Source organism: Triturus cristatus, chromosome 9, assembly GCF_964204655.1.
Source record: "Triturus cristatus chromosome 9, aTriCri1.1, whole genome shotgun sequence".
Taxonomy (NCBI): Eukaryota; Metazoa; Chordata; class Amphibia; order Caudata; family Salamandridae; genus Triturus; species Triturus cristatus.
The window spans coordinates 907,249-1,195,606 of NC_140592.1; the positions used below are offsets into that span (position 1 = coordinate 907,249).

The window sequence follows — 288,358 nt, forward strand, 5'->3', positions numbered from 1 at the left end:
GTCAAAAGACAAGGTCAAAGTAATAAAATGCCTAACATAGAGGATAATCAAAGTAGATGTGCCTTCTTTAAAAGATGGTGTAGAATGTGCTGCTGCTGTACTGGATTATTAATGCTATTGTGGGGAGTTTTAGTTTTATTAGTTACTTTTAAAGTTACATTTGAGATGCATACAGAAAATATGACAGATATAGAGAAGAATTCGCAAAAAGTAGTTCTGACTAGAATTAGTAATACTTACATACACAAAGATAGGTCAATTAATAATTTTTCTAGTAATGTTTTTTCGAAGTTGTTGTATGAATATGTGAAAACAATGAGTAAGTAAGGGATTGCTACGTATGTATGCAATTACCTGCATCCGTTTCAGAGGGTGTTACTTATCATCATTTGCCAGCTACATATGGTATTTCATGTAGTATATTAAGTAGTGTTTTTTATTTGTTAGGGAAAATAGATTATAAGATGTCTAACAGAGATAGTATTTTTGGGCATTTGCCAATGAACAAAGAGCTGAATCCAGCTAAAGAAGCTAACACTTTTGGTGAAATTTTTATTGAAGAGAAAGGATTAACATTAGATTACATTTTTAAGAATAATTTAACTTGCAGTCTGAAAGAAGAGGAGAAAGCTTTCCTGGATATGGTAGAGGAAAGGAGATTGAACATGCATGAGAAAGCAGGGAAATATGAAGTGAGTGAGACAATTTGGGACATTGAGATGGGGAAAGAATTGAGAAATGGGGCTAGTCCAACTTTAGCTCTAGATGTACCACAGAAGGGTAAACTATGCATTACAAGAAAGAAATCCCAATATGATACATATTTTGTTGGGACTAGTGAGTGCCATGATACATACTTCATTGCAACAGGTTGGGGTTTCAGAGGTGGAGAAGATACAGTTTTCCCAGGAGTGTATTATGTTTGTGGGAACAAGGCTTATTACAAGTTGCCTGACCATTGGTATGGCACGTGTTATGTGGGCCTGGTCTTTCCAAAGATTTTTCATATAGATAAAATAAGTGATGTAGAACATATTAATTTACTAATGCGTTTCAAGAGAGAAACCTGGTCTGAAATAGTGGGTGATATTTTTGGGGTTTTAATTCCAGCAGTGGGAATTTCTTTAAATGCTTATGGAATTCGGAAACTGTCAACAGTGGTGGATCGCTTATCGACAAATACTGCTGGAGGGTTTCTTTTAGTGAATACGGAATTAAGTGCCGTACGTGCCATGTCAATGCAAAATCGACTTGCCCTTGATATTTTATTGGCCAAGGAGGGTGGAGTTTGTGGAATGCTAAAAGTTCAACATTATTGCACTTACATTCCAGACGAAAGCAAAGACCTGAAGGTCTATATTAAAAATATTACTGATTTGCATGAAGAATTAGTACCACTTGAAGCTGAGAGTTTATGGACTAAAATAGCTAATAAGGTGATAGCTGTTAAAGATTTTATTGCAAAAATAGGTAGTACTATTATAGGTAGAATATTGTTTCCTTTAACTTGCATAATTATTGCTTTATTGATACTGAGATTAGTGTGTGTGTGTTGTAAAAACAGGGGAGGGAGGAAGAAATTGAATAAAGAGAAGAAAAACAAAAGGTTGAAAAGAGAACCACAAGAAATTGAATTAGAAGAATTGAGGGAGAGTGTTTATTTGGAAACAAAGAGAGATGATGAAAGGGTGACTGGTGTGTAGTGTTGTGTAAGGAGAAAAAGACATTTCCGATTTCTCCTAAAATGGGACTAAATTTTCACTAATTTTTTTTTGGGGTTTATTTGGTGATAAAATCACCAAAGGGGGGATTGCTAGAGCAGAGTTTTCAGTTTGAAAATTAACTGGGTTTTGAAGCTCTGGCATGTCTATTTGTTATATTAATTTATTAATTATTAATTATTAATTATTTGTCTTGTGTAAGTGTTTATACTAATCAACTTGTTTGTTTTAACAAGAGAGAATTACACGTGGGAATGCATAAGTGTGCTATTTAATAATAATGTGCATGTTTTCATGTTTAAACGTTGCTGAGTGCTGTTTATTTTTAAGCACGAAACGCTTTTCGAATTAATGCTTTTCTATGTTGCAAGAGCTAGATAATTGCATACACATAAGGGTATTAGTGGGGTTAACACTGTTTAATCACTATGCTGTGGTAACGTTGTTTTTGTCTCTATTAATTAAGATGGTCTATTGTGGCCTATTGTGGCCTAAACAAAGATGGCCAATATGTAAAACCTGGCCTCGAGTAGAATCTGTGACGAGAGAGAGCCTTGCTGAATATGGTCCTGAAGTCAGCTGACCACAGTCCTTGCTTTGCCTGGTTGAAATTTTCCGTGAGGACAGCAGCAATTTTGGGCGATCTCCAAATGAAATGAAGCGTCCTTGGCAGCTTTGGGAAACAAAGGAGCTTTAAAGAAAGACTCTGAACTGTGATCTCATTGCCGAGGAGACGTGGAAATTACCAGATACAAATGTATTTTTTGGTTCCTGTTCCGTTATGTTTATTTTGTGATTTTTCCTGAGCGGAGATTTTCAAATGTAGCGATGCTACATCCTTTCCTTCTCGCTTTGCTCAGAGGTTTGACGGAAGAAGTTAATACAAATTATATTTTCCTTTGTTCAACTTGCTATAAGAATTGTTAGCCTAGAGAGGGTTCTTGCCACTTGCCATTTGCCTTTTGCCGCGTACCTAATCTGCGTTAGTGAGGATCGTTGCTGAGAGGACTTCGTCTTGAGAGACTTTACTGAGAGACTTGTCCTGACCCGTTCTGACATTTAGCTAGAATAGGTAACTATGAGAAAAATGATTTATTCTGATTGATTTTCTTTGACTAATTTTAGATAAAGCAATATAATTTTGAATATGGTGTTGGTTATTATTTCTTGTCAATTATTGAGTATCCTATTTTGATTATTATTGTATAGATTGTTTAGATTATGTTTAAGGGCAGTCTCAATGACCAGATCTTATCGACCCCGATATAGATGCAGGGTGTTTAGGAGTTTTTCTTTCCACAAGTTATTGCTGGTAGAGTATTTGAGCGTATGTTAGTGAAATGGGCCCTAGTGTATGAAGAATGTATGTGCGTGTAACTGTGAGATTACTCTATCCGTGGAAGTAGGGATATTATATACACCCTGATCTCTATCACACCTGCCACTTTCCAAAGGTTGGTGAATACAGTTCTCACAGGCCTGGAAGCCTTTAGTGCAGCATATCTAGATGATATTGCTGTCTTTAGCTCCACCTGGGAGGATCACCTTGTCCACTTAAGGAATGTTTTGGAGGCCCTGCAAAAAGCAGGCCTAACTATCAAGGCTACTAAGTACCAGATATGGCAGATTCAGGTTGTGTACCTGGGCCACCTTGTAGGTGGAGGCCAGGTTCAACCATTGCAGAGCAAAATCCAGACCATAATGGAATGGACTGCTCCAACTACCCAGACTCAGGTGAGAGCCTTCTTAGGCCTGACTGGGTACTATAGGAGATTTGTCAAAGGGTATTGAATGACGTAACTTCTAAGAAAATGCCCAAAAAGGTTCAGTGGACAGCTACCTGTCAAAAGGCATTTGATGACCTGAAGCAGGCCATGTGCACTGCTCCCATTCTGCAGAGTCCTGACTACTCCAAAAAGTTCATTGTTCAAACTGATGCATCTGAATTGGGGGTTGGGGCTGTACTGTCACAATTGAATGAAGAAGGTCAGGATCAGCCAGTAGCTCTCATAAGCAGAAGGCTGACCCCTAGAGAGAAATGTTGGTCAGCCATTGAGAGGGAGGCCTTTGCTGTGGTTTGGGCTCTGAAGAAGTTGAGGCCATACTTGTTTGGTATTCACGTCCTTGTTCAGACAGACCATAAGCCCCTCTTATGGCTAAAACAAATGAAGGGTGAAAACCCCAAACTGCTTAGGTGGTCCATTTCCCTACAGGGGATGGACTTTACAGTGGAACATAGACCTGGGAGTAACCATGCCAATGCAGATGGACTATCTAGGTATTTCCACTTAGAACATGAAGACTCAACTGGTCAAGGTTAGTTTAATGTCCCTGCGTTTGGGGGAGTGGGGGTTGTGTAGAAGAGTAGGATCTGCTTCACATGGGTACCCCCACTTTTTGCTGGTGTTTCACTGTTTTTCGACCTTAGTCTGGCTGTGGCCCTGCTAATCAGGACCACAGCCTAGCTGCTTCTTCTGTAAAATAGTTTCCATGTACATTAGGTACATATCTAATTGGATTCTGGAGTGCCTTATAAGCCTCTAGTATATGGTATACTATGTACCTAGGGCATAGGTACCTCAGAGGCCTACCAGGGCCTGCAGCATATATTATGCCACCCCTGGGAAGCACTCTAAAATGACACCACAGGTCTGCTACTGCAGCCTGGGTAAGGGTGTGCTTGCACCCCTTACTGTGGTATAAGCCACTCCTATGGCAGGCCTTGACAATCCTGAAGGCAGAGTGCTTGGTTTTATGTGAGAGGGTGCCCAAGCATGAGCTGAGACCCTCTGCAGCTTTTGGAAATACTTCCTTATGGCTGGTCTGTGATACAGCCATACCATATACTCTTAATGCTAACTTTGAGATGGCTGCATCAAAACATGTCGCTTTGGAATACTACCCCCCCCCCCCCGCCAGTTCTGGCGGCGGGGGTAGCATTCCACCCTTCTAGAGGGAGAGACATGTCCACACTGGCTAAACCCGGTAGGACTTTCCTGAGCCCTGGCATCACAAAATGGATGCCTCTGCCACAGACACGGGTCTGGCCTCCTGCTGCTGACCGAAACTCAGGCAGGGGAGGCCTGGACAATACACATCAGCCTGTCTGGGGAGGTGTCCCCACCTCCCCAGACAGGCTGATGTGTATTGGGGCTGGGTGGGAGCAGTCTCTGGTGCTTTGAAGTCCTGCACTGGGGGCACACTTGGTGTCCCTGTGCATACTCCAGTTCAAACCGGTTGCAGGGGCTACCTGCCCCGGCGCGAAACTGGACAAAGGAAATGGGTGTAACCACCCCTCTTTCCTGCCCACCCATAGGTGGGGCCTTAGAGTTAGTCCATCCCCTAAACTCACTAAAAGTATAGGAATCCAGTCCCTAGGACTTTAGCTTACCCTGGACGAAACTCTGCAACGTACATCCTGGAACTTCAACGTTCTATCCTGACTAGAAGACTGAAGAGATCTCCCTTGGGGTCAAGGAGTGACTCCCCTGCTTGGCAGGCACCAAAGAAGCAACTGACCAGTCTGCAATTCTGAAGCTCACGCCGGATGCCGAAGTCTCTGCATCCACAGAGGTGGATTTACAGACTTCCCCGAGGCTACCCTGAGTCCACAGCAAAGCTGAGGCCCGTGGCTATCGTGGGTGACGTTGAACCGTGACACCTGGACACCGTGAACTTTTGCAGCAACACTATCTTGCTGGTCCTCCGCGAAGTTGTGCTTTGGGCTCCGAGTAGACCCAGCCTTGAGCATCTCCTGCACCGAAGATTGTTGGCCTCCACTCCTCGAGTGACTCGTGGGCCAGCTTCAAGAGCGACTGCTCGAGGCTCCTTTGCGATCACTAGCCCGTTGGCTAGCAGGTCCCCACGAAGGCGACTCCTTTTCTTATTGGGCTTACCTGGTTGCTCCAGACGTGCCCCGACTTACCCTCGCTGGGTGGGTCACTCAGACATTGCTGGTCTGCACCGCAGTCCTTTCTCTGAGTTCCAGTGACTTGCCGTTGCCAAGGTTTGTTGGGTCCATTCTGGTCGCCGACACCTCAGCACTCGACAGACTTCGTGGTACAGCTCGAATACGGCTCGTGGACTTCGTTGACGCCTCCTGGACCTCGTGGCTGAAGAGTCAAGACACCCATCAACTCACCTGAAGCACCTGGCATCTGTGGGCATTGGTCCATCCTGCCCTAGGTCACTGGCAAGTGACCCAGACTCTGTTCCCTCTGCTTTCAAGTTCCTTACATCCTAGATCCAGGCTTGGACCTCTCCGGACACTTCTCCTCTTCACGGCAGCAGCAGTTCTTTGCAGGCTTCCATTGAAATCGACGACGCGACCCGACACCAAAAGACACCTATGCACCTGGCTTTCCTGGGTGAGGTAACTCGAGTACTCCGGTGCTCTCGTGGGTGCTAGCCCTAGAACTTCTTAAGTCCAAAAGGGTTTGGTCCTGATTCGATTAGAAGTGTCCCTAATCTTTAAAATTCTAACTGCGACATTGCCCATAGAAGATAATAGGAACCCCCGGTTGTGTTTACACACTGCATACAGTCCCCGTGGGTTCCCTGTGTCACTACCTTGGGTGGTTATTTGGGGTCCCAGCAATTCTAGAGGCAGTAGGCCTAGTGCCTATTCCAGTCGTGGTTCTTATACAACTTTTTTGGTATATGGTTTGGTACGCCCCTAGGGCCCAAACATGTATTTGTGCTTTTACTGATGCTTGCTCACTTGTAAACTAAGTACTTCAAACTCCAGTCTCATAAAGAGACTAGAGGGGTGTGTTTTATCTTAAATACATATATTTTGAATATATACCTGGTGTGGTTGTCTTTTCATTTGATCATTCAAGAGATTATAGACTGGTAAAACAAGCTGCTTTACATTCCTTCAAGACTTAGCCTGAAGGCTGCTCTCCATAGCTACCACTAGGATAGCTTTCATATAAGGTTGTCTTTAACCATTCACCATAAGGAGTTGTTTGGACTGATACAAGGTGCCCACTAGAACTAGTGGACAGCATATATCAGGCCACCTTCTCACAATAACTTCGAAAACTACTTACCCGAACACGATGATCTTGATGTCTAAATCAATATAAAAATGTGTGTTAGGTTTATAAATTGGTTTCGGATGTCTTTATTGAGTGTGTGTCTCGCTTACTGTATAGCTGCCAAGGTTTCAGATTGCTATGTGTGACATTTTAATTATTTCAGTCTAAATATGAGTGTCATTCCACGACTATGAGTGACACTTTCTTTCAGGCAAAATCAAGCAATGAAGAATAGGGAAACAAATATCAATATCAGAAATTACATCCATTTTAGCAACGGTAAACTCTAAACAGATCTCAAAACTGCTGCAAAGCACCAAAAAAGGAATGGAACTAACATAGTGCCCTTATGTAGGGGCCCTACCTGGAGGCTGTGTGTCGCTGTATCCAGGTCCCAGGTTCAGGGGTTTTGAGGAAAGCAAGAGGTGTGAGAAGGCTACATACATAGGGACACTGCCTGGAGGCTGTGTGTCACTGCATCCAGGCCCAGATTCTGGGGGTTTGAGAGAAGCAGAGGGGTGTGAGAAAGCTTCAAACACATAGCTTCCAAGGTTTCAGATTGTGTGACATTTCCATGGTTTCAGTGCACTTATGAATGACACTCAACTGCCAAATGTGTGAGACTTAGTGTGACGTTTTCTCGCAAGTAAAACCAAGCAATGGAGTGCATGGAAAGAGATAAATATTTGAAACTACACCCTTTTGATCAATGAAAAGCCCTAAAATATCTCTAATCTGCTTCACAAACATTGACACGGAAGGCTAAGATACTGATGCAAAACACTTTTGTGCCCAGAAGGTATAGAAGTAAATAAATCGTCATAAAACGTCTCACAACCCCATGCCAATGCACTTGATTGCACCCTAACACGTTAGCATATGCTACAGAGATCAAATGAACGCAGGGCAGATATTGTTTCAGTGGGTACAAAAATAAACAAAATCATCTGATAAATATTTTCACCTTTATCTGTACATATTTGAAAGAACAAATATAAATAGAAAGTACTTTAAATGCGTTCTGGAGCTGATCCATGACCAGGGCCGAAATGGGAACAGAAACTGGCCTAGGCAAACTGCTGGGCTGGTCCCTCTCCAAGGGGGAAGGATGTGGCCGAGCTGTTTAATAGGGCGGGTTTCGGACAATTTTGTTATAAGGGGATGATATTGCCGGCCCCCGGTAACAAAAACACTCCCCCAGGGGCCCAAAACCTGCCCTCGCCCTCGCGGCCCACCAGGGAAATGCCCGGTGCCTGCTACGGCCAGTCCGGCCCTGTCCATGACTAATACTGAAAGTAAACAAATACAGAAATAGCATGTTACAAATTAATAAATACGATTTTGTTTTCAGTTCTATTTGGTATCACGTCCAGGCATTTGCAGACTCTTGAAACAACAAGTAAACTTCTCTTGGAAAGGTGTCAACACTAGACAGAGTGCTTGACTCGCCTAACTGCTGTCATTCCAGTGCCCGCGAGTGTGTCTCAAAGCAGAGTGATTCGCCCGTTGGCTTTATTTACACAGAGCTGCAATGTGGTCCAGGGCTTCAGCTGGGGGATGGAGCCGATGGGCTACAGCTGCAGTTTAAAGTTGTGTCACACAGGTAGTTCTTCTTCAGAGTGTCTCGCTCAGACTAGCAGAAGTTTTTAATGATTAGCGGTCCCCCTGCATGTCGTTTTCCAGCAGGCCTGCCCAAGCAGCAGCCCAGCGATGCCTTGCTGAGGTAGCACAGCACACAGGAAATTCTTAACACCCTGCATGATGCCAGTCATACACTGTCCGGCTACAAACATGGCGTGACGAATCAAGAACCACTAACGCATCGGCACTGGACTCGGCTCAAGACCGCCAATGCGGCTTGGTTCATATCCCCTATTTCCCACGGGGACTTCCAGAATCGCCTCCTCACGGAACTCGCCTCAAGTCCGCCAAGCGACTTAGTACACATCCCTTATTTATACACTTGAACTTCCTCAATCGGCTTCCGTTGCCCGATGCGTACTCCCGCGCACCTTTACCTGGACCATCTAATTAAACGTCTGGTCTCTTGATTTCAAGACAGTCTGGTATTTTTCATTGGCAATTTAAGCCATATGTAAACAGGCATGTCATGTATGATGTCTTGAAGATGATCACAGCATTCTCTTAAGGGATCGAAACGCCATCGACACCTTGTACACCATATACGCTTTGTAAAAATGCACCAATTTTTTGTGTAATGGTGTCTCTTGCATTTTGTTTGTTCTATAGAAATGAGTTTGAAACAAACAACTTGCCTTGCCTGAACCGCTTACTCTAGGTTGTACGTTTTTCTTGCCAAGTTGGATGCAGGCTCGTGTCCCACTGAAACTGTTTTGTGTTTATTGTTTGTAAATAATTTTACCTTTATCTGTACATATTTGAAAGAACAAATATAAATAGAAAGTACTTTAAATGTGTTCTGGAGCTGATCCATGACCAGGGCCTAAATGGGAACAGAAACCGGCCTTGGCAAACTACTGGGCTGGTCCCTCTCCAAGGGCGAAGGGGGTGTGGCCGAGCTGTTTGCTAGGGCCGGTTTCGGACAATTTTGTTACAAGGGGATGATATTGCTGGCCCCCGGTAACAAAAACACCCCCCAGGGGCCTATGCCCCCTGAAAGCTGCACGCGCGCACACCTCTGTGCCGCCAAGCGCGCAGTGACCGGTGTGAAGCGCGCACATCCTGGGTGAGCATTTGCGCCGCACGCTTTTAAATCGCGAGCGGCACAAAAGACGGTAATTTGCTGATTGCGGGAAGCCTATACCCGCAGGGGCTCCTGCACTTCCCACATTTCTTTATTAATGGAGCGCTGCTGAGGGCTCTTTACGGGCCTTTGTGAAAATATTTGTTAATTGCAACACCGTCATGCGCTGCAATTAACACATATTTTCACGATGGCCCACAATCAGCCCCCAGCCGCGCATCTATTCAGAGAAGAAATGCAACAAGTTCAAAAGCACGACGTGTGCTTTACACGTCGTGCTTTTGGACTTGATGCATGTCTTGTCTTAATAACACACGACTGCGGGCTGATTGTAGGCCATTGTGAAGGTCTCTTGCTTCCTGCCCAGACGAGACAAGGAAGGTGTCCGCTTCTGCTCTGCCGCTGGCAGCTGCGCCACCTCTTTATTACTCTTATTCCCTCTCTGTCTGTCTAGCTCCTCCTCACTTACCGAAAACCGTGACTCAAGAAATGGTTCTCACCCTCTTTCTTCCTGTCGTTCATTTGTTCCCCTGTGAAATGGATGCAAAAAAGAAAACCACTTTTGCTGGAAATGCCGTTTTGACATTTTTCTATTCCAAAGTGCAGCAACGGAAATAAAAGGTTTCAAATATGAAAAATCAGTAACTAAACAAAGCAAGACGGAGTGTTCTTAAAGTGGCCAGATCGGTTTTATTCAAACTTCAAAAACATTAGCGTCACTTTACTGAGTTTGCCAGTCAAGTGCTGTTTTCCCCCGGTGGGGAAGTGCGCCAAACCTGGAGGTACTGCAATACCTGGTTGATGGGTGGATTGGAAAACAAAATGTGTACGGTGGCTTTGTGTTCACGAATGTGGTCTTTTTAAACCATACTGCTTACGTTTTGTGAGCATATAAGCAGTGTACATTGAAATGGGTCCTTTCTGGGCCCTGTAGTTTTCAGGCAGAAGCACTCACTGATTTCTGAATAGTGAGTGTAAAAGCATTAAGTTCACCATGTTGTTCCTGCTTACATTTCGCATGCTTTATTTAATCTTTCATTCCCTATGAGTGTTTGCTTTTTCCAGGATGTTGTCACTTTTTCCTTTAGGGAGTATATTGCTCTTGCCTAGTGCGTAATTTGAATTGAGTCGCATCCAGTTGTTTATAGCAGGTCAAATTGGATTGTAGTTGAAGGCAGTGGGAATTTCTCTCAGTGGGGCAGTATAGTGTTCCGAGAGGGAGCGGATGTAGTACTGGGGGCAGAGCTGCCACATTTAGAACTGGGGAACCAGGTTCAGCCTTCATGAGCAGTCCCCCAGACCACTCTCCGGAGGGAGCACATTTCCATGCTAGACCTTAGAAGGCCCTGCAAATCCAGAAAAGCCCTGGTGTCTTAACACCACCAGGTGGACCCTAGCAGTGGAAAGTGTGGGTTCCCCTTGAAGGTTTACCCACCACAATCCATACTGAAGTACACCTCCAGTCTTGAAGGCAGGCCTACGAAGTAGCGGACCCTAGAGCAACAGTGACTCTGTCACTGAGGTCACAGGATCCCCGGAGAAGAGCTGGCTCTAGGGCAGTGCGACCGGTGTGACCGCAACGGGTGCTGACTTTGAGTGGGGGCGTTGTATATTGTGGTTTTAAAAGCACTTGCTGCCTCCTTCCTGGCCTACAGCAATTTTCAGCAATAATAAAAATGTCATGATGGTGAATAGAAGTAGAAGTCTTCCTAGAGCGAGTTTGGAGTTTTGTCTAGTGGAAGTTTTGACTCATGGAAAGATAGCGCAGAGGTTTTTGTAAAACAAATTTAATTCATTTATTTCAATTTCAGATTCAAAAAGAACACATACAGATGGTTATGCTGTAGCAATTGATGACACATTAACAGTTCGTACACTCAGGGTGGCAGGAGATATCGACAATGAATTAGATGACAATCGTAGACACACAAACACTTGATAGTAATCAATCAGGTATACAATGTGGCAGTGGAGGATTGCAGTACATTAATGACATGAGCAATCAGACATCAGTGACAGTCAACAGGTATGCAGTTAGCGGGTCTCAAATATCACAAGGTTTGGAAGTGCTAGGCAATTCCTCAGCATAGATAGCGCAGAGGGTTAATGTGCCTGCTGCTAAGAACATGTACCGTGCCCATCACAAAGTGCACATATTGTAAATAGGTCAGTGGGTTACTGCTTTTTGCAGTAAGATTCTTTTGCTACTTGAAGTTTATAAGTTAAAATCCTAACAAAGAACAGTGAGCTATTAACTTTCATCTTAGAGCTGCATACAGACTGCAAGGTATAAACTAGAGCGTTATGTTTTTTTCCCCAGCCTTTGATTATCCTAATGTTGCAAAAAGTGTTCCTTTGGAAAGAAATCAATAACGATTATTAAAGTGACCCCCAATCATGGCATTAAGTTTTAAATTCTGAGTTTGTGTTTCTCCGGATCAATCACTATTAAACTATACTGCCGACTAATATGGTTGTCATGTGACTCCTACACCTTGTAGTCCTTTGTCTTATGTAACATTTCCCATACAGTGATTTACACACGTAAAATTGATTGTCTCTGTGTATATTGCCGACGACAGAAAATCCATGGCTCGGAAACAAATGACTTGTGCCTCCACTTTTAAGCATATTTGGGACATTCTGTGATTAGAAACATATCCCACTTTGTGAATTTATTTTAATGTCAATAACTCATATTAATCGTTAAATAATCATGTGTATCCATTGGTTGAATTACATAGCTTAATAAGCTGTAACTGGTCAGTGAAATGCCAAACAAATACTAAAGATTGGGATGTTTTGCAATCCTGGCCACACCTCTAACTCCGCCCACTGATCCAATCCTCAGGTTATTCCCGCCTTCTGATTCTCCGCCCACAGTTCCCCTACTCTTTTTTCCCCACTTCGACCACTGATCTGGATGCAATGACAGAAGAAGCAAAATATCAGTCGGGTGGCACACTATTCTAAGCACAGATTTTTCGCTTAATTGCTTTTAAGCCATGCCCTTAATTGCATCGGTCACGCCCCTTTGATAAACCCCCCTAGTTTTTTCATTCAACTTAAAGCCCGGGTCTACACGCGCGGTCGGGTTCTTGGCGCACATAGCCTTGGCTGCAGCGCACATAGACCTTACTCTGCCGCACATAGAGGAAAAAAATTAGAGGGAACATTGCCAGGGGCCCAAAACCGGCCCCTGCCCTGGCGCCCCACCGGGGAAAAGCCCGGTGCCTGCTACGGCCAGTCTGGCCCTGTCCATGACTAATACTGAAAGTAAACAAATACAGAAATAGCATGTTACAAATTAATAAATACGATTTTGTTTTCAGTTCTATTTGGTATCACGTCCAGGCATTTGCAGACTCTTGAAACAACAAGTAAACTTCTCTTGGAAAGGTGTCAACACTAGACAGAGTGCTTGACTCGCCTAACTGCTGCCATTACAGTGCCCGGGAGTGTGTCTCAAAGCAGAGTGATTCGCCCGTTGGCTTTATTTACACAGAGCTGCGATGTGGTCCAGTGCTTCAGCTGGTGGATGGAGCCGATGGGCTACAGCTGCAGTTTAAAGTTGTGTCACACAGGCAGCTCTCCTTCAGAGTGTCTCGCTCAGACTGGCAGAAGTTTTTGATGATTAGCGGTCCCCCTGCATGTTGTTTTCCAGCAGGCCTGCCCAAGCAGCAGCCCAGCGATGCCTTGCTGAGGCAGAACAGCACACAGGAAATTATTAACACCCTGCATGATGCCAGTTATACACTGACCGGCTACACACATGGTGTGACGAATCAAGAACCACTAACGCATCGGCACTGGACTCGGCTCAAGACCACCAATGAGGCTTGGTTCATATCCCCAATTTCCCACTGGCACTTCCAGAATCGCCTCTTCACGGAACTCGGCTCAAGTCCGCCAAGCAACTTGGTACAAATCCCTTATTTATACACTGGGACTTCCTCAATCGGCTTCCGTTGCCCGATGCGTACTCCCGCGCACCTTTACCTGGACCATCCAATTAAACGTCTGGTCTCTTGATTTCAAGACAGTCTGGTATCGTTGGTAATTTAAGCCATATGTAAACAGGCATGTCATGTTTAATGTCTTGAAGATGATCCCAGCATTCTCTTAAGGGATCAAAACGCCGTCGACACCTTGTACACCATATACGCTTTGTAAAAGTGCACCAATTTATTGTGTAATGGTGTCTCTTGCATTTTGTTTGTTCTATAGAAATGAGTTTGAAACAAACAACTTCCCTTGCCTGAACCTATTACTCTATGTTTTATGTTTTTCTTGCCAAGTTGGATGCAGGCTTGTGTCCCACTGAAACTGTTTTGTGTTTATTGTTTGTAAATATTATACCTGACTGCATATTAAATATCTGCCCGGCTGGACAGATACCTACAATATAGTACTGATTGGGTCTATATTTATTACTCACAACTTATTTTCTGTCTAGGGACCACTGTCTTTAGAAAAAGTTGCTGAGGCAGCAGAGCACACAGGAAATTATTAACACCCTGCATGATACCAGTCATACACACTGACAACCCTGGCAACTGGCAACGCATGCTTAGAGTACACGGAGAGTGCCCTGGCAATCAGGTGCCACGTGGACCAGAGAGCATCATACCCTCTGTCTCTATTTGTAGCATGTCCCCCTACAAGGAAAAAGGAAGTTTAATTTGCCTGTGGCTGGCACTCATTGATTGGCCATAATCCTAATACAGTACACAGTGCAGGGGTGGCGCCAGTAGCCGGAAAACCAATAAGGAAATGCAACACTCCCAAATTAATCAGTGCAGGCACTTTGCCAGGTGATTTGATCACTACACAGCGAATATAGGAACTGTTTTTGTAGTCTTCTGTGACAGCTAAGGCCCGGGCTAAAAGTGAGCCTCGGCTGATTGAATGCAGCTGGCCCCCAGGCACGGCAGGGTGCCAATTCTAATTTAGCAATAGCTGGTTGCCATGCTTCCCAATCTGTATGTAGCAGGCTGTGGGAAGGCAACACACAGATGAGATACCAAAGGGGATGATGGACGGAGCGTTTGAGCAACTCAAACACTCACCCCCAGTCAACTGATCTGGGTTTAATCCATCATCATTCTTTAGCTCACTCCACCACCAGAGTTCAGACATGGCCATATGCAAATCAGTCTGACCCTGTGCCTCATGGGAACAGTCCAGCCCGAACTGCCAAGCCATGTCTTCCCTGGACCGGAAACAAGCATCCTGGGACCAGTTTCGGGTTCATAACCCTCATCAGCCAGGCTATCTTGAATCCAGTGGCAAAGTGAGAAAGGGACCCACGTCTGGGCATACTCTGCCAACTTAGGGCGAACAAAGCGATACCAAAGGGGATGATGGACGGAGCATTTGGGCAAATCAAACACTCACCCCCAGTCAACTGATCTGGGTTTAATCCATCATCATTCTTTAGCTCACTTCACGACCCCAGTTCAGACATGGCCATATGCAAATCAGTCTGACCCTGTGCCTCATGGGAACAGTCCAGCCCGAACTGCCAAGCCATGTCTTCTCTGGACCGGAAACAAGCATCCTGGGACCGGTTTCGGGTTCCTGACCCTCATCAGCAAGGCTATCTTGAATCCAGTGGCAAAGTGAGCAAGGGACCCACGTTTGGGCATACCCTGCCAACTTAGGGCGAACAAATGCGCACTGCACTCACCAGGCTCGCGCTGCTTTTCTTAATGCAGCTCCAACATCCATCTCAGCTTGTGCCACGCAGCGCAAATGGTGTCAGGAGATGCTATAAATGTGTGACTTATGCATTTTAGTGCAGACATGTGGACCATCACATTAAAATGTAAGTCTAATGCCTGATGCGTGGTACTTGGCAGGGCTATTACTGTGTGTGCAACAAATGCTTAACCCTATCCTCTGATAAGCCTAAATGCTCAACAACACTACCACAAAAGAGAGCATCAGGAATTATTATTGTTTTAGCCCCAGTAAACCGGTAAGTGTCACCTGGACTCTCTGCTGTGTACCTCACTTTGGTGCCCTATATAGAGAGACAGCTTCCTGCACTGCCCAACGTACCTTCTGCTTGAGTGGCAAAGTTGATTCTACTGACAAAAACCGGTTGCCTTGCAAATAAACTGAATGAAACTATTTATACAGACAAATAGTATGGATTTGGAGTGGGATGTGACTTTGGGCATTGTGATCGAAATCAGGTTTTATGATATGCTCTGGTACTTCTATAAGCAATTGGTCCTATTTTATTGATTTGTTGGAAGAAATACAAAAGCCAAAACAGATTGGGGTGGTCAAGTGTGCTGGCCTTAAGGGTGGTAATGACTTGGTTACAATGGAAAATAAATATGCAGACCACATGGCAAAGTACTATGCACATGAAAATGAAACTGTGAAATCAAGTGAGCAAACTGCAATGCAAGAAACAGAACAAAATGAATCTAGAGAAAGTTCTTTTGCAAGGCTCTACTTGAAACTACTGCCAAAACAGAGCCTAAATCACTGATATTTGTGAGTACCTACAACTCCTCATCAAATATGATCAAACGCACTATATCAATCAATCAATCGATCATAGCATTTATAAAGCGCACTACATACCCGTGAGGGTCTCAAGGCGCTAAGGGGGGGGGAATGCTGCTACTGTTCGAAGAGCCAGGTCTTGAGGAGTCTTCTGAAGGTCAGTAGGTCTTGGGTCTGCCGTAGGCCGATGGGGAGGGTGTTCCATGTCTTGGCGGCGAGGTGGGAGAATGATCTGCCGCCGGCGGTCACTCTTTGGATGTGGGAAACAGTGGCGAGGGCGCAGTCTGCAGAGCGAAGCTGGCGGGTGGGGGTGTAGAAGTTGAGACGGCTGTTGAGGTACGCTGGTCCGGTGTTGTGGAGTGCCTTTTGTGCGTGGGTGAGGAGCTTGAAGGTTATCCTCTTGTTGACAGGGAGCCAGTGCAAGTCTTTCAGGTGGGGTGTGATGTGGCTGCGGCGAGGGATGTCGAGGATCAGGCGTGCGGAGGCGTTCTGGATGCGTTGAAGCCGTTTCAGGAGTTTGGCCGAGGTGCCTGCGTAGAGGGCATTTCCGTAGTCCAGTCTGCTGCTGACGAGGGCCTGAGTGACCTTCTCGTTTCGGTGGGGATCCACTTGTAGATCCTGCGGAGCATGCAAAGGGTGTTGAAGCAGGAGGAAGAGACGGCGTTGACCTGCTTCGTCATTGAGAGGGTCGAGTCGAGGATGACCCCTAGGTTGCGTGCATGGTCGGCAGGTTTTGGAGCTGTTCCTAGTGCAGTCGGCCACAAGGAGTCGTCCCAGGCCGAGGGGGTGGATCCGAGGATGAGGACCTCCGTCTTGTCCGAGTTCAGCTTCAGTCGGCTGTTCCTCATCCATTTGGCGACGGCCTTCATTCCTTCGTGGAGGTTGGTTTTGGCGGTGCAGGGGTCCTTGGTGAGGGAGAGGATGAGCTAGGTGTCTTCGGCGTAGGTGATGATGTTGAGGTCGTGCAGTCGGGTGACATGGGCGAGCGGTGCCATGAAGATGTTGAAGAGCGTTGGGCTGAGGGATGATCCCTGGGGTACGCCGCAGATGGTCTCGGTGGCTTCGGAGCGGAAGGGGGAGGCAGACGCTCTGTGTTCTGCCGGTGAGGAAGGAGGTGGTACAGTCCAGGGCCTTCTCTTGGATTCCGGCGTCGTAGAGGCGTGTTCATAGTGTGCGGTGGCAGACCGTGTCGAAGGCGGCTGACAGGTCGAGAAGGATGAGGGCCGCGGTTTCTCCGTTGTCTAGCAGGGTCCTGATGTCGTCGGTGGCGGCGATGAGGGCAGTTTCGCTGCAGTGGTTGCTGCGGAACCCGGACTGGGACGGGGCTAGGATGCTGTTCTCCTTGAGGAAGCTGGTCAGTTGTTTACTGACGGCCTACTCGATGACCTTCGCCGGGAACGGGAGCAGGGAGATGGATTGGAAGTTCTTGAGGTCCTTGGGGTCCGCCTTGGCTTTCTTGAGTAAGGCGTTGATCTCGGCGTGCTTCCAGCTCTCCGGGAAGGTCGCTGTCTCGAAGGAGATGTTGATGGCTTTCCGGAGATGGGATGCGATGGTGGTGCTGGATTTGTTAAAGATGTGGTGAGGGCATGGGTCTGACGGGGATCCGGAGTGGACGGTGTTCATGATCTTGATGGTGGTGTCGTCATTGATGTTGGTCCAGGAGAGAAGGCGGTTGGTGCGGATGGTGGTCATGGGGGCGGGATTCTCAGTGGTTGCTGGGGCGGTTGCGGCATTGAAGCTGTCGTGGACGTCTGTGATCTTGCGGTGGAAGAAGGTGGCCAGCGAGTCGCACAGGTCTTGCAAAGGTGGGATGTCGTTTGTGTTGGAGTTGGGGTTGGAGAGTTCCTTCACAATGTTGAGGAGCTTTTTGCTGTTGTGTGCGTTGTTCTCTAGGCGGTATTTGAAGGAGTCCCTTTTGGCGGATCTGATGAGGTGGTGGTGTCTGCGGGTGGCGTTCTTGTGGGCTGCATAGCTTTCCGGTGTTCGTTCACGGATCCAGTTTCTCTCCAGCTTTCGACAGGTTTGCTTGGAGGCCTGGAGATGTTCGGTGAACCAGCTGGCTTTCTTGCTGGTGTGGCTGTTGGATGGTTTCTTGAGCGGGGCGAGGGCGCAGTCATTGATCCACTGTCTAAGGTTGCAGGCGGTGGTGGCGAGATTGGTCGGGTCTGCTGGTGGGCTCCGGGCGAGGGTGGTGGATAGCTGGTCTTCGGTGACTTTGCTCCAGCAGTGGCGCTGCACCTGTTGGATGCAGTGGTGCGTGGTGGGTTTCCGGAAGGTGAAGTGGATGCACTGGTGGTCGGTCCAGTGGAGCTCTGTGGTGTGGTTGAAGGAGACGTGGGGCTTGCTGAGAAGATGGGGTCGAGCGTGTGGCCGGCGGAGTAGGTGGGTGTTGTGACGAGGTGTCTGAGTCCGAGGTTGGCAATTAGGGTGGAAGAGTTGGCGTAATTGTTGTTCTCGAGGTGGAAGTTCAGGTCCTCAAGGAGGATGTAGTCTGTGAAGGCGAGGGCATGTGTGCTGACGAAGTCGGCAATGGAGGCGCTGAACTGTGGTCGGGATCCAGGTGGTCTGTACACAAGTGTTCCTCTGAGGGTGGTGTTGGGGTCGGTGTGGATCTGGAAGTGCAGGTGTTCGGCACTGCTGAGGGTGTCGTCAGTGTGAGTCGAGACTTTGAGGGTGTTCCTGTGGACGATGGCGATTCCTCCTCCTACTCCGTTGGAGCGGTCCATGCGGGTGATCTTATAGTCTTCCGGGATGGCTATGGCGATGTCGAGTGCCGAGGAGAGGTCCAGCCAGGTCTCCATCAGGAAGGCGACGTCTGGGGTGTGGGAGTCAAGTAGGTCCCAGAGTTCAACGGCGTGTTTGCGGGCGGAGAGTGTGTTGAGAAGGATGCAGCTGAGGTAGTTGGGTTCTTTGGTAGGTGAGCGGTGGGCCGGATGCTGGTGAAGCTGCAGTTCCGGCAGGAGAAGGGTCCTTGGATGCGCTTCGGGACGACCAGGCAGCAGGTGCGTGATCGTCCGGCGTTGAGTGCGTGGAGGATGCTGGAGTCGCAGCGTTCGCGGAAGCCAGGGGTTCCAGCGCTGGGGCGGGGCCACAGGAGACTCAGCGGCGGGAAAAGGGAGAGATGAACGGCGAGGGATAAGGCAAATGGGCACAGAAAAAGGCACAGGTGGGGAGGAGGGGAACAGAGGAAAATAAGCAAGCAGTGAAAATACAGTAGAGTACAATAAAATACAATAGATACAATGAAGTACAAGAGAAATACCAGGGACACGAACAAGAGCAAAGGAGGGCCTTGAACCCCTGTCAGCAGAAGCGGCAGCTGGGTTGAGGCACGGGCACACAGGCGGTGCTGTGCGGTGTGGGGAGCAACCTACCAAGGGTCAAGGGTTGCTTTCACTACCGCTGCGCGGCCGCCATACGAAGGGGAGGTGGGAGGGAGGAGCAGCTGGGAGGTGGGAGCGGGCGAATGTGAGAGCGGGGGGGCGGGCCGCAGGGGACGTAGCAGTGGGAAATGGGAGAGATGAACGGCGAGGGATAAGGCACACAGGCACAGAAAAAGGCACAGCTGGGGAGGAGGTGAACAGAGGACAATAAGCAAGCAGTGAAAATACAGTAGAGTACAATAAAATACAATAGATACAATGAATTACAAGAGAAATACCAGGGACACGAGCAAGAGCAAAGGAGGGCCTTGAACCCCTGTCAGCAGAAGCGGCAGCTGGGTTGAGGCTCAGGCACACAGGCGGTGCTGTGCAGTGTGGGGAGCGACCTACCAAGGGTTTTGACATCAACGTCAACTCAACTGGCGTTTGACAAACCGCCAAGAGAAATAGAAACATTAGAGATAGACTGGTGCACAGTAACAGTTTACAGTGGGGTACAGACCACATGGTCAATCTAAGGGATCTGCCCCTAGTTATAGGACACTTCCCATGTGGCAACTGTTCAGTTTGTCCGCTCACTTCCCATACAAAAACGATTAACCTATGGCTAACAACCCCCTGGGAACAGATAGTGCATACATATTGCAACAGCAGTAACGTGATATACGTAATCTCTTGCCCCCGTGGCCTCAAGTACATCAGCATGACTACCAGAAAAAACAAAATTCGTATTAGTGAACACAGGAGCACTATAAGATGTTAAAAAAACAGCAACTAAACTTACAGCACAATCCCTGGAGAAAAACCCCAGACACCGACTTATCCTTGTCAGTTATAGAGAAAGTAACACCCCTAATTGGGAACAGAAGAATACTCGTTAATAAAGAGCAACGCTGGGTGTACAGATTACAAACATATAAAAGAGGATTAAATGACGATATTCTGTGGAACCAGCTTAGCTCTGTACCCTGAACATAATCCACCCACCCTGGTAGCCACTCCACTGATGACTGTATGCTCTCAAGACAAGACACTAGACCAGCACACTGTTAGTGACACAGCTTATACCCAGATGTCTTCCTTAATGTACAGGCCCAATATCTAGCAGAGCCATAACACAATAAATAGGCTTATTCATGCTGAATCTGAGTTATCAGGATCTAACCCTTACTAACAAACCACGCCTATTGGTAATAGCATGACCATAACAGAGCTGGTGTTTCAGGGTTTTGGGCAGAGCAGTGGTGTTCGGGCTGTGTAGGGGGTCATGCTGAGGGTGGTGTTTCAGGGTCTAGGGCAGTGCAGTGGTGTTCGGGCAGTGTGGAGTTCTTGCTTGGGGTGGTATTTCAGGGTTTAGGGCAGTGGTCTTCTGGCAGTGTTGGGGTCTTGCTGGAGGTGATGTTTCAGGGGTTAGGGCAGTGCAGTGGTGTTCGGGCAGTGTAGGGGGTCTTGCTGGGGGTGGTGTTTCAGGGTTTAGGGCAGTGGTGTTCGGGCATTGTAGGGGGTCTTGCTGGGGGTGGTGTTTCAGGGTTAAGGGCAGTGCAGTGGTATTCGAGCAGTGTAGGGGGTCATGCTGAGGCTGGTGTTTCAGGGTTTAGGGCAGTGCAGTGGTGTTCGGGCAGTGTAGGGTGTCATGCTGGGGCTGGTGTTTCAGGGTTTAGGGCAGTGCACTGCTGTTCGGGCAGTGTAGGGAGTCGTGTTGGGGCTAGTGTTTCAGGGTTTAGAACAGTGCAGTGGTGTTCGGGCAGTGTAGGGGGTCATGCTGGGGCTGGTGTTTCAGGGTTTAGGGCAGTGCACTGGTGTTCGGGCAGTGTAGGGGGTCGTGTTGGGGCTAGTGTTTCAGGGTTTAGAACAGTGTAGTGGTGTTCGGGCAGTGTAGGGTGTCATGCTGGGGCTGGTGTTTCAGGGTTTAGGGCAGTGCAGTGGTGTTCGGGCAGCGTAGGGGTTCGTGCTGGGGCTGGTGTTTCAGGGTTTAGGGCAGTGTAGGGGGTCGTGCTGGGGCTAGTGTTTCAGGGTTTAGAGCAGTGCAGTGGTGTTCGGGCAGTGTAGGGGGTCGTGCTGGGGCTGGGGTTTCAGCGATTTGGGCAGAACAGTGGTGTTTGGGCAGTGTAGGGGGTCGTGCTGAGGGTGGTGTTTCAGGGTTTAGGGCAGTGCAGTGGTGTTCAGGCAGTGTTGAGGTCTTGATGGGGGTGGTATTTCAGGGTTTAGGGCAGTGGTGTTCTGGCAGTGTAGGGGGTCTTGCTGGAGGTGATGTTTTAGGGTTTAGGGCAGTGCAGTGGTGTTCGTGCAGTGTAAGGGCTTGTGCTGGGGTTAGTGTTTTAGGGTTTAGGGCAGTGAAGTTGTGATTGCGTAGTGTGCAGCGCATGCGCTGCTTCGCTAGGTGAGACCTAAAAAGCATTGCACCAAGATGGCTGCCAACACTTCCTGGATTGTAGTGTTGGCAGCCAATTAGAGCCAAGCTCGTGCTTGTGTAGTTAGGTCCCGCCCAGATATATAAAGATTTTTTTCCTTTAATATCTCGAAAACTACTGGACGGATTTACACCATTTAAAAAAAAGGTCGCTTTATGAACCAAGCACTATCTTTTTGCCAAATTTGGTTTAATTCCGTACAGCAGTTTCAGATGTAACTGTGTCTAAAGTTTCCTATGGGAAATTTATTTTTTACCTCTATTTTTTGAATTTCTCAGGAACTACTGAACGGATTTACACCATTTAAAAAAAAGGTCTCTTTCTGAACCAAGGGCTACCTTTTTGCCAAATTTGGTGTAATTCCGTTCAGCAGTTCGGGCTGTAGTCGTGTCTAAAGTTTCCTATGGGAAATAACAGAGAAAACGCGTTTTGGGACACCCCTTTTTTCTCGCCCCCGCTTGACGAATAACCTGAAACTTTCCGGATAGGAGCTGACCGGAGCAGGACCAAAGTTTTGAAAATTTCGCGAAGATTCGTCAACCAGCGCCAAAGTTATTGGGAAAAGAAAAAAAGCTTTTTGAATAGAAACAAGGTCCTAACTTTAACTACCTTCTGGCGACTGCCAGTAGGTAAGATATATATATTTAGTATACTATGTATACATGTGAAAATGTGTCGGTCCACCTGTTTACCTCGGTGGCATGGAAAAAAAGGGCGGAACTGACGTCAGCACGCCGACGAGGTCCTCTTATTGCTCCTATGACGTCATACGGTGTCGCGAGCGGAGCCGTGCTATTATGACATCGTCATCTACGTGGGAGAGCTAGGAAAGAATTTCCGCGGAATGGTGGCGCTGGGGATATTCACCTAAGTGTTCAGGCTAGGCCTTTGGGAGCAACTGTTTAAGTTACTACTCCAGAAACCGAAACCAGTGATCCGAGGGCAGAGGCCCTGCAGATGGCACACAAGGTGGGGAGCCCAGTCGTGTGTACCGGCGGGGCAGCGAAGTGACAAGCACCACTACCCACAGAAAAGGTAACGAGGGCACTGAATAACACAGGATCTTCTCTTTGTATCTGGCAGGAACAACAAGGTTAAAATGCCCTAGTTCCAAACTTTAGAATTAGTGCTACAACAGTCTTCAGGAGGACCTGCGATGGATGCCGCTTTTGCCTTCCGTACACTGGAGGCGGCACATGGGTCACGCGGTACGGTCATACTGCCGTGGGAAACACACTCGTTGACCTCTCATGGCACTGCTCCACACTTCGGGGACAACGCTTTCCATTAGCTGTGTTTTCTGATGACGTGTCGCGCCGGCCCCATCCAACAGCAGAACCCCTTTAGATCCAAACAGACTCCTCCACTCTCTCACCGGAAGTGAAACCAGGCCACGCGGACACTTTCACAATACAACAGCCAGGAAAGCACTTTTCGGTAAAAAAACACATTCCTTCCTCTTAATTTATCAAAAAAATGACTCACTGAAGAACAGGGGTCAGCTTCGATCGGTAAACAGCCATTACAACAAATTTTTTACTTCGTGATACCATTACAATGCATGCATTACCACGCATGTGTTGTACATTGCGAAGTCATTACTATGCATTTTTTTAGAACGCATGGTCATTTACCACGCATGCCTTTACAACGAATTTTGTTGTAAAGGTATGTATGGTAAATGACCATGAGTTCTAAAAAATGTAGACGATCCACGTCGTTGTAAGGAAACAGGCTGTTCCGTTTCCTCACAACGACGTGCACTGCCCCTCAGAGATGACATGAAGCAGGAACCATGAGGATAGAGGAACCACGAGGAGTGAGAGGTAAGGGGGATTGGGCATGGGGTGGTGGTTACTTTTCTAGGGTTTAGGGTAGTGCAGTGGTGTTTGTGTAGTGTAGGGGGTTGTGCTGGGGGTAGTGTTTTAGGGTTTAGGGTAGTGCAGTGGTGATTGTGTAGTGTAGGGGGTTGTGCTGGGGGGTAGTGTTTTAGGGTTTAGGGTAGTGCAGTGGTGTTTGTGTAGTGTAGGGGGTCGTGCTGGTGGTAGTGTTTTAGGGTTTAGGGTAGTGCAGTGATGTTTGTGTAGTGTAGGGGGTCGTGCTTGGGTAGATTTAGGGTTTAGGGTTGTGCATTGGTGTTTGTGTAGTGTAGGGGGTTGTGCTGGGGGGTAGTGTTTTAGGGTTTAGGGTAGTGCAGTGATGTTTGTGTAGTGTAGGGGGTCGTGCTTGGGTAGATTTAGGGTTTAGGGTAGTGCAGTGGTGTTTGGGTAGTGTAGGGGGTCGTGCTGGGGTAGATTTAGGGTAGTGCAGTGGTGTTTGGGCAGTGTATGGGTCGTGCTGGGGGTGGTGTTTTAGGGTTTAGGGCAGTGCAGTGGTGTTCGGGCAGTGCAGGGGGTCGTGCTGGGGGTGGTGTTTCAGAGTTTAGGGCAGTGCAGAGGTGTTCGGGCAGTGTAAGGGGTCGTGCAGGGGGTGGTGTTTCAGGGTTTAGGGCAGCGCAGTGGTGATCGGGCAGTGTAGGGCGTCGTGCAGGGGGTGGTGTTTCAGGGTTTAGGGCAGCACAGTGGTTTTCGGGCAGTGTAGGGGATCGTGCTGGGGCTGGTGTTTCAGGGTTTAGGGCAGCGCAGTGGTGTTCGGGGAGTGTAGGGGGTCGTGCAGGGGGTGGTGTTTCAGGGTTTAGGCAGGGCAGTGGTGTTCGGGGAGTGTAGGGGCTCGTGCTGGGGCTGGCGTTTCAGGGTTTAGGGCAGCGCAGTGGTGTTTGGGCAGTGTAGGAGGTCGTGCTGGGGGTGGTGTTTCAGGGTTTAGGGCAGCACAGTGGTGTTCGGGCAGTGTAGGGGGTCATGCTGGGGGTGGTGTTTCAGGGTTTAGGGCAGCGCAGTGGTGTTCGGGTAGTGGTGGGGGTCGTGCACAGGGGGTGTTTCAGGGTTTAGGACAGGGCAGTGGTGTTTGGTGGCATTGGCGGTCGGGCAGTGTAGGGGGTCGTGCTGGGGGTGGTGTTTCAGGGTTTAGGGAAGTGCAGTGGTGTCCGGGCAGTGTAGGGGATCGTGCTGGGGCTGGTGTTTCAGGGTTTAGGGAAGTGCAGTGGTGTTCGGGCAGTGTAGGGGGTCGTGCTGGAGGTGGTGTTTCAGGGTTTAGGGCAGAGCAGTGGTGGTCGGGCAGTGTAGGGGGTTGTGCAAGGGGTGGTTTCAGGGTTTAGGGCAGTGCAGTGGTGTTCGGGCCGTGTAGGGGGTCGTGCAGGGGGTGGTGTTTCAGGGTTTAGGGCAGTGGTTTTCGGGCAGTGTAGGGGTCTTGCTGGGGGTGGTGTTTCAGGGGTCAAAGCAGTGGTGTTCGGGCAGTGTAGGGGGTCTTGCTGGGTGTGGTGTTTCAGGGTTTAGGGCAGTGGTGTTCAGGCAGTGTAGGGGGTCTTGCTGGAGGTGATGTTTCAGGGGTTAGGGCAGTGCAGTAGTGTTCAGGCAGTGTAGAGGGTCTTGCTGGGGGTAGTGTTTCAAGGTTTAGGGCAGTGCAGTGGTGTTCGGGCTGTGTAGGAGGTCGTGCTGGGGTTGGTGTTTCAGGGTTTAGGGCAGTGCAGTGGTGTTCGGGCACTGTAGGGGGTCGTGCTGGGGGTAGTGTTTCAGGTTTTAGGGCAGTGAAGTGGTGTTCGGGCAGTGTAGGGGGTCGTGCTGGGGTAGTGTTTCAGGGTTTAGTGCAGTGCAGTGGTGTTCGTGCAGTGTAGGGGCTGGTGCTGGGGTAGTGTTTTAGGCTTTAGGGCAGTGCAGTTGTGATTGTGTAGTGTGCAGCGCAAGCGCTGCACCGCTAGGTGAGATCCTAAAAAGCATTGCACCAAGATGGCCGCCAACACTTCCTTGATTGAAGTGTTGGCAGCCAATTAGAGCCAAGCTCGTGCTTGTGTAGTTAGGTCCCGCCCAGATATGTAAAGATTTTTTTCCTTTAATATCTCAAAAACTACTGAACGGATTTACACCATTTAAAAAAAGGGTCGCTTTATGAACCAAGCACTACCTTTTTGCCAAATTTGGTGTAATTCCGTTCAGTAGTTTCAGCTATAACCGTGTCTAAATTTTCCTACAGGAAATTGATGTTATGACCTCTATGTTTTTTAATATCTCAGGAACTACTGAACGGATTTACACCATTCAAAAAAAAGGTCTCTTTCTGAACCAAGGGCTACCTTTTTGCCAAATTTGGTGTAATTCCGTTCTGCAGTTCAGGCTGCAGTCATGTCTAAATTTTGCTATGGGAAATAACAGAGAAAACGCGTTTTGAGACCCCCTTTTTTCTCGCCCCCGCTTGGCGAATCACCCCGAAACTTTCAGGATAGGAGCTGACCGGAGCAGGACCAATGTTTTGAAAATGTCTCGAATATTCGTCAACCGGCGCCAAAGTTATTGGGGAAAGAAAAAAACGCTTTTTGAATAGAAACAATTTCCTAACTATAACTACCTACTGGCAATCGCCAGTAAATAATATATGTCCTGGGTGTAGTGTCGTGCATACTCTGTTTACTGTAACGCCGTAGTGTTTCTTTTATCTTCATTATGGATCCTTTGTTTGTTCGTCATTCCATCTCTAGTTGCTAGGATAAAGATCAGAACCTCGGGGCTTTCTCCTGAGCAGCTGGCAATGGCTGTGGGTCCGTTCACTGGATACTTGTTTTCCTTCAGATAAACTCCTTTTCTGGGCAACAGCACTGTTTCCTGGCTCTAGTGTTTCTACCCCAATACTACATCTGGTACCAGGAGTGGCTTACTTCTTCTTGCCTCCACGCTTTGTTCCCCGGCGCTGCCGTCGCACTGCTGCCTTCGGACCTACCAGCTCGACATTCTTTCCGCATTTTCCTTCCTTAATTTACCAGGTGCGTGACTCTTCTTTTTTTTTTCAAAGCTTTGACTATCCGCCAGACTTGCGCTTCTCCAGTGTTTTTACCCCAATGCTACCCTGGGGTTCCTGCTCGGTCCAGGTGTCCAGTGTATTTTCGATGCACGGGTCTTGGTTTCCAGTCACCTTGTCCTGGACCCGTGGTGGCGAGTGTGACCTCTGTTGTGTTAACACCCTTCTGGGTAGTATTTCCTGATCTGCGCGCGTGCGCCGCAGCTGAGACGCGGGAATGGTATTTTCTGCTCCTGAGCATGCATGGGTACTAGAGCTCTATCATCTGTTCTGCGCATGTCTGCTGAAGCAGTATTTCCGATCTCACGCATGTCTGCTGAAGGCTTGATTCTGCGCATGTCTGCTCCTGGATCGCCCTTACTCATTCTGCGCATGTGTTCTAGACACTAGTCACTACAGAACACGTGTGCTATAGCCGTGTTTTTCTCACTGTGCGCATGTCTGCTAGAGCAAAGATGCTCAGAATGCGCATGTTTGGTAATACAGTGTTTCTCTCTGTGCGCATGGCTGCTATAGCGAAGACGCTCAGTGTACGCATGTCTGCTAGAGCCGTGTTTCTTGCTAACCCACAAGGGATGTCCGCCGCCGCGCAGGCGCAGTCTGGACCTGGGCACACGGTTCTTTGTTTATCTGCAAGAAGGTGCTCTCGCCCCGGGTCCCTCAGTATCACCCCCTCGCCCCCTCACCGGGCCCCGCTTTGAACCTGAGCTTTGCATTTCACCTTCAGGATACCTCTGGAAAGGAATCTATGCAGAATCACCGGAAAGAAATGTCCCGGCAGGATCCCCAGGCGGTGAGTTCAGCCCTGCCTGTGAGGGCAGCTTTGCTGGCTCTCATTTTACTGGGGTGACCGATGATCATTGGGGGCCCCAATCCTGGTTGAATTTCGTGCTTTGCTTGGTCAGAATCTTACGTGGTCTGTTAACAAATTCCACGTACACTTGTGGGTTTTGTGTGAGAGGAAGAACGAATTGTAAATAGAACCTCCTGAACCCACAGATTTCATCCCTCGTCACGTAGTCTTATTATGAACCAAGTGTGGGCTTTTAGGGTGTCAGACCAGGTGTCAAATATATTAAAGGATTCATAAATATTGCATTTGTCCCCTTCGCCTTCCAGGGCACCTGCTTCTCAGTACCTCTGCTCCTGGCCCAGTGGGAAGAGCACTTTCTGCCTTTTTCTCGTCTTCTTTATTCTTTTTTGAAACTGTGTTTGGAGATTTTGGGCTGATGGAGAGCGATTGTCACCTGTGCTGTACTTTTAGAAATGGTGTTATGGCATTCACAGGGTAATCATGGCCCTGTCTGTCAGGAGTGAAGATGTCATGGCCCTGTCTGCCATGTGGGGGGCGGGGGGAGATGTCATGGCTCTGACTGTCAAGGGCTGAAGAGGTCATGGCTCTGTCTGTCAAGGGCTGAAGAGGTCCCTGTCTGTCAGGGGGGTGAAGATGTCATGGCCCTGTCTGTCAGGGGGTGAAGAGATCATAGCCCTGTCTGTCAGGGGGTGAAGAGGTCATGGCCTTGTCAGGGGGTAAAGATGTCATGGTGTAAAGACGGGTCTCAGGCGATGGTGTGAAGATATGGTTTATTCACAAATTAGCATATAATAAACCCACCAGTGCGGATGACAGAGACCCTCCAGCACCGGTCAGCACAGAACACGAAGTGATCCACAACATTCTTCTAAGTAACTAGGTAACACAGAATGCACCCACATAAGAGTGCTGACATCAGGGAATTCCAACCATCATAATAATAATAATAAAAGGACACCATACAACATGTCCCCCCCCCCCTTTTTAAAAAAAATAAACATATACAAATAAAACTTACAAAAGAAAACACAAAAGAAAACAAATCATTTAAAATAAAATCTTCAAATTTCTTGGGTAATTTCACCATCCTTTTCACAGGAACCCCAGAAGAGACATTCCCAGAAATAATCTCCTCAGAAGAAGAGACATTGTGAGAATCGGTAATAGAAACAGACGAATCAGAAAAAGACTTAGAATTATCATCAGAAGAGGAACTAGCCATATGTGTATCTTCAATAGAATGTCTAAAATTGGAACCATAAACACTTTTCTCATTGGAAGATCCTACATCCAAAAATGAATCATTTGCATCAATCACATTAAACAACTTTTCCTGTCCAGGTTTAAGAAGAATTATGGCACTCTTATTCCACCATCCTCTTTTGTGTAAAAGAACAGCAGTTTCAGAGACTTTAATAACTTGCACAGGAGCAGAAAATCTAGAGAGACCTTTGCGTGGCAAACCTGGATTAATGATGCATACCCAATTGCCAACACAAATACTTTTGTGTTTGGTTCTATGTATATCATCATGATATACCTTATTTTTCAAGGCAGCTCCATCTAAATTGTCTTTCACCTTATCTAATGTTTTCTCAAAATCCTTATGAACCATCAACTCACAAGATGGTGACACCAATGTACAACACCCTCTTCCTCTCATCAAATAGAAAGGAGAAAATCCTGTCACTGAATGCGGCATGGTATGATATGCCCAAAGCTTCTCATCAAGAAAATCGAAAACATTCCTCTCACTCTCCAAGGCACACTGAATACCATCCTTAACAAATCTATTAGCCCTCTCCACTTGACCATTAGCTCTCGGACAGTATAAAGGAGCTCTCTCAGCTCTAATGCCACACTTTTTAAAGAAAGAAACCATTCTGGACGAAGTGAACTGAACACCATTTGTCAGACATAAGTACTCTGGGAAAACCTTCAACAATAAAAACCCTCTCTAAAAATTTGATCACTTCGTCAATGTTAGGATTTTCAACAAAAGTGTGGTAAATCCATTTAGAAAAATTGTCAATTAAAACAATAAGAAATCTATGTTGTTTACCTAAAATATCATAAGGACCTGAAAAGTCAATGGATACCTTCTGCCAAGGTCCCTTGGGAATATCTTTTAAACCAATAGGCTCACAAGAATCTTTACAATGTTTATCTGAACGCACACATATAGCGCAAGCATCAACAAATCTCTCAACCGAAGTATCCATACCAGGCCACCAGTAATGTTGTCTAAGAGCTCTCTTAGTTCCAGATACCCCATTATGACCCAGATGAGCTAACTCTATAAGCCTGGACCTGAGACCCATGGGAGGAACCAACACACTATGTCTGACCAGAAATCCATTCTCAATACTGAGTTCACTAGAAATGTGTGCAAAACTGTGTAGATCTGCCTCAAGATTCCTGAGAGGAGGCCATCCTTGAACAAGAAACTTTTTGACCTTGTTAATCACGATGTCTTCACCATAAAATTTAACCCAGTCAGCTTCAGAAATTTTTCCCTCACAACTATTTAACACATCCACCAAAGCAACTACACATTCATGATTATCAACACAGGAACCTTCATTGACTTCTTTAGCTGGCAATCTAGACAAACAATCTGCAGTGATGTTCTTCCCTCCAGAAATATGCTCAATTTTAAAATTAAATTCCTGTAACCTAGCAATAAGTCTAATGAGTCTGGAAGAAGCATTGCCCGAACGTACACCATCCATCATAAACACCAAAGGTTTATGATCCGTGATTAACTTGAAAGACTGTCCCCATTAAAAATTCTTGAACCTTTCTACAGCCCACACACATGCAAGCACCTCTCTTTCAATTGTACTGTAAGTACCTCAAAACCTTTTAAAGCTCTTGAAATGAACGAAATAGTCCTTTCTTTCCCATTTACAAACTGGGTGAAAACAGCCCCTAAACCAATGGAACTGGCATCAACAGTTACCACAGATTCCCCATTAGGATCAAATGTTTTCAAAGTAGGAGCTCTAGAAATGAGCTCTTTAACTCTTACAAATGCTTTGTCATGTTCTTCAGACCAAACAAAGGACGTCCCTTTTCTAAGCAAATGTCTCAAAGGCTCAACAACCAAAGCATAGCCTTGTACAAATCTAGCATAATACTCTCCAAGTCCCAAAAAGGACCTCAGAGAATCTTTGTCATATAGCTTAATAGCATTGTTAAGAGCACTAATCAAATCAAGTTTAGGAGAGATGCCCTCTCCTGAGATCTTGTGTCCTAAATAATCAATTTCCTTCACAAAAAATTTGCATTTTTCTTTGCTAACCGTCATCCCTCTTTCTGCCAGTTTGGTAAGTACTTTGCTTAAAATGGAATCATGTTCTTCATGTGACTTAGCAAAGATAAGAATGTCATCCTGAAATGCTTGTACCCCTACAACATCTTAAAATAATACATCCACCAGCTTTTGAAAAACACTAGCGGCGGAAGCTAACCCGAATGGCATACGTAAACATTTATAGACTCCAAAAGGAGTTACAAAAGCAGTCAAGTCTTTAGATTCCTTGTCTAACATTACTTGATGATATGCAGACTTGAGATCAATAATGGAAAAAAATTTAGCATCATTGACAGCCATGAGCAATTCTTGAATCCTAGGAAGCGGATGACTGTCAATTATGTTCTTATTGAGTGATCTCAAGTCAATGCATAGCCTCAAATCTCCATTTTTTTTTTAATGCAATCGCAATAGCCGAAATCCATTCTGAACTATCAGTGGATTCTATTATGCCCTCAGAACAAAGATTATCTAAATGCTCTTTGAGCTTTTGACGAACACCTAAAGGTACCATGCGTACTTAGTGCTGTACAGGTATAGCATCTTTCTTTAATTTAATGTGATGCATAAAACCTTTCTCGTGACCAACTTTATCAGCAAAAACAGCATTGAATTTTGATAGAATAAAGTCAGTATTACAATCTTGTGTTGCAATCTGATTAACAGAAATGTCACGTAATCTAATGGGAGTATCCGTACCTGGACATAACATTATTCCTAGTTTGCCTAGATCGTACCACCCAACAATATTCTTACCATTGACTGCAACATAAATTTTCATGAAAATACAACGTCCCTGAAAATTCAGTTTTTCCTCAAAATAACCCAACATTTCAATATCAAAATTACCAAATGCTTTAGGGTTGACATCCGTGACACAAAGTCGTATACCTGTCCACTTTTCTTCAAAAGTAGCATCAGATAGCACAGTAATCGGAGAGCCAGAATCAGCCATTACTTCCAAAACGACATCTCCAATTTGAACTTCTCCTAAAGGTGCTTTGAATCCAACATTAATCATATTAACATCAAAGAAAGGATCATACAAGGTAATAATCTTATTCTCTATCTCATTAGTCACATCATTCACAGAATTCACTGTTAAACTGTTGTTATTAGCAGTGGAACCCCTCTTTACATTCTTGCAAACAGTCTGAAAATGACCAACCTTATTACATTTAGTACATCTTCTTTTAATGGCAGGACATTCCAAACTATTAGCAAGATGAAACTTGGATCCACATCTATAACAAGACGGTTTACTAGACTTTGACGCCATGTTAGGCTTAAATACTTTTTTACTGACTTGAACAGCACACAGAGGAGTAACTGGACTCTCTTCAGAAGATAAAACTTTAGATGATCGTATAGATCTTTCAATGCCTTTGGCTATAGCAATAATTTAATTTAGCGTAGGATTACGACAGGCCAATAACCTCTCTTGTATTTTTTTAGATTCACAATTAAATACAAGCTGGTCCCTTATGCAAATATCAACACCTGCTCCAAAATCACAATTTGCAGCAAGAACCCTTAATGCCGCAACATATTGTTCACCGTTTCGTCAGCAAATTGTTTTCTCTTATTAAAAGCATGACGTTCAATTAAAATACTGGGTTCTTCAATAAACTGTTTTTCCAATCTAGCGACAGCTTCTTTGAAAATGTCCCAAGAATCACCTGCTCCAGCTGGTGCTGCAATAGGTGATACATTTTCAAAAATCTCAATGGCAGCTGAACCTAAATAAGTAAAAAGCAGCGCATGTTTTCTTTCAGCCGGAAATTTCTTTCCATCAATAGCGACTATATAATTTTCAAAAGTTTTGTACCATTTTTTCCAAGTTAAAATGGGATTTCCTGGTGTACTTAAAAAGATTGATGCTTGATTGCATATTTGAGAAGATGCCATAGTAGTAGGAAGGTGAAACCAGGTAAAAAAATGCAATGAAAAAAAAAAAATTTTAATAGTAGAAAGAAACTTCAAAACTGACGATTAAAATAAGGTGTGTACTCAGTGAGACAACAATCCCAATAACTAATGAATTAAATCCAAAAATTCACCTCAGTGTAGACGATGCAGTGAAGTATACATATCATGTGTAACAAAGAAAATACATGATACCAGTACTTTCCAATAAGTCTTAAAATTAGAAGTTTCTGTTGAGAAGTATACTAAAATTGCTTAAACAGTACCATGACAATCCGTTTCACAGCATGACAATCCGTTTCGTAGCATCGAATTTCGTCACACCGCAACGAAGATACCAGTACTTGAGTACTCAATGATGAATCTGACCAACTTAAAATGGCCGCCACGAACGTCACACCACGAACGTGCTTTCATTAGGCGTGGGTCTTGTCTCCTAAACGTGAGCAGCCGACGCAAGTAACCAAGTGATAACGAACATCACCGGAACAATGGAGGCTCGAGCAGAAGTACTCCCGTCTTCAACCGTCACTCACATCAATCCAAGGTAAACTTTACCTTTTAAAATGTTTCATGACGATGAAGAGCTTTACTTCCAAAAGCTTCGGCTGCCTCCGAACGCTTCAACATCACCAATGCCTTCAGTGTAATCTACTTTCTCTTTTGTTTTCAATTTTGAAAAAAAAAAATCGTAGTGCAGAGGAATTCTCGGGTCCTTCCCTCACGGTGGGTGATCCCAGTCGTCGCCAATGTAAAGACGGGTCTCAGGCGATGGTGTGAAGATATGGTTTATTCACAAATTAGCATATAATAAACCCACCAGTGCGGATGACCGAGACCCTCCAGCACCGGTCAGCACAGAACACAAAGTGATCCACAACATTCTTCTAAGTTACTAGGTAACACAGAATGCACCCACATAAGAGTGCTGACATCAGGGAATTCCAACCATCATAATAATAATAATAAAAGGACACCATACAACACATGGCCCTGGCTGTCAGGGGGGAAGATGTCATGGTCCTGTCTGTCAGGGGTGAAGATGGTGCTTGCGGCACTCTATGAGGACTCTCTAGTAAGCACTTACTGGGCGCCACACAAGGTTCGACAGATGGAACTGTAGACAATGTGATAAGCAGTTTGACATGAACGACCGTTTATGTAGTTTGTAATTGCATCTGTTTCATCAGGTGTGAGATCATGTGCATTACCTTTTTTCGATCAAACGTGATGGTGTTATCAATCTTAACCAAAACTTTGCTGTAACTAGTTTTTTCAGTGAATATAAATTCACAGAAAAAAAAAAATGTTGAAGTGCAATTATAGTTAGCTTTGCTTGTAAGAACATAACGTGTTTCAAGAAAGTTCAATGAAAAAAACACTGTTAAATTATAGTTAAAATATTACAAAACAAAATCTACAAACCACAGAAATTCCTGACCGAGACTTGGATTCAGGCCAGCTCGGGTCCGGACATTGCCGCAGCCGTCCCTCCTAACTATGTTGTGCTGCATCAGGACAGACCCTTAGGTAAAGGTGGTGGAATTGCAATCATTTATAAATCTATCTATCAATGTAAACTGGAACCTCTACATCTCCCAGGTAGTGAGGCTGCACTGTTCAAATTGACGATTAATCCTCGAATGATGCTCTCCGGTCTGCTAATTTATCGGCCGCCCGGAAATGCCGCACCTTGGATTCCCTCACTTATTGATTGCTTATCAGCAACACTACTAAAATCTAATAATTTCACCATTCTTGGTGATTTAAACATTCACTTCGATGATGTCAACAACCCCCTCAATAAAGTCCTTCTTTCTGACCTTGAGGTTTTTAACCTCAAACTCTGTAACTCTGGAGCCACTCATAATGCTGGCCATCTTTTGGATCCAATCATCTCTACTCTCTCATTTGACTGTACCCACTCTGCCCGCCCGCTTGTCTGGTCTGATCACTATGCGGTTCACTTTGTACTACCACCTGCTTTATACTCTGCCAGGGTCTATGCGGATGAAATTAAATCATCGTATCGCTGGGACAAGCTCAATATAGCCGATTTTAACCTGCGTCTAACTGAGTCTATTCCATCCTCCATCAATACTGACCAGAATCTGAATGTTTCCATCTCTGATTGGCTGACAGATGCAGTATCGACTCTTGTCCCTCAATCCAGGAGCAAACATAGATCCTTGCGCCCACCAGCACCCTGGTATTCAGAGGAGCTGAAAATCCAACGCTCCAAATGCAAAGCCCTGGAGAGGAAATGGAGGGCGTCCTATTCAGCTTCCTCTAAAGTGATCTACAAAGAAGAATTAAAACTCTATCATTCAAACTGCAAACGTGCTAAGGCCTCCTACACTGTTTCCACAATCACTTCAGTGCAAAACTGTCCCCGAACTCTTTTTGCCACAGTTAAAAAACTCACAGGAGCTGATACTGTCCCCGCACTGCCGGCTTTAGATGCCACACAATGTAATGCCATTGCAGACTTTTTTGTATCTAAGGTTGAGGGCATCCATCAATCTCTTGCTTCCCTTCCCTCTCCAACTGATTCCTCTCTACACGGTCCGTATTGTAATACCTCCACCTCCCCCACTGAGTTTATTTTCAACTGGACACCATTTGACGACTCTTCTTTCCTATCCTGCTTAAAAAGCATCAGGTCTGGATCTCCGCGGGACCCAGTCCCCATGAAGATACTCAAACAACTTGACCTTGAACCACGAAGATTCCTAATGAGGCTATTAAACGTCTCGCTCACCGAATCTCGAGTGGAACAGGACTGGAAACATGCCATGGTCGTCCCCCTGCTTAAAAAATCTGGTGCTGACATCACAAATCTTGCCAACTTCAGGCCTATATCCCTGCTGCCAGCCTGTTCTAAAATCCTAGAACGCCATGTTAACACCCAGCTTAATGAGTTTGTTGAAAACATGGGATATCTCCATCCGTCCCAATCAGGCTTTCGCGCTAATTACTCCACCGAATCCGCACTCCTAGGGGTAACTGAGCGACTCCGACACGGTATCGATGGCGGTGAGACCTTTGCGCTGATTCTTCTTGACTTAAGCGCTGCTTTCGATACCGTGTCCCACTCCATCCTATTGGAGTCTCTCGGTTCCCTCGGTGTTGCTGGATCTGCGCTCGCCTGGGTGTCCTCATTTCTTAATGAGCGCACCTTTCAGGTTTTCTCAAACAAAGCTGAATCTGCGATTCATTCCTCTGCCTACGGCGTCCCCCAAGGGTCTATATTGAGCCCTCTGTTGTTCAATATTTACATCAGACCACTTGCTTCCATCGTAGAGGACGCCGGTCTGTCTATATACTCATACGCAGACGACACGCAGATTGTGTTCTCTTTGTCTAGCAGCAGGGCTCAGGACACCTCTGCCCTCAAAATCGGCCTCTCTCGCGTTGCAGCTTGGATGCAAATGCATCTGTTAAAGCTCAACGGAGACAAGACCGAGGTGATCATACTAGGCAAACAAAAAGATCTCTGGGGTCCACGACATTGGCCCAGTGACATGGGTCCTCTGCCTACCCCCGTGCCTGTTGCTCGCAACCTCGGTGTCCTAATCGACGACAAACTCTCGATGAGGCAGCAGGCAACTAAGGTCGCTGCGATCTGCTTTAACACCCTTCGCTGGTTGCAAAAGATCATATGGATGCTGCCTGAGTCCACTCGTAGAACTGTCGTACAGGCCCTTGTGATGTCCCATATCGACTATGGCAATGTGCTTTATCTAGGAGCAGATAAAGCTACAATCAATAAACTCCAGGTTGTACAGAACTCAGCCGCCCGCCTGCTGCGTAATGTCCCAAGGAGAATGTCCGCAATGCAGGCTCTACGTGACCTCCATTGGTTAAAAATCTCGGATCGAGTGGCCTTCAAAACTTTGTGCATCCTCTTCAAAATTCGCCAAGGCTCCGCTCCGGCCTACTTGCACAATCTTGCGCAGCCATATCAGCCTGGCCGCCTTTTGAGGTCATCCAATAGTGGCAATCTTGTGATTCCCAGAATCCGACTGGCAAAAATGGGAGGCCGTTCATTCGCATATCTGGGCCCAAGATGTGGAATGCTCTCCCAATGGCGCTTAAAACAGAAACCAGTCTTCTGGCTTTCCGCAAAAAACTGAAGACCCACCTGTTCTAGTTCCAGATTCCTCCGGTCTAGTGTCTCCCTCTTGCAATTACTTGTTTTCCGATTTCTCCTCCAGTCTATCCCTGGCGCCGGGAAACCCACTGCGGGTAGCTGCGCGCAATATAAGTTCAATAAAATAAAATAAATAAATAAGAACATAACGTGTTTCAAGAAAGTTCAATGAAAAAAACACTGTTAAATTATAGTTAAAATATTACAAAACAAAATCTACAAACCACAGAAATTTGCCAGTTATTGGTTTGGTAAAGAACACACCATAGCTCACAAGGTAAACATCATTAATTACATCTCTGCAGACATCTAAAATAACATAATTGGTTACATAACTGGTGACATTGTCCAATTAAAAAAACCTCTGCCATCAACCATGCACAGCGGGTGTTAGTTGCCGGGGTAGGCCCCGTGCCCAACCCTATGTGAGTGACCATCGTTGCGCACAGTGTCAGGTAGTTCAGAGACGAGGGATTTAACCCTGGACTTGTTGTTAAACAACTTCACCAAAATACAATTCTTTTCTGACTTTCCTGTTGAAAGCAACTGGCAGATGTCAGTACATACAGCATGTTACAACAGTGAAGCTTAAAAGACTATAAGAGTAGGGGCGGCTCCTCCGCTATGGTGGAGGAGCGTCGCCCAACTGCTTTTGAGAAGTGAGAAACATAAAATGACAATAACTTAGCGTTAGATTGGCACTTATCTCCCTAACGGGTTGTCATTGCAGCACGGTGCACAGAGCAGTATCTCCCCTAACTCTATTAGAGGTATGTCCACTCCGCTCTCTCAACCTCTCAATAATGCAACGCCTGCAAACTCATCACCAACTCACCGTTCCCAACCCCATCCATACAGGTCAGCCAAAGCCTGTCGCTTATCTCCCCAAAAGGCCTTTCAGCCACCCTTCTGAGTAAAACAGTTCCTGTGCTCACCTCTACGTACAGTCAATCAACCAAAGGAAATTTCGAAATCCCCCCGCACCAGGAGCACCGAGTGCAATAGCGAACCAAGCCCTGATCTTGGGGACTCATCGCGTCTAACACAGTCTACACTAACAGACTTTGAATCTCTGAAGCAACAAACACTCAGCACATCTCAGAGCATCCATAAGGTTGTTCTCAAAATGAAGAGCATCTTACACCTCACCGATTACACTCTCTCTCTAGAATCAAACGCATTCAAAAATCAGTACTCGACAATCAAAAACAAGCCAAACTATCAACCATTGTCGCTAGCAAACAGAGAATATCGCCCTCACATACAACTTAACTTTTATCAGAGGATGAAATTCTTGCTCTTCTATTATCCTATGAGTCAACACACACCTCTTCCATTCCCCCCGACAAGAAAGACGAAAACAAAGTCCATATAATCACAAGTAACGCAAATAGAACCTCCTCATTCCGAAACAGAGGGGTAAACAGCAACAACTTAAAACAAGTAACCCTACCCACCTCAACTCCCAACACAACCCCGGGGAACTCTGTCACCACTCTCTGGTCTTCTACTTAATTGCCGATCAGCAGTGAAGCATGCCTCTGACATCGCCAAACTCATCTTAAATCAAGCTGTGGATGTGGCAATCTTAACTGAATCATGGCTCAACGAAGCATCATCACCCTGCATGGATTTGTTGGTTCCCCCAAACTACAACATAATTAGGCTAGACAGACCTATTATTAAAAAGGAGGTGGTATCACTTGCATCTACCACTCCGACCTCACCATTACCCAACTTCACTCTAATCCTCTTGAATCCTGCAAATATGTCGCACTTTCTATAAGCAAAGACTCTTACCAAATTGTGTAAACTGCATAGCCTCTACCACCTTCCGGGCAAGAATTATCTTCATCGACCACCTCATGGAAATCATCACAGCAAATGTCTCCCCCCCCCCCCCCCCCCCCCACTCCAATGATATATTCCCAGGGGACTTTAATCTTCCTTGGAACAACCTTGATGACATTCAGGTCAACATCTTTAAAGATTTCCTAGCTAACCAAACACTTACCCAAGCCTATACCATGCCAACTCACACAAAAGGCTCTACACTTGATGGGATTATCTCAAAGGAAAAGGCATTCAGGCTTATCTTGATTTTTCCTTGCGACTGGTCAGATCATCACGCTATTACATTCCGAATACAAGATGCACTTAAGAAAAGACTACCTCAAACATTGAAACCAAAACTATGGCTTAGGGACACAAAAAGCCTAGACCTCGAGAAACTGGCAGCACGTTGCATAAAGGATCTCCCTCCTTCTCCCAAGCTCACAAATGTCAGCAAACTTACTGGCCATTACAATGCAACAATGTCTGATATAATCGACTCTCTAGCCCCTTTAAAACTGAAAAGAGTCCAGGTTAAAGACAAAAATCCCTGGTTTAATGGGTCCCTAAACAAGGAAAGGAGAAATCTGTGACGAACGGAACAGAACTGGAGACAACCCCCCTCCTCCCCCCAGCTAAAACTTCTTAGAAAGACCAGAAATGCGTACAACAAAAGCATCCTCAAATCATAACAAGCATTTGCAATGCAATAGGTCTCACATTACTGAAAGTTTGAGTTATTCGCTTTGCATTATTATTTGCTAACGAGATCTTGAAAGTTGGGGCAACGTGTTAGACAGGTTGGGCAATCAGGGTACTGACCTGGGAGACGATTCAAACTTCAACGCATCAGGGGGAGACAATGCAGCTCCATCTATACTGTCGGGTAATGCGAGTGAGCTGAACAAACAGGCAACCCCCCTCCGCCTACACTCCCATGCTCCCTCTACCACAAGTGGGTTCACGCATACGCATAAATCCTCTTATAACACTGGAGCACGTCTGTCTGCATGATGTTAATCTGCTCCTCGTTTCTTGAATCCACTTGGCAACCCGCCTTTCTGTGCCGTTCATATTAGGAATACGATGATACATAACGTACTGCTGCACTCCATTGTTATGTATTAAAAATTAATAAAAAGATTTTCAACAAGAACAACAAAAACTTTTCTTATGTGATCTTCACTAGTTATAAATCCTTTCTTATAGGAAACTTTGTATCAACTGTTTATATGTAAAGCGCTTTTTGCAGGTTGGTAAAGATCTTTTGTTACAGTGCTCAAATACCGATTGATACAATGATCCTGATAAAAAGTAAGCTGTAGGAATTTAAAAAGCAGAAGCCTGACAAGAACTGGAACCTGAAGCCTTTCTGTCAACTGTGCCAAACGACACGAGGAAGGTCATTTAGCAGGTCAGCTGTGGCTTCAGTTAACCACGGAACAGCATGAGAGTAAACCCATGGGTGAGGTTGTTGCTTTATTGGTGATATTAACCAGTAAATTGGAGAAATAGCTGACATTTTGAACACATTCTAGTTTGAGGGATGCTCTTATTAGTGACAGTAGTATTAGGACTCCAGTTGAGAACAAGTAGTAACACCAACCAGACCACACTGCTGTTAAGTCCCATCCATTTAACATGCGATCAGTGCAGTATGGAGGAAGACTGCAGACCATATCACATTTCCTTACCAATCAACAGATACGAAAACGTTCATATGAATTTTCGGATGAAGTGGAAGATGCGTAAATGCATGGAACGTCTTATTTATTGCTGCTGCACTGTCCTTCTACCTACTCAAGCCAAAACACATCCCTGCCTATTGCCAGGCCGCTCACCCACAGTAACACATAACCCAGAAAGCCGATATAAAAGGCCTGGAACGCTCTTTACAGTCCAGCTCTCTCAGGCAACCAAGCCTTCGCCTTCATAAGATTTCAGGCTGCTCGTGCCACTCCCTTTAACTTGATGCCCACTGTCTCCTTGCCAAAAGAAATTCACGTTCTGTCCATTTAGCAATGTTACTCCTCTTATGGCTTCTTCACGTCTGACTGCTCTACCTTAATAGCGAACCACACACACAGCATCCACCATGCTCGTGCCAGCGTCCTTCTCCTCACCTGCTGCCCACGGTCTCGAGCCAGGTCTCCCCAACCGTTAACAATTTCCTGCGGCTGCTGCTGTTGCTGATGGTAGCAGCCGACGGGTACCTGCTGCCCCCAGTGCTGAAGAGGTTCTTGCCCCCCGGCATGGTGCTCGGCTGCCTAATGACTCCACTCTATAATATCCGTAGCTGAGCCTGGCCTCTCCGCCGTCAGCTCTCGGCCTCCGCAGCGCAAACATGAAGGACCGTGTGGTGCCCAGCTAACTGCACTTGCATCCTCCGCCTCTTCAGGATTTTCTTAGGCACTCTGCAGCCAACACCGGGAGGACAGACCGCATCTGCATTACCTTCCTGGGCACGTACACTAGGAGATGACATCCGCCTACACTTCAGCAAATCGGCACTCATTCAGTCCTTGTGCGTACGTTCCAAGCCTCGACACAAGTTGAAAGTAAATTAACCTTGAAAGAGTAACTGGCCTTAACGTGCCCGTCTCCTACTTTCCTCCATTGCAGGCAGTCATGCCAAGGTCAGGCACAGCAATTAGGCTGGTAAATTGTTAATTTCGTGAACCATCTATCATTCCATGTCAGGTAATTGTGCTTCTCTTTCTTTACTTCAAGAAACTACAGCAGTTGATCAAGTTATTATAAACAAAACAAGCGGCACTGAAAGCGATCGCGAAAGTGATCGCTAGTGGTGCGCGCGCGCCACAGCCATATGTTTTCAGTTATTGCGCCCGTGTCTGGGCACAAAAATTGAAACCACATTGGCTTTGATGCGCAAAACAGACACCAATAGGCCATGGGCGGAGCAATGCGCCCGCCTTTGGCCTATTGCGCACTCAAAGCCCAATAACGGAAGCCAAAACTAAAAACACACGCACAAGCGTGTACAATTCCAGGGTTCGTTTCAGAACCCCGGACAAAAGGACACTCGCTCCGCGAGCAGTCCTGCGCACTGCATTGCTAGGTGCGAGACCTAAAAAGAATTGTTTAGATTGGAACTGAAGAACGCTAAGAACAGACCTTGTAAGCTCTTTAATATGGTAAAACAACAATCAAACAAACTGGCCAAATCCTCTAAAGAAGCAACAAAATCCCTAATAATCTTTGATGAGTTCTCCTCCTTCTTCTCAACCAAAATCGACTCGTTGGGTAATGAGCTGAATTCCGCCGCTATCGTCCAGTCGCATCCATCAGCAGCACAAATCAGTGTATCTACACACACCCATCAGATAGCACCCAAAAATGAAGCCTACTGGACCACCTTCAATCTATATGACGACCACAACATCTCGAATTCTATCGTCCATAAAACCAAACAACAACTTTAATGACCCGCTCCCCTCCATTTGTCTACCCACAACCAACCAATTTGTCCTACCGATCTGGATCACAATAATCAATGCTTCCCTAACGCAAGATTCTATGCCTGATTCTCTAGAAGCTGGTCAAGTCATCCCTATTTAAAAAAAAAAACACATTGAACCCGGCTGAACCGGACAATTTCAGACCCATATCTAATATTCCTCAACTAGCGAAAGTGCTCGGGAAATGTGTGCAACAACAACTTAGCCAACACATCGCCGAATTCAGTCTGCTAGACGATTGCCAATCTGGTTTTAGGCCAGATCTCAGTACTGAAACTACTATTCTCCATATAGTGGATGGCTCCCTTCAAGCCCTAGACCATGACAAAACCTGTCTCTTAATTCTTCTGGACCTTTCATCTGCATTCGACACAGTTAACCATGAGAAGTTACTTGAAAGCGACTCGAAAACAGGATGTGTTTAGGGGGAACCGTCTCAAATGGTTTAAATCCTTCTTACGGAACCGTTCTCAAAGATTCTTAGTTAATCGAAATCTATCCTCTCCCTCCCCGATTACGATCGGAGTCCCGCACGGCTGAACTCTCATACCAACTCTTTTCAACCTCTATCTGGAACCTTTAACTGAAATTCTGCGTAACGCCAACATCTCTTTCCATATGTGTGCAGATGGCACACAGATCTACATCAAAGTTTCATCCCCAGAAGAGATCAAAACAATGAACGAGGCTTTAAAGCTGACTGTACAATGGCTAGCTAGCAACCAGCTCAAACTTAATGCGCAAAAAACTGAATTTCACCTGAGCTACCTTAGAAAACTAAAGCCTTTCCTTGACACGTTTGAACTTAAAATGGCAGTACAGGCATTAGTTATCTCTAGGATCGAATACGGATGCGCAACCCTCTCTGGTCTGCCAAAGATCTCAACGGCTCCCCTAAAAACCTGCCTCAACGCAGCCGCAAGACTCTTAACAGGCTCGAGAAAATTAAACCACATCTCACAACACCTGAAGGCACTGTACTGGCTTCCTTACGAAGCCAGAATCTAACTCAAACTGGCCTGTATCAGACACCAAGTACTACACTCTAAGTCACCTTCATTATCTTGCTCATAAAAGTGAGATATCTGGAGGAGGCAGGCACTCCAGGAGTGCCAGGGATCTTATGAAACTGCCCTTCTTGCGGAAGAAGAAAACTTACAACAGAGCTATCTCTGGGGCTGCACCTGGAATATGGAACACGCTGCCGCCAATTATCAGAAGAATACCATCTCTGCCAAGATTCAAGAAGGGAGCCAAGACTTCTCTAATGGCCAAATTCCTGCCATAAGCTCTCTCAGAACATTAACAGAATAAGCGACTTAGCGACATTTTACTTCTATTTATATAACACTACCCGTTTTAAGCCTCACTAGACTTCGCACATGTAACCTATCCGATTCTGGTATGATGGACAATTTATAGCTTACAGCAGAATTCATACCTCTCTGTAACTTTATGGGGCAGAGGTCGTTATTATGGAGTCCTCCCTTGCTCCTGCTTGTATTTTCTCCCTTGAGTGGATTCATGATCGTTTTCTCCTAATCTGTGAATTTAGCTTGTTATTTCTGTAAAGCGCTCTGATACCCTAACAGGTCACGTTTACGCTCTATAAAACACTAAATAAATAAATAAATAATATTGTCATTTTATGTTTTGTGTACTGTTGCTTTGCAGCGGGTGGGCCTGCTCTGCTTTCGGAGCAGGGCAGGGGAGTAGTGGTTTGCCCACTCCTAAGTGCGCAATGACTGTTTGGTTTGCCGCCCAAACCAGTCATGCGCACTTCTCTGTTCTCCATGCAGGCTGCATTACAGCCTGCAGACTGCATGGAAAACATGCCCACCCCTCCAGCCCCCTGGCTGAGCACCGTGTCACGGCGCTCAGACCAATCACAATGCTGCATTGTGATTGGCTTAGGGCGCTCACACCAATCACAATGCTGCGTTGTGATTGGCTTAGGGGAGGGAGCCTGGCTGCCTGCTTCCTGTTCCTGTTGAAGGCAGGAGAGCAGGAGTAAAGAAGACGCGGGACCCGACCTCAAGGTAAGTTTTAAAAAACATTTAATTTCCGATCCGCCCGCCCCCCTGCACGACACCCGGTCCCACCTGCCCTACCCCCCCGCGCCTGCCCCGCCACCCCCGAGCTATGCCAGCAGCGACTGTGTAAGAGCCATGAGAAAGCCCTAGGCAAAATGACCACTAGAGTACGAAACACGTGTCGGTTGTCGAAAATCAACAACTTGAGTTGTGAACAAATAAAATAGAAGAATAAAAAAGAAAAAGGCATAAACTAACCAGGACTCAAAGAATCTTTATATACTATATCCAAAGGCTAAAATTACAAATAAAAAATCCATAACTAAATAGGAGGACGCACTCAATCGATCTTATAACTACTCATAACAGAGGCAAGCAAGGTCCAACACCTCGAGTAAGCGTCCACCCATTGTCTAAAAGAGGATCATTATCCTCCTGGGAGAGAATATTCGGATCTTATCTCCTGTATACTATTCGCTTAGCCTACTCCACGTCATTCACAGCACTTTTTGGCAGCAGAATTAGTCCCACTCTTCTTTGCTGCAGGAAAAGGCTTAAAACTTATTCTTCCAGAAACTGATTTAGCAATGTGGTCTTTTCTGTTCTAGGCCCAGGTTATGTTCCCCGATGCCTCCGCCTATTTTCCTGAAGAGGAATGGAAGCTTTTACAGGATTGGCAAAAAGAACTTTACCGAAACGTCATGAAGGAAATTCACCAAGCTTTGATCTCACTGGGTAAAACACATTCTTTTTGTAGTTACTATGATTGTTATATAGGGCAAGTCTGTTTTTTGATTATGAATTCTTAGAATGGGTTTGAATGTTATGTGTTTCATTGCTCCTGGACAATTAAAAGGTTATTGCTCTTATTCCTAGCTCTTGCTCTTTCAGTGCGTGAACTCTTACACATAGTTTTGGGTTAGAAACTGTTTTGAGAGTCATTAATTCAGAGCTTTGCATGTCGGTACCACTTTCAAATACTGCATCATAAGCTACATGTTCTTTCTAGGTTTTACCTCCAGCTCGCATGCACTGTCAGCGATATCTATAGTTTACAAAAAACTTAGAGCCTGCCCATTACTTACCATTGGTTGCCTAACACATCACTTACCTTTCCTTCCTTATGATTGGTCACTGACTCCTGCTTCCTCTTGGCCTTCCACTGTCCGTCCCTGCAGTGGAGCATTGACCTTAGCACGTGGTGCTCTGCCTGGTCTTTTTCCCATTCAGCCATCCCTATGTAAAGCCAGCAGGTGTTTCCACAAGAGGCGCAGAGCAGGCTGAGACTAGACTTCTTTCCCACACTTTCACAGACCAACAGTAGACACAGTTTCTGTCACCAGCTACTTCACAGTGAAAGTGTTTTTCAAGCAAACATGCTGCCGCAAGTGGAACTTTAATAATAAACGTTTCACATCAGAGCGTGCCTGCCAGCAGGAGTAAGTGATGACTCGTTACTGGTCAGATTCATCTATAGTATTCTCAGACAAATCAGTAAGCTATCAGAGTCACCGTACTGTAGCTCAATGTGCTGTGCTTTTGAATTCTCATGCAGTGTTAATCACTAATCAAAACGAGCATTGGCAAATCCAATAAGTTTCCCCTATGCAAAATATATTGGCTTTGTCAGTCTTTATTTGAGATGTTTCACAGCAGCCCAGGCTGCTGTGCAACATGGCTTTAAGTCAGGAAAAAAAATAGCGACATGAACTGGCCACCCTTGAGCAGGTCAGTGCTAATTTCTTTACTTTCAGCCATGTCGCCCAGCAGCGTGGTCACTGTTGTGCAAAATGTCTAAAAAACATTGACAAAGCCAATAGATCATGCATTGGTGAATTCTATTGGATCTGCCACTGCTTGTTTCGAGTGTACCTGGCCCACACATGTACCTTTCTTAAAGAGACATTTGGAAAACCTATTACTTTACTTTCACTTGTGACAAAACAAAAGGAGTGGTTTACAAGTGTTAGTGATGAAAGTGGTATGAGTAAAGGCAAGAAATGAGGCACCATGTAACTGTATTACAGAGGCTAAAATAAGACTGTTTGAGTTTCTGGTTTGTGAAAAAAATAACTCTAATTGGTATTGTACTCTCTTACATCTAATGGCTGTTTCTGTTTTAAGAAACACATGAGGCCTCTTTCTCCATCTCTCTATTTCTCTCTCTACTTTTCTTCTCTGTGATGTCTCCCTTTCGTTTCAGTTTGCTGCTCACTCAATGCACCTTATCACACTTTCAAATTCTAGATTTTTCTTCACTTTTCTCTCTTTTAGTTTGAGCTTTTTAAAAATATTTTAATAATACAGTCACATGTATACAACTCATATGTGAAAATAAAATTACTAGTACCAATTAGGTCCAAATCATAAAAAGAAAAGAAAGAATAGAAATAAGGGAAATATAGATAAAAATGTCTAACAAATAGAAGTGTAAAACATTTTATCCAAGATCTAGAAAATATCTTCGGCATATTATCTGTTTGAGAATATTTTCTATCAAAAAATCTATATTTAGGTTCATGCTTACATGAAAATAAGACTGCATGCTTGATAGTGGCTTTGGGACTTTGTACGTTTCTATTGTGATTTGAAATAAAATGATTCTCTAGTGGTGAAAGAAATTAATGGTAGCCACAATAAATCCCTTTTGATAGCTAAGTTCACTAGAGTTACATGTGATCTGTCTAGTGTATGGTTGTAGAAAACCCCATTTGAACTGCTCTAATGGCGATGTCCTATGTATTTTTCCAGTTTAATGAAATATGTTTAAAATTAGTAGCTATCATTAAATCAGTTTCCTTTTTATCCATATATTTCCAATACTTGGATAAACTTCCCCGAAAAGTCTTTGAACATGGCGTAATTAATAATTTATTGTAGAAGCTAAATAATGTGTATGTAGGTTGCAGCTATTGATTTGTTGTGACCTTTAAATAATTTTTCTACATAAATTATCAATGAGTGAAAGGTGCCTATAAGGGATTTTTTTAAATATTCTCACTTGAATGTTGTATAAAAGTTATCACTTGTGTGTTCAACCCCAATTGGTAGTGAACCCTTGATAATAATTTTCATGTGGAATAGATGTTTACATTCAGGATTTGCAGGTTGTTTTGTATATCCTCTATCATGGTGTTTTGTTATATCTGAATGTACCCTTTTTAATTTCATCTACATTAAAAATTGTGTACTTTTGAGAAAAAAAGATATTCCCGTGCTTATAAATTCTCTTTCATTTAATGCTTATGTTTTGAATAACCTCATTTATGTGCTGATTGTCCAAGGGTTCACTACCAATTGGGGTTGAACACATAAGTGATTACTTTTATACAAAATTCAAGTGAGAATATTTTTTAAAAATCCCTTGTAGGCACCTTTTACTCTTTATCAATTTAACTGCCCATGCCTCCAAGGGTAAATTGGGTTCCCCACTTTCTTGTTACTACATAAATTATCAGCCACCAATGATTTCAATTATTTCCTATATTTTAATCTTTGACTTCAATGTGGCAGCCATACATTTTTCTAATGTTGTATGAATAAATGGTGACCTTTAGCTATGAGACGTAGTACCAAACACTACACATTAGGAGATGTATCTTCCCAACTGCCGTTTAGATTATGCAAATCATTTTTTATTTACTGTAGAATATTTGGGATGTATATAGCTGTTTATCCAAATTGCATCCATTTTAATATTATAATTTTTAAGCAAAGATGAACCTTGTTGGAGGGACAATGCAAACTATCTCTTTCACCACTTTCTGGATTTCCTGATTTAGATGATGAGATCCAGATTATTTTATTGTTCCATAAAATATTAAACTGCAATTTACATTTCTGAAAAAATACTTGGACATGTTAATTGGAATCAGTGTAGGGGCTGCAATATATTCGGAGTTATCATGTGTACTCAGTCTTGTCAACTCTACTATGATACAAATAATGAATTCCAGAGCATTTTTAGGAAATTACTATTTTGTATTACTTTAGGGACTCAATGCATGCCAATTTAAAGAATTTAACATAAAGGTTCAACTTAATCATTTAAAGGCTTTCTCTGCATACAATGCAATAGCAGCCCACAGACATTTAATCTTTGAGCTCTGCATAAAATATAAAAAAACAAAGATTTATAATAATCCTTTTAGTAATAGTTATTGTTTCCGTTTTTCCCATTTTCTTCCTTACTCATAGTGGCTTGCTTTGCCACTTATAAGTATTCTCTATCCCTTCTTCCAATTCCCTCAACTCTACAGTTGTCTGGATCCAGAAGGCTGATTTTTTTTTTGTCATAGGCAAACACGGATTATACATGTCTCACGTATTGCGGTCTTGTTGGACCAGGAAGTGGGGGGGGGGGCTCTCAAAGAGCCATCCTCAAAGTGTTGGAAGGCTACAGCTTTCACCAGGAGTCAAGAAGCACAAGGACAGTAGTGGCAGAATACTGAGTAGTGATCAGTACTAGTGACCAGGATCTTTTTACCCTTTGTCCCTGAAGTGAGGCCTACAGGCTAACAGTTCCACTGCTGTTTACTTAACGCACCCCTGGCCTACATCAGGTAGATTTGGAGTGCTGTCTCACACAGGAGTAGTGACTGTGTGGGTGTATGTGTGCCTGGGAAGGGCACAGTACAGGGTATAGCAGTACTGCGTAGTACATGTGCGATCGGTGGATGTGCTGAGTGTATGTATGCCTGTGAGGAATACATTACATGACAGATGTGCTGTTCAGAGCGCGTGCAATGAGAGCATGTACTTGCGTGAAATACAATACATGTTGGGTGAAGTATTGTGCAGGGCACACATGGTGAGTGTGTATGCTGGCAGTGTATATGTGTTTTAAAATAAACACACCCTGGTTGAATATAGAAAAAAGCTTCGGTGCTGTACAGTGCGTGCAGACCGAGGGCCTGATTCACAAAGGTAAACGTACACATTTGTATAAGTTTACACTTTTGAAGTATTCACAAAACTGCATTTTTAATCGAAAGTTTACAAGTGCAGAGACTCCGCAGTCCGGCAGAGAACAACGCACATAAAAAGATAGGGCAGGCCTAACTTTTTGTGTGTGGAAATCTCCGACTCGAATGCAGAATCTTCAGACTCATAATTGGGGGGAGAAATCCCCACATAAAAAGGTAGGACAGGCCTAACGTTTTGTGTGTGGAGTTCTCTGCCCCGACTGCAGAGTCTCTGCACTCGTAAACGTACCATTAAAATGCAGTTTTGTGAATAATGAAAAATGTAAAGTTACACAAATATGGAAGTTTACCTTTGTGAATCGGACGCAGAGTGGGTGTGCTGAATGCATGTGTACATGTGTGGGTACATTGCAGAGAGGTATTAGTGCTGGACAGTAAGTGTGCCGTGAGTGTACTCTGAGGACATGTGCCCGCAAGGGTCATTAAATGGAGGATCTTGGGTTCTATTTGATAAGCCCAGGCCTGCCTAGTGACTACATTAGGAGGAGAGGAATCCCCCCAGACATATTTGTGTATTGCTGCATTCCTGTGCTCTGGAAGGGACACACACTGGAGGGAAGGGAGATACTGATTTTCTTTGCACTTGGGGACGAATCCTGGGCTTGGTGGTGTCGCGTACTGCAGGCACCAGTATCCCTCGTGGCATGGGAAGGCGAACCTTGTCATTCCTTCGTGCCAAGAGGTGCTTTAAAATTTCCGACTACTACTCACGCAGCACAGGATGGATCTCTGGTTTGGTGGGGGCCTTGGACTGCAGGTACCAGTATCCCTTGTGGCAGAGGAGGTTGCTCTTGTCACGCTTTCGCACCAGTGGGCGCTTTAAAATCCCTGCAACTACTCCTGCAATGCAGAGCAGATTTCTGGCTTGGCAGGGCTACGGACTTCAGGCACACAAGTATCCCTTGCAGCAGGGAAGGTCACCCGTGTCATGCTTTTGCGCCAGGAGACTCTTTAAAATCCCTGCAACTACTCACGCAGAGCGGGACAGATCTCTGGCTTGTCGGGGGCCGCAAACTGCAGTCACCAGTACCCCTCTAGGCAGAGGAGGCTGCCCTTGTCAAGCTTTCGCACCAGGAGGTGCTTTAAAATCTGTGCAACTACTCAAGCTGCACGGGACGGATTTCTGGCTAGTCAGGGGCCGGAGACTGCATACACCAGTATTCCTCGTTGGAGGGGAGGCCACCCTTGTCAGACCTTTGCACCAGGAAGTGCTTAAAATAATCACCGCAACTAGTCCCGCGGTGCGGGACGTACCTGGGCATATGCCTGGGCGAAGACCAGGCCAAAAGCGGGCCCATCTGCACCCGGAGGAGGGTGGGCCTACTCTGGCGAGACATTTAGTGAGTGGGCTTTTGAAATTCCAACCACAGCTCTTTCGGTGGTATGGAGCGTGCGCACAGGCACGAGAAGAGGCGCTATCTGGCTTTCCTCTCGCTCTCCCAGCACTCGCGTGCACCACTCGCGTGTTTTTCCTCTCCCAGCGTGCGCGCGCTCACCACTCACGTGTTTTTTTTGTTTGTTTTTGCTCGCGCATGCGCACACAACTCCCGGTCGCGGCCGCACGTCTTGCTTGTTAAAACAGGTTTGCAAATAGGCTGCTTGTGCATGACAAACCTGATCCTGGGGTGGAGCGTTTCATGAATTCAAACCGGAGGCGTTCTTTGACATTTCAAACTATGGTTCTTTCCATCAATGCGTGTTCTAATGCAGCAGGGGTGATCTACTACCTTAAAAAAACTGCCTTCTTAATAGTATCCGCTAATAACAACCATTGTTGCAATCGAGTAACAATTACAACATTCAGCCTGGTGTGAGCGTTGCTAATGACAGCTGGTGGACAGCAATACTTAGTTCTGATTGGCCAACAGACGCGATAAAATATACAAGTGCCGTGCTCTGTTGAGCTCTCAGATTGATGGCTTGGAAACATGTAGATGTGCATATAATTACGTATAGTGCACAGCCCGGGAGTGCACTTCTCAACCCTTTATCAATCTGCCCTGATGCAGCTTCGTTTCTGGAGCAAGGGAACCCGCGCAAGCAAATGTGTGTCAGCTCCGATAGCTTCGAGTGGAATCCTTGGACCTCTTCAGGATTGGTTCGTTGCTCAAAAGGGTTCCACCCCTTGATCGTTTCCTCTCTGATAGCTATAATAGCACAAGAGATAGAGCGGATCAAGTGAGGGAAGGAAAGGATGGGGACAGCGGGGAGGGAGACCTGCAAAAGTAAAGCACACGGTTATACCTGATATCTATGCGTATTCTAGACAGTATATATGAGAAATGCCTGGAGGAAGCTATAGTACCTGTAAAAGAAAATAACCAGGAATTAATAGAATGTCTTGAACAGTGCAGTGGTTCATGGGATTTTCTGCAGATTGGTTAGTTACCATATTTTCCCAACAATGAACCTTCCACTTTTACCAAAAGGATTATTACATCCATGACAGAGTTTCTTGATGCACTCTGATTCCCTAACCTCCACCGTTTCTCAACACGGCTTCGCCCATGGAATGTTAATGCACTTAGTTACCGGTTCGCACCCCGGCTTCGGCACTCAGTGCTCCACCATGAACCATAGTTTGTTTCCGCCTCACAACTCTTATTCCTCAGAGTATAGCGGGCTTTAGTTATACAATCGTATCTTTTGAAATATAGCCGTTTCCCTCACGGCGCGTATTCTTTAGCTCGTTATGCACAGAAAGAAGCCGTTTCCCTCACGGCGCGAATTCGCACACTCTCTCGCTCTCATCCATGCCGTACATCCGTAGATCCCTTCAACACACTCGCACTCAGCATGAAATGACAGCTTGGTAGGATCGCGTGTCTGAAGCAAAGACTCGTACCAGAACAATGTTAGAATTCTATGAGCAAACTTCACGGTGCATGAGCACCCTTACCCAACCGTAACCGCCTCTCGCCTGGCCTTAGGGCACCACAGGAACCGTTAGGAATATCCGACACAGCCTAGCGCGTCTGTTCCCCTCTTCACCACCGCGCGCCTCGGGAAACGTCATCACGTGCCGGAAATGCGTAGGCACGTCACAGGTGCGCCGCACAGACCTCTGGGGGATGTAGTTATTCAGGAAGGCCGCCGTTCGTTCCTGACAACGGACCCACGGGACGGCCTGTAACAATGTGTCAGTATAGCACGTCATTTAATGAGGCATCCTCCTAACATACAACATCTGCAAGCCTCTCTAACAAGCCTGCAGCCAAGATTTACAAGACTGCTGACTCAACACAAAACTGCGAACCACCAACATATGGTCCGAATATATGGCAGAAGGGCAGGTAAATGGCATGTTCAGGGTTATCATCTTCAATAGGAGCCATTAAAGGCTAGGAAGGGGGGCGGGGTTAACCTGACCACTGTCAATCTGCTTAGGACACCAAAAGCCAGACTTACAATGCGAACCTCAAAACTGTCCTTCTCACAGCAACTGAATGTACAAAGACTAAAATAGCTATGCATTAAAGACCCACTATCAATCAATCTCTAATACTCTCTACTACTCACTCTCTACTACTCTCTACTAGGGGTGGGCGGAATTTGCGAAAGTGACTTTCGCAAATTGTCGCGAAAATGTTAAAAATCTCCGCAAACACGCGGAAATATCGAGAAGATGCAGAAGTTTGTTTTCTGCCCGTTCGTGGTATTTTCTACGTGGTCGCGGCTCGCCAACTTACCCATGCGGTTGCTCGCGGGCGTGGCCACCTTGTTTTCACTCTTCTCGCGGTGCATGATCGCGAGAAGAAAGACGTGATCGCGCGACCAATGACATTACTACAGGCGCGAACTGTCGCGAGACAGCGCAAATGGCTACCAACAATCTAACATCTCGTGGAGAACGCGACCTGATCGGGAAAACTTGTCGGTGAACGCGGGGATTCAGGTAAGGCGATCGCGCGCGAGAATGTATTATTTTACAGCGCGAGCAAGAAACAAATTATCGCTAAGCTGCGGAATGCGGAAATTTTGACATTTTCGCGCTCTCCGCGGAACGCGAAAAGGTCAAATTATCGCAATTTCCGCGAGCGGAACGGAAATTTAGCCCAGGCCTACTCTCTACTACTCACTCTCTACTACCTACTCTCTACTACTCTCTATCTACTACTCTCTATCTACTACTCACTCTCTACTACTCTCTACTACCTACTCTACTACCTACTCTCTACTACTTACTCTCTACTACTCTCTAGTCACTCTGCTCACTCTCTAGTCACTCTCTACTACTTACTCTCTACTACTTACTCTCTACTACTCACTCTCTACTACTCTCTACTACTCACTCTCTACTACTCACTCTCTAATACTCTACTACTCACTCTCTACTACTCTCTACTACTTACTCTCTAATACTCACTCTCTAATACTCTCTACTACTCACTCTCTAATACTCTACTACTACTCTCTACTACTACTCTCTACTACTCACTCTCTACTACTCACTCTCTAATACTCACTCTCTAATACTCTCTACTACTCATTCTCTACTACCTACTCTCTACTACTCACTCTCTCCTACTTGCTCTACTACTCACTCTACTCCTCTCTACTACCTACTCTCTACTACTCACTCTCTACTACTCTCTGCTCACTCTACTCACTCTACTACTCTATACTCACTCTCTACTCCTCACTCTCTACTACTCACTCTACCACTCACTCTCTAATACTCTACTACTCTCTACTACTCTCTCCTACTCTCTCTACTACTCTCTCCTACTCTCTCTCCTACTCTCTCTCCTACTCTCTCTCCTACTCTCTCTCCTACTCTCTCTACTACTTTCTCTCCTACTCTCTCTCCTACTCTCTCTACTACTCTCTCTCTACTACTCTCTCTCTACTACTCTCTCTCTACTACTCTCTCTCTACTACTCTCTCTCTACTACTCTCTCTCTACTACTCTCTCTCTACTACTCACTCTCTACTACTCTCTACTCTGTACTACTCACTCACTACTACTCTCTACTACACTCTACTACACTCTCTACTACACTATACTAGTCACTCTCTACTACTCACTACTACTCACTCTCTGCTACTCACTCTACTACTCTCTACTCACTCTCTATTCTCTCTCTACTACTCACTCTCTACTACTCACTCTCTACTACTCAATCTCTACTCACTCTCTACTACTCACTCTCTATTACTCACTCTCTACTACTCACTATACTACTCTCTACCCACTCTACTCTCTATCTGCTACTCACTCTCTACTACTCTCTATTACTCACTGTCTACTACTCACTCTACTGTCTACTACTCACTCTCTACTACTCACTCTCTACTACTCACTCTCTACTACTCTACCTCTCTACAACTCTCTACTCTCTACCGCTCTACTCTCTACCCCTCTACTTCTCTACCTCTCTACAACTCTACCTCTACATCTCTACGCACACACACATGCACATATATATATATTCACTGAAAAAACCATAGGTTTCAGGGGCGTTATAGTTAGCTGGACTTTTCACTCGTACAAAACCATTGAAATTCCCCCGTTATAGTTAGTTCAGCTAACTATAACTCGCGCGCCCGCAATGCACTGCTGATGACGTCACATATTACATCACTCATGACATGGTCAGTGACATCACTCATGACATCACTGATGACATCTCAAATGACATCACTCATGACATCATCCAGTGAATGTGTGTTTTTCTGAAAATTACATATGTTTTATATATGTATATTTCAATGTCGATGGAAGAATAAATGGGTATATAAGTGTCTAAATGGATGATTTGTTTTTGAAAAATTGATTGTATAACTGACTGATTAAGTGTATCATAGTGAATACATGGCTTAGTGAGTAATGTTTAAATGTGTAAATATCTGTATCAGTCTCTCACTTTGTGTATAAGTGGCTGCATGGGTTGGTGAGTAGCTACATGAGTGTCTATATGGGTTATTAGTTGGTTTTTTGAGTATCTGTCTGAGTGTCTGTATGGTTCGGTGGGGGGTATTGCGTAGTGCATAGGTGCATGAATGAGTGACTCACTGTTTGTATGTGTTGAAGACAGCATGTGTGCAGGACTGTATGGGTGGATGAGTGTGTGCATGGGTGTGTTAGTGAGTGAATGACTGTCTCAATAGTGTCTTTATGAGTAACTACATATGTTTTAAACTAGTATATGTGACTATTGGTGTATATAAGTGAGTATATGTGGGAGTGAGAGATTGAAAGAGTTCCTGTATGAATAAGTAAGTGTTTCTATAAGTGATTGTTTAAAAGAATAAGTATGTGTAAGTTTCTGTAGAAGTAAGTGTGGTGGTGTGTGTATAACTGTATATGCAAGTAAATGGATGTTTGATTCTTTATTAGCATGAGTGACTGTGTGTGAGTAACTCTATGGATGAGTGGCGTTGTGTAACAGGATGTATAGGTGTGTGAGTACATATGATGAGTGAGTACATGTATGAGTGACTGTATAGGACTGTTGGTGAATGAGTGGATGTGTATGTGGATCTTTGAATTACTGAATAGGTTGTTGTAACTGGTATTGGTATGTCCATTGTTTTGAACATTGTAGTTTCTATTTTTGAATGTGTGTATCAAAGGTTATATTAGGGGAAGAGGAGGTCTGCCACTCTATCATAAGGATGATGTCATCAGTGATGTCATTAGTGATGTCATTTGAGATGTCATCAGTGATGTCATGAGTGATGTCACTGACCATGTCATGAGGGATGTAATATGTGACGTCATTAGCAGTGCATTGCGGGCGCGCGAGTTATAGTTAGATGAACTAACTATAACGGGGGAATTTCAATGGTTTTGTACGAGTGAAAAGTACAGCTAACTATAACGCCCCTGAAACCTATGGTTTTTTCAGGGAATTTCTAAGGTTTTTTAAATGCTAATTCCTAACTATAACGTGCCTGAAACCTATGGATTTTTCAGTGAATTTCAAAGGTTTTTTAAATGCTAATTTCTAACTATGCCTACAGAGATAGGACATGTGAAGAAAGAAGAAAAAACGCACAGAAAGAAAAAAAAGAAATGCAGAAAGAAGCAACAGAAGTCCTCAAAGACGAAGAAAAGTGCAGGAAGAAGGATAGCGTGCAGAAAGAACAAACAGAAGAGCAGAAAGAAGCCTTGTTGCAAAATCATCCTGTACCCTCAACTTTTTCAGACGGATACTGGTGGTAACTGAGTCTGACTAACCAGTCCTAGAGCCAGTGCTATGTTAAAAGACACTCAGAATACAGTGAAAACACCTACATACACTAGGGAACACTATGCTTTGGGGTCCCCCTGTGATCAGCATGACCTCCTCTGTAAGCCCCTAGTATATAATAGGGCAGGGGATTAAAACTACCTCTTAAAACGCGCCACAGGGCGTGTTTGCACACGTCACCACAGGCCCCGTCCCCTCACTTCCCCACTGTGTAAACACACCCTGTGGCTGTTTTAAGTTGGGAGATTAAGTCCCCTTGAATCCTGAGGGTCCCTAGGGTCCAACTAGACCACTAGGTACCTCCAGTAAGCGCCACAGAGCTGCATTGCAGAGAGATGTAAAAAGGGGCACGGCCTAGACCACCTCTCTGCAACGCAGCGGAGTGGTGCTTACTGGAAGCACCTGGTGGGCTAGTTGGCCCCCAGGGTCCCTCAGGATTGAAGGGGAATTATTTCCCCAACTTAAAACGCGCCACAGGGCTTGTTTGCACACGTTAACTCAGGCCCCGTCCCCTCCCTTCACCACTGTGTAAACACGCCCTGTGGCCGTTTTTAGTTGGGAGATTAAGTTCATTTGAATCCTGAGGGTCCCTAGGGTCCAACTAGCCCACTAGGTACCTCCAGTATGCGCCACAGAGCTGCGTTGCAGAGAGGTGTAAAAAGTGGCACGGCCTGGACCACCTCTCTGCAACGCAGCTCAGTGGCGCTTACTGGAAGCACCTGGTGGGCTAGTTAGCCCCCAGGGGCCCTCAGGATTGAAGGGGAATTATTTCCCCAACTTAAAACGCGCCACAGGGCTTGTTTGCACACGTTAACTCAGGCCCCGTCCCCTCCCTTCACGACTGTGTAAACACACCCTGTGGCCGTTTTTAGTTGGGAGATTAAGTGAATTTGAATCCTGAGGGTCCCTAGGGTCCAACTAGCACACTAGGTACCTCCAGTATGCGCCACAGAGCTGCGTTGCAGAGAGGTGTAAAAAGTAGCACGGCCTGGACCACCTCTCTGCAACGCAGCTCAGTGGCGCTTACTTGAAGCACCTGGTGGGCTAGTTAGCCCCCAGGGGCCCTCAGGATTGAAGGGGAATTATTTCCCCAACTTAAAACGCGCCCTAGGGCGTGTTTGCACACGTCACCTCAGGCCCCGTCCCCTTCCTTCCCCACTGTGTAAACATGCCCTGTGGCCGTTTTTTAAGTTGGGAAATTGAGTCCCTGTGAGGAAAACGACACCGGGCTTACCTTGGGTCACCCTGGACAGAACACTCCGGCATCCCGGATCAACAGAATGCATCCTGGGAATGGAAGTCCAAGTCAAGACCACAACAAACGGGCCCCTATGCTGTCTCTTCACAGAGAGACGACGTGACGAAACCGGAAGAGGGCGGAGATGAACTCGGAAGGGATTCTCCTGTCCCAATGAAAGGAGGGCGAACCAGGAAGAAGAGGGCGGTAGCCAATTGCGGTGAAGCAGATCGAGGAAAGGAGAGCAGAGAGTACGGACCCGGCGAGAACGACGCGGAGAATCAGGAAGACGCGGAGACTGAGGACGACCGGGAAGAAGACGAGGACCCTACCGACCAGTGGACCGAGGAGTGGTGGTGTCCACCGGAGGAGGCTGGAGAGCGGCCGCAACTCCGGAGAGTTGCGGCGGAGCGGGTGAGTCCTCTCGTGTCAGGGGATAAGGGGGAGGGTGAGCGGGAGGAGGGAGGTGTATCGGCCGAAGGGCTTGGATAGCCGAGTAAAGGTCTTTTTGTCTGGGGAAGGTTCCGTTTTGGGTTTCCCTTATCAATGTGGCAGTGCTTGGCATCAGTACCGACAGAGAAAGCACTATATTGTCATTCCCTTGTTTTCTTTCCGTTCTGCGGCATATATGTACCGACAGACGTTTCTTTCCACTGCATTGAGTTTGAATCACCCTATTCCAAGTGTATCTCAGAGCACACCCTCTATACCGACCTTAATCACTTATCGGTGTGGTGATGGAAAGTGATTGAAATAACTATTTAAACAGAATATCTGACGGCTCCCTTTTCTCTCCTATTCTATGAGTCTCCGGGGACACACCATCAAGACCAAGGAGGAGCCCAGAACATCTACCTTGGAAGCACCGTCCAGTTCCACCCAGAGGGAATTAAGAGAGGAACAGGAAGATATAGACTCTGTGCAAAGTCAAACCTCCATCTCTGACAATATACAACGTGATTTTGGGAAATATATTAAGCCTCCTCGCCTGTTTATCAAACCCGCCCTCCCACAGTCCCCTTGAATCCTGAGGATCCCTAGGGGCAAAATAGCCCACTAGGTACGTCCAGTAAGCGCCATTGCAGAGAGGTGTAAAAAGGGGCACGGCCTGCACCACCTCTCTGCAACGCAGAGCAGTGGCACTTACTAGAATCACCTGGTGGGCTAGTTGGCCCCCAGGGTCCCTCAGGATTGAAAGGGAATTATTTCCCCAACTTAAAACGCGCCACAGGGCGTGTTTGCACACGTCACCTCAGGCCCCGTCCCCTCCCTTCACCACTGTGTAAACGTTCCCTGTGGCTGTTCTAAGTTGAGAGATTAAGTCCCCTTGAATCCTAAGGGTCCCTAGGGTCAAACTAGCCCACTAGGTACCTCCAGTAAGCGCCACAGAGCTGCATTGCATAGAGGTGTAAAAAGGGGCGTGGCCTCAGAACACCTGTCTGCAACGCAGCTCCCTGGCGCACACTGGAGATACCTGTTGGGCTAGTTGGCCCTCAGGGACCCTCAGTATTGAAGGGGAATTAATTCCCCAACTTACAACTGGCCAGGGGGCGCGTTTGCAGAGTGCTGCAAGGAGGGGGCGTGGCCTCCAGCGCGATGCCGGTCTTTTATTTATTTTATTTTTTTAGAAGGAGGGCTTTGTGTCCCCCCTTCTTTTTCTAATTTACTGGCCCTGGGGACCCTATCCGCCAGGGCCTGCACCCTAATTTTTTTTGTTGAAAAAAATTAATTTGGCCCAACCCCTGGGTCATGGCCTTTGTTTAATTTAAATTCTTTAGGAGGGGGCTGCGTTGCCCCCCTCCTCAGGCCACTTATGGCTCCGGGGACCCCATCCCCCTGGGCCGGCCTTTGTTTTTTATTATTTTAAAAATATATATATTTATAGAAACACCTAGGACATGCTGGACAAACCGTATGTACCTATCACCATGACGATTTGCGTGATATTCATTAAAAGGCGACTATGCATAGAATGAATCCACATGGAATGTATTTACACCGCTAGTGAAGCTCTGACGTGTCTGACGCCCTACCGTGCCTAATCCCGGCGCCCCCGCCGGTGGGTACTCTCCAAGTAGACACCCTTGTCGTTTATTTATACAAACATGGGTAGCTATTGACGGGCACATTTAATATACACGCACACCAAGCCATTCAAAGGGGATTCAACAAAAATTCGACCAAACTATGCAAGAAATCCACCGCCGGATGTGTAATACTTTTTATTTTACTCTCTGGAAAGGAGACGAACCTCACTTGAGAGTCACAGCGTGCTCCTGGCTAAGCCCAATGCAGTGTTACACCCACCAGTGCCCGCCGATTGCCTCACACCTCTGTGTTGTATTCCACCAGCTAGTGCGTATGCTATGACACTCTCTAGCCCATGTGCACTGTAACACCACCCCGTGAATATGTCATGCCACACTTGCCTTCGCACGGGTTATATTGCCCCATCTAACGTGCCTTCCTCGGTGTGTATGTTATAACGCACAGCGCTATGCCATACATATTACAATCTGGGATCCATTTCTTTGTCACAGTGCATATGCAACGTTACACTCCCCAGCACATATTTTATATTACAACTTTAGAGACTAGTTATGTTACACAACACTGCCATGTGCATATTACACTCCAAGGCGCATATCGCATAGCACGCGCTAGTGCCTGTGCTATCTCGCACTCTCCAATGAATCTGTCATTGCGCACAATGTATTGCATATTATATTTCACGCCCCGGTTCATCTTATATCACACTTTTTGGTGCATAGTTTATACCATATACTACATCTAGTTTTCATTTTCAATCGTGATCTCAGGACTATGTTCTATATAACACTGCGTCCACCTACCCTTTTCACGGGCATTACATTTTGCGATGGGGGTGGAGGGTCAGGGGGTGTTTCTGCCAAGTGAGACCGGAGTCACAGTCACAAACGTCCTCTTCTTCCTGAATAAAAGTGAGATTATGCTGCATACTTGTTCATATTTTAAGTAGTTCGCACAGACACACATTTTAAAAACAATAAAGTTCCTAATACCCACCTTCTCTGAACAGTTAGCTTGCTGCCCCATCCACCTCCTCCCTATCCTCTGTTGTCTGAATCCATGGAATAGCCTCCTCCCTCCTGCCATGCATGGTCTGATGTGCTGCCACTGCCCTCCATTTAGCATGATGTACCAGTCCAATCCTCCTGCCCTCCATTGCCCAATTCTATGGCCCATCATTGACCTCCTGCTTAGCCTCTGTGCTTAGCTTGCTGCCCCTATTCTCCTTCCCCCTGCCCTCCGATGTCTTTGTGCATGCCCCTGCTCCATCCTTTTTGCCCACTATGTTCCATGGACCTGCCACTCCTATCTACTCTGAGTGTTTGGTTGAGCTGCCACTCCCCTCCCACCTGCCTAGCATTGTCAGATGACTGTAACCTGTCCCTGCCACCTCCACCCTGCCTGTCCACATGCCATGCCCCTATCCCCTTCCTCCTGTCCTCCATGGTCCATTTTACTGCCACACCCTTCTGCCCTCCCTGATCTGTTGTGCTGCAACTGCTCCTCCTGCCTGCCCCGCGCAGTCTGTTGTGAGGCCCCTTCCCCTGAACTCTCTTGTCTGTGCCCAGGTCCTGACCCTCCCTTCTATCCTCCATGGTCCTTTGTGCATGCCCCTGCACCCTCCTTCTTGCCCATCATAGCCATTGTGCTGCCACTAACCCTCCCGCTTGCCATGCATGGTCTTCTGTGCTGCCATGGCCCCTCCCACCTTCCCTGTGTGGTCATCTAGCTGCCCCTGACCCCCTCCCACCTTCCCTCCATGGTCTGTGTGTATGCCACCATAGTCTCATTGTTGCGCTCCATGGTGTGTCTTGTTTCTAGTGCCCATCCTGCCTGACCTCCATGGTCATCTTGCTGCTCCTGCCCTGCCACCTTGCCCCCAGCCCTCTGTTTCCATGTGCAGACCCCCTATTCCCTCCCTCCTGGCTTGTCTGTTCCATTGTAATGCCCCTGATCCGTCCCTCCTGCCCTTTATGGTCTGTTATGCTGCAGCTTTCTCTCCTGTCTGTCCATTATGGTCAGCTAGCTACCATTGCCTCTTTCCCATCTGTTCTCTGTTGTCCATGTGCATGGTCCTGTCCCCTCCCTATTGCTTTCTGTTGATTGTTGTGCTGCACTCCCGTCCCACATGCGCTACGTGGTGTATTGTGCTGCTGCAAACCCTGATGCCTGCCCTGTAGGGTCAGTTTGGTGCACCTCTCCATGTCCCTCCTGTCCTCTGTTATCTGAGTCCATGTCCCTGCCCCAATTCCTCCTGCCTACCATGATTCAATGTACCATACTTGCGAACATTTTGAACTTGGTAAGAGGGAGATTTTGTAAAAAAACTGGGGTATTGATTTTCCCCTTTGAGTTACATTGAAAAAGAGGAGATTGTAGACAGGAGACAGATCAAATAAAGCCCATTTGAGCTTAAAAACATTGGACGTTTCCTGGCTGAAACGGGTCTGTTGGCATGTATGGTTGTACTACCACTGCCTCTTCCTTCTGCCCACAATGGTCTATTATATTGCCACAGCCTCTCTTGCCAGTCCTGTATTGTTAGTTTGTTGCCCCTGCCCCCCTTTCCACTGCCATCCATAGTCTGTTGTGCTGCCACTGCCCTTCCTGCCTGCCCAGTGTGGTCAAATTGTTGCCTCTGCACTCTCTTACCTGCCTTCAATTTTCAGAGTCCATGCCCCTGGCCTCTGCCTCTCAACAGTATCCCAATGAACAACTAGATTGCTAACATTCTATATTTATTACAAAAGTGTGGAACGCCTGACGTCATCTTGATGTAATCAAAACTGTAATACCTAGAGTATTTCCCTTAGAAATTACATATATGAGAGGGTCTTATTGGCATCAAAATTATGGTTAGTGCTCTAAAAGACTAAAATGAGGACATATACTCTGAGTTTTCAAATAGCGACAAAGAACTTTTAAATTATTTGTAATCTTTATGTTTTTTTATCCAGTTGACCACTTGATTAAATGTTGCACCTTGGCGAGCTGATGTGGTGTTACTTCCAGAGCTGTAGACTTTGCAACTGGGGAACCAGGTTGGAGTTTCTGCTACAGCTCAACATTCTGTGATTGTGGTCAAATCACTTAATCTCCCCGTGTCTACAGCCAAAATGAATTTGATCTTGTGTGATGTAACCAATGCTCATGTAAAGCATTCCAATACCTGACAAGTCTGCACTATATAAAACTGCAAATACACAAAAAATAGATGTTTTGCACACTTCTGTCATTGGGCTACATGTGGGCTACATGTGGGCTACATCTGGGTGATATTTGTGCTGCATTTAGGCTCTTTTGTGTCTGGTGGCCATCTTGGGAGATTTATTTGTTATGAAGTTTCCTAATTTCCTCATTTACTGCAGTCTCCTCAGTAGGAAATACTTTCAGTTTTTTACTTTGATTCCATCAAGAAGGCATTCAGATGTGTCACACATTTGCCATAAATTCAGAATGTTAGCACTCTTTTTGCTCATTAAATCACTGTAGTAAAGCTACTGCTCACCAGGGAAAACTGCTGCTGGTATTAAAAGTGCATGTTTCAGTCTGCATATCAGAAGTTTTTTAATGAAATAGAAGAGGATTTGAGAAGTCACTCAAAATGTGCCCTACTTTTTCTTTCTTCAGCACTAATCATAATTTCTATGGCAAAATGAACCCCCTCGTTGTGTTCCTTTTTAAATTAAATGTTTTAAGTGTTACCAGTTTATTCCAATCAAGATGGCTTCAGGTGTGCCATACTTTTGTCATAAGTAAGACAGTAAGCACTCTAGTTGTTCTTAAGAACACTCTGGGACATTCTGTTATTAGGCTATACTTGGGCTACATCTGGGTGATATTTGGGCTACATTTGGGCTCTTTTGTCTCTGGTGGCCATCTTGGGAGATTTAGTTGTTATGAAGTTTCCTAATTTCCTCATTTACTGCAGTCTCCTCAGTGGGAATACTTTCAGTTTTTTATTTTGGTTCCATCAAGAAGGCATTCAGATGTGTCACACATTTGCCATAAATTCTGAATGTTAGCACTCTAGTTGCTCATTAGAGCACTGTAGTAAAACTACTGCTCACCAGGGAAGTCTGCTGCTGGTATTCAAAGTGCATGTTTCAGCCTGCATGTCAGAATTTGTTTATGAAATAGAAGAGGATTTGAGAAGTCAAAATGTGCCCTCATTTTTCTTTCTGCAGAACTAATCATAATTTCTATGGCAAAATGAACACCCTCATTTTGTTCCTTTGTAAATTAAAATGTTTTAAGTGTTACCACTTTATTCCAATGAAGATGACTTCAGGTGTGCCATACTTTTGTCATAAGTAAGACTGTTAGCGCTCTAGTTGTTTGTTAGAACACTCTGGGACATTCTGTCAAAGTCAAAAGTTAGCTTTATTCGTTTAAAAAAATTTAAAACCATCAAAGCATACACAGTAAAATTCCTTTCACAGTTAGTCACATTACTGTATCATAATTAACACAACTAAGTATATTACAATATAAAAATACTATACAATTGATAAGTACAAAAACACAATAAAAAGTTTGTCACCCAATAGAACATTATATTTTTTTAATAAAAATTTCAAAAATCATTACATCAAATTATCGTTAAAGTAAAACTTTCTATTACACTGCGGACATTAAGAGGCAGAAGGGGGCGATTAGGGTAGCAGCATTTTCTTACGACATCTCACAGCCCCTATAATGTAACTCGCCACCCCGAAACATATTGCAGAAGGCCCAAGCATTTGTAAATAAACCAGAGCTGGTCTGACCTGTTCAAAATTACAACATCTTAGCAGTGGCAGGATAAATTTCTTTCGCTGCAGTACATAAAACTCGCAGAAAAAGATCATATGCAGGACATTTTGCTCTGATTTGTTGTCACACAGACAAGGCCCCAGGGTCCCACTTTTGGCATAACCCCGGGGGAAAGATAGCAACCATGGGAGCATGCCGTGTTTGAACCTTTGCAGAACAAACAGATGGAATGGCTTATTTATGTATGGTAAGTACGGCTGAATCTCTCTCCCTGAGCTTAACATAACAAAGTTTCTAACCAATGGTTTTGCCATTTCCTCCTCTTCCCTTAGGACCATCAGCCTGTTTAAGTACTGAGATTTTACTGCCTTGATCGCGATTTTACTTAAGGCCCTAGGGTTTGTAAACAAATCAAGGCTACCCATTGACTCCATTTGGGTTTTAATATAATGGATCCATGGTATAGCCATGGCCTTGTCCAAGGACAGACAGTCCTGAATAATTAATTGATTTAAATTCGGAGCTTGCTGTGACCAGATTCTAAGCCATCCTAATATCGGTGCCACTGCAATCTGGTCAGAAATATAACCAGCGCCCAAGTCTTCATGTATGTTAAAGGATGCTGCAGATTGAGGGAGCGATAAGACTTTTCTAAAAAAGACATTTTCTGCCATTTGGATCTCACTAGATTTAGTATAGTCCCACACCTCACTCCCATACAACACCATGGGCAAACATTTGGCGTTATAAATTTTCATGATGGCCGGTAATGTATTACAACCTAAACGTTTAGCAAAGCCCAACAGGGCCCCTGTGGCCCTCACTAATGTGTTTTTTTTTCAATGAGCGTTGCATTGCCCAAGATCTTCTATCGTCAAAGACAATACCCAAGTATGGGAAGGCAGGTATTTTACTTGGCTCCTGCCCTTTGTAGACAAATGATGCCCTTTTCGCCCGTCTGCTGCCTAACGTCATGGCGTGTGATTTTTTTAAAATTAGTTTTCAAATCCAAAGAGTCCATGAAACTAATAAAACAATCTAGAAGTGATTGTAAACCTCTTGCCGTCCTGGCTACCAACACAGCATCATCTGCGTATAATAGCGCAGGAATCTTTTTATGGCCCACTCTCGGGATGTCCTTACATGATGCGATTAAGGCTTCACCCAACTTGTTTATATAAAGTGTAAACAGCAGAGGAGCAAGGATACATCCTTGCCTTACCCCTCGCTTTACTGGCCAGGCGTCCGTCAAGCTCCCTTTCTCATTGTAGCGCACAGCAGCACTAGTATCTTTATGAATATCGGCTAGGAAGGATATCAGTATGGGATCTAAACATATATCAGACAGGGCAGTCCAAAGTTTCTGACGGTTTACAAGGTCGAAAGCAGTGGACAGATCCATGAAGGCTAGATGTAGATCCCCCTGCTTTGCGACCGTGTACTTCCCTATGAGGAGGTGTAAGTTGAAGCATTGCCCAACAGTGCCTCTTCCTTTCTGAACCCGTACTGCAAGTCTGAGATAACTGCATTCTCTTCCAACCAGTTTGTCAGCCGCTCCAGGACTACCTTCCCCATGATTTTTGCTGCTGAGTCCAGGAGAGAGATCGGCCGATAACACGCCGGATCCTCTCTTGAACCCTGTTTAAATATGGGAACAATAACTGCTTTGCCCCAGGACACTGGGGGGGCCCACTATGGTGACTGCATTAAACACAGCAGTTAAAACCCTTGCCCACAAATGCGGATCGGCCCTATAAAGATCTGCCGGCACCCCATCCGGGCCGGGTGCGTTCCCGTGTGCCGTCGACTCAATGGCCTCCAACACTTCCTCTTCTGTGAAGTTAATCTTTCCTACCTGAGTGGGTTTACTTTGAATCACAAGAGATGAATTATTTAATCCAGCATAGAGGCCACCGTAATGCTCCACCCACTTATCTGGTGGGATGAGGCAGTCTTGATTAGTGTTTACTGTCTCATTAAACAAGGGACTATTGATCACTTTCCAAAATTGAGTACTACTTTTCAGTATACTCACTTTGGTCAGTTCTTCCCAGGCCATATCTTTTAACTCAATTTTCCTACTTTTAATAGCCTTTTTATAAGACCTTCTTGCCTCCGCAACCTTCTGTGCGTCCTTGCCAGATTCTTTAAGCACTTCTAAAAGGGCCGTATGGGTGTCACTACAAGCTTGGTTGAACCAATTTTTCACTTTCTTGGGCCTTATTTTACTTTTCCTAGTCAGGTTAACTGTTACCTGTGCTGTGATGAGATTAAAAGCATCCAGGATTTCCCTTGGATCTGGATTTCCTCCTAGGCATTTTGCCAGATCCTCGGCATTACTCATGTACAGGTTTTCTAGAAAGTCGCTAGGAGTGATGACCTCCCACCTTAGCCTGCGTCCTTGACATTTGGAGACTATATTAGAATTTAAAATAGTGGATGGTACAAATTCAGTATTAAGTGCCCTGATATTGATGGTCAACGTGAGTGGGTTATGATCACTAAAGCCTCTCTGTTCAACACTAAAAGGACCTAGAGAGTCCCTCAGTAGACATGACACTAAAATGTAGTCGATCGTAGACTCATTGCCTTGGCCATTGAAAGTTGGGACAGGGCGCTGAGTTTCCCCTTGTGCTGGGGCAAACAAGTAATATGTTGATAAAAAAACTCTCCAGATAGACCCCACTCCTAGTGTGCTCGAAATGAGTATTCCCGAGTGGGTCTTCCTCAAAATCCAAATTCTGTAAACATTGCATGTGACAAACATGAATATTAAAATCCCCAAGGACTAACAAATAATAAAAAGTATTGTTGTGTTCATCATAATCGTCCAGGAACCCTGATAATGCTAGAAGATGTTCTAATTCGTCATTCCTAGTGAAGGAGTTATAAAAATTTACCACCAAAATAGTAGGCAAGTTATCACCCTCCAATCTTACTGCTAAGATGTTTGGGGAGCTTGTCACTACTAATACAGCTTTGTATAGAAGTTTCAGACTAAATAGCAACAGAAGGCCACCCCAGGATCTCCCCATTGTGGAAGGAGTTGCAAATTTAATAAATGATTGATAACCATCCAGGTAATAACCTTCTTTAGCTTCCCACATTTCCTGTAAAGCTATAACATGATGGGCAACAAGAAAAGCTTCCCAGTTGGTATCCCCTCTTTTGGATCTTAGTCCGGCAATATTCCAGGATAGGATCGCCATCTTGTTCTCAGACACTGCAGGACTTAATTCTTTGGGGTCCTGATTCCCTGTTGGCGATCTATCACTCACTGGTGAGTCACAGTCCTCATGTTCCACTATGGGGCTCCCGAAACCACCTTTCCGCCCAGCGGACTCCCCCATTAGTGTGAAGCTTAAAACAAGCCCATTTCCCATATTGTCCCCTTCCCTGGGCAAAATATTTTGGACTCTATCACTGGTGGGTGTGGCACGATTTACCATTAAACCACGATCAACACATTTTAATCCCAAATCCGTGGACGGGCACACCGTACATCCGTCCACTGAGGGGATTATTCCCATTTCTACACTGTCACCATCCCCAAGTCAATCATTTGCATTTAGTGAGCTTAGTGCCTCATATCTATTAGTCGGGGCCACTGTACTAGTCAGGTAGACCAGTTGTAATCTATGTCCTATCTCACTATTTAATCCAATGTTAACTGGGGGGTAGAAAAACCTAAGTGGGAGTACATTTACAGAGTCAGAATGGATCCTTACTGATCTGGCCTGTTTAAGAATGTGGTCCACCAATATAGGGCAGCTGAAACTTACCACCGCGCAGTCCCCCTTGAGAGACTTAATGGTTTTACCTACCCAGGGTACCCTCCTCACCATTTTAAAGTTCTTAAACAGGTGTTCCCCTAACACTGTTTTGGTGGTTAAGTAATGTAAGGCCCTGTTTTTAAGGGTACTCCAGTGTTCCTCTTTTCCCTCCTGTGTTTTCGGTATGCTTGCCAAAATCACCGTGTAGGGGCATGCTTCTGGGGGGAGGTGCAAAGCTCTTTCTCGCGGGTACCTCTGCACTGGGGCACTGATTTTCCCCTCTGGTCCTCTAGGGCCCTTCTTTACACCCTGAGTTACTCCCACTTCTACAGCTATGGGCGGTGTGGTTGGCGCTACTACATGGAGTACCTGAGATACTTGGGTTGCTATAGTCAACATCGGATCAGTCCGGTTAATTACTGTGGTAGCAACGGCTCTCGCGGAGTGCACCTTGAGTGGCATTGAACCCTGCACTGACGCTTTTTGACCAGCAATATGCTTTTCGATGGTAGTTAATCTGCCCTCTATTTGCTCTAATTTCACCATAACCGGTGAGATGAGTACCCCTAAACATTCATTCATGGCCTTGGTAAACTCCGACATTTTGCCCCCCAAAACATTTTCTAAATTTGAGTCCTCATGAAATAAGCCTCCCATTTGTCCCATAATTTGAAACATTTTCAACATAAACATCAGGCCCAGTCACAGAATTCTTGCTATTCCTGGGTTGTTTCGCCGGTTGCCTGCTGCCCCTGGACACATTACTGGCCTTTCTTTTCCCAGTAAGAGGTTTACCTCCAGCTGATCGAAGCTGTCTAGTACAAGTTACTACAGGAGAAGGTGGTACACTAGGCACGGGGGATACCTCCGCCGTGATAGACAGACTCAGGTCTAATACCGCTCCTTTCGAGGCTGGGCAAACTGGGAGGGCCAGAGTAGGGGCAATTGTCTTAGGCACCTCTATGTTAAAACTTGGAGGGAGGATTTGAGAAGATGGGTCCAGAGATATCCTTCGCTCCACGAGCTCAATTTCTTTTGCCACAGCAGTCTCTGCTCGTTTTAAATAAGCGTCCAAAGTCCCAGCCCCCCCACATCCTTTAGCAATGGATTTAGCCATGAAGTAAGGTCACAAGATCACAATATAACAATAAGACCTAATAAGACCTAATAATTAATGTACTGCTGGCCGCTGAAGTCCACAATTGGTACTTGTTTCTAAACTGAGCGGCCTCCTTACATACCGCTGTTAATTTCCGACTGTGATTGGAAGGGACATGGCCCAGCCAACGGCCAACGGCGGAGTTTTCCTTTTTGCTCACCGCAAGGATGTCTGGGATCTGTAGTCCCGATGCCCCTGAACCCCCCCCCTCCTCACTGCGGCCGCTAGTAGATGGATGAGGTGCGGCGGCGGGAGGGGAGATAGGAGACAGCTAGGCAGACAGGGAAGACAGCAGGTATGACTCACGGGATGCGAAATACCCCCGGTGCAGTAATCAACAACACCAGAGGAAAATCCAAGCACTGTGCTGCTCCAAGGAAAGGAGGGCGAGGGCGGGGGCTCCACCGGCCGGTCACCGGAGTCCACGCATGCACCGACCACTTGGCGCAGTACGGTGCTCCTTCCTGTGCTCTGCCGATCAGCCTTCGGAGACTGTGGACCTTCACAGTACTGCTGCAGAGATCGATAATAACTGCTTACAACGAATCAATAGCGTTGATGTTGTGTAGAATCGGAAAGGTTTTGGAAAGCGCCTTTTTTGTCCTTAGACCCACAATGATAGGAGTCGTCTTGGTTTGCAAACAGCGCAGCTCAGTCTCCGTGGGGCGTGGTCCACAAATTTCCTCACCCCAGCCACCCGCTGAAGAGAGCGCAGCAGCCGTTAGTCACTCTCCCCTTCCACAACTCCTCACCTCGAAAGAAACCGCTGCGGATAGCGGTATCTCCTAGTGCCGCGGCGCCGTCGGTTGGGTCTGCGCTACAGCAGAGCTTTGGACATTCGCGCCTCAATCAAAAGGGTTACGCGAATCGCGGCGCTACCTCTCAGCTCGGCTCAATTGCGGTATGCGGAATCCGGCCTCCGTCAACACGTCTCGCTACACTGCGTTGGTGGTTGGTGGTCCTTTCTTGGCGTACGAGCCGGGTGGCTTTCGGCAACGGAAATCGTCACAGAAGCTGCTTTGGGGCGGAGCTGTTAGTCCGATTAGCCTATGGCCGCCTTCTGGTGATTTCGATCACGTGCTACGATCCTGTCATTGGGCTATACTTGGGCTACATCTGGGTGATATTTGGGCTACATTTGGGCTCTTTTGTCTCTGGTGGCCATCTTGGGAGATTTATTTGTTATGAAGTTTCCTCATTTACTGCAGTCTCCTCAGTAGGAAATACTTTCAGTTTTTTACTTGGTTCCATCAAGAAGGCATTCAGATTTGTCACACATTTGCCATACAATCTGAATGTTAGCACTCTAGTTGCTCATTAGATCACTGTAGTAAAGGGAAGTCTGCTGCTGGTATTCAAAGTGCATGTTTCAGTCTGCATGTCAGAAGTTTTTTATGACATAGAAGAGGATTTGAGAAGTCAAAATGTGCCCTAATTTTTCTTTCTGCAGCACTAATCATAATTTCTATGGCAAAATGAATCCCCTCATTTTGTTCCTTTTTAAATTAAATGTTTTAAGAATTACCACTTTATTCCAACCAAGATGGCTTCAGGTGTGCCATACATTTGTCATAAGTAGGACTGTTAGCGCTCTAGTTGTTCTTTAGAACACTCTGGGAAGCTGCAGTAGAACACAAAGGAATCAACTGACAGTCTCTGCCCTTGTTTGATGAACATGTTTTACTGAGAATGTCAGACTTCATTCTCACATGACTGAGAAAGATAATGTGAATTTACAGAAAATATGCTCTCAGTTAGCTTATAGATCACCTTCCAAACCTCTGTGGGATAAGCATGAGAAAATAGTTTTCTCTCAAACATGATTCATGATATCACAGCAGAAGGCTTTTTCACATGGTAAAATCACCTTAGAACACACCACAATTCCTAAAATGAGTATGGTACCATCAACAAATGATTTATAATCTTCCTAAAGTCTTAAAACCTTCTATTAACTGCAATGCTTTTTAATGAGGTGCTATCATGTATATTGGTCCCAAGATGGCTGCCAACACTTCTTGGATGAAGTGCTGACAGCCAATCAGATCTCACGATGAGATGTGTGGTTAGGCTCCGCCCAGATATTTATGTGATGTTACTTTTGATTTTCTCAGGAACTACTGAACGGATTTGCACCATTTAAGCAAAAGGCATATGCCTGACCTGAGGACTACCTCTTTGCCAAATTTCAAGTAATTCTGTTCAGCTGTTCGGGCTGTGCCTTCGACTAAAGGTCCTATGGGAAAATGCATGGGGAAACGCGTTTTGGGACCCCCCTTTTTTCTCAGCCCCTGCTTGACGAATCAACACGAGACTTTCAGGGTAGGAGCTGAGCGGAGCGCCCCATTAGTTTTGAAAATATCACGAAGATAAGTCAACCGGCGCCAAAGTTATTGAAAATAGAATTTTCAGATTTCCTATGGGAACTCGGTCCTAACTACAACTATCTACTGGCGACCGCCAGTAGATAATGTATGTATATGCATATATATGCATATGCATTTATATATATGTATGTGTATATATATATATTCACCGAAAAGACATGTTATAGTTAGGAATTAGCATTTAAAAAACCTTAGAAATTCACTGAAAAAAACAAAGGTTTCAGGGATGTTATAGTTAGCTGGACATTTTACTCGCACAAAACCATTGAAATTCCTCCGTTATAGTTAGTTGTACTAACTATAACTCGCGCGCCTGGAATCCACTGCTGATGATGTCACATATTACATCATTCATGACATGGTCAGTGACATCACTGATGACATCTCAAATGACATCACTGATAACATCATCCAGTGAATGTGGTTTGCTTCCATATTTAAATAAGTATTATATATATAGGAATCTGCATTAAAGACTGAGTGGATGTAAAAGTGTGTAGATGGAGGATTTAGTAGTACTGTGATTGACTGTCTAAGTGACTAATTCAAAGTGTCTCACTAAATATATGGGATAGTGATTTAACTGTGTGAATATCTGTATCACTCTGTCGCTTGTTGTGTATACTACTGCATAAGTTGGTTACTAGCTATGTGAAACTCTACGTTAGTTTTTAATTAATTGAGTATTTGTATGAGAGAGTGAATGTGTGTGTAGTTGGATGGGAGGTGTGTGACTGTCCAAAGATGTGTAAATAGTTGATTTAGTAGGTATATGAGGTTAAGACTGTATGTGAAAACAGTTGTTTGGGTGAGTGAATCTCTTTATGGGTGTGTCGAAGAGTAAATATATTTCTCAATGATACATGTCCAACAAAGTAGAAATATAAAAAGCAGTGTATGTGACAGTTGTTGTATATAAATAAGTATACATAAGACTCAGTGATTGTCTGAGTGACTGTATAGAAAATTGTATACTTATAATTGTGAGTTTATAACACACTAAGTATGAGTTACTATCTTTATAAATAAAGTGGTGTTTGTATAAGTGTGTAGCTGAGTAAATGTAAGTATGATCAATTGTTTGCATAAGTGAGTAGGATGACTGTGTAAGTGAATAGGATGTGTGCTGGTGTGTAATGTCGATATAGCTGTATAAGTATATTTAATAGTGTTTGTTAGACCTGTCAGCCCTAGGGTGGTCTTTCCCTGTTTTTTTTCCGCCCTTGCCTCATTTTTTCCACCCTCTTTTAGTTGGTCTTAGGTCTCCGAGCGCCTTCTCATTGCTAATCAATGCTAAGGTGCAGGTGCTCTTTCTTCCAACATGGCTGCCACAGGCCCCTGCTACTGCGGAGTGGTCTTTTTCGTAGCACCCTAGTTGCCAGGAGCTGGCTGGGACCCTAAACATTGTTGCCACACCAGCCTGCCTTTTTCTCCCATAGTTAGAATAGGGAAGCTCCTGGAACCTTCCAGAACAGGGGAGGGGTCTGCTTTTTGCCGCCTTAGAGAGTGGTCACCTGACCTGGGCATATATAAGGGAAGGAGGGAAACTTTTTAGTCAGTTGGGGCATCACTGACCTGGGGGAACCTACGCAGGAGACTTAGGTGGTAGGGCCTAGTCAGGGACCTATACCACTGGGAGTGACAGGGCTTAGGTGCTGCCTTCCAAGCTGTGTGAGGAACGCTGGACTAGCCCACTGATCTGGCCCGGCGGGAGGGGAACCCAGGGACGATCTGCAGTGACTGACTAACCTGCCTTCAGCCACCAACTCACCCCCCCCCCCCCTCAAGAAATCATCTACTAAGGGCGCAGGAACCATCAAGCGCCGAGAAGACCCTATAACTGCCCACAGGACTACTGGGGGATCAACCAGGTATTGGCGCTGTGTCACCCCTGCGCTCCCTGACTCCACCTGAGACCCCTGTACTGAACTGCCACTGTCGTGTGGCCTGTCCTGCCTGGCCTGCACTGCTAACCTGAGGTGCTGCAGGCGAACTCACCGTCGAGGCCCGGCGCCGCTGTCATCTCCAGGGCCTCTGAGGGGTTCGGGGCCCGCAATCGCCGTCGCGACCGGGGCGCTCCCCCCGACGTGGGCCCAGCGGCTGGTTGACACTCGCGACGGCCCTCAGTCAGGAGAAGGCCGCCGGAATCCAGAGTGGGCCGCGCTAGGCCCTGAAGCCGTCATCCCGCCTCACGTGACGGGGGCGTACTCCCGGACTCCGCCCCCGCCGCTCACCCATTGGATCTCGTGGCCGCGCCCCCGCAGACCGCGCTACCGTTGGCGGCTGCGGATGCGCCTTCAGTGAGGCCTACTACAACCGGTCCCAGGGCCCCAGGAGCCATCGGAGGGCCCGGGACCGGTCCCCTGACAGCGCGGGGCTCCCCGGCCTCCCCCAGACCCGCAGGAGGCTCCATGAAGCCAATACTCATCCCGGGCACTGTCAGGAAGCCCCCTCTGATCCCGGGCACTGCCAGGAAGCCCGCACTGCTGGCGCGAGGGGCCCAAAGGAGAGGGAGCCCCGATCTGCCCGCAGTACGCCGCAAGGACCCCGAGAGGGCCGAAGAAAAAGGTAACCCCCGGGAAGGAGGGCGGAAGGCCGGAGGAAGGCCCCGAGATCGCCCCTCCCCTGGGGAAGACTGTAGTTGGGCCCTGTTGGCCCCCACTTGCCCCAGGAACGGTGGACAATCCGGCCCGATGCCATGTTGACTCCTGCTTCATGAGCTGGTCATTTTTGTCCAAGGAAACACTGTTTGCTAATGCTACCCAGGTTGAATGAAATGTTTATTCCTGCCTGACGAAAGGTTTTATTCTTGCCTAATGAAATGTTGATTAATTGCATTCAATGACATGTTTATCCTTGATGAAATGCTTTGATGAGATAGAGATACCGTGATTGATTACCCTGATTCTGATATAGATAAAAGCTATTTGATTTTTACTCAAATTCACTGGTGTGGTGTCAGTCATTGCGTGCTTTTCCTGTCCTAGTGGATGTGTGTGCTGTATGGTCACTTTACACCTAAGCTTTCGGGTGCCTGCCTGCTCGCGCCAAGCTACCCCCTGGGGACCTGGGGATCCCAGTTCTTACAGTGTTCTATTGATCTTTCTCAGCATGTATGAGTAAATCTATAGGTAAGTGTTTAGATGTGTGTGTAGATCTCCAAATCACTGAGTGGGTCTTTAGAAACTTGTATTGGTGTCTCAATGGTTTAAACATGGTACTCTATATTTTATAGTGAGTGATGAAAGGTTATACTAGTGTATGATGAGGTGTATCAGATTGTCACATGGATGATGTCATCAGTGATGTCATCAGTGATGTCATTTGAGATGTAATCAGTGATGTCACTGACCATGTCATGAATGATGTAATATGTGACATCATCAGCAGTGGATTCCGGGCGCGCGAGTTATAGTTAGTACAACTAACTATAATGGAGGAATTTCAATGGTTTTGTACGAGTGAAATGTCCAGCTAACTATAACACCCCTGAAACCTATGGTTTTTTCAGTGAATTTCTAAGTTTTTTTAAATGCTAATTCCTAACTATAACATGTCTGAAACCTGTGGTTTTTTTCAGTGAATTTCAAAGGTTTTTTTAAATGATAATTTTTAAATGTAATAATAGTTATATGTATTTTTTTATACTGATTTTCTACAGTTTTTTAACTGTTTATTTTTACATATTTTATTTTTTAAATTACATTATATATTTTTAATATAAATGGAAATAAAAATGTTTTTTAAAATATTGAAAGTGAAATATTGTTTTTTTGTTGACTGTATAAGTGCAGAACTATAAGTGTGTTGGTTAGTTAGGGGACTGCATGCATAGTGGATAGGGGTTTGAAGCAGTCCATGTGCTAAGGCCTGGCTCAGTGCATGAGTACTTGGGTACTGACTAGATGATTAGGAGAGTGCCTGGGTGAATTTATAAGTGTTAGAATTACTTTTCAGAATCAGTACTGGACTCAAAGATGCAGCACTGATGTCTCTCCTGATAACAGGTGAGTAAATCGGAATTCGTAGTTCGGCTGATTTTAGAGGAATATTTGTAAGTTTCAAAAATCGACACTTAGAAACTTTTTCAGCAAAAAGCAGGCAATGATATCCTATGGAAGGAAATTCAAGTTACTGGTAAGTACGGTTAAAATTACTTTTCAGGATCAGTACTGGGCTCAAAGATGCTGCACTGAGGTCTCTCCTGATAACAGGTGAGTAAATCGGAATTCATAGTTCGGCTGATTTTAGATTAATATTTTAAAGTTCCAAACCTCCACACTTAGAAGAATTTCCAAGTGAAAGCAGTCAATGTTAGCCTATGGCAGGAGTTACTGGTAAGTACGGTTAAAATTACTTTTCAGGATCAGTACTGGGCTCAAAGATGCAGCACTGAGGTCTCTCCTGATAACAGGTGAGTAAATAGGAATTCGTAGTTCGGCTGATTTTACTTTGGTCCAGTATATATAGAGCCACTTTCCTACACCATCCCCTCCCTTCACCACTGTGTAAACGCGCCCTGTGTCCGTTTTAATTTGGGAGATTAAGTCCCCTTGAATCCTGAGTGTTCCTAGGGCCCAAGTAGCTCACTAAGTACCTCCAGTAAGCGCCACAGAGCTGCGTTGCAGAGAGGTGTAAAAAGGGGCACGGCCTGGGCCACCTCTCTGAAGCACAGCGCAGTGGCGCTTACTGGAAGCACCTGGTGGGCTAGTTAGCCCCCAGGGGCCCTCAGGATTGAAGGGGAATTATTTCCCCAACTTAAAACACGCCACAGGGCGTGTTTTCACACGTCACCTCGGGCCCCAGCCCCTCCCTTCACCACTGTGTAAACGCGCCCTGTGGCTGTTTTAATTTGGGAGATTAAGTCCCCTTGAATCCTGAGTGTCCCTTGGGTCCAACTAGCAAACTAGCCCACTAGGTACCTACAGTAAGCGCCACAGACTTGCGTTGCGGAGAGGTGTAAAAAGGGGTACGGCCTGGGCCGCCTCTCTGAAGCACAGCGCAGTGGCGCTTACTGGAAGCAACTGGTGGGCTAGTTGGCCCCCAGGGGCTGTGCGGATTGAAGGGGAATTATTTCCCCAACTTAAAACATGCCACAGGGCGTGTTTGCACACGTCACCTCAGGCCCCGTCCCCTCCCTTCACCCCTGTGTAAACGCGCCCTGTGTCCGTTTTAAGTTGGGAGTTTAAGTCCCCTTGAATCCTGAGGGTCCCTAGGGTCAGACTAGCCCACTAGGTAGCTCCAGTAAGCCCCACAGAGCTGCATTGCAGAGAGGTGTAAAAAGGGGCGTGGCCTCAGAACACCTCTCTGCAACGCAGCTCCCTGGCGCATACTGGAGGTACCTGGTGGGCTAGTTTTCCCCCAGGGACCCTCAACATTGAAGAGGAATTAATTCCTCAACTTAAAACGCACCACAGGGCGTGTTTGCACAATGGTGAAGGAAGGGGGCGGGACCTGAGGTGACATGTCTGCAAACACGCCCTGTGGCACGTTTTAAGTTAGAAAATTAATTCCTCCTCAATCCCGAGGGTCCCTAGGGGCCAACTAGCCCACCAGGTACCTCCAGTATGCGCCAGAGAGCTGCATTGCAGAGAGGTGTTCAGAGGCCACGCCCCTTTTTACAACACTCTGCAACGCACCTCCGTGGCGCTCACTGGAGGTACCTGGTGGGCTAGTTGGCCCCCAGGGACCCTCAGGATTGACGAGGAATTAATTCCTGAACTTAAAACGCGCCACAGGGCGTTTTTGCACACATGTGAACTCAGGCCCCGCCTCCTCCCTTCACCACTGTGCAAACGTGCCCCGTGGTGCATTTTAAGTTGGGGGATTACCTCCCCTTGAATCCTGAGGGTCCCTGGGGTGCAGCTAGCCCACAGCTACCTCCACTATACGCCACAGAGCTGCGTTGCAGAGAGGTGTAAAAAGGGGCGTGGCCTCAGAACACCTCTCTGCAACTCAGCCCCCTGGTGCATACTGAAGGTTCCTGGTGGGCTAGTTGGCCCCCAGGGACCCCCAGTATTGAAGGGGAATTCGTTCCCCATCTGCAAACGTGCCAGGGGGCGCGTTTGCAGAGTACTGAAAGGAGGGGGCGTGGCCTCTGGCGCGATGCTGGTCCTTTTTTTTTTTTTTTTTTTTTTTTTTGTTAAGAAGGGGGGCTGTGTAGCTCCCCTTCTTTTTCTATTTTTTTGGCCCTGGGAACCCCATCCCACAGGGCCTGCCCCCTAAGTTTTTTTTTTTTTCAAATTGTAAAAATGTGGAAGGGGGCTGCTCTCTCTTTCAAAATTCAAACCAAGTTTGCTCACACACGGTATTTTTTCTTTTTTTAAAAAGCCCCGGGGTGGCGGTCCCTGGTGCTGCGGGGGGCAGTGTGCCCCCCCCTCCCCGCAATCAAAATTCAATCGAGCCCCGGGGTGTGGTGGTCCCCAGGTTTGGGGGGGCGTTAGAGCCCCCCCATCATTTCAATAACAAGCCGTGGCCGTCCCCGGGGCAGTTGGGGGGGGGGGGGGGGGGGATTGGGGCCTCCCCAGACATTTTTTTTTTACCATGTCCCCGGGACTTGCCCCCCCCCCCCCCCCCCCCCCCCCCCCCCCCGGGGGCTAATTAACAACGAAGCGCGGAGACCACGCTTCTTTTTAAAAAAAAATTTTTTATTTCGGCCGAAATTCGCGGTGGGTGCGCGAATCTTGCCGATTGGTTTATAAAAAAAAATCCATTTTGGGCCCTTGGGCTCCTTGTCGGACCCCCTGAGCAGGCCTAGGGGGTCAGGGTGTCTCTCCCCAGCCTTCTTTTTGCGTTTTGTGCGTTTTTTTCTTAGGTTTCTTGTGCCTCGGTTCTACCAAGGCACAAGATGGCTGCCAACGCTTCCTGCTTTGGAGAGTTGACAGCCAATTAGCATACAGCTCGTGATCGGGAGGGTACGCAGACCCTCCAAGGCCATAGATATATCTATGATTTTACTTTTCATTTTCTCAGGAACTACTGAACAGATTTACACCCTTTAATCAAAAGGCACGAGTGTGAACCAAGGGCTACCTCTTTGCCAAATTTGGTGTAATTCCGTTCAGCAGTTCGGGCTGCAGCTGCGATTAAAGGTTCCTATGGAAAATTGCATAGGGAAAACACGTTTTGGGACCCCCCTTTTTTCTCGGCCCCCGTTTGACAAATCACCCCGAGACTTTCAGGATAGGAGCAGACCGGAGCGCCCCACCAGTTTTGAAACTTTGGCGAAGATTCGGCAACCGGCGCCAAAGTTATTCCAAATAGAATGTTGCGGATTTCCTATGGATAATAGGTCCTAATCATAACTACCTACTGGCGACCGCCAGTAGGTAATATACATACATACATACATATATAAATATATATATACACATCTGCATATCTAATGCAAAAACAACAGTTGATGGACAGAATGCAGAACAATGTCATACATTCACCCCAGTATAGAGATCTGGGCCTAAATCCATCGGTTTTTTGCTCACCATGCCATTCCAGTTTGAACCCAGCCATATGCAAATCAGTCTTGACCCTGTGCCTCATGGGAACAGTCCAGCCCGAACTGCCAAGCCAGGTCCTCCCTGGACTGGAAACAAGCATCCTAGGACCGGTTTCGGGGTTTCACCCCTCTTCAGCCAGGATAGCTTGATTCCAGTGGCATGGAGAGCACGGGACTCACGTCTGAGCATACCCGTCCCACTTGGGGTGACAAATGCAAAAACAACAGTTGATGGACAGAATGCAGAACAATGTCATACATTCACCCCAGTACAGAGATCTGGGTCTAAATCCATAGTTTTTTTGCTCACCTGCATATCTATATAATTACAAATATAAATGCCTGCATACATATACATATACATACGTATGCATGTTATGTACAAGAAGGTTTGATAAACCCTAATAAAAGCAAAGCTAAAAAGCCACCTAATTACAAACAGAATTGCTTTAACTTAAACGAGGGCGAGACCTATTGCATTTTCAATGCTTGTTGCTGAATTGCTGATGTTCTTTGCTTGAGTGTGCCCTGGGCTCCTGCGAATCAGGTACCCAGGGCCTATGTTCCTTCCCTAAAACTGCATTGAAGCCTAAACCCAATTGGCATCTCTGGCCACATGTCAGCCCCTGGTAAATGGTACCACAGGTACCCAGGGAACTGTGACCAGAGAAGGCCTCTAAGGGCTGCAGCACTTATTGTGTCACCCTTAGAGGTCCTGTACCTTGACACTCACACACTGCCTATGCAGGCTGCGTGTCTTGGTGCAGAACAAAGTGAAGAGTCGACATGGCACACATCCCTGTGTGCCATGCCCACAAACCACTGCCCTTGCATACATCAGTCACCCCTCTAGCTGGATGCCCTATGCCAGTGGTGTGGGTACAGGTGCATGAGCCCTGTACCCCTACAGGGCCCAAGTACATTCCTGGGCACTGTAAGTGCAGTGCTGCCATTAAGAGTATATGGTGCTGGGAGTTTGTCATTACGAACTCCACAATACCATAATCGCTACACTGAAGACTGGGAAGTTTGCTATCAAACTTCTCAGCACATTAAACCCCTACTGATGCCAGTGTGGGATTTAATGTAGAATGCACTACAGAGGGCATCTTAGAGATGCGCCCTGTAACTCGACCAACTTCTAGTGACTTGACGGAGTGGCTGCCACCAACAGACATGTTTCTGGACTCCTGGGTCGAGAGCCTGGTGCTCTCGGGGGCCTGAAACAATGCACATCCTGGGACGAGGTGCCAAGCCTCCTCCCCCAGGATGGGCGGGGTTCACGAAGGGGAAGCTTCAAAGGCATGCCACCTTTGTGAGCCTCCCCAGACCATTTGCTGCTTTCAGCAACTGGTCCCCACTGGTTCTACCCCCCACTTTGGGCGGGAGAACCGGCGGGAAAAACAAGTGCAGGGAGAGGTGTGCCCACCTCTGCCAACTCCACCCCTCAGGTGGGGGAGGCGAGGTGAAGCACAACTCTGAGTCCCTGCCATCTTGAGGACTGGGAGACCTAGTCAACCAGGGAGAGGCTCCTGCTTCCCTCCCACTGGAGGGTGGCACGATAGGGGGTGTGCCCACCGCAGGGTCCCTGGCCGTATCTACCTGTAACGCCCCTAAATCTAGTATTTAGGGGGCACCCTGAACCTTGCTTCCTCAGATCCAGCCTGCCAACAAGAAGAAAAGTAAAAGAAGGACCGAACAGCCGTGTAGCCAGCTAACAAGAGGAAGACGCCCACTGACTTGGCCCCAGCCCTACCGGCCTGTCTACCCTTGAGCCTGCTCCTGCGAAATCCTAGTGTGTCCTGCAGCCAGCAACCTCAAAAACCCAGAAGGACCTGCCTACCTTCACTTCCAAAGACTGCTTCTCCTGTGAACACCGTATTTGTTCAACAGCAACCTCTGGCAGCAGCCGGAGACCGCAAATCCAGCCCACTCTGCACCCGCCGAACCCGGCCCGAGCTCGAGTGGAAAAACACCACGAGGAGGTCACCCCAGAGATCCTTACCCGAGATTTGGCGACCCCTGACATGCCGTCAGCCTCCAGCCGATGCCAGCAGCCTAAATCCAGAAGGCCCCCCCTAACCACGACCAGGAGATGATAAGAAGATCCGAATCCAAAAGGCACCCCTGCAACGGCCTTGTGTGCCCAAACTGACGGTGCCTAACCAATCCCTATCTTCCCAACTTACCTCTCCAAGTGGTGGTTGCACCTAGAAGTCCTTCGTCTCCCTGCTTACAGTGCTTTTGCAAACCGGAGGTTCTCCATAGAAAACAGGCCGCCCAACGTCGAAACAGCACTCTGCACCCGGCCGCCCCAGTGCCGCTGAGGGTGCATCTTTTGTGCTACTTTGTTTCCCCAATTGCCCTGACCTTAACCCTAGGAGCTTTGCTCCCAAAACCCAGTGGCCTGCTTGCCAGCAGCCACCAACCGGAGGCCCCCTATCCCCCATTGGATAACATTGGGACTCAACACTCTGCACTCGGCCGCCCTAGTGCTGCTGAGGGTGCAACAACAGGGCATCACTGACCCTGAGGGACCCCTGAGTCTAACCTCAGAACCTTAACTCCCACAGTTGATTACTTACCTGTGAACCGATAACCTGTTTTTCCTCCATAGGATAACATTGACAATTTTCTTCCAAAAAGTTTGTGTGTGTGGAGTTTTGAAATCTAAAAATATTCTTTAAAAATCGCACAAATAACCAAAACGTATTTACTTACCTGTTTACAGGAAATGTCCCAGTGCTGAATCGAGGTATCCAGCACTGAGTAAGAAAAGTAAGGTACTAAGTAACTTACCTGTAAATTACTGAAAAAGCCTATTAATTTCAATGCACTCTTTTTCTTCCAAAACACGACTGTGTGTGGAGTTTTTAAATCTAAAGATATTCTTTAAAAATCATGCGAATAACCAAAACGTAATTACGTACCTGTTTACAGGAAATGTCCCAGTGATGAATCTAGGTATCCAGCACTGAGTTAGAAAAGTACCGTAAAAAGTAACTTGATATTTTTATACAAACACAATTGGCCTAGAGTTCAGTTATTGAGTGTGTGAATTCGTTTGTTGACTGAGTGTGTACATCAAATGCTTAACACTGTTCTCTGATACTGCCTTACTGCTCGACCACTCTACCACAAATAGAGAGTAAGGTTCTATCTAACTTTAACCTCTGCTTACCTCTGAGGTCACTTGGTCTCTATACACACAATAACTCGTTTTGGTGTAGTATATATAGAGCCAGTTTCCTGCAGTAAGCTGAGCTCTTCTCTCTGACCCTGGTCAGAATAGCTGGTGTACCCATGATGTGGACACTGGTGACAGCCTACCTGTCTAAAATAAAATATACAAGCAGTTTGGTAATGTCAGAGAGAACATCCAAGCTGAAGTCAGCAAGATGCTGGAATTGGGTGTCAATGAACCCTCAGAGAGCCCAGGGCCAACCCAGTTTTCTTAGTCCCCAAACCTCAGTCCATGGATGAAAACAAAGAAAGAGGGTTTGTGTGGACCATAGGGGCTCGATGCTGTGACAAATACTGATGTACACCCAATCCCTAAAGGAGAAGAACTAATTGACAGGTATGGGGCAGCCAAATATCTCAGTTCATTTGATCTCACATCTGGGTAATGGCAGATAGGTCTGACTGCTGAAGCAAAAGAAAATTGGCATTTCCCACTCCAAATGGGCACTTCCAGTTTACTTTGATGCCTTTGTATTAAAGAATGCCCCTGCCACCTTCCAACGGTTGGTGAACCAAGTCCTTGCTGGGTATGAGCCCTTTAGTGCTGCTTATCTTGGTGATATTGCTGTCTACAACTCCAACTGGAAGGATCACCTGATCCACCTGGGCAAGGTTCTTGAGGCTCTGAGACGTGCAGGCCTCACTATCAAGGCAAGTAAGTGCCAGATAGGGCAGGGAAAGGTTGTGTACTTGTGTCACCTGGTGGGTGAAGGGCAAGTACAGCCACTCCAACCCAAGATCCAGACAGGTCTGGACTGGGTAGGTCCAACCACCCAGACCCAAGTCAGGGCATTCCTTGGCTTGACTGGGTATATAGGAGGTTTCTGAAGGGCTATGGGTCCATAGTGACTCCCCTCACAGAACGTATCTCCAAAAGGATGCCAAAGAAAGAGTGAGCTCTCAAAAGGCTTTTGACACTCTGAAGGATGCAATGTGCTTTGCCCCAGTCCTAAAAGCTCCAGACTATACCAAGCAGTTCATTGTGCAGACAGATGCCTCTGAGCATGTGATAGGTGCAGTCCTAGTCCCAACAAATGAAGAGGGACATGACCAACCTGTTGCTTTTATAAGCAGAAGCTACCCCCTAGAGAACAGTGTTGGAGTGCCATAGAGAGGGAAGCCTCTGCTGTGGTCTGGGCCCTGAAGTTGAGGCCATACCTGTTTAGCACTCACTTCCTAGTTCAGATAGACCACAGGCCTCTCAGGTGGTTACAACAGATGAAAGGTGAGAATCCCAAACTGCTGAGGTGTTCCATATCCGTACAGGGAATGGACATTACAATGGAACACAGACCTGGGTCTGCCCATGGCAATGCAGATGGCCTTTCCAGGATCTTCCACATAGAAGATGAAGACTCTCCAGGGTAGGTTAGTTTCACCCTCTTTCATTTGGGGGGGAGGGCGCATGTGAGAAAATGCCTCTTTTTGCATGGTTAGCCCATACGTTTTGCCTAGTTTTGATGTGGTTTCAATTGTAGTGCACAGGGTCCCTGCCAACTAGGTCCCCTGTGTCAGTGCTTCTCCCCTAAAAACAAATCCCCAATTGGTACTTCTACCCCCTGTAAGTTCCTAGTAAATGGTACCCTGAGTACTTAGGGCCTGTGAACTGAAGAGGGCTCCCCTGGTATCCCCCTCACTGAGACCACACCACTGCCCTTGCAGCTTGCATGTCCCTATAAGGGAGAAAATGACAAAGTCGACATGGCACCCTGCCTGGGTGCTATGTCAGCCTGCACTGCCTGAATGCATAGGTAAGTCACGCCTTTAGCAGGCCTCACAGACCTAAGGCAGGGTACACCATACCACAGGTTAGGGCATATCTGCAGTAGCAGATATACCCCTACAATATTGAGCTCCATTCCTCAATATTGTAACTGACAGGGAAGCCATAGAGAGTAGATGGGCTGGAAACTTGAAGACTCGAGTTCCACAGCACTGTGACGGCTACACAGAAGTGTTGGTACCAAACTATTCCTTTCAATAAATCCGCACTGATGCCAGTGTGGGATTTATTGTACCATGTACCCAGAGGGCACCTCAGAGGTGCCCCCTGAAAGCCTGCCAACCCTGGTGTGGTCTCTGACCTGCTTTAAGCAGCCAGCTACCACCAGACATGTTTCTGGACCCCTGGGTAAAGAGCCCCTGCTTTCTAGGACGAAAAACGATGCACATCCTGGGCAGAGGAGTTACACCTCCTCCCCCAGAATGGGCCCGTGCTCGAAGAGGGAAGCTTCAAATGCCTGCAATCTTTGTAATGCGACCCCCAACCTCTGCTGCTAGCAGCAGATAGCAGCCTCATGGTTTACATCCCCACTTTGAGTGGGATAACCGTCAGGAAACCTATAAGAATAGGAGGTGTATCCGCCTCTGCCAACTCCATGCCTAAGGTGGTGAAGGCGAGGTGAAGCACATCTTTCATCCCTGCTATCTTGAAGATGGGGAGACCCCTCCAATCAGGACTAGGTCTATTCCCGCTCCCGCAGTAGTGTGGTATATTATGAGGTGTTGTCACCCCAGTTAAGGTGCCCATTGGCCCTAACTACTACTTCCCTAAAACGCTTTCAATATTTAGTATTTAGTTTGCTCCCCTAGACCTAGAAACCAGATCTGCGATGACCTAAGAAGCAAGAAGACAGCCCTGCAGAGAAGACTAAAGATGACCACTGTCTTGGCCCAGCCTTACCGGCCTGTCTCCAGCTTCTGCAAACCTGCAACCAGTCATTCAGCCAGTGACCTCTGAAAACCCTGGGAGGATTGTTGCCTTCGAAAAAGACTCCAATCTGCCATGGACAGCAGACCTGTCCAAAAAGAAACAAGCTCCAAGGACCCCAAATTCGGGCGGATCCGTGTCTCCTGCCCACTCTGCATCCGACGCCCACGGCCCAAGTCTGAGTGTCTCACCTTATCAGAGAAGTCTCCCCAACGATCCTGACCTCGTGTCCAGCATTGGCTGACCTCTCCTGATTTCCACAGCAGCACCTGCAATGTGAATCCAGAGGCTCCCCTCGACCACCTCTGGTAAGTATACTCCGATGTCGAACCCCTGCACCCAGGCCCCTGGGCCTTGGTGTGCTGAACCAACAGTGCCCCTACGCCCGCTACATCTCTACTTACCTCTACTGTTGTTGGTCTCCTTCATGCAACCTCCGGTGCCACGCCTGCAGCCTGTTTGCCAAAAATAGAATCCCCATTGAAAAGCATTGGGCGCCCAACGTCGAAATTGCACCCTGCGGCCCCTGTGCTGCTGGTCCTGTATGTTTGGTGCTGCTTTGTGATCCCCCTGTGCTTAACCTACTACTCCAAGCTTGGCCCCTGCAACTGATTTACTTACCTGAAAGCAGTGTGGCTCCAGGCACCCTAAGTCTCCCCTGAAAAGCATTGGGCCGAATTCCGATTATGACCTCTGCTGCCCGCCACGCCTGTGCTGCTGGTGGTGTAGTTTTGGTACTCACCTGACCCTTGGTCCTTGCTGACTTTTGATTCTGAAGACTGCAATTGTAAGTGCATTACTTACCTGTTTAACCGCATTATTGTTTTCCCCATGGGATAACATTGAACTGTGTAGAAACGTTTTTAAGTGTCTATTTTTCAAAGTGAAAAGTATTTTTAATTAAAAACGCACTTACCTTATTGCTAAGATCTTGGTCTTAAAATAAAGTATAATTTCCTAAAATCGGTCTGGCTGTCCTGGAGTCGTGTGTCCATTATTGATCTCTGTTGTGCAAAAAATGTCTTACACTCCTCTGTGTTAGGCCTAAGGCTGCTCACCCACACCACCACTAATAGAGCACTTTGGGTTTTACCTTGGGGCCTGTATACTTTTGGGGAACCCCTGGACTGTGTGCACGGTATAACCACCTAGTGGTAATACCATATAAAGAGCCAGCTTCCTACAACTGCTATCTAATTTTACCACACATACCATTTCTTTGATTGATCGTTATCCAGAGAGTATATACCTTAATTTTAGCAGTTTGACAAACCAGGCAAGGATTGCTAAAGTGTGCTTACTAGATAACATCGAGATAGTAACCTGTAATGGCCTTTCACTGCGCCAGTCCCAGGTTAATTTGCATAATCTCCTGGAAAAGTTAGTTATCAGTCATAGAGAGGCTTTTGAGATCTGTCTGGGTGATGTATCTAACACTAGTGATATCAAAAAATGCCTTCCTTACTTTTACTAAGGGGGTTAAGGAATGTTTAACTGATACTAGACAACAGTCTAATCACAGTAGACAAGGTAAGTTTGACTCCAAATGCTCCAAGGCCCATTGGTCGCTCTTCACAAATCCCCAAGGTGTACACAGGAAGTGTAAATGTGTAAACTTGAAAATAAACTAGCCATAAATGGTAGGACTAAAGGTTTAAAGGACAAAGCCTGGGAGTCCTTCATTGAAGCACGTTCAAATAAAGAGCTTTTTGGCCTGTTATAAATAGCCCCTTCTTAAGAGACGATAGGGGCCCAAGACTAGAGGTTGCTATTACGGAAACTGATTGGGTGACTCCCTTCACCAAAATATATGCAAACCCCAGCTTGTCGCCGGTAGCGATAGCATCTGCCTATTAGTGAGCCAGGACTCCATGAAAATTGGCTGGTTGCTGAAGGGCTCATTATTGTGAAGCTGTTAAGAGCAGCTTGTAAAATCCGTTCGCCCTGTGGGATGTCTAATGGGTAGGCAGCAGAGAAATGATGTGAGGCATCAAAGAAATAATGAGAGGTCCATATTCAGACTGCATACAGACCGCACATTATACCGATCCTTTGGATGTTCAGTTTTCCTAGCCTACCCATTTTACGCCCATCATGGTGAACAGATATTACACACTGCTCTTATAAACTTCAGACGAATGAGCCCTTCAGCAACTAGTCACTTTTCCAGGTTTGCTTCGAAACCCCTTGAAAAAGCCTCAGGCCTGTGGGCTAATTAGAGGGCGAAACACGTTTTGGCTGCACTCTTATGACTTATTATTCTGATCTTTAAGAATCAATTTGGAGTCCTGGCTCACTACGGGAAATAAAGACAAATGAAACTCAATCAGTGATTCCACAGATTTTTTCTATTGGAATTGAAGAATTATTTCATTAATACCAATTTGTCTTTGTCTTTATAAATGCATTACGACTCAATGGGTTATGCGTTACCCAATTGCCAAAGACATTTGGCGATACTGTTTTGCAGCGTGAATCTTTCTGGATTCACTATGCTGTGCATTATTCCGCGATCTTGTGGTTGGGTCCGGATTCGTAGTCTTTTCTTTGTGTTTTTTTTTTTTGTTTTTTTTTTTGTAGCCCAGGTGGGCGTCGACGACCACCATTTGGTGCACCTCCCGTGACGTCGTCGTGCTTCCTGCGGAAGTCCCACCTTTGGGGCGCCATCTTCAGATTCTTTTTTCCGCCGTTGGGTCTGGATCGTCATCGGGAAGCTCCAGAATTACACTCGAAGGAAGAAGAAAGAAAAGCGAGTTTTGTCGATAAATACTAGAGGATATCACAGGAAAGGAAGAGATTTCATCAGGAGCGCGAAGAAAGGAGGTTCAGCGCCCTTTTTCTTCGACGACCTTGGAGAATGCGCACTCAGAGTCCCTGAGCGCAATGGACAAGACGCCATTCAAGTTCTGCCCAAACTGCCACCACAAGTTCGCGCAGAAGGACCAGCATCCGGTCTGCAACCTCTGCCTACCGGTCGAACACCAGAGTAAGGACTGCAACGCCTGCTCAGCCTTCGCGCCGAAGACGCTCAGGGTGAGAGATCGGCAGAGAAGAGCCAACGCCAGCATGGATGGCAAGGGTAAGGCCCCGTCGCTCTACGATCTGGGCCTCTCCACGGACGACGAGGACAACGTCGCCGAGACAGCCGAAAACTTCACGGTCGTAGAGACCGACAAGGAAAAAGAAGACGAGGTAAGAGAATCGTCGAGCGCAAAACAGAAAGTACCTCGGAAACACGAGGGTGACTCGAGAAAATCAGAGTCTAAGTCCACGAAGGGAGCCCCGGCGCCGAAAACTTCGATGACCAAAGGGGGAACCATGGACAAGAGGCCGAGCGGATCCTTAGAAAAGGACTCCCTGGTGCCGAAAGACGCAGAAAAGCAAGGGTCGTCGAAGACAACCCAGGAAACGGGCCGATCGACGCTGAAAGAACGGTCGACGCAAGTTTCATCGAAAAGACCCGCGGTCGACGCCGAAAGCATCTCCGAGATGGAGAAAAAGAAGAGGCGGCTCGAGGCCGAAATGGAGAACATCCTTCAAAGGAAGAAGGAGTTTGACGCCAAGATGAAGGAATTCAAGATTCCAACGGTTTCATCGGCGGACGTCGTCGAGGTCGAGGACGAATTCGACACCGAAGGACTAACAAGGGATCTCGAAGAGGAAGAAGAGGCCTATTATGATGGAGAAGCCGAGGAAGAAGACCAACAGTCGTTCTACGACTCGGCGCCATCTACCAGCCACGACATCGAATGGCAGGATCTCGACACCGAAAACCCGGAGGAGCCCGTGGACACGTACCCTTCGAGGCCTTCGCCACCCGACGACATCGGGGTGTACAATATGGTGGTCAGGAGCGCAGCAACAGCCTTCGGCGTCAAACTCGACGAGGAGAAGCCGAAAGCCGATTTCCTCCTCGAGACCCTGCTCCCCGTCCAGACAAGGAGCCAGTTCCTCCCCATGCTACAAAGTGTGATGAATCAGGGGAGAGAAGCCTTCAAGGAACCAGCGACCTGCCGGTCGATCACGCCCAGGACAGAGAAGAAATATAAGCACTCTTCCCTGGACCCCCCTTACATCAAGGGTAGCGTAACCGCCGACTCCATCATAGCTTCCACGGCCAGGAGAAGGGCCAACGTACCAGCAACTTCGGGCCCACCACCTGATAAGGAGAGCAGGAGGATAGACCTCACAGGAAGAAAGGTCGAGAGGAACGCCGCAATGCACTGGCGCATGGCGAATTCCAATGCACTCCTCAATAGACACCAGTACCAGCACTGGGACGAGATGGGGGAGCTAGTAAAGCACCTCCCCGAAGAATACCGCCAGAGAGCCTCACACCTGATAGACGAAGGCAAGAACATCGCCAACTCCTGTATAAAGACTGCGTTGGACGGGGCAGAGACTTCAGCAAGACTCATGGCCATAGGGGTCACCGAGAGAAGGCATGCATGGCTAAGAATCTCGGGATTCAAACCGGAGGTGCAGAACAACATCCTTGGCACCCCCTTCAACGGAGAGACACTGTTCGGAGCAACAGTGGACGAGAAGCTCACCCAGCTGAAAAAAGAAAACGAAACTGCGAGGTCCATGGGGGCCCTACAGCTGAGGGGAATGAGGCGAGGCAATCCCTCGAGGAGACCCTACGGTAGGGGAGGAAGCCAGCAGGGGCCGTCACACCAGACGTTCCAGCAGGGTCAGCAGGGTGAAAGTCACGGACAAGGTCAGCAGAAGCAAAACTGGCAGTACCAACCCCGGGGCCAGTCCTTTCGCGGGAGAGGGAACGGACGTGGCCAAAGGAGGAGAGGGGGCGAACAGCCCTCATCAAAGTGACTCAGCACGCAAGAGGACGCCTACCCTCGTCATGCCCCCAAGGGTGAGGCGCAAAAAAGTAACATCAGGGGGAAGAGAATATTCAAAAGCCTACGAGCATACAACACCAGTAGGCGGAAGACTGAGGTTCTACCTTCAGGAGTGGCGGCGTATAACCACAGACAAGTGGATACGGAACATCATGCAGTACGGATACTGCGTAGATTTGGAGAAAAGACCTCCAAACAGGAAACCAAAGGGAAGACAGAGATCGGCCCAAGAACTGGCACTACTCAGAGAAGAAACACGGAAACTTCTAGAAAAGAGAGCCATAGAGGCAGTGCCGTTCAGAGAACGCAACAAAGGGGTCTACTCAAACTACTTCGTGGTCCCGAAAGTAAACGGAAACCTCAGACCCATCCTGGACCTGCGTTACCTAAACAAGTTCATCAGAACGCAGAAGTTCAAAATGACTTCGCTGCAGGAGGTACTGCCCCAAATAAGAGACGGGGACTTCATAGTCACCGTGGACCTCAAAGATGCCTACCTTCACATCCCAATAAACAGAAGATACAAGGGCCTTCTAAGATTCAACATCGAACAGGAACACTACCAGTTCACAACCCTGGCCTTCGGATTAAAATCGGCACCAAGGGTCTTTACAAAATGCCTGTCGGCGGTCGCGGCCCACCTACGAAGACAGGGAATCCATGTCTACCCCTACTTAGACGACTTGCTGGTCAAGGCAAACTCACGCGAGAAGTGCGAGAGGCACGCAAAACGCGTAACAGACACCCTCACGAATCTGGGGTTCTCAATCCACTGGGGCAAGTCATCGCTGGAACCGGAACAGGTGAAGATTTTCCTGGGGGCGAAAATCAACTCCCTCAACAGTACAGTAGTGCCCAGCGACAGGAGGACAGATGCACTACTGAAGGAGACGCGGCTCTACCAGAAGGGGCGAGCTCTGACAGTGAGGGCTGTGAGCAAGATGATGGGGATGATGGCGTCGTGTATCCAGCTGGTGCCGAATGTACGCCTGCACATGAGACCATTCCAGGAATGGCTACAACAGCAATGGTCACAAGCAAACGGAAGTTGAGAGGATCTAGTGGTTGTTACGCACGCAGTGCAGGAGGAGATAACTTGGTGGAACAGAGACAACATGACAGCAGGGAGAAGCCCGACACCACCAATCCCAACAGTGACCATTACCACGGACGCATCGCAAAAGGGATGGGGAGCGCACATGGACAACCTCAGAGTGAGGGGTCTGTGGGCTCCAGCAGATGCGGTTCGCCATATCAACTACCTCGAGTTGAAAACAATCCTGCTAGCCCTGAAGGCATTCCAGAGGCACCTGTACAACCAGAGGGTGTTGGTTCAAACAGACAACATGTTCACTTTAAAGGTAAAATAGAAAAAAGCTTTTTTTCATTACCTGGAAGGGTAGAGAGGATATCAAGTTAGAGTAACTCCTCCTATGATATAGTCACTTAGTCACTTAAATTACTCTAACGAATCAACCGCAGTTGATATGGGTACACTTCAGTGGGGAGAGATGTGAAGGATCTAAATAGAGTAAATTCTTACGTCTTCACCAACAGGTGAGCAAGGAAAAATCTTCCTTTTTGTTTATTTACCCTCACACACCCTAGTGGTGTCATGCTTCATCATCGGGTCACCCCAACGCCTAAAAGTCGGGGTGGGCTCAACCACAGTGTTGGGAGCTCTTGAAAGAAGTTGTTGACCTGGGGGGCTGAATAAGTTAAAATACCTCAAACAGATCCCCGGTATCCCTTTATTCTTGGGTCTGTTTGGGTAACTAAAAAACAAATATTGGGTCTTATTAGGAATCTTATGGTCCTATGACCCTAGTGCCAACATGTTTCAGTCCTATAATGGCCTTATGGGTCCTGGACTTTCATCAGGGCTAGGTTTGGCCTCCCTAGGAGACAGGAAATAAGGGAATTCCCTATCCTGTACGCGATGCAAGGGCAGAGTAGCTGCTCCTTGTGATGATGATTGATAATTTACCAATCATAAGTTATACTCCATCCAATTCTTGAATGGTTTCTGTGTCTCAGGGGACCGTAAAGCATCTAGGGGTAGCTCTATAGTCAAACCTTCATCAAAAGTCCTGCCCCGCGTGCACACCTACTTGGCTCCGGTCCCACGGCAATGTTCTACATCAACAAACAAGGGGGGACACAGTCGTTCCCTCTCTCCTCTCTAGCTCAGGAGATTTGGAGATGGGCCATACCTCTCAGGATAGATCTACTGGCAATTCACCTACCGGGGAAGGACAATGTGGAGGCAGACTGGCTAAGCAGGCAGACCTCGGCATCGCACGAGTGGGAGCTCAATGGCCAGGAAACGGAGAAACTCTTCCGGAGATGGGGAACTCCCACAATAGACCTATTTGCAACACGCCACAATGCAAAAGGCCAAAGCTTCGCGTCCAGGCAACCAGATCAACGATCCCAGGGAAATGCCCTATGGATAAGCTGGTCGAGGACATTTGCCTACGCCTTTCCACCGATACCCCTGTTGCACAGAGTGCTCGACAAGTGCAGAACCAGCAACATGACTCTGATCCTAGTGGCTCCGCAGTGGGCGAGGCAGACATGGTTCTCACAAATTCAAGAAATGGCACAAGGCAATCCATACAGGTTCGAGAGGAGGAAGGACCTGCTCTCAATGCAAAACGGAGAGGTCCTGCACCCAGAGCCAGAGACCCTCAACCTGGCGGCATGGCTCCTGAAGACCTAGAGTTCGCACACCTAAGATTGCCTCCGAGCACTATGCGAGTGCTACGGGAGGCAAGGAAACCAACTACATGAAAATGCTACAGCGCAAAATGGAAGAGATTCACTGTGTGGTGCAGGAAAAAGGGCCTGCAAAAGAGAATGACAAGAGACTCAACAGTACTGAGGTACCTCACACACCTTCTAAAGAGTAACCTCTGCTCGAGCTCCCTAAGGGTACACCTAGCGGCAATCGTGGCCTACACCAGAGGTGAAAAGGGTGGAAGTTTCTTCACCACGCAGGTGGTGAAGAGATTCATGGAAGGAGCCAAAAGGATGGCCCCTCCGAAAAGGTTGCCGCCGCCGGCATGGAATCTGAACGTGGTTCTGACGGAGCTCATGAAGGCACCGTTTGAACCCATTCACAAGGCCACACTGCAGATGTTGACGATGAAAACGGCCTTTCTGGTGGCCATAACCTCACTACGCAGGGTGAGCGAGCTTCAAGCACTAACACTACAGGAACCCTACATTCAGATTCACAAGGACAGAATAGTCCTGAGAACAGACCCACACTTCATGCCCAAGGTGGTGTCGGCGTTCCACATGAATCAGAGTATTCAGATACCAAGTTTCTTCCAAAACCCGACTTCAAACGCAGAAAAGGCCCTGCACACCCTCGACGCAAGAAGAGCGGTGATGCACTACATGGAGAGAACCAAGGAACTCAGGAAGTCGAAGCAGCTGTTTGTGTCCTTTGCTACTAGCTTCATGGGTAGGCCAGTGACTAAGGGCACCATCGCTAGGTGGATTGCCCTCACTATTCAATCCTGCCACAAACAGGCTGGACAGGAGCTAGCAGAGGGGCCTCAGGCTCACTCCACAAGGAAGAAAGGGGCCACCGTGGCCTTCCTGGCGAACACGCCCATCCAGGACATATGCCTCGCGGCAACTTGGGCATCTGTGCACACGTTCACGAAACACTACTGCGTGGACATTCAGATGAACAAGGTAGCACAGGTTGGACAGAAGGTGCTTCAACACATTTTCAACGACCAACGCTCATCTACCACCCAGCCGCCACAAAATTAGGAAAACCGCTACAAAGTCTATGCACAGCATAGTGAATCCAGAAAGATTCACGCTGCAAAACGAATAGTTTCTTACCTGTCGGTGTAGTTTTGCAGCTTGAAGATCTTTCTGGATTCACTAGCGAACCCACCCACCTCCGCCAGGAAGATGAGGCTGGAGGAAGAGGGGGTGAAATGGAAAACATCAGAAGGAATGAAAAATTACAGAAAAATGGACAAGAAGAATCAATCAATCGCCTAGGGTTAAAAAAAAAAAAAAAGGGAAAAAAGAACCCGAAGATGGCGCCCCAAAGGTGGGACTTCCGCAGGAAGCACGACGACGTCACGGGAGGTGCACCAAATGGTGGTCGTCGACGCCCACCTGGGCTACAAAAAAAAAAAAAAACAAAGAAAAGACTACGAATCCGGACCCAACCACAAGATCGCGGAATAATGCACAGCATAGTGAATCCAGAAAGATCTTCAAGCTGCAAAACTACACCGACAGGTAAGAAACTATTTGATATCCTCATTAACTAAGGACGGGCATACCAAGGAACTCTCGCCCCTCTCCAGTCTGAGGTTTCATATCTCCATTCTGCCTATTTAGCAAATGATTCAATCTGGCTGAACGGAAAAGGTTCTTTTTCTGAGCATCCTTAGTTGTAACAGCGAAAAGGTGAATAAGAGTTAGGTAAGATGTCAATATCCGATCTTGACTACAGCAGCTCGTAGTAACCATGCCCATTTTAAGTACTTCGAGAGGGCAAATGCAGTTGGTTCAGCTATGTCACTTTTTAATATGCGTAAGGCCAATGCACAATGTTTGACCCGTAGGTTACGGCATACCTGAAGAATCCATCTTGACTTTAGGATTTTGTACCTAGAACATATCAACATAAAATGTGTTTCTGCTGTATTAGGGTAAAAAGAACTACTCTCTGAGCCTGTGTCCTCATGTTTCCACTTTCAGGTAAAGGGCCTAAGTGACAATGTGCCAAATCGAAAGCGAATGTACAATGACTTATCCTGTGGAGGAGTAATTCTGTCAAGATAAAATTTGAAATGCGGGGTGCATTTATGGCTTAGGACTTTGTCAACTAGTACTTTGGAACTCGTGTCTCGCCATGTCGTTTGCAGGACATGTTCCCAGTATATTGCCTTCATTTTCCTAGGTGAGTTTTTATCCATTGTGTTTGGTTTCTCCCACAATCCCCCCATACTTAACTGGGTGCATAAAGACTTCACAGCTCTCAACCACGGTGTAATGCAGGATTTATCCAGAATAATTAATTCCTGCAGAGCCTGTTTATAGAGAGCCAGCTCCTAGGCGGTCCATATTCTGGTCCAATTGATCAGAGTTTTAAGGTGTACAATATGGTTGATTCCCTTGAGGTTCAGATCCCATCGTAGAGGAATTGAAGGCGTACTAACCGGGACATTTAAAAGAGCTCATATACATTTATTTTCTAGGATTTTCAATCTTGTCGATTCCCCTGAACCTCCGATCTCTGCCCCATAGAGTGCTCTACCCAAAGCCAATGCCCTGTATCCCTCAATAGCTGGGTTAACCGCTCTGTTGACAGATGTTTTATGTTTCCTGGCAATTGCCGATTATCTATGAGATAAGCGGCAGTTAACCTTTTTCAGGCAAACTTATCCCTTTGGGGTCCTTTGTTGACTATGGTGGAGGAAGGACCTGCTCTCAATGCAAAACGGAGAGGTCCTGCACCCAGAGCCAGAGACCCTCAACCTGGCGGCATGGCTCCTGAAGACCTAGAGTTCGCACACCTAAGATTGCCTCCGAGCACTATGCGAGTGCTACGGGAGGCAAGGAAACCAACTACATGAAAATGCTACAGCGCAAAATGGAAGAGATTCACTGTGTGGTGCAGGAAAAAGGGCCTGCAAAAGAGAATGACAAGAGACTCAACAGTACTGAGGTACCTCACACACCTTCTAAAGAGTAACCTCTGCTCGAGCTCCCTAAGGGTACACCTAGCGGCAATCGTGGCCTACACCAGAGGTGAAAAGGGTGGAAGTTTCTTCACCACGCAGGTGGTGAAGAGATTCATGGAAGGAGCCAAAAGGATGGCCCCTCCGAAAAGGTTGCCGCCGCCGGCATGGAATCTGAACGTGGTTCTGACGGAGCTCATGAAGGCACCGTTTGAACCCATTCACAAGGCCACACTGCAGATGTTGACGATGAAAACGGCCTTTCTGGTGGCCATAACCTCACTACGCAGGGTGAGCGAGCTTCAAGCACTAACACTACAGGAACCCTACATTCAGATTCACAAGGACAGAATAGTCCTGAGAACAGTCCCACACTTCATGCCCAAGGTGGTGTCGGCGTTCCACATGAATCAGAGTATTCAGATACCAAGTTTCTTCCAAAACCCGACTTCAAACGCAGAAAAGGCCCTGCACACCCTCGACGCAAGAAGAGCGGTGATGCACTACATTGAGAGAACCAAGGAACTCAGGAAGTCGAAGCAGCTGTTTGTGTCCTTTGCTACTAGCTTCATGGGTAGGCCAGTGACTAAGGGCACCATCGCTAGGTGGATTGCCCTCACTATTCAATTCTGCCACAAACAGGCTGGACAGGAGCTAGCAGAGGGGCCTCAGGCTCACTCCACAAGGAAGAAAGGGGCCACCGTGGCCTTCCTGGCGAACACGCCCATCCAGGACATATGCCTCGCGGCAACTTGGGCATCTGTGCACACGTTCACGAAACACTACTGCGTGGACATTCAGATGAACAAGGTAGCACAGGTTGGACAGAAGGTGCTTCAACACATTTTCAACGACCAACGCTCATCTACCACCCAGCCGCCACAAAATTAGGAAAACCGCTACAAAGTCTATGCACAGCATAGTGAATCCAGAAAGATTCACGCTGCAAAACGAATAGTTTCTTACCTGTCGGTGTAGTTTTGCAGCTTGAAGATCTTTCTGGATTCACTAGCGAACCCACCCACCTCCGCCAGGAAGATGAGGCTGGAGGAAGAGGGGGTGAAATGGAAAACATCAGAAGGAATGAAAAATTACAGAAAAATGGACAAGAAGAATCAATCAATCGCCTAGGGTTAAAAAAAAAAAAAAGGGAAAAAAGAACCCGAAGATGGCGCCCCAAAGGTGGGACTTCCGCAGGAAGCACGACGACGTCACGGGAGGTGCACCAAATGGTGGTCGTCGACGCCCACCTGGGCTACAAAAAAAAAAACAAAAACAAAGAAAAGACTACGAATCCGGACCCAACCACAAGATCGCGGAATAATGCACAGCATAGTGAATCCAGAAAGATCTTCAAGCTGCAAAACTACACCGACAGGTAAGAAACTATTTGATATCCTCATTAACTAAGGACGGGCATACCAAGGAACTCTCGCCCCTCTCCAGTCTGAGGTTTCATATCTCCATTCTGCCTATTTGGCAAATGATTCAATCTGGCTGAACGGAAAAGGTTCTTTTTCTGAGCATCCTTAGTTGTAACAGCGAAAAGGTGAATAAGAGTTAGGTAAGATGTCAATATCCGATCTTGACTACAGCAGCTCGTAGTAACCATGCCCATTTTAAGTACTTCGAGAGGGCAAATGCAGTTGGTTCAGCTATGTCACTTTTTAATATGCGTAAGGCCAATGCACAATGTTTGACCCGTAGGTTACGGCATACCTGAAGAATCCATCTTGACTTTAGGATTTTGTACCTAGAACATATCAACATAAAATGTGTTTCTGCTGTATTAGGGTAAAAAGAACTACTCTCTGAGCCTGTGTCCTCATGTTTCCACTTTCAGGTAAAGGGCCTAAGTGACAATGTGCCAAATCGAAAGCGAATGTACAATGACTTATCCTGTGGAGGAGTAATTCTGTCAAGATAAAATTTGAAATGCGGGGTGCATTTATGGCTTAGGACTTTGTCAACTAGTACTTTGGAACTCGTGTCTCGCCATGTCGTTTGCAGGACATGTTCCCAGTATATTGCCTTCATTTTCCTAGGTGAGTTTTTATCCATTGTGTTTGGTTTCTCCCACAATCCCCCCATACTTAACTGGGTGCATAAAGACTTCACAGCTCTCAACCACGGTGTAATGCAGGATTTATCCAGAATAATTAATTCCTGCAGAGCCTGTTTATAGAGAGCCAGCTCCTAGGCTGTCCATATTCTGGTCCAATTGATCAGAGTTTTAAGGTGTACAATATGGTTGATTCCCTTGAGGTTCAGATCCCATCGTAGAGGAATGGAAGGCGTACTAACCGGGACATTTAAAAGAGCTCATATACATTTATTTTCTAGGATTTTCAATCTTGTCGATTCCCCTGAACCTCCGATCTCTGCCCCATAGAGTGCTCTACCCAAAGCCAATGCCCTGTATCCCTCAATAGCTGGGTTAACCGCTCTGTTGACAGATGTTTTATGTTTCCTGGCAATTGCCGATTATCTATGAGATAAGCGGCAGTTAACCTTTTTCAGGCAAACTTATCCCTTTGGGGTCCTTTGTTGACTATGGTGTCGGAGATGTGTTGCAGTGCTGTTTTTTCTAATACTTTGTCAGAGTCACTAATCGTTCCCAAATATAAGAAGGGTGATTTGTCTAATCCAGCTTGTTATCGACTCATTTCATTACTCGATTCTCTGGTGAAATGATTGGTCGAATCATATTGGACAGATTAGAAGAGTGGGCTGGAAATAAAGACATTCTCTCAGATCTTCAATAAGATTTCCATAGTGGCTTAGGGACAATTGAACAGGGATTAAACCTTAACTTTTTAGTTGGAAAGCATATTATCATTAAGGAGGGCCATATTTATTTAGCTTCTGTTGATTTATCTAGTGCATTTGATTGTGTTATGCAAGATAGGTTGTGGTCTATTATGGCATAGCTTGGCGTGGACCCACCTATAATACAATTCTTAACGGAGTTGTACTCGGGGAGTAGGGCCAGGGTACAGTATAGTCTTATGGTAGAATTTATTCAGGCCGTCGCCTTGAAACAGAGTGAGGCTGCGACCAGCTGGTCTTACCACACAGCATGATCTTCACTGACTGACCCCCAAAGACCAGTAGAACACAGTGGCAGATGGCGCACCCTTGCGGGACTCCAGTTGGGAGCCTAAGCATTAAATTTCCTCCACTGGGGAGAACTTGACTTACCGTGCAACTGTGAGCTGGGAGCTGCTCCGATCCCCTGGTGTGAGCAACCAAACCACTCTGGAGAGGGAGCCTGCACCCTTCTGACGCTGTTGCGTGAACCACGAGAAGCCCGTGTTCCCCATGCAGAATCTAATCATGCGAGTGCCCGCGCTGAAGGCACCTGTTGTAACACTAAACACTTCTGTGCTGCAGGAGCTGGTAAGACTTGGGCTAGGGTCTGTTAGCCTCAGGGAAATCATTACTGAAGGTGCTGCAGCTCTATAGACACTTGACTAAAATCCTGAAGAGTCCAAAGGAACACTGAAGTATGGCCTAATAGTGTGCGCATCACCTGGATGCAGCCACCAGTGAATGAGGAATAACCCTGAACACATTGAACGAAGGCGGGTAGGACAAGAATTTGCCTGACAACTACTAGACCCCTGACCTCAAGGGGGATTGTGTTGTCGCATATGAATGTCGCATTTCTTTGCATGTGCAGAGTTAGAAGTGAAATACTGCTTTTTCCTATAAAAGCAAGTATTTGACTGGACATTGAATTAGTGTTCTTACTGTTTGCACTTTGAGTTATAAGTCCTGTTCACTGATCTGTATCTAAATCCCTGTCCTTCCTCCCTGAGGGAGCCTTGACTCCTCGACTACAGCTGCCACTGAGAGTCAAGTGCAGAAGGTGTTCTTGGCCTGTTGAGCGGTATCTATAATAGGTCAGTCCTGGGACATCAGGAGTGAAAGGCCTCAACCGCCGCGGTGGGCCCAGTCACCCCTGCTTGCCCCGTGGCCCTCTGAAAGGGGTTCTGACAGCACTCCTGTGGAATGATAGTTGGAATCTTATGATCAACAGCGGGAGAAGGTTTTCGGTAGTGAGTGAGCTTGGAGTGTGTTTGTATTACAAAATATCCTTCTTACTCTCCATTCTACCAGTGTACTAAGTAAGTAAGAAAGTTATTGTATTCATCCAAAGATGACAATAAAAACAGTAGATCACAATCTGCATGAATGTCAAATAAAATAATAGTTAAAAAGTACTGGACATATATAGGTTAAGATCTACGACAAAATATCTGCTATAATCAGGGACTACCTCTTAAGGTTGATGGATCAGCCCTTGCCCAGTCACAAGAATAATTCAAACTGCTTCTGTAGTGAAGTGATGCTAGAGTTTTTAGATTCAGTTCTAGCCTGATAACGCAGCGTGGAGTAGCTGTGACAAGTTGAACAAGATTATGTACACACTGCATATAAGTTTTATCGAGACTGGCTGTGAGCATGTTATTTAACGCAGGTGATGCATCAAGTAAGTACGGGATCAGTTTCATGTTTAGTGCTTTCAATGAAAATTTGATTGCTCTGCTTCCGAACAGGTTGGAAAATCTTAAAATAGATTTTGTGATCACAGTTGACTCAAGCTTTCTTGTGAATAGGCGGTTAGTCCACGATAGCTTACTGTCAAATGTAACTCCAAGGTACTCGTATTGATTCACAATCTTGATGGCAGCATCTCTTAAGACAAGCAATATGGACTTCGTTTTCTTTCCAAATGTCATGATTTGGGTTTTTGACAGGTTGGCAATTAATCCATTCTCCAAGTTGAATTCATGTAGATGATTTGGTGAATATTGTAGCCCTTTTAGAGTTTGTGACAATATCACCAGAAAATGGTACTTACTTTCCCTCGTTCAGGTCGGTCATTATTATTCCTCCTTGTTGGGCATGAGTTATTGTCATGTATTAAATACCTTCAAGTCACAAAACCTTTGAACCAGGAGCAGGGAAGTTAGATAGAGAAGGAAGCCATCAAAATCATGAGCAAGGAGCAGACCCAAAGCATACAGAAAGTATATGTTAAAGTACTGGTTACTGTACTGTTGGCCACAGGCAGCTAACGCTGTCAGTAGCGAAACTGCAAAAAGGAGACAGTCGGTGTGCATCTTTGGCTGGTGTTTGAGGGGTTAGTAGATGGTGTAATAATTGGTGAGTGCCTACTGACTAGGAGTTATGGAGTCACCATTAAGGTTACTTTTCCACTCCTACATCTTAGGTACCCTCATACTCATGATGAGAAAGAGCCTGGAGACTAGGGGATATTTATCCTACTCCTTCCTCCTCTGTACCCATGCATGAAGCGCTGGGATGCCCTCGGGTAGCCATGCGCCATATAAGTATGTATTTATTCATTCATTCATTCATTCATTGATGATGAGGAAGAGCCTACGGACTATGAGTTACAGATGAACCATAAAAGGCGCTTTAGCCTTCCAGTCCTGCCTCCCAGCATCAATGATTGTAGTTATGTGCTGTTCATCAGCAGCCTTAGGTAGGAGCAGGAGAGTTATGTGGTGCTGGTGGAGTGTGACCAGGAAAAGGGCTTCCTGCTACCAGCCATATCTACTATGTTAAGCGATAGAGAGTTTCATATGAAACCACATGCAAAACTGCCTCTGGAATCTGAGAGCCGGCTCGTGCATGCCGTTCCAGGATCCGATGGCTTGTACTTTCTCTGATATAAACTGGGAATCTAATATGGAATCATGCAGTGCTCCTTGGCCTCAATTGAATTTGTCTTTGAAATGGGCTTTCCAGGTCCATCTGTGCACTCATTTATTTTGATCTGTCGTTGTTGAGGTTTATCCCTGTGCCCCTATGTGTTTTTCCTGCATGGTTTTTGCACATTTTGCAGGAATTGATTTAGCACTTTCATTCCACAGCTATATGTTGGTGTCTATTTCAGCATTTATATCTTAAAGTATCCCTTGATTGGAACTCCGCGTCTTTCTGGTACTTAATGAACTGTGCTAGGATGAAGGTCAGTTCTGTCACGCAACACGTGTCACATGGTAAAATATCAGCTTATTGATTACTGTTATTCACCAGCTATGGATTCATTATCATGAATGTTCTTTTATTACCAGGTCCTCTGATTGCTACCACTGTCATTTCATTAAGAGCAAAAGAAAAGGAAGAATTATTTACTACAAACAACATGGTGTCTGAGAGAAGCCATGGCGTTAACGCTCCCCCAGGTCAGTGAGAATGGTATTAGCAGGCCCTAGTGTGAGGTAGGGCAAAACTGTCCAATTTCTGTCATTTTATGGTTATAATTCATAAACATAACTGTACTTTAACTGTGTCCTTTCTAAGTAGATATTAAAGGATTTATGAATGTATGTTAAAGTATTTTAACCAAAGTTAACAATATCTTCCCTTCAATTTTGATTTTTCAATGCGTTTTAGGGATTTTCTTTATGACCAAATGCGTCCAAGAACCAACCTACATGAGCACCCAAATGCACCAACCAGCCATTTTCGGCCAAGGCCTCCTGCCAAAAGGCCCGATGTCATGGGCAGCTAAGGTTGTCTGCATAGTCTGCATGGCCTGGTCACAGGGCCTAGCCCTGCGTTGAACCTGCAATGACAGCAAACCAGCCGTGTGCAGAGTGGGTTTGCCAGGCCCTGACCCAACCTGTCATACACAGCCAGCACTAACTGCGCAGGGTCCATTAGCAGCAGCAAATGGCCACAGGGCATGGTGGAGAACCAGTCTACCATGGGTGGCCACCCCCACTGCACACATGTCTTTGGGCCGTGAGCAGTGTGACATGCCTGGCCTTTCGCCAGTCGCTGTACCCGACCCAATGTGGGCTCCCAACTGTGCTGTACATGGGCTTCAGCTGTGCACATCTCGAGTTGGCTGCAGTATTTGACCTACTGCCCATCCATACGCCCAACCCACCAATGACAGCCCCACAGGGCCTAGACCTAACTAGAGAAGCTCTTTTTGTGTTTTGTGTGTCTTACTGGAACTTTGTTGAAACTTTGATGGCAAACCACCACTTTTTAAATTGATGATATGTTTTGAAGTGCTTTTTCATCTTCTGATTCCCAATCCTAGGTTTTTGTTAGCCGTAGAACACACTAGTTGTGCTCTGCAAGCAGGTAACAAATGCTTGGTTGGGGGGTTTTGGTTTCCAGTTTGCTACAGCACCACTGCAAGGACATTTTCTGGTTTTCTTGTACACTGTTTCCTCTTTTGGAATTGGTCATGAAGGAATTTCTCAACCTACTGCTTATCCTTCACCTTGAGGTGCCTAAATATGATTGATCTCCCAAAAGTATATAAACCTCTTTGTCTATTGAATTTTGTTTGACAGTTTGCTCACAACCCTTCTGGCATTCATGTTTCTTCTCTCAAGAGGCATGTGTAAAAACGCCCAAACTATGCAGTCTTTAGAGTTCTTTCCTGTCTCTAGAGCCTCCCTTGTGAAGATCAGTTCTTCCTCTTGTTGAGATTGAGATGATGGTAATGGAACCTCTTTCCCGGCTTAGTTAGACAGGACTCTAAATTGAAAAAAAGCTTTATCTTTTCCTAGCAACTGCTATGCTCTGAGACTAGTAGATAAGGCGGTCGTACTAAGAAACCGGCTCTTTTTGATGTGGTGAAACCTTAGTTGGGTTGGAGATTATTTGGAGTCCAAGACCTACATTTTAATGCCATATATTATATCATCGAGTGTGCAGTTCAGTAATGCATTTCTCAGCAGATTATTAAAAGCTCTCTGGACACTGTATAGGTTTTCTAACCAAGCTACACCACTTGCTTAATGCCTCAAAGTCTAGGTCTGCTTAAGATTACTGCTCTTGAATTTGCCAAAACATTTTAGTGGACATTGGCGGCCTGAAAAGTCTGGATGCCTGGCCTTGCCATAGGCCAGACCCTAAGGCTAACCTCTGCTGCACAAGGCTGAAGGCTGTGAGGAGTGGGATTGGTCACCTTGTGGGATTGGCTTTGGCCAGAGGCTAGGTTGTGACCAAGCCACTGCTGCACTTGACCAAAGACCATGTGCAGTAGGGTGTGACGACTTGTGGAGCGTTGGTCTCAGGGCCTTGCTGTAGTTTTGTCCCCCATTGTCCAGAGTGTAAAGTGCTATCTAGTGGATAGTTGGTCATTAGGCCTGGCCAAAACCAGTGCCTGCAGCTATCGCCTATTGTGCACAGCCGAAGACCCTTCCCAGTGTAGGCTTGCGACAGGTCATGGTTTCTTCGGCTAATTCCGCTCTACATGGCACAAGGACTCTAGATGCTGTCATTACTGATGCCATCAATGATCTCATTTGAGAGGCCATAAATGATGTCATTCAACATGTCATGAGTGATGCCATATGATGTCATGAGCAGTTCCTGATGGGGGTGTGGGTTATGGTCAAGGACACTGGAATTATGCGATTACGTGGCTGCTGACTTTTTCACATAATTATAAACCTGCTGCATTTGCCTCATAATCCATCATCTGCTGCATAATCTGCAGATTTTAACAAAAAACAAGTTCTGTTTCTGGCCCAAATGGTTCACAAGTTACTAAAAATGCAACAACACGCATTGCCAGGCAGTGGAAGGCCCTTTGCAAAGGCTGGCTGGTCACCTTTCTGATGCTTATTGCTATAGTCGGGTGTTAAACTAAAAAGCACTGAAATTCACCTGTGCCCTAAGGTGAAAATAACTCGCGCCCCCGCTATGCACAGTGAAATTATCAATGAAGTCAAAGATGTCTTGAGTGAAGTGTGATGTAGGGTAATTTTCATGCATGGTGAGGGCGCGACTTATAATTACCTTAGGGCACAAGTTATAGTTACTTGAGATAACTAACTATAACTGGTGGATTTCAGTGGTTTTTAGAGTTTAAAACTGAACATTTCACCTAACTATAACGTTACTTTAACCTTTGTCTTTTTAGTGAATTTCTAGTTTTTTTTTAACGTAAAGTAATATTTAATTACCATAGGTTAATCCAACCCCTTGCATGCATCCAACCCCACGTTCCGCAGGGCGTTCAATCGTGCATAGGGGGGGTTGGATGCAGGGCCTGCTTCCAATCCCGGCATGCAGCCAACCCTACACTGCGCACAGCCTTTAACCGTGCACAGTGGGGGGTTGTCAACCAGGTTTGGCCTGCAGCCAGGCCCTGAGGCCAACACCGTGCACAGTGGGGGTTGGCAACCTGGCCTATGGCCAGGACTTGTGGCCAACCCTTCAAAGGAAGCCAACCCTACACCACACATGGCCGGAGAGGGGGTTCCCCGCACCCTCGGGGACCGCCACATCCCCGGGGATAAATGAAATTTTTATGCGGGGGCTCCACTCTTCCCCTGCAGCCCCGGGGACCGCCACCTCCCTGCGGCAAATAGTTATAATTACGTTGGGGGGGGGGCGCGTGCCCCCCCATAGCCCTAGGGACCACCTGGGGGTGAGTAGGTGTGTGAGTGGTTCTGTGGATGATGTCATCAGTGATGTCACTAGCCATGTCATGAGTGATGTAATATGCGAGGTCATAAGCAGTGCATTGTGGGGGCATAAGTTATAGTTAGCTCAGCTAACTGCTGAATTTCACTGGTTTTGTACGAGTGAAATCTGAGCCTAACTATGAAGCTCATGTAACCTTTGGTGGTTTTTTCAGTAAATACATATTATATATTACCCAGTGGCAGTTTCCACTGGGTAGTTATGGTAAGGATTGCTTTCCAAAGACCTGGCATTTTTTTGAGTTTGCTAATATCTTTGGCGCCGTTTGCCGAATCTCTACTTCAGCTGCTTCCTGGAAAGCTTTGAGTTAATCAATCAAGTGGGGGCCGAGAAAAAAGGGTGGGTCCTAAAAGCAAATTTCCCTTTTGCGTCTTTCATAGACTTCTTTAGGCAGGGCTACAGCAATAACTGCTGAACGGAATTACACCAAATTTGGCAAGAAATTCGATTTTGGTCTGCAGTTAGTACGTTTTATGATTTGGTGTAAATCCGTTCAATAGTTTTTTGATAAATTAAGGTCAGAATCCCGCAGAGCAAGCTCTCTTGATTGGCTGCCAGCAACATGAGTAAAATGTTCTCATGGACTCGGGGACTTAATCCCCTGTCCTGAACTTTAAAAAAATAAATTGATAGAAGGACAGGATAGGGATACCCTGGCCCACCTCCCCATCCCATTTAGGGCCCTGGGAACCCGATCCCTCGGGCCAGGTATATTTAAGGGGAGGGGGCGCGTGGTACCATTCCCTAAGCCGTATTTGGCCCCAGGGACCCATCCCAGGGGCCCAATATATTTATAAAGGGGAGGTACCCAGCTACAACTGATGCTGGCCCTGGGTGATGGGGACCCCTGTGGCCAACATAGGTGCGGGGTGGGGGCCTCACAGCCCCTCCCTTCCCCTTTAAAAAAACAGCCAGCCTCGGGGAATGGGTCCCCGGAGTCAAAAGTGGCTCGGGGGGGGGGGGGGGGGGGTGCACTCCCCTTTTTAAAAAAGATTCGGCTCTGTGGGAGTGGATCCCCGGGTCCTACAAAGCCTGAGGGAGGGGCCTGTGCAGTCCTTTCCCCTTGCATTTACATTTCAACCCTGGTGGATGGGGTCCTCGGGGCCTAATTAGGCTCAGGGAGGTGGGCCTTGGATCTCTCCCTTTATTAATTACTCGGCCATTGGGGTTGGGGTCCCGCACAGCCCCTACCTTTCTTTATTAAATTGGGCGCCGGGATGGGTTGCCAGGGCCAATAAAGGCTTGAGGAGTGGAGGCCGCATGCCCCCTCACCTTATTATTTGGTCCTGGCCCCGGGCGAAGGGGTCGGTAAGAGGGGCTTTGCAGTGCCCTGGGGATGGGTTTCACTCAGCCTATGGATGCTAGGGATGGGGGGGCGCACATGTGGTGAATATGAAAATTGGATTTCAAAATCTTTTAATTCTTAACTAATTTCTTAGGAAAATATGAGTGGTTTAAAATTAAATTTTTGTATTGGTGAACACTGACATTGTGTTTAATTTTCAGTATATTTATCTGCTGATAACATGCTCTCCATTTTTTTTTTATTATCTCAATACTGGTTTTTGTCTGTGGAAAGAAGAGGCAGCTCCAATCTTCATTGATCATCTTGGTGAAGAAGTCGGACAGAGCAGTATTGACCACAGCACAGGTTAGTCCTCTGACTAGGAGAGGAAAGATATCTTTTCAGCTATGTACAGCTGTTCTTGCTGTGACCTTTCTGGCTGTGATGATTCTGTAATCTCTCTTGAACAAGTCACAAGTGTGAAAGTGTTGTTAATAAGCGTGTGATGGTAAATTACAGGAAGAAAGTTTCCTTCTTGCTTTATATTCCTTTTGCCATGTGTTCCTTCAACTGACAAAGGAATTTGAGTTGCTGCTATGTGTTTTTAATGGAATTTTTAAGGGGACAAGATATTGCCGGCATCTTTGACAGAACATGAAACAACCAACCTCTTTCATGTATGACTGAATGCAATAATCTCCCATTAGTTTACATCACAGAAATGAAAGTTTAGTTTTAGCAAGACTGATGCACCTATTCTGAGGTGGGAGCATAGCGTGATGCCTTTCCGTCCCCCGGAGGAAGATCTTTGGTAAATACCCTCAGCCACGGTAGGGGGCAAAAAGACTGCTGCACCTATTCTGGGTTGGGAGGAAAGTGTGATGCCTTTGTGAGCCACCCCACTCTGTTTTTGCCCTGTATCATTCCTTGTTCCCACCCCAGAATAGGTGCATCAGTCTTTCGACCCCCCCCGTCCCACATCTCCCCCGAGGTGGATTTAGAGTGTTTACCATAAAATCTTTCTCTGGGGTCTGAAAGGCCACTAGACACCAGGGGAGAAATATACCGGGGGTGAAATATTCCCCAAAATGAAGCGGGCGAGTAGACTCACCCAGGCTGCATGCCTTGCTCGCACCCCAAATTGCATTAGTCCCGGGGGAGGATTCAGGGTGTTTATCCAAAGTCTTCCTCCAGGGGACAGAAAGGCCACTAGATACCAGGGAAAAAATATCCCCATAAATAGAAAATGGGTGTGGCAGCTCACCCATGTATCACGCCTTGCCCCTACTCATGTCCACTGAAAACTTTGGAAGAGGGAAAGAAGTTTGGAAAGGTTGCGTTTAAAACTCTATAAGATAACCTTAAACAGTGTTTAGAACTCAAGGGTGTTCTGTTTGAGTTTGCAAAAAAGGAACTGAAGATGGCCCCCCACAGGAAGATGACCGATCTGAAAACTCACCTTGTTGACTCTATAAGATAACCTTAAACAGTGTTTAGAACTCAAGGGTCTTCCATTTGAGTTTGCCATTTTGCAAAAAAAGAACTGAAGATGGCCCCCACAGGAGGATGACCGACCTGAAAACTCACCTTGTTGACTGTTTCTGAAATTCTTCTGTCCATGACCTTGGAATCCTCTAGCCCTTTTGAGGGTAGAACTGTGGTTTGTGTTGTAGGAGCCTCTGGATCCCTGGTTGCGGTGGGAACGGCTGGTAAAGCGGCACCTGCCTCTACCGGCCCTTGCTAAAACAAGTTGGGAGAATACCTTTTTTAGTGATTTTTGTGCCTTGTCAATGGAAGAAAACGTTGTGACATATAGGCTAAGATCCTTGATGAAGAAATCTCAAAATAGAAGACCATCAACTTTAATGTCTGGATCAAGAGTAGCTAAATTAGCCAATTTTAAGTCCAATTTAGGGAGGAGACCTTTCCTTCTTTCCTGAGTGATTGCCGAGTTGGCATTTCCAGGTAAGCAGAAAGCTCTTTGAAGCCACATGGAGACATCTAGAGTATCAATATCTACATTTTCCAGTCTTGCGGCTTCTGCCATATCGAATATGTGAGCCAAAACATCCAGTAATTTGGCTTGGCAGGTAGACAATGCTTTGTCAATCCCTCTGTGAGGGTCCTTTCCAAATTTAGAAACAAATGTGAGCAAAGAGGGATCAATGGATGGAGTAGAGGTAATGTTGGAGGGAAGGGATAAGCGAGGACATTCAGATTTTAATTTAAAGGGAGGTGAAGACATGAGGAAATGTCGTCTCTCACATGGGCAGCAGGAAACCATTCCTTTGAATTTGGATGCTGAATCAGAGAAGAGTCAAACATAGGAGAACCCTCAGCATCTAGAACAGTTTTGGATGCAAAAGAGTCTCTTTTGGATTTTTTGGAAGGGGAAGGAGAGGAAAAAGTATCGTAACCACCAGGGGTATCATTAAAATCCTCAAAATCCCCCATATTATTGTCAGTGTCCAAAATATTAGAAACAAAACAAATTTGGGAAGCATTTTGGAATTTGTTTTGGTCTTGGTGTGAGGGAATCTCACTGTTCGGTGGTGCAACATTATCATTAGGAGAAAAAAGATGTGTTTGTTTGGAAAGTAAAGAAGAAGAAATTTTAAGTTTTCTGCCTTCCCCCCGCATAAGTAGCCCAAAAAGTTTTGGACATCATATCAATCATTGATTTCGCAATGTTCTTAAACATTTTATTCATGAATTCCGCAATGGCGTGTTCCACTGAGAAATGAATAAAGTTATTCAAATCACTCGTGAAAACTTACCCATTGTCATTATTGTCATAAGTTAAAGGGGGGCTTTCTATTTCCATGTTAGCAAAGTGCACAGCTCCAGGAAACCAGCAATTAAATAGTTAACCCCACAGAATAGAAAACTGGGAGAGCACTGACCTGAAGAAAATCACTACAGGCGACTAATGAAGAAAAAATCTGATGGAGAAGACGGAATAATAAGCCGTGCCCCCTGAAGACGCTTCGTGAGAAGGAGGCAGGAGAAGAAGTACGGGCAGCTGTCCGACTGAAGGGACACGTCTGGAGAGCACAGCTTGACAGGACAACAGAAGCGCGAGCAGTCACGGGTTTGCCGCCCGGCCCGCCTGCTGATAATTGTCCAGGCAGGGGCTGTCTTGACTCCTGTGAGTCCCAGGGGAGGGGGGAGAAGGGGGAGGCTCCAGTGCAAGACAGTGATTGGACACACCACCTCGATGACGTTAGTTGGAGAGAGTGAGCGCAAGCCAGCAGCCTGCCTTAGCTCTGCTGGGAGCCCCACACTGGCTGCAGGAACAGCGAGTACGCCATGGACAGCAGCCTGCCTTAACTCTGCTGGGAGCCCCACACTGGCTGTAGGAACAGCGAATACGCCACGGACAGCTCGCTGCCACACTTAACAGTTTACCTGCATATGCATGACAATACATTTCAGTGTGGTAATGCGGAGTACCACACTGAAATGCGCTAGTGTCACGCCTGATGCGTGATACTTGGCAGGACTGAGCTGGAAACATTTAATAAAATAGCGTTACAGATGCCAGTGAAGAGAAAAGTCATTGCGCAGCCTGCGCAGTGAGGCACAGAGCAGTGCGAGCGCACGGACCTCAGGGATGAGATATAAAGAAAAAGGCAATAATAAGAAACAAGCACCGCACTAAAATAAAACACAAATGTAATAAAGTGTACTTATCTTGATTGCGAGCAGCAAGAAAAAAAATGGCTGTTTGCAGTCAAGTTAGACACTATATGTGCTGATGATATATGATTGGTGGTTTGTTCATGACGTGTTTTCTTCCCATTGGCCAACGTGTTGCTAAACTTCATGGGATTTGTAGTTTTATATAGATATTGACTGCTGCTATTAAAGTTAATGCAAGTTAAGACAGCATTATAAGAGCCTCCAGTTTTGACATAAAATTAGAAACTAGGGCACCCTTGCTGTTCAAGGAGCAGGCCCCAAGCATCATATGTGGAGATGTGGAGCTTTTTTTTCTCCAGTATTGGGGTGTCTTTCATAGATTCACATGCTTGAATATATTCCCCGTCGTCGGAGTGGGAGTCCCACGGTAAATAATATAGCAATATATACAGCCAAAAATTATATGTTCGAGGCATGTGGGCTGCTGAATTCATATCTGTGCATAGATCGCCGCCTAGTGTTGGGTCCGGATGTTTGCACGTTGTTGTCCTGGAAGAGTCTTCGAAGCATCCTTGGATAGGTGACTCCTCCCCTGGACTACAGTGCGCATGGGCATCCTCTCCATCCTCAGATTGTTTTTTTCCGCCATTGGGTTCGGATGTGCTATCTTAGCTCAAGTTAGGAAAATATTTTGTCGAGGCCAAAAGGCCTTTAGTTCGCGTCGGTACTGTTTATCGATCGGGTTTCGATACAATCTTGTTAGTTTACTAACTTTCAGCACCGACTTTTTTCGCATTTACCTGTCCATCGACTACTTCGACGATGGAATCGAGGACGCCATTCAAAAGGTGTCCGGTATGCAATGCGAAGTACCCACACATCGACGTCCATCCGGTGTGCAACAAATGCCTTTCGCCGGACCACGACGAATCGACATGCATGGCCTGTGCCCGGTTCCGTTCCAAGAAGACTCTACGGAATCGACGAGCGGCGAGACTCGAGGCGCAGCACGCGGCACCGGCCCCAACAGACATCTTCGACGAGGCCGAAGACGTCGAAGAATTAGAAGTCTTGCCCTCCAGTCCCGTTTCCGAACACGAACCCGGATCGGACGAGGTAGACGAGTCACTCTTCCACAGAGGTGAAGACGACACCGAGGTAGGAGACGACGAGGAGGCCTTAGGGGCCGAAGAGAGTAGCTCCAATGATGAACAAGGCCTACCTGTTCAAACCAAAGAAACACCAGTGCCACAGCCTATGGCTCCGGTCGAGGGATCGCCTTCGGGCCTTACCCGAGACCCATCCCGCAGTTCTTCGGGCCCGGCCTCGGACGTTCAGCGGCAGCCATTACTGCATAAACCAGCTGGTTTCCCTACCGCAAAACCGAAACCGAAAGCTGCTCCGGTTCCTACGAAACCGAAACTGAAAGTGGCGCTGGTCGGATCGAGGCCTTCCACGCCTTCGACGCCAGCGCAACGCGTCGGCACCGACCGCACCAAGAGAGACTTCGGTGCCGAACTTGAAGCGGGCGACGTCGGAGTCGACAAACGGAAAAAGGCCATCGGCACCGACAAACCTGCTCGGCTACCGGCACCAACGACACCGAGGGCCGTACCGCCTGCTGCGTCTCGCATCGCTCCCTCGACGACACCTAAGCCTCACGTATCGAAGACGTCGACGGTGATCTCCGCACCTCGACTCGATGAACCGCCGGCGCCGAAAAAATCCACGGCCGCCTCTACGAACCTGGCCGGTGCCAAAGCCTCAAAGGCGCCCCAAGTACGACCTGGTGCGACGCAAGGCAGCAAAACCACGGATGCCCTCCAGGACCCGTCGGGTTCCGGTTCGATCGGAGCTCCAGCAGCCTCTTCGGTGCCAGCCAACATTACCTTCGGCTTGCCTCCGTCAACAATCCCAAAAATGTTCCAACTCAGGACACGGGTCACCCAGACTACGGTCACACCTGCTGAGACGTCTCCGGCACGTGTCATCGACGCCGACACTGGCAGGATGATTCTCCACGACCGAAGGATAACTTCGGAGCCGCCATTGGACCCTTTCAGGATCCCACTAAAAAGGAAGTTGCCTGTGGAATCAGAACCTCTCCTTTATGAACCTTTCCATTCATCCTACCAGGATCCACACCGGTTCTCCCCCACACGCTCCGACACGGATGCATTGGAGGACTACATGGATGACCAAGTCCCCTACCATGTAGACACAGACCCTGATGACCAGCAGGACCCTGATCAAACTTGGGGCGACCCTGCAGACCCCAGTGCACCTCTCGATGCACAGGACCCACAACTCTATGGGGCAAAAACATCTCCCACGGAGGATACTGCGGCGTTCAACGCTCTTATTGAACGTGCTGCAAATAACCATGGGGTACAGCTTCACTCTGATACCATCGAAGATGACTTTCTAATGGACACCTTTGCATCCTCAGAAAGACATGTAAAGACTCTGCCAATGTTGAAGGGGGTCCTCAAACCAGCCAAGGACATTTTCAAGGAACCCACCAGGGCACGAGTGATAAACCCCAGGATTGATAAGAAATACAGATCAGCACCTGGGGATCCTACTTACATCAGAGGCCAATTACCACTCGACTCCATCGTCGTAGCGAATGCTCGCAAGAGGGCACACTCGCAAACGACAGGTGACGCTCCTCCCCCGGACAAAGAGTCCAAGGTGCTAGAGACCTCCGGCAAGCGAGTTGCCGCCCAAGCTGCCAACATATGGCGCATAGCCAACACTCAAGCGCTCCTCGCTCTTTACGATAGAGCGCACTAGGACACACTGGAGCAACTACTTCAACACCTCCCTGACCCCTACAAAGAAGGTGCAGAAATCCTTATCAGAGAGGGACAGCTACTCACAAATGCTTCCATCAAATGTGCACTAGATGCTGCAGACACGGCTGCCAGGGCCATAAACACAAGCGTCATGCTGCGACGACATGCCTGGCTACGGATCTCAGGATTCAAGCCTGAGGTACAAAACAATATACTCAACCAGCCCGTCAACCCCGACTATTTATTCGGGCCAGAGGTTGACACCACCCTCGAAAAGATAAAAAAGGACACGGACACTGCAAAGTCCATGGGCGCCCTACAAACTCAGTCCTTTCGGAGCGGCTCCTTTCGTCGCCCCGGAAACAAGGGAGCAGGTAGAGGACAGGGGTCACAACAAACGTATAACAAAGGCAATACACAGACCACCTACGATAAAAACACCCGAGGTGGATATCGTGGCTCCAGTACAAAGGGCAGAGGACGTGGCTACGGCAACACCAGGTCCTCCCCCAAGAACAAGCAGTGACGCCCTCTCCCTTCCTCCCGACCACAAAACACCTGTCGGGGGAAGGCTACAAAGGTTCCTGTCCACGTGGAACTCCATCACCACGGACAGGTGGGTCAAAGATATTGTAAAATACGGTTACTGTCTGGAGTTAACCTCCACTCCACCCACAATACCACCAAGAAGCCGTCCTATGTCCTCAGAGCACTTAACGCTCTTACAGCAAGAGGTGCAAAGTATGCTTCTAAAAGGCGCTATAGAGGTCGTACCCATCCACGAGCAGGGTACGGGAGTGTACTCCCTCTACTTCTTAATTCCGAAAAAGGACGGGTCGCTCAGACCTATATTAGACCTGAGACCCCTGAACCAGTACATTCTTTCAGAGCACTTTCACATGCTCACTCTACAGCAAGTCCTTCCGCTTCTCAAGCAGGGAGACTTCCTAGCCACACTGGACCTCAAGGATGCGTACTTTCACATACCCATCCACCCCTCACACAAAAAATACCTCAGGTTTACTGTTCAGGGGCAGCACTATCAGTTCAAAGTCCTTCCCTTCGGCGTGACAACAGCGCCCAGGGTTTTCACGAAGTGCCTAGCTACGGTGGCAGCACATCTACGGAGGCAGCATATACACGTCTACCCCTACCTAGACGACTGGCTCGTTCAAGCGAAGTCAGCCCAGCAATGTGCAAGCCACATGTCCCGCACCATTCACCTTCTTCACAGTCTGGGATTCTCACTAAATTACCCAAAGTCCCATCTACAGCCCGCACACGTACAACAGTACCTAGGTGCGACTATAGACACTCTGGCGGCCACAGCTCAGCCAAATTTAGTGAGGATCAACAGCATCCAACTGCTGATCTCCAAGTTCAAACCCAATCACTCACTTCCAGCGCGAGTGTTTATGCAGTTGATAGGCATGATGGCCTCCTGCATCTTCATAGTCCCGCACGCGAGATTACATATGCGCCCACTTCAGGAGTGCCTAGCACGTCAGTGGAATCAGGCTCAAGGACAGTTGAAAGACCTAGTGTTGGTGAGCGGTCGGGCATACAACTCTCTGCATTGGTGGAATCCACAAAACCTTTGCAAGGGCCGACCATTCCAAGAGCCTATCCCACAGATAGTACTGACAGCGGACGCGTCTCTCCAGGGATGGGGAGCTCATGTACTCCACTACACAGTGCAGGGACTATGGACAACACAACAAAAGAAGATGCACATCAACCTTCTGGAACTGATGGCAATCTTCCTAGCCATGAAGGCATTCAAAGTACATCTATGCAACAAGGTCGTGTTGATCCGGACGGACAACATGACCGCAATGTACTACATACAGAAACAGGGAGGAACACACTCTCCACAGTTGTCTCATCTGGCTCAGAGCATGTGGAAGTGGGCCATTCAAAGGAACATGTTCCTCATGGCGGAACACCTCCCTGGCAAGGACAACCAGATGGCGGATCTGCTCAGCAGACACAGCCACCAGATGCACGAGTGGGAGTTACACCCATCAGTACTCCAACCGTACTTCCAGCAGTGGGGTCATCCAGAGATAGACCTATTCGCGACAAGCGAAAACGCAAAATGCCAAAGCTTCGCCGCCAGATTCCCACATCCGCAGTCGCAGGGCAATGCGATATGGATGAACTGGTCCGGCAGATTTGCGTACGCTTTTCCCCCAGCGCCGTTGATACCGCTGGTGGCTCGCAAACTCCGACAACACTCCCTGACACTCGTCCTAGTTGCTCCCACGTGGGCACGCCAGCCGTGGTACACCACCTTCCTCGAACTTTCCGTGGTGCCGCATCAAAGGCTGCGGATCAAACCCGCGCATTTGACGCAGAACCATGGAGAGGTTCAGCACCCAGATCCGCAACAGCTGAACCTGGCGATCTGGCTCCTGAAGTCCTAGAGTTTGGCTATCTCAACCTGCCACCTGACTGTATGGACATCATCAAGGAGGCCAGGAGACCCACTACCAGAGCTTGCTATGCAGCCAAATGGAAAAGGTTCGTCATTTATTGCGGTAATAATGACATCAACCCGCTGGACGCATCCATCCAAAACATCATCTGTTACCTCTTACACCTATACCGATGCAATCTGGCGTACACCTCTATACGTGTCCATTTTACCGCAATATCAGCCTATCTGCAAACCAGGCAGCACCTCTCTCTATTCAGAGTGCCTGCCATCAAAGCATTCTTGGAGGGACTCAAACGAGTCATTCCACCAAGCCACCCACCGGCTCCAATGTGGAACCTCAACTTGGTCCTCACACGCCTGATGGGTCCACCCTTTGAACCTCTACACTCATGCGAGATTCAATTCCTTACCTGGAAAGTGGCCTTCCTTGTAGCGATCACTTCCCTAAGAAGAGTTAGTGAACTCCAGGCACTAACCGTTCAAGAGCCATTTATACAGGTTCACGCCAACAGGGTCGTACTACGTACCAACCCCAAATTCATGCCCAAAGTAATATCGCAGTTCCACATGAATCAGACAATTGAACTGCCCGTTTTCTTCCAAAACCCACAAACTGTTGCAGAAAGGGCACTACATACACTAGATGTACGGAGGGCCCTCATGTACTACATCGACAGGACTAAACCCTTCAGGAAGACAAAGCAACTGTTCGTTGCCTTTGCCCCACAAAGGTAACGCCATCTCCAAAGCAGGGATAGCCAGATGGATAGTTAAGTGTATTCAAATCTGTTATCAAAAGGCAAAACGCACATTAACTATTCCACCACGAGCCCACTCAACACGTAAGTTGGGGGCTTCCATGGCCTTCCTAGGAAATATTCCCCTGCATGATATATGCAGAGCAGCCACATGGTCCACTACACACACATTTACAAAACACTATTGCGTAGATGTGCAGTCAAAACAGCAGGCAGCTGTAGGACAGGCTGTTATCAAAACACTTTTTCAGACCGCTGCAGCTGGCACGGGTAGCCGCCGCCAATAGAGGGCACTGCTATGTATTCTATGCACAGATATGAATTCAGCAGCCCACATGCCTCGAACTGAATATGCTACTTACCAGTATGCATCTGTTCTTGGCATGTAGGGCTGCTGACATTCATATCGCCCTCCCTCCTCCCCGGCGCCTGTCGCAGCTGCAGCTCTCAGAATTACTGCAAGCATGGTCATCACTTTCTGTATCTACTCCATCACTGCCACAATGGCGAAAAACAATCTGAGGATGGAGAGGATGCCCATGCGCACTGTAGTCCAGGGGAGGAGTCACCTATCCAAGGATGCTTCGAAGACTCTTCCAGGACAACAACGTGCAAACATCCGGACCCAACACTAGGCGGCGATCTATGCACAGATATGAATGTCAGCAGCCCTACATGCCAAGAACAGATGCATACTGGTAAGTAGCATATTCAATATATATACATATACATACGTAATCATATAAAAACAGAGATATAAGTAAGTAATGACATCTAGAATGTCCCTATATGAAATTTCCATAGAGATACATGGAAAGAGAAAAAAGACATTCGTAGTCTATCTCTGTCATTATGTTAGTCCAAACTACGGCCAATCAGGCGCCAGCTCCTCTCTAGAACCTTCTCCTCAGAGCTTCTCACCTCAGATTTTCTACCGCACGTCGTGTAACAGGGAGTCTCCCTGAGCTCTGCTCAGTTTTTTTGTCAGAATGTCTTCAAGTAAGAAATCTTTGTTTAGACCATGTTCTTGTGTGGAAAGCTGCGTTTATTTTCTGAGGACCCACACAGTAAGTGTATTTACTGTTTGTACCCAGATCATGAAGTGGCAAAATGTAAATTTTGTAAAACTTTTTCTACAAAGACTTTAAAGGACAGAGAAGGCCGTCTCTTAATTTGGCTTCAGAGACTGAAGGATAAAGATGACCCAGTGTCTGACATGGAAAGTCTTCTTTCTGGCCGTTCTCAGACAGCCTCTAAGCGCAGTAGTGTGCAGGAGTTACCATCTCCTTTCCTCAAGAAAAAGAAACTGTCAGCTGCCACTTCTGCAGTCTCACCTACTGTTTTGTCGCCTTCGGGACATAGTTCCCAGGCTGTAGAGGCGTCTACTTCCCAGTCCTCTGGAAAAAGACTGTCCGCCTCGTCGACGATGCTGCCGACGACGAGATCTGCTGTATCTGGATCGTCGACGGTGACTCTGACGACGACATCGGCTGCTTCGTCGTCGACGAGTGTTCGGTCGACATTATCCTCGTCGACGGTGACCATCAGTACTTCGAGGGCGGTGACTTCTATTTTGCCCATTACATCGTCGTCGACGAAGAAGGTAAAGGTACCGTCGACACAACCCGTGTCGTCGTCGAAGGCGTCCTCGATTTCGTCGGCGTCCACTTCGTCGACGAAGAAGAAGAAGATCCCGTCGACGGGATCGTCGACGGTTGCTTCGTCGACGGTGGCTTCGTCGACTAAAGCCTCGTCGGCGACGGCTCCGTCGACGGTGGCTCCGTCGACGGCGGCTTCGTCGACGGCGGCTCCGTCGACGTCGATTTCGTTGGCTCAGATTCCGCCGACGTTTATTCCGTCGACCAGCGTTCCATTATCAACAGCTCCGTCGACGGGGCCTTCGCTGAAGACGTCCACAGTGCATACCATGCAGCACTCGACGGCAGGTTCTTTCATTAGGATAAAGGTGAACAAGATATCGTCTGCCCAAAGATCAAGGAGGGAACAGCTACCTCAGGCAACTTCAGCCTCGCTTTCATCATTCACGGAGGTTCCTTTGACACCATTACCAACTGGTTCTAGCCTCGATAAGCAGGAAGACATTACTCCTGTAGGGGATGCGCAGCCTCCCTCCCCTTTATTTGCTACGGATTCTGATCAGGAGTCCGAGGGTTTACCGGAGTCCTTTGGAACGGCGCAAAGCCCATCCGACTTGATAATTAAATGCCAGGATGACAGCAGTGAGGGTGAAGACCCAGTTTACATACAGCAAGTGCCTGTGAAACATGCAACGGCGACTCTTCCATTGTCGCTCATAACTAATCTCCAACGCATGTTGGACGACTACAATCAACGTTTTCCTCTATCTCCACAGCGTTCTGAGGTTCCATTAACTCCTGTGGTTCCAACAACTATACCACCGATACCAAATGTTAATCCCTTACCTCTGCTTCCGTCTGCACCACCAAGACAGGTCCCAGAGAGAGTGTTGCCTCACTATGAGCCTCCGCAGGAAGTCCCTCAAGAAACAGAAGAGGGTGAAATCCCGGATGATAGTGGGGATGTGGATAACGATGACGATGATATGGCGGAGTGGGATAATTACCAAGCACAAACTCCATCCCCCTCTCAGGTAGTAACAGGGGATTCACCTCCAGTGGACATAGCGAATTTCCACCAACTAATGGAGAGGGCGGCGCAACGTTTTAAACTGACAACGGAGCGCAGAGAGGAAGATTGTTTCCTGTATGATTTTAAGAGTCAACCTTTTAAACAGACTCATGCTATTCCTATTGTGGAATTTATTTGGGAAGAAGGCAAGAAGTTGATGCAAACACCGAATACTTTGCCGGCACAGGTGCCTAGATTAGAGAAGAAATATAAGGCACCTATAGGAACCCCAGCATGCCTCACGGGACAGGCTAAACCTGAGTCAGTCGTTACTCAGGCAGCGCAACGTAAGGCAAAGAATCCGGCGTCGACTGTCACCGCACCACCGGATCGTGACGGACGTCGAATGGATGCCATAGGGCGTAAGTTCTCTTCAATGGCTTCTACTGTGGTTAGAGCAGCTAATGCCTTGGCCATTTTGGGTCGCTATGACAGACAAGTGTGGGCTGATATTTCAGATGTGCTGCAAGAGTTGCCGGAGCCATCTAAGGCAGAAGCAATGAAGTTGCTTCAAGAGGGAGAAGCAGCATCGGCGGAGATAATTGATTGTGCAGTAGACATCGCCTGCACGGGCTTCCGTCAGCTTGCCGGAGCGGCTGTTCTACGCAGGCAAGGATGGTTAAGATCAACATCCTTTCGACAGGAGGTACAGTCCATGATCCTTAACATGGCTTACGACGGCGAGGCGTTATTTGGAAGTCACGTTGATGAGGCACTCCAGTCCATAAAGAAGGATACTGAAACAGCTAGATCCTTAGGAAACCTACAATTTCAAAGGCAGAATTTTCGTGGTGCACGCGGACGCGGCACCTCCTCCAATTTTCGAAGGGGTAGTACTCAATACAGACCCTATAATCAAGGATCCAACCGATATTCCAATGGCCAGCAACAGCAGTCTTCACGACAGCAGGCCTCCAAGTCGTATAGAGGGAAATCCTCATACAGAGGGAACACATCTAAAAGACAGTGACTTTTTCCGGACATGCAGGGTTGGAGGTCGAATCTCTCTGTTCTTTTCTCAATGGTCCTCCATCACAAGGGACCGTTGGGTTTTGGACATTGTGAAAAAAGGACACGCCTTAGAGTTCACCAAATTCCCTCCTCCCACACCACCCTCCGGACCACCACCTGCTCACATGAAAGAACTTTTGCATCAAGTTCGACTTCTAAAGCAGAAGGGAGCTGTAGAATTGGTGCCAGTATCTCAACGGGGAAAAGGTTTTTATTCCCGTTTCTTTCTGATCACGAAGAAGAACGGAGAGTGGAGGCCCATCCTCGATCTAAGGGCACTAAACAAATACCTAAAGAGCCAATCCTTTCGTATGATGACGCTAGTAGACATCTTGCGTCTACTCTCGCAGGAAGATTTCATGGCAACTATAGATCTCCAGGATGCCTATTTTCATATTCCGATATTACAAAGGCATCGCAAGTTCCTGCGCTTTCGAGTGGGTCAACACGATTACCAATTCAAAGTGTTACCGTTTGGTCTGCGCTCGGCCCCTCGTGTGTTCATGAAGGTACTAGCTCCAGTAATAGCGTTTCTGCGAATTCAGGGAGTGCAAATTTTTCCATATCTGGACGATTTTCTCCTGAAATCTCAGTCAAGCATTCACTTAAGACAGCACATACTTTTATGCCAGAACGTGTTTCGCTCATTAGGTCTGTCCATCAATGCAGCGAAATCCCAACCTCATCCTGCTCAGCAAAGGGACTTTCTGGGAGCAACTCTGGAAACGGTATCGGCAAGAGCGTTTCTTTCCCAAGAGCGTCTGCAAAAGATTCTATGGCTGGTCGCGTTGATCAGGTCAAAAGAGTCAGTTTCTGTGAGGTTGTTAAAATCGTTTCTGGGGATGGCGTCATCCTCGATTGCCTTAGTTCCCCATTGCAGGCTGAGAACACGTCCTATTCAGGAATCACTGGATGTTCAGTGGCGTCAAGTAACGGGCTCTTTCCACGACATGGTACGTGTCACAGATCAAATGAGGTCAGCACTCGCATGGTGGGCAAATCCAGCCAACTTGACAGAAGGCACGTCTTTTCTGTTGGTGCCGCCGGACTGGACAATCACGACAGACGCCTCATTAGAGGGATGGGGCGCACATTTGGAGGATCTCTCGGTAAAAGGGAGATGGTCAACACACCAACGAACTTGGCACATCAACAGGTTGGAGTTGATGGCGATTTATCTCGCTCTAAAGTCTTTTCTGCCTTTGATCCAAGGGGAATCGGTGCTAATACAGACAGACAACACAACCTGTATGCACTATGTGAACAAACAGGGCGGAACAAAATCCCCAAGTCTGTCCAGGTTAGCTCAAAGAATTTGGGACTGGTCTCTCAGTCATCAGATCATGATTACAGCAGTACACCTGCCAGGAGTATCCAATGTCCTAGCGGATTCCCTGAGCAGGTCCTCCTCGTCGACCCACGAGTGGGAATTACACCAACCCACTCTAGAGAGGATATTCCAACTATGGGGTCGTCCGCAACTGGATCTGTTCGCTACGCCGCAGAACCGGAAATGCCGGAATTATGCAAGCTGGCATCCCCACAAGGAGTCGCTGGGGAATGCCCTTTTGATAAACTGGTGCAATCTATTTGCGTACGCCTTTCCTCCAATTCCCCTCATACCTCGGGTCCTTTGGAAGATGAAGAGACAACCTTGCCACCTGATTCTAATAGCCCCACGCTGGCCCCGACAAGCGTGGTTTTCAGAACTTCTCCTGCTGTCCCAATGTCAACCAATCCTCCTGCAACATCGGACAGATCTGCTCACAATGAGCGAAGGGAGAATTTGCCATCCGAATCCCTCTTCACTGAGCTTATCGGCCTGGAACCTGAACACCATGAGTTCGCCCATCTAGACATCCCGCAGGATTGTAGGGATATTTTGGCCCAAGCAAGAGCACCCTCTACAATCAGGACGTACAAGTTCAAATGGAAAAGATTCTGCCACTGGTGTGCTTCTAACGGAGTCCACCCGATACACTCCACGGCGCACCAATTACTACCTTTCTTCTTGCACCTAGCTAATTCGGGACTGTCTCATGCAACCCTACGGGTTTTCCTAGCAGCAATTTCCCGTTTCCGGCAGGATGGATCAAATTCCCTTTGTTCCTCAAGAATAATCCGTCAATTTTTTAAGGGTTTGTTTCGGAAATTCCCGCCAATTCGACGCCCTCCTCCGTTGTGGCATCTTAACGTTGTGTTGGCGCAATTGATGAGACCTCCGTTCGAGCCCATTCACAAGGCCGACTTAAAATATCTAACTTGGAAGGTCGCACTACTTCTGGCATTAACGTCTTCACGTCGTGTCAGCGACATTCATGCTTTTACCATCAAACCTCCGTTCCTGCAATTCAAACCGGATGCTGTAGTGTTACGCACCAATCCATCATTCCTACCCAAGGTGCCTACTGATTTTCATATTAATGAACCAGTGATATTAAAGACCTTCTTTGCCAACCCTCAGACACCGGCAGAGCAAAGATTGCACTCTTTGGACGTGAAGCGATGCCTAAAATTCTACATCAGTAGGACAAGTCCGTTTTGAAAATCCGATCAACTTTTTATAGCATATGGACGTTGTCATAAAGGACGTCAGGTTACTAAGCCGACGATTGCACGATGGATTTCGGCAGCTATTGTTTTCTGCCACCAAAAGGCAAACAAACCCCTACAGTCTTCAGTGAGAGCGCACTCCACTAGGGCAGTATCATCATCTACTGCCTTATTTGCTGGAGTACCTTTGCAACACATCTGCAGAGCAGCTACGTGGTCAACCAGACACACGTTTACTAAGCACTACTGCTTGGCAACTTTAAGCGAAGAGGACGCTGCAGTAGGACAGGCAGTGCTACGCAATGTTTTTAAATAAGGTGAGCCTCTTCCTCCCGCCTCCATATTGTTTCCATTTATAATTGACATATGATGCATTTATACAATTACAGTTATTCAGTACTGTCATATGCATGAGAGGATTGATTGTCATTATAATTTCAAGGCTCTGTGATCATGGAAACAATGATGATTGTTACTGCTAGCTATTCTATATTCAAGCATGTGAATCTATGAAAGACACCCCAATACTGGAGAAGAACAATTGTTACTTACCTGTAAACAGGTGGTTCTCCAGTATTGGTGTCTTTCATAGATTCACATGCGACCCTCCCTCTCCCTTCAGAGGCTCTCTTCTCCTCATACACTCTAAGGCCACTTTGGTGCTACCAAAATCTGAGGTGAGAAGCTCTGAGGAGAAGGTTCTAGAGAGGAGCTGGCGCCTGATTGGGCGTAGTTTGGACTAACATAATGACAGAGATAGACTACGAATGTCTTTTTTCTCTTTCCATGTATCTCTATGGAAATTTCATATAGGGACATTCTAGATGTCATTACTTACTTATATCTCTGTTTTTATATGATTACGTATGTATATGTATATATATATATAATTTTTGGCTGTATATATTGCTATATTATTTACCGTGGGACTCCCACTCCGACGACGGGGAATATATTCAAGCATGTGAATCTATGAAAGACACCAATACTGGAGAACCACCTGTTTACAGGTAAGTAACAATTGTTCATTCTATTTTGCACACAAAGGGCAGAAAACCTGCTATGGGCCTCAGGCCTAGGTGTGATGGCCCAGTAGAGTGGGCAGAGCACTTCTCATTGGTGCTGCAGATGCAGTGGCCCCAGGGCCCAGCAGTGTTAGGGGCCAACTAATCCCCAGTTAGTATCCTTCATGGCTTGAATTAGGACCTATGGCATCAGTAATACATCTCAAGTTTACGTATGATCTCTTTCAACAAATGTTTTGAATGGTAAATAGATTTTCTTAGAATTTGTTTAGTCTGATCTCTTTCAACAAATGTTTTGAATGGTAAATAGATTTTCTTAGAATTTGTTTAGTCTGTCATTAACTAGCACTACTAGCCTTTATACAGCAGAAATATTCTAGACCTTACCCTACCAGAATGATATTAATGGGATGGCAAGAACCTTCCATGTATGTGCAGTAGTCATTTTAGGAGCCAAGTTTCGGTGAGGATAAGGAGGTCAAGTTCCTGAGCCAGGATGAGTTCTGCAAGGTCCGTGTCATGTTTCACCCCTGATCTACAGTTGAGTAACATGCATTTCAGGTGTGATTTGTGGTCAGTGAGCGAGGGCTGTGTAATGGGAATCTGCAAGAGAATATCCATGTTTAAGGCATTGGCTTTGACTCTGGGAGCTCTATGCTGGTTATATGTGATGCTTTGTATAGCCTCCGTGTTGCCTCGCTTGGGCTTAGTAGTTCCAGGGGCATTTAGAGGGGCGTTGTAAGCTCCGAGGAGGGAGAGAATATCTGAATCTGATAGATGATTTTTGGATCTGGTGGGTGTAGATGGGGCGTTAGGGTACGTAGTTGTAATCCAGTTCTGGCCCGGCGGTTTCTGCCCAAGGTCAATCGGTAAGATAGTGGAAGGAGTTGGTAGGTTATGGTGGTGTTGGATCAAATGCAGGATCTCCTGCGGGGTCTGGTTGGAAGAGAGATCAAGGGCCAGCTCCGCGGTGGTGTTAATGAGATTTTGTATGCCAGTTTTGAGATTTAGAAGTTCCTGGTTTATTTCCGTGAGCTTAGTAGCAGGATCCGCTTGTGGATCATGGCTCTTGTGAAGGGGAGGTGGAGTGTTGTTCACTAGGGTGGACGTGGGCGTGTTCAAGGAAAGGGGGCGAAGGGGAGGAGGAGTGTTATTCACTAGGGTGGGCATAGGTGCGTTCAGGGAAAGGGGACGAAGGGGAGGTCGCAATGTGTATAGTTTGTATCACCGCATATGATGCACCACACACCACAGTACAAAAAATAAACACATCTCTCATATCACTGCACTATGTGGCAGGCACCATGTGGTGCCTACCACATGGTGCAAGGATATGTAGAGGGTAACCATAGGTGCCCCCAGGGCCCATGGCAGAGGCCCAGGGGGGACAGGGGCCTTGCTAGGGGCCCCATAGTCACTTTCCGCCTGCCTGGTTAGCCCGCTGGACTGTCGGAGGGACTGAAATCCCTACAATTGTGGCAGTGCCTGCCATGAACAATTGTTACTTACCTGTAAACAGGTGGTTCTCCAGTATTGGTGTCTTTCATAGATTCACATGCTTGAATATTCCCCGTCGTCGGAGTGGGAGTCCCACGGTAAATAATATAGCAATATATACAGCCATAATATATATATATATATATATATACATATACATAAGTAATCATATAAAAACAGAGATATAAGTAAGTGATAACATCAAGAATGTCCCTATATGAAATCTCCATAGAGATACATGGAAAGAGAAAAAAGACATTCGCAGTCTATCTCTGTCATTATGTTAGTCCAAACTACGGCCAATCAGGCGCCAGCTCCTCTCTAGAACCTTCTCCTCAGAGCTCCTCACCTCAGATTTTCGTAGCACCAAAGTGACTTTTAGAGTGTATGAGGAGAAGAGAGCCTCTGAAGGGAGGAGGGAGGGTCGCATGTGAATCTATGAAAGACACCAATACTGGAGAACCACCTGTTTACAGGTAAGTAACAATTGTTCTTCTCCAGTATTGGGGTGTCTTTCATAGATTCACATGCTTGAATATAGAATAGCTAGCAGTAACAATCATCATTGTTTCCATGATCACACAGCTTCGAAATTGTAATGACAATCAATCTTCTTATGCATATGACAGTACTGAATAACTGTAACAGTATAAATGCATCATTATGTCAATTATAAATGGAAACAATATGGAGGAGGGAAGGAAGAGGCTCATCTTATTTAAAAAGATTGCGAAGCACTGCCTGCCCAACTGCAGCATACTCCTCGTTTAAAGATTGTCAAGCAATAGTGTCTTGTAAACATGTGTCTGCTCGACCACGTAGCTGCTCTGCAGATCTGATGCAAAGGCACTCCAGCAAATAAAGCAGTTGAGGAAGACATTGCTCTGGTGGAGTGAGCCCTCACTGGTGACTGCAATGGCTTGTTTGCCTTTTTATGGCAGAAGACGATGGCAGCTGAAACTCAACGTGCAATAGTTGGTTTCATCACTGGACGACCCTTGTGAAAGCGTCCAAACGCTATGAATAGTTGATCAGTCTTTCGTAAAGCAGCCGTTCTGCTGATGTAGAATGTTAAACATCGTTACACATCCAGGGAATGTAATCTCTGCTCCGCAGGAGTTTGCGGATTAGCAAAGAAAGTTCTTAAAATCACTGGTTCATTAATATGAAAGCCTGAAGGCACCTTCGGCAAGAAAGTTGGATTTGTACGCAATACTACAGAATCTGGTTTGAACTGTAGGAAAAAAGGTGGATTTATTGTAAATGCATGAATGTCACGGACGCGACGTGAAGACGTTAGCGCCCGAAGAAGAGCCACCTTCCATGTTAGATACTTCAACTCGACCTTGTGAATCGGTTCGTACGGTGGTCTCATTAGTTGAGCCAATACGATGTTCAGATGCCACAATGGAGGAGGGCGTCTAACAGGAGGAAATTTGCAAAATAACCCCTAGAAGAATTGATGGATAATCCTTGAAGAACAAAGGGAAGTTGAACCATGCTGACGGAAACGGGAAATTGCCGCCAGAAAAAACCCCTAAAGGTTGCATGAGAGAATCCGGATTTCGCGAAATGCAAGAAAAAACGGTAACAATTGTTCTGGATTGGAGTGAAAACGGGTGCACCCCATTAGATGCACACCTTTTCCACTTTAATTTCTATGTTTTCACCGTAGAAAGAGCCCTCGCCTGAGCCAAAATGTCTCTACAGTCCTTTGGAATGTCTAAATGGGCAAATTCACAGTGCTCAGGTTCCAAGCTGATAAGCTCAGTGAGGAGGGATTCGGATGACAATTTTTTTTTTTTTTTTTTCTTGTCCATCGTCAGAGTTCTGCACGAGGATGTAGAAGGATTGGTTCGCATTGAGACAGTAGGAGTAGTTCTGAGAACCATGCCTGTCGAGGCCAACGGGGGGCTATAGAAGTAGATGGCAAGGTTGCCTCCGCATCTTCCACAGAAACTCGAGGTATGAGTGGGATTGGGGGAAGAACAAACGTAGTCAAACAGATTGTACCAGTTCATCAAAAAGGCATTGCCCAGAGATCCTTTGTGGGGATGCCAGCTTGCGTAATCTCGGCATTTCCGGTTCTCTAGTGTGGCAAAGAGATCCAGCTGTGGGCGACCCCATCGTTGAAATATCCTCTCTAGAGTTGGTTGATGCAACTCCCATTCGTGGGTCGAAGAGGAGGACCTGCTCAGGGAATCCGCCAGGATATTGGATACCCCCGGTCGATGAACTGTTGCAATCATGATGCGATGGTTGACAGACCAATCCCAAATCGACTGAGCTAGTCGAGACAGTTTCGGAGATTTTGTTCCGCCCTGCTTGTTTATATAGTGCATGCAGGTTGTATTGTCTGTCTGTATCAGGACTGATTCTCCTTGGATTAAAGGATGAAAAGCTTTGAGAGACAGAAATATATAGCCATGAGTTCCAACCTGTTGACGTGGCAGGTTTTTATTTATTTATTATTATTATTATTATTTTTTTTTTTTCCGACATATTGACCATTTTCCTTTTATTGATAAATCCTCCAAATGAGCACCCCATCCTTCCAGAGAGGCGTCTGTTATTGTCATGTCTGGTATCATTGTCAGAAAAGAAATGCCTTCCGTTTGATTTAACGGTTGTGTCCACCACTTTAGCGCCAACCTCATCCGATCTGTGACGTTTACAACATTGTTTAAAGAACCTGTAACCTGGCGTTTTTGGACATCCAGTTCTCCTTGGATGGGGCGTGTCTGTAATCTGTAATGAGGGATCAATGCAATGCATGATGACGCCATTTTCAGAAATGACTTCAATATTCTTACATTCTTTTTGATCTGATAAGGGTTACCAGTCGGAGAATTTTTTGAAGACGGTCTTGGGAGAGAAGTGCCCTTGCTGACACTGTGTCTAAAGTTGCTACCAGAAAATCAGTGCGATGAGAAGGCTGTAGATGGGACTTTGTGGTATTTATGGAGAGCCCTACGGCGCGAAAACACCTCCTGGCAAAGATGTGCTTGTTGTAGAAGTTGAACTTTCGATCGTGATCTTAGGAGATAGTCGTCCAGATATAGAAAGATCTGAACACCCTGGAAACGTAGGACGCTACCACAGGGGCTAGCACCCTTGTAAACACTCGAGGGGCAGAGCGTAGTCCAATTGGTTATACTTTGAACTGGAAAATCCTCTCGACCCACTCGAACACGAAGAAATTTCCGATGTTGTCGTAGTGTGGAGATATGCAAATATGCATCTTGGAGGTCGATTGTTTCCATGAAATGTCCTTGTGAAAATAATCGAAAGATCTCTACAAGCGTTCGCCTATGAAAATATTGTTTCTTTAGATACCTGCTGAGAGCCCTCAGATCTAGAATGGGCTTCCATTCCCCCTTCCTCTTGGTGATAAGGAAGAATCGGGAATAAATCCTTTCCCTCTTTCGAGATCTTGGTACTACTCCTATGGCTCCCTTGTGTTATAGAAGTTGAACTTGTTGTAACAGTTCTTTGATATGAGCCGGTGGTAGTCCGGTAGGTGGTATGGGTGGAGGGAATTCGATGAACTCCAAAGTGTGACCTCTTTCTATAATTTCCAAAACCCACCGGTTCCTTGTATGGAGGACCATTGAAAATAGTACCGATAGATTCGACCTCCAATTTTCTGGGACTGATACAAGTCATGTCTCTTAGGAGTGGAACCCTTGTAAGAGGATTTTCCTCTGTAAGTCTTGGAAGACTGCTGTCGAGAAGTTTGCTGTTGGTTAGAGGAATATCGGTTTGAACCCTGGTTATAAGGTCGATATTGATTGTTTCCTCTTCGAAAATTAGAGGAGGTGCCGCGTCCGCGTGCACCCCGAAAGGGCTCTTTTCGAAATTGCAATGTGCCCAGAGAGCGAGCAGTGTCTGTATCTTTCTTTATCGATTGGAGAGCTTCATCCACATGATCTCCGAGTAAAGCCTCATCGTCATATGCCATGGTCTTTGACGGTTCCGGCAGTTGCTCAACTAGTGTTGACATATCCGCCCATACTTGACGGTCCTAACGACCCAGGACGGCTAAAGCATTAGCCGCTCTCACCATGGTGGAAGCCATCGAAGAGAATTTTCACCCTATGGCATCCAAACGACATCCACCACGATCAGGTGGTGCAGTGATCGTAGATGCAGGGTTTCTAGCCCGGCGTTGCGCTGCCTGTGTGACTACAGAATCTGGCTTCACTTGACCAGTGAGGCACGCTGGTGCTCCTAATGGTGATTTGTACTTTTTCTCCAATCTAGACACCCGTGCTGGTAAACTATTTTAGGCCTTCATAATCTTTTTGCCTTCCTCCCAAATAAATTCGATTATAGGGATTGTATGTGTTTGCTTAACAGGCTGATCTTTGAAATCGTACCGGAAATAATCCTTCGTTAATTTGAACCCTTGTGCTGTCCTATCCCTTAACTGGTGGAACTTGCATATCAACAGGTGGTGAGTCACCAGGTAGCACCGGAGAGGGAGATGGTGTTTGGGCATGATAGTTATCCCACTCCGCCATACCATCATCATCATCATCAGCATCGCCACCATCATCGAGAATCTCACCATCCTCCCTGTCCTGAGGAATTTCTTCTTCTTCTTCAGTATCATGAGGAGGTACTGTCTGAGTTGAAGAATGTCTCAGCGGTACTGTAGGTATTACCACAGAAAGTATTGGAGCCGGTACCGGTTCCGATATAGTTGTTGGCACCACTGGAATAAGCGGAACCACAGACACTTGTGGTGATAAAGGAAAAAAACCGCCGATTATAGTCGTCCAACATGAGTTGCAGATTAATTATCAGTGACAATGGTAGCGTCGCAGTTTGTCTTCCCTAGGAATTTCTTCCTGATAAAATTGTTCCTCATCATCACTATTATCTTCCTGGCATCTTATTACTAAATCTAAGGGACTGTGTGCCGTCCCAACCGATTCAGCTAAACCTTCATCTGCATCTTGATCTGAGGCAGTGGTAAAACAATGGTGAAGGAAGGCGGGAATCCTCCACCGATAAAACCTCACCTGACATGTCTTGTCAAGTACTCGGTGGTAATGGTAATAAAGGAACAGCAGCAAAGGACGAAGTAGTCGCTGTATATGTGGAAGAGATTTGGATTTTTAATGACCTCTGTGCAGTCGACTTTTTTAAACCCTTTTTTTTTTTTTTTTTTTTTTTTTTCCACCGATGAGACTGCAGTCAACGGGCTCTGAGGCACAGAAGGGTATTGAAGACATCTTCGTAGACGGAATCGTCGACGGAGTCATCGTCGACGGAGTCATCGTCGACGGAGCCATCGTCGACGGAGCCATCGTCGACGGAGCCATCGTCGACGGAGCCATCGTCGACGGAGCCATCGTCGACGGAGCCATCGTAGACGGAGCCATCGTAGACGGAGCCATCGTAGACGGAGCCATCGTAGACGGTCGGAAACTTTTTTAAACTGGAAAGTTGAAAACCTCACTAGCCTGAGAACTAAGTCTCGTGGGCGACACAGCAGTATTCAATGCAGAAGAAGTGGCAGATGTCATAGTCAGAGACATTTTCTTCTTTTTAAGGAAAGGAGCAGGTAACTCCTGTACACTACTGCGTTTTGAGGCTGTGAGGGAACGGCCAGAAGTAAAGTTTTCTACCTCAGAAAATTACTTCATCTTTATCCTTAAGTCTCTGGAGCCACAACAAGAGACGGCCTTCCCTGTCTTTCAGAGTTTTTGTAGAAAATTCTACAGAACTTACATTCACCCACTTCATGGTTAGGGTAAAGACAGTAAATACACTTACTGTGTGGATCTTCTGAGAATAACGTAGCTTTCCACAAAAGAACAAGGTCTAAACAAAGACTTCTTACTTGAAGTCATCCTGAAGAGAAAAAACTGTGCAGAGCTCAGGGAGACTCCCTTTCACACGACGTGCGGTAGAAAATCTGAGGTGAGGAGCTCTGAGGAGAAGGTTCTAGAGAGGAGCTGGCGCCTGATTGGCCGTAGTTTGGACTAACATAATGACAGAGATAGACTGCGAATGTCTTTTTTCTCTTTCCATGTATCTCTATGGAGATTTCATATAGGGACATTCTTAATGTTATCACTTACTTATATCTCTGTTTTTATATGATTACTTATGTATATATATATATATATATATTATGGCTGTATATATTGCTATATTATTTACCGTGGGACTCCCACTCCGACGACGGGGAATATTCAAGCATGTGAATCTATGAAAGACACCCCAATACTGGAGAAAAGGATTACAGTCCCTCCGACAGGCTCCTTAAGCCCATCAGATCCGTGGCGGTCAATCTCTGACCGCCCATCATCTGCCGCGGGCAGACCTCCATGGTCCGATGGTGGTGGGACCGCCACCAACAGCCTGACGGTGAGGGTCCCACCGTCATTATAATGAGTCCCTTAGTGCTAAAATTGAGTGCAAATGTGTCCTTGTATCAATGTTTGACATGAGCGAGCATTACACACAAAAAGAATTTGTAAAGAAAAAAAGGATTGCAAACAACAGCCTTTCTCTTGCGTTCTGGCTCAGTGGTCCCTTCCACGTTTAGTGATCATAATCCTATTGAGATCTCATTATTTGTCTGTAAGACAGGCTCAGGTAGAAGTGGGAGCCCCTGCTTTACTACTGTCAACAGATAGCATGAGCCTGGCATAGAGATTATGGGGCCCTGATAACTTTTTTTAAGACTATAACTAGAGCAAATCAGATGTTGATGGACCAATGTTTAACTATAGAGGCCAGTGAGGGATTAGTGGTGAATGCCTATGTCACTACATGCGATAGTATTGGGACTGCTCTATTAAAGCCTGTATGACTTTTGCGGAACCCCCATGGATGGTTTAATACAGAGCTCTCAGTGGCCAATAGGGCATTAAGGGCAGCTTTAGCTTCAAAACCTAGGGATTCAGACCAAGTGGAGAAAATGCGCAAGCAATATAAAGAAATGACCTCCAAAAGATGGCAGGAGGTAATTATGAGCAAATGGGAGACACTAGTACAGGCGTCGGTGTCGAAAAACAGCAGATCTTTTTGGCTTGTTATATCCAAACTGAAGCACATAAACACACCCCTCAGTACCATCTTGTGTCATATTGCTAGTGAGTTGTGGGAGGAGCACTTTTGCAAAATATATGCTGCACCACCAGTGACTACAACCTTTGACATGGATTTTTGCCTTGTGAAACAGTATCAGGAAACCTTGACAGAAGTGGAACAAGCTATTAAATCAAATTGTTGGAGGTAAGACGCTGGGGTCTGATGGTGTCCCCATCGACTTGATGAAGAGTAATATTATCTTTTGTGCACCCCTCCTTACAAATGTGTTTATCAATCTTGCATATTCCCCACTTCCTGTATCATTGGTACATCAATTACTGTGCCCATTTTTAGGAAAGGCGATAGATCAGACTCAGATTGCTACCGCCCTATCTCCTTAATTAATATCACTGTTACAATTCTGGGGAAATCAATTTATGACAGAGTTAGAGAATGGGCAGATGATGAGTCTGTCTTATATACCTGTAAATATGGGTTCAGGCACAAAGTGGGAACAATTGAAAAGGGCCTTATCCTGAATCAGGTCTTAGAGAAGTATACGATTGCAAAAAAGTCCCCTCTTTATTTAGCGATCATGAACCTCTCATCAGCCTTTGACACCATAAATAGGCAAAAATTATGGTCATTGCTAATAGATCAGGGTTGGATATTGTTTTAGTCCACTTCCTGGGATACTGACACAATGATATGAGGGCAAGGGTCCAAATCATACGCAAGATGAGGTATCTGGAGACGTAGGGATATATCGGGGGAAAGACATAGGTGCGTATTGGCTCCCCTTTTATTTATTTTCTGTATTAACGAGTTTCATCCATTTTTAGTGCAGTCAACACAACGTGTTCCAAAAATATGGGGAAGCCACTACTGACACTATTATATGCCTATGGCGCAGTGCTCATGTCGTGTATGCACAGGGCACTGCGCGATCCGGTGCAGGCTTTTGTGGATTTTATGGCCCTACAGGATTTGCAACAAATTTTCCAAAATCTCATATTATGGCATGTGGACCAAAGGCTATTCGCTTCTAAAATATGTTGATTGTTTCTCAGCATTTGAGCCTTGCCAACACTTTTCCATATCTCGCTGAGATGTTTTCAGATGGAAGGTCTTGGTATTGCACACCGTAGCATGAAATTTGCAATGGCTAATGGCTCCTTGTCTAGCATACCCCAACCTGTGGGGGGGTAGCTCTCTTAAACCTCTCTTGCAGATTTATAAGGCGCGATCTGTACCCATCGGCATGTATGGTGCTGAGGTTTGGGGCTTTTCAAATTGCAAAGCCATACAGAGCGAGGAAAACAGATTTTGTAGACAACTTTTGTTTGTTCCTATTTCTGCTTAACACTATGGTGCTGATTACGATGTTGGGTGCACTCACATCGCCCGACACTGTTGCGGATTGAGAACAGTCCGACCTCAGGACGGCGGTTCCGACCACATCATTCGGATGCGACCGCTTACAGTGGGGTCGGACACATTCATTTTCCTATGGGAGCTTGTGAAGCAGGCAGAAAACGCCTTCAGCATAATCTCCCATAGAAAAATTGATGTTTTAAAACATCCCTGCACCGTGTGGCAGGCACCTCAATGCGGAGGGCCAAGGGTGAAAGAGAGCTTGCTAGGGGACCCCAAAGTCCGTTTCCGACAGCCAATTCATGTCAGTAAGACTGACATAGATTGGCTGTCAGAAACCAACATCATAATCTCAACGGCGGAAATGCTGTCCTTAGGGGATTATAAGACTTTTTTGAGTGGCCGACAGGCTCCTTGAGCCCTTCCGAACCGCGTCGGATTCCCCAGCCAATTAAAACTCCACCAAACGCTGCCATCATAACCTTCAATGTCGGTCGGAAAGCCTCCGACCGGCTGATGGAGGTTTTCCGACCAACATTGTAAATATGGGCCCTATATTTGTCATAAAGAGCTTAGTATTCCTTATCTAGTTGACGTACTAGGGTTCGCCCCGTATTGCGGTGGCTTGCAAGCTGGAGAAATGCTGAGGCCGAGCTAACACAAGGAATCATTTTGGGTTGTCTCTCTCTGGATAAGGGTTCATTTATTCCCTGGTTGACCTATGTGAAATTGGAAAGGAAACTGATTTCACTGAACCATCATCATGTATTGATCTAGAATAGATAAAATTATAGCAGCACAAAGACTTTATGATTATGAACAATCACAGTGTCTAAGGGATACGTTGGTGAAGCCAAATGCATATCAATCAGATTATGTGAATCTGATTCTCCTTCCAGTTGGATTTGGCACGCACGGAATAGATGGGAGCGATCTTCGCTATTTCGTTTTAGATCAGACACAATGAAATATCTGTTGTGCTTCATTCAGGGTTTTGTCCACAATTTAGAGGTTGTACTGTTTCAGGCTAATCAATACTCCATTTTATCTTCAAAAATGTTATGTAAGGTATGCAAGATTGTTTTTACTTCCGGTTCTAAAAAAGTATTTGCAAAGTAATGACAATGCAGGACCGCCCGTAGAATTTTAATGACCCTTCCTAATGATGAAATTGTTTTCCATGTTGGGGCCTTTTTAAAATGAGCTGTATGAGCTCGTAGGTCTATGCTGTCCTCAAATTATTTTAACATATATTGTTATGTTTTAACTTCATAATTATTGTTTTTGTTTTTATGCATTATACTGGCGTAGTGTAGTATTTGCTTTTATGGTTGTTATCATACTTCAGAACAAATCTATTTATTTATTGATTGATTGATTTGATTTTAAAATGCGTCCATGCATCAATATTTGACACAAGTGAGCATTATACACAAAAAGATTGTGCAAAAAACAGAAAAAGGATTGCAAACACCTCTTGCGTTCTGTTGTTCCCATGCATTCGCTGTAAATTACTGTGAATGACGTGCAATATGTATTGCGTAGTTTCAGAAATTATCTGAAATTCTCAAAATTACATGAATTACTACTACATAATTTTAATTTTGTAAAGGCTTATTCAAAATAAGTTAAAAAAAATATACATTTTATTAAACTATTATTAATTAGAAGTGTTATAAAATAGTTGTATACTCTTTTTTGTTTATAAATACATTTACCTATTTTTCTAAAACAAGCTAATATAAGTTAATTCTATATAAACCTTTTAGTAATTTTTACACATAAATAAATATAAACATTTTACTATAGATGTTCCTTAAATAAATCTTTAAAAATATTTTAATTTAATGAAATTATATTAAATATGTAACTCAGAATTAATTTAATAGTGCTGTTGTATTTTTATTTTTTCTACACCTAAATATATAAAATTACGTTTAATTAATTTTTAGCATAACAATATCTTCACTATTTTTTAAGTTAATAAAACGTTTTCACTTTTCCCTATACTTTACCGGAGGGAGAGCTCCACCCCCTTAGTGGAGATCTATGCCTCTGTGTAAAGTTACTAGTAATAACATTACAGTAGTATATTAGGCTCTACACCTGGAATTCAGAGAATGGAGACACGGATGTCTACACTTTGTAGTCAATTTATACTTGTAAATGACGAATTGCCAGAAGTAATACATTTACTATTAAGTGTAAGAGTAAATTTACACATGTAGATTTACTCACATGTAAGTTTATAGGTCCCAAAGTGTTACACGCAGACGCATACACACATAAATACGCTCTCACACACTTTCTGTAAAAGAAATATATATTTTTATACTAACATTAACCTTTTTCATTTATAAAATAGGGAACGAAATTGTTTCATTTCGCATAAAAGAAGAAAAAGAGCCCTATTTTATTGACCATCAGGAACAAAAGAGAGTAGAGAGCGGCCCTGCCACAGGTGAGTTACGCTAATTATCTGTGCCGAATCAAGAGTTATGTCTTTACAATGTCAGCTCTGAGAGTTCATGTACACACTTGCTTCCATTCTAGGTTTTGCCTCAATGCTGCTGCATAGAGACAGCACTGGGATGGCTTATTGGGGTTATTATATCAAAGGGCTGTCACTATGTTGTTAGGCATTCCACACAACCTGTTGATATGGGAGCTGAAAAGTATAGCCTTCCGCTCTCATAGCAAGGAGTCCATGTGCAGCAATGCCTGGATTGCCTCTCCTTGCCTGTGGAGATGCACTGATGGAAGGAAGCAAATCCTTCCGCAAGGGCCTCAACTGGCATACCCCTACCTCCACAGAACACCAGATGGCCCCTCCTGTGTTGCACTCCTCATTCTCCCTCCCCAATACAGTCACTTCGGCCTGCATCCCTTTGGGCCCCCAGTCACTTGCAGCCGCTCCCCCACCCTGCACTTCTGCTCTATTCCATCTCCCCATCCCACATTCCCCTTCAATCTAATTGCTCCCCACTTTCCCTTCCCCGTCCACAATCAGGCACTCAAAAAAACCCCAGCTCCATACACACACCCTTCCTTCCACCTCTCCCATGCTACATGAGGCACAGGGTTGTGCACTGAGAGGTGGTAGTACACAGAGTTGTGAGAGGGGAAAAAGCAGCAGGTTTGGGAAGAAAGGTAAGGTGAAAAAAGGTGTTTGAGGCATGTGTGCTGTAGATACACATGCTTTGCATACTCCTCCCATCTAGTGTTTCGTCCGGATGTTTGCAAGTTGTTTTTCTTCAAAGAAGTCTTTCCAGTCACGAGTTGAGGTTACTCCTGCTCTCAGTAATAGTGTGCATGGTCATCGACTCCATTGTTAGATTGTTTTTTTCCTCCCATCGGGTTCGGACGTGTATTGCTGTGCTCCGGTTCGAAACCGTTCTTCGGGTTCCCCTGTACCTTCAACGGTATTGTTTTCGGACGCGTTTCCTTGTTCTCCACATATCGAATCGGTCAACAATTATTCCATCTTCTATCAAAAACCTTGTGGGCGGCAGTCAGGCCTAGCCGCGTCGGGCCAGCCTTCTGCTAATGGAACGGACTCCATTCAAATTCTTTCCTCTGTGCCACGCCAAGTACCCTCGCACGACCTACATCAAGTTTGTACTTGTGCCTCTCTCCAGTGGAGCACAAGGAGGATGACTGCGACTCTTGTAAATCGTTTCGGTCCATGGAGACTATGCGATCATCGGGTTCGACAACGAGAAATGCAACGTCAAAGCATTCAACTCACTCCGGATATCTTCGGGTAGGAATCTGAGTAAGAAGAGATCAAAGCATCCACCGCAGAAGAAGAAGAGGACTTCTCCGATCTGGAGCTGGAGTTCGACCTGGAATCTGAAGATGTGCCTCCGGAACAAGGTGCCGTGAGTATCGAAGGCCGCTTGCCTCCTAAAACCTCTTCCAAAATGCATAAGGCTTCGGCACCACCTCTGCCTTCTGGCCAAGGTCAGCTCCGAAATAATGTGTTCGAGGCATATGAGCTGCAGATTACACACTTTTGCATAGATCGCCATCTGGTGTTGGGCCCGGATGTTTGCAGTTTGTTTTTCCTCTTGGAAAGTCTTTGGAAGTCACGAGGTCGGTGACTCCTCCCTTGGTTCGTATTGCGCATGGGCTTCGGCTCCATCCTCAGATTGTCTTTTTCCGCCATCGGGCTTGGATGTAATACTTCGCGCTCCGGTTCCGAACATTTCCAGTTCGACGATTGAAGCGGAATCCTCGCTCTTCGCGGTATTGTTCAGATCCTGATCTCCTCAATCACCTTCTCTTCGACACACCTTCGATTCCAGTCGTCCACGGCAGCCTTCGGGCCTATCCAAGCTCCGGTCCCGGCTGATGGAAAGAACTCCATTCAAGAAGTGCCCTCGATGTGGATCCAAATTCCCCCACACCGATCTTCATGAGGTGTGCAACCTCTGCCTCTCCCCTGAACACGAGGCTCGAGACTGTCCCGCCTGCAAGTCTTTCAGATCCAAAAAGACTATTCGAGATCGAAGGGCCAGACGAAACATGGCGCAATCCTCGACTTCCGTTCCAGTCGACATCTTCGAGGACGACGTCGAAGCTCCGGGACAGCAGCACACCGAAGAGGACCTCGTCGGTGCTTCCGAAGCCGCCGACTCGGATGTGGAGGACATCACCCCGTCGCAGAGGGTCGTGAGTAAAATACCCCCTCCCACACCCGCGCTGACACCCAAAAAGGCTTCAGTCACGCCTTCGCCTCCGGGCCTAGGCAAGACCAAAGACACTGCTTCGAACACCCCACCTTCGGGCCCGGTGAAGAAGCCTAATAAGCCTTCCGGCGGCTCGGGCTCGAGCCAGCCTGCCAGCGGTGCCGATAAACACACTTCGGCACCGAAAAAGAGATCGGCCTCTACCTCGACACCGATCTCCGCACCAAAGCCCTCGGTGTCGAAAACCCAGCCTCTCGGTACCGACCAAACATCATAAGGCTCTCGGCACCGACACTCCCGCGCCGAAGCCTGCCTCGGCGCCGACCAAAAAATCGGAGGTTCCAAAAAAGCACGGCACGGACAAGCCTAAAAAGCCATCGGCCCGAAGCCTTCGGCGCCGACCGAACAGCCATTGTCTCAAGAACTGTTTACACCGGATCCTTTGCAAAAGACACTTACCAAGGATCCAAAAACTGGACATTTGGCACTTTCTTCTAAAAAGAGACATTTGGACAAACCAGCTCCGCCTCCACCTCCAAAGAGGAAAGACTGTGCTACCTCCCCTTTCAGAGTGCCTTCCCCACCTCCTCCACCCTCTCCACCTCTGCCCCCTCCGCCTTCTCCACCCCTGCCTCATCGCTCTCCGACCCCGTCTCCAGACCATGATGATCAGGGGGACCCATACTACGATCCAGCAAATGTGCCACAAGACCCCACCCCTACAGGATCCCCAGACCCATGGGACGATTATAATAATCCAGACATCCAGATGTCCCACAAGATGACCTTTATCCATCCAGGCCATCTCCACCAGAAGACTCATTAGGTTTTCACCACCTACTTCAGAGGGCGGCACATTATCACTGGGTAGAGCTACACACTGAGCCAGTAGAGGAAGATTTCCTCCTTGACACCTTTGATACCGCACATAAGTCTACTTCTATACTACCTATGCTCAAAGGGGTAATGAAACATGCGCCAGAGGTTTTTAAAGACCCAGTCAGGGCTAGGGTCCTAAACCCACGCATAGAGAAAAAGTATAAAGCTGCCCCCACAGATCCTGCCTACATCAAAGGGCCAGCGCCACTGGATTCCCTAGTGGTATCCACTGCACGGAAGAGGTCAAATTCACAGGCGTCCGGCGAAGCACCTGCGCCTGATAAAGAGTCAAAGCTCCTGGACATGTCAGGAAAGCGCACTGCGTCACAGGCAGCCAATATATGGCGTATTGTCAACACTCAAGCGCTATTGGCCAGATACGACAGAGCGCATTATGATGAACTAGAAACCATCATGCACCATCTCCCAGAAAAATACAGAAATAGGGCCAATGAATTAATTCAAGAGGGTAAGACCATAACGAACACCTCTATATGCTGTGCCTTAGACGCAGCAGACACAGCCTCCAGGGCCATTAACACTAGCGTCCTCCTCCGTCGCCATGCTTGGCTGAGAGTTTCAGGCTTTAAACCTGAGGTACAAGCCTCCATATTAAATCATCCATTTGATCAAGAACATCTATTCGGTCCAAAGGTAGATGAGGTCCTCGAGAAGATGAAGAAAGACACAGATACGGCGAAATCTATGGGAGCCCTACAGTCACACCCTCCTAGGCGCTCCTTTCGCCGCTCTTCCTTTCGGGGCACGGGCAGAGGCTACTCCTCAGATAGCACGTCCACTTCCTACAAATCCCGAGCTCAATCCACCTTCACAAGGGGTTATCAAAGAGGCGGCTATAGAGGCAATAACAATAAAGGCAGAGGCAAAACAAATACCGCCCGCTCTGCCACACCGCCTACCCAATGACTTCCCCTTGCTCCCTCCAGACCATCCCACTCCGGTCAGGGGCAGACTACAAAATTTCCTTCACGTCTGGGAGTCCATCACATCAGACAGATGGGTGACCCAAATTATTCGTTCAGGGTACTGCCTAGAATTGACATCTACCCCCCCCCCCCCAACTTTCCACCCAGGCAACGCCTAATGTCACAAGAACATTCCACGTTACTAAAACAGAAGGTAATCTCCCTCCTACAAAAAGAGGCGATAGAACAAGTCCCCACCAATCGGCAAAATTTAGGGGTCTACTCCCTATATTTTCTGATACCAAAAAGAGACGAGACTCTACGACCTATCTTAGATCTCTGGCCTCTAAACACATACATACATTCGGACCATTTTCATATGGTTACACTTCAGCAGGTACTTCCGCTCCTCTCCCAGAACGACTTTCTCTCCACACTGGACTTGAAAGACGCATACTTTCACATTCCGGTACACCATGCCCACAGAAAGTACCTCAGATTTGTAGTGGACGGGCAACACTACCAGTTCAAGGTGCTCCCATTCGGGGTCACAACAGCACCAAGGGTATTCACCAAGTGCCTAGCGGTAGTGGCGACACACCTCAGAAGACAGCACATTCACGTCTTCCCATATTTGGACGACTGGCTAATAAAAGCCACGTCCTACAATCAATGTGTACATCACACCGCCACTACAATCCGACTACTTCACCAGCTAGGTTTCACGGTGAACCACCAAAAATCCCAGCTAATACCATCCCACACAAAGCAATACCTCGGTGCCACCATAGACACCTCAAAAGCCATAGCCTACCCCAATCCTGCCAGGATTGCAAGCATTCAGGCTTTGCGTCAAAGATTCATACCTCAACACTCTCTCCCAGCAAGAGTGTTTATGCAACTGATAGGGATGATGGCCTCTTGCATTTTCATAGTGCCTCATGCAAGACTCCAGATGCGTCCACTCCAAGAGTGCTTAGCGCACGAATAGAACCAGGCCCACGGGCAACTGACAGATCTGGTGTTGGTAGACGGTCACACCCATCGCTCTCTGCAGTGGTGGAACACCACAAATCTTTCCAGAGGTCGACCGTTCCTGGACCCGGTTCCACAAATAATCCTAACAACAGACGCATCGCTCTCCGGCTGGGGAGCTCATCTATTACAACCATCTGGAGTTACTGGCAATCTTTCTAGCCCTAAAATCCTTTCACACTCACATTTTAGGCAAGGCAGTCCTTATTCGCACAGACAACATGACGGCCATGTACTACATTCAAAAACAAGGCGGCACACACTCTCCACAGCTCTCTCAATTAGCACAGAGCATATGGAGATGGGCAATTCCACACAAAATCTTTCTCCTAGCCCAACATGTCCCAAGAGTCCAAAACACCGTGGCAGATCTGCTCAGCAGACAAACGCAGCAGATCCACGAGTGTGAACTTCACCCGCAGGTTCTTCACCCTTTCTTTGAGATGTGGGGGCATCCACACATAGACCTCTTCGCCGCCCACGAAAACAAAAAATGCCCAAGCTTCGCCGCCAGATACCCACACCCATTGTCCAAAGGCAATGGGATATGGATGAACTGGTCAGGCAAATTTGCGTACGCCTTTCCACCTCTCCCGCTAATTCCATTAGTGGTGCTAAAGCTACAACAGCACTCCCTCACACTGATTCTAGTAGCTCCAACATGGGCCAGACAACCGTGGTACACCACGCTGCTGGAACTCTCGGTAGTGCCACACCAAAAGTTACACCTCTCACCATGCCTCCTAACCCAGAACCATGGAGAGATCAGACACCCGGACCCAGCTCAGCTCAACCTTGCGATCTGGCTCCTGAGATCCTAGAATTCGGATACCTTAACCTTCCCCCTGACTGTATGAACGTCATCAGAGAAGCTAGACGCCCTACTACTAGAGCCTGCTACGCGGCAAAGTGGAAAAGATTTGTTGTTTATTGCCATAACAACCCAATCAACCCTCTAGACATATCTATACAGCACATCATATGCTACTTACTCCATCTACAAAGGTGTAACCTAGCATATACATCCATCCGGCTACACCACGCAGCGATTGCCGCCTACTTACAAAACAGACAGCACCTATCACTTTTCAGAGTGCCTGCCATTAAAGCCTTCATGGAAGGCCTCAAACGAATAATTCCCCCCAGAGTACCACCCTCACCTGTGTGGAACTTAAATATAAACCTCACAAGGCTAATGGGACCGCCTTTCGAACCTTTGCATAAATGTGAACTGCAATTTCTCACATGGAAAACAGCTTTCCTTGTAGCCTTAGAAGGGTCAGTGAGATACAAGCACTTACTATACAAGAACCTTTTCTCCAAATGCACCCGAACAAGGTTGTCCTCCGTACCAACCCAAAATTCCTACCCAAAGTCAATTCCCCCTTTCATCTAAACCAATCGGTAGAATTACCGTTTTTTTTCTCGCAACCTCAAACTGTTGCAGAAAGGGCTCTACACACACTGGATGTTAAAAGGGCCTTACTTTACTATATCCAGAGAACACAACCTTTCAGAAAGACAAAACAACTGTTTGTCTCTTTCTCTCCACCACATAAAGGCAACCCCATCTCTAAATCAGGGATAGCTAGGTGGATTGTAAAATGCATACAGATTTGCTACCACAAGGCAAAACGCACGCTATCTGTTCCCCCTAAAGCCCACTCTACACGAAAGATAGGGGCTTCTATGGCTTTTCTAGGGAACATCCCATGATGATATCTGCAAAGCAGCTACATGGTCAACACCGCACACTTTCACTAAACATTACTGTGTAGATGTGCAAACCAAGCAACAAGCTAGTGTGGGCCAGGCTGTACTAAAAACACTTTTTCAAACCACTGCAACAGATACCGGTGGTCGCCGCTAGGGTTGGGAACTGCTATATAGTCTATGCAAAAGTGTGTAATCTGCAGCTCATATGCCTCGAACGGAATATGCTACTTACCAGTATGCATCTGTTCTTGGCATGTAGAGCTGCAGATCTACACACTCCCACCCGCCTCCCCGGCTATCTGTATCTGTTCCAGTCTATCTTATTTAGATGCAACACACATGGGTTTCTTCACTATTATTACTACGCTCCATCTTTCCCTGTTGGCGAAAAACAATCTGAGGATGGAGCCGAAGCCCATGCGCAATACGAACCAAGGGAGGAGTCACCGACCTCGTGACTTCCGAAGACTTTCCAAGAGGAAAAACAAACTGCAAACATCCGGGCCCAACACCAGATGGTGATCTATGCAAAAGTGTGTAGATCTGCAGCTCTACATGCCAAGAACAGATGCATACTGTTAAGTAGCATATTCCTTCTGACTCCCCCGCCTACGGGCTCAGCGCCAAAACAGACCGTCAAGCCTTGCGGCTCAGGACCGAGTCAGACGAAATTATCTTCGAATCCAAAACCATCAGGATCGAAGTACAAATCTAGTTCAGAGCCGAAACCTTCCGCTCCGAAATAGAAATATGCTTCAGAACCAAAACCTTCCACTCCAAAGGACAAGTCGATTTCGATGCCGAAATCCATAGACAGCCTCCCTGAGCCTCCAGAACCATTTTTAGACAATTTTAAGGCCAAATTAGATCCTAAGCAGAAAATGATTTATCTTAAACTTGATACAGGACATATTTCTGCTAAAACTCCCATCAAAACGCAAACTTCCTTCAGAGGACACTGCCTACAAGATTTCTTTGAAGAAGAAGAAGGACATGGCTACTAGCCCAGCTTATCCTGCCCCACAACCCGCTCCACCTCCACCATCTTCTCCTCATTTAATAATTGAGGATCCCTAAGTATAACACCTCAGGGATCTCCACATATAGATCCAGATGGGGATCATATTGATGAGGACGCTCATTTGCCTGTAGACCCATGGAATGACTTAATTGAACCTCCAGTAGATAATGACCCAGACCTTTATACTGCAAAGCCATCCCCTCTAGACCATAATATGGCTTATCAACAACTCATTGCTAGAGCAGCAGAGTATCATGGGGTGGCCTTGCATAAAGAGTCCTTAAAAGAAGACTTTTTATTCGAAACACTTGAATCCTCACACAGGTCCAGTCAGTCACTCTCCATGATTAAAGGCACAATGAAAGCAAAAAGAACAGTTGATGCAGGGTGAAACCCCGAACCGGTCTTAGGATGCTTGTTTCCGGTCCAGGGAGAAACTGGCTTGGCAGTTTGGGCTGTACTGTTCCCATGAGGCACAGGGTCAAAACTGATTTGCATATGGCCCAGTCTAAACTGGGGTGGAATGGTGAGTAAAAGAATGATGGAGTTAACCCAGATCTCTTGACTGGGGGTGAATGTGAATGTTTTGATTTGTTCTGCATTCCATCCTCAATTGTGTGTCTTTTGCTAAAGGCATGATGAGGCATGCAGAGGATATCTTCAAAGAACCTGTACGGGCACGTATTTTAACTCCAAGACTAGATAAAAAACATACAAATCCTCACTCTACCTCTGACTCCCTAGTAGTGTCCAATGCTTGCAAAAGAGCTAATTCTCAAACCTCTGTCGATGTGGCTGTTCAAGCTGCTAACCACTGGCGCATGGCGAACACACAGGGCCTACTAGCCAGGTACAACAGGGCACACTGGGATGAAATGGGGCAGCTGCTCCACTACCTTCCTGAAGAACACAAAACCAAGGCACAACAGTTGTTTGGAGTGGGAAAGCTCATCTCTAACCCCTCAGTCAGATGTGCTCTAGATGCAGCTGACACCGCAGCTAGAGAGATCAATTCCAACATTCTCCTTAGAAGGCATGCATGGCTTAGGATTTGGGGGTTTAAGCCTGAGGTCCAACAGTCCATTTTAAACACCACCTTTGACAAAGAACACCTTTTTGGTCCTGTAATTCAACCAATCCCTAGAAAAAATGAAAAAAGATACCGAAGTGGCAAAGTCCATGCGAGCGCTCCAGTCCCCGTAAAATAGGGGCTCCTTTTGTCGCTCCTTTTACAGAGCAGAGTCTAAAACAACATCCTCAAACCCAAATGCTTCCTCTGATAAAAGCAATACCCAATTCTCTCCCTCAAGTGGTTTCTATAGAGGAAGGTATAAAGGAAACAATTCCAAGGGTAGGGGTAAAGGCGCAACACCGCGTAACACCCCTTCCACTAACGAATAGTGACTTGCCCAAACTTCCCCCCAATCACTTAACACCTGTTGGGGGAAGTCTTAAACAATTTTTCCCCATTTGTCAATCCATGACAACCGATAAATGGGTGATCGACATTATCAAACATGGTTATTGCTTGGAGCTTACCACCAATCCTCCAAACATCCCACTTCGCATTCACAAACTGTCGTCAGACCACTTGCAGTTGCTCGAAAAAAAGGAGCCATAGAACCAGTTCCATTACAGTACCAAGGTTCAGAGGGTTACTCTTTTTATTTTCTAATCCCCAAAAAACATGGTTCCTTGAGACCAATTTTGTATCTCAGAGTGTTAAACTACTACATCCTGTCAGAACACTTCCATATGGTAACGCTTCAGCAAGTCCTTCCACTTCTACAGCATAACAATGTTATGTCTATGGTAGACTTAAAAGATGCATATTTTCACATCCCCGTTCACCCCGCTCATTGCAAATATCTCAGATTTGTGATAGCAGGCAAACACTTTCAGTTCAAAGTACTCCCATTCGGAGTAACTACAGCTCCCAGAGTGTTTACCAAATGTCTAGCGGCAGTGGCAACTATCTCAGAAGACAACAAATTCATGTCTTCCCGTACCTAGACAACTGGCTCATGAAAGCCAGCACACACCAAAAGTGTCTAGAACACACTTAGACAGCGCTACACCTACTCCACCAATTGGGTTTCACGGTCAACATCACATCAAACGCAGACGACACCCAGCTCATCCTCTCCCTATCCAACGAACCAAACACCACCAAACGCAACTTTCAAGACGGAATGGAAGCCGTCGCCAGATAGATGAAGAACAGCTGCCTCTAACTCAACATAGACAAAACAGAGATACTCATCATGGTCCCACACCCTAACGCCTGGAACGACACCTGGGGGTACCACGCATGCAACCTCGGAATCATTTTAGACTCCAGACTCAAAATGGACCGCCAGGTAAGCGCTATCACCTCTTCCTGCTACCACACCCTACGCCTTCTCTGCAAGACCTTCAAATGGATCCCCCCCCGAACACAGTAAACTGTCACACACACCCTTATCACTAGCAGACTCTACTACGGCAATGCACTCTGCCAGGATCAGCAAGAACCTCACCGACAGACTCCAGAATGTCCAGAACGCCGCCGCCAGACTAGTCCTCAACCTACCACACCACTGCCACATCAGCCAGCACCTACGGACCCTATACTGGCTCCCTGTTGAGAAGAGAATCACCTTCAAGCATCTCACCCAAGCACACAAGGCCCTCGACCTGACCCGCAAACCTGAACCACCGCTTCGTGTTCCACGCGCTCCGGCGCGCTCTCCGCTTGGCACAGCTCATCCTCCCAGCAGTACCTCGGATCAAGAAAAGCAGAACACGGGGTGCTCCTTCTCCCTCCTCGCGGCCAAGGCTTGGAACTCCCTCCCTCTACACCTCCGGCAGACGGCATCGCTCCCCAAGTTCCTGAAGGAGCTCAAGACCTGGCTCTTCGATGGAACTCAGTGTTCCTCCCAGATCTGCGGACCCCCCTCCCTCCATCAGTGGCTTAAGACCCACTCCGGGTGAGTAGCTAGCGCTTTACAAACCCCTAATTGATTGATTGATCGATCGAACATGCAAAAGTCTCACCTACACCCCTCACAGATACAATCCTATATATGAGCCACTCTCAACACTCACACAGCTCTAACCTCTCCCAATGCAGCCAGAATCTGCAATATTCAGGCTCTATTGCTACAGTTCCAAATCGACCAATCCTTGCCAGCCAGGACTTTAATGCGCCTACTAGGAATAATGGCATCATGCATTGCAATAGTGCCTCATGCAAGGCTACACATTCTTTCACTAAAAGAATGCTTAGCAGTCAGTGTAATCAGTCATGGTCAATTAACAGATCTAGTGTTGGTAGACAGCCGCACCCATCGCTCTCTGTAGTGGTGGAACCCACATAATTTATCAAAAAGGCGGCCTTTCATCGACCCTGTTCCTCAAATTGTGCTAACAGTAAACACATCTCTCACAGGTTGGGATGCACAGCTCCATCATTACATAATTCAGGGTCTCTGGGACGACAAACACAAGCGTTACCACATCAACTATCTAGAGCTTCAAACAGTATTTCTTGCCTGGAAAGCTTTTCAGTCTCATCACACAGGCAAAGTTGTCCTAGTCCATACAGACAACATGACAGCAATGTACTATGTACAAAAACAGGGAGGGACACACTCTCCAACTCTCACTCCTATCTCAGACGATTTGGAAATGGGCAATCCATCACAAAATTCACCTTCTGGCATAACACCTTCCAGGAGTGAAAAATTTAAATTGCCGAACTCCTTTGCAGACGGAGGCAGCAAATACACGAGTGGTAACTTCATCCCCAAGTTTTCCTTCCATACTTTCAACAGTGGGGATACCCGCAAAAAGATCAGTTCGCCACAATAGACAACATCCAATGCCCAAACTTCGCCTCCGGGTTCCCACACCCTCTATCCAAAGGAAATGCCCTATGGATGAATTGGTCAGGTATATTGTCCTACGCTTTTCCGCCTCTCCCACTCCTTCTATTACTGGTTCAGAAACTCAGGCAAACATCACTCACACTGATGTTGTTAGCTCCCACATGGGCCCATCAGCCATGGTACACCACCCTGTTAGAACTGGTGCCACATTAAAAGCTACATCTCACCCCCAGTCTCAGAACCATGGAAAAATCAAGCATCCAAATCCCAAGGAGCTCAACTTAGTGATTTGGCTCCTAAAGTCATAGAGTTTGGACACTTAAATTTGCCATCAGACTGTATGACTATTCTGAGAGAAGCAAGAGCTTGCTATGTAGCAAATTAGAAACAATTTGTTATCTACTGTAACAACAACAGAATTATTCCCCTAGATGCTTCTTTACAGAACATTATCTGTTACATTTTACACTTACAGCAGTGTGGGCTAGCTTACAGACCTATTCATTTGCATCTTTAAGGAGTAGCAGCGTATTTGCAGAATAGACAGCATTTATCCTTATTTAAAGGTTCTGTCTTTAAGTCCTTTATGGAGGGCTTAAAAAGAGTAATACCACCAAGAATCCCTCCAGCACCACTATGGAATCTTAACGTTGTGCTTACAAGACTTATGGATCCATCCTTTGAACCATTACACAATTGTACTTTACAGTTTCTCTCATGGAAGGTGTCCTTCCTCATTGCAATCACTTCATTAAGGAGAGTTGGTGAGTTACAGGCATTAACCTTAGAAGAACCCTTCTTTCAACTACATAAAGATAGGGTAGGTGTTCGCACTAATCCCAGATTCCTTCCCTAAGTAGTTTTTTGCTTTTCATATCAACCAATCAGTTGAGTTACCTTTGTTTTTTTCCTCAACCTGATCCAGTAGGAGAAGGGGCTCTTCATACACTTGATGTCAGAAGAGCTTTATTGTACAATATTGAAAGGACAAAATATTTTCATAAATCAAAGCAACTGTTTGCTTCATTTGCACCACCTCACAAAGGCATTCCTATCTCTAAATCTACCATTTCAAGATGGATTGTTAAGTGCATTCAAACTTGCTACGCAAAAGCTGAAAGAACTTTACCTATACCCCCAGAGCGCATTCCACTCACACTATAGGGGCATCAATGGCCTTTTTTAGGTAACCTTCCTATAGCTGACATTTGTAAAGCAGCAACATGGTCTACACCACACAACCAAACACTATTGTGTGGTTGTACTAGCACACCAACAAGCCAATGTAGGGCAAGCAGTGCTAAAGACACTTTTTCAGATAAGTGCAACATCTACTGGTTAGCCACCGCTTTGGGAGAATACTGCTATATAGTCTATGCAAAGCATGTGTATCTACAGCACACAAGCCTCGATCGGCTATTGTTACATACCCAGTAAGCATCTGTTCTTGGCACCTAGAGCTGTAGATTCACACACGCCTACCAGCCTCCCCGGGCACCTTTAGTTGTTGCAGTGCTCATTATTTACATTATCTACACATGAACAACTCTTACTACACTCACTTACTCAATTCTCGCCCTCTTGCGGGAAAACAATGTAACAATGGAGTCGATGCCCATGCGCACTATCACCGAAAGGAGGAGTCACCTTACCTGGTGACTGGAAAGACTTCTTCGAAGAAAAACAACTTGCATCATCCAGACCCAACACTAGATGGCAGTAGTATGCAAAGGATGTGAATCTACAGCTCTACATGCCAAGAACCGATGCTTACTGGGTTAGTAACATAATCATTATGCACTGTGTATATCACTGATTGCACCTGGGGATCTCTGTTTGTATGAATGTGTATATTTCTGTAAGTGTATGTGTGCCTGTCTGTGTGTCTGACTGTGTGTCTTTCTGTATATGCGAGTCTGAAGTATGTTTTATGTGTGTGTGCAAATGCACGTGTTCCTTTGTGTTTTCATGTGCACACGTATGACTGTGTGTGCCCACCTGTGTTTGTGTGTGGATGGGTGCTTCTATGTAAATGCATGTTTGTGTGTGTGTGTGTGTGTGTGTGTGGGCACATAAGTGCCATGAGCAGGTGAAGAGTGACTGCTGTGGCCACTGTTCACCACCCTACCCCCCAGGAGTTTGGACCTGCCACAGTGATTCCCTAACAACATGCAGGCATTAGTGTATAATGATGGTAATTTCTGGTAAAACATAGACCCTGACACAGTGTTGATAATCCCTGTCAATATGCTGGTTATGGCACAATGGTGGTAATTTCTGGTAATATGCATGGCAAGGCACAACACTGGTAACCCTGGCAAAATGTTAGCCAAGCACAGCAGTGGTAATCTTTAGCAACCTGCTAGCCTTGGCTCATTGGTAGTAATTCTTGGCAATATGTCGGCCTGGCACAAGGTGGTAGTTCCGGGCAATATGCTTATCCATTCACAATGGCAGTAATCCCCGGCAACATGCTCACCCTGGCAAAATAATGGTCATTCCTGGTAAAATGCTGGCTCTGGCTCTATGTTGGTACACCCTGGCAACATACAGAAAGTAGTAGTTTAGGAACATGCTGGCCCTGACACACTTGGGCTAATTCTCTTTTTTCTTTCTTTTATTCTCATATCACCATTCGACCATGCTACTTTAGATTTTTTACCCGGACTCCTCCCCGTATCCGATACCCATATTTATTTTTGATTTAGCATCAGAGAGGAGAGGAGTCTTCAGCAATTATCGTTGGTGTAATCATTGAATTCTAGCATGCTTGCTTTCTAGCCATAATACCAATTCTTTCTCTGGCATTTTGGGTCGTATCCCATATCCATTCTGCATACATATTTTAAGGAATTAGCCAATCTAAGATCTTTGGACTGTTGCAGTGTGTCAATTTTTTCAGATCACTCTCCTGGCAGGAAGCATTAGAGAAACATAAATCTCTTCTGCGCAGGTGCAAGAAACACATTCTCTCTGGGATTAGTCCCGAACATGATTAAAGTCTGGTTTACCTTGATGTCTTTCCCCCATTGTGCTGATATGATTTTACTCACTTCTTCCCCAAATGGTCTAACAGCTGGGCACTTGACAAACATATGCTTGTTATTCATGTCTTACGAGTCGTATTTGTTGCCTTTGGGGATTCGAAAATGTAGCCAGCTTCTGCGGATTCCAGTAAATTCTGTAGAGAGTGAAGAGTTGATTTTTTGTAACGGCAGCAAATGTAACACTAGAATAAATTAAGGTCAAGGATATGTACCATAGCTTCCTCGTTGGCAAATACCCTTCCCATAGGCTGTATGACTCCTGCAGCTTTGCCTCCTCCGCTTTAACTAGTTCCCAGTACCAAACTCCTTCTTCCTTCTTTGGTATCCGAGCTTCCTGGATCTTTTTTTCATACTCCAAATTGACCTCTGCAGCCCATGTTTTTGATCTCCAAGACTGGAGCGGGAGAGTTTGTTTCTCCAGGATTGTGTCTGAACTGATCAAATCCTACTCATTCCTTAGAGCACCCCAAGTTTTAATTCCCGCTTTTTTTTAAATGGAAGACTGAGGTTATCCAACATTTTGGCCCATATATTTAAGCTAGCCTTTAAAACTTTTTACTAAGACTTGGTGGTCCGAATTGATGTAAGCACTTTTCTTGGCTGTGGTCTCTTAGCTTAGCCATGACTGGTTTAATTTAATTTAATTCAATAGCGATTTCTAAAGCGCCTGGTGACCCAAGGGCATCCCCGCGCTGTGAATTTGCAATCCTGTTGAGGGGAAGGGGGGGGGGGGGGAGAGGTACTCGTATGGGAACACTATTTAGGGAATAGGTGTGTTTTAAGTTTCTTGCGGAAAGCCAGGTAATTAGGTTCAAGTCTGAGGGTTCGTGGAAGGGCGTTCCATCCAGCAGCCGCCTGTACGGAGAATTGTCGTCCTCCTGTGCGAGTCTTTTTAAATCTAGGTATGCTGGCCAGGTTCTCATTCTGAGATCGTAGAGATCTGGTTGTTGTGTAGGGGGTAATTATTTTTCTGAGAATCTCGGGGCCAGTACCGTTGATCAGCTTATGTGTTGTGCACATCGCTTTGAATTGCACCCTTTGGCGCACAGGGAGCCAGTGCAGAGCTTTGAGGGCCGGCTTGGCGGACACTCTGGAGGGGAGGTTGGTGAGAAGGCGTGCCGCTGCGTTCTGTGTCCGCTGAAGTTTTGTTAGGGTGGCCTCAGGAGCTCCTAGGTAGACCATATTACTATAGTCCAGGCGGGACAGTACCAGTCCCTGGATGAGTAGTTTCCTGGAGTTAGGTGGCAGTAGGGGGAGAATCTTGCGGGTTGTGCGTAGGAGCCCGAAGCAGGTGCCTGAAGTTTTCGCTGCTTGTGTCTTCATAGACAACTCGGGTTCGAGCCACACGCCGAGTGTTTTGATTTCACGCTTTGGGGATGGGATTTCCCCGAATACGTCCGGCCAGAGTGCTGGGGGGATGGTCGTCCATTGTTTCCCTAGGAGCATGACCTCCGTCTTTGACCCATTGAGTTTTAATGATGAATTATTCATCCAGTTATGAATCCCTGTAAGACAATTGGTTAGGTTTTCTGGGTGGTCTATCAGTTGGGACAGGGAGACGACCAGCTGAGTGTCGTCAGCATAACTTACCATTTTTATATTAAATGGTGTCACCACGTCCTCAAGGGGGGCCATATACGCGTTGAAAAGCGTTGGACTCAGGGAGGAGCCCTGAGGGACACCGTTGGGCTGAGACAGCAGCTTTCTGCTGTTTTTAAATTTCAAAGCGAGTCTGTAGAGCTTTAAATCAACCAGTGCCAACCCCTCCTTTTTTAGCTTCACCCTGAGATTTTTCCAGGCTAATCTCACTCTCTTTGAAGACCATACGAATCTGCTTATTTTTCCCTATATGTTTGCGAGACGGAGTCTTGGAAAGAGTTAAATAGGAAAGTTAATTTTGTGAGTTATTTTAATCAGGTTTTTCCTGCTAAATAAAGTTAAGGGTAGTTTCCCACTTTCTTAGTAGTGTATCTGTTTCTCTTGTGTTTTTCTTCGTGTTTTTCTCTTTTTGTTATTAGAACCCCCTAGTATTTTATCTCCTTTTTAACTTTTGGCCTCTTGTCTTACTTCCCATGTATCACCTCTGTGTTTTCTTTGTTATTGGGTAGCCTGACTGCTCTCCCAATTCTTCTGCTAGTAACTCTGCTATTCCTTTTGACTTCGCTGGGCCAGCCACATATAAAATGATGTCGTCAGCATATAGAGCGATCCTTGTAGTTAGGCCTGCTGATTCAAAAGGAGTTATTTTTGGTCGGTCCTTATTAACTGGAAAAATACACACTGCTATAGTGCATGCCTCGACTTTAGGGCTGGGGTAGCAAAGGCAGCAGCAATGGTGCAAGGATCGCTCACTCCCAGAACTGAAGTGCAGAACCCACCGCAGTAGTGCATGCCTCACCTTTAAGGCTGGGGGAGCAAAGGCTGCAGCAGTGGTGTGAGGATCTCTCACTGCCAGAGCAAGTGTCGCGCACATGGCTGTAGTGCATGCTTCACCTTTAGGACGGGTGTAGCACAGGCGCAGCAAAAGTGAGAGGATCTCTCACTCCTAAAACAAGTGCTGCACACACACCTGGAGTGCAAAGATCTCTCACTCCCAGAACAAATGTAGCGCACCCGGCTGTAGTGCAAGCATCTCTCGCTACCAGAACAAGTGCAGACCCACCGCTGTAGTGCATGCCTTGCCTTTAGGGCTGGGGTAGGAAAGGTAGCAGCAGTGGTGTGAGGATCTCTCACTGCCAGAACAAGTGTAGCGCACCCGGCTGTAGTGCAAGGATCTCTCACTCCTAGAACAAGTGCTGCACACACAGCTGTAGTGCAAGCATCTCTCGCTACTAGAACAAGTGCAGACCCACCGCTGTAGTGCATGCCTTGCCTTCAGGGCTGGGGTAGGAAAGGCAGCAGCAGTGGTGTGAGGATCTCTCACTGCCAGAACAAGTGCAGCACACACGGCTGAAATGCAAGACACTCTCACTCCCAGAACAAGTGTAGCGCACACGACTGTAGTGCATGCCTCACCTTTAGGACAGGTGTAGTACAGTCGGCAGCAAAAGTGAGAGGATCTCTCATTCCAGGTATAAGTGCTGCACACATGGCTGAAGAGCAAAGATCTCTCACTCCCGGAACAAGTGCAGCATACAGCTGTAGTGTAAAGACCTCTCGCTACCAGACCAAGGGCAGCACACAACTGTAGTGCAAAGATCTCTCACTCCCAGAACAAGTACAGCACGCTTGTCTGTAGTGCAAAGCTCTCTCCCTACCAGAACAAGTGCAGCACACACGGCTGTAGTGCATGCCTCACCTTTAGGACAGGTGTAGCACATGCGGCAGCAAAAGTGAGAGGATCTCTCACTCCCAGAACAATCGCAGCTCACAGCTAAAGTGCAAAGATCTCTCGCTACCAGAACAAGTGCAGCACACACAGCTTTAGTGCTCAGATCTCTCACTACCAGAACAAGTGCAGCTCACACGGCTGTAGTGCAAAAATCTCTTGCTACCAGAGCAAGTATAGCGCAAACCATTGTAGTGCATGCCTCACCTTTAGGACAGGTGTAGCACAGTCGGCAGCAAAAGTGAGAACATCTCTCATTCCAGGAACAAGTAATGCAAACACAGCTGAAGTGCAAAAATCTCTCACTCCCAGAACAAGTGCAGCACACACGGCTGCAGGTCATGCCTCACCTTTAGGACAGGTGTAGCACAGGCGACAGCAAAAGTGAGAGGATCTCTCCCTCCCAGAACAAGTGCAGCACACACGGCTGCAGTGCATGCCTCACCTTTAGGGCAGGTGTAGCAAAGGCGGCAGCAAAAGTGAGTGGATCTCTTCATTCCAGGAACAAGTGCAGCACACAGGGCTGTAGTTCATGCCTCACCTTTAGGACAGGTGTAGCACAGGCGGCAGCAAAAGTGAGAGGATCTCTCACTCCCAGAACAATCGCAGCTCACAGCTGAAGTGCAAAGATCTCTCGCTCCCAGAACAAGTGCAGCACATACAGCTATAGTGCATGCCTTGCCTTTAGGGCAGGTGTAGAATAGGCAGCAGCAGTAGCAGTTCAAGGCCCACTGTCAGAATAAGTGCTGCACACAACTGTAGTGCATGGCTTGCCTTTAGGATGGGTATAGCACAGGCTTCAGCAGCAGTGCAAGGATCGCTCACTCCCAGAACTGAAGTGCAGCACCCACCGCTGTAGTGCATGGCTTGCCTTTAGGGCAGATGTTACACAGGCAGCAGCAAAAGTGAGAGGATCTCTCATTCCAGGAACAAGTGCTGCACACACAGCTGAAGGGCAAAGATCGCTCACTCCCAGAACAAGTGCAACACACACGGCTGAAGTGCAAAGATCTCTCACTCCCAAAACAAGTACAGCACGCATGGCTGAAGTGCAAAGATCTCTCACTCCCAGAACAAGTGCAGCACATCTGGCTGAAGTGCAAAGATCTCTCACTCCCAGAACAAGGGCAGCACACACCTGTAGTGCAAAGATCTCTCACTCCCAGAACAAGTGCAGCACACAGCTGTAGTGCAAAGACCTCTTGCTACCAGAACAAGGGCAGCACACACCTGTAGTGCAAAGATCTCTCATTACCAGAACAAGTGCAGCACACATGGCTGTAGTGCAAAGATCTCTCGCTACCAGAACAAGTGCAGCACACACGGCTGTAGTGCATGCCTCACCTTTAGGACAGGTGTAGCACAGGCGGCAGCAAAAGTGAGAAAATCTCTCATTCCAGGAACAAGTAATGCAAACACAGCTGAAGTGCAAAGATCTCTCACTCCCAGAACAAGTGCAGCACACACGGCTGCAGTGCATGCCTCACCTTTAGGACAGGTGTAGCACAGGCGACAGCAAAACTGAATGGATCTCTCACTCCCAGAACAAGTGCAGCTCACACCTGAAGTGCAAAGATCTCTCGCTACTTGAACAAGTGTAGCACACACCGCTTTAGTGCCAAGATCTCTCACTACCAGAACAAGTGCAGCACACACGGCTGTAGTGCTAAGATGGATTAGTTACTTACCTGTAATCCTAGTTCTCTTCCAGGGGTATCCTCATCAAAGTCATAAGCATTAGAATATTCCCGCCCATGCGCGGGATCCCGGAAACACTATATTATATGTGCCCAACATATATATACATATATATATATATTCACTGAAAAAACCAAAGGTTTCAAAAACGTTATAGTTAGGGATTAGCATTTAAAAAACCTTGCAAATTCACTGAAAAAACCATAGGTTTCACACACGTTATAGTTAGGAATTAGCATTTAAAAAACCTTGCAAATTCAATGAAAAAACCAAAGGTTTCACACATGTTATAGTTAGCTGGACATTTCACTCGTAAAAAACCAATGAAATTCCCCCGTTATAGTTAGTTCAGCTAACTATAACTCGCGCGCCCGCAATGCACTGCTGATGACGTCACATATTACATCACTCATGACATGGTCAGTGACATCACTCATGACATCACTGATGACATCTCAAATGACATCACTGATGACATCACTGATGACATCACTGATGACATCATCCAGTGAATGTGTGTTTTTCTGAAAATTAAATATGTTTTATATATGTATATCTCAAGGTCGATGGAAGAATAAATGGGTATATAAGTGTCTAAATGGATGATTTTTTTTTGAAAAATTGATTGTGTAACTGACTGATTAAGTGTATCATAGTGAATACATGGCTTAGTGAGTAATGTTTAAATATTTAAATATCTGTATCAGTCTCTCTCTTTGTGTATAAGTGGCTGCATGGGTTGGTGAGTAGCTACATGAGTGTCTATATAGGTTATTTGTTGGTTTTTTGAGTATCAGTGTCTGATGTCTGTATGGTTCGGTGGGGGGTATTACGTAGTGCATAGGTGCATGAATGAATGACTCAGTCTTTGTATGTGTTGAAGACAGCATGTGTGCAGGACTCTATGGGTGCATGAGTGTGTGCATGGGTGTGTTAGTGAGTGAATGACTGTCTCAATAGTGTCTCTATGAGTAACTACATATGTTTTAAACTAGTATATGTGACTATTGGTGTATATAAGCGAGTATATGTGAGAGTGAGAGATTGAAAGAGTTCCTGTATGAATAAGTATGTGTTTCGTTAAGTGATTGTTTAAAAGACTAAGTATGTGTAAGTTTCCGTAGAAGTAAGTGTGGTGGTGCGTGTATAACTGTATATGCAAGTAAATGGATGTTTGATTCTTTATTAGCATGAGTGACTATGTGTGTGAGTAACTCTATGGATGAGTGGCATTGTGTAACAGGGTGTATAGGTGGATGAGTACATATGATGAGTGAGTACATGTATGAGTGACTGTATAGGGCTGTTGGTGAATGAGTGGATGTGTATGTGGATCTTAGAATTACTGTATAGGTTGTTGTAACCGGTATTGGTATGTCCATTGTTTTTAAAATTAAAATTTCTCTTTTTTTAAGTGTTTGTATCAAAGGTTATATTAGGGGAAGAGGTGGTCTGTCACTCTTACACAAGGATGATGTCATCAGTGATGTCATCAGTGATGTCATTTGAGATGTCATCAGTGATGCCATGAGTGATGTCACTGACCATGTCATGAGTGATGTAATATGTGACGTCATCAGCAGTGCATTGCGGGCGCGCGAGTTATTGTTAGCTGAACTAACTATAACGGGGGAATTTCATTGGTTTTTTACGAGTGAAATGTCCAGCTAACTATAACATGTGTGAAACCTTTGGTTTTTTCATTGAATTTGCAAGGTTTTTTAAATGCTAATTCCTAACTATAACGTGTGTGAAACCTATGGTTTTTTCAGTGAATTTGCAAGGTTTTTTAAATGCTAATCCCTAACTATAACGTTTTTGAAACCTTTGGTTTTTTTCAGTGAATTTGTATGGTTTTTTATATGCTAAGTTATGTATTTTTAATTAAAGATATTTTTTTTTATTAAAATAAAATTACTATATATTCATTTATATATTATCTGTATTTTTTTATAAATTATTTTTTTAAAAAATTCAATTAGGATATTTTTTTTTTTTTTTTTTTTTAAATTATTTTATGTCCACTTTTTTTTTTTTTTTAATAAATTCTTGGGGTGCGCGCTCCTAGTACTATTTCGTAAGTTTTTTATGAATTCCGGCGTACGTTATTTACGTGCGCACATATACTTCATGGTGCGCGCTGGGAGCGCGCACCCGGTACGTATGCGTACGTACGTACGCATGCGTCCTACGCGCTCGACGCGGTTTACTTCCGCATACGCTAAAATTATGCGCAATAACGGTCGCGTATACGCGTGTTCAACGTATGCGCGCTAGGTACGCGCATATGACGTATGCACCTGCGCGTTTACGCGTTCGTGCATACGTCATCACGGGGTGCGCGCTCGGAGCTTGCGCAGTGCGCGCACCTCGGGTTTATACATAATAAAACAATATTTCTTATTGGTTATCATTACTTTCAGTTTCTAATTGTTTCAATACCACACCCAATCCCCTCATGGCAAGTCATGTGATCAAGAATCATCACTTTTGATTGGTTTGAAGTACTTTCTGTTCCAGATTCTTCCCAAAGCACACCTACTCCCCTCATTATTAGTTCTGATTCCTTTGGAGAAGGAGCTATTCTGTTGTTGAGAGACAATGGCTGAACAGCAACCTACTTCAGACAGTGACCAGGACACTCTTGAGAGGCAGAGGAACAGGAAGCAGAAAGACAGCTTTATATGGCAGTTTTTCTCTTTTCCAGATGGTGAGAAAAAGGTAAATGCACCGAAAGTTACATGTGTACTTTGTAAAAAAGTCTTATCTCGTGGGAATCCTAACAAGAAATATTCTTTTAGCATTCACACTATGTTGAGACATGTTTACAAAATGCATCCAGTAACTTATCGTCGAGCTTCTGGAGAAAACCCTCCACCTGCTCAGCCGACGACATCAGCAGCAGCTCAGCCGAGCACATCTTCGGCAGCTCAGGGGAGCACTTCAGCTGCGATGGTGCCTTCACCTGTTTCTATACCTCTTGTTGGTCCACCTTGTTTGGCGAGGTTGTCTACACGGTGCACTGATTGCGGTTCTCTTATTTCTGTGGGGGAGACCATTCTTGATCTCCTTCAGAGAAAATTTGATGCGCATCCGTGCACTAGGCCATAGATGTTTTTTCTTTTTTTGCGTTTTTCTCTTCCTGTTTCCCTCCATTAACTCAAGGGCTCTTTTAAGAGCCACTTATAAACGTAACCAAACGAAAGAAAATTTTTTTGAAATTTTTTTGAGGTGCGCGCACCCTGCGCGCACCCAAGGTTTTTTTTTTTTTTTTTTTGAGAGACTACAATTAAAAATTGAAAATGTGATTGTAGAGAAGTAGAAAAAAAGGAACCATGATATTGGTGACTTACCATACCCACTCAAAAAAATATTTTTTCATTTATTTTTCTAAAAAATTGCTTTAAAAATGGTTCTAGTTTTCGTAAATTTTCTATATCAATCTGAAAAAAAAGAAAAAAGTATTAATATTTTTTAAAACATTTTATAATACGGTACACATATTTACATATTTATCAAAAAAAATGTTTGCCTTTTTTTTGCTGTTTTCAGAATATATTGCATTTCACTATAAATTGTGAAAGCAATTGCATTCATCATTTAACAGCGGGCAAAAAAAAAATAACAATCTCAAAGATTGTATTAAAAAAGCCCAGAATCTCTTCTCACTTAAACTTAACATTATAGAAATGCATAATATTCTTAAAAAATATCATCTAAAAACAATACTTATTTATTTAAAATACCGTCTGATATTTTTGTTTCAGAAGTATAATCACAATATTATATCTCAAATAACTCCACAATACATCTGATTCCATTTCCTTTAGGCCAAATAGTAATTTTAAAATTCTTTTTTGATTAAATTCCCAATGGTAATCCAATAAAATTCTAAAGTTAAATTTGTACAGATCTCACCGATTCTCTGTAACATTTTGGTTCCCGAAAGATTTTTTATTAATTTAATAGGTCCACAATAGAATTGGTTACTTTTCCGCATGGCCAAATAGTAATTTTAAAATTCTTTTTTGAAAAAATTTCCAATGGCACTCCAATAACATTCCAAAATTTGAATTGTGCAGATGTTACCAATTTTATCTAAACTTTTGGTTTTTGAAAGTTTCATAAAAAATTATAAAAGTCCACATTACAATTGGTTATCTTTCCATTAGGCCAAATGATAATTTAAAAAATCTTTTTTTTGAAAATTCCAATGGTAATCCAATAAAATGGTAAAATTGTTTTGTCCAGATTTTGCCAAGTCTCTCTAAAATTTAGGTTTCAGGAAGATTAGATAGGAATTTGCTAAATCAAAAGGCAAACGTTGCTTAAAAATCAATTGGGAATCATTACACAGTGTCCAGCCTTTTTCACATTTAAGATAAACTGTGTAATGACCAGAAGTTACAGTAGGTCCATCATGGAAAATTATTGCAACTGTTACAAAAGTTTTTCCTGAAATTGATAATTGCTGTCCTGTAAACTTCTTTATTAAAGTATCCAATTTTGAACCATCAGCTCTACATTGTTGCATCATTAAAATTACATACTGTCTGTATTCCTTTAAAATTAATGTTGAAAACATGTCAGATTTACACTCACTGCATTGCATGCTATGATTAGCATCTTTAACTAATTTAGCAAAAGTGACTGTTTTACTCTCTGGCAACGTTAAATAAATAAACCTTTCAGAATCAACATTAGAGCCACATATATTATAACAGTTTTCACAACTATGTTCCCATTTATAAGAGAGACCAAACATATTTTGTATTTGTACCCCTTCCTCTTCCAGTACCTGAAGAAAATACATCAAGAATTCCTGTGCATCTTGCTGTACATTTTGAGAAAACTGTGTTCGTCCTGAACATACATCTAAAAGTTTTCTAATTTCAGTAGCACTTTCTATTTGAGTTTTATCATTACTCAGCTTTTCAAAAAGGAGACTCAGCACAGTACAGAATCTTTTTCCCTGATTTACTATTATCTGCTCTTGCAAACTTTCCAGATAAAATGCAACATTCAGCACTACATTAGCGTAGCAGTTGACACCAGAGCTATTTTCAAAATAACATCCTACAACCTGTTCTTCATTTTCCTTATTCTTTTTGCTTGCAATTACATCACTCCTCTTTTTTTTCCTCCTCTCTACATCTTCATTACAGATATTCTCATTTCTCCTTTTACGAGAAACTACACGTTTCTCCAACACAGGATACTGACCTAAATGAGGAGCATAGCTTCTTCTTAATCTATTATACTCCTTTACACAGTTTGTATCAGCACTAACTTTTGAATCATCAAAGTCTATCATGAATAAACCTGATAATGTTTTCACTCGTGACAAAGCAACATATGCCATACCTTCTTTGAACACAGTTGAACCAATGTTCACAAATGCACAATCTACAGTCAATCCTTGAGACTTGTGAATAGTTACAGCATATGCTAGAGAAAACGGAAACTGCTTCCTACGTACATATAAGTCTTTCACAAGCATGAAACGAACTGTACAACGACAAATATCTTTAACTTCTTCTATCTGATCAAATTTTATTTTTAAACATTCAATTCCATCTTTTTTCTGATAATTAATAAAACCCACAACTCTTCCCATAGCTCCATTAACTAAACCTTTTTCAACATCCAAATTTCTCCTTAAAAATACTCTACAGTTCATGCAAACATATAGATTTTTTTCTAATCCAGCTGTTTTGGAAATCTTCTTCTCTAGTGAATCCAATTTATTTTTCAGTGTGCCTGTTAATGTGACAGTAATTCTTCCATCCTCAATTTTGTCCACTGCTTCCAATTTCCTGATATCTTCCTTTTCCAATTTCAAAAGCTCCTCATTGAATATTGAGCATTCACGTAGAGTTGGCATTAAGCAGATGACACTTTTGTTTTCTGCAATGTTCTTGTATATCTTCTCTGCAACTATTTCTTCCTTTGGAAATAAATTATGTAGCAGCCGACTCTGTAATGCTTTTGTGCCAGCTTCAGTGAGTAGTCCAATTCTGATATCTTTCAGAATACTTCCATATTCTTCATCGTTTGCTTGCCTCATATTAGTAGTAAGTTCCTTGTACTCAAAGAAGGACCAAATATTTGTATTACCGATGCTTCCCAATGACTTCTTCGTGTCTTCATGTGTGACAGTATTAAACACTGGTTGTCCTTTAACTGGAGTAAGTTGCAAAAGATCTCCAAAAACTATGACGTGTTTTCCACCAAATAACATGTCATAGTCTGTCTTCAAAATTTGCTGCATTCTTAAATGCACAAAGGGCAAGCATTAAGTTTGATACCATGCTCACCTCATCAATAATGAGAACTTTCATCTTCTTCAATACTCTTGAAACTTCCAAGGATGCTTCTCCAGTTAGCTTGTTGTATTGTATTTTGTTCTCATGCTCCACTGGTAACATTAGCAAACGATGTAAAGTGATTCCTTTTATGTTATATGCTGCTAACCCAGTTGGAGCAGTAACCACACAAGACAAAGTAGAATCCGTTTTTTGCTGTAGGTAGCTTCTGATGACTTTTATAAGGAAACTTTTCCCAGTTCCAGCTTGTCCGCTTACATACATCCTGATTGGATGAAATGATGTGCATGAGCACTCTTTTTTTTCATGTTGAAATCCGTGATCAATTTTGCTTCTGATCTCTTCATAAATTTGTTGCTGCGCTTCATTCAGTTGTCTTTCCAAATTTTGTAAGTCTATAAATTCTTCTTGAGCTTGATTCATAGCCGTTTCCACTTCATTCATGGCTATTGATGCTTCATTTTCAACGATTGGTTGTCCTAGAGGATCTTGACTGAGTGTTCCTGAACTTTGGCTGTCTTGAGAACTGTCTCTAGCTACTTCTGCTGCAATTGTAGTTTCCTGTTCAATTTCTTCATTTAACATTTGCAGATAAGTTGTGAATGTACTGCATTGTATGCTGTCTTTGCAAGCATTAAAAGAATCTTCATAGCTTTGAAATTCTCCCAGTAGTTCGTCCTCTGAACGCCATGGTTTAAATAGCTGTAAAAGAGCCAAGTAGTAAAATTCCTTTTTGTCAGTAGTGTCGCAACTCAGCTTCCTGTGATTTATCAAACTTCCTTTTGTTTGCTTCACCAAACATCCTTCCTCACCAATCACTTTATATTTTCCATTGTTGATGTCTTCTGCGGCTTTCCTTGAATAAATGTAGTTCTGCAGCACTTCATAGAGACACATGTTCTCCAGATGATGACTTCTTTTTGGATAATATGTGTCCAACATGTTTGATTTCAAAATATATGTACTTTGTGGGTCATTCTCGGCCAAATATTCAATTTCTCCAACAGATTTCAGTACCCGATTTCTCATTGCTGCAAGGCCTAAACTTGCCCAAATTATTCTTCTTGATTTCGAGTAGAGACTTGCAGAAGATAACCTATCTGAACATTCGTAGGATCCAATTTCTCGATGCGATAACATCTTTAAACTGAAACTGTACAGCTTCTTACTGACAGTCTTCTCGTGAGAAATCTCTTCCCACATTTCCTTCAATTCTGTTTTTTCTGATTTCGTAATGTAAGACGTTACATATCGAGCAACAGCAATGGAATTGTCAGCTACATACTGTATATCCATGTTAGCGTTCCACATGGATAAAATGACTGGGTTGTAGTCATTTATATTTTTTGATTCTTCTTTTCTTTTTAGGTTGTAGGTATTCTTAGGTGATTTTCTTGTGATAGTATGTCTCACAGCTGACATAAAACTGTTTACTCTTCCATTTGAAAGAACAGGTCTAGGAAATCCAAATCGACATTTAGTGTAGTATTTATCTTTGCTCTTGTATTTCCGTCGACAGTACTTTCCACACCGATGACTTTGGAAACGTAAAACTTGCTCCTTTAACTTTTTCTCTTCTGTGCTTTTTGGTATAGCACATGTTGCATATTCTTCAATGTAAGATAACACTGCTTCATCAGCATCTGTTCCAAACTTTGGGGCATCCTTGATCCACAACAGCATATGAATATGAGGAGCACCTCTTGCCTGGTACTCTTTTCTCCAAAAGAAATCTACAACTTCTCCAAGAGGTGGATTTTTTTTATTGCAGATGAAGGACATCATAGCCTCAAATCTATGATTGAAATATCTGCAAACATTAACTGGATCCAATGAGCACAGTTCTCCTGCTGTCTTGTATTCGATGTTTTTAATGTTTGAATTTGCCTCTCGTAGAAAATCCAGTAAATCATCCCAAGCGTACTCGGCACAGCTTAGGGTAAGGAACCATGTTGGTGTTCCTAAATTCCGTAACATGCATTTTAATTCACCATGGCGTCGGTACCAATATTCATTTGTCCCACGCTGACAAGCCATCAGATTGATCAGTTGTGTTTCCAAATGATCATCTCGGTGCTGCACTTTCTCCATAAAATCCTTAGCAGACACATTTTGTAAATGTACTCCACTTTTTAAAATGTGATTTACTGCATAAGACAGTGCAGACAAGTCGCTTTCAAATAAAAGATGGAACAAATAAGGAATACTTTGTCGAAATCTGGGATCTTCAGCATATAGTCTTGTAGTCCGATACTCAGAAGCTGGAATCTGTTCCGGACGTTCATCGTATCGTCCTCCTTTTCCTTTAGGAAACAGCTGGGGAAAACATCGAGCTTCCAAGCTCTCCTCCCATACACTCACGGGAGTTCCTTTTGCTTTCTTCATCTGAAACAGATCAATATTGTCTCCCATAACTTCTTTTGAATGGAGAGGATGTATGCTAAAATGTTCATATATTTCTTCTTCCTTTGACTTGTCCACTTTTTCAATTTGTCCAGTTGGTGTTTCTGTGTCTTCTTGTAAATCTTCTTCTTCTTCTTCTTCTATATAAATTGATTCATACCATTTGTTATTCCTTTTCAAATACAAATTTGCTCTTTGTACTTTCCGCACATCTACCAGCTCCTGCCAAATCTTCTTATTCTTTGTAGGTACACCATTAACCAGAATAATTAATGGTTCAGTTTCCAAAGTATCCGCATCAATAGTTTCCATATTTTTTTTCAAATCCAAGGGCAAATACACCACTCTACCTTTTAAACCTCTCAGTAAATCTGAAGGAGGTAATTTACCAGTTTTGGGCTCCATACGTACTATGGTCTGGAATGGATGAACACATTGAATGAGTATAGACTCATATGTATTTAATTCAGAAAGTTCAGCAGGAATAGCATCCAATTCTAAATTATTATGTACAGCTCTGGTCGGCCTTCTATTTTCCTCTAACTTGTTGTAACAGTATTTACAAATACGCTGATCTTCACCCAAATCAAAACAATTTTCAAGAAATATATATGTGGCAAAATCCTTCCACTTATAATTATCTTCATTTTCACTCTTTCTGTAGAGATCAACATTCCTAGTTTGTTTTCTATAATGAGTTCTGCGGCAACAAATACAAGTAAAATTTGGTCTTTCATTAGAGATTATTGCAAATTTTGTTATGTGTTCATTAAATGTGTTACTTACAGAGGGTTCTACATTCTCTTCCACTTCTTCCTCATTTACTGTGTCCTTCTCTGCACTGTTTTGTTCAGGACCAAAGTAACAAAACTGAATTTCATCAACAACCTTCTCTACATCTGATACCGTTCCTCGGAACAGAGCCCTATTCAATTCATTTAACTTTATTGCTGGACTTTTTGCAAAATACAACCGTCTCACAAACTTTCTCATTTCAGTATGATGAACAGCCAGCATCCTAAAATGATGGAAAACACTATTACACACTTTTCTAGATAGACAAGCCAGAGAATGACCCTGCAAACCAGTATTCTCTCTCACTCTGCATGGATCCAGACTTTGAAGCACCTTAATCTTCTGTTTTATACTTTTTTTACTATATTCTCTTAGAAACTCACGAAATTTGTCAATAGATTCCTGACGCACAGTGCAAATACTACTACAATTCCAAGTGTACACTGGGGCTTTAGGACGTCTCCCCATAGCCTCATCCGCCATCACTTGTACCTCATCTCTTGGAACCATTATCTCCTTCTCCATTATGCAACCATTTGTCACTTCGTAACCACGACCTCTGGTGTCAACTGCATGCAGCAAACTATTACTTTGAAAATAGCTCTCTTCATTAAAAAAAGGTTCACTACTTGAACTATGCATCCACTTTCCTAAAAACACTTTACAAAAGTTTGTTCTGTTCACTACTCTTTTCCTTTTGCTATGTGATTTCAGTACATTAACCATTTTGTCTAATGTACGCATCCTATTCAAAATTAAAATGAATAGTTTCCTTTTTAATTCTAATGCCTTTGCTGCAATGACTTCAATTTCTTTTTTTCTTTTATAAAACTTACTCTTTTGCTTATATTTCTTCACATCCTTTATCAAATTGGACATAACTCTTCTCTGAAACATTTTTCTACGTATCTCTTTAAACGCTGTTTTTCTGTTTATGTAAATCTTTTCAGTTGCAGAAGGTATATTTGCATTAACTAAATTCTCAATTTTTTCCTGTCCTTTTCGTTTCATAACATTCTTTCCAGTACAGACATTTTGTACATTTTTCCTTCTTTTGAATATATTTTTAAGAAATTGTTTTTTCTGCTTACCAGAAGATTTTTTCTTTTTCCCAACATGAGCATCTTCTACTAACTTTGGTCCTCCAGTTGTCTTCAAATATACGTTTTTTTTCTGGGGTTTTTTAACTCTGGATTTTGTAGGCATCTTAAATTTTGTTCACTGCTCTTCAGCAATACCTGAAAAAAACTAAAAAAAAAAAATCCTTTATTTTATTTAAATATATTACTACATTTCTTTTCACATTAGTCACACAACGAAATTTCTTTGCCAATTTAAAAGCTCACTTACTGCTCTTTTTTTTTGACAAGTAATATTCACTTTTACAGACTGACACATTATGAATCCACTTTTCAGATTTTTTAAAAAGCCCATGTCCAGACTGCTTTTTCAGACCACCACCATGTGTATGCTGGGTGACTGCCTACACTCCAGCATGGGCAACCAGCCTTAGTGATGCTGAATGTATTTGCATTACAGACTGAAACCTCAAACCCCACTCGCTTGTGAATACTGTGCATGATTATACATGGAAAGGAGCTGGGTGTGTGCTAAGAGTCTGCTTCTGCACCAAAAAAACGCTCCCCCTTTTTCCTACTAATGCAACTGTGAAATCAACAGAGCAAAACGCAATAAATCTCTGCCTGTAATTCCTATTTGCACACAGAGTCATGTTTTCACATTAGTCACAAAACGAAATTTCTTTGCCAATTTCAAAGCACACTTACTGCTCTTTTTTGTTGACAAGTAATAATCACTTTTACAGACTGACACATTATGAATCCACTTTTCAGATTTTTTAAAAAGCCCATGTCCAGACTGCTTTTTCAGACCACCACCATGTGTATGCTGGGTGACTGCCTACACTCCAGCTTGGGCAACCAGCCTTAGTGATGCTGAATGTATTTGCATTACAGACTGAAACCTCAAACCCCTCTCGCTTGTGAATACTGTGCATGATTATACATGGAAAGGAGCTGGGTGTGTGCTAAGAGTCTGCTTCTGCACCAAAAAATTGCTCCCCCTTTTTCCTACTAATGCAACTGTGAAATCACCAGAGCAAAACGCAATAAATCTCTGCCTGTAATTCCTGTTTGCACACAGAGTCATGTTTTCACATTAGTCACAAAACGAAATTTCTTTGCCAATTTCAAAGCACACTTACTGCTCTTTTTTTTTTTACAAGTAATAATCACTTTTACAGACTGACACATTATGAATCCACTTTTCAGATTTTTTAAAAAGCCCATGTCCAGACTGCTTTTTCAGACCACCACCATGTGTATGCTGGGTGACTGCCTACACTCCAGCAAGGGCAACCAGCCTTAGTGATGCTGAATGTATTTACATTACAGACTGAAACCTCAAACCCCACTCGCTTGTGAATACTGTGCATGATTATACATGGAAAGGAGCTGGGTGTGTGCTAAGAGTCTGCTTCTGCACCAAAAAATCGCTCCCCCTTTTTCCTACTAATGCAACTGTGAAATCACCAGAGCAAAACGCAATAAATCTCTGCCTGTAATTCCTATTTGCACACAGAGTCATGTTTTCACATTAGTCACAAAACGAAATTTCTTTGCCAATTTGAAAGCACACTTACTGCTCTTTTTTTTTGACAAGTAATAATCACTTTTACAGACTGACACATTATGAATCCACTTTTCAGATTTTTTAAAAAGCCCATGTCCAGACTGCTTTTTCAGACCACCACCATGTGTATGCTGGGTGACTGCCTACACTCCAGCAAGGGCAACCAGCCTTAGTGATGCTGAATGTATTTGCATTACAGACTGAAACCTCAAACCCCACTCGCTTGTGAATACTGTGCATGATTATACATGGAAAGGAGCTGGGTGTGTGCTAAGAGTCTGCTTCTGCACCAAAAAATGGTTCCCCCTTTTTCCTACTAATGCAACTGTGAAATCACCAGAGCAAAACGCAATAAATCTCTGCCTGTAATTCCTATTTGCACACAGAGTCATGTTTTCACATTAGTCACAAAACGAAATTTCTTTGCCAATTTGAAAGCACACTTACTGCTCTTTTTTTTTGACAAGTAATAATCACTTTTACAGACTGACACATTATGAATCCACTTTTCAGATTTTTTAAAAAGCCCATGTCCAGACTGCTTTTTCAGACCACCACCATGTGTATGCTGGGTGACTGCCTACACTCCAGCAAGGGCAACCAGCCTTAGTGATGCTGAATGTATTTGCATTACAGACTGAAACCTCAAACCTCACTCGCTTGTGAATACTGTGCATGATTATACATGGAAAGGAGCTGGGTGTGTGCTAAGAGTCTGCTTCTGCACCAAAAAATCGCTCCCCCTTTTTCCTACTAATGCAACTGTGAAATCACCAGAGCAAAACGCAATAAATCTCTGCCTGTAATTCCTCTTTGCACACAGAGTCATGTTTTCACATTAGTCACAAAACGAAATTTCTTTGCCAATTTGAAAGCACACTTACTGCTCTTTTTTTTTGACAAGTAATATTCACTTTTACAGACTGACACATTATGAATCCACTTTTCAGATTTTTTAAAAAGCCCATGTCCAGACCAATACACCTTAATTTATCGTGAAAACATAGTCCATATTATTTTACATGTTCCTCACATTTAAATTTCTCCCAAAACAGAAAATAATAAACACAACTTCAACAAAAAGAATTACATTTCTATTATTCATTTCTTAATTTACCATATACATCTCCTCTCAAACTCTAACCTCACCTTTAAAATTAGTTAGTTGTGATAGAAATGTGGCACTCAAACAGCAGATTATCAGAGCCAGGACCTCTGTTCTCTACACCTCTCTCCTCTCAGCAGAACCAGATAATGGCAAACTTTTCCTCTCTTTTTCCACACATATACATGTTAATTTCAAATCTCACTGCTTCCCCCTTTTTTTCAAATGTAATCACACATTTCTATTGGTTGAAAACCAACCCTTTTCCAAAAGTACCCTTCCCCCTACTTGACTTCTGCCTAGTACCCTTCCCCCAACTTGACTTCTGCCTGCTACCATAGCAACAGCTCATGGAACACTGCTGTGTGGAGTTAGGTCAGAAGTTCGCCACACAATGTTTCAATTCCACAGAGCAAGAGTGCTTGACTTTTCAAACCTTACAGCAAATCCATAGTACTGTTCTTTGGTAACACATTTTTCTGTACCAATACAAAACATGCTTCTATTATTTTACACATACAGCCTAGTTTTTAGTGTAGAATGGTATGAAACAGCCAATCAGTTCTTTTTTTTTATAAAAAAAATATGTATGCCTCCATTTCCAAACTGTCTTTCATTTCTTTTTACCATTCTACTGAATTACACCTCCTGAGTGCATCCAGATCTCCTTTGAAGATGTTCACAGTGTGGATTGTAGGACACAGCTATGTCTTCTGGAGTGAAAAATTTGCAGAGAAAAGAGGTATGGTGAGAGACCTTGCTTTGCCAAATGTAGACATCAAATGGATTGGTCAGAGAGGGTTAAAGTGGCACCAATTAATGCCTTTGGTGAAAACCTTTCAACATCTCCCACAGCCTAACCTTATTATTGTGCACTGTGGTGGTAATGATCTAGGCACTTTAACTGGGGTAGGTCTGGAAATGCTTATTAAGGACACCTTTGTGCAATTGATGTCGCTTTTTCCACAAACTGCCTTTGTATATTCTCACATATGCCAAAGGCAAAAGTGGAACTGGTCCAACCAATTTTGTCCGCAGATTGACAAAGCAAGGAAGCACGTCAACAAATCTATTTCTGCTTTCCTCAGAGACTATGGTATGGGTTCCATTTACCACAACAACTTGCGTTACGACATGCAAGACATTTATAGAGGAGATGGTGTGCACTTCAATGATGAAGGGAACAGAGTCTTCCTCTTGAACCTCAGACTCTGCATCGGTACTTACTTGTAGGTACCAAAAAACAAACAATAAACACAAGGGCTCTTTTTAGAGCCACCTTATATCTAAACACTTAAATGCGATTTTTTTTTTAATTTGTTTTATTAAGTTTTTTTTTGGGTGCGCGCTGGGTGCGCGCACTCGGCGATATTTTTTAACAAAATATTAATCTTTTTTTTTGCCCTACAAGGTCCTACTTTGACCCCCTTACAATGCCTACTGGGTCTATTTCTACCCACTCTGCCCCCTTTTCAAGTTCTCCCCCTTTGTTTATCACCCCCTCTTTATGCGATAGACAAAATGGCGGCCGCCGCTTCCTGATTTCCACCGATTCGAATGTTTACTAAGATCTAACAACCAATCAGAATTGCGCTCGCGCACGGCGAGGTGCGCGCACCCAGCGCGCACGGAGCGTGCTTAGATATATATATATTGATTTAAAGGCTATTTTCTCATAATCTACTGAACAGATTTACACCAAACCTACAAAAGGCACTTCCTTGACCTAGGGACTACCTCTCTGCCAAATTTCTAGTAATTCTGTTCAGCCGTTCGGGCTGTAGCCCTGTCTAAAGGTCCTATGGAAAAATGCATGGGAAAAACGCGTTTTGGGACCCCCCTTTTATCTCAGCCCCCGCTTGACGAATCCCCCCGAGACTTTCAGGGTAGGAGCGGAGCGTAGCGCCCCACCTATTTTAAAAAATTCGCGAGGATTCGTCGACCGGCGCCAAAGTTATTCAAAATAGAATGTTGAGGTTTTCCTATGGAAACGTGGTCCTAACTATAACTACCTACTGGCGACCGCCAGTAGGTAATATATACATATATATATATATATAAAAACAAGCAATTGCAGCCTACTAAACACCAGAGCTGAATCATGCCATAAGGATTCTTTACCATACATGAAAAACAGGCATTAGAAACAGGAGAAAACAATAGCAAAATTTGTTTTAGAAACTGTTTTAATGCTCAGCACACAGTAGAAATCCCCATAAATCACTGTAAGCATAGGAAGCTCCCAGGCTGCATTGCAAACACCCAGTCTAAAAAGACTGAAAAGCTAACTTGTAGCTGCATAGCAATAAACTGACACCGTGCCTTTAAGGCACACCTGAACCCCAACTTCCCATCATGCCTCAGGGGGTGACAGTTAGGTCAGTTGTTCTTTGCGGGGACTGAAAAAGCTATGGCACAAAGAGATAACATCTTCAAAAGATAACCATCCTTTGCCCGGGGAGGCGGGAGGGCTGCTTATGACTTTGATGAGGATACCCCTGGAAGAGCACTAGGATTACAGGTAAGTAACTAATCCTTCTCTTCCAGGGGATCCTCATCAATAGTCATAAGCATTAGAATAGAATAGCAAGCCTCACCTCATCTTCCTGCGGGCAAAGGAGAAAAAAACTGAAACATGATCAGTAGGCTTAGAAAGAAAAAACTAAGCTACCCAAATAGATTCCTCAAGGAGGCTTGGCCTACTTGAGCATAAGCCCTGGAATCAGATTCTAGGCAGTAGTGCCTTGTAAAGGTATTAACTGATTTCCAGGTGGCCGCCTTGCAGATCTCCGACATTTGGACATCATGCAAGAAGGCAACAGTGGCCGCTTTCCCTCTAGTGGAATGCGCCTTAGGAGGCAACGGTAAGGGCCTTTTCGCCAGTTGGTAAGCTAAGGTAATGCAGGATACAATCCATCTGGAGATGGATCTCTTAGCGGCTGGGAAGCCTGTTCTCATGGTGCCATAATTGACAAATAACTGATCTGTCTTCCTGATGCCCTTGGTACTTTCTAAGTATAACTTAAGTACCCTCTTGAGGTCCAAGGAATGAAGCGACCGCTCAGCCGGGGTCGCCGGATTCGGAAAAAAAGAAGGAAGGGAAATGGACTGATTAATATGAAAATGTGACACTACCTTAGGGAGAAAAGATGGATGTGCCCTTAAGACAACTTTGTTATGGTGAAAAACAGTGTAAGGCTCCTTAGTACAGAGAGCCTGGATCTCGCTTACTCTGCGTGCCGATGTAATGGCTACTAGAAAAGCGGCCTTCCAAGACAAATGTTGCAAGGAAGCTCTATGGATTGGCTCAAAGGGCGAGCCCATCAATTTTGATAACACCAAGTTCAACTCCCACGGAGGAGAAGGGTTTCGAACAGAGGGATACACCTTCTTCAACCCCTGTAAGAAGTCCTTGACCACCTGCATTTGGAAAAAGGAGGGCTGACTAGGAGATCTCCTGTACGCTATAATGGCAGATAAATGGACCCTGATAGAAACATACTTTAACCCTGCTCTTGCTAAGTACAGAAGGTAAGGGAGAATGACATCCTCCTGCCGCTTCGTAGGATCAAGGTGATGTTCTCTACACCAAAGAAAAAACCTCTTCCACTTGAATGCATACAACGCTCTTGTGGAGGGCCTTTTTGCTTCCTTCAAAATATGCATACAATCAGGAGGCAGATTCAAATTTCCGTACTACAGGATCTCAGGAGCCATGCTGCCAAGTTCAGTGAGGGAAGGTTGGGATGCAGAATCCTCCCGCCCATCTTGGTCAGCTGGTCCGGCCTGCAAGGCAGTCTCCTGTGTGGAAGTACCGACAGATGAAGAAGGTCCGGGTACCACCACTGCCGTGGCCAGTCTGGAGCAATCCGAAGCATCGTCATGCTGGACCTGAGAAGCTTGGACACCACCTTGGGGATCAGGGCCAGAGGAGGAAAGGCGTAAGCATATGTCCCTGACCAGTCCATCAAAAGCGCAATCCCCCTTGTCCCTGGACGGTGGAATCTGGACGCGAAGGCGTGGCATTTTGTGTTTTCGTCGTCTGCGAAGAGATCTATCTCCGGACGACCCCAACGATGGAAAAGGTCCGCCACCACCTCGTCGTGCAGCACCCAGTCTGGCTGATCTTCGAAGTGCCTGCTGAGTTCGTCTGCCTTGATATTGAGCTCTCCTGGAAGGTGCACTGCCACCACCGAGAGGTTCCGGGCGAGAAGCCAGTGCCAGATCGCCTGAGACTCCAGGGAGAGAGGACGTGACCGAGTTCCGCCCTGTTTGTTCAGGTAGAACATGGTCCTTGTTTTGTCGGTCTGGACCAGGACCGAATCGGACTCGATTGCCGGTAGGAAAGCTTTCAGAGCAAGGTGGACTGCTCGGAGCTCCAGCATATTGATGTGGTAGGTCTGTTCCTTCGCCGACCACCGCCCTTGTATCTGAAGGCACCCCATGTGTGCCCCCCAGCCTTGCAGAGACCCGTCTGTCACCACCGATTGCACTGGAAGTGGCTGGTGAAAAGGGACTCCCACCATCAGATTCCGCTGCTGAGTCCACCATGTGAGGGAGGATCTTGCCGCCTGGGAGAGACATATCTGATCTTCCCAGCGACCTGTTGACTGATCCCACTGGTCCTCCAGAGTCTGTGGCAAAGGCCGAATCCTCAGCCGTGCGTTGGGGATAAGAAAGATGCAGGACGCCATGGATCCCAGCAGGGATGCCACCTGTCGGACTGACGGGTTCTGTACCTGGAGCAGGAGTCCGCACTTCCGTTTCATTGAGGACTGTCTCTCCTCCGAAGGATACGCTCTTCCCACGCTTGTGTCCAGAACGGAGCCAAGGTAGTGAATGGTTTGGGTGGGCTGCTGCACTGACTACTCCATGTTGACATGAAGTCCGAGATCGTGCAACTGTTGCAGACAGATCTGGAAGTCTTGCCTCACCCGCTGCTGGGATGGACCTTTCAGCAGCCAGTCGTCTAAGTATGGGTAGACGAAGAGACCTTTTCTGTGCAGACAGGCTGCCACCACTGCCATGCATTTGGTGAAGACTCGCGGAGCCGACTTGAGTCCAAAGGGCAGGACCTTGTATTGGTAATGCTTGTGGCCCACCACAAACCGCAGGTACTTGCGATGATGCTTTGCAATGGAAATGTGGAAGTACGCATCTTGGAGGTCCACCGAACACATCCAATCCCCTACTTGTAGATGTGGACATATTTGATGAAGTGCCAACATGCGAAACTTCTCCTTGACGATTACCTTGTTCTGAAGACGAAGGTCCAGGATCGGCCGAAATTTGTGCTCCTGATCTTTTTTGGGGACCAGAAAGTACCGTGAGTACACTCCTTTTCCAATTTGAGAAGGTGGAACCTTTTCGATAGCCTGCTTTTGAAGAAGGACCCTCACCTCCTTCCGAAGCAGCTGCAACTGGTGAGGACGGGACTTTTTTGGTGGTATGTCCTTTGGAAGCGCACGGAAACGACGCGCATATCCATTGCGCAGTATTTTCAGCACCCAGCGATCTTTTGTGATGCTGTCCCACTCTGCCAGATGTTGTGAAGCACTTCCTCCCACTGGAGTGGGCAACGGTGGCGGAGGAAGCCACTGCTCATGACTTCCCTGCTCTCGCCGTGGTAGAGGACTGCTGCTGGTGTCCCCCTCTACCTCTGTTGGACTTTCCTCCCCGATATTGTGACTTTCCTTGGGCCTTCTTCTGGGACCACTGAGGGGTTTGAACCCTCTGTTGAGGCCCCTTGCGCTGGTTGGGTCTGTAGCGGCGTCTGAACTCTTTCTTTTTCTCCAACCCAACCGCCTTGAGGGTGTCCAACTCGGTCTTCATGCGACCCATCTCTTCGTCCGCATGCGTGCCGAAGAGTGAAGAGCCAGAGAATGGAAGGTTCAAGATTCGCTGCTGCGCATCAGGTTTCAGCCCTGTTAGTCTCAACCAGGACGATCTCCTGGAGCATACTCCATGCGCGTAAGAATGCGCTGCTAGCACTGCTCCATCCGCCGTAGTGCTAATCGACTGATTCGCCACCAGGGATCCCTCAATGACTATTTCCTCGAAATGCTTCTCGTCTTCCTTTGGGAGCTTGGATCTGAACCGCTCCAAAGAGTCCCAGAGAGCTCTGTCATACTGGCCGAGCAGCGCAGCAGCACTGAGACCTTAAGGGAGGCAGCCGCCGACGTGCAGGCTTTGCGCCCCCACGAGTCCTGAGCTCTGCTCTCTTTATCTGGTGGGACAGAAGAAGATGACGATACAGCGTGAGTCTTCCTTGCCGCTGCTACTATGGCCGAGTCTGCAGGAGGGTCCATCTTAACAAAGACCGGGTCAGAGGTAGCCGGCTTATATTTCTTAAGGATGCGAGCCGGCACCGCCACGGGGGTTAAGAAGGTGTCCATGACCGGTTCCAGGATCCCAGGAACCAATGGAAGCAGCGGCCGAGACGCAGTCTTCTGATGCAGAGTCACCGACGTCGTGACTTGCGGGACTGACATCTCAATGTTGAGCCTCTGAGCCCCCCTCTGCAGAACCTCATGGTAGGTGTTGATATCGTCTATGGGAGAGGCCCTAGACACTGGGCTGTCCGATAGCATGGGGGAGTAATCTCTCTTTGAGGATCGGGTGGAGGAAGTCGAGGAAGTAGATGGTGTTCTTCTACCTCGTCGATGATCACGGGCCCGTGATCTGACTGCACGATCTTCTTGCCTGGGGGAGCGCGATCTATGGCGCTGTGTCTCAGGTGACTTCTCGCGTGCTTGCCTGGGAGGGCTCACTCTGTCCACTTCGTCCACCAATCTTTGAAGCAGGGATCTATGCGCCAGACTGGCATACTCTTGCATCCTTCTTGTAGCCCCTGAGTCCTGCCAGTGACGTACGGGCAGAAGCCATCTGGGCGACAGTGGAACCGCAGCAGTGGTCTCGCGTTGTCTTGAAAGAGACCTGCGGACATGGCTAGCCACTTCCCTCCGTGTCGCTGACCTTGGAGAAGCCCTGGATGAGTGAGAGGACGAATGGCGCGAAGCCGACTCCGTCACTAGGACCACCGATCGTTCCCCAGACCTCACCGAGGCCTGTTTCGACGTCGAGTGTGCTCTGGACGTCGATCTGTGCTTCTGTCTTCGTGCTTGGCGGGCCTTCCGTGTGCTCCATGTCGAACGCCGTATCGACGGCGACCTGTGCCGAGAAGAATGATGTCTCGACGTCGAACGGCGATGTGAAGCCGACGACGGAGGGGCTCTCTCACTCGACGCCGAACGTCGTCTAGACGACGGCGGAGCTGCGTCCAATCTCGACATCGACAGTCTGCGCGACGACGGCTGAGGGGTATTTCTCGCCCTCGAAGCCGAACGCCGTCGAGACGACGACGGAGACCTCATCCTCGACGCCGATCGTCGCCTGGTTGACGACGGCGGAGGAATCTTCGCTCTCGACGTCGATCGCTGGCCGACGACGGAGGGGTGACACTCCTCGACGTCGAGTCGGCGGAGGGTCTCTGGTCCTCGACGCCGATCGTCGCCGGGTTGACGACGGCGGAGGGTCTCTGCTCCTCGACGCCGATGGAGGGGTCTTGTCTCTCGACGCCGATCGCTGCCTGGTTGAAGACGGCGGACGAGTCTTCGACGTCGACGACGTACCTTTTCTCGACGGCGAGCCCGCTGTCGAAGGTTTTTTCTTGGAAATATGACTCACCTGAAGATCTTTTGTCAGCGCTGAGCCCGACGCTGAAGCAGAAGGACGCGAGGACTTGCTTCTAGAAGGTGTTCTAGACCTCTTGGAGCCCTTCTTCACTGGAGATCTTCCTCTAGATGGTTTACCTGCCAGGCCATACAGGCGAATCCTTTCCCTGTCCTTCAAAGTTCTTCTGGACAGGTTCTGGCAGTGAGGGCAGGTCGTAGGATCATGGTCCTCCGGTAGACAAAGGATACAGACCCTATGAGAAAATCAGTCTTGGCCTTCTTTTTGCCACAAGAAGGGCAAGGGTCAAAAAGAGATGGCATTTTAAGATATTAAAAAATGCCCAAACCTGTCAAAAAGGACAGCCTCTTACTTTAACTGATGCAAAACGTCGAAGTAAGGAATAAAAGTTATGAAAAGTGAAAATATTTTCTGACAAAAATCAGAAAAGAGTGGAGCTGTGTTGCCAGGATCCTTCCTGAAGGAGCCGGAAAGAACAACTGACCTAACCGTCACCCCTGAGGCATGATGGGAAGTTGGGGTTCAGGTGTGCCTTAAAGGCACGGTGTCAGTTTATTGCTATGCAGCTACAAGTTAGCTTTTCAGTCTTTTTAGACTGGGTGTTTGCAATGCAGCCTGGGAGCTTCCTATGCTTTCAGTGATTTATGAGGATTTCTACTGTGTGCTGAGCATTAAAACAGTTTCTAAAACAAGGTTTGCTATTGTTTTCTCCTGTTTCTAATGCATGTTTTTCATGTATGGTAGAGAATCCATATGGCATGATTCAGCTCTGGTGTTTAGTAGGCTGCAATTGCTTGTTTTTATATATATATATATATGTATTATCTACTGGCGGTCGCCAGTAGATAGTTATAGTTAGGACCGTGTTTCCATAGGAAATCTAAAAATTCTATTTTGAATAACTTTGGCGCCGGTTGACGAATCTTCGCAAAATTTTCAAAACTAATGGGGCGCTCCGCTCAGCTCCTACCCTGAAAGTCTCGGGGGGATTCGTCAAGCGGGGGCCGAGAAAAAAGGGGGGTCCCAAAACGCGTTTTCCCCATGCATTTTCCCATAGGACCTTTAGTCGAAGGTACAGCCAGAACGGCTGAACAGAATTACTTGAAATTTGGCAAAGAGGTAGTCCTCAGGTCAGGGAAGGGCCTTTTGCATATATGGAGTCAATCTGTTCAGTAGTTCCTGAGAAAATTGAGTTAAAAGCACATAAATATCTATAGCACGGTGCTCGCACCCTAACGGGCGCGAGCGTAGTTCTGATTGGTGGTTAGATGTTAGCCAACGTTCGAATCGGTCGAAATCAGGAAGTGTCGGCCGCCATTTTGTTTGTTTTGAGAGCGAGAGTGAAAAAGGAAGGTGGCGAATGTGAAAAGGGGGCAGGGTAGAGAGTTCCTGACCACCTAGCCTTTGTCAGGGGGTCCCTGAAGGACCCCGAAGGCAGAAAAAAACATATTAATGGTTTTTTTTTTTAAATCGCGGGGTGCGCGCACGGTGCGTAGTTTATTGTCAAATATATAAAAAATATAATAATAAATACATAACTTAGCATTTAAAAAACCGTACAAATTCACTGAAAAAACCATAGGTTTCACACACGTTATAGTTAGGAATTAGCATTTAAAAAACCTTGCAAATTCACTTAAAAAACCATAGGTTTCACACATGTTATAGTTAGGTGGACATTTCACTCGTAAAAAACCAATGAAATTCCCCCGTTATAGTTAGTTCAGATAACTATAACTCGCGCGACCGCCACTCTAAAACAAGGATGATGTCATCAGTGATGTCATGAGTGATGCCACTGACCAAGTCATGAGTTATGTAATATGTGACGTCATGAGCAGTAGATTGCGGGCACGCGAGTTATAGTTATCTGAACTAACTATAACGGGGGAATTTCATTGGTTTTTTACGAGTGAAATGTCCACCTAACTATAACATGTGTGAAACCTATGTTTTTTTAAGTGAATTTGCAAGGTTTTTTAAATGCTAATTCCTAACTATAACATGTGTGAAACCTATGGTTTTTTCAGTGAATATATATATGGCTATATATGTGGGACACATATAATATAGTGTTTCCGGGATCCCGCGCATGGGCGGGAATATTCTAATGCTTATGACTATTGATGAGGATCCCCTGGAAGAGAACTGTTGCTACCAGAACAAGTGTATCGCACACCACTGTAGTGCATGCCTCACCTTTAGGACAGGTGTAGCACAGTCTGCAGCAAAAGTGAGAGGATCTCTCACTCCCAGAACAAGTGCAGCACACAACTGTAGTGCAAAGATCTCTCGCTACCAGACCAAGTGCAGCACACACGGCTGCAGTGCATGCCTCACCTTTAGGACAGGTGTAGCACAGGCGACAGCAAAAGTGAGAGGATCTCTCACTCCCAGAACAAGTGCAGCACACAACTGTAGTGCAAAGATCTCTCGCTACCAGAACAAGTGCAGCACACACGGCTGCAGTGCATGCCTCACCTTTAGGAGAGGTGTAGCACAGGCGGCAGCAAAAGTGAGGGGATCCCTCACTCCCAGAACAAGTGCAGCACATACAGCTGTAGTGCATGGCTCGCCTTTAGGGCAGGTGTAGAATAGGCAGAAGCAGTAGCAGTTCAAGGCCCACTGTCAGAACAAGGGCTGCACACAACAGTAGTGCATGGCTTGCCTTTAGGACGGGTGTAGCACAGGCTTCAGCAGCAGTGCAAGGATCGCTCACACCCAGAACTGAAGTGCAGCACCCACCGCTGTAGTGCATGGCTTGCCTTTAGGGCAGATGTTACACAGGCAGCAGCAAAAGTGAGAGGATCTCTCATTCCAGGAACAAGTGCTGCACACACAGCTGAAGGGCAAAGATCTCTCACTCCCAGAACAAGTGCAACACACACGGCTGAAGTGCAAAGATCTCTCACTCCCAGAACAAGTACAGCACGCATGGCTGAAGTGCAAAGATCTCTCACTCCCAGAACAAGTGCAGCACACAGCTGTAGTGCAAAGACCTCTTGCTACCAGAACAAGGGCAGCACACACCTGTAGTGCAAAGATCTCTCACTACCAGAACAAGTGCAGCACACATGGCTGTAGTGCAAAGATCTCTCGCTACCAGAACAAGTGCAGCACACACGGCTGTAGTGCATGCCTCACCTTTAGGACAGGTGTAGCACAGGCGGCAGCAAAAGTGAGAAAATCTCTCATTCCAGGAACAATTAATGCAAACACAGCTGAAGTGCAAAGATCTCTCACTCCCAGAACAAGTGCAGCACACACGGCTGCAGTGCATGCCTCACCTTTAGGACAGGTGTAGCACAGGCGACAGCAAAACTGAATGGATCTCTCACTCCCAGAACAAGTGTAGCTCACACCTGAAGTGCAAAGATCTCTCGCTACCAGAACAAGTGCAGCACACACGGCTGCAGTGCATGCCTCACCTTTAGGAGAGGTGTAGCACAGGCGGCAGCAAAACTGAATGGATCTCTCACTCCCAGAACAAGTGCAGCTCACACCTGAAGTACAAAGATCTCTCGCTAACAGAACAAGTGCAGCACATACAGCAGCAGTGCATGCCTCACCTTTAGGACAGGTGTAGCACAGGCGGCAGCAAAAGTGAGGGGATCCCTCACTCCCAGAACAAGTGCTGCACACAACAGTAGTGCATGGCTTGCCTTTAGGACGGGTGTAGCACAGGCTTCAGCAGCAGTGCAAGGATCGCTCACACCCAGAACTGAAGTGCAGCACCCACCGCTGTAGTGCATGGCTTGCCTTTAGGGCACAGGTTACACAGGCAGCAGCAAAAGTGAGAGGGCCTCTCATTCCAGAAACAAGTGCTGCACACACAGCTGAAGGGCAAAGATCTCTCAGGCCCAGAACAAGTGCAGCACACACGGCTGAAGTGAAAAGATCTCTCACTCCCAGAACAAGTGCAGCACATCCGGCTGAAGTGCAAAGATCTCTCACTCCCAGAACAAGTGCAACACACAGCTGTAGTGCAAGGATCTCTCGCTACCAGAACAAGTGCAGCACACAGCTGTAGTGCAAAGATCTCTCGCTACCAGAACAAGTGCAGCACACACGGCTGTAGTGCATGCCTCACCTTTAGGACAGGTGTAGCACAGGCGGCAGCAAAAGTGAGAGGATCTCTCTGTGAGAAAGTGGCTCTGTATATACTGTTTCCTACTAGGTACAGGGTGTACAGAGTCCACAGTCCCCAAGGGTTTGACAGAGGCTAAAGTTAAATATAACCTTACTCTCTAAAGTGGGAGCTTGGTCGAGCAGTAAGGCAGTATCAGAGGACAGTGTAAAGCATTTGTTGTACACACTCAGTCAGCAAATGGTCTCACTCATTCAATAACTGAACTGTAGGCCAATGGTTTATATATAAAAAATATATGCTTGTTTTATTTTAGAACCAACAATTGGCATTAAAATATACTTTCTCAGAAAGAGATGCTTTATATAAATACTTTTGCAAAAGGCAATTGACTTTTGTAAACAGTTACAAGTGGTTGCAATAGGGAACACTATTTTAAACACAACAATGCATTGAGCTCAATGGAAATTTCAAGTTATTTTGCAACAGATTACTTTTTGGATTACTTTTGGAATTCCAGGACTGGATCCTAGATTCAGTCTTGGGTCAGTACTTAGAATCAAGTGATGAAAGTCGACTTAATTACTGTGATGATTTTTAAACAATATTTAGCTATTTTAAAAGTTGACAAAATATTTCAGAGAAAACAGTCAATGATTCCCTATGGAAGAAAATTCAAGTTGCAGGTACAGTATGTTCTCGTTACTTTTGTAATCCAGTATTGGGTACCTAGAATCAGTACTGAGACCTTTATTCAAAACAGGTAAGTAATTACGTTTTCAGATATTATACGATTTTTAAAGAATATTTCAAGATTGCAGAAATGGACACTTAGAAGAAATTTCACAGAAAAACAGTCAATGGTTTCCTATGAAAGAAAATTGAGTTACTGGTAAGTACAGTTGTAAGTATTTTTCTGAGTCAGTACTAGGCACCAAGATCCAGCACTGGGAGCTCACCTAAGGGCAGGCGAGTATTTTAGTTTTCGTTACTCGGCTGATATTTGGTGAATATTTTAAGATTTGAAAAGTCCACCCTTAGAAGAAATTTCAAGAGAAAGCCAGTCAATGTTACCCTATGAAGAAAATAGAGTTAGCGGTTTAAAGGTAAGTACTCGACTGGCAGAGATGAGGTTCTGGGCATAGACTCAGGGGTCCCCCAGGGTCAGGTAGGTACAGTTGGTTCACCCTCAGCGACTCTAGCGCGGCCGGGTGCAGAGAGAGTTAGGCCCAATGTTATCCTATGAGGGATAGGGGGGCCTTGGTTGGTGGCTGCTGACTAGCAAGCCACGCGGCTGTGGGAGCTGGTATCCTGGTCACTTACTCAGGGCAAGTGGGGAAGTAGGTAGGTGTAGAGGTTACACTGCCAGGGCCACTCGGGCGGCTGGGTGCAGGGTGCTTTTGAGCCTTCGGGCGCTCAATTGGTTTCAATGGGAAATCTCCGGTTTAGAAACAGACTGCAAGCTCGGGGACAAGGATTCTTCAGGTGCCACCACCACTTCGAGAGGTAAGTTGGGTAGTTGGAGGATAGGTGGGTACCCCGGGATTGGGCACAGGGGGGCGCGGGGCGCCGCGTGCAGGGGTGCCTTTTGGTGTCGGGAAATCTTACCCTCTGTTGATCGCGGTAGGGGGGGCACCTTGTTCTGAGGCTGCAGGCTTCTTCAGGAGTGTCGAGGGAGGTCCTTGGGTGCCGGACTCGGGGTCACAGTCGCCGTGGGGTCATCCTCTGGGTCTTGGTTCACTCCGGCACTGGCCAGGCTTGGCTGGTGCAGTGTGTGCTGGGTTCTCGGTTCCGGGCTGCTGCCAGGGATTAGAAATAGGTTTTGAGTAGAGCCTCTACTCATGGGAGTCCCAGGGGCTTAGAGCCAAAAGGTAGCCAGGTCCTCCGGGGTTTGTGAGGTTGCTGGCCACAAGAGATGCCGGGCTGGAGCAGGAGCAGGTTCGAGGGTCGACAGGCCGGTATTGGGCATAGGGGGCCGCGGGGCGCCGCGTGCTGGGATGCCTTTTGGTGTCGGTAAATCTTACCCTCTGTTGATCGTGGTAGGGGGGCACCTTGTTCTGAGGCTGCAGGCTTCTTCAGGAGTGTCGAGGGAGGTCCTTGGGTGCCGGACTCGGGGTCACAGTCACCGTGGGGTCGTCCTCTGGGTCTTGGTTCACTCCGGCACTGGCCAGGCTTGGCTGGTGCAGAGTGTGCTGGGTTCGCGGTTCCGGGCTGCTGCGGGGATTAGAAATAGGTTTTGAGTAGAGCCTCTACTCATGGGAGTCCCAGGGGCTTAGAGCCAAAAGGTAGCTAGGTCCTTCGGGGTTTGTGAGGTTGCTGGCCACAAGAGATGCCTGGCTGGAGCAGGAGCAGGTTTGAGGGTCGACAGGCCGGTAGGGCTGGGGCCAAAGCAGTTGGTGTCTTCCTCTTCTTAGCAGCTGCAGGGCAGGTCTTCTTTGTTCTTGCTCTTCTTTGTAGTTTGGAATCTGGAATCTGGAGAAGGAAGGTTCAGGGTGCTCCTAAATACTAGATTTAGGGGTGTTACAGGTAGGTGAAGGGCAGGGACCAATGGGTCCCTGTCCTGGGGTGGGTACACCCCCTATCCTGCCTCTCTCCTGTGGGAGGGGGGCAGTAGCCTAGTCCTGATAGGGTAGGGCTCCCCATCTTCAAGATGGCGAGAGCCCGGAGATGTGCTTCACCTCGCCTCCCCCACCTGAGGAGTGGGGTTGGCAGGCTGGCACATCCCCTGTCCTTATTTGGGGTTTCAGGCCAAAGCTTCCCGCCAGAGTGGGGGGTTGCAGTGGCCTGGGGAAGCTCACAGAGGCAGCATGCCTTTGAAGCTTCCCCCTGCCCATCCTGGGGGAGGAGATTTAGCACCTCGCCCAGGATGTGCATTGTTGCAGGCCCAGGAGTGCAGGGGCTCTCCTGCCCAGGGGTCCAGCAACATGTCTGCTGTGTGGCAGCCTAGGCAGCCTCCGAGCAGACATGGATTGTAGGTTAGGTTTAAGGGGGCATCTCTAAGATGTCCTCTGGGGTGCTTGGTACATTAAATCCCACACCGGCATCAGTGTGGGTTTAATGTGCTGAGAAGTTTGATACCAAACTTCTCAGTCTTCAGTGTTGCCATTATGGTGCTGTGGAGCTCGTGTTTGACGAGCTCTCAGCACCATGTACTCTTAAATGGCAGCACTGCACTTACAGTGCTCAGGAATGGACCTGAGTACTGTAGGGGCACAGGGCTCCTGCTCCTGTGCCCACACCATTGGCATAAGGCACCCAGCTAGAGGGGTGGCCGATGTATGCTATGGCAGTGTAGGTGATGGGCATGGCACACAGGGATGTGGTTCATGTCGACTTTGTTTTTGTCTTGCACCCAAACACTCAGCCTGCAAAGGCAATGTGTGTGTGTGTGTAAGGGTACAGGGCCTCTAAAGGTGGCACAATGAGTGCTGCAGCCCTTAGAGGCTTTCCCTGGTCACAAGGCCCTGGGTACCTAGGGTACCATTTACCAGGGGCTGACATGTGGCCAGGGTTTGCCAATTTGGGTTTGGTTTGTTTTAGGAAAGGAACATAGGCCCTGGGCACCTGATTGGCAGGAGTCCAGGGCACACTCAGTCAAAGTACATTCAGCAATTCAGCAAAAAGTGGGGGCATGCCATGCAAGAAAGATATAGAATAAACACAGGAGTTATACCCATAGACCCAACTGAGATTGGGTAGATACTTGTAAATGCGACAATATCTCAGCAGGATGTACTGAATTATTTACAGAGGTATGTACAAGACATTACAACGAACAGAAGAGAGGAAACTCAAAGTTATTTTTCAAAAGCGCCAATCGGCGTCATATATTTGGTGGATCAAAAGAGCACAACAGGGTATAAAATACTCTGGCAACCCTAGTGATAAAGTGTACAAAGTGCTCGTGCTTAGTGAAACAACGGCGCTAGTGACAACGTGAAAAAACAAGAAAGAAAGATGGCACTTTCTCACACAACTCCCCCCCCCCCCCCCAAACGAAAGGTGATGAGACCAACCTTGCCCTATGGAGTCTTCATTGTCTAAGTGGAAGAACCTGGAAAGTCCATCTGCATTGGCATGGGCAGTCCCTGGTCTGTGTTCCACTTCAAAGTCCATTCCCTGTAGGGAGATGGACCACCTTAGTAGTTTTGGATTTTCCCCTTTCATCTGCATTAGCCATCTGAGAGGTCTGTGGTCAGTTTGAACCAGGAAGTGAGTACCAAACAAGTATGGCCTCAACTTCTTCAGGGACCAAACCACAGCAAAGGCCTCCCTCTCAATGGCACTCCAATGCTGCTCGCTTGGGAGTAGCCTCCTGCTTATAAAAGCAACAGGTTGGTCTTGGCCTTCATCAATGGCCTGGGATAGGACCGCTCCTATCCCTAGCTCAGAGGCATCAGTCTGCACTATGAACTGCTTGGCATAATCTGGAGCTTTTAGAATTGGTGCTGAGCACATTGCTTCTTTTAGGGTGTCAAAAGCCTTTTGGCAACTAACTGTCCAGTTAACCTTCTTGGGTATCTTCTTGGAGGTGAGTTCTGTGAGGGGGGTCACAATGGACCCATACCCCTTCACAAAACCTCCTGTAGTACCCAGTAAAGCCAAGGAATGCCCTGACTTGGGTCTGGGTTGTTGGACCTACCCAGTCCATGATGGCCTGGATCTTGGGTTGTAAGGGCTGTACCTGGCCTCCACCTACAAGGTGGCCCAAGTACACCACAGTGCCCTGCCCTATCTGACATTTGGATGCCTTGATAGTGAGACCTGCATTGTGCAGAGCCTCTAAAACTTTTCCAAGGTGGATCAGGTGATCCTGCCAGGTGGAGCTAAAGACAGCAATATCATCAAGATAAGCTGCACTAAAGGACTCCGGCCCAGCCAGGACATGGTTCACCAGCCTCTGGAAAGTGGCAGGGGCATTCTTTAACCCAAAGGGCATCACAGTAAACTGATCATGCCCGTCAGGGGTGGAGAATGCTGTCTTTTCTTTTGCTCCTGGGGCTATGCCAATCTGCCAGTACCCTGCATTTAAGTCAAAGGTACTGAGGAATTGGGCAGCCCCTAATTTATCTATCAGCTCATCTGCTCTTGGGATAGGTTGAGCATCTGTCTTGGTGACGGAGTTGAGCCCTCTATAGTCCACACAGAACCTCATCTCTCTCTTTTCACCTTGTTGATGAGGTTTGGGGACCAGAACCACTGGGCTGGCCCAGGGGCTCTCAGAGGGTTCAATGACCCCTCACCCCAGCATCTTGCTGACCTCAGCTTTGATGCTCTCCTTGACTTGGTCTGACTGTCGATAGATTAGTTTTTGACAGGTGCACTGTCACCAGTGTCCACATCATGGGTACACCAGTTTGTCAGACCAGGGGTCAGGGAAAAGAGGCTAGCATACTGCTGCAAGCCTTGCTTGCAGTCAGTCTACTGTTGGGCAGAGAGGGTGTCTGAGAAGATCACACCATCTACTGACCCAGCTTTTGGGCTGTAGGAGAGGAGGTCAGGGAGAGGTTCACTCTCTGCTTCCTGCTCCTCATCAGTCACCATCAGCATGGTGATGTCAGCCCTGTCATTGTAGAGCTTGAGGCGGTTCACATGGATGACCCTCTTGGGTGTCCTGCTAGTGCCCAGGTCAACTAGATAGGTGACCTCACTCTTTCTTTCTAGGATAGGGTAAGGGCCACTCCATTTATCTTGGAGAGCCATTGGTGCCACTGGCTCCAAAACCCACACCTGTTGCCCAGGTTGAAATTCAACCAGTGCAGCTTTTTAGTCATACCAGTGCTTCCGGAGCTCCTGGCTGGCCTCAAGGTTCTTGGATGCTTTTTCCATGCACTCAGCCATTCTGGACCTTAGGCCAAGCACATAGTCCACTATGTCTTGTTTGGGCTCTTGAAGAGGCCTCTCCCAGCCCTCTTTTACAAGACAAAGTGGTCCCCTTACAGGATGACCAAACAGAAGTTCAAAGGGTGAAAAACCTACTCCCTTTTGTGGTACCTCCCTGTAAGCGAAAAGCAGGCATGGTAACAGGACATCCCTTGTCCTTTTGAGTTTTTCAGGGAGACCCATGATCATACCTTTCAATGTCTTGTTGAATCTCTCAACAAGGCCATTGGTTTGTGGGTGGTAGGGTGTAGTAAACTTATACTGCACTCCACACTCCTTCCACATGTGTGTTAGGTAAGCAGACATGAAGTTGGAACCTCTGTCTGAAACCACCTCCTTAGGAAACCCCACTCTGGTGAAGACACCCAGGAAGGCCTTGGCTACTGCAGGAGCTGTAGTAGTCCTAAGTGGAATTGCTTCAGGGTACCTAGTGGCATGATCCACTACCACTAGAATAAATGTGTTCCCTGAGGCTGTGGGAGGTTCAAGTGGACCCACAATGTCCACTCCTACCCTTTCAAAGGGGACCCCCACCGCTGGTAGTGGGGTGAGGGGGGCCTTTGGGTGGCCACCTGTCTTGCCACTGGCTTGACAGGTAACACAGGAGCTGACAAACTCCTTCACCTTTTGGTGCATCTGGGGCCAGTAAAAGTGACTCACTAGCCTTTCCCAAGTTTTGGATTGCCCCAGATGTTCAGCTAGGGGGATGTCATGAGCCAAAGTTAGGAGGAACTCCCTGTACTTCTGTGGCACTACCACCCTCCTGGTGGCTCCAGGAGTGTGGTTTCTTGCCTCAGCATACAGTAATCCCTCTTCCCAATAAGCTCTGTGGGTACCACTGACATCTCCCCTTGCTTCTGAAACAGCTTGCTGCCTCAGGCTTTCAAGAGTGGGACAGTCTCGCTGACCCCGGCACAGCTCTTCCCTAGAGGGTCCTCCTGGGCCCAAGAGTTCAACCTGGTATGGGTCAAGTTCCATGGACTCAGTTCCCTTAGGGGTATCCAAATCCTCTCCCTGGGGAGAGGGGTCCTGAATGTTTTGCTGTGTAGAAGCTGGTTCCCCAGTCTTCTTACTTTTTCTCTTGGTTGGCTGGGCCATTATTTCAGGCTCCAGACCTACTTTTTCACCCTTCCTCTTGCTCTGTGCTCTGGTTTGCACATACACCAATTCAGGGATGCCCAGCATGGCTGCATGGGCCTTTAGCTCAACCTCAGCCCAGGCTGAGGTTTCCAGATCATTTCCAAGCAGACATGCAGCTGGCAACTTTGGAGAGACCACTACCTGTTTCAGGCCAGTAACCTCCCCTCCCCCATACCACCCCCCCCCAGCCTAATGTCACCATGGCCATGGGATGACTAGTGGTGACACTGTCAGCGTTGGTGACTGGGTAAGACTTCCCAATCAAGTATTGCTCAGGAGAAACCAGTGTGTCTTTCACCATAGTGACACTTGCACCTGTATCCCTCAGAGCTTCTACCCTAGTTCCATTCACCCAGGGGTACTGTAAGTATTTCTTTAAGTTGGGGGGCCACACAGCTACAGTGGCAAACTCCACTTCTCCCAAGGAGACTAGACTTGCTTCAGTGTGTTCCCAGATTTGCTCAGGGTACACCTATGTTCCCATTTGTATACTTGCTGCCCCAGGAGTAGGTGTACTGGGTGCCTTAGGGGTTTTGTTGTGGGGGCAAGATACAGTTAGGTGTCCTGACTTCTTACAGTTATTACACCAGGCCTTTAAGGGATCATAGTTCTTCCCCCTATAGGGTTGAGGCACATAGGGAGTAGTTTGGGTCCCACCCACCTGAACAGGTTTTCGGGGCCCTTTGGAAGACTCAGACTTTTTATCTTGGGGATTCTCACCACCTTTCCCCTGGGGAGGTTTTGTGACCACTTTCTTTTGGTCACCCCCAGTGGCTGTCCTTGTCACCCTAGTCTTGACCCAGTGGTCTGCCTTCTTTCCCAATTCTTGGGGAGAAATTAGACCTAGGTCTACCAAATGCTGATGCAACTTTTCATAGGTGCGGTTACTTAATATATGTTCCTTCATGAATAAATTGTACAATCCAGTAAAATCCTGCAAACCATGTCCAGCTAACCAACCATCCATTGTCTTCACTGAGAAGTCTACAATATCAATCCAGGACTGGGTCTGGGTTTTGTGAGCCCCCCTGAATCTAATTCTATACTCCTCAGTGGTGAATCCAAATCCCTCAATCAGAGCTTTCTTCATGAGGTCATAGGATCCTGCTTCTGGCCCAGAAAGGGTCAGAAGCCTGTCTCTGCAGTTACCAGAGAACAGTTCCCACAGGAGTGCCCCCCAGAGAGGTTTCTTTACTTTTCTGATACCACAAGCCCTCTCAAAGGCTGTGAACCATTTGGTGATATCATCACCTTCCTCAAATTTAGGGAAAATCCCTTTGGGGATTTTAAGGTCAGAAGTTTCCTCCCTATCCTTATTTTTATTATTGCTGCCACCATTGATGGGTGCTAAACCCATCTCTCTCCTTTCTTTTTCTAGAGCCAGGAGCCTGGACTCTAGCTCTAGTCTTCTGGCCAGCCTCATAAGGCTGTCCTCTTCACTGGTGGGTCCCCCAGTGTTCTCTCTGGTACCAGAGTCACCTCTGTAATCTCTAGGTGCCCAGATGCTAATTCTTGGATTGAAGGGTATGGGTGCCCTCTCCTCCCTAGGGGATAGTATGGGGAGGTTATTGTCAACCTCCTCTGCTTCCCCTTCCTCATCTGACTGGCCATCACCATGTTCAGATGGGTGGTCCTTAGCATACTCAGCCAAGAGCTCCTGGAGCCCTAGTTTGGTTGGATGCAGGCCCATTGGTAAATTTTTAAGTTTGCATAGGGACCTCAATTCCTTGAAAGACAAGTGTAAGTAAGGTGTGAGGTCGAGCTCCTCCACCAGGTCCATGTTATTATTGTCACTAACAGTTGGGTTTGTTTGAGTCATTCTAACCTGACAGTTCTAATCCTCTACCCTGACTATAGTGACTTTTATTTTTCTACGATTCTAATGGGACTTAAGCAAGGCCCTAGCACGGCTTTTAGTAATTTTGGAAAAGACCAATCAGAATTCTAAAGGCAATTTTAAGAGTTCTGTCGTGTGATCAGATGGTAACCAAGTAGTCCAACAAATGCAAGTTTGTATCCCACCGCTGATCCACCAATGTGAGAAAGTGGCTCTGTATATACTGTTCCCTACTAGGTACAGGGTGTACAGAGTCCACAGTCCCCAAGGGTTTGACAGAGGCTAAAGTTAGATATAACCTTACTCTCTAAAGTGGTAGCTTGGTCGAGCAGTAAGGCAGTATCAGAGGACAGTGTAAAACATTTGTTGTGCACACTCAGTCAGCAAATGGTCTCACGCACTCAATAACTGAACTCTAGGCCAATGGTTTATATATAAAAAATGTATGCTTGTTTTATTTTAGAACCAACAATTGGCATTAAAATATACTTTCTCAGAATGAGATGCTTTATATAAATACTTTTGCAAAAGGCAATTGACTTTTGTAAACAGTTACAAGTGGTTGCAATAGGGAACACTATTTTAAACACAACAATGCATTGAGCTCAATGGAAATTTCAAGTTATTTTGCAACAGATTACTTTTTGGATTACTTTTGGAATTCCAGGACTGGATCCTAGATTCAGTCCTGGGTCAGTACTTAGAATCAAGTGATGAAAGTCGACTTAATTACTGTGAAGATTTTTAAACAATATTTAGCTATTTTAAAAGTTGACACTTAGAAAATATTTCAGAGAAAACAGTCAATGATTCCCTATGCAAGAAAATTCAAGTTGCAGGTACAGTATGTTCTCGTTACTTTTGTAATCCAGTACTGGGTACCTAGACTCAGTACTGAGACCTTTATCCAAAACAGGTAAGTAATTACGTTTTCAGATATGATACGATTTTTAAAGAATATTTCAAGATTGCAGAAATGGACACTTAGAAGAAATTTCACAGAAAAACAGTCAATGGTTTCCTATGGAAGAAAATTGAGTTACTGGTAAGTACAGTTGTAAGTATTTTTCAGAGTCAGTACTGGGCACCAAGATCCAGCACTGGGAGCTCACCTAAGAGCAGGCGAGTATTTTCGTTTTCATTACTCGGCTGATTTTTGGTGAATATTTTAAGATTTGAAAAGTCCACACTTAGAAGAAATTTCAAGAAAAAGCCAGTCAATGTTACCCTATGAAGAAAATAGAGTTAGCGGTTTAAAGGTAAGTACTCGCCTGGCAGAGATGAGGTTCTGGGCATAGACTCAGGGGTCCCCCAGGGTCAGGTAGGTACAGTTGGTTCACCCTCATCGACTCTAGCGCGGCCGGGTGCAGAGAGAGTTAGGCCCAATGTTATCCTATGAGGGATAGGGGGGCCTTGGTTGGTGGCTGCTGACTAGCAAGCCACGCGGCTGTGGGAGCTGGGCTCCTGGTCACTTACTCAGGGCAAGTGGGGAAGTAGGTAGGTGTAGAGGTTACACTACCAGTGCCACTCGGGCGGCTGGGTGCAGGGTGCTTTTGAGCCTTCGGGCGCTCAATTAGTTTCAATGGGAAATCTCCGGTTTAGAAAAAGACTGCAAGCTCGGGGACGAGGATTCTTCAGGTGCCACCACCACTTCGAGAGGTAAGTTGGGTAGTTGGAGGATAAGTGGGTACCCCGGGATTGGGCACAGGGGGGCGCGGGGCGCCGCGTGCAGGGGTGCCTTTTGGTGTCGGGAAATCTTACCCTCTGTTGATGGCGGTAGGGGGGGCACCTTGTTCTGAGGCTGCAGGCTTCTTCAGGAATGTCGAGGGGGGTCCTTGGGTGCCGGACTCGGGGTCACAGTCACCGTGGGGTCGTCCTCTGGGTCTTGGTTCACTCCGGCACTGGCCAGGCTTGGCTGGTGCAGTGTGTGCTGGGTTCGCGGTTCCGGGCTGCTGCCAGGGATTAGAAATAGGTTTTGAGTAGAGCCTCTACTCATGGGAGTCCCAGGGGCTTAGAGCCAAAAGGTAGCCAGGTCCTCCGGGGTTTGTGAGGTTGCTGGCCACAAGAGATGCCGGGCTGGAGCAGGAGCAGGTTCGAGGGTCGACAGGCCGGTAGGGCTGGGGCCAAAGCAGTTGGTGTCGTCCTCTTCTTAGCAGCTGCAGGACAGGTCTTCTTTCTTCTTGCTCTTCTTTGTAGTTTGTAATCTGGAATCTGGGGAAGGAAGGTTCAGGGTGCCCCTAAATACTAGATTTAGGGGCGTTACAGGTAGGTGAAGGGCAGGGACCAATGGGTCCCTGTCCTGGGGTGGGTACACCCCCTATCCTGCCTCTCTCCTGTGGGAGGGGGGCAGTAGCCTAGTCCTGATTGGGTAGGGCTCACCATCTTCAAGATGGCGAGAGCCCGGAGATGTGCTTCACCTCGCCTCCCCCACCTGAGGGGTGGGGTTGGCAGGCTGGCACATCCCCTGTCCTTATTTGGGGTTTCTGGCCAAAGCTTCCCGCCAGAGTGGGGGGTTGCAGTGGCCTGGGGAAGCTCACAGAGGCGGCATGCCTTTGAAGCTTCCCCCTGCCCATCCTGGGGGAGAAGATTTAGCACCTCGCCCAGGATGTGCATTGTTGCAGGCCGAGGAGAGCAGGGGCTCTCCTACTCAGGGGTCCAGCAACATGTCTGCTGTGTGGCAGCCTAGACAGCCTCAGAGCAGACGTGGATTGTTGTTTAGGTTTAAGGGGGCATCTCTAAGATGTCCTCTGGGGTGCTTGGTACATTAAATCCCACACTGGCATCAGTGTGGGTTTAATGTGCTGAGAAGTTTGATACCAAACTTCTCAGTCTTCAATGTTGCCATTATGGGCTCCTGCTCCTGTGCCCACACCATTGGCATAAGGCACCCAGCTAGAGGGGTGGCTGATGTATGCCATGGCAGTGTAGGTGATGGGCATGGCACACAGGGATGTGTGTCATGTCGACTTTGTTTTTGTCTTGCACCCAAACACTTAGCCTGCAAATGGTGTGTGTGTGTGTAAGGGTACAGGGCCTCTAAGGGTGGCACAATGAGTGCTGCAGCCCTTAGAGGCCTTCCCTGGTCACAAGGCCCTGGGTACCTAGGGTACCATTTACCAGGGGCTGACATGTGGCCAGGGTTTGCCAATTTGGGTTTGGTTTGTTTTAGGAAAGGAACATAGGCCCTGGGCACCTGATTGGCAGAAGTCCAGGGCACACTCAGTCAAAGTACATTCAGCAATTCAGCAAAAAGTGGGGGCATACCATGCAAGAAAGATGGCACTTTCTCACACTCTCCCTCCCAGAACAAGTGCAGCTCACAGCTGAAGTGCAAAGATCTCTCGCTACCAAAACAAGTGCAGCACACAGCTGTAGTGCAAAGATCTCTCGCTACCAGAACAAGTGCAGCACACACTGCTGTAGTGCATGCCTCACCTTTAGGACAGGTGTAGCACAGGCGGCAGCAAAAGTGAGAGGATCTCTCATTCCAGGAACAAGTGCTGCACACACGGCTGAAGTGCAAAGATCTCTCGCTGCCAGAACAAGTGCAGCACATACGGCTGAAGTGCAAAGATCTCTCGCTACCAGAACTAGTGCAGCACATCCGGCTGTAGTGCAAAGATCTCTCACTCCCAGAACAAGTGCAGCACACACAGCTAAAGTGCAAAGATCTCTCACTCCCAGAACAAGTGCAGCACACACGGCTGAAGTGCAAAGATCTCTCACTCCCAGAACAAGTGCAGCACACAGCTGTAGTGCAAAGATCTCTTGCTACAAGAACAAGTGCAGCACAATGGCTGTAGTGCATGCCTCACCTTTAGGACAGGTGTAGCACAAGTGGTAGCAAAAGTGAAAGGATCTCTCACTCCCAGAAAAAGTGCAGCACACCGCTGTAGTGCAAAGATCTCTTGCTGCAAGAACAAGTGCAGCACAATGGCTGTAGTGCATGCCTCACCTTTAGAAGAGGTGTAGCACAGACGACAGCAAAAGTGAGAGGATCTCTCCCTCTCAGAACAAGTGCAGCTCACAGCTGAAGTGCAAAGATCTCTCGCTACCAAAACAAGTGCAGCATACACGGCTGTAGTGCAAAGATCTCTCGCTACCAGGACAAGTGTAGTGCACACCACTGTAGGGCATGCCTCACCTTTAGGACAGGTGTAGCACAGTCACAGCAAAAGTGAGAAAATCTCTAATTCCAGGAACAAGTAGTGCAAACACAGCTGAAGTGCAAAGATCTCTCACTCACAGAACAAGTGCAGCACATACAGCTGTAGTGTATGGCTCACCTTTAGGGCAGGTGTAGAATAGGCAGAAGCAGTAGCAGTTCAAGGCCCACTGTCAGAACAAGGGCTGCACACAACAGTAGTGCATGGCTTGCCTTTGGGACGGGTGTAGCACAGGCTTCAGCAGCAGTGCAAGGATCACTCACTCCCAGGACTGAAGTGCAGCACCCACCGCTGTAGTGCATGGCTTGCCTTTAGGGCAGAGGTTATACAGGCAGCAGCCGGGGGTGTGAGAGTCTCTCACTGCAAGAACAAGCGCAGCACACAACTGTAGTGCAAGATCTCTCAGTCCCAGAACAAGTGCAGCACACATGGCTATAGTGCATGCTTCGCCTTTAGGACAGGTGTAGCACTGGAAACCGCAGCAGTGTGAGGCTCTCTCACTCCTAGAACAAGTGCACCCCACACGGCTGCAGTGCATGGCTTGCCTTTAGGGTAGGTGTAGCACAGACTGCAGCAACATTAGTGTGTGGATGTCTTAAAGAAGAAGTGCAGCACACACAGCTGGAGTGCAAGCATCTCTCAGTACAGGTGCTGCAAGAACAGCTACACCGCCTGCAAATACATTGCAGCCAGTGGCTGGCAGTGATGAAAATGCATTAAGTTGGGCCATCAAGTAAGCCAAATACCCTGTTGCATGCATGCAACACTCTTTTCACGCGAGGTAGAACACTTTCAGTTGACTACAACAATATGGATTGAAATACAATGCACAGCAATTTAAAGTTTTTAAATTATGTAGAACGAATAAAGCATCTCCTCTTAAGAGAAAGAGAAAATATGAAACCCATAATCTGAAGTTACACAAGTCTTAAGATAAACTATGCAACGTAATGTGGATTTGTGGCGCGCGTGCTTGTCACCCATGAGGATGTCTAGGTGCTGAGTAGGTTCGATGCAGATGTGCGGTTGTGGCAAGAGTGACAAGGAGGATCAGGTGAAGAGCCAGGTTTTGAGTTTTTTGCGAAATTCCATGAGCGATGTGGTGGTGCTGGGGGAGGTAGTTCCAGTACTTGGCTTGCAGGTAGGAGAAAGATCGGCCTCCTGTCTTGCTTCTGTGGAGACAGGGGATGAGGGGGAGCGTGAGTGATGCAGAGCGGAGGTTCATGGTAGGCTGGTTGAAGAGAAGGCGGTGGTTGAGATAGGTGTGGGTGAGCCTCTTAAAACTGGCAGCGTTTCCTAATAGGGAGCCAGTGTAGTTCTCAGAGCTGAGGTGTGATTTGCGTGCAGCGAGTAAGGTTGAATACTATTCTGACGGCGGCGTTTTGGATCATTTGCAGCTTGTGGATCAAGTAGGCGGAGCTGCCGTAATAGAGCGTGTTAAAGATAGCGTCCCCTGTTTAGGGTCCGTCCCCCTGAGCACTGCTAAAAGACCCGTCAACCGAGTTATGCGGGATTGCCATAGTTTACTCTGCTTTTGATGACGGACTGGGTGACGATCTTTCAGGAGTCTTGGGGGAGCCATTTGAGGATTATTTTAAGCATGCAGAGAATGTGAAAGCAGACAGATGTGACAGAGTCGATTTGATGTCTCCTAGTGAGGTTGGTGTCCGAGATGATGCCCAGATTTCTGGCATGGTCCAAAGGTGAGTGAGTGGGGCCAAGTTCTATGGGCCACCAGGTGGAGTCCTATGGTGAGCTCTTGTTGCCGAGGATTAGAATGTCTGTGTTGTTTGAGCTGAGTTTGAGGCAGTTAGCTTTAATCCAGTTGGCTATGTTGGACATGCGTAGTTTGAAGTTGGGTGTCATCGGCGTATGAGATGATGTTGAGACCGTGGGTCCTAATGATGCTTGCTAGTGGAGTCATGTATAAGTTGAAGAGCATGGGGCTGAGTGAGGTGCCTTGAGGGACTCCGCAGATGAGGTTCTGAGGTGAACAGTGGGAGTCTAACCCGTTGTGTTTCCACTTAAGAGCTGCTCCTTAAATCCCTGCTATCTCTGCAGAGTTATAGCTGAACTCCACATCAGTCATTACTACATCTTCAGTCAACAGTCTTGTGCTCTGTGTACACAAAATTATATTGTGTTTCCTCAATGTGATTGTTCTTGGTAAAATGAATATCAACAAGCAAGGTTTGAACATTTTCAATGAGTAACTTTAAGACAAGCATCAGTGATCTGCAGTTCTGCAATAGAAAGCTGAACAGAGGTGGCGTTTTTTAACCCATGCTAATTGCTTGGAATATATGTAATAGTCTACACAGGCAGACTGTGAAAGAAAATATTCTCTTTATATGTATTTACTTTTAAGAGTAATGCTAATACCTATTATTTCATTCCAGCAATTATTGGAGGCATGAAAAGGCCAAAAAGATTGTCAGACTTTATTCGTCCTACCAGCCTGAAACCATCCCGTAAACTTTCCTTGGGAAAAACCAACATTAAGCTACTGCCGAGCTTCCAAAGGGGAGCAACCCCCCGGAGCCAGCCGCACTCAGATGGTTATTGGGAACCACATGGAGAGAAGCCCCTTAAGCGTGAAGATGACTTCAGCAATCCCGAACATTTCAATTTATATCAAGGGAAGTCCAAACTGGGCACATCACAGAAATATGAGCGTGGAAACAGTCACAAGAATTCACAGATTCTTCAAGGTCTTCCAAGCACAGAGCAAACTCAGACACCCCCCTCAACCACTGAACGTGAGAAAAGCTACAGTCTAAGGGGAGACCTTATGAGACGGATGGGAGCACATTCTGGAGTCCGGCCATATGCATGTACTGATTGCGAGAAAGTATTCTTTCACAAGGCGAATCTTATCAAGCATTATAGAACACACACAGGTGAAAAGCCATGCGCATGTCCTTTCTGTCATAAACGATTCAGTCGTAAAGATAACTTGACTAGACATATCAGAATGCACACTGGAGAGAAACCGTACAGCTGCACTGAATGTGGCAAAAGCTTCACTTGGAAAGATAGTTTTAACCAACATAAAAGAAAACACACTGGAGAGGATCCACTCCCAAGGAAAGACATGGACAGGCAGGAAACATAATTCAAACAACACTGAAAAAACAGTGTGAGAGCAAATGGTACTGGAAAATATAATAATACAAAAAGTAACAATAATGTTGTCTATTTATGGAGCATTTCTGTTGATTGAATCGTGTGCTTTATACGAGGTGTTAGAATTTTGTGGATGAAGAATTATTCATATGAATGGAGCAAATAGCAATAGGAATTGTGTTCTATTCATCAAATCAGATGATTATACCGGAGCACATATTAACAGAGCGCCATGACTCCAAGTATTTCACAAATAGTCCAATGAAAAGAGCTTGTTTATCACAGCCACAAGCGGCAAAACCACACCATGAAAATTACTCTTATCACATCAGTGAAAATGATGAGAACTGAGAGTGTAATTAGCTGAGCCACACAACTTTGATCCCAGTAATTCCATAATATAAACTACCACACACAAGACTGTTTAAAGTATGGGCTTGAGCAGGAAGAAGCTGTGTTCCGTTTTGATCAATACACAGCACTCGCGCCCATGGAAATCAGTGAATGAGTATGCCCACTAGGCTCCAGAGAACACAAGCTAGTTGTCTGAAGACAATGACTGTGGTAGTTGAAAGTCCTTCTCTTTTACAGTGGTTTATAAAAGACATACGTGCTGCGTTCTTAGTAGACATTTGACATTCAGACCTCCATCCACCCGCAAACAAAAGTTTAGAATTTACAAATTCAGTTTTGGAAAACCCACATGATTCCAAGTAGTTCATTGGCACACATATAGCACACACTCTAACCTGGTTGGAAACCTCTCACGCCAAACCTTGTCTTCCAACAACCATACAAATCCACCTCCATAAACCCGCTATTGATAGTCGCTCCTCTGTTCTCAGCTGGTATTATGCTTCTCCTCCAGGTCGCTGCTCCTCCTCATTCTGTGAATTGTTATATTATTGTACTCCTTCCCAATCCCACAGTTTTTGGTTGTCATAAACTCTGCTACCCTGAGAATGCCTGTGTACTAAATGAATCCTTATAAAAAATATAACCTTTTTAGAGAGAACTGGTTTGAAAGAATATTAAACAAAGAGAAAAGTTGGCGCCATTGTAGAAAGAGAGAAGTGGATGGAAATTAGGACAGAATGCTGGACAAATGAGGAATTGAAGCAATGTGGATCCATTTAATGTACATATCATCAAATTCTATTCACGTACAGAGTTAACAGGTGTACAAAAATATAAGATGCATTGAGCGCTGCTACTGCACTTTGTGATTTTAAGTGCCAACATTTACAAAGACTCAGACCCTAGTACAAGTGACTGCCCCCTTCACCTCTCTTATAAAGGATACTGGAAACATTATTTTTCAGTATTCTCTTGAATATGATAGCTACTGGTTCCCTTTCACTGACTGCATACACCTGGTTTATTATGGTTTTGACTCTGCTGAGGGTCATTCGTCGTTCCTTTTTCCCAGCTGTAGATCATAAAAGAATCCCAGCAGTTGTTTTCCCTCAATGTAGAACAAAATAAATAACTCCCAAAACTTCCCTGAAGACCTTTACAACAGCTGGTGACCGACTTGCGGGTTCTTACGACAGCCGTTTTACTGAACATGACATTGAGACACAAATAAGCCATTCCATTTACAATGTTCCTCCTCATATACTACTTTTCATTTATTATATTGCTGGTATGTGGACAGCCTGCGTATGTCCCAAGGGCAGTGGAGTGCGTTACATAGTAACTGGAATGCACGCCTCGTGAACATGGTTACTGTGTGCGCCCAGGTGTCTATAGTTGGGGGGTCAAGAATGAAACTCTTTTTGGAAGGAAAGAGAAGGACTAATGTTTGATGGGGATGAGGGGGGATGACTTAGACTTAAGACATAACATATGGAAGGGAAGTGAAGGACTGATGTTGAATGGGGACGGGAAGCGACGGATTAGACCGAAAACATAACAAAATGGAAAACATGGCCAACAATTATATATTTTCTTTATTTTAATTTCTGGTGCAAAAATTCATTTGGTAGGAAAAATGCAAATGTGTATGTGTCTTGTTGAGGTATGGCAGGAAGGTGAAGTATGCCTGGGAGAGAAGAGCAAGGTGGTCAAGGGGAGAAAGTACAAATTGGGGGAGTGGGCTGTAGGTGAGTAAATACACAGGATTGCCAGCATTACCAAAAACGGTGCAGAGAGACATCAAGATATGCTCCCCTTCCTCTAGTAGGGACACCAAGTTATTTTGCAACATCATGATTCCGTAGAAAACCCAAACGGTGCCTACGAGAAGCTCAGGGTTTACACAATCTGTATTATGAATAGGAAGGCTTGCTCTTTGTTGATAATGACCCTCCCACAAACTCCAACATCGGCATGTGTATTCGAGGAGTGGCATTGTGCACAGGAATAGCTTCACACCAAATATATAGATATACATGGGCAGCTTTAAGACAAAATCGGTACATTAATGCATTAATTGTAAATATCTGAACACTGTTTATTTGGTGTCCTGACCCCTGACTTGCTAAGGGTAGCCTTATGGTGCACCTTGCAATGTTAATTGAACTTAGGTTTGCTGACTTCTTCCTATCACAGAGATACATCATATTTTTAAATATTGTAAATAGTAACAAAATGTGGAATTAAGTTTAGAAGGAGAATCACTCGTTTTAGACACGAGCGCCTGTCAAGAAGAAAACCTATCCCCACCAGCTGCCTGTTGAAGAAGCACTGTAAGAAAAACTTCTGCTTTTAATTTGATAGATTAGGGCCAGAGAAAACTATAACATTCCATGATTCAAATATGAGGACCATTGGTGTTATTGCAAATTTAATTCATCTGGAGACACAAAATCTTTTAAGTGAATTCCCTGGAGCGAGCAATGAATGTTGCAAAGGGCCATGAACATATAACCTCTGAATGAAAACAGCATGTGTCCCATGTAAATGTGAATTAACCAGTTCAGGCAACTTAACGCTAGCAGCAAATCTAATGGGTACAAAAACAGGAAGATTGTTTTCGAAACATTTGAGACATCACAGAGGGACCATATCCTGTTCAAAGAAGAGCTACGCTTTACTGGATCCAAAAGATGTTTAACAACTGCAGCAACTTGACACTTAAACGATCACGCGATCTTCAGGGAAGAATAATATATTTTATGTAATAATTAACATTGATTTGCTATTCCTGAACCACCATCTTTATACATTGCTTCCAAGTTGCCTTTCTTTGATAACCCATGAAAATGCTGGCCTGATTGCAAGAGACATTCCAAGCACACATCTTACTTCAAGAACCTCTTGAAACTGATGCCAACTTGGAGCGGGCAAACTGCTTCTATAAAACTCAATTGAACCCCTAGGGGTAGCCCTGTGATTGATTCACAATCTGTCATATCGGAAGCGCGAGGCATGGCTCCATGTGTCCGTTGTCCTGCAGGTAGCAGTGCTTTTTTCGGTCACATCCTCCAAGATCCCCGCTTTCAACGCATCTGGGCAACACTGTTACTTCCACTTGAATGATTTCTGGATTAAGAGGACCAAATCTTTCCGGGTTGTGGATCTGCTCAGGGAGTTGGTTGCTGCACGCAGAGTCCTGCATTGGGCCCTTCATAGTAGTAGATTATCAAAGACTTGAAACCATTTCTGGAATGACGTGACCTGAAATTACTTCATTCCAGTAAATCACATTTCTTTATGGTCCTGGTTCAGTCCATGCCATGACATGCTGGGTGACTTTCTTTTTTTTTTTTACCTCCGGCTGTGTAGGCAATGAAAGATTGAAAGTAGCAATCCTTGTGAATTTGCATAGATATTACCTTATGGATTCATGTGATGTCACAAAATTATAATGCATTAGTACTTAATGTAAATACAAGTATGTGTGATTTAGTCATGCAGGATACTTTGGACTTTGAATAAAACCAGTAGTGTAAAATTAATGAATGTTTCAGGTTGTTTTAATAAGGCATTTAAAGCGGAAAAGTACATGTTGCATCTACAAAATATTCTTAACAATATCAGCAAGTAATTTACATAAAGTACACTGTACCCTTACAAGTGCTAGAGCTGATCTTAAGCTGTCGAGCGAGACAGCCTGAGCTCTACTAAGAGAAAGTGGCGAGGAACAGGGCTCGGACAATGTCCAGTAAAGCTGAAATGAGAAGGTTTGGGGCCCATTAAGAGCTTCACATGAAGCCATTAACTTGAGTTAGCAGAATGACAGGTTTTCAAGTTTCACCTAGAGATTCTGGCTGCTAAAAGCAACTAAATCTAGAGGTAAAACTCCAGGGTGGGATACAGCATCAAACACTGGATTCCTGATACCTTTGCTAATTACTGATTACACCTTGAAACCTCAGAGTTCTCCTTGTAATCCCTGGTAATTCCGCAACCCCAGATGTATCAGTACCAGGGAGGGGTAGGCTAGTGGACAAACCCAAGGCACTGGTAATGAAGCCCTTTGTTGCAATAAGAGCCTGATCCAGCGGTAATTACCTGGTAATTTCCCTATTCAAAACCTCATTACCTATTGCTTACCGCTGTAAAGGGTGAAATGATGGACCTTTTGATGACCGTGTTTCACCAAACAGGAGACTTTACATAAATATGTAAATTAAATGCAAACAATATTTAAGGCAATAATGAGAGTGGTGAGTTATTTTAAAGGGTTTTATTTTAAGTCAAAAGTTAAGGTTCTCTGACTCTTTATTCATTAGTCAAATATCAATCCGGTTACAGAATTGAAAAATAGGAAAATAGCATTAACCTCTTCCATGCTCATGATGTCTCCCGGCCGTCATGAGTCACAATGGGCGTGTGCGGACGACGGCCGGGAGACGTCATGACCACGCCCACGAATGGAATGTCCAGCACTGCGGCAGCGCTGCGGCGGAATTTGCGCCTCAGCGAAGAGGTTAATACAGAACATATTACAGTCTGCATATAAGCATCACATATAGGAAGGAAAATGTGGTGCAAATTGTCAGTCAAAACTCTTAAAGAGTTTCTAAGAAAAAGAGTAAGTCTTGCAAGGTTAATCAATAATTAATAATGGCAAAAATCTCCCATAAAGAGAAATAAATGCATAGGACAAATACATCTTTTCAAAAGCAGTTAGTTAAAGCATGAAATTTAAAGTTTAGCACCTTAAATCTAAATCTGTTCTGATCCTTTCAGCTCTTTCTCTGCCTCGCTGTGCTAGTCCATGTCTCTGTCTCGGGCTGCAAAATAGCCCCCACAGATGCAGCCCCTCCTTCCTTCTCCTCCCCGTCTCTGTGTCCAGCACAGAAACAGGGCCCGGCCCTCAGAAAAAATTAGCAAAAAGAGGCACTCCTCCCACTTGTAAGCCATATTTCAAGCAAAAGTTCACGTGCTCGGTCCTCATAGCTGATCCAATCAGAACTTCAAGACACATCATCTCCCCATGGGCTGACTGGATACGTCATTGATCAGGCATGTTCCTGTTCAAATTTTAGTCGTGTGATTATGAAAAAAAAATGTGCTCTTCACTCCATGTTTAAACAGGCTACAAAAATAGGCAACATAGTGAAGTCGAAGAGACGGAAACAGGAGGGTGTGATTTATTAACAAATCCCTTTCATTGAAAGTTGGTAGGAAAGAGGAGCACATTACATTGTAATCTTCAAGGGCAAAAACTGCAGTAAGTTGAGTCCACTGAAGCAAACTGAAATCACGTGGTTTTCTACACTGTGAAACACAATTCAGCACATTTCCACTCTTGCAAAAATACATGATGCCATTTTGAAAGTGCAAATACATTTTCTAAATTAATATGCATTCTATAGTGAGATTACATATTGATTAATCACATGTAAACATGGCTGTTCAACTAATTGAGCATGTTTTCACATGAAAGCACCCCCAAACTGAAGCATTCTGATCAGGCCTTATGTTTTCATCTTGCTTGCGCCACAATCTGTGTGCCATTTTAGAACTCACATCTGCAACTTTTTGTCATATAATAATGCATCCATTTTATAGGTGAAATCTAAGCTCCATCAAGCCTTTGGATCATCCTTGAGTGTGGTTTGAAATGTACTTAGAGGGATGTCTCTGACAACCTCCAAGTGATCCTTGACATGTTTGCAGTCGTCGGAAGTACTCAGAAGCACCTACCAACTTACAACAGGATGAATAGTGAATTGCAGTCTCACTGGAATTGTACTTTTAGGCCTGCAGCATCATAAATCTAGTCCCCACTGCAGTCTTGCAGTAGTGTGAAATGAGTAATTCAAGTAATCTGAGGTTGTGGGACCTGCAAGTAGCTTCACAAATACACTACAGCATTAAGAGTCTGAGCTCGTATGTTCTTCCAAGAAGACGTAAGTCAGCATGCCACTGGAATGTGGCTACTTCATTAGAGCATATGAGGCATATGACATTTACAAATTCTATACCATAGAAGAAAGAGTGACTGCAGTTTATTACTATTTTTTATTAATGTGCACCTATATTCTAATGGAAAAGAAGTAAACCTGTGCCCATAAGAGTTCTGTGACCTCTTGATTCACAAATTTCATAAGTGAATCGTCTTACTTTTGAAAAACAGTTGTTGCTTTTTTTAATTTCTACTTTACATCCAGAATTCTGTATCAACTCCACAAGATTCCATGTTTATCTCTGCATTCTGCTCAGGGTAATTTCCCCATTTATGTATTTCAGGAGTGTCTAAGCTCTGCCTGCTTTGTTGGCTTTGCAGTTGGTGGAATTCTTATGGTTGGCTAAGATTATCTTAAGCTCCACATTATATTCATGTAACATTTTTGCGGCATATTTTTCTCTTCCCTCATTGTCGTTGCAAGGCTACACATTTCGCAGCATGATGACTTGAACATTGAGATGGGCTCAGATAATCTCAAAGCTCAGAAAACAGTTCACTGTCCACACTTGTCTGCATTGCTGATCTTCTGACTTTCAGAGAAACACCCCAGTGCGTAAGCTAAAATAAGGGAAAGCTGAGTGTTTCCAGAAAAAGAAAACTGTATACGCTTGATATATGTATTATTTTAAAACAAGGAGTTGCATATAAACCTAAACCCTTTGATAAATTGTGGTAACATTTGGATTAGTTGAAGAACCTGAGACATCAAACCAGTATATAGGTAGTGTAGGAGAGTAGGATCTGCTTCTTATAGTTACCCTCACTTTTTGCTGATGTATCACTGTTTTCGACTTAGACGGGGGTCCTGAATAGCAGGATCCCAGTAAGTCTATCTGCGTTCTCCTCTAAATTGATTGCATTTACTTTAGGTACACTCCAGATTGGATACTGGGGTACCTTTATCAGTCCCTAGTATATGGTATACTATGTACCCAGGACATAGGTACCCCAAAGGCCTCCCAGGGGCTGAAGCATGTATTGTGCCACCCTTGAGAGGCCATTCAAAATTACACCACAGGTCTGCTACTGCAGTCAGTGTAAGGTGGTGCATGCACTCCTTACTTAGATATAGGTTCACTATATCTATCCCAAATCACTGCACATATAAGCCTATCAGTCACCCCTATGGCAGGCCTTATCAATCCTGAAGGCACGGTGCTGGGTTTTATGTGAGAGGGTGCCGCCTGCATGAGCAGAGCCCCTCTGTATCCTTCGGAACCTATTTTCCGGGGTTGTCTGTGATGCAGTCAACCATATATATTTAAGTGCATTATAACCCCGCGGTAAATGCTAACTGTAAAACGGCTGCTTAAAACATGGTGTGTTTGGTGTCAAACACCTTGGAAACATACCTCCTCACCAGTAACTGGTGGAAGAGGTATGATTTCACCCTTCTAAAGGGACTTATGTGGAACACCGGTACACCGGGTACCAGCTTTCTCAACCTGGGCATCACAAAATAGATGCTGCCAGCCACAGACACGAGTCTGCTCTACTGCTGCTGAGCCAAGCTCGAGCAGAGGAAGGCCTGACAATAGGTTTTCTGTCATCGGGAGATGTGACCACCTCCCAGACAGTCATTAGTTACTGTTACTGTCTCAGAGACAATAGAGATTAATGTTGTCCCCCACACCCCTAATTTTAATTTTAAGATCTTGAGCTGGAATATAGCGGGTCTGAGAAGTAAATGCAGGGACGAATCCTGGCTGGAAGAGATAAAGCTTTATGATATTTTGGTATTCCAGGAGACTTGGGACACAGACCAGAACTTTTTTATAGATGGGTATGCACATTTTTATATTCCTGCTAAAAAGGCACATTATGGACGGGCACAAGGAGGTCTATTAATGTGTTTTTCCCTAAATGTGTGTGGTTCATTAAAACAAATTGAAGTAAATTCCCATAATTGTATGGCTGTAGAACTATCTCGCTCACACGCAGGAAAAATTTTACTAGTTAATTTTTATAACTCTCCCAATAGTGACAGCACAAAAATTTTTTATCCAACTTAGAGGAGTGTTTGACTGCTTATCAAAAGAAGAACCCACAAGCTGAGTTTATTGTTATGGGAGATTTTAATATTCATCCCTGTGAAAAAAACTGTATCTTTGATAATTCAGATGGTCCCCAATACTCTGCTCCGGTACATTTTGAACACACCGAGCAGGGTGAGTCCCTTGAGAAGCTTTTAGCCACCCTAAATCTTTATGAATCGGGATGTGTTAAGAGTGGCCCAAGGGTTGCTACCTTTAAGGGTACAGCCTCCAGAACAATCATAGATTATATTTTTATGTCTGCTGCAGTCTTAAGTAGTGTCACCTCATATAAAGTTGGGTATTCTGTTTTTAGTGATCATAACCCCGTTATTTTAGAATTGGCCCAGGGGGCACTATTATCAATCACAGCGTCCGACCAGAGAGCTATTAGTCGAGAGGTGATAACAACCTCTCAAGGAAGGAAATTAAAATGGTCGAAAGTGATCCCCGAAACCTTTGTAAGAGAAGTCCTGTCCAATACAGAGAAGGATGTTAATACATGTTTGGACATTGATGCGCCAAAAACACTGACTATAAATGCTTTTGAAACTATCTGTAAGGAAATCTGTAGCAAACTGACGAAGCAGACGCCCTTAGAACCCAGTATTAGAGGGAAAAGATGGTTCAACAAAGATTGTACTAGGGCTCACTCTGCCCTTTTAAAAGCTTTAAAGCAGTCACCTAGAAACAGGGAGTACATAAATAGGATGAGGAATTCTTATAAACAAGCTATTTGGACTAGAAAAAACCAGATCAAGGAAGAGGCATGGGACAAACTCATGTCCCCGGAGGTCCTGAGAGACAGCGGAAAGTTCTGGAAAACCATCAATGATCCCTATTTCTCATGTGAGGATAACTCACATCTGGATTGTATTATCCAAGACGAGTCATGGATTTCCCACTTTGAGAAAATATACGGTAGGGAAGGGACTGAGAGTTCTCTAGATCACATTAACCCCTTCGATGCTCATGACGGAACGGTTCCGTCATGAGCATCGGTTGGGCTGTGCTCATGACGGAACCGTTCCGTCATGAGGACAGCCCCCGGGGGAAGCGCTGGCGCTCCCCCCCTTTTGCCTCGATCTTGCCCCCCTTTACGGGGGTGGCAGCGGAAGAGCTTCCGCTGCCACCCCCGACCCCCCCCGAGCCCCCCCACGCTTTCTGATGACGTCAGCGCGCACAGCGCGCGCCGGCGTCATCAGGAAGCGTTGGACGCGCTGGAATCCATTTCTTCCAGCGCGTCCAAGGCAGCAAGAGGTAGGTTCCGTTGTCCGGTGGGGGCCGCGGGGGTGATTTCTTTTGTATTGAGGCATCGGGGGAGAGGAAAGAGTATTTCCTCTCCCCCGATGTCTCAATACAGGGCATTCCTGCTCCACGATCGCGCACAGCGTCGCGATCGTGGAGTAGGGATGCCCCACTAGACACCAGGGATTTGTTTATTTGGATTTGGGAAGCGACCCCTTAGGCAAGGGTCGCTTCCTTGGGGACGAAAATTTTGCAAAGTCTTTTCTGCCCCCCCTGGGGGCAGATCGGCCCGCTTTCTGCGCGTTTCTGCCCCCGGGGGGGGCAGAAAAGCCCACTAGTCACCAGGGATGCTGTTCCTACTATGTAGGAAGCGACCCCTTGGGCAAGGGTCGCTTCCTTGGGGGCAAATTTTGTTGAAGTCTTTTCTGCCCCCCCTGGGGGCAGATCGGTCCGCTTTCTGCGCGTTTCTGCCCCCGGGGGGGGCAGAAAAGCCCACTAGACACCAGGGATATTGGTTATGCTATGTAGGAAGCGACCCCTTAGGCAAGGGTCGCTTCCTTTGGGGGCCAAATAATTTGAAGTCTTTTCTGCCCCCCCTGGGGGCAGATCGGTCTTCTTTCTGCCCGTTTCTCCCCCTAGGGGGGGCAGAAAAGCCCACTAGACACCAGGGATGTCTATTTCGTTATGTAGGAAGCGACCCCTTGGGCAAGGGTCGCTTCCTAGGGTGGTAAAGTGATTAGGAGACTTTTCTGCCCCCCCTGGGGGCAGATCGGTCGTCTTTCTGCCCGTTTCTGCCCCCAGGGGGGGCAGAAAAGCCCACTAGACACCAGGGATGTCTTTTTCTTTATGTAGGAAGCGACCCCTTGGGCAAGGGTCGCTTCCTTTGCGGCCTAATTTTTTAGAATACTTTTCTGCCCCCCCCTGGGGGCAGATTGGTCGTCTTTCTGTCCGTTTCTGCTCTTTGGGGGGGGGCAGAAAAGCCCACTAGACACCAGGGATATAAATATTATTGTAGGAAGCGACCCCTTGGGCAAGGGTCGCTTCCTTGGGCCCCTAAATGTTTTGAAGACTTTTCTGCCCCCTCTGTGGGCAGATCGGTTTTATTTTTTTGCCGTTTCTGCTCCCATTGGAGGCAGAAAAGCCCACTAGACACCAGGGAATTAGTTCAATTAGAAATAGAAGTGACCCCTCGCTTCCAGGGTGCAATTTGTTATATGTATTTGGGTCACCTGCCCCGGGACTGAATAGCCTTTTTTTTCCTGCTGTTTTCTGCCTGACCTGGCACACAAACCGATTGACCATTTGGGTAGTGACATGGCATGTTATAATGTTTATTGTTATATGTTTTGTGATTTCCAATTGTAATGTTTTTTTTGTTTACTTTTTTGTTCTAGGTGAAGGCTTTTCTTCTGTTCACGGTGACATTTTGGTTCTGGTGGTTTTGCTGTTTGTGTAGTTTGGTAAGAGACTGTTTTTTTGTACAATGCAAATGTGTTTGATTTCTCTGCCTGTTTTTTTTTTGCAAATGGTGTAATAATAGCAGTATGTTTGGTTTTTGAGTTTCAAAAACTTTTTGCATTGGTGCATGATGTGTATTTTGTTGTCTTGTGAGTAATTTGTTTTTTTTTCTTCTTTCTAGTTTGATATCGTTGGTCTTTGCTGTGTCACTGCAGAGTTTGTTTCTGGTGAGTGTAGCTGTCTCTTTTGATTTTGGATTGTATAGTTTTTGAGTACATTGATCTTATTGATATAAGGTACACATTTCTTTACTTACTTGGTTTGCACATTGTTGGTTGTTGTTGACTTGTTTGTGCAGTCTTCCATCTTAGTAGGTATAATGGCTAGCCGCAGGATGACTGCTCAGCAGGTTGTTGGTTTGCTGTTTGAGTCTTCCTCTGATATTGGGTCAGAGACTGACTCTGCTTCTGAGGGAGAGGGGGCAGGGGACGATTCTGGCAGTGAGTTTTCTCTCCGTATGGGGTCATCGGATGATGAAGATACTCTTAGCGCGGATGAAGTGCCTGTGTTAGAGGAGGAGACTGATGTGCCGATAGTGCGGCAAGAGGCATCTGGGCTGCAGCCTGCGCCTGCAAGGCTTCCCGTTGGTGTAGTGCGGCAAGAGACATCTGGGCTGCAGGCTGGGACTGCAAGGCTTCCCGTTGGTGTAGTGCGGCAAGAGGCATCTGGGCTGCAGGCTGGGGCTGCAAGCCTTTCCGTTGGTGTAGTGCGGCAAGAGACATCTGGGCTGCAGGCTGGGGCTGCAAGTCTTCCCGTTGAAAGTGATGACCTCTGGGTTGCCCCTGGCATGGTGCAGCCGGAATTTCCTGAGTTTACTGGTGTTCCAGGGTCTAGAGTGAATACCGAGAACTTTTTGCCTGTAAATTTTTTTCAGTTGTTTATGGACGATGTGTTTTTGGCAGAGATTGTTGAGCAGACTAATTTGTATGCCGAACAGTTTTTGAGGGACAACAGTGCCAGTCTTAAGCCACACTCTAGAGCTACCCGGTGGACTCCCACAAATGTTGAAGAGATGAAGAAGTTCTTGGGTTTAACTTTTTTGATGGGCTTGCTAAGGAAGCCATCATTGGCTTCATATTGGTCTAGCAGTCCCTTGATGGCAACGTCTATTTTTCCGGCAGTCATGAGTCGTGACAGGTATTTGCTTCTGCTTCGGATGATGCACTTTGTAGATAATGGTTTAGCGTTGCCACGAGATCACCCTGATTGTGACCGTCTTTTTAAGATTAGGCCTGTCCTTGATCACTTTGTTGATCGATTTTCTGAGATTTATGCCCCTGGTAGAGAAATTGCAGTGGATGAGTCTTTGGTGTTGTTCAAGGGCCGCTTGGTTTTTAGGCAATACATTCCTAGTAAGAGGGCACGCTATGGAATAAAGCTGTATATGCTGTGTGACAGTAGGACTGGATATGTCTCTAATTTCAGGGTGTACACCGGTAAGGAATCTAGGTTTAACCTCCCTGGTTGTCCGTCCACTTTTGGAGTGACTGAGAAAATTGTTTGGGAACTTGGAAGAGGATTTTTTAACAAAGGCCACCATTTATATGTAGATAACTTCTACACTGGTGTACGGTTGTTCAGGGAATTGGCCAAAGTGGACACTTTTGCTTGTGGCACAGTCCGCTGTAACCGTAAAGGTTTTCCGAAAGAACTTGTTTGTCAAAAGCTTGTGCGGGGACAGTGCAGTGCGTTGCGTTGCCAGGAGCTTCTTGCTGTGAAGTTTACAGACAGGAGAGATGTCTACATGCTGACTTCCATCCATGATGAAAGCACTGCACCTGTGACTGTTTGGGGTCAGGTCGCTGAAGCGCGCAAACCTGTATGTGTTTTAGACTATAATAGGTACATGGGTGGTGTTGACAGAGTAGATCAGAGGTTGGAACCTTACACTGCTCTTCGTAAGGCTTACATTTGGTACAAGAAGTTGGCTATCCATCTTTTCCACTTGGCAATGTTTAATGCTTTTGTTGTGTTCCAGGATTCTTGCCCTGAGTCAACGATGACTTTTGTTAAGTTTCAGGAGTCTGTAATAGGCAGCCTTGTTGTAGTGGAACAGGCAAGTGTTCCTAGAGTTGGACTGGTGGAGGATGTTGCTAGATTGAAAGAACGCCACTTTCCAGATCACATTCCTCCCACACCCGCAAAAGATTTTCCCAGTAGGAGATGTAGAGTCTGTTGGCGAAGAGGTACGCGGAAGGAGTGTCGTATGTACTGCCCCGATTGTCCCTCTCATCCTGCACTGTGTCTCTCTGCTTGTTTTAGAGCGTACCACACGCGAAAAAATTTTTGGGAGGATTCTTGAGTGGTAAAGTGAACTGGCTGGTCTGTATTCTTTGGATAATTTGATTCTGTTTCAAGGTTGGTGTTAGTGCAATGTATTTAGTTGCTGATTTTCTGTTAGAAAATTTGTATCTATTTGCGATTTGTTTGTGTTTTTATTTTTTTCTAAAAAAATCCAAAATGTGATGGCGGTGTGTGTAGGCTTGCGCTTGGCTGTTGGTGTGTGTGGACTGGCACTTGGTTGGTGGTGTGCGTGGAATGGTGCTTGGCTGACGGTGTGCGTGGACTGGCGGTGTGCATGGACTGGCGGTGTGCGTGGACTGGTGCGTGGCTGGTGGTGTGCGTGGCTGGTGGTGTGCGTGGAATGGTGCTTGGCTGGCGGTGTGCGTGGAATGGTGCTTGGCTGGTGGTGTGCGTGGAATGGTGCTTGGCTGGCGCTGTGCGTGGACTGGTTCTTGGCTGGCAGTGTGTGTGGACTGGTGGTGTGTGCGGACTGGTGTTTGGCTGGTGGTGTCCGTGGACTGGAGCTTGGCTGGTGGTGTCCGTGGACTGGAGCTTGTCTGGTGGTGTGTGTGGACTGGAGCTTGGCTGGCGGTGTGTGTGGAATGGTGCTTGTCTGGTGGTGTCCGTGGACTGGAGCTTGGCTGGCGGTGTAGGTGGATTGGCGATTGGCTGCCGGTGTGCCTGGACTGGCGATTGGATGGTGGTGTGCCTGGACTGGCGCTTGGCTAGCGGTGTGCGTGGACTGGCGTTTGGCTAGCGGTGTGTGTCGACCGGTGCTTGGCTGGCTGTGTGTGAGTAGTGACTTTCTGCTGGTCACTACACACACTGCTAGCTGAGTGCCACTCCACGCAATCCTTCTGCCTGTGTAGTTGCTGTGTCTGGATTGTGGGCGTGTGAAAGTGATGGGCCCTTGAATGGCGCTGTGTGCCGGTGTGAGTTTTGTTATGTGATGGGCCCGCGGCTGGCGGTGTGAATGGTTTTGTATGTCTCACACGTATGAAAGGTGTATGAATGGCCTGTAAAGAGGTTGGTGCCTTGTCGTGGCTTTACAGCTCACGAGCTGTGAGTCAATGGTTCAGTTTCTTGCCCTTTCAATTATTACCAGTGCATTTCATTTTTTGTGAAATCACTTGGTAATACAATTTTATCTACTGAACCATCACTCACCCTCGTGCCAAATCCAACCAGTATGTGCGTGTGCTTGCGGGTTAGATGACTGTGCAGTAATATTTGTTTTTTTGAAGCAGGGTGTACCTTGTCCCTTTTTGGTGATTTTTGTACTGTGTTGCTTTTGTACCTGGTGGTGCGAATGGTCTTGTTTGTATCACGTATGAAAGGTGTGTGAATGGCCTGTAAAGCGGTTGGTGCCTTGACGTGGCTTTACAGCTCACGAGCTGCAAGTCATTGGTTTGGATTTTTGTGAATTTAATTATTGACAGTGCATTTCATATTTGTGAAATCTCTTGTTAATAAAATTTAATACACTGAACCATGACTTGCCCTCGTGCCAAATCCAACCAGTATGTGTGTGTGTTTGAGGAATAGATGGTTGTGCAGGAATCTTTTTTTTTTGTTTCTCTGCCAAGGTACACTTTCCATGTAAGAATAACCCACCAACTGTAGATATTGTCGAAAACCTTTGGGAGTTCATGGTGATGTCTCTCTAGTGATTTGAAAAATATTTTTTATCCCCATTGTCCTGTAAACCTCAAATTGTCTGCCACATTTTCTTTGCAGTATTATTCCTAAATTCTCACGCTGTAGTAACAATAGGTAATCTGGTTATGCAAGGGGGGTTACTTTTGTTTTTTGCCCAGGGCTCGGCGGCCATCTAGGGAAACCTACCAAACCCAGGCATTTTTGAAAACTAGACACCCGGCGGCTTCCAGGGAGGTATGGCTTGCGTGGATCCCCCAACGTTTCCTTACCCAGAATCCCCTGCAAACCTCAATTTTTGCCCAAAAAATCACTTTTTTCACACATTTTGGGGTGGGAAAGTAGTGGCATCACCGGGCTCACACAAATTTACCACCACCCAGCGTTCCCCCAGGTCTCCCGGTAAAAATGGTGCCTCACTTGTGTGGGAGGCCCAAGTACCCGCGGCAGGCAAGGGCCCCAAAGGTAGTGAGGCCACCTCAAGATGGCCTATCGCCAAACCACCTGGTTTTGCAAGGGGGGTCACTTTGGTTTTTGGCCCGGTGCGCGGCGGCCATCTAGGGAAACCTACCAAACCCAGGCATTTTTGAAAACTAGACACCCGGCGGCTTCCAGGGAGGTATGGCTTGCGTGGATCCCCCAACGTTTCCTTACCCAGAATCCCCTGCAAACCTCAATTTTTGCTCAAAAAATCACTTTTTTCACACATTTTGGGGTGGGAAAGTAGTGGCATCACCGGGCTCACACAAATTTACCACCACCCAGCGTTCCCCCAGGTCTCCCGGTAAAAATGGTGCCTCACTTGTGTGGGAGGCCCAAGTACCCGCGGCAGGCAAGGGCCCCAAAGGTAGTGAGGCCACCTCAAGATGGCCTATCGCCAAACCACCTGGTTTTGCAAGGGGGGTCACTTTGGTTTTTGGCCCGGTGCGCGGCGGCCATCTAGGGAAACCTACCAAACCCAGGCATTTTTGAAAACTAGACACCCGGCGGCTTCCAGGGAGGTATGGCTTGCGTGGATCCCCCAACGTTTCCTTACCCAGAATCCCCTGCAAACCTCAATTTTTGCTCAAAAAATCACTTTTTTCACACATTTTGGGGTGGGAAAGTAGTGGCATCACCGGGCTCACACAAATTTACCACCACCCAGCGTTCCCCCAGGTCTCCCGGTAAAAATGGTGCCTCACTTGTGTGGGAGGCCCAAGTACCCGCGGCAGGCAAGGGCCCCAAACGTAGTGAGGCCACCTCAAGATGGCCTATCGCCAAACCACCTGGTTTTGCAAGGGGGGTCACTTTGGTTTTTGGCCCGGTGCGCGGCGGCCATCTAGGGAAACCTACCAAACCCAGGCATTTTTGAAAACTAGACACCCGGCGGCTTCCAGGGAGGTATGGCTTGCGTGGATCCCCCAACGTTTCCTTACCCAGAATCCCCTGCAAACCTCAATTTTTGCTCAAAAAATCACTTTTTTCACACATTTTGGGGTGGGAAAGTAGTGGCATCACCGGGCTCACACAAATTTACCACCACCCAGCGTTCCCCCAGGTCTCCCGGTAAAAATGGTGCCTCACTTGTGTGGGAGGCCCAAGTACCCGCGGCAGGCAAGGGCCCCAAACGTAGTGAGGCCACCTCAAGATGGCCTATCGCCAAACCACCTGGTTTTGCAAGGGGGGTCACTTTGGTTTTTGGCCCGGTGCGCGGCGGCCATCTAGGGAAACCTACCAAACCCAGGCATTTTTGAAAACTAGACACCCGGCGGCTTCCAGGGAGGTATGGCTTGCGTGGATCCCCCAACGTTTCCTTACCCAGAATCCCCTGCAAACCTCAATTTTTGCTCAAAAAATCACTTTTTTCACACATTTTGGGGTGGGAAAGTAGTGGCATCACCGGGCTCACACAAATTTACCACCACCCAGCGTTCCCCCAGGTCTCCCGGTAAAAATGGTGCCTCACTTGTGTGGGAGGCCCAAGTACCCGCGGCAGGCAAGGGCCCCAAACGTAGTGAGGCCACCTCAAGATGGCCTATCGCCAAACCACCTGGTTTTGCAAGGGGGGTCACTTTGGTTTTTGGCCCGGTGCGCGGCGGCCATCTAGGGAAACCTACCAAACCCAGGCATTTTTGAAAACTAGACACCCGGCGGCTTCCAGGGAGGTATGGCTTGCGTGGATCCCCCAACGTTTCCTTACCCAGAATCCCCTGCAAACCTCAATTTTTGCTCAAAAAATCACTTTTTTCACACATTTTGGGGTGGGAAAGTAGTGGCATCACCGGGCTCACACAAATTTACCACCACCCAGCGTTCCCCCAGGTCTCCCGGTAAAAATGGTGCCTCACTTGTGTGGGAGGCCCAAGTACCCGCGGCAGGCAAGGGCCCCAAACGTAGTGAGGCCACCTCAAGATGGCCTATCGCCAAACCACCTGGTTTTGCAAGGGGGGTCACTTTGGTTTTTGGCCCGGTGCGCGGCGGCCATCTAGGGAAACCTACCAAACCCAGGCATTTTTGAAAACTAGACACCCGGCGGCTTCCAGGGAGGTATGGCTTGCGTGGATCCCCCAACGTTTCCTTACCCAGAATCCCCTGCAAACCTCAATTTTTGCTCAAAAAATCACTTTTTTCACACATTTTGGGGTGGGAAAGTAGTGGCATCACCGGGCTCACACAAATTTACCACCACCCAGCGTTCCCCCAGGTCTCCCGGTAAAAATGGTGCCTCACTTGTGTGGGAGGCCCAAGTACCCGCGGCAGGCAAGGGCCCCAAACGTAGTGAGGCCACCTCAAGATGGCCTATCGCCAAACCACCTGGTTTTGCAAGGGGGGTCACTTTGGTTTTTGGCCCGGTGCGCGGCGGCCATCTAGGGAAACCTACCAAACCCAGGCATTTTTGAAAACTAGACACCCGGCGGCTTCCAGGGAGGTATGGCTTGCGTGGATCCCCCAACGTTTCCTTACCCAGAATCCCCTGCAAACCTCAATTTTTGCTCAAAAAATCACTTTTTTCACACATTTTGGGGTGGGAAAGTAGTGGCATCACCGGGCTCACACAAATTTACCACCACCCAGCGTTCCCCCAGGTCTCCCGGTAAAAATGGTGCCTCACTTGTGTGGGAGGCCCAAGTACCCGCGGCAGGCAAGGGCCCCAAACGTAGTGAGGCAACATCAACATTGCCTATCCCAAAGGTCGCCTCACTACGTTTGGGGCCCTTGCCTGCCGCGGGTACTTGGGCCTCCCACACAAGTGAGGCACCATTTTTACCGGGAGACCTGGGGGAACGCTGGGTGGTGGTAAATTTGTGTGAGCCCGGTGATGCCACTACTTTCCCACCCCAAAATGTGTGAAAAAAGTGATTTTTTGAGCAAAAATTGAGGTTTGCAGGGGATTCTGGGTAAGGAAACGTTGGGGGATCCACGCAAGCCATACCTCCCTGGAAGCCGCCGGGTGTCTAGTTTTCAAAAATGCCTGGGTTTGGTAGGTTTCCCTAGATGGCCGCCGCGCACCGGGCCAAAAACCAAAGTGACCCCCCTTGCAAAACCAGGTGGTTTGGCGATAGGCCATCTTGAGGTCGCCTCACTACGTTTGGGGCCCTTGCCTGCCGCGGGTACTTGGGCCTCCCACACAAGTGAGGCACCATTTTTACCGGGAGACCTGGGGGAACGCTGGGTGGTGGTAAATTTGTGTGAGCCCGGTGATGCCACTACTTTCCCACCCCAAAATGTGTGAAAAAAGTGATTTTTTGAGCAAAAATTGAGGTTTGCAGGGGATTCTGGGTAAGGAAACGTTGGGGGATCCACGCAAGCCATACCTCCCTGGAAGCCGCCGGGTGTCTAGTTTTCAAAAATGCCTGGGTTTGGTAGGTTTCCCTAGATGGCCGCCGCGCACCGGGCCAAAAACCAAAGTGACCCCCCTTGCAAAACCAGGTGGTTTGGCGATAGGCCATCTTGAGGTGGCCTCACTACGTTTGGGGCCCTTGCCTGCCGCGGGTACTTGGGCCTCCCACACAAGTGAGGCACCATTTTTACCGGGAGACCTGGGGGAACGCTGGGTGGTGGTAAATTTGTGTGAGCCCGGTGATGCCACTACTTTCCCACCCCAAAATGTGTGAAAAAAGTGATTTTTTGAGCAAAAATTGAGGTTTGCAGGGGATTCTGGGTAAGGAAACGTTGGGGGATCCACGCAAGCCATACCTCCCTGGAAGCCGCCGGGTGTCTAGTTTTCAAAAATGCCTGGGTTTGGTAGGTTTCCCTAGATGGCCGCCGCGCACCGGGCCAAAAACCAAAGTGACCCCCCTTGCAAAACCAGGTGGTTTGGCGATAGGCCATCTTGAGGTGGCCTCACTACGTTTGGGGCCCTTGCCTGCCGCGGGTACTTGGGCCTCCCACACAAGTGAGGCACCATTTTTACCGGGAGACCTGGGGGAACGCTGGGTGGTGGTAAATTTGTGTGAGCCCGGTGATGCCACTACTTTCCCACCCCAAAATGTGTGAAAAAAGTGATTTTTTGAGCAAAAATTGAGGTTTGCAGGGGATTCTGGGTAAGGAAACGTTGGGGGATCCACGCAAGCCATACCTCCCTGGAAGCCGCCGGGTGTCTAGTTTTCAAAAATGCCTGGGTTTGGTAGGTTTCCCTAGATGGCCGCCGCGCACCGGGCCAAAAACCAAAGTGACCCCCCTTGCAAAACCAGGTGGTTTGGCGATAGGCCATCTTGAGGTCGCCTCACTACGTTTGGGGCCCTTGCCTGCCGCGGGTACTTGGGCCTCCCACACAAGTGAGGCACCATTTTTACCGGGAGACCTGGGGGAACGCTGGGTGGTGGTAAATTTGTGTGAGCCCGGTGATGCCACTACTTTCCCACCCCAAAATGTGTGAAAAAAGTGATTTTTTGGGCAAAAATTGAGGTTTGCAGGGGATTCTGGGTAAGGAAACGTTGGGGGATCCACGCAAGCCATACCTCCCTGGAAGCCGCCGGGTGTCTAGTTTTCAAAAATGCCTGGGTTTGGTAGGTTTCCCTAGATGGCCGCCGCGCACCGGGCCAAAAACCAAAGTGACCCCCCTTGCAAAACCAGGTGGTTTGGCGATAGGCCATCTTGAGGTCGCCTCACTACGTTTGGGGCCCTTGCCTGCCGCGGGTACTTGGGCCTCCCACACAAGTGAGGCACCATTTTTACCGGGAGACCTGGGGGAACGCTGGGTGGTGGTAAATTTGTGTGAGCCCGGTGATGCCACTACTTTCCCACCCCAAAATGTGTGAAAAAAGTGATTTTTTGAGCAAAAATTGAGGTTTGCAGGGGATTCTGGGTAAGGAAACGTTGGGGGATCCACGCAAGCCATACCTCCCTGGAAGCCGCCGGGTGTCTAGTTTTCAAAAATGCCTGGGTTTGGTAGGTTTCCCTAGATGGCCGCCGCACACCGGGCCAAAAACCAAAGTGACCCCCCTTGCAAAACCAGGTGGTTTGGCGATAGGCCATCTTGAGGTGGCCTCACTACGTTTGGGGCCCTTGCCTGCCGCGGGTACTTGGGCCTCCCACACAAGTGAGGCACCATTTTTACCGGGAGACCTGGGGGAACGCTGGGTGGTGGTAAATTTGTGTGAGCCCGGTGATGCCACTACTTTCCCACCCCAAAATGTGTGAAAAAAGTGATTTTTTGAGCAAAAATTGAGGTTTGCAGGGGATTCTGGGTAAGGAAACGTTGGGGGATCCACGCAAGCCATACCTCCCTGGAAGCCGCCGGGTGTCTAGTTTTCAAAAATGCCTGGGTTTGGTAGGTTTCCCTAGATGGCCGCCGCGCACCGGGCCAAAAACCAAAGTGACCCCCCTTGCAAAACCAGGTGGTTTGGCGATAGGCCATCTTGAGGTGGCCTCACTACCTTTGGGGCCCTTGCCTGCCGCGGGTACTTGGGCCTCCCACACAAGTGAGGCACCATTTTTACCGGGAGACCTGGGGGAACGCTGGGTGGTGGTAAATTTGTGTGAGCCCGGTGATGCCACTACTTTCCCACCCCAAAATGTGTTAAAAAAGTGATTTTTTGAGCAAAAATTGAGGTTTGCAGGGGATTCTGGGTAAGGAAACGTTGGGGGATCCACGCAAGCCATACCTCCCTGGAAACCGCCGGGTGTCTAGTTTTCAGAAATGTATAGGTTTGGTAGGTTTCCCTAGGTGCCGGCAGGGCTAGGGTACAAAATCTACAGCTAGTCACTTTGCCAAAAAAAGGGTCATTTTTCACTCCAAAACCACGTTGCGTTTTGCGCCGTTTCCTGTCGCGGGCACTAGGCCGACCCGCACAAGTGAGGTACCATTTTTCTCGTAGGACTTTGGGGAACGCGGGGTGGGTGGAAATTTGTGGATCCACGCAGATTCCAGAACTTTCCATCACAGAAATGTGGGGAAAATGTGTTTTTTTTGTCAATTTTTTACGTTTGCAAGGGATTCTGGGTAACAGACCATGGTGGGAGGCAGTCAAGTCACCCCATCCTGGATACCCCTGGGTGTCTAGTTTTCAGAAATGTATAGGTTTGCTAGGTTTCCCTAGGTGCCGGCAGGGCTAGGGTACAAAATCTACAGCTAGTCACTTTGCCAAAAAAAAGGGTCATTTTTCACTCCAAAACCACGTTGCGTTTTGCGCCGTTTCCTGTCGCGGGCACTAGGCCGACCCGCACAAGTGAGGTACCATTTTTCTCGTAGGACTTTGGGGAACGCGGGGTGGGTGGAAATTTGTGGATCCACGCAGATTCCAGAACTTTCCATCACAGAAATGTGGGGAAAATGTGTTTTTTTTGTCAATTTTTTACGTTTGCAAGGGATTCTGGGTAACAGACCATGGTGGGAGGCAGTCAAGTCACCCCATCCTGGATTCCCCTGGGTGTCTAGTTTTCAGAAATGTATAGGTTTGCTAGGTTTCCCTAGGTGCCGGCAGGGCTAGGGTACAAAATCTACAGCTAGTCACTTTGCCAAAAAAAGGGTCATTTTTCACTCCAAAACCACGTTGCGTTTTGCGCCGTTTCCTGTCGCGGGCACTAGGCCGACCCGCACAAGTGAGGTACCATTTTTCTCGTAGGACTTTGGGGAACGCGGGGTGGGTGGAAATTTGTGGATCCACGCAGATTCCAGAACTTTCCATCACAGAAATGTGGGGAAAATGTGTTTTTTTTGTCAATTTTTTACGTTTGCAAGGGATTCTGGGTAACAGACCATGGTGGGAGGCAGTCAAGTCACCCCATCCTGGATTCCCCTGGGTGTCTAGTTTTCAGAAATGTATAGGTTTGCTAGGTTTCCCTAGGTGCCGGCAGGGCTAGGGTACAAAATCTACAGCTAGTCACTTTGCCAAAAAAAGGGTCATTTTTCACTCCAAAACCACGTTGCGTTTTGCGCCGTTTCCTGTCGCGGGCACTAGGCCGACCCGCACAAGTGAGGTACCATTTTTCTCGTAGGACTTTGGGGAACGCGGGGTGGGTGGAAATTTGTGGATCCACGCAGATTCCAGAACTTTCCATCACAGAAATGTGGGGAAAATGTGTTTTTTTTGTCAATTTTTTACGTTTGCAAGGGATTCTGGGTAACAGACCATGGTGGGAGGCAGTCAAGTCACCCCATCCTGGATTCCCCTGGGTGTCTAGTTTTCAGAAATGTATAGGTTTGCTAGGTTTCCCTAGGTGCCGGCAGGGCTAGGGTACAAAATCTACAGCTAGTCACTTTGCCAAAAAAAGGGTCATTTTTCACTCCAAAACCACGTTGCGTTTTGCGCCGTTTCCTGTCGCGGGCACTAGGCCGACCCGCACAAGTGAGGTACCATTTTTCTCGTAGGACTTTGGGGAACGCGGGGTGGGTGGAAATTTGTGGATCCACGCAGATTCCAGAACTTTCCATCACAGAAATGTGGGGAAAATGTGTTTTTTTTGTCAATTTTTTACGTTTGCAAGGGATTCTGGGTAACAGACCATGGTGGGAGGCAGTCAAGTCACCCCATCCTGGATTCCCCTGGGTGTCTAGTTTTCAGAAATGTATAGGTTTGCTAGGTTTCCCTAGGTGCCGGCAGGGCTAGGGTACAAAATCTACAGCTAGTCACTTTGCCAAAAAAAGGGTCATTTTTCACTCCAAAACCATGTTGCGTTTTGCGCCGTTTCCTGTCGCGGGCACTAGGCCGACCCGCACAAGTGAGGTACCATTTTTCTCGTAGGACTTTGGGGAACGCGGGGTGGGTGGAAATTTGTGGATCCACGCAGATTCCAGAACTTTCCATCACAGAAATGTGGGGAAAATGTGTTTTTTTTGTCAATTTTTTATGTTTGCAAGGGATTCTGGGTAACAGACCATGGTGGGAGGCAGTCAAGTCACCCCATCCTGGATTCCCCTGGGTGTCTAGTTTTCAGAAATGTATAGGTTTGCTAGGTTTCCCTAGGTGCCGGCAGGGCTAGGGTACAAAATCTACAGCTAGTCACTTTGCCAAAAAAAGGGTCATTTTTCACTCCAAAACCATGTTGCGTTTTGCGCCGTTTCCTGTCGCGGGCACTAGGCCGACCCGCACAAGTGAGGTACCATTTTTCTCGTAGGACTTTGGGGAACGCGGGGTGGGTGGAAATTTGTGGATCCACGCAGATTCCAGAACTTTCCATCACAGAAATGTGGGGAAAATGTGTTTTTTTTGTCAATTTTTTACGTTTGCAAGGGATTCTGGGTAACAGACCATGGTGGGAGGCAGTCAAGTCACCCCATCCTGGATTCCCCTGGGTGTCTAGTTTTCAGAAATGTATAGGTTTGCTAGGTTTCCCTAGGTGCCGGCAGGGCTAGGGTACAAAATCTACAGCTAGTCACTTTGCCAAAAAAAGGGTCATTTTTCACTCCAAAACCACGTTGCGTTTTGCGCCGTTTCCTGTCGCGGGCACTAGGCCGACCCGCACAAGTGAGGTACCATTTTTCTCGTAGGACTTTGGGGAACGCGGGGTGGGTGGAAATTTGTGGATCCACGCAGATTCCAGAACTTTCCATCACAGAAATGTGGGGAAAATGTGTTTTTTTTGTCAATTTTTTACGTTTGCAAGGGATTCTGGGTAACAGACCATGGTGGGAGGCAGTCAAGTCACCCCATCCTGGATTCCCCTGGGTGTCTAGTTTTCAGAAATGTATAGGTTTGCTAGGTTTCCCTAGGTGCCGGCAGGGCTAGGGTACAAAATCTACAGCTAGTCACTTTGCCAAAAAAAGGGTCATTTTTCACTCCAAAACCACGTTGCGTTTTGCGCCGTTTCCTGTCGCGGGCACTAGGCCGACCCGCACAAGTGAGGTACCATTTTTCTCGTAGGACTTTGGGGAACGCGGGGTGGGTGGAAATTTGTGGATCCACGCAGATTCCAGAACTTTCCATCACAGAAATGTGGGGAAAATGTGTTTTTTTTGTCAATTTTTTACGTTTGCAAGGGATTCTGGGTAACAGACCATGGTGGGAGGCAGTCAAGTCACCCCATCCTGGATTCCCCTGGGTGTCTAGTTTTCAGAAATGTATAGGTTTGCTAGGTTTCCCTAGGTGCCGGCAGGGCTAGGGTACAAAATCTACAGCTAGTCACTTTGCCAAAAAAAGGGTCATTTTTCACTCCAAAACCATGTTGCGTTTTGCGCCGTTTCCTGTCGCGGGCACTAGGCCGACCCGCACAAGTGAGGTACCATTTTTCTCGTAGGACTTTGGGGAACGCGGGGTGGGTGGAAATTTGTGGATCCACACAGATTCCAGAACTTTCCATCACAGAAATGTGGGGAAAATGTGTTTTTTTTGTCAATTTTTTACGTTTGCAAGGGATTCTGGGTAACAGACCATGGTGGGAGGCAGTCAAGTCACCCCATCCTGGATTCCCCTGGGTGTCTAGTTTTCAGAAATGTATAGGTTTGCTAGGTTTCCCTAGGTGCCGGCAGGGCTAGGGTACAAAATCTACAGCTAGTCACTTTGCCAAAAAAAGGGTCATTTTTCACTCCAAAACCATGTTGCGTTTTGCGCCGTTTCCTGTCGCGGGCACTAGGCCGACCCGCACAAGTGAGGTACCATTTTTCTCGTAGGACTTTGGGGAACGCGGGGTGGGTGGAAATTTGTGGATCCACGCAGATTCCAGAACTTTCCATCACAGAAATGTGGGGAAAATGTGTTTTTTTTGTCAATTTTTTACGTTTGCAAGGGATTCTGGGTAACAGACCATGGTGGGAGGCAGTCAAGTCACCCCATCCTGGATTCCCCTGGGTGTCTAGTTTTCAGAAATGTATAGGTTTGCTAGGTTTCCCTAGGTGCCGGCAGGGCTAGGGTACAAAATCTACAGCTAGTCACTTTGCCAAAAAAAGGGTCATTTTTCACTCCAAAACCACGTTGCGTTTTGCGCCGTTTCCTGTCGCGGGCACTAGGCCGACCCGCACAAGTGAGGTACCATTTTTCTCGTAGGACTTTGGGGAACGCGGGGTGGGTGGAAATTTGTGGATCCACGCAGATTCCAGAACTTTGCATCACAGAAATGTGGGGAAAATGTGGTTTTTTTTTCAATTTTTTACGTTTGCAAGGGATTCTGGGTAACAGACCATGGTGGGAGGCAGTCAAGTCACCCCATCCTGGATTCCCCTGGGTGTCTAGTTTTCAGAAATGTATAGGTTTGCTAGGTTTCCCTAGGTGCCGGCAGGGCTAGGGTACAAAATCTACAGCTAGTCACTTTGCCAAAAAAAGGGTCATTTTTCACTCCAAAACCACGTTGCGTTTTGCGCCGTTTCCTGTCGCGGGCACTAGGCCGACCCGCACAAGTGAGGTACCATTTTTCTCGTAGGACTTTGGGGAACGCGGGGTGGGTGGAAATTTGTGGATCCACGCAGATTCCAGAACTTTGCATCACAGAAATGTGGGGAAAATGTGGTTTTTTTTTCAATTTTTTACGTTTGCAAGGGATTCTGGGTAACAGACCATGGTGGGAGGCAGTCAAGTCACCCCATCCTGGATTCCCCTGGGTGTCTAGTTTTCAGAAATGTATAGGTTTGCTAGGTTTCCCTAGGTGCCGGCAGGGCTAGGGTACAAAATCTACAGCTAGTCACTTTGCCAAAAAAAGGGTCATTTTTCACTCCAAAACCACGTTGCGTTTTGCGCCGTTTCCTGTCGCGGGCACTAGGCCGACCCGCACAAGTGAGGTACCATTTTTCTCGTAGGACTTTGGGGAACGCGGGGTGGGTGGAAATTTGTGGATCCACGCAGATTCCAGAACTTTGCATCACAGAAATGTGGGGAAAATGTGGTTTTTTTTTCAATTTTTTACGTTTGCAAGGGATTCTGGGTAACAGACCATGGTGGGAGGCAGTCAAGTCACCCCATCCTGGATTCCCCTGGGTGTCTAGTTTTCAAAAATGTATAGGTTTGCTAGGTTTCCCTAGGTGCCGGCAGGGCTAGGGTTCAAAAACTACAGCTAGACTCTTTGCAAAAAAAGTGTAAATTTTCAGTGTGAAAATGTGGTGTGTTCACCTTAGGTTTTGAGCCACTTCCTGTCGTGGGCACTATGCCTACCCACACAAGTGAGGTACCATTTTTCTCGGGAGACTTAGGGTAGTTCAAATTTGTAAAGCTACTGTTATTACCTGTTGATTTTTGATGCATTTCTCCCTTCCAAATGAAAGACATTGTGTAAAAAAAAAGTCATTTTGAAAAATGACCAATAATTGTCATGCAAATATGAGTATTCCCAATTTCGAAAATGTGCAAATATGCACTGTTTCTGAACTCTGTAATTTGTTCCCATTTCAGAAATACATAGGTGACTTTCATACCGATTTTTCCAAGTATACATTTTCCCACAATAATTGCTATATACCCGGACCAAAAAAAAAAAACATTACAAAATGCTGCTCATTTTTCTACTCTGGGTTCGTTGGGCTCTTGATGAACCTACAAGTCCTATATGTCCACACAACCAGGAAGGTCTACCGGATGTAACGGTACATTGCTTTCAAAGAGATGTCATAATTCGAAGAAGTTACAGGTAAAAACGTTGACTCAAGAGGCTGCTTTTTTCAACAAATTTTTAATTTCTCATATATTTGCCTGTAAATTTCTATAAAGAAACCTTGATGGATCTACGCAAATGACCCCTTGCTGAATTCAGAATTTTGTCTACTTTTCAAAAATGTATAGCTTTCCAGGATCCATTATTGTTTTGTTACCCTTTTCTACCGTTAACTGGAAGGAGGTTGAAAGCACAAAAAATAGCAAAAATAGGGTATGTCCCAGAAAAATGCCAAAACTGTGTAAAAAATGTTGGTTTTCTAACAAAAGTCTGTCATTCCCTAAAAGCTGGAGAAATTGTGATTTCAGCCCCACAAACCCTTTTTTGATACCATTTGCAGAGAAAAACCCAGAAGCTTTCATTTGCAGCCCGTTTTTCACATTTTTCACAAAAAAAAAAAAAATTGCTGTATTTTGACTAATTTCTGTGACCCCTCTAGGAGAATCCACAAACCCTGGGTACCTTTAGAATCCCCAAGATGTTGGAAGAAAAGGACGCAAATTTGGCGTGGATACCTAATGTGGTCAAAAAGTTACAGGGGCCTAAGCGCGCACTACCTCAAATAGCCCAAAAAGGGCTTAGCACAGGAGGGGAAAAGGCCTAGCAGCGAAGGGGTTAATAACTTAGTCCCACTGCCAGGTTTGGTCTTCCAGGAGAAAGAAGTTTTAAAAGCAATAACGGAGACCATGATTAATAAGGCACCTGGACCAGATGGGGTCCCGGCAGACCTCTATAAAAGCTTTCCTAAATTCTGGGCTAGGATACTGACTAACATTTTTAATGCCTTAGGCCCAAAGACTATGCCATTATCTTGGTCAAAGTCCATTATCATCCCGGTATTTAAAAAAGGACAGAGGCATGATCCAGCTTGCTACAGGCCAATCTCCCTGATAGACTCAGCTGTGAAGATTTTAGGCAGAGTCATTTTAGATAGACTGACAGACTTTCTTGAGGGTAGAGGGATCCTCTCTAATGCCCAATACGGATTTAGAGCAAAAAGGAGCACTTTAAATCAATGTCTTAACTTACAGCTCCTTATTAGCAAATACACTGTGGCCAAAAAGGGTTCCCTCTACCTGGGTTTTATGGACCTCTCCACAGCATTTGATTTAGTTAACAGGTCCAAGCTTTGGCAAATTTTAATTGACATGGGGATAGATCACACCTTGGTCAAGTTCCTGGCCGATCTACATTGTGGCTTGATCGCCTCGATAAGAGTTACCCAAGACGGCAGATGTACTAGGTATTTTAAATCAGAAAGAGGTGTTAGGCAGGGGTGCATTTTGGCTCCCCTGCTGTTTACATTATATATTAATGCGCTAGAACCTGCTCTGAAGAGAGTCACATTAGACCCCCCGAGAGTCGGAGACACAACCATACCTGTTCTCCTCTATGCCGATGATGCAGTTCTTCTCGCACGAACAGGCATTGGGTTAAATAAACTATTAAAGAGTTTTAATACCTTTATGGAATCACTTGATCTGAAAATTAACGCCAAGAAGTCACACGTTATGATAATGGGGGAACAAAGTAAAAAGAAAAAAACATTGACATTCCTCTGTGGTAAAGATGTGGTTAGCAGGGTCCCTGTTTTTACATATTTAGGAATTTTATTTAGCGAGAACGGGACCTGGGGCCAGCAAATGAAACATAAGAGAAATGTTTTTGCTAGATCCTCATCTGCTCTCATGGGTTTCTCGAAACGTTTAGGAGCCAGACCTATGGAAGCTATTATAAAGGTTTACAAGGCTAAATGCCTCGCAATAGCTACCTATGGCTCTGAGATATGGGGATATACCACTGATACCCAGCAGATCCAAGTGGTGGAAAATGCTTTTCTTAGATCTTTACTCTCAGTGCCACAGTCAACTCCTACCTTCTCGATTCACGAGGAGTTGGGAATGGGATATGTCTTAGATATAGTTAAAACTGCCCCAATAATATGTTGGCTTAAGACTTGGCTTAACGACGAGATCTCTTTAAACCATATGATCCTTAAAGATTGCCTGACCTTAGATTTAGCCAGTAAAATCCCGTGGTTAGCCTACATTAAAACAACTCTTAATAAATTAGGTAGGCCGAAGATTTTCTTGTCCCCAGAATCCATTAAAAAAGCAGACTTGGCCTTGATTAAAACTGCTATGATAAATTTACAAATCGCAGAAAGAGAAGAATTAGAGTTGAAGAAACCTTTAGTAAGATTACATTACGGGCTAGTGAGCTTACCCGGCCTGGAACCCTATTTGAAGATAGTAACACGCCCCTATCATCGTTTTCTGTTAATCAGATTCCGATTTAACCTAATTCACTTTTTGTTAGGTGAATTCCCCAAATGGGGCTCTCCAGATAAAGCGGAGCCCTGCAAGTGCGACAATTTATCCCTCCAAGATACTTTACATTTTGTCATGTTTTGTAGGTATTACTCCGATGCCAGGAAAAAGTATTTATTACCGTTGCTTAAAGAATTAGGGTTCACCCAGGTTAGACCAGCCCTGATATATTTACAATCAATGAGTAATGTTCGGATAATTTTTCACGTCGCAAATTTCTTGGTTGCTGCTGTTCGTATTAACAACAAGAATAGGAACAGTAACGCATCCGCAGGTCTAGACACACTCTGATTTGTTTTTAATGCTGAAGTTTTATTGTGTTTTTAAAGTGGAGGTTATGATTTTTAATACACTGTCAAATTTTAATATTTATTAATGATCTTAAATATATAAAATGTATGTGTATACCCCTGTATGAATTTGCGAGGACTGTATCTCTCGTCTCAGTTTAAAGCCTTTATAATGACAACCATTTTTTGCCATGTCAGTGTTCACATTTTTAATTGATGTAATGTTTCTGTGAAATTGTTTCTTTTTATGATATTAATTTTATCGAATAAAGTATTATGACTGACTGACTGACAGTCATTAGTGTATTGGGGCTGGGTAGGTGCATTCTGAGAGTGTTTGAAAGTCTGCACTGGGGGTACATTTGGTGTCCCTGTGCATAGTCCAGCTCAAACCGGTTGCAGGAGCCATTTGCTCATGCTCTGGCGTGAAACTGGACAAAGGACATGGGTGTCCCTAGATGGGTCCCCAGAGTTTGTCCAACCCCTTCCTTGGGTATAAAGTAGGAAACCTGACTACAGGACTTTGGATTTTACCTGGACTAAATTCTGCAAGTAGAAACCACGTACTTCAATGGTCTACACTTCGCTGAACGACAGAAGAATCTCCCTTGGAGTAAAGGAGTTACTCCCCTGCAGCAGCAGGCACCTTATCGCATCTGACCGGTTTGCATCTCCCGAGCTCCTGCGGACTCACAAGATTTTTGCAACACAGGAGGTGGGTTCCCAAGTGTCTCTGAGGTCGATCTGCTCTCTCAGCAATCCTGAGACCAAATCCCTCGTGGGGACCGTGCAACCTGAACCCCTGTGCACTGTGTACTTTTTCGGCTGCATATGCTTGTTCGCGATCCCAGAAGCTGTACATTGGGCTACGTGTAGTCCTGATCCCGAGCAGTATTTCCACCGAAGATGTCCGGCCTCCACTCAGCTCGAGGTCTCTTCACGATCCCTGGTCCGTTGGCTTGTGGGCCCTAGCGAGGGTCGCTTCGAATTTACTTGGGCTTGCCTGGTTGCTCCAGACGTGCCCTGACTCCCCATAGCTTGGAGAGTCCCCAGGATCTTGCTGGTCCTCACCATAACTTGTTTCCTCCGCCGCGTGGGTTGCCTTTGCCAAGGCTTGTTGGTATTCAATCCAGACACTGACTCCTCAGCACTCCACATCCTCCGTGGGACAGCTTACCTCCAGACTTTGGTCGCCGTCGACGTCTCCTGGTCCCGGTGGCTGCAGAGTCAAGCATCCTATCTTCACATCTGAAGCACCCGGCATCGGTGGGCATTCATCTACCGAGGCCCTGGTCACCCTGAAGCGACTCAGACTCTGTCCCCTCTGCTTTCAGGTTCTTTTCACCTCGGATCCAGGCTTGGATTCCACCGGACACTTTTCATCTTCCCGGCAGCAGCACTTCTTCGCATCACGCCATTGAAAACTACGAGGGTTTCCGACACAACTTGACTCCTATGCACCTAGCTCCTCTGGGATAGGTAACACGGGTACCTCAGTACTCACAAGGGTGCTGGCCTTAGAACCTTCTATGTTCCAAAGGGTTTGCTTGAAGTCCTCTCCGAAGTGTCCTTATACTGTAATTTTCCAACCGCGACTTTCCCACAGAGTTGTACGGAGCTTGCGTCTGTGTTCCCACACTGCACCCATCCTCCGTGGGCTCCCTGTGTCACTCCCTTGGGTGGTTCCTTGGGGTCCCAGTGATTCTACATGCTTTAGGCACTGTGTCTAGTGAAGTCGTTGTTGTTATACCATGGTTCGGCCTCCCCCTGGAGCCCGCTGTGTATTGTGATATTTACTATTGTTCTATTGATTAAGTATTGTGTGACTTGTGCTCTAATCTCATAAAGAGGTTAGTAGAGCGTGTTTAGTAAGGAATACATATATATTATATAACACTTGTGTGGTTCTCCTTTCATTTGATCATTCAGGAGGTTCTGATCTGGCAAAACAAGCTGCTTTACATTCCTTCAAGACTTAGCCTGAAGGCTGCTCTCCATAGCTACCACTAGGATAGCTTTCATTAAGGTTATCTTTAACCTAATCACCATAAGGGTCGTTTGGACTGGTACAGGGTGTCCTCTTTAAGTAGTTGACAGCATGTACCAGGCAAACTTCTCACATTGGTGTGCAGCAGTTGGGATTCAAGCTTGCTATTGTTTTACCAGATAAATCTCATTGAGTGACTAACTGAAAACCACTAAAGGTATTAGGTACATATAATACATCAAGGTTAGAATAAGTAAGTTCTACTGAACTTGGAGTTGGGTAAGTCAAGGGTTTAGCACACCCTTTCTCCAACTCAAGAGTTTAGTTCCCACTAGGTTAGGTAGTTGCCTACACCACATAACACTAGTATGTCTTCTAAAGGAGAAGCCAGTGGCTCTGCCAACTAAGTATGACCATCTCTCATTCCAGGAAATTGAGAAATATGTGTACATCTAAGAAGCTGAGGACAGGGAGAAGTGCAAGCACCCAACGTCTCATAGAGCTGTTGCTCTTAGATGACCTCAGAAAGACCCCAGGGTCTGATGAAGTAGAAATAGTGGGTGGGACAGGAGGTGAGGACAGAGCAGGAAGTGAATACTTCTTTGATCTGGAATCAAACCCTGGCCAGGAGGATCAAAATGATTCCAACCTGGAAAATCAAACTCTTCCTTTAGATGGAGGAGAAGGCCTCAGTGGCCCTCTCTTTACTTCACCAAGAAGAGTACAAAATTTGCCTAGAAGATCAAGATCTCCATCTGTGGAGTCTAATCATTCAGGTACTTCTGTAGAGACCTCTGCTTCTCATAAAAGAGAATCCTCTTATGATAAGAAGTGCCAATTACTAAAGTATGAGAGAATCAAACTCAGGCTCAAGAAGGAGCAATTGGCCTTAGACAAGAAATCCCTAGAACTCCTGAGAGTTTCCAGAAGATTGGGACTAGAGTCCCATGGTGGCAGCAACAGTGTCCCTAGAACTAGAGATTATTCTCATGATCATAGGAACCTGAACAAGGTAGTCCCTCCCTATCAGAGTGTGGCTGACATCTGCAAATGGATGACTGCACTAGAGAGGGCCTGTAAAGTACAGAGGGTCCCTCAAGAGTGTGCAGCTATCGTGTGGCTCTCCTTTGCTGACAAAGGTAGAGATAAGCTCCTCACTGTAAGAGAAGAGGATGCTGACAATTGCTCGGTCCTGAAAAGTGCTCTCATAGATGTGTTGGGCTTAACCACTGAACAGTACAGGATTACGTTGAGAGACACCCAGAAGACACAGACCCAGGACTGGGTTGACTTTGTAGATTGTGCTACTAAGGCTTTGGAAGGCTGGTTACTTGGCAGTAAAGTGTGTGATTTTAAAGGATTGTACAATTTAATTATGAGGGAGCAGTTCTTTAATACTTGTCAAAATCAGTTGTTGCATCAGTAACTGGTGGACTCTGATCTGACCTCTCCCCAAGAATTGGGTAAGAAGGCAGACAAATGGGTCAGAACCAGGTTGAAGCAGAAAACTCAGAACCAAGGTGGTGACTCTAAGAAGCAAGATTCCTTAACCTCAGATAAGGGTGGGGAGAAGGGTAAAGAGCAGACGTCTTCATAAGGGCCCCAAAAGACTTAATCTGGGGGGGGAGTCACAATTAAACAAGAGTAAAGGCAAAAATAAACATTGATGCTATATCTGTAAGGACAAGACCCATTGGACAAAGGATGCTGATTGTCCAAAGGCCAGGGAATCTTCTCCAACCACCACTGCCCCATAGGCAACTGCTCCCCCTAGTTCAGCTCAAAGTGGTGGTACACAGAATAAGGGTGTAGTAGGGTTATGTAGGATCTGCACTTATATTGCCCCCACTTTTTTTTCTGATGTGTACACTGGTTTCTGGCTATAGTCTGGCTGGGTCCCTGCTAATCAGGGGCCCAGTCTCTCTGTTCTCTCTAAATGACTTGGTGTGCATATTAGATGCACTAGTGATTGGATACTGTGGTACCTTATGCGCCCCTAGTATATGGTACCTTAGTTACCTAGGGCATTGGTACTTCACAGGCCTACCAGGGGCTGTAGCATGTATTATGCCACCCCTGGGAAACATTCTCAATGTAACACCACAGGCCTGCTACTGCAGCCTGTGTGAGGTAATGTTAGCACTCCTCACTGAGGTATAGGTTCCTATATCTCACCATACACACACACATATAAACCTATTAGCCACCCCTATGGCAGGCCCTATCAGTCCTGAGGGCAGGGTGCTTGGTTTAGTATGTGAGGGGGTGCCTCTGCAAGAGCAGGACCCCTCTGCAGCTGGCAGAGTCTATTCTCTGTGGCTATGTGTGGATGCAATTAAACCATATACTCTTAAGTGCATTATAACCTCACGGTAGATGCTAACTTTGGAATGACTGCATCAAAACATGTCGTGTTTGGTGTCAAACAACTTGGAATCATACCCCAACACCAGTAACTGGTGTGGGAGTATGATCCCACCCTTCTAGAGGGGACGACATGTACCAACGGTACTAAAATGACAGAAATCTGAAAGAGCCCTGGCATCAAAAAATGGATGCCACCAGCAAAGACACTGGGCTGCCCTCCTGCTGCTGACTGAAACTCGCAGTGGAGGAGGCCCAACAAAAGGCATCCTGTCACAGGGAGGTGTCACCACCTTCCAGACAGGATTTAGTGTATTGGAGCTGGGTGGGTACACTTCTAGAGTGCTTTGATGTCCTGCACTGGGGGAGCAGTAGGCTCCTCTGTGCATATGCCAGCTCAAACCGGTTCAGGGGCTACCTGTCCCTGCTCTGGCGCGAAACTGGACAAAGGGAAGTGGGTGTAATCACCCCCTACCTGACCCTCCTAGAGGAGTGGTCCTAGAGCTAGTCCCTCCCCTATCTACAGTATAAGATAGCAAGCATTGCCATTGCAAAGCAGATAACCCTGGACGATGCTCTACAAAGAAGAATCCTGGCCCTTCGACATTCCACTACCTTTGGAAGACAGAAGATTCTCCCTTGGAGTCAAGGAGTGACTCCCCTGCTTGGCAGGCACCAAAAACCTTAATCAACGGTTGCAAACTTTCCTGCTCCCGCCGGAGTTCGAAGTCCCTGCTGCCCCAGAAGTAGATTTCCTGACTTCTCGACGGCCATTGTGAGTCCCCAGCAAAGCTGTGGCGAGTGGACCCCACGAGTGACGAGGAACAGCAATACCCGGGGACCGTGCACTATTGTCAATTGCAATCCCTTCACAACGTTCAACGAACTTGTGCTTTGGACCATTTGTGGCCCAAGCCCCCAGCAGGTTTTGCTGCGAAAATCAGAGGCCTACCCCGTCCCGAGTGACCGTGGGCTCCTGGGAAACATTTCCTGACGAGGCGTCTTCGCGATCACTTGCCTGTTGGCTTGTGGGTCTCCCGAAGACTTTCTTATCGACTAAAAGGGCTCCCCTGGTTGCTCCAGGCCTGCCCTCACTCATCCTTGGTGGGTGAGTCCCTCAGACCTTGCTGGTCTGCACCATCGACTTTCTTCACTCCACACGAGACTTGCAGTTGCCAAGGCTTGTTGGCTCCAATCCGGTTGCCGACACCGCAGTCAGCTGCAGACGTTGTGGGACACTCCGAATCCAGCTGTTGGTCATCGTCGATCCTTCCTGGACCTCGTGAGCGAATAGTCAAAACACCATCGACGACCTGAAATCACGCGACATCTGTGGTCATCCATCTTCCTGGCCACCGGTCACTGGCAAGTGACTTTGAACACTGTCCCTTCAATTTTCAGGTCTTCTGCATCTTGAATCCACCCTTGGATTCCACCGGACACTTCTTCAGTCGACGCAAGCAGCAAGTCTTCTTTGGTCTCCATAGAAAACAGCAACGCGACCCGACACCAAAAGACACCTATGCACCCGGCTTCCCTGGGTGAGGTAACTCGTGCACTCCGGTGCCCTAGTGTGTGTTGGCCCTCGAAATACTTACCTTGTAAGTGGCTTGCTTGTAGACTTCCTCGAAGTACCCTAAAACTTTAAAAATCAAACCGCGACTTGCTCCATTGTAATCAATAGGGATCCCGCGGCTGAGTTCACACACTGCACGCGTCTCCCGTGGGCCTGTTACTTACCTGCTAACACTGCAGTAGTGAAGCCCCAGCGATTCCCCAGGCCCTAGGCCTTGTCATTTTGCAAGTCGACATTCTTATACCATTTTTTTAGTATATGGTCTGGTACGCCCCTAGGGCTCCAGCCATATTTGTGCTTAATTTATTGTGAATCGTTGACATTTGAATGTGTACCTGGCTTCTAATCTCATAAAGAGATTAGTAGTAATAAATACATATATATTTGATATATACCTGTGTGGTGCCCTTTCATTTGGTAATTCAAGAGATTATAAGGTCAAACAAGCTGCTTTACATTCCTCTGAGACTTAGCCTGAAGGCTGCTCTCCACAGCTACCACTAGGATAGCTTCCTTTAAAAGGTTGTCTTAAACCTATCTACCATAAGAGTCGAATTGGACTGGTGCAAGGTGGCCACTATAACTAATGACCAGCATATGCCAGGCCAACTTCGCACAGGTTAACACTGGGATCTGAGATGGATTCTGGCCTAGTCAGAGTTCCAACTCAGGCTGTGTTAGTGTGTGATGGAGGCATGGATTGTGCCTCCTTATTTGTAAATCCCCGTAATCTGGGCAAATACAGACAGCAGCCTTTGATCAATGGTAAGGAGGCCATGGCATTCAGGGACACAGGTACAAGTGTCACAATGGTGACAAGATCTTGTGGCCCCTGAACAAATCATACTTGGTGAGATGTACCAAGTGACCAATGCAAGCAATGTCATGACTGATCATTCCTTGGCAGTTGTGAATTTCACCGGGGGAGGGGTAACTGGCCCTAAGAAGGTTGTGGTAAGTGCAGACCTCCCTGTTGAATGCTTATTGGGCAATGGTTTAGAATCTTCAGCATTGGCTGAAGTGGAACTCAGGACACATGCAGAAATGCTGGGCATCCCTGCAGATGTGTTTGCCATGACTAAGTCACAGGCAAAAATGTCCTCCACTGAACAGGCCCTGGATCCTGGAATAATGGACCAGGTGCCTTTCAAGAGAAGGAGCAGTAGGGGTAAGGCAGTGGCTTCCCCATTGCCTCAGAATACAGATAGGTCTCTTGAAGGAGATGATCCTAGTCCTGAAGAAGGAATTGTCTCAGAGGAACTTGATCGTGATCAGGTTGAGTTATTGGGAACAGGGGGCCCTTCTAGGGCAGATCTGAATCAGGAGCAGCTGAGCTGCCTCTCCCTTGAACCCCTCAGACAGCAAGCTGCTGCTGAGGCTGCTGGGAGTGCCAGTGGGTCCCATAGGATCTACTGAGATGATGGACTCTTATACTCAGAGAGTAGATACCTCAAGCCTGGTGCTACCAGGAGGTTGGTTATACCTCTGAAGTTTAGAGGCTTCCTATTTACACTGGCACGTGATATCCCATTAGCCGGTCACCTAGGCCAAAACAAGACTTGGGGCAAGCTTGTCCCTCACTTTCATTGGCCTCACATGTCAGAAGACACAAAGGAGTTTTGTCGCTCCTGTATCACTTGTCAAGCCAGTGGTAAGGCAGGTGGCACTACAAAGGCCCTCCTGATACCACTACCTGTGGTGGGGGTTCCCTTTGAGAGGGTGGGGATTGACATTGTTGGTCCCATGGATCCTCAAACTGCATCTGGGCACAGATCCATACTAGTGCTGGTTGACCATGCCACTAGGTATCCAATGGCAATCTCAGGACTGCCACAGCTCCTGTGATGGCTAGAGCCCTCCTGGGAATATTTTCCAGGGTGGGTTTTCCTAAGGAGGTAGTATCAGACAGGGGTGCAAACTTTATGTCTGGTTACTTGACTGCTATGTGGAAGGAGTGTGGAGTAAATTACAAATTTACCACCCCTTATCACCCACAATGCAATGGGTTAGTTGAGAGATTCAACAAAACCCTCAAGGGCATGATTAAAGGTCTCCCTGAAAAGCTCAGGCGTAGATGGGACATCCTTTTTCCCTGCCTTCTCTTTGCCTACAGAGATATTCCTCAAAAGGGGGTTAGTTACAGTCTTTTTGAACTTCTGTTTAGACATCCAGTTAGGGGTCCTTTATGTCTAGTGAAGGAGGGATCGGAGTTACCTCTCAAACCCAGTACTTGGTCTCTGCTCCTGTATGGCTGAATACATGAAGAAAGCATCCAAAAACCTTGAGGCTAGCCAGGAATTGTGAAAGGCCTGGCATGACCAAAAGGCTGTGTTGACTGTTTATTAGCCAGGACAGAAAGTATGGGTGTTGGAGCCTGTGGCCCCAGCAGCCCTCCAAGACAAGTGGAGTGGCCCTCATACAATCATTGAGCAGAAGGGAGAGTTTACCTACTTGGTGGACCTTGGAACTCCCAGGAGCCCCCATAGGGTGCTTCATGTGAACAGACTCAAACCATATTTGAATTTCCTTGGGCGTCCCTGGTTGCTCCAGACGTGTCCTGACTCCCCATAGCTTGGAGAGTCCCCAGGACCTTGCTGGTCCTCACCGTAACTTGTTTCCTCTGCCCGGGTGGGTTGCCTTTACCAAGGCTTGTTCGTGTTCAATCCGGACACTGCCCCTCTGCACTCGACATCCTTTGTGGGACAGCTCACCTCCGGACTTTGGTCGTCATCGACGTCTCCTGGTCCCCGTGGCTGCAGAGTCAAGCATCCTATCTTCACACCTGAAGCACCCGAAATCGGTGGGCATTAGTCTACTGAGCTCCTGGTCACCCTGAAGTGACCCAGACTCTGTCCCCTCTGCTTTCAGGCTCTTCTCACTTCGGATCCAGGCTTGGATTCCACCGGACACTTTTCATCTTCCCGGCAGCAGCACTTCTTCGCATCACGCCATTGAAAACGACGAGGGTTTCCGACACCACTTGACCCCTATGCACCCAACTCCTCTGGGATAGGTAACACGAGTACCTCGGTACTCACAAGGGTGCCGGCCTTGGAACCTTCTATGTTTCAAAGGATTTGCTTGAAGTCCTCTCCAAAGTGTCCTTAAACTGTAATTTTCCAACGTGACTTTCCCATAGAATTGTACGGAGCACGCGTCTGTGTTCCCACACTGAACCTGTCCTCCGTGGGCTCCCTGTGTCACTCCCTTGGGTGGTTCCTTGGGGTCCCAGCGATTCTACGTGCTCTAGGCACTGTGTCTAGTGAAGTCGTTGTTGGTATACCATTTTTTAGGTCACGCCTGAGCCAGCGCATGCACTGCTCTGGCGAGACATATAGTAAGCGGGATTTTCTAAGTGCTACCACACCGTTTTGCTGGCCTAGCGCTTGCATGCACGTGCGCGTGCACGCGTGCAGCTGCCAGCTTTTAGCGCCTTTGCTTTCACTTTTTCCGCACCACTACCACTCGCGTGCTTGCCGTCGCGTGCGCATGCGCATGCGCGCCACCAGCTTTTAGCGCGATTACTTTTACTTTTGCCGCACCACTACCACTCGCGTGCTTGCCGTCACGCGTATGCGCACCTCTCCTTTCATCTACGCGTCTTAAGCTCTTTAATTCTTCATTAAGTTCTTCATTAGATGAGTATTATTGTTTGGCATGTAATAGCAGCTGCGCCATTGTGCTTACCGTCGCGCGCGCGCACATCTCCTTTCATCTACGCGTCTTAAAGAACGGACATTAGATGAGTATTATTGTTTGGCATGTAATAGCAGATGCGCCACAACCAAAGAGATCATGTATGCATTTACTAGGCAGGTGGCTGAACCACACACCTCTCTACTCCATTAAAAAATAGTGTTTGGCTTTCATGCAAGGGACTAACAAGCATTGGCATAGCCAATAGGTCTCGCTTTTGGGACCTAACTAAGTATTTAGTTATGCAGCACAATATCCTTGGTGCAACAACAACTGTTGCATGGCAAAACACTTGTAACGTCCCAAAGGCGAGACCTATTGGCTATGCCAATGCTTGTCTTTTAATAGCTTCCTATTTCATTTTAATTGTTCACCTCATTCTCTTCTTTCTTTTACTCCTTTGTATTCTTCTTTCTTCTCGTCTTTCTTTCATCTTTGCTGCTTTCCTTCGTCTTTCTCCCTCTAGCGTCACACTTTACTTTGCTTTCTTACAATTTTACTGTGCATATCTCTATTGCGTTTGTCGCTGTCTCTCTTTCTCTATCTTTCTTCCATGTTAATTGCACATATGTGCTCTCCAAATTAATTTCCATAACTGCAATGTGTTCAAATAAGTGAGTATCTCATTCAGAAGCTGTCAAAGTTTGACGGTTTGTGCAAATGTAACATGTGGATTGCTGGGGTTTGGATAGCGCTCAGAGTGTTGCTTGAAGGCGCTGCTACATAGGAGAGACTCAACTGAAAAGTCACCAGACACATTGATTTATGTGAACTGCACAGAGTTGTCTTCTAAAATGACAGGCGCTAGGGCAGTCCGGGTGTGAGGCGCTAGAGTTACTGACCTTATCAAAGTTCAATTCTGTGAAGCCGAACGCTCCTTGTCACACACTGATCTCCGCAGCAGGGGCCCAACCCACTCATCTGCCTCACCTGACATTTACTGCAGCTTAAAAGTATGAAGCGAGGTAGCTTATGTCGCAACCAAAGGGTCAATAAATGGAACCTCACAGTATTATAATGTAAATATAATCATGTGTCCCTCTTATAGAACAATACAATGGGTCCTAAGGGGTTAAAAAGCTTTGGTACTGGAGACACGTCTTACAATGATGAGCTTACACATAAATGGAGCGGGCTGTGACAAAGAGGTAGGTGTTCAGTCTGTCTGGTCTTGAGGTGCCCCCCCATGTGGCACGGAGGAGCCGTCTGCCTTCTCTCTGACACTCCTCCTTCTCTAGCCAGAAGACCGGGATACGCCTTGCCTCAGCACCCGCATCGGTCCACCTTAAAGCCTGTTTACCGGGATCACGCTGATTACCTTGGCTGCCTTTGTTGTTGTGCTGGTCTGCATCCAGTACTACTGCTACCGCGTGCATGCTCACACACAAACACCCTCTCCCTGTGCCACAGAAGGAATGCACGGTTAAGAGTTAAGAGTGTGTCGGCATACCAGTGGGGGATAATGTACTGCATTGCTAAACACTTATAAGGTCCCAAAAGCGAGACCTATTGGCGATGCCAATGCTTGTTTAGTATATGGTTCGGTCTTCCCCTGGAACCCGCTGTGTATTGTGCTATTTACTATCGTTCTATTGATTAGGTATTGTGTGACTTGTGCTCTAATCTCATAAAGAGGTTAGTAGAGAGTGTTTAGTAATAAATACATATATTTTATATAACACTTGTGTGGTTCTCCTTTCATTTGATCACTCAGGAGGTTATGATCTGGTAAAACAAGCTGCTTTGCATTCCTTCAAGATTTAGCCTGAAGGCTGCTCTCCATAGCTACCACTAGGATAGCTTTCATAAAGGTTATCTTTAACCTAATCACCATAAGGGTCGTTGGGACTGGTACAGGGTGCCCACTTTAAGTAGTGAACTGCATATACCAGCAAAAACCAAAGGAAATGATGGACGGAGTGTTGAACATTGCAAGCACTCACCCCCAGTCAACTGATCTGGGTTTAATCCATCACCGTTCTTTAGCCCACTCTGCCACCCCAGTTCAGACATGGCCATATGCAAATCAGTCTGACCCTGTGCCTCATGGGAACAGTCCATCATTTCCTTTGGTTTTTGCTTTGTTCGCCGTCAGTTGGCAGGGTATGCTCAGACGTGAGTCCCTTGCTCACTTTGCCACTGGATTCAAGCAAGCCTGGTTGAAGACGGCTGAAATGCCAGAAACCGGTCCTAGGAAGCTTGTTTCTGGTCCAGGGAAGACATGGCTTGGCAGTTTGGGCTGGACTGTTCCCATGCGGCACAGGGTCAGACTGATTTGCATATGGCCATGTCTGAACTGGGGTGGCAGAGTGGGCTAAAGAACAGTGATGGATTAAACCAAGATCAGTTGACTGGGGGTGAGTGCTTGCAATGTTCAACACTCCGTCCATCATTTCCTTTGCTTTTTGCTTTGTTCGCCATCAGTTGGCAGGGTATGCTCAGACGTGAGTCCCTTGCTCACTTTGCCACTGGATTCAAGCAAGCCTGGTTGAAGACGGCTGAAATGCCAGAAACCGGTCCTAGGAAGCTTGTTTCCGGTCCAGGGAAGACATGGCTTGGCAGTTTGGGCTGGACTGTTCCCATGAGGCACAGGGTCAGCCTGATTTGCATATGGCCATGTCTGAACTGGGGTGGCAGAGTGGGCTAAAGAACGGTGATGGATTAAACCCAGATCAGTTGACTGGGGGTGAGTGCTTGCAATGTTCAACACTCCGTCCATCATTTCCTTTGGTTTTTGCTTTGTTCGCCATCAGTTGGCAGGGTATGCTCAGACGTGAGTCCCTTGCTCACTTTGCCACTGGATTCAAGCAAGCCTGGTTGAAGACGGCTGAAATGCCAGAAACCGGTCCTAGGTAGCTTGTTTCCGGTCCAGGGAAGACATGGCTTGGCAGTTTGGGCTGGACTGTTCCCATGAGGCACAGGGTCAGACTGATTTGCATATGGCCATGTCTGAACTGGGGTGGCAGAGTGGGCTAAAGAACGGTGATGGATTAAACCCAGATCAGTTGACCGGGGGTGAGTGCTTGCAATGTTCAACACTCCGTCCATCATTTCCTTTGGTTTTTGCTTTGTTCGCCATCAGTTGGCAGGGTATGCTCAGACGTGAGTCCCTTGCTCACTTTGCCACTGGATTCAAGCAAGCCTGGTTGAAGACGGCTGAAATGCCAGAAACCGGTCCTAGGGAGCTTGTTTCCGGTCCAGGGAAGACATGGCTTGGCAGTTTGGGCTGGACTGTTCCCATGAGGCACAGGGTCAGACTGATTTGCATATGGCCATGTCTGAACTGGGGTGGCAGAGTGGGCTAAAGAACGGTGATGGATTAAACCCAGATCAGTTGACTGGGGGTGAGTGCTTGCAATGTTCAACACTCTGTCCATCATTTCCTTTGGTTTTTGCTTTGTTCGCCATCAGTAGGCAGGGTATGCTCAGACGTGAGTCCCTTGCTCACTTTGCCACTGGATTCAAGCAAGCCTGGTTGAAGACAGCTGAAATGCCAGAAACCGGTCCTAGGAAGCTTGTTTCCGGTCCAGGGAAGACATGGCTTCGCAGTTTGGGCTGGACTGTTCCCATGAGGCACAGGGTCAGACTGATTTGCATATGGCTATGTCTGAACTGGGGTGGCAGAGTGGGCTAAAGAACGGTGATGAATTAAACCCAGATCAGTTGACTGGGGGTGAGTGCTTGCAATATTCAACACTCCATCCATCATTTCCTTTGGTTTTTGCTTTGTTCGCCATCAGTTGGCAGGGTATGCTCAGACGTGAGTCCCTTGCTCACTTTGCCACTGGATTCAAGCAAGCCTGGTTGAAGACGGCTGAAATGCCAGAAACCGGTCCTAGGAAGCTTGTTTCCGGTCCAGGGAAGACATGGCTTGGCAGTTTGGGCTGGACTGTTCCCATGAGGCACAGGGTCAGACTGATTTGCATATGGCCATGTCTGAACTGGGGTGGCAGAGTGGGCTAAAGAACGGTGATGGATTAAACCCAGATCAGTTGACTGGGGGTGAGTGCTTGCAATGTTCAACACTCCGTCCATCATTTCCTTTGGTTTTTGCTTTGTTCGCCATCAGTTGGCAGGGTATGCTCAGACGTGAGTCCCTTGCTCACTTTGCCACTGGATTCAAGCAAGCCTGGTTGAAGACGGCTGAAATGCCAGAAACCGGTCCTAGGAAGCTTGTTTCCGGTCCAGGGAAGACATGGCTTGGCAGTTGGGGCTGGACTGTTCCCATGAGGCACAGGGTCAGACTGATTTGCATATGGCCATGTCTGAACTGGGGTAGTAGAGTGGGCTAAAGAACGGTGATGGATTAAACCCAGATCAGTTGATTGGGGGTGAGTGCTTGCAATGGTTAACACTCCGTCCATCATTTCCTTTGGTTTTTGCTTTGTTCGCCATCAGTTGGCAGGGTATGCTCAGACGTGAGTCCCTTGCTCACTTTGCCACTGGATTCAAGCAAGCCTGGTTGAAGACGGCTGAAATGCCAGAAACTGGTCCTAGGAAGCTTGTTTCCGGTCCAGGGAAGACATGGCTTGGCTGTTTGGGCTGGACTGTTCCCATGAGGCACAGGGTCAGACTGATTTGCATATGGCCATGTCTGAACTGGGGTGGCAGAGTGGGCTAAAGAACGGTGATGGATTAAACCCAGATCAGTTGACTGGGGGTGAGTGCTTGCAATGTTCAACACTCCGTCCATCATTTCCTTTGGTTTTTGCTTTGTTCGCCATCAGTTGGCAGGGTATGCTCAGACGTGAGTCCCTTGCTCACTTTGCCACTGGATTCAAGCAAGCCTGGTTGAAGACGGCTGAAATGCCAGAAACCGGTCCTAGGAAGCTTGTTTCCGGTCCAGGGAAGACATGGCCTGGCAGTTTGGGCTGGACTGTTCCCATGAGGCACAGGGTCAGACTGATTTGCATATGGCCATGTCTGAACTGGGGTGGCAGAGTGGGCTAAAGAACGGTGATGGATTAAACCCAGATCAGTTGACTGGGGGTGAGTGCTTGCAATGTTCAACACTCCGTCCATCATTTCCTTTGGTTTTTGCTGCATATACCAGGCCAACTTCTCACAGGTAGTAACAGTATTAGTAATATTAATAGTACTTGTAATATTAGTGATAATAGTAGTAGTAGCAGTAGTTGTAATAATAGTAGCAGTAGTAGTAGTAGTGTTTGTAGTAGTAGTATTTATTTGCAATTCCTTTCAAAATTACATACTGGAAAGTACAGAATTAAGGGCCAGATGTACAACGTGATTTTGCATGCGCAAACAGGTTTGCAAACCCGTTTGCGCATGCAAAATCACTTGTTGGCCATGTACAATTCCTAAATAGCGAGTCGCAATTTATTTGCGACTCGCTATTTACGAATTGTGAGTCGCAATTAGGAAGGGGCGTTCCCTTCCTAATTGTGTCCTCAATGCTATCTGTGAATGTTTTGTGACCGCATTTCAATCAATCAATCAATCAATCAAGCATTTGTATAGCGCGCTACTCACCCGGAGGGTCTCAAGGCGCTTGGGGGAGGGGGGTCCGCTACTGCTCGAACAGCCAGGTCTTGAGTTGCTTCCTGAAGGAGAGGTGGTCTTGGGTCAGGCGGAGGTGGATGGGGAGGGAGTTCCACGTCTTGGCAGCCAGGTAGGAGAAGGATCTTCCTCCTGTTGTGGCTCTTCGGATGCGGGGGACGGGGGCGAGGGCATGGCTGGTTGATCGAAGCTGGCGGGTGGGAGTGTAGAAGGTCAAGCGGTCGTTGAGGTATCTTGGGCCTTGGTTGTGGAGAGCTTTGTGTGCGTGGGTGAGGAGTCGGAACGTGATTCTCTTGCTGACGGGGAGCCAGTGCAGGTTTCTCAGGTGTACGGAGATGTGGCTGTGTCGGGGAATGTCCAGGATGAGGCGTGCTGAGGCGCCAGAAAAACATGTCAGTGCGGACAGACCCATGTTTACTGAGGCTAACCAAAAGAACCTGAGAGCTGTGCACATGTGCGACCAAAGGATGACGTTTGTAGAGCTCTGGTGGAGCTGTGTGCGTGCGTGTGAGCCAGGCGCGTGAGCGCGTGTCTGAGGCGGCAAGGTAGGCAATGGAGGAGGACTTTCTTAAAAGCATGCATTCGTGTTTTTTCTCATCAACTAATTATTACGACAATAGTCGCTTTCCGTATTTAAGAAAATATGTCTGTGAAAAGTGTTAATCACTGTGTGTAGTTTGTAAGCCTCATGGTTGTGCGCATGCATGTTTTTTGTAAACCAGTTTATGTGTGTAGTGACCAACGCAACCATGGGAGCGAAATGATGCCCCAAACAACATGGTGTGAGGCCCCACAGGTTTACATGTCTATCAAATATTAGTAGGCTGCATGCCCCGCCCTCCCCCCTCTAGAGTGGAGCATCCCCACGCCGCAAGAGTTTTACTGGCAGTTTTACGCCCTTGACCCGAGGCCATCATGCACGCTCAGCACTGCTCTTGTTTGGCTTGATTAAATGATTTATAATAAATGTGGCATTTACTCTTGCAGAACTATTTGCAGCGAATGAGAAGCCGCAGCATCCCTGTGTGCATGGAAGTGCACTAGGCGCGAGCACTTGTATCTGGGGCGTGAATGAGACTGCCCAAACAATAACAACGTGTCGTTTATCGTTTCAAAATTCAGAGTGCATCCCGACCACCCTCGAAAATGTGATACTAATTATGGGAAGGGCCAGCGTGGAGTTTGTCTTTCTTCTAGTCCGAGTGAGTTGTATGTAATGACAAGACTAACTCTAAATGAATCGAGCTAACTTCCCTTCTAAAATGCACACGGGGCTGGTTTGTTTTCTAACGGAGACATTTTTAGCTCCTCGGAGAAGAGACTTCATCACGGAGCAGGTCAGCTGTAGTCAGCAGGGAGATCATCACGGAGCAGTACAGCGGTAGCCAGCAGGGAGAAAGAACAAGGGCTCACCAGACACGCAGGCATCCGCTGTTTATTTTTGCATTGCGCTTTCACTTTAAAGTGAAAGTGAGATGCAAAAATAAACACGCAGCACCCTGTCTGCTTTTTTTGTCCGGCCCAATCAAAGAGCCGGACTGGCGCGTGCAAGGCAGCGTGACGAAGCTTCTGATAAGAAACTTCGTCACGACAGCCGTAATGCAGGCAAGCCAGTCCGGGTGGGCGGGTCAAAAAAGGGAAAATGAGGCACCCTGGAAAGCGTATTCCCAATGGCGGTGCACCGTTTAACATAAACGGTGACGCGAGCCAATGGGAATAAGGGCGGGGCTTCGAGCCCTTTACAGAAACTACTCATATGCATTAAATCTCGCCGAGCGAGTTGCGCATGTGCGCAGCCACGCTAGGCGAGACCTAAAAATTGCTTTTTTTAAAAGCAGACCCAGACATGAGCCTTGCAATTTGCGACCCATTGGGAATTGCAAAACAGTGTAATAACAGTGTTGTACAATTTATTCAGCACCTTACAATTTGCAACTCGCAATGAGTCACAAATTGCAGGGCGCTAAATGAAAGGGTCGTACATCTGGCATTATTAATGAACAACCAAACATACGATTAATTTCATCTGGTTAAATACTTAAAAACAGATAAACATTGTTTAAAGTGAAGCTTCACAAACATTGTGCCAACCTTTGTTCGTAGGGCTGTCAATAAGTAACTTTGAGGAATTAGAAAGGCAAAGAGGCCCTGTTAACCCTGTCATCCTTGGGGTGGCAGGTCTAACAGGGGCTTTTTTAACTGCTTACCTCCTCTTTTTGCTGTATCTTTTCTGTTGGCCTTAAGATTCAGAGCACTTTACCACTGCGGACCGGTGCTGGAGTGAATGTGTTTCTCCCCTACACATGATAAGAACAATTGTTACTTACCTGTAAACAGGTGGTTCTCCAGTATTGGTGTCTTTCATAGATTCACATGCTTGAATATTCCCCGTCGTCGGAGTGGGAGTCCCACGGTAAATAAAATAGCAATATATATATATATAGCAAAATATATACATAAGTAATCACATAATTAGCGTATATAGGTGTAAAAACACACATAGTGTACCTATAAGAGAAAACTCCATAGGAATACCATGGAGAGAGACAAAAGACCTTTGTAGTCTATCTCTGTCATTATGTAAGTCCGAACTCCAGCCAATCAGGCGTCAGCCCCTCTCTAGAACCTTCTCCTCAGAGCTTCTCACCTCAGATTTTCGTAGCACAAGAGTGAATGTAAAGTGCATGAGGAGAAGAGAGCCTCTGAAGGGAGGAGGGAGGGTCGCATGTGAATCTATGAAAGACACCAATACTGGAGAACCACCTGTTTACAGGTAAGTAACAATTGTTCTTCTCCAGTATTAGGGTGTCTTTCATAGATTCACATGCTTGAATATAGAATAGCTAGCAGTAACAAACACCATTGTTTCCATGTCAAAATAGATTCAAAATATATATATATAAGATAATCAATCTTCTTATGCATAAAAACAGTATCGAACAACTGTAACATTGTAAATGCATAATAGACATATAAATGGAAACAATATGGAGGTGGGAGGAAGAGGCTCACCTTACTTAAAAAGATTGCGCAGCACTGCCTGTCCCACTGCAGCATCCTCCTCGCTTAAAGTTGCCAAGCAGTAGTGCTTAGTAAACGTGTGTCTGGTTGACCACGTAGCTGCTCTGCAGATGTGTTGCAAAGATACTCCAGCAAATAAGGCAGTAGATGATGAGACTGCCCTGGTGGAGTGTGCCCTCACTGGAGACTGCAGAGGCTTATTTGCCCTTTGGTGACAAAAGACAATAGCTGCCGAGATCCAGCGTGCAATCGTTGGTTTAGTAACCTGACGTCCTTTATGACAGCGTCCATATGCTATAAAAAGTTGGTCGGATTTCCGGAAAGAAGCTGTCTTACTGATGTAGAACTTTAGACACCGCTTCACGTCCAAAGAATGTAATCTTTGTTCTGCAGGCGTCTGAGGATTGGCAAAAAAGGTCTTTAATATTACTGGCTCATTAATATGAAAATCAGTAGGCACCTTGGGTAGAAATGATGGATTGGTGCGTAACACTACAGCATCCGGTTTGAACTGCAGGAACGGAGGTTTGATGGTAAAAGCATGGATGTCACTGACACGACGTGAAGACGTTAGTGCCAGAAGTAGGGCTACTTTCCAAGTGAGATATTTTAGGTCGGCCTTGTGAATGGGCTCGAACGGAGGTCTCATCAATTGTGCTAGCACAACGTTGAGGTGCCACAACGGAGGAGGACGCCGAACTGGCGGAAATTTTCGGAATAAGCCTTTAAAGAATTGGCGGATTATTCTTGAGGAACAAAGGGAACTTGATCCATCTTGCCGGAAACGGGAAATAGCTGCTAGAAAAACCCTTAGGGTTGCATGCGACAGTCCAGAACTGGCTAGGTGCAGGAAGAATGGTAGCAATTGCTCTGCCGTGGAATGTATCGGATGGACTCCGTTAGCAGCACACCAATGGCAGAATCGTTTCCATTTGAACTTGTACGTCCTGATTGTAGAGGGTGCTCTTGCCTGTGCCAAAATATCCCTACAATCCTGCGGGATGTCTAGGTGGGCGAACTCATGGTGTTCAGGTTCCAGGCCGATAAGCTCAGTGAGGAGGGATTTGGATGACAAATTCTCCCTTCGCTCATTGTGAGCAGATCCGTCCGATGTTGCAGGAGGATTGGTTGGCATTGGGACAGGAGGAGCAGTTCTGAGAACCACGCTTGCCGTGGCCAGCGCGGGGCTATTAGGATCAGGTGGCAAGGTTGTCTCCTCATCTTCCAAAGAACCCGAGGTATGAGGGGTAGTGGAGGAAAGGCGTACGCAAATAGATTGCACCAGTTTATCAAAAGGGCATTCCCTTGTGATTCCTTGTGGGGATGCCAGCTTGCGTAATTTCGGCATTTCCGGTTCTCCGGCGTAGCAAAGAGATCGAGTTGCGGACTGCCCCATAGTTGGAATATCCTTTCTAGAGTGGGTTGGTGTAACTCCCACTCGTGGGTCGACGAGGAGGACCTGCTCAGGGAATCCGCTAGGACATTGGATACTCCTGGCAGGTGTACTGCCGTAAGCATGATCTGATGACTGAGAGACCAGTCCCAAATTCTTTGAGCTAACCTGGAGAGACTTGGGTATTTTGTTCCGCCCTGTTTGTTGACATAGTGCATACAGGTTGTGTTGTCTGTCTGTATCAGCACTGACTCTCCTTGGAGCAAAGGTAGAAATGATTTTAGAGCCAGAAAAATCGCCATGAGCTCCAACTTGTTGATGTGACAAGATCTTTGATGTGTTGACCATCTTCCCTTCACAGAGAGATCCTCCAAATGTGCGCCCCATCCTTCCAATGAGGCGTCTGTTGTGAGTGTCCTGTCCGGTGGCAGCGACAGAAAGGACATGCCTTCCGTCAAGTTGGCTGGAATTGCCCACCATGCGAGTGCTGACTTCATTTGATCTGTGACACATATCATGTCGTGGAAAGATCCCGTTACCTGACGCCACTGAGCATCCAGAGCTTCCTGGATAGGACGTGTCCTCAGCCGGCAATGAGGGATCAAGGCAATGGATGATGACGCCATCCCCAGAAATGATTTTAATAGTCTCACAGAAACTGACTCTTTTGATCTGATCAGAGCCACCAGTCGCAGCATCTTTTTTAGACGCTCCTGGGAGAGGAACGCCTTTGCTGACACAGTTTCCAGAGTTGCACCCAGAAAATCTCTTTGTTGGTACGGATGAAGTTGGGATTTTTCCGCATTTACGGACAGGCCTAAAGAGCGAAACACGTTCTGGCACAGAAGAGTGTGTTGTCGCAGGTGAGTGCTTGACTGAGATTTCAGGAGAAAATCGTCCAGGTATGGAAATATTTGCACTCCCTGGAGTCGCAAAAACGCTATTACTGGAGCTAGTACCTTCGTGAACACTCGAGGGGCCGAGCGCAGGCCAAATGGTAACACTTTGAATTGGTAATCGTGTTGACCCACTCGAAAACGCAGGAATTTTCGATGCCGTTGTAAAATAGGGATATGAAAATAGGCATCCTGGAGATCTATCGTCGCCAGAAAATCTTCCTGCAAGAGTAAGCGCAAGATGTCTACTAGCGTCATCATACGGAAGGATTGGCTCTTTATATATTTGTTTAGTGCCCTTAGATCGAGGATGGGCCTCCACTCTCCGTTTTTCTTTGTGATCAAAAAGAACCGGGAATAAAAACCTTTTCCCTTCTGAGACACTGGTACCAGTTCTATAGCTCCTTTTTGCCTTAAAAGTCGAACTTGATGCAACAGTTCTTTCATGTGAGCTGGTGGCGGTCCGGAGGGTGGAGTGGGAGGAGGGAATTTGGTGAATTCTAAGGCGTGTCCCTTTTTTACAATGTCCAAAACCCAACGGTCCCTTGAGATGGAGGACCATTGGGAAAAGAACAGAGAGATTCGACCTCCAACCTTGTCCGTCTGGTAAGAGTCACTGTCTCTTTGATGCGGTTCCTCTGTATGAGGATTTTCCTCTATATGACTTGGAGGTTTGTTGTCGTGATGTTTGCTGTTGCTGGCCATAAGAGTAACGGTTGGACCCTTGATTGTAAGGTTTGTATTGTTTATTGTCTCTTCGAAAACTTGAGGAGGTGCCGCGTCCGCGTGCACCACGAAAATTACTCCTCTGAAATTGAAGGTTTCCTAACGATCTAGCTGTCTCAGTATCCTTCTTTATGGACTGTAGAGCTTCATCGACGTGGCTCCCAAATAATGACTCGCCGTCATATGCCATGTTAAGGATCATGGACTGAACCTCCTGACGAAGGATGTTGATTTTAACCATACTTGCCTACGCAGAACAGCCGCTCCGGCAAGCTGACGGAAGCCCGTGCAGGCGATGTCTACTGCACAATCAATTATCTCCGCCGATGCTGCTTCTCCCTCTTGAAGCAACTTCATTGCTTCTGCCTTAGATGGCTCCGGCAACTCTTGCAGCACATCTGAAATATCAGCCCACACTTGTCTGTCATAGCGACCCAAAATGGCCAAGGCATTAGCTGCTCTAACCACAGTAGAGGCCATAGAAGAGAATTTGCGCCCTATGGCATCCATCCGACGTCCGTCACGATCCGGAGGTGAGGTGATAGAAGATGCCGGATTTTTCGCCTTACGTTGCGCTGCCTGCGTAACGACAGACTCAGGTTTAGCCTGACCCGTGAGGCATGCTGGGGTTCCTATTGGTGCCTTATATTTCTTTTCTAATCGAGGCACCTGTGCTGGCAAGGTATTCAGTGTCTGCATTAATTTCTTGCCTTCTTCCCAAATAAACTCAACTATGGGAATAGCATGAGTCTGTTTGTAAGGTTGATTCTTGAAATCATAAAGGAAGCAATCTTCCTCCCTGCGCTCCGTTGTTAACTTAAAACGGTGTGATGCCCTTTCCATCAGTTGGTGAAAATTGGCTATGTCCACTGGAGGTGAATCCCCTGTTACTATCTGTGAGGGGGATGGTGTTTGTGCCTGGTAATTGTCCCACTCCGCCATATCATCATCATTGTCATCTACATCCCCATCATCATCTGGGATTTCACCCTCTTCTGTGTCCTGAGGGCCTTCCTCTACAGGCTCATAATGAGGCAACAACCTTTCCGGAACCTGTCTTGGAGGTACAGGCGGCATCTGAGGAGCAGGATTTACATTAGGTACCGGTGGAATAATTGCTGGAATCACCGGGGTTGACGGAACCTCTGAGCGTTGAGGTGATAGAGGGAACCGTTGGTTGTAGTCGTCCAACATGCGTTGGAGATTAGTAATGAGCGACAAAGGAAGAGTCGCCGTTTTATGCTTCGGAGGGGCCTGGTGTATGTAAACCGGATCTTCATCTTCACTACTGACATCCTGGCACTTAATAACTAAGTCGGACGGACTTTGTGCCGTTCCAAAAGACTCCGGTAACCCCTCGGACTCCTGATCCGAATCCGTAGCGAATAATGGTGAGGGAGGCTGTGCATCTCCCACAGGAATATTGTGTTCCTGGCTATCCGGGCCCACAGTAGGAGGTAATGGTGTCCAAGAAACTCCTGTTTTCTGGGTAGACGCAACACTGCTTATTCGTACCCTTACGAATGTCTGTGGAGATGTAGTCGTCGATGGAGCCGTCGTCGACGGAATGATGGTCGACGGAATTATCGTCGACGGAGTCTGTGGCAACAAAATCGCCGTCGGATTCGCCGTCGACGGGGCCACCGTCGACGGAGCCACCGTCGACGGGGCCGCTGCCGACGGAGCCGTCGTCGAGGTCTTCGTCGACAAGGCTTTCGTCGACGGAACCACCGTCGACAGTGTCGTCGACGGGATCTTCTTTTTCTTCGTCGATGGAGTGGGCGTCGACGAGCTCGACGACGTCTTCGTCGACGACACAGTCTTCGTCGACGGAACCTTCACCTTCTTCGTCGACGTCGAAGTAATGGGCAAAACAGAAGTCACCGCCCTTGAAGAACTGATGGTCATCGTCGACGACGATAACGTCGACAGAACGCTCGTCGACGACGAAGCAGCTGACGTCGTCGTCAGGGTCACCGTCGACGAGGTAGAAACAGCAGATCTCGTCGTCGGGAGCATCGTCGACGAGGCTGACAATTTTTTTCCCTGAGGAATGGGAAGTAGACGCCTCAGCAGCCTGAGAACAGTGTCCCTTAGGCGACAAAGCAGTAGGTGAGACCACAGAAGTGGCAGTTGTCAGAGGCAATGCTAGCTTCTTTTTCTTCAGGAAAGGAGATGGTAACTCCTGCACACTACTGCGCTTAGAGGCTGGTAGAGACCGATATATTTTGCTATATATATATATTGCTATTTTATTTACCGTGGGACTCCCACTCCGACGACGGGGAATATTCAAGCATGTGAATCTATGAAAGACACCCTAATACTGGAGAACACTGGTGTAAACACAATTGGCATATTCAATTTATTTGTAAGTCTTCTAAAGTGTGTACCATATGCCCAAAGCCTGCAAATTAAACTAGTGGACCTGCAGTACTGATTGAGCTGCCTATGCTGAGTTTTACTCCGAAAAGATTTTAAAGGCTCAAAATGGTGCTAAAACTCTCTTTAAAATAGTGAAGGAACTATCTGGCTCCAAGAAATCGACGACTTCTCCAGCCCTCTCTCACAGTCAATGTGAAGAACTAGCTCTTTTCTTTAGGGACAAAGTTGCTAACATACACTCAGCTGTTGAGCAAATGATCGCAGGATGTATAGTTAGAGAAAGCAGACTCACCCAATATTAGGCAGAACGCTAGGTTTACTTTCACAGCTAATTCCACGCATAGCGTCAGCCCCCCACTTAAAATTGACACCTGGACCCCCTTGGGTACCAATTCCTTAAACTGCATTCTCCACTCCACCTAAACAGGTTCCCCCTCGATCCCCTACTTCCCCATGTGTTGGGTCAGTTTGATCCTTCCATTCTATCGATGGTAATGGAGCTCCTTAATGCCTCCCCCAAAGATGGAAACATGCAATGCTCCTCCGTCTCCTTAAGTAAGTGAATTTGGATCCTTCCAACCCCTCCAACTTCCGCCCCATCTCTCTGATCCCCATTTTATCAAAAATTCTGGAGAAACACGTTATTTGCCAACTGTCCTGCTTTGTGGAAACCCAGAATTTTCCTCATCCCCCCCAATCTGTGTTCAAGCTGGCTTCTCTACTGATCTTGGTGCTTCCTTCGACACGGTGTCCCACTATATTCTCCAGGGGTAATTGCAGACATTGGGCCTGGACAGATTAGCCTTGGAATGGCTTTGCTCCTTTCTTAAGGACCCAACCTTCCAGGTCTCCTCTCTATCTGGCAGTTCAATCTCTCACGCTTTCCGCTGTGGAGTTCCACAGGGCTCAGTGTTGAGCCCTCTGCTATTTAATATATATGTCTGCCCTTTAGCTGAGGTGTTCGAAAATGCGGGACTGTCTCTCTTTTCTTGCGCGGATGATACTCAGATTATGTTTTCCCTCTCTTGGTTGCATGATCATGAGCCCTCAGACCTCAGTTTGGGATTGAGCAAAGTCTCCCTCTGGATACAGAATAACCTGCTCAAACTTAATGGTAATAAAACTGAAGTCATGATCTTAGGCAAAAGGCCCGATCTCCGGGGGCTTCAGCATTGGCCCCCCGAACTGGGAGCTCTTCTCACGCTTGTTAATAGTTTTAAGAACCTGGGGTTCATTGTGGATGAGTCACCATCTATGAAACAACAAGTGGCCAAAGTGACATCTACCTGCGTTGCAGTCCTGAAGTGGTTAAAAAAGATCCTATGGCTGATTCCCCTCCCATCTCAGAGAACGGTGATCCAAGCTCCTGTGATTTCAAGTCTAGATTATGGTAACGTCCTGTATCTGGGAGCAGATACATCCACCATCCATAGACTGCTATTAGTGCAGAATGCATTGGCAAGGCTTCTCTATCGCCCACCCAAGTTCACCACGGTCTCTGGGATTTTGCGTGACTTACACAGGCTGACTATGTCGAACCGTGTTAAGTTCAAAGTACTGTGCTATATGTTCAGGGTCATATCGGGATCTGGCCCTAAATATTTGATGGATTTGGTCCATCTAGATCATCCTTCTCGTCCCTTGAGATCCACTCGACAGATTTAGTTCATGGTTCAGAAAAACCCGACTGGCCTGTATGAAAGACCAGTCTTTCTCCTATCTAGGGCCGACTTAATGGAATTCTCTTCCTGCTTCTCTGAGAGACACGGCATCTCTTCTCGCATTCCGCAAGGGTCTAAAGGCCTGGATGTTCTAACTGGCTCTCTGTTTCTTCCCTCTCTACTCCCTACCCTCGCTTGGTGCTCGGAAACCCCTTGGTGTAGCTGTGCGCACTACAAAGTTTGAAATAATAATAATTGACGACCTACACAAGTAGTTTTTCAAACCTTTCTCAGGCCGCCACTGCAGGGCATGTGTGTGCAGTTTACTGCCACTTCAACTTGGCATATCAAACCCTTTGGAAAGCCTTAAGCTATTTTTTTAATTACACCTACGTCACCTCTAAGGTAGGCCCTAGGCAGCCCATAGGGAAGGGTGCTGTGTAAGTAAAAGTTAGGACATGTACTTTTATGTTTTGCATGTTCTGGTAGTGACAAACACCCAAATTCGATTTTCCCTACTATGAGGCCTACTCTTCTCATAGGTTAACATTGGGAATGCCTTAATACACTTTTAAGCTGTAATTCTTAATTAGAAAAAAGTAGCTATGTCATGTTTTACATCATTGGAATGGTAATGATAAATCCTCTTTACTAGTAAAGTTGGATTTAACATTACTATTTTAGAAATGTCACTTTTAGAAAGTGGGCATTTCTCTGCTCTTACTGCCAGTCTCCAATACCCGTCTGGGGTGGGTGACTGCTTCACTTTGTGCATTCCCCCTAGACAGCCACAAACACAAGAAGGTTAGGTGTGTCTGAATACTCATCTGCATTCTGATCCTGGGCAGGAAGGGAAGGAGGAGTTGACACTTGCAATTGACTACGTAGTGTCCTGTCCCCACACAAAGGGCTGATTACCCCTTCTGATAGTCTGCAGCCAGGGCCTGGAAGAAAGTACGTCTATGCACTTCAAAGACCCTTCTTTGAAGTCACCCCCACTTCAAAGGCACAACTGGGTATAAAGTACTGGGTCTCTGACCCCACTAAGATAGTACAGTTCTGGACCTGTGAAAGCTGACAGGAAGAAGGATTGCTGTGCAGCCAAAAGGACTGTCACTGCTGCTCTAGAAGAACTGATTTTCTGCTCTTCTCCTTGTTGCCTACTGCCGTCTGCCCTGCTGAGGAAAGGACTGGACCTATCTCACTTGAACCCAGTTTGACTCCAAGTGCTTGCTATCTTGCCCTATGTTCTGAAATCTCATGGGCAACAAAGACTTCCTTCAGCCTTGTAATAGCACCTGGACTCTGCCATCTGTGAGCCCTGCCTTGCCAAGTATTGCCAGCCCAGTCCTAAGCCCCTGGAAGTGACTTGTCAGTGCTGATCAACCAGAATCCATGCATCAACGGCTTTGTGCCAATCGGAACCGATGCATCTCCTTCAACGCAGTTGCAGCTCGATGACATCAGTTTGATTGACTGTGCAGGTTGAAAATGAAAGAATATGCAGCTCGACAACGACACATGACCTTTACTCGCAAAGGGCTTCGGCGATGAAGTCTCGCAGACTGTGTGAATCGGTACCGACTCAACGCCTTCATCCACAGAATCGACAAAAGTAGGTACTTTTTCAGCTGGACCTGCTTGAGTCCTGTAGCCAGCTTGTGCTCTGTCGCAGTTGGTCTGAAATTTGGATTTACACTGGTCTAGTGCTACCAGATGTCGTGGGTTGGTGCTTTTTGACTCTAAGCACTATATTTTCAATTAATCTTTAAAAATTCATAACTCTGGTTCTACTTACTGGTTTTTGTCGCTTTGGACTTGTTTTACACATAAAAATGTTATCTATTTTCTAACCCTGTGTGGAGTAGTTTTGTGGTGTTTTCATTGTGTTACTGTGTTTGTGCATTGCACAAATGCTTTACACATTGCCTCTTTAGATAAGCCTGACTGTTCTGTGGCAAGCTACCAGAGGGTAAGCACAGGTTATCTCTTAGTGTGTATTTAGCTTACCCTGACTAGAGTGGTGGTCCCTAATTGGACAGGGTGCATACCTCTGCCAACTAGAGACACCATTTCTAACCGACTCTTAGTCGTCTTATTTTTAAAAAGTGAAATGGTATTTTATTAAGTATATTGACGTTTACTTTGATGGATGATGTAATCAGTGATGTAACTGACTACGTCATGAGTGATGTAATATGTGAGATCATAAGCAGTGCATTGCGGGCGTAAGTTATGGTTAAATCATGTAACTGTAACTGCTAAATTGTTTTGCATGTGTCAAATCTGAGCCTAACTATTAACTCCCCTGTAACCTTTTTTTTCTTCAGTGAATTACTGATGCTTTTTAAAAATCTATTTTCTAACTATATTGTCTCTGTAACCTTTGTTTATTCAGTGAATTACTGATTATTTCCTAACTATATTGTTTCGGTAACCTTTGGCAATGCACTGCTTATGACCTCACATATTACTTAACTCATCATATGGTCAGTGACATCACGATGACATCTTAAATGACATCACTGATGACATCATCTACATAACCAGTCACACCCCCATACAACCCGACGACCCATCATGCATCCACTCACACACCCACACAACCAATCACATACCTATTCACACAACTATACAAGTACTCACACAACCACCCCCTGATCATTGAGCCATTCACACAGCCACATTCTCACCCATCCAGCTGCTCACACACCCATTTATTTACCCATACAACCACTCACACACCCACTCACCCATACAGACTATCAACGGAGCTTCTCACTCTCCCAAACAGCCACTCACTTAGACACTCACTCTCCAATACAGCCACTCAGACAGCCAATCAGTTAACCAAACACCGATTCAAACAGCCACTCAGTCACCCATACAGCCACTTACACACACAGTTCAGCACCCTTACATCCACTCACACAACCACTTACTCACCCATACACCCACTTGTCGTGTAGTTCCTACTAATATGTAGGATCTGTGCATTGTTTGGACAACATAAACTAAGGGCTTGGTGTCAAGACTGATTCCGTAACCTTACCAGGGAGCGAATGGACTCTGGCAACCACTGAACATGACAACCCTGATCACTCAGGGATTGTGGAAACAGTACAGAATCTTTCGCTCAATCACTCATGCTTACTCTCTCTCAGAGAAGTATACAGAATACATAGTGGGACGTCTTCAATATATTTATTGAACCAACGTTATTCTTGTTTAAAAAACATGTGCTGCAATGATTAGGAGACAGAAGCAAATAAAGAGATTATGAGCAATAAGAGGATTAACAGTAGATACATTTCTACCATGCTGCTGAAGCAAGGAATTTATGCGGGCATACATGCAAAATACGGTAATCTAATGCACTCCTAATGCAGACCCTACTCAAAGTGTACCTTGAGTATGTATGAGTGTAGAGCCAAGAATCCTCCCAAGGAACGATCCAACCCCATTACCTGATCGGATAGAGTGAAGGACCCCATCTTGGTCTCAAGTTGTTCACCCCTCACGGAATATCAGACCTGTGTGTGGTGGTTTCTCCGCATGCACAGACCTTCAGTGTCAGCAGAAGTGCTTCCTCTCCCAATCTATCGGGATGCCTATTATTTATTATAAAAAGCAGCCTTAGCGATGTGCGCACTAGATTAGTGATGTTATGGATATGTAGATAACTATGTCCCCCCATGGCGGCAGATAGATCGACTTTTGTACGTAGTGCGTTGAGAGGCCTAGTACATGATGTTCAAGGCATCATGATAATGTTGTGTGAAGCTGAATGTGTAAACAAAGTAGTTTCAGAGAAACTAATCCAACATTGTCGTGTATACAAATGTGTGCAAAAGTTCATAGCTGAAATGTTATTTTCAAGGACAATTTAATGAATACGCTGCTTCGCTACATGGGCCTAACTCAGAAATATAACACCCACTCCTCATCCTAAGGGTCGATATATAAAAACTATCTAAAAATCCAGTATATCAGCAAATCATAAAAATGGAATAAAAGGTAAAAACAACTCTTAACATCGTCTAAAGCAAGCTTTCCTTTAAAATATTCATAAAAGCCTTAAAGTAATTATACTTTCTGAAATCCTAAGCACTCCGAAAGCCATGGTGCCTAGAAAAATAAAACAAAATTGTTTTGGATGAATTTTGTTTATAAAATCAAGCCAAATTGATCCCATAAAGAAAAAGGACAATTATTTCATGTGTTCCGAGTGGCAGATTCAACATTGTTGTTGTCCATGACCGCAGACAATGATCCCAGAGGCGCACCTCAAAACAGATTTATGGAGCAAAGGTGATTCCATCCAGTTTGCCCCCGAGCTGCTGAGGGAGAGACTGCACCCTGTATGCGTATCCTAGAGCTGTTGTCCAAGTCAATAGTAGTCGAAGCATCCCAGGGTGGTCCAAGAAATGCATTCATCAGCAATGGAAGACACTGAAGATAACAATACCCATGGGCCGTTAACGGGTCCAGCAGTACATCAATGTCCAATGGCTCAACCTGTTGTGATCCTAGGCCTGAAGGACAAGAACTAGTGCTCGTCCAGTTCTCGGAAGTCAAATTGTGCCAAACGTGTGGACCATGTGCTCACGGCATCGTAGCACAAGCAGTGCTGGCTCTATTCCGAATCGAACTGGGATGTCCATTGTGGAGCAGAAAAATTTAAATCAGAATTCCTACCAAATGTAGCAGGACAAGCATGAGCCCTCTAAAAACACTTCCCAGCACGGTATGTATAAAGGATGAAATAACCCCGAAGATTGGCTGAAAGGTGCTAACCAGTCCAGAGCCGATATCTATTAAACAAAAATGCTCTATTCCTTTAGTATCAGAAATGTTAAGGATACGATGTACTAGCTCCCAAAAATGTCTCTCTGGCCGAAGTTAAGGCCAAATCCTATTGAAAAAGCATGGATTTCAGTCTGCTAAGGGAATCAAAGCGTATGTTGGAAACATCGTAGGCCACAGCGCTGCCTCCCGAATTTTGTGGGCAGGTTGAAACTGCTTGTGAACAACAAGTGACTTAGGAATTAACTGTCTCCAGATAAGCGATGCCCATATCCATTGATCATTCAGCAGCAAGTAGCTTCCATTCGAGCGTAAATTGAAAACCGACTGTATCACGGTAGCTGGGGAACCCTTCAGATAACAGGACAAGTTTGCAACAGAAGCACTGCATGCCCCGTTAAGAGAAATGTATTTGCAAACCAAAGACCCGCTTAAGGCTTCCTCACAGTCGGAACCACTAAGAAAAACTTCTGTGTCCCCTTTCCTGCATTTAAAACTGAAAGGGAACTCTCAATACTCATGCATATAACCTTCCCCTAGCACTCCGTATTTGTCTACCTGTTGGTATTGGAGACAATTGGAATTGGTAATTGGTGACTGGTAGGGTGATATATCCATAGATAATCCACTGTGTGGATGGTGTCTCTTCGACAGTAAAAGATAATTGGTCTAATTTTTTAATGTGCAACATGGTGTATTTCGCATCTCAGCGTGCCATAGTTATCTATCCTTCTATCAGATCATATTCAGAAAACAGACTGGTAGTGTTTGTAACGTACAGCTCAGTATTACGATGGAATATAATTGTGACTGTCCATGTTGTAAAATAGACATGTCCTGCTGAATTATGTTGATTGCAGTAGACACTATGTTGCCCAGTGAATACATTCTAGATGATGATGTTGTCATATCTTTGTCAACCACAGCCAAAGCCTTTTCCAAAGTTACCCTGTCTATCTCGCGCAATCTCTCTGCAGCTTCCTGCTGACGAATCTTCCATAGCTTCTATACAAGAAGTGCTTTTGATGTGGGTGTGAGAAGTTGGCCTGGTATATGCTGTCCACTAGTTATAGTGGGCACCTTGCACCAGTCCAAACAACCCCTTATTGGTTATAGGTTAAAGTCAACCTTTATTGAAAGCTTTCCTAATGGTAGCTATGGAGAGCAGCCTTCAGGCTAAGTCTTGAAGGAATGTAAAGCAGCTTGTTTTACCAGTCTATAATCTCTTGAATGGCTAAATGAAAGACAATCACACCAGGTATATATATAAAATATATGTATTTATTTCTAAACACACCCTCCTAGTCTCTTTCTGAGGCTAGAGGTCAAAACACATAAGTTAGACTTCAAATATGACAGTTATAAACACAAATACACGCACGGCCTATGGGTGAGCCAACCCATATAATAAAATAGTGGTATAAGAACCACGACTTAACTAGACACAAGGCCTAGAACCTGTAGAATCGCTGGGACCCCGAGGAACCACCCAAGGTAGTGACACAGGGGACCCACAGGGGCTGTGTGCAGTGTGAGAACACAGCCGCAGGCTCCCGTTAGCTTCTATGGGGAAAGTCGCGGTTAGATTTTTAAAGATTAGGGACACGTAGGAACGAACTAGGACCAAACCCTTTGGGACGTAGGAAGTTCTAGGGCCAACACCCACAGGAGCACCGGAGTACCCATGTTACCTCACCCAGGGAAGCCGGGTGTATAGGTGTCAAATGGTGTTGGGTCGCATCGTCGTTTTCAATGGGAGCTGGCAAAGAAGTGCTGATGCCAGGAAGATGAGAAGTGTCCGAAGAGATCCAAGCCTGGATTGAAGATGAGAAGAACCTGAAAGCAAAGGGGACAGAGTCTGGGTCACTCGCCAGTGACCAGGAACACGATAGGCGGATGCTCACCGATGTTGGGTGTTTCAGGTGAAGAAGGTGAAGCTTGACTCTTCAGCCACGAGAACCAGGAGGCGTTGAGGATGACCAGGAGCTGGATTTGAGCTGTCCCACGAAGGATGTCGAGTGCTGCAGCTTCGGTGCCCAGATGGGACACAACAGTCCTTGGCAACAGCAACCCACGCAGAAAGGAGAAAAATGCTTTGGTGCAGACCAGCAAGGTCTGAGGGACTCGCCACTTGGTTGGGAGTCAGGGCATGTCTGCAGCAACCAAGGAAGCCCAAGGAAAATCAAAGTTACTTTCACAGGGACCCACCAGTCGACGGACCAGGGATCGCGAAGGGACCTCGAGAGGAAACACAAAATGGCGGCGCCGGGTCACTCGGGGTGACTAGGCCGACAATCTTCAGTGGATTCTCTGCTCGAGGTGGGGGCTACAAGTAATCCCAAGCACGACTTCAAGAGACGTCGAGAAGTCAATGCACTTGCTAAAGTGCACCGTGACCAGGAGTTCCGGTTCCACGCTACTCACGAGGGCTGCGGGTTTCAGCTTTGCTGGGGACTCGGGTCGGCCTCTGAGATGTCTGGAAATCCTCTTCCTGGTCTGCAAATAGTTCGGAGTTCGCCGGGAACTTCGGAAATGCAGACCGGCAAAATGCTTCGTTGGTGCCTGCCAAGCAGGGGAGTCACTCCTTGACCCCAAGGGAGATTTCTTCAGTCCTCTAGTCGTGAGTAGATCGTCGAAGTTACAGGATTCGGCTTCAGAGTTTTGTCCAGGAATATCTAAAGTTCTGGTTACAGAGGTTCCTTACTTATACCTAAGGAAGGAGTTGGACTAGCTCTGGGGACCCACCTATGGGAGGGTTTGGAAAGTGGGGTGGCTACACCCATTTCCTTTGTCCAGTTTTGCACCAGAGCAGGGGCTGGGAGCCCCTGAACCGGTTTGAGCTGGACTATGCACAGGGACACCAAATGTGCCCCCAGTGCAGGACTTCAAAGCACTTGGAGAGTGCTCCCATCCAGCCCCAATACACATCAGCCTGTCTGGGAGGTGGTTGCACCTCCCTGTGACTGGAAACTTATTGTCCAGGCCTCCCCTGCCGGAGTTTCGGTCAGCAGCAGGAGGCCAGACTTGTGTCTGTGGCTGCAGCATTTATTTTGTGATGCCAGGGCTCTGTTAGATTTCTACCAGGTATACCAGTACTGCTATGTCTCTCCCTCTAGAAGGGTGGGATCATATCCTCACATCAAGAACTGATGTGGGGGTATGATTCCAAGGTGTTTGACACCAAACACAACATGTTTCCGTGCAGCCAGTCCAAAGTTAGCATTAACCGTTTAAGATATAATGCACTTAAGAGTATATGGTCAGGCTGCACCACTGACAACCCCGGAGAAGAGATTACGAAGGCTGCAGAGGGGCTCAGCTCATGCCTGGGCACCCTCTCACATATAACCAAGCACTCTGGCTTCAGGATTGTTAAAGCCTGCCATAGGAGGGACTGATAGGTTTGTATGTACAGTGATAGGTGAGGTATAGTGAACCTATACCTCAGTAAGGGGTGCATACACCACCTTACCCAGGCTGCAGTAGCAGACCGGTGGTGTCATTTTGGGTGGCTGGGCAGGGGTGGCATAATACATGCTTTAGCCCCTGGTAGGCCTCTGGGGTACCTATGAGGTACATAGTATACCATATACTAGGGGCTCACAAGGGTACCTCAGGATCCACTCTGTGGTGTACCTAAAGTACATGCAATCAATTTAGAGAGGAAGCAGCTAGGCTGGGGCCCTGAATAGCAGGGTCCCAGCCAGACTAAAGTCGAAAAACAGTGAAACACCAGCAAAAAGTGGGGGTAACCATAAGCAGCAGATCCTACTCTCCTACAGTGGGTTTCTGGGACCTAGTAGAAAATCCCTGAGATCGAGGTCATCAGAAAGAAGGGACAAGTGTTGTTTCACTTGGGAATGGATTGAGGTCTATAGCCAATCGAGGCATAACTTCCCAACACTATATGATGTCATCACCCCTGCGTGTTCTGTTTGTAGATAGGGTAGGTTAGGCCTGTTGGTCTTAAACCCTCCCGAGTTTCCCAGGAATCTAGACTGGCATTTATTTGTGCCGAGAGGCCAAACCAACCAACCCTGCTGATCGGGGTCTGATGTATGTATAGGCTTTCTGGTTTTAGGTTTAAACCTATAATAACTGATAAAACCCCACTGAAAGGAAAACAGCCATCACCAGTGTAAACATATAAACACTGAAAAAACACCTTCACTACCACAAACTAAGTGCCATTCAAAGAAAGGAAAATATCAGTGAAAGAGTCATTTTTATTTCTTCCTGAAGGGGCCAATAACATGTAACTTTGTTATACAAGGCAGCAGCAGGAAAGACTGGGCTAACATTATTCTGCTTGAGTGTTGTTGTTAGGGATGTCCCTAAAATATTGTTTCTTCTTCCTTCTGCTTTTTTCAGTTTTGTGGTCTTTGGTCTAGAGATACATTGCTTAGAAGCATGTTTGAGGTATTATTTAGTTATTTTATAAACTGTAAAGAATCAGGAAATATTAAAATCAAATTTTAAATCTTGGCTACATTTGATTTCACTGATAGGTACAATGGCTGGTTTCTTAAGAATCTTTCCCAATATGCACTATCATATTTAACCACAGACAGAGAATGGGTTAAACCCTTTGATACATCAGCTCCCTTTTCTAACGAGTAAACACCGGAAAAACACTGTTTCTCTTGTTTTTGACGGCGCGAAAATATGTAACCACTGATAACCACTGTTTTTTTAAGGTATTGAAGACACTGAAAAAACCCCACCAGAATTTACCAAAAATAGAAACTGAAAACAGGAAAGCCTATGTATGTATGATCCACTGCAGAGCATGGCATCTAATGTATCCTCACTATACTTCGTGTATTGTTCCCAGTGTTCAAAATGTGCAAATGTGGGAATGTGAGGTATGTTCAAATCTTTCGCATTAGCTAAACCAAGACAGGAAGTCTGTTGCACTGCTTTATTCAGGAAAATCATTTGATGTGGTATAAGTCATGCTGTGTATAAGGCCTCTTGTCCCTGAACCTGCCAATCTCTTGTTCTCCAGACAGATTTTGTGTCTATTGTGTCTTTCCAAAAGTCGAAACCTTGAACAGGCAGTTGGGAAATAAAGGAAGCATACTTAATCAGCTTGGTCTTCATGAGCATATTCTTCTTTGCAGGTGTAGGTGCGAGCCTATAGTAATAAGAAGCCGGGTATGATGTGTAAAAACCCGAAAAATATGCAAACTTTCTTGTAAATAAATTTGAACTACATTTTGGTGGTATTGGGCAGTGTTCCCATTGGGTGTAACTGTAAACAGCACGAGGGATACTAGCTTTGTGTAAAAAATGGTGACCATAATGTTGATAACAGAACATATTTCCAAAATGTATTGTACAATCATACAATTCATCATTAGAAAATGCTGCTTATTGCTCTAGTTCTGAAAGCAAATTAATCCATTTCAATGCCCCAATCATCAGAGAATGTACTAGAGGTGATGATATCATAATTCTTTTTTTTTAAACAAAAATGGAATTTGCAAAAGTTCAGTAGGACCATACATAACATATCATTTTTTTTTTAAATTAGGTTTCCTTATAACAGACAAAAATGAGAGATTGGCATGGTACATTTCACACATTTTCTAGAAAAATGACAGTAAATCACCATTTCAACAGAAAGAACATCTAGTTATCATTGCATAGGTTTAGTTATCCTCGACCATACATATCATACAATACATTTTCCAGACTATTCCATCGGGAAACTGGAACTGCTGTAGTGTTCACCAGGGACAGGTCCCTCAGTTCACGGTGCAATGATGCATGTGGTTTTAGTACCAAGTTCATATGTTGGACTACAGAGCATTCTGGGAGAAAATGTCTATTCAGAAGTAGAAAAAAGACAGTTACCAATCCATAGCACCAGGAAAAGTAATCCAATTGTAACGCAGAGATGTATCCAGGGAGCAACAAGGTATGTCTTTTTAGCCAAAGATAGAATAAACTTGTAGATTGAAAGGGAGTGGTGGTGTTGGCAATTCAGGTTCACTTGGATCCGATGAAACGTCGTCATAATGCACTAAGTAGCCAGACGCCATCCGGTCTATTTTTGGCAGCTCAGCAGGTTTTGTAGAACTGAGAGATGACTCGATCTGTGGCATGTTGACATAGAAGTTATCAATTTTTCAAATAAAAATTTCTGTACTTGTTGACTGTATAGTTGTAGTTGTTTCAATGGGGAGGAGCATCATCTCATTTTCATTGACAGCCTCTCTTTGGACAGAGTCTTCAGTCATTAATAAAGGTTCCATCTGAACTTCCTGTGCGGTAGCTAGAGGAGTGCGGTGGCTGCCTAGGAGCCCACGCAGCCTACTGTTGAGAATCGACCACATAGTGTGGTTTGAGCAGATCGGTGGTTACAAACCTTTTGTCTCGGTGACTGGCAAGAGGCGGAAGTACAGTTCTGGTACCTTCAACAGCCAGGACAGGTACAGGCGCTCTCTAAGATGGCCCAAATTCTTTCTTGTTCACTATTTTTTCTCTGATTAGGTCCCCAATCTTCGGGACCCAGGCAGGTCTTGCCGATAAAGCTTTCACTTCCCCAGTGACAGCGCGTTTCACTTGGACGTTGCTCTGTAAAGCTCAATTGTAGGAACTGGGGTCACCAGTCCCCCCGGGGGGACTGGTGACCCCAGTTCCTACATTGGTGGCCAGCAGTGGGATCAGGACCTGTGGCTATACAGCACCCTCCAGTGAGACGGTGGGCGCCGCAATTGGACGCCTATTGTGTATTTGATTTCGGCATCAATTGACCCCCCCACTGTCTAAATTGCGTGTGCGGAGTCCTGTGTTAGCCCAATACTGTTGCCTACGCCCCAGTGTCTTTCCCTTTGATAGCTGGGTCCCCACCTGTCAAAATGGAGTTCCAGTTAGCCAACCTTGAAGGGTATACAGTGAGGCAGCTGAGAGAATTCGGTCAGGAGATGGGGGTGCCTGGGGTGCGGAGAGCCAAAGAAGAGGAGCTCTGTGCAGCCTTGAGGGCATGGGTAGAGGCCCACCCGGAGGGGAGACGGGATGGGGGACAGGAAGGGCAGGGCGCACCGCAGGAGGCGGGCGCACAGGAGGAGCTAGACCTACTGCAGGTAGATGTTACTGAAAACTTGCTACTAGGGAGACGTTCCGGGGCAAGCAGTAGTGTAGGGTCTAGGAGGAGTGCGTCGCCAGAAGCGTATGAGGACAGGAGGGAGGAGAGGAAATTGAGATGGGAGCTTGCCAAGCTGGACCACGAGAGAGAGAGAGAAAGGGAAGGTAGGAGATTTGCGATGGAGGAAAAGAAGCTGGCGCATGAGCTTCAACTTAAAGAGTTGGAGCTACGAGCATTACAGTTAGGTGCGCCAGGAAATGCTAATGGTGGCAGCGTACCGAAGGCTCTACATGAGCCTAAGTTTTATCTACCCAAAGATGTGATCGCGAGTTACACTGTGGGGGATGACATCGCCAGGTGGCTGGAGGCATATGAGGTGGCCTTGACAGCCCATGGGGTGCCTGAAAGCAACTGGGGGGGTGGCCTGTATCGATACATACCTCCCAATGTCAGGGACACCCTCTTGTACCTAGCGAAGGCGGACCAAGTCAAGTATATCCCCATGAAGGAGGCGCTACTTAAGAAGTTTGGCCTCAACCCTGAAAGGTATCGCCAGAAGTTCCGTGGCAGCCATAAGCTGTCCACGCAAAACTGGGTAGATATTTTTGACTATGCCCGTAAGGCTCTGGATGGTTGGGTGCGTGGCAGCGAGGTGCACAATTATGAGGGCCTGTACAATTTATTTTTGAGAGAGCACCTCTTGGATAAATGTTTTCCGGAGCTGCGCCAACATCTGGTGGACCGCAAGCTGACTGATCCCCGTGAGCTTGCGGAGGAGGCGGACATTTGGGTTAGCACCCGGGTGTCTCACAAGGGCCCTGGGGGAGATGGCCCGAAAGGCGGACAGGGTTTCCCCCAGAAGAAAGAGGGGGGAGATAAAAAGACGGAGTTCTCACGAGGCCCACTAACTAGACAGTTTGGGAAAGGAGTAGGTACCCCACCTCAGTCCAGTTCCCCAAAGCCCACTTACCCTGACAAGAGTCAGCAGCCAAGAACTGTCCGGTGCTATGAATGTGGGGAGATTGGACACTACAAGGGCGATCCTAAGTGTCGCAAGAGACCCCCAGCCCCCACAGGAGGGAAGAGCCCCGGGGTGGCTAGTGTAGCGCTTGGGGTGGAGCTGCCCCTAGATAGGGAAGGGGAGTGGACAGGCCTGACCCTGGTTTCGCTCGGGGATAGGGAGATGATCCCAGAGACGTCCTTACCATCCAACACTGCTAAGTATCAGCAGAGGGTAAAGGTTAACGGGGAGGAGGTGGAGGCTCTGAGGGACACAGGTGCCAGCATGACCACCGTAGTGAGGCGGCTGGTGTCCCCTGAGCAAGTGATCCCTGATGAGTTCCATCCGGCCGTATTGGCTGACGGCAGTGTGAGTCACTATCCGGGGGCTCAAGTTCCCTTTGAGTGGGGAGGAGTCAAAGGCCTGTTGAGAGTTGCTGTGAGCTCTGCCTTGCCTGTGGAGTGTTTACTAGGAAACGATCTAGAACACACCGTCTGGAAAGCTGGGGTTACCAGGATGGACTTGCGTAGTCACGAGGTCCATGGCTGCCCGGCAAGGAACTCAAACCGGGTTGGAGCCTGGGACAATGGCCCAACCCAATGCCGGTCATGGAGAGGAGAATGTTGTGGAGGACACGCCCCGTGTGATGGATGGGGAGCCCGCGGAGGTACCCCCAGAGTCCGCGGAGGTGGATGTTGTCCCCGTGGGGGACTTGCCGACCCTTGCCGAGTTGCATGTGGAAGGAGGGCCTACCCGGGAAGAATTCTGTCGGGCGCAGAGAGAGTGCCCCACGCTTGATGGCATGCGGCGGCAGGCCGAAGCCCAAGCGACCAATCAGGAGACCGGCAGTTATCACGTGTATTGGGAGGATGGCCTCCTTTACAGTGAGCCTAAGGTTCCGGTGCATGGATCCTCGAGGGCCTTAGTGGTCCCCCAATGCTACTGGGCCTTCCTATTGGAATTGGCGCATGAAATACCCTTAGCTGGACACCTGGGTCAGGACAAAACCTTTGCGCTGTTGGTCCCGCATTTTTATTGGCCCAGGATGAGAGTTGCCTCTGACACCTACTGCAAGACCTGTAAGACTTGCCAGTCGAGTGGCAAGACTGGGACTAAGTTGAAGGTCCCCTTGGAACCGCTCCCAGTGGTCGGGACCCCTTTTGAGCGGGTCGGAATAGACATTGTTGGGCCGTTGGACCCTCCGACCTCTGCGGGACACCGGTTCATTCTGGTGTTAGTGGACCATGCCACTCGGTACCCGGAGGCTATTCCTCTGAGGACCATCACTGCACCGGTGGTGGCGCGGGCCCTGTTGGGGATTTTTACCCGAGTGGGATTCCCCAAGGTCGTGGTGTCAGACAGGGGCACGAATTTCATGTCGGCCTACATGCAGGCCATGTGGAAGGAGTGTGGGGTGACCTATTGGTTTTCCACTCCTTACCACCCCCAGACTAATGGGCTCGTAGAGCGCTTTAATAAGACTCTAAAAGGGATGATCCGGAGCCTACCAGAGGACTTGAGGCGGAAGTGGGACGTCCTCCTCCCTTGCCTGCTGTTTTCATACCGTGAGGTGCCGCAGAAGGGAGTCAGATTCAGCCCTTTTGAGCTGCTCTATGGCCACCCCGTTAGGGGGCCCCTCAGCCTGGTGAAGGAGGGGTGGGAGAAGACTTTGAAGAAGCTTCCCCGTGATGTCGTCAGCTACATGCTGGCATTCCGCAGCCAGATGGCCAAGCTGTGGAAGGAAGCCTCAGACAACCTAGAGGCTAGCCAAGCCGTCATGAAGGAGTGGTATGACCGCAACGCTCGGACGGTGGAGTTGGACGCTGGACAGAAGGTGTGGGTCATGGAGCCTGGGGAGCTTAGTTACCGGCTATCCGATAGAGTGAAGAACAGCATCCAGGGTGAGGTGGCCAAAATGCTGGAGCTGGGGGTGATCGAACCTTCCAGCAGCCCGTGGGCTAGCCCGGTAGTGTTGGTGCCGAAAGCGGCCCCACCGGGCACCACGCCAGAACTTCGGTTCTGTGTGGATTATAGGGGATTGAACTCTGTCACCAAAACAGACGCTCACCCGATCCCACGGGCAGATGAGTTGGTGGACCGGCTGGGAGCAGCCCGGTACCTCAGCACCATCGACTAAACATCAGGGTACTGGCAAATTGCCATGGCCGATGGAGCGAAGGAGAAAACAGCGTTCTCCACCCCCGAGGGCCACTTTCAATTTAGGGTGATGCCCTTCGGGCTCAAGAATGCTCTGGCCACTTTCCAGCGGTTGGTGAACCAGGTGCTGTCTGGCCTGGAGTCCTTCTCAGCGGCGTACATGGATGATATAGCTGTCTTCAGTAGCACCTGGGAGGACCATCTGCAGCAACTCCAGGAGGTGCTACAGGCTCTGCAACGTGCTGGTCTGACTATCAAGGCTAGCAAGTGCCAGATTGGACAGGGATCTGTTGTTTACCTGGGACACTTGGTGGGCGTGGGTAAGGTGCAACCCCTCCAGGCCAAGATTGAGACCATCCTGACCTGGGAGCCCCCCAAAACCCAAACTGAGGTCCGAGCTTTCCTCGGCCTCACTGGATATTACCGCCGGTTTGTCAAGGGGTATGGTACCATCGTAGCCCCCTTGACAGAATTGACGTCCAAAAAGCAGCCACGAAAAGTGATCTGGACGGCTGCTTGCCAAGAGGCATTCGAGACCTTGAAGCACGCGATGTGCACCGCTCCGGTGCTTGCAACACCTGACTTTACAAAAGAATTCATTGTGCAGACGGACGCCTCTGAGCACGGCATAGGTGCTGTGCTCGCGCAACTGAACAGCGACGGCCAAGACCAACCTGTGGCCTTTATCTCTAGAGGACTCCTCCCTCGGGAACAACGGTGGAGCACCATCGAGCGAGAAGCCTTCGCGGTGGTCTGTTCCCTGAAGAAGTTGAGGCCATACCTTTTTGGCTCTCACTTCCTGATTCAGACAGACCACTGACCCCTTCGCTGGCTCATGCAGATGAGAGGCGAAAATCCCAAGTTGCTAAGGTGGTCCATTTCCCTACAGGGGATGGACTTTCGGGTGGAACATCGGCCCGGAGTTGACCACGCCAATGCTGACGGTCTCTCCCGGTTTTTCCGCCTTAGTGGCGAGAACTCCCTAGAGGTTGGGTAGCTCTCCCCTCTTTCGGCTGGGGGGGGACGCGTGTTAGACCTGTCAGCCCTAGGGTGGTCTTTCCCTGTGTTTTTGCCCTTGCCTCATTTTTTCCACCCTCTTTTTCGTTGGCCTTAGGTCTCCGAGCGCCTTCTCATTGCTAATCAATGCTAAGGTGCAGGTGCTCTCTTCTCCCAACATGGCTCCCACAGGCCCCTGCTACTGCGTAGTGGTCTTTTTAGTAGCACCCTAGTTGCCAGGAGCTGGCTGGAACCCTACAACATTTTTGCCACACCAGCCCGCCTTTTTCCCCCATAGCTAGACTAGGGAGGCTCCTGGAACCTTCCAGAATAAGGGCGGGGTCTGCTTTTGCCGCCTTAGAGAGTGGTCACCTGACCTGGGCATACTTAAGGAAAGGAGGGAAACTTTTTAGTCAGTTGGGGCGACGCTGACCTGGGGGAACCTACGCAGGAGATTTAGGCGGTAGGGCCTAGTCAGGGACCTATACCACTGGGAGTGACAGGGCTTAGGTGCTGCCTTCTAAGTTGCGTGAGGAACACTGAACTAGCCCACTGATCTGGCCCGGCGTGAGTGGAACCCAGGGACGACCAGCAGAGACTGACTAACCTACCTGCAGTAACCAACTCAAACTACCCCCCCCCTCAAGAAACTAACTCCTAAGGGCGCAGAAACCAGCAAGCGCCAAAGAAGTTCGCCTAAAGTCACCTCAGGACTGCTGGGGGATCAACCAGGTACCAGCGCTGTGACACCCCTGCGCTCCCTGACTTCACCTGGGACCCATAAGCTGCCCTGCCCCAGCGTGAGGGATCTGTCCTGCCTGTGGTGGCGCGGACCTGCCTGTAGTGAGCTTGCCCCCTGCCCTGCGCTGCCTCCGTTGTGTGTGGCCTGCCCTGCTCACCTGAGGAGCTGTAGCTGACTCACCGCCGCAGCCCGGCACCGGTGCTGCCTTCAGGACTCCCGGGGGGGGTGCGGGGCCCCGCCATCGCCGTTGCGACCGGGGCACCCCTCCCCCGGTGTGGGCCCAGCATCTGTGTGTCCCCGCGACGGCCCTCAGCAAGGAGAGGGCCACCAGAATTCAGCGTAGCCTCGCTAGGTCTGGAAGCCGTCACCTTGTATCACGTAATGGGGGCGGACTGCTGAACGCCGCCCCTGCCGCCTTCTGATAGGTGTAGAGGCCGCGCCCCCACAGGCCGCGCTGCCATTGGCGGCTGAGGGCGCGCCTCTGCTGCGGACATCATCGCCGGTCTCCGGGCCCCTGGAGCCCTCGGAGGGCCCGGGACCGGCCCCTCAATGGTGCGGGGCTCCCTGGCCGACCTCGCTTCCTGGGCGGCCCCGCAGGGCCTATCACCAAGCTCCCCCCTCGGCCCGGACATCGCCGGTAGACACACGTGGCTGGTGGGAGGGGCTCCAAGGAGCGTGAGCCCCCCGCCCGGCCGAAGACCCCCGCAAGGGCCCCGTGAGGGGCCGAAGATTAAGGTAACCCCTGGGGAGGAGGGCGGAAGGCCGGAGAGAGGCCCTGGACTCGCCCCTCCCCCGGGGAAGTCCCTTGTTGAGCCCAGTGGGCCCCCACTGCCCCAGGAGGGGGAGTAAACCGGCCCGTGACCTAATCAACTCTTGCCCGGTGAAGGGCTAAGTGAGTGCCTAGCAAGAGGAGTATTTTGGGGCATAAGGAGAGACTGTTTACCCCCACCAGACAGAAGGCCTCATTCCGACTTAACTGTTGAACAACTGTCTCAAAGGCGATGGTTCATGCCCTAATGAAATGCTCTGATTAATGCTCTGATCAACTGCTCTGGTTAATGCTCTGATCAACTGCTCTGGTTAATTCTCTGATCAACTGCTCTGGTTAATGCTCTGATCAACTGCTCTGGTTAATGCTCTGATTCAATGCTATGGTTAGCGCTGTGATTCAATGCTATGGTTAGGGCGCTATTGCAAATGCCAGGTCTAGCGCTCTGATTGAACGCTATGTTCAGCGCTCTAATGCCATTGCCATATTTAGCCCTCTAATGAAATGCTATGTGGAGCGCCTCAGTGAAATGCTTTAATGAGATGCCCGGTCTAGTGTTCTAATGAAATGTTCTAATGAAACGGTCTAATGAAATGCTTTGACTGCGACTGCAGTGCCTGTGCTCAGGCCTGGTCGCCCCCACGTTCCTGTGCTGCTCCTGCCTTGCCTGACTGCCGCTTCCTTGTTTGCCTGCTGCCGCTTCCTGTTACTTCGTGATCGGGCGACCCAGCCGCCGCTGAGCCGCCCGCCCGCACCAGCTTCTTCCCGCCACTGCCTCCCTGCGGCCCGCCCCCCGCCAGCCCATTCGCCGCCCCGCTCCCGCCAACCAGCTGTTCCGCCCACCCGGCTCCCTACTTAAGGGGACCGTGCCACCTGATCAGGAGCGACTGCAGTGCCTGTGCTCAGGCCTGGTCGCCCCCACGCTCCTGTGCTGCTCCTGCCTTGCCTGACTGCCGCTTCCTTGTTTGCCTGCTGCCGCTTCCTGTTACTTCGTGATCGGGCGACCCAGCCGCCGCTGAGCCGCCCGCCCAGCTTCTTCCCGCCGCTGCCTCCCTGCGGCCCCGCCCCCGCCAGCCCATTCGCCGCCCCGCTCCCGCCAACCAGCTGTTCCGCCCACCCGGCTCCCTACTTATGCTGCCCTCACGCACGCGCAGCATTGACGCGCAGCGGGCACGCCGATTGTGCGCCGAGGGCGTGCCAAAGGCAAGCCCGTCTGCGCCCGTCCGCGCCTGGACCGCGCCCAGCGCCAGGACCCCTGGTCCCCACCGCCGATGCAAGACTACATGGCAGACCTACGACACCGCAACTCTCACCGCACTCAATGCCGGCCGGAACCCTGCCTGCTACTGAGCCACCCCGAGGCGCACCCACGGACCCTTCGCCTGCAGAGCCTGCCGATTCACCTGCTACCGGACCTGTGCCGCCCCCACCGAGTCCAACACCAACAGCAACCACCTGAAGTGCATCCTGCTCAACACCCGCTCCGTCCACAGGCACGCCGTGGAACTCTGGGACCTGCTCGACGCGACAGCACCAGACGTCGCCTTCCTCACCGAAACCTGGATGAACGCCTCCTCAGCGCCCGACATCGCCATAGCCATCCCGGACGGATGCAAGATCACCCGGAAAGATCGCGTCAACCAGACGGGAGGAGGCATCGCCATCGTACACAAGAACACCATCCGCATCTCGACTAACTCCGACGAAACCTTCACCGCCGCCGAACACCTGCACTTCCAGATACACACTGACCCCAAGACCACCCTCCGAGGCACCCTCATCTACAGACCCCCGGGACCACGCACACAATTCAGCAAAGACATCGCAGACTTCATCAGCCCGCACGCCCTCCCCTCCGCCGACTACATCCTCCTAGGGGACCTCAACTTCCACCTGGAGAACAACAACGACAGAAACACCACCTCCCTGCTGGACAACCTCGCCAACCTTGGACTCAAGCAACTGGTGAACACCCCCACCCACTACGCCGGCCACACACCTGACCCCGTCTTCTCATCCAGCAAGCACATCTCCTTCAGCCACGCCACCGGACTCCACTGGACCGACCACAGCTGCGTCCACTTCAGCTTCAGTAGAACTACGTACCACCACCACCCGCAACAGGTCCCCCGCCGAAGCTGGAACAAGATCACCGCCGAGCAGCTCACCACCTCCCTCAGCCAGAACACTCCCACCTGCACAACGGACCCCAACGAAGCAGCCAGCAAACTCACCAAGTGGCTGACCGCCTGCGCCGATTACCTCGCACCACTAAAGAACCCTCCCAGCAGACCCGGCAGCAAGAAAACCCCCTGGTTCACCGACGAACTCAAGGAATCCAAGAAGAACTGCCGCATCCTCGAGAAAGCCTGGCGGCTCGACCAGACCACAGATAACAGGACCGTCCTCAAGCACGCCACCTGCAAACACCATCAGCTGATCCACGCCACCAAGAAGACGGCACTCAAAGAATGACTGGACAACAATGCCCACGACAGCAAGGAACTCTTCAGCATCGTCAAAGAATTCTCCAACCCCAACGCCGGAAACAACGACATCACTCACTCACAAGACCTCTGCGACTCACTCGCCTCGTTCTTTCACCGCAAGATCGCCGACATACACAACAGCTTCGACGCACAGTCCACGCACCCTACCACCGAACCAACGCCCGCCACCACCACCCTCTGCAACTGGACCCCGATCAGCACCGAAGACACCACCCGCACAATGAACTCCATCCACTCCGGATCACCAACCGACCTGTGCCCACACCACGTCTTCAATAAAGCCGACGCCATCATCGCACCCCATCTCCGAGACACCATCAACTCCTCCTTCCACACCGCCACCTTCCCGGAGAGCTGGAAGCACGCCGAGCAGACCGCCCTCCTGAAGAAACCAACGGCGGACCCCACCGACCTCAAGAACTACCGTCCCATCTTGCTCCTTCCTTTTCCGGCCAAAGTCGTTGAGAAGACCGTCAACAAACAGCTGGCTGCCTTCCTCGAGACAAACGGATCCCTCGACCCCTCGCAGTCCAGGTTTCGGGCCAACTACAGCACCGAGACCGCCCTCATCGCAGCCACCGACGACATCAGAACCCTGATCGACAATGGGGAAACAGCGGCCCTCATCCTCCTGGACCTCTCTGCGGCGTTCGACACTGTCTGCCACCGCACCCTAGTGAAGCGCCTCAGCAACATCGGAATCCGAGGGAAAGCGCTAGAGTGGATCATCTCATCCCTCATCGGAAGAACACAGAGAGTCCGCCTCCCTCCGTTCCGATCTGAGGCCACCAAAGTCATCTGCGGCGTACCACAAGGATCTTCACTCAGTCCAACCCTCTTCAATGTCTACATGAGCCCCCTCGCAGCCATCGCACGCCAACACAGCCTCAACATCATCTCCTACGCCGACGACACCCAGCTCATCCTCTCCCTCACCAACGACCCCACCACCGCCAGAGCCAACCTACACGAAGGGATGAAAGACGTCGCCAACTGGATGAGGAACAGCCGCCTTAAACTGAACTCAGACAAGACGGAAGTCCTCATCCTGGGATCATCACCCTCCGCCTGGGACGACTCCTGGTGGCCCCCGGCTCTGGGCACCGCTCCCAAACCAACGGACCACGCACGCAACCTGGGCTTCATCCTGGACTCCTCCCTGTCTATGACCAGACAAGTCAACGCCGTCTCATCCTCGTGCTTCAACACCCTGCGCATGCTCCGCAAGATCTTCAGATGGATCCCAACTGAAACCAGGAAGACCGTTACCCAGGCACTCGTCACCAGCCGACTGGACTACGGGAACACCCTCTACACCGGAACCACAGCCAAACTTCAAATAAGACTCCAACACATCCAGAACGCCTCCGCACGACTCATCCTGGACATCCCCCAACACAGCCACATCACCGGACACCTGAGAGACCTGCACTGGCTCCCTGTCAGCAAGAGAATCACGTTCAGACTCCTCACCCACGCACACAAGGCTCTACACGACCTGGGCCCCAAATACCTCAACGACCGCATGACCTTCTACACGCCCACCCGCCAGCTACGATCGACCAGCCACGCACTCGCCACCGTACCACGCATCCGCAGAGCCACCGCCGGAGGAAGATCCTTCTCCTACCTGGCAGCCAAGACTTGGAACTCCCTCCCCACCCACCTTCGGCGAACCCAAGACCATCTCTCCTTCAGGAAGCAGCTCAAGACCTGGCTGTTCGAGCAGTAACATCCCCCTCTCCCAGTGCCTTGAGACCCTCCCGGGTGAGTAGCGCGCTTTACAAATGCCGTGATTGATTGATTGATTGAGAACCTGACTTTGATCTAGATAAAGCTATTTGATTTTTACTCAACCTCACTGGTGTGGTGTCAGTCATTGCGTGCGTTCCCTGTCTCAGTGGATGTGTGTGCTGTATGGTCACTTTACACTAAGCTTTCGGGTGCCTACCTGCTTGCGCCAAGCTACCCCCGGGGGGACTGGTGACCCCAGTTCCTACATCAATATTCTCCTAAGTCATGTAAAACATCCAAACGATCATTGGTGTCAAATTGAGTTTCAGCCGCCACTGTGCTGACACTATTTAGGTCTGGTACCCAAAATTCACACCCCAAACAGGAGCTCATAGGGTGTACAACCCACCCCCCCAGGGATTTTCTTTGCATGTTATCAAGTGCCCTCTGGACCCTGTCTAGGTGATTGACCTAACTGTCATCGGAGCCTGGTACCCTAGCTGTTAAGGATTGCTTTAACTCCCGGTTCTTCCTCTCAATGACCAAGTTTTCCCTCTGGATAGTGGGGGGGATAAGTACAGCAAGGCCACACCCAAACTTCCCATGGCTTCTTTGTAAGCCCGAGAGCTAAACGCCAGAACCTGGCCGGAATGTAGTGTGCCAATTGCGTATGTCCCGATAAAGACTCGCAAATCCTTTATAACAGTTCGGGCGTAAGCCGAGCGCTGGGGCCAAAACCATTGGGATCTAAAGCATGAATTCACTGCCACCAAGATGTACTTGTAAGCCCGCCAGAGTGTAAAGGTCCACAGTGATCCAAACTGACACATGCAAGAGGTTTGTCTGAGATCAATAAAGGTGTTTGCGGTGGACATGGTTTCATCTGCTGGCAGAAGACGCATTTGAGGACAAATTCCTTGGTCTGTTTAGTGAGACCTGGCCACCAATAGCGGTGCTTCAGTAGTGAAACTCTAGCAGTAATCCCTCCATGAGCTGAACCCAGAACGAACTGTTGCCTTGGTGGCTTCCTCCGCCATTGAATTCCCTTCAACATGAACGCCAGCACGTTGATGACTCAATGTATGAATAACATGAGCCCGTGGCAGGCCTTCTTTCAGCTTACCAAAGCATCCTGTGCTTGATTGTACAACCCTTGGAATCTCGAAACCTATTTGGCCCCCGTTGTGAGGATATTCATTGTAAGACTGGACACAGTAAAATGAATTACACACAATAAGTGTGGGAAATACGCACTCAGTATATTGTAGTGCCAGTAGCAGGGTTTTTAGTTCTACCAGCTGTGCTGTACAGTCACCTAGGGACTGTGTGTGTGTTTTTTCAGGAAGAATCTTTCCGTCCTGCATACACCCTTTAACAATTGTGCATGCCGCGGATTATTGCTGTTTCGATCCTATGGCAGGTTAAGAAGATCCATCAGTATAAAGGATCACTGGCGTAGCTAGGGGGGGGCGAGGGGGGCGGTCCGCCCCAGGCGGCACAATTTTGGGGGTGGCCTCGCGGCACTGGTCGCCCGATGCGGCCTTTATAATTTATTTGGTTAAACTGTGTCCCCAAATAAATAACGGCTGCCGCGGCCGCAACCGGTCACCAGTGCCGCGCGTGGCCCAGTTTGAAAGTGTGCGCTGAGCGCACTTAGCACTGACCAGCCTCCAGGGCCGTCAATCACTCTAGTAGCGCGAGCGCTACCAATGACGGCCCTGGGCAACAATACAAAAACACATGAATTTATTGTGGCCAGCCCTGCCCTCGCGATGAGAACGACGTAGCAGTGATGCGTCACGCGCTTCACGCTACGCGCTCTCGCGCTCATTCTGGCCTGGGGGCAGTCAGTGCTGATATCTGGGTAATTTGATGGCTCTGGAGACAGGTCTGGCGGCTAAAGAAGTTTGAACCAACCTCGCCCCTGCCTGCCATAGAGACCCGGGAGCGAGTCACAAGTGAGGTAAGACTAGAGTTTTCCAACAGGGCTTTAAGTGGGATAAAAAAAACTAGGGAGGAGGAGGAGGGAGGGGGGGGGGGGCTCTCAAAGGGGGGTGGCCGATTTAATTAAGGACGTGGCTTTAAAACACTTACCCTAAAAATATCTGATTAGCATAGTGTGCCGCCTGACTTGTATTTTGCTGTTTCTGTCATTGCATCCAGCTATGTGATACAAGAAGTAACATCATACCTACGACCATATTGCCAGCACTCCCTTCTTTGATAACTGTTGCTGGCATATTTTTCAGTTTTTTCCCCATGCATAGAGCGAAAGAAAAAAACAGACTGGTAGTTTGCAAACTACTGGGGGTCTCTCTTGCCATCTCAATAGAGGACGCACTCTTACTACGTCATCACAAGGCCTTTCCCCCTCTACCTTTGCTTCTGCCTCCCTTAGGTGGGCGCTGCTTCTCTCTGCATAGTGGGCTGTTATCAGGACTTCCACAAAGCATGCAAAGCTGCCACAAGCCCTCCGGTGCATAAATGAAGGGAGGTGCTTGCTCAGTCTGAAATAGGCAAAGGCGCTAAGTTGTTCCAAGAGGTGCAGAGGGGGCGTAGCACGATTGATAAAGCCAGGGCATGGGATGTATTGGTTAAAAGCCTGAAAAACCCTGCAACCGACTCCCCTGAGAGCTCCTTACTTTCAGACCCTGACCAAGGAGAAACCTAAACTTAACCTCTTCCATACAGGAGGATAGGGGGATCTGGGCCATACCCTCTCTAAGATACTATAGGTGACAGTACACACTGCTGTGCAGGAGGAACGAAGGACATTGTGATTCATAAACTGATGTGAGGCAGGGGATGGGGTGGGGGTAGGGGAAGTTGATGAACGGGCCCGTGTCAAGACTGTGATTGGAGCAGGTCGACTGCATTTTGTATGTGATATGTATGATCTGCCATGCTAAACAGAAAATAAGTTTATATCTGAACGGCTGCACTTGTTGAATATTGCCAAAATCTCAGATTTATACACTTGCTGCTGTCCTGCACTTTACTGTTTATTTTTGATTAAAAGCAAAAACATTTTGTGGAAAAAAAAGTCTTATTCACATTTTCATCTTCAATCTTGTGAACTGTGCTAAAGTTCTGTTTTGTTTTTGCATGGTTTATAACAAACGCTGTCAGTTTAGCATTGTCTCTGGGTTTTTTTACGCTTGAGACGTTCAGTGGTCAGTTTGCTAATCCACCTACTGATGCTAAATTGCCCCCTCTTTGCGACAAACTAACCCACGCTGGAACATAATCAGCAGACTGGGGAACACGTCAGGCAATAGCGCCTTGGGCAGACCTTAAGCATGGGAAAGGCCTGGCAGAATAATGGCCGATTTTGTTTGGCCCGGGAGATCAGGGGAAGTGCTAACATCTGTATAGCTCATGAAGCAGTATTGGGGTGAGGTGTATGCACAGCCCAGAAAGTATAAAGACACTGCAAGTGTATGCACAATCCAGGACCAGATATACAGTACTATTTACAGTGGCTTTCACTACTTTGTAAGAGAATTTGGTTTCTGTATTGCCCAAAAATGTTTCAAATGCATGTAATTTGAGGTGGTTCCCTTTCAAATGTCATTTACAGACGGCTGCTATCCAGACAGCCCTTGAATAAACTTATTTTGCTCACAGCAGGTACTACTGGGATTGTCTCCAAACGGGAGTGCCCAAAACATGGCCACAATCAAGAGTTAAGTTCCTGCACCTGGCTATCATCCGCCACTTTGTGGTAGTTATCAAGGACCTACAAATCGCAGGCCTGACCTACAAACTACCTCACCTTGCCCATCAAAAAGCGCAATCCCATCTTTCACCCCTACCATCTACCAAATGGCAGTGCACAAGAACTAATCAAAAGTCCTATGCTAACAAAGTCTTAGTGGAATTTCTGAACGTGGGCCTGTCTCAGTCCTCACTTCAGTGTTTGGATCGCCACCCTCCAGCCACAGAAAGCAAGCAATACACTTCTACTGTCTGGGAAGCTGTCCTCGTCCACCATTATAAGCTAAGGTCAACCGGGGGCATCCAATATGGATTCCAATGGTTTAGTAATCAGGCTCATGCACCCACCGAGTCCTACTGCTGCGCATGTGCTTATATGCATGTACACACACATGCACAAGCACTCTACAAACTCACAGGGTGCTAGTGCGCAGTTCTACATTTTCCCACAACAGCAGAACTTTACATTGATAGGAGTCAGTGGGCAACACTTTTACTGAATAGGATAAAAAGGTTTGGTCAAATGTGAGATTCTAAAGCATGATATGCTGCCATCATCGTCTTATGTTCTAAACCCACGATAGAGATAGTTGCCCTTCGTTCACTCTTAGAGTATGCATGGTGCGCCCCCAAGTCACAGGCACGCCTAGGCCTCTCCGCACATGCTAGGTTAGCATGACATAAGGGCTGAAATAAAAATCAGACTAACAGATAAGTAGGCATTCAGGGCAAAGGTACATACCCTGCAGGGGACATTCCCGTTCAAACAGAAATCATTCCTAGCAGCAGATAGACTGTTTGCCTAATTCTAGTGCTTTTCAAAATACTTAACATAAGCACCATCTCACATATGTATTGTTTTAGGTTTACGATTTTACATCCTTAGTTGCATGCAATCTTAAAAAGCCTCACACACACATTACACAGAGACAATCAATCATACGTGTTTTAAATCAGAGTATAGAAAATGTTTACATAAGCCAAAGGACTAAAAGTGTAGGAGTCACATGTCATCCATGTCCCATGTCACAAGTCCCCAGATGGATCATGCAGTCTGTGTATTCTCTTTTGTACTGCCAGTCACTGGTCTATTCAACTGTGTAGCCTTGGACCGCGTCATGTATGTGCATGTAATTTGCATGATCGAGGTAACTATTAGCGGCAATACTATGTGTCTCTCGGACCTCTTTCAAGTGCTCGCCATCCTTTTTCCCCAGCACCCCCCCCCCCTTCCCTCTCCAGGGGCGGCAATCTGAGGGACAGCCCCGGGCGCCACAAGCTCTAGCTACGCCTCTGTAAAGGATTCATTCATATCCAAAGGCATAATTTAATTCAGCAGAGTATATTCTTGTTTGTACTGCAGGAATGCTTGTGTTTGTAATGTAGCATCAAATCTGTAGTCTACATCTGTTGCAGTGAGAGAGTTAGCCCACTGAATCCATCTTGGATGTAGAACCTTAGTATTCGGAATGCTTGCATTTGTAACAGCCTCTAGGGTCGGTACTGGGTAACAATTATTAGTTTTCCCTCAGCTAGGTCTCTCTCATTACAGCAGTCTGTACAGCTGTGAGAATTGTCTCAGTGGGTCCAAAACACATTTCAGCATTCGTGTATAAATGCAATTTGTTCGCTATAGGTACCATTTCACCTTCATTGTGCAAACACAATGAATAGGTGGAGGAAGCTGGAAATATAGTGGACCAAATTGAGGTCCACTGTGTAAAGAGTCCTGGCAAACCCTAAAAGAATTATAGAGGCAAAAGTGATACCCCAATGCTCCCTTTTAAGGTAGTGTGGGTGAGCAGTTAGGCATTTCAGAGGGTAGTGTTAATCATTTATCACACACACAAAGGCAGTAAATGAGACACACACTCAACAAAGAAATGCAACACCAATTTATAAAAGTAACACATATTTTTATATACATTTAGATACCGAGATCATCGGAATTGGATAAGTACTATGCAAGTTACACATTTTTACAGTTTTCAGAAATGGACACAATTCATTTTCTGGATCGGTAATGTTACCCTATGGAGAAAAACATGTATTGCATTTGGGCTCTTTAGTAGCAACTTACGGGACTGATCTTCAGGACTTAAGGTGAGTAAGGGACAGGGTCCAAGGCCACACCAAAAGGGAACCTCGGGAGGCTCTGGGGCAGCAAAGGTGTGCGATGGCATCAGGTGTCCCATTAACTTCAACGAGAGAATGGTTCTGTCACAAAGTTCCCCTGGACTGGGGGGGGGGCAGTCCAGGGGAACCCACAGAGGTGCTTGGCCCTTGAGATCTACAGGTTCACCCTTGGTCTACTTCTCCTCAAGATGTGGGGCTTGGGTGCAGTGTTGTCTTTTGGTGTTTGAATCCTGTGCAGGAGTATCTCGGGGTTGGAGGGGGCCTGCAGAAAGAGGCTTCAGGCAGTGACTGGAAGTCCAGTCTGGGCAAACTCAAGTGTGGCTTGGCTCTTGAGGGTTTGGGGACCCCATTGGGGACCCCATTGGTATCATCACCTCCCTTGGACTCTGGCTTGGGAGCACAGGTGCATAGGTGCTTTGAGGCATGAGGTGGCGGCGGTCACAGACTCACTTCTTTCTGCAAGAGGGGAAAATAGGACCGCAGGGTCACTCACGATGTTGGGCTCACTGTCCCTAAAGTCCCTCAATGTGCAGGTCGGTCTTTCTCGGCCTTGGTGTCCTGACTGGACACAACAAGCTTTGGGTGCTGCAAGGGGTCTGGTACCCGTGTATTGGTCCTTTGCGCCTCCGATTGATCCTGGTGTCCTCCCACTTGGCGCAGGGACAGATCTGACCGTAAGGAGCACAAGGTCCTTTTACTGGGGAGCTGCTACGTCGGGCTGGCCGGGGGGCTGGAACTTGGTGGACGGCACCTTGCGTCTTTGGTGGCTGCAGCTGCAGGGGAGTACCTCCTCTACTTCAAGGGAGCTTCTTCAGGCAACTGGCGAAGTACTGGCAGCCTTCTGGGTTTCTTGGAGACTGCACAGCGACAGGACGAGTCTGCTTTTCCATGATTGTTGTGGGCCGCAGTCAGTCTGGCATGGTCGGTGCCAAGTCAGTCGTTGATTGTTGGTTCTCCTGACAGGACTCTTCTTTGTCCACTCCTTTTCCCGATCTGTCAGAATCTGAAGCTCTGGTATCAGGGATCTTCTAAATACTCAATTTAAGGGCATTAGGGTAGTGAGGGGTTGTAACCAATGGGCTACTTGCCCCTGGGGTCACCACGCCCTCTATATGACCACTTCCTATGGTAAGTGGGCCTAACCCGGTCCTAAAATCCCTAAGTTTGCCAACTCAAAGATGGCTAACTCTGAAATTTTATGTCCACCACATTTTAGGCTGGTTTAGAGGTGTTACTAGCCTGGAAGTGGGCATGCCTACCTGATTAGCTCATTTTCCCGCCTGTCCAGGTGCAAAGGGCTCTGGACTTAGGAGGTCAGCTTCCTCTCCTATTAGGAAAGCCAGAGTCACATTTCAAAGGCGGTAGGTCCGCTGCCTTGGAATACTAATCATCAGGTCATCCTGTGGTGGGGGGGAGGTGTTATCATCCTCTTCTGGAGCAGGCTTTGTTTCTAACCTCCTGAGAACAAAGGCTTTCACACCTGGGGGTCAGACACTTGTCTCTGGTGGCAGGCTGACTGTTAGACATGTCATATTTAGGGTGGTCTTTCTCCATCTTTTTGCCTTTTGCCTCCCTCTTATTGCCGTGTCTTAGGCCTCTGAGCGCTTTCCCACTGCCATTTAGTGCTAAAGCATGTGTGCTCTTCTTAAACATGCTTGTAATTGGTGTATACCTGATTGGCTTATGTTGAATTACCTGTAAGTCCTTTGTACAGTGGTATAATATACCCAGGGCCTGCACTAGAAATGTTACTAGTGGGCATGCAGCACAGATTGTGCCACCTACATAAGTAGCCTTTCAAACTTGTCTCAGGCCTGCCGATGCAGGATCCGAGTGCGCAGCTCACTATAATTTCACTTGACATTTAAATATGCTTGCCAAAGCCTGTGCTCCTCTCATAGGTTAACAGGGGAGAATGGCTGACATTACTTTAAGCTGCAGTAGTGGCTTACAGTGAAGCAGCCTCATACTGTTTACTATCATTGGATTCACAATGACAAATCCTCTCTTGTGGTAAAGGTGGATTTGTCATTAATAGCTTAGAAATACCAGATCTAGAAAGTGGGCATTTCTCTGCGCTAAACTCTTTGTATGCCTTTTAGGTAGACTCCAGTCCACACTGGAGCCTGGGGGTGCACATCTGTGCATTCCCCAGGAGACAACCATAAACTAGGGGCTTAAGGGAACCTGCAGATCTCTTACAACTGAGGGGCCTTCCTGGGCCCAGACACGCGGGGTGGAATTGGTTCCTGCATTCCAAGGGGCCGGGTCTTGGCCCTGCTAAAGATAGTGCTCTAACCTCCCAGGGTAGGATTGCAGACAGGACAGAATTTTGAGGGGGCCCATGCATTCGCAAGGTGGCCTTTTGAACTAACCCCTACATCAAAGAAACTTCTAAGTATAAGGATCAGGACCCTGGCGCTAGCAAAGTAGTACACTACTGGACCATAAAGAAACTCCATTGGAGTAATGTCTGCCACGCTGGAAGGATTCCCAATCTGCTGGGATTTACTTTTTCTAGGAACTGTTGCTCTGCTTTGCTGAGATGCCCTGCTGCTGGCTGACCTCTGCCCAACTAAAAGAACCATCCAGAGTGACTCCAGGGACTTGCTGGTTTGCCAATAATTGTATGGACACTTTAAAACTTCAGACATTATATGGAAAGATGGCTCGCTGAGCTCTGATTATAAGAACTATCTTAAGTGGATTAACTCTGCTGTAGACACTGTGCTTACTTTGACGAGATCTCAGGATAAAAGAGCTTGTCCCTCTGTCCCATGGTAAAGTGCCTCCTAGAAAGACACCAAAATGGGTTGTGAAAAGCTTGTAAGGGCTTGACGTATAAATTATGTGTGGAGGCTAAACTCGAGTTTACGTCTCCTGTAAAATCCTACAAAAAGCTGGTAGTATCTACCAAGGCAGATTTCTCTGCAAACAAGAGTTTGGGAGCTTGTAATCCTTCTAAAGAGAGATTTTCAGTGGTCGGCTCCCTCTCTTTTCCTTTATCCATAAGGCACCTTTTGAATACACTCAACAACAATGTTATGAACTATCCAACTTTTTTGTGGAGAAAAATCTATAAAAACTGTGACAACTTTGCATGTTTACCTAAAACCCCTAATGACGCAGGCAGGTTCTGTGCTTTAGAGATTGAGTCTGACCCACCCCTTATGAAGGAGTCATGAACCATCTTGCAGTTTTAGCGCCCTGAAGTGCTTTGGAATTGGCCTTCGCGAATACATCAGGTGCTCCTGTTGGATTCAGTTCCACCTACTGTTTGTAAATTGTTGTGCCTTATCTTGCCTATCCTCCTCTGAAAATGTGCAATAGATTCCTTGCTAAAGCCTAAGATCCAGATGAGTAGAAAAGACCCTGATGGTGCTTTTTTTTAAAAAGGCCAATGCCCAAGCGTCCACCAGGAGTAACGTCTGCTCAATATCTTGGCTGGCATTTCCTGTAATCATTCTGGTGAAGTATGGAACTAGGATGAGTTGGGGGATATGGAACAACACAATATTCTAGATCCGGCCCAATCAGGCTTTTTGCTTATGGGACTGAAGAACTGCAATTGTTGGCAGGCAAGGGCACTTGGTGGCCCTGGTGTTCCTTGACCAGTCTACCAACTTTGGCACAGTACCCTATAACATGCTGTAGTCAAGGTTGGCCAAGGTGGATATTCGAGGTCCAGCTTTTCAGTGGTGCAGGACCTATCGAGAGGGTCAACACAGGCTGTTCATCTACCTCCTCTCACTCTGAGCTCAATGTTCTGAGTCCAGGTGTTGATCAAGGCTCAGCACATTAAGCCCCACCATTTTCAACTCATACACCCGCCCTTTGTCTCAGCCCATAAAGTCTTATGGGGTTAAGTTATTGAATTATGCCGATGACACCCAACTTTTAGTTTCTATTGATAACACTGTGTCCAATGCCCTTGCTGTTTATTAGGACTCTGCTGGCAGTGACATTTTGTCTGTCTTACAACTCCTTGAAATTTTATGCAGACAAGACAGAAGTCTTGTTTTGCCCTAATAACTGCCTCTCCTTTGCTATTCCTTTAAGTGTTAGGCCTTCCTCCTCAGGCTGGTGTTCTAGTCCGGCTGAGTACTTTACAGCTGGATAAAACCTTTCCCTCACCAGGCAGAACAATCATTTATCTGCTACCTGTTTCTCACTTCTGCGATTAGTACATGAAATCTCTCCACTGTTTTCTGCTTGCCTGCTGGTTGTCCAGTTCACCATTCTTAGTCATCTGGACGTCTGTAACACCCTCTTTCTGAGTTCTTCAGAAGGACTTTGAAAAAGGCTGCAGGGGATTAAAAGTGTTGCTGCTAGACCTGCTGTAAGATGTTGGAGACCACTCGCCTACACACCTGCTCATGCCTGCATACCCTCCCAGGTAATTAGTGCACAACTCAACATCACATGACATGGTCTTGGCATACCTCTGCTTCAGCAGCTCCAGATTCCCTCCTTTGACTGCCATTGATGTAAAGAATCAGCTTTAAGTCCCAATGTTGTGTACATGGCGATTTTCATTAGAAAGGCCTTGCTATCTCTAGCAAATGTTTGTACATTATACACCCAATTGGAGCTTGTGCTCTTCTGATGTTCACCTGGAGGTTTTCCCACATATTAAGCACGAGCAACCGGGAAGTAGAGCTTTTGGGTGGTTCTGTTCTCCCCTGGGAGCTTCAGGAAGTTGGTGCAGTCTAGCAGGGGTAGCGGTGGTGCAAAAACCCCTCTAACACCACCGCTGCCTCCAACCAGTCAATTGGCACCCAAGCTGTCCGTGCCGCGGGTACTTGGGCCTCCTACACAAGTGAGGCACAATTTTTACCGGGAGACCTGGGGGAACGCTGGTTGGTGGTAAATTTGTGTGAGCCCGGTGATGCCACAACTTTCCCACACCAAAACGTGTGAAAAAATTGTTTTTTTCAGCTAAAATTGAGGTTTGCAGGGGATTCTGGGTAAGGAAACGTTGGGGGATCCACGCAAGCCATACCTCCCTGGAAGCCGCCGGGTATCTAGTTTTCAGAAATGCGTGGGTTTGGTAGGTTTCTCTAGATGGCCGCCGAGCACCGGGCCAAAAACCCAAGTGACCCCCTTGCAAAACCAGGTGGTTTTGCGATAGGCCATTTTGATGTCGCCTCACTACGTTTTGGGCCCTTGCCTGCCGCGGGTACTTGGGCCTCCCACACAAGTGAGGCACCATTTTTACCGGGAGACCTGGGGGAACGCTGGGTGGTGCTAAATTTGTGTGAGCCCAGTGATGCCCCAACTTTCCCACACCAAAATGTGTGAAAAAAGTAATTTTTCCAGCTAAAATGGAGGTTTGAAGGGGATTCTGGGTAAGGAAACGTTGGGGGATCCACGCAAGCCATACCTCCCTGGAAGCCCCCGGGTGTCTAGTTTTCAGAAATGTGTGGGTGTGGTAGGTTTCCCTATGTGATGGCTGCGCTAGGGCCCTAAATCCACAGGTAGGCATATTGCTAAAAACAACTCTGTGCCTAGTTGACTTTCTGCCACCCGGGGGGGGCATCGGGGCGGAGGGGAATGCCCCGATATGCCCCCAAGGGGGGCAGAAACACTGTGGCTATGTTTTGGGGGGTGGGGGCATTGGTATGCCCATTCTGGGCAGCCCCCACCACCACACATAAAAAAAGCCAGCGTAATTGTTGGCGTCCAAGGGGGGCAGATTGAGGGCTACTGCCCCTATCTGCCCCCCCGGGGGGGGCAGAAAGTCCACTAGATGCCGGGGATCTTTTTGGGCAAATTTTAATTAGGGTGGGGGCTGTTCAAAACGGACATGCCAATGCCCCTACCCTAATTAAAATTTGCCTAAAAAAATCCCTGGCGTCTAGTGGGCTTTTTGCCCCCCGGAGGGGCAGATTGGGGACTACCGCCCCATCTGTCCCCCAGGGGGGCAGGAAGGCTGTAATTTTTGCTGGGAGGGGGTGGGGGCATGGGCATGGCCGTTTTGGGCAACCCCCACCCTAATTAAAATTTTCCCCCAAAAACTCCCTGGCGTCTAGTGGGCTTTTTGCCCCCCCGGTGGGGCAGATGGGGGCTAATGCCCCCATCTGCCCCCCAGGGGAGGCAGAAAGTCCACTAGGTGCCAGAGAGTTTTATGGGTAAATTTTAATTAGTAGGCTTTTTGCCCCCCGGGGGGGCAGATTGGGGGCTACTGCCCCATCTGTCCCCCACAGGGGGCAGGAAGGCTGTAACTTTTGCAGGGAGGGGGTGGGGGCATGGGCATGTCAGTTTTGGCCAACCCGCAACCTAATTAAAATTTGCCCCAAAATAATCCCTGGCGTCTAGTGGGCTTTTTACCCCTCCAACAGGGCAGATTGGGGGCTGATGCCCCCATCTGCCCCCCAGAGGAGGCAGAAAGTCCACTAGACGCCAGGGAGTTTTTGGGGCAAATTTTAATAAGGGTGGGGGCTGCCCAAAACGGGTATGCCAATGCCCCCACCCTAATTAAAATTTGCCCCAAAAAATCCCTGGGGTCTAGTGGGCATTTTGACCCCCGGGGTGGCAGATTGGGGGCTACTGTCCCATCTACCCCCCAGGGGGGCAAGAAGGCTGTAATTTTTGTGGGGGTGGGGGCATGGACATGCCCTTTTTGGGACCCCCCACCCTAATACAAATTTGTCCCAAAAAGATCCCTGGCGTCTAGTGGGCTTTTTGCCCCCCCCCCCCCGGTGGGGCAGATTGGCGGCTAAAGCCCCTATCTGCCCCCAGGGGGAGCAGAAAGTCCATTAGATGCCAGGGAGGTTTTTGGGCAAATTTTTATTAGGTTGGGGGCTGCCCAAAACGGGCATGCCAATGTCCCCACCCTAATTAAAATTTGCCTAAAAAATCCCTGGCGTCTAGTGGGCTTTTTGCCCCCCTGGTGGGGCAGATTGGGGGCTACTGCCCCATCTGCCCCACAGATAGCAGGAAGGCTGTTATTTTTACGGGGGAGGGGGTGGGGGCATGGGCATGCCCGTTTTGGGAGCCCCCACCCTAATTCAAATTTGCCCCAAAAAAACTCCCTGGCGTCTATTGGTTTTTTTTTGCCCCCCGGCGGGGCAGATTGGGGGCTAATGCCCCCATCTGCCCCGGGGGGCAGAAAGTCCACAAGACACCAAGGAGTTTTTTGGACAAATTTTAATTAGGGCGGGGGCTGCCCAAAACGGGCATGCCAATGCCCCCACCCTAATTAAAATTTAGCTAATAAATCCCTGGTGTCTACTGGGCTTTTTGCCCCCCGGGGGGGGGGGGCAGAAAGGCTGTCATTTTTGCGGAGGGTGGGTGGGGGCATGGGCACCACCACAAATTATAAGAAAAAATAATCCCTGGCGTATAGTGGGCTTTCTGCCCCCCGGGTGGGGCAGATTAGGGGCTACTGCCCCCAACTGCCCCCCGGGGGGGCAGAAAGGCTGTACATTATGCGGGGTGGGGGCATGGACATGCCCTTCATGGGCAGCCCCCACCCTAAAAAATGATGTGTGCAAAGTAAATATCCCTGGTGTCTAGTGGGCTTTTTGCCCCCCCGGGGGGCAGATTGGGGGATACTGCCCCCATCTGCCCCCCCGGCGGGCAAAAAGACTAAATGACACTAAAAATATTTGGGGGGAGCAAAAGTCCTTGCCTAAGGGGCCGCTCTCCCCTCCCTGGTGTCTAGTGGGTGGATCCTTGCTTGGGGATCGCCCTCCTGGGGTGATCCCCAAGCAGGGATCCACTGGGGAGGGGTATCATTGGAAAGGGGAGATTCTCCCCTTTCCAATGATACCTCTCCCGTCTTTCTACGTGCCTGGGGGGCTGAGATAGCCCTGTAGCGCTTTAAACGCTCTAAATTACATGGTTGCGCAATCGCGCTAAAAGAGACCAGGAGCCCGTTTTACACGCGGCTCCGACTAATGCGTCGAGGCCACGCCCCTTTATTTAAACTCGCTAGTGTCTGACGTCACGCGTCAGCGCTAGCGCACCCCGGCAGCGCGGATGGCTAGAACGCCTCGCGCGCGCCGGACATTACACTCCTTCCAACCTTTATAAACATTAAGCAAAACATAGTACCAGAAAAATCAACGATGAGTCTGTTACCAGTTTGCCAGTCCTTACAGGTTACACCATATAGTCCGCCAGCTGGGATGACGGTGCCGGGTTCTTTCTCAGGTTGTAGCGGGATGGGCCGCCTCTGGAAAGGGCCACATCGGGGGTTCTGCGCCTTGGGGTGTTAGGCTCTGCCCGGGCTAGGGAGCCGCCAGGCAGGTTACCCCCCGGGGTGGCTGGGATGGACCGGGAACCACCATCCTCACTCCGACCGTCCTCCCCCTCCTGATCTCCGCTCGGCTGGTCGGGGTCCGGCCCCTCTGGCTCGGCCCCGGGACGTGAAGGTGTTCCTGGGTGGACCTTTTTGAAAACGACACATCTCGCGTGACCGTTTCAGCTCCTCTTTGAGCGGTCACCATCGTGCCTGTCCGGCGGGTGACAACCCATGGTTGTGGTTCAAAAGCAAGTCTGAACTTGCTGCCTGGGTAGCAGTCCTTCACGTACACTCGATCCTGCCGTTGTATCGTGGACTTCTTAGCTCCCCTTCGCTGGCTGGCGTGGTCATTCGAGCGCATCTCATTGGCTAGGGTCTTTTCATTTGAGGCTTGTGCCGGAACCCAAGTAGGGTGGTGTGGGATCGTGTCACTTACGATTCTTCCCATGGTGGCTGTTCCTGGCGCTACCTCGGTTGTGACATGGGGGGTCATCCGGTTTTCCCGCAGGAAACTGTATACCGCTCTCTCCAATGGAGATCCATCAGCCATGGCGATGCGAATGGTTTTGTTGAGTATCCTCATAAACCTCTCCACCTCTCCATTGGCTTGGGGCCACCTTGGTGTTACTTTGCGGTGATGGATCCCCCAGCTCTTGAGGTACTCAGCAAA

At 46.9% G+C, this 288,358-nt stretch overlaps 1 protein-coding gene across 1 annotated transcript; it reads left to right on the forward strand.

The window, feature by feature from the left end:
- Window positions 1–27,241: 27,241 nt before the first annotated feature.
- On the forward strand, window positions 27,242–200,735 carry LOC146797211 (uncharacterized). Its single transcript, XM_085624169.1, has 6 exons — window positions 27,242–27,481; window positions 44,851–44,977; window positions 101,924–102,034; window positions 106,888–106,959; window positions 135,777–135,872; window positions 196,107–200,735. The coding sequence occupies exons 1-6, from the start codon at window positions 27,437–27,439 to the stop codon at window positions 196,820–196,822; spliced, it is 1,167 nt and encodes a 388-aa protein (XP_085480295.1). The 5' UTR covers window positions 27,242–27,436; the 3' UTR covers window positions 196,823–200,735.
- The last annotated feature ends 87,623 nt before the right edge of the window (window positions 200,736–288,358 follow it).

Coding starts and splice junctions, on each gene's coding strand:
- LOC146797211 (XM_085624169.1), top strand. CDS start 27,437: ATGCAGAATCACCGGAAAGAAATGTCCCGGCAGGATCCCCAGGCG. Junction 27,482..44,850: donor CCCGGCAGGATCCCCAGGCG/GTGAGTTCAGCC, acceptor TTTCTGTTCTAG/GCCCAGGTTATGTTCCCCGA. Junction 44,978..101,923: donor CCAAGCTTTGATCTCACTGG/GTAAAACACATT, acceptor TTTTATTACCAG/GTCCTCTGATTGCTACCACT.